Here is a 287,761-nt window from a genome sequence, read left to right on the forward strand (position 1 = left end):
AGCAGCCTGGCCCATGCAGGTTCTCATTGGATTCGGACTGACGGTAATGAAACAACAGAGCCACGAACTGGTGGGCCATTATCTTTAATCTAATATACAAACAAGGAAGTCTCTGATATAAAGTCATTTATCTGAGGCATAATGGGATTCCTCATGAGAGTGTACCATCCCACATCAAAAGGGTGGGAAAGGCTTAATCCCAAAACCAAGCCCCAGGCTACAAGGATCCCGCCTGCCCACAGCCTGCCCCTAACACATATTAATATAATCACAACCATCACAAGCAATCACCTGGGTGACAGGCTCCCACGTGGGCAGCGCCATCTTTAACAAAGTGAGTATAATATAGTTTATCTACCCAACAGGTCAGCTGAAGCCTCTGTTGTGACCACATGCAGCACAATGTCTCCTCTGCCCAGTGCCACCTTTCTCACAGCTGTGAGAAAGCCTTCACACACATCCCAGGAAGCCTTCATATCACACCTCTGTCTCAGAGTCTGCTTTGTGGGAGCCCACCCAAGACAGGCCGTGCAACCATCTCTTGGTGCTTCTGAAAAAAGAGGGTGGGCCTCTTCCTCCAGTCTCTCTCTCTTCTGTCTTCACTAGAACACATGTACAGTGGTCACATCAAAAGTCGGAGGAGCCTGACCAGGCGGTGGTGCAGTGGATAGAGCATCGGACTGGGATGCAGAGGGCCCAGATTTGAGACCCCAAGGTCGCCAGCTTGAGCACGGGCTCATCTGGTTTGAGCAAGGCTCACCAGCTTGAGCCCAAGGTCGCTGGCTTGAGCAAGGGGTCACTCAGTCTGCTGAAGGCCCACGGTCAAGGCACATATGAGAAAGCAATCAATGAACAACTAAGGTGTCTCAACGAAAAACTGATAATTGATGCTTCTCATCTCTCTCTGTTCCTGTCTGTCTGTCCCTCCCTATCTATTCCTCTCTCTGACTCTCTCTATCTTTGTAAAACAAAACAAAACAAAACAAAAACTTAAAAAAAAAAAGTCGGAGGAAACCTGGAAATATGGAGGCTGGTGAAACATGGTGCCCAATACTGGCTCCCAGGTCATGGGAGGTCCCAATGCTGGGGCTGGTACCCTCCCTCCTCATTTTGTCACCAGCAGTTCATCCCTGCTTTCTTTCTGTGTCTCCTTCTGAAGGAAAGTCTGTGTTTCTCATCAAATACAAGGCATTCGGGGCCATCGTGAAGAATCTCACAGATGACACAGCTTGTTTCTGCCAAAATCCTGATACCCACAAGTCAAGGTGTGGTAGGCACTCATTCACTCTTCTAGGAAAAACTAAACTCTCTTATCTCAATCATCTGGACCAGTTTAATCTAGCTCTGTACATATTTTTCAGAGCCCTGCAGGCGGCAAAAATTCCATTTGGATAAATCTTCCCTGGATCACTCATGTTTTTTCAATCCCCTGCATTCTCTCATTCCATTCTCTCCAATTATGCTCAGTTTTTGGCTAAGAGAACACAGGAGGCCAGTAATAACAGAGTACTGATTAATTATTATTATTTTTTTTAGAGAGAGAGAGAGAGAGAGGGAAGCATCAACTCATTGCTCCATTTTAGTTGTGCATCCACTGATTGCTTCTCATATGTGCCTTGACCAGGGAGCCAACCTACAACCTTGGGCTCAAGTCGGCGACTGAATTTTCATACCCTCCTGCTTCGGAGGGGCTGTAGATGAGTTCAACTCTTAGCATAGCTAGTTAGTTAGTATCAGTAAAGGAAGGGAGCAAATGAAATCAGACATTAAGCTTAATCTACTATGGAGCTGAGTAGGACCTCAAGCCTGATTCGCTAGGAAGTTGTAGTATCCACAGGCTCCCCAGGGGACAGCTGCATCCACCAGCCAATCCCAGAGCGGACAGGAAGAATCTTCCTGGTGTACAGCTAGCCTGGTAGGCAGGTAGCTGGAATGATGGGGGAGAAATAAAACAGTGAGGGAAGTTTTTCTGTCAGGCACATGTGCAGTAGAGACCAGATACAGAAATAAATCCTTGAAGCACGGGCTGTAGGAGCCAAGATGGCACCCAGAAAGGGGAGGCACTTAGCCTGGGAAAAGGATCAGATTGGATAAGGAACACGAAACCCTAGAAGATCCAGAAAAGGGACTGGTCAGAGGGAAAGCTCAGCACAAGCCTGCAGAAAGCCAGGAAAATTTTTGGTTAGTTTGAAAGAAAGCGTACTCCTTCCCAAACCCAAGGAGATATATGTAAAAAAAAAAAAAAGGTTTGTTTTCCCCTTTTATTCATGCGCTTTCTGCTTTCTTTCTGTAGCAGATACCAGGCCCAAGTGCAGCACTGATCACGGCCAAGCTCAGTCTTGGTGGCAGACGTGCAGATGGGGAATGAGACACTGAGAAGTGCTGCATCCCTCGGTCCCGGCCCTCCTTGGCCTGATAGATGCAGGTACAGGTTTGTGGCCCCAGAGGCTGGTCTTTTCCACAGTCTGTCAGAGATGAGCACCTGGTTGTGGATAAGGTACTAGGCACCTGGGGGCAGTCTTTTGTTTTTGCTTCAATAAACCTTAGCACAGTTGCTTACATCCTCCTGTGCCATGGGTCTCTGAAATGCCTTTCTTGCAACTTTGCAAGAACCCCCGACTACATAAAAGAAACTTATTTCCACCAGCAACACAACCCCTTTGGAAATGGTCAGGCAACATTTACTAGATCTAGTAAATGATTCGGCACTTCCACTTCTGGGGTTGGGTCCAACTGAAAGATATGTGCATGCACACCTCAGGACACATGTGAGAATATTCACATTCTGGTCACAACAGCCCAAACCAGGAACTACCCAGAAATTCATAAATTATAGAAAGGAGAAAGTGTGCTGTGATCACATGCTGGAATAATGAACAGTGATGAGAATGATGACCTAGCTGCTCATGGCCACGTGGAGGAGGAGTGCCACCAACCTAGTGTTGAGTGAGAGAAGCCTGTGCCAAGGGCTGCCTGCTGTGTGACCTTGTTCCCAGAAAGCCAAAACACTGTGGACATCAGTGGAGTAATACGGCAGGTATTAGTGGTTCTGGAGCTGGAGCTGCTACAACAACTTAGTTCAAACTTGGGCTTAAACAACATTTATCCCCTCATAGTTCAGATGCCAAAAGTTTGAGATCAAGGTGTGGGCAGGCCTGGATCCCTCCTGAAGTTGGCTTGTGGCCACATCCCTCTAGTTTCTGCCTCTGCCCTCAAATGACTCCTCCTCCATGTGTCTGTGTCCAAATCTCCTTATCCTTAGAAGGACAGTGTTGTTGAATTTAGGGCCCACCCGACTCCATCATGATCTCATCTTTTCTTGGTTACATCTGCAAGGACCCTATTCCCAAATAAGGTCACATTCTGAGATTCCAGGGCATGTGAATTTTGGGGGAGTGTCAGTCAAATCCAATGTATGCTTGAAGGAAAATTATGACTGGGGTGAGTTCCCAAGAGAACCATAACCAGAACACAACATTTTGGTCATGTTCTGGTTCTGGTCCCATGACAGTGACCCCTATGAAACTCCATCAAGCTGTGGACACTCAGGTGTTGAGCACTTTACTATTTGTATGTTAAATTTCAATGAAAAGTTTCCATTAAAGAAGGGGATCACAAAATATTGAACTCAAAATATAAATCTGCTCATTCGCCTGACCAGGCGGTGGCGCAGTGGATAGAGTGTCGGACTGGGATGCAGAGGACCCGAGTTCAAGACCCCGAGGTCACCAGCTTGAGTGCGGGCTCATCTGGTTTGAGGAAAAGCCCACCAGCTTGAACCCAAGGTCGCTGGCTCCAGCAAGGGGTTACTCGGCCTGCTGAAGGCCTATGGTCAAGGCATATATGAAAAAGCAATCAATGAACAACTAAGGTGTTGCAACGCGCAATGAAAAACTAATGATTGATGCTTCTCATCTCTCTCCGTTCCTGTCTGTCTGTCCCTGTCTATCCCTCTCTCTGACTCTGTCTCTGTAAAAAAAATAATAATAATAATAAATAAATAAATAATTAATTAAAAATTAAATCTGCTCATTCCACAAATACATACTGATATTATTAGTGGGGTGGCTGTATCAAAGCACCACAACCTGGGGGGCTGAAATGCATTTATTCTCTCATGGTTCTAGAAGCCATGACTGACAGTCTCACTGGACAAAAATCCAGGCTCCTTCTGGAGGTTCCAGGAAGGACCCCTGGAGAGCCAGTGGCTGCCTCCTTGGCCATGCAGGTCCACATTGGATTGGGGCAGATGGTAAAGGAACCGTGGAGCCAGAAAATGGTGGGTCATTCGCTTATTAAAGTCTTGTAATGGCGGACGAGCAAACAGCATTCCTGACTCATAGGCCTCCACCAGCCTCAGCACTCCCCAGCCAAACAGGCCAGGCAGAAATTGGGGCTCCCAAGCCCTGACTCGGTCTCTAATTCCACAACCCCGACTCATTCCCTGGACTCACCCTCCGGACTCCTTCTCTCTCTCTCTCTCTCTCTCTGCTTTCTCCACTTTCCCTCAGCTCTCTCCAGCAAAACAGGCTGGGGGCAAAAAACCCTTCTCCAGCAAACAATAGCAAACAATCGCCCCTCCCAAGAAGGAAGGGGATCCACATTTTGCAATTTGCCGCCTGAGGGCAAGCACCCGCAGCCTTCCACAGACTGTGCACACTAGGCACTGTCCCAATATAAGCGAGTGAACTAAAGAAACATTTGTTTGCCCAACAGCCTATTTCCTTGTTTGTGACTGTAAAGTCAGTGGCTGCCCCTATGGCCGTGCAAGTTTTCACTGGATTTGGGCAGACGGTAAAGGAACAGTGGAGCTGGAGGATGGTGAGCCATTTCGTTTATTAAAGTCTCATACCAGTGGACGAGCAAACAGGCAGGGAAGACTGCTTCCCATTCACTCAGGGCTCCCAAAGCCCTGACGCATTCTCCAGTTCCACAACCCATACTCATTCTCCGACTCCCTCTCTGGACTCTCTCTCTCTCTCTCTGCACTCTTCTGCAAAACAGGCTTGGAGGAAAAAAAAACCTCTTCTCCAGCAAACAAGGGCCCGTCCCAACCAGGAAGGCAATCCACAATTTGCAATCTGCTGTCCTAAGGGCAAGTACTCTCAGCCTTTCATTGACTATACGCACGTGGCACTGCCCCACGCCAATGCAACAATTTGGCAAAATATAAGAGAGCAGACCTAACACACGTTTTATACTTGGAACACACTGGTTTGCCCAACAGTGGCCCCTCTCTCCATCTTCAAAGCAAATAGGGTGGCATCTCCTCTCTGAACTCCTGCTTCCCTCTATAAAGATCATATGATTATATTGGACCTTCTTTGGTATCCAGGATCATCTGCTCATCTCAGGATTCTGAACTTAATCACAGCTGCAAAGTCCCTTTGCCCTGTGTAAAGCCAGGAGCCAGAGCCAGGGCCACTATCACAGCAGCCCGGCCCATGCAGGTTAGCATTGGATTCGGACAGTTGGTAAAGAAACAACAGAGCCAAAAACTCATGGGCCATAGTCTTTCATTCTAGCTTGCACCCGGCGGGCAAGTAAAAATACACACTGGGCTCCAAAACCCAGTCACATTCAGTGCTCACAAAGCCACTGACTTATCCGAGTTTCCTAGAATCAAAGGTTTCTAGCTCACCAGACTTAGTCTCCTCAGTTCCCCATCTCCTTCCTTATCCCAAATACAAACTCTACACAAACTGGCATCTCACTCAGCACTCCACCATCTTGGCTGCTTCTCCTGGCCTCCTCCACGTGGCTTTACTCTGCTCTCCTCTGCTCTCTCTTCTAATGATAATCTCAGGAACCAAGAGCGCCAACTCCTGTTCTGCCCCCACTTTATATTGTAGCTTCACAACCTTTAATCCAATATACAAAATAGGGTAGTCTCTAATACAAAGTCACTTTTCTGAGGCATGATTGGATTGCACCACCCCACATCAAAAAGGGTGGGCAAGGCTTAATCCCAAAACCAAGCCCCAGGCTACAAAGATCCTCAACACACATTAATATCACCTGGGCAACGGCCTCTTTAACAAAGTGAGCATAATACATTTTATCTGCCCAACACCCTGTAACCTAATGTAGTCACAAGGTCTGGGATCAGGAGGATGAGGGCATGGATATCTTGGGGCTGTTATTCTGCTCATCTCTTATCTACCATGAGGCTGGAGAGAGAAAAGGGGAGCTGGACAGGTGAGCTGCACTGAGCCAAACCCATCCCCCCATTCTGGCCCCAACCTTTGGGTAGGTTTGTTTGTTTGTTTGTTTGTTTGTTTGTTTTTCCCCTCCTGCAGCCGAGGCTCCATTGGCCCTTTGGGTAGGTTTTGAGGTTGGGGATATGTAAAGCTAGTAGCCATGGCCATCATTACAGCCACCTGGCCCATGCAGGTTTGAATTTGATTCATACAGACGGTAATGAAACAACAGAGCCAAGAACTGGTGGGCCATTAGCTTTAATCCTAGCTTGCACCCAGCGGGCAAGAAGTACACACAGTGGGAAAACACTTCCCTTTCCATTCAGGGCTCCCAAAGCCACTGACTTATCTGAGTTTCCTAGAATCAAAGGTTTGTACCTCACCAGCCTTATTCACCTCTGTTCCCCATCTCCTTCGCTCTGCACAAACTCTGCACAAACTGGCTTCTCTTTCAGCACTCTGCCATCTTGGCTGCTTCTCCTCTCCTCCATGTGGCCTTTCTCTGCTCTCTCCCAGCATGGGCTCCTCTTAGAAGGTAATCACTCTTCCCTGGAACAACAGTGGTCTCTCTTCCTTTTAAAACCTTTTGGCATGAAAGCCCTCCCCCCAACACACATTAATACAATCATGCCAATCCCAAGCAAGAAGGGCAACGAATATTATCACCTGGCCAACGGGCTTCCACGTGGGCAGCGCCATCTTTAACAAAGTGAGCATAATATATTTTATCTGCCCAACAGGATATATGATGCTGGGTTGGATTGAAAAGGCGGTGACGGGAGCCTTAAAGAGCTGGGATGCAGTGTGGAGTGGTGGGATGACTGCAGCCCAGAATCCAACGCTCCCTGCAGCCCTGACTGTTGGTTAGGTGGCTGTAGGACTCTGCAGCCTGGGAGTCTAGCGTTGGTGAAAAAGAAAAGAGGCTAGAGTTCTATTATTCAAGGTCTCAAATTCTAGAAAACTCTCTAGCCCCATAACTTTCACAACAAGATGGCTCAAGTCCTAGATTTCTATGGGGACACGATGTTTCTGCCCTGATAGATGTCTGGCAGCCACCCCCAGACAGATGAAGATACTGCAAGAGAAGTATCCCTGGCAAAGGGACACTCATTCTAGCACTGGAGGCCCAACAGGTTAAGCTGCCTGTGGGAACAATTTTCTCCTGGATTAATCTGTTGTTTTTCCCCCATGTTTCCCCAGCTCATTCATCACCTGGTTCCTGCCTCTTGCCCAGAAGGCTCCAGTGAAATGTCAGCGGCTAATCCATCACTTTCTCATCCTTCAAAGAATCACGGGGCAGATGAGTCAGCACTCAGCCTCACTGGCCAGCAGGCCTGTGCGCAGGGCCCTGGAAAGCAGCCTCCTGACAAGGACTGGTTGGGCATTCACTCAATCCCCAGATCCCCACATGAGGCTGGGGGATACTCAGGGAACAATGTTAGTGCACAGATGTTGGGGCTGATGAAAGCTGTAGGTTTGCCTTCAAGCTACTGCAAAATGTTTAAATGTTTTCTATGAGAAGATGTGAAGATAATACAATGTTTTATGTGACAGTAAGAACATTCAGTATTATCTTGCTTATAAATAACTTCTTTATTGCAGTGGGGCCTTGGACACATCTTGACCCACGATGTCTGAACCTCCCTCTCACATGGCGATGGGTGGAGTTGGCCTAGTAGAAATGCCAGCAAATGAATCCATTATAAACAGACCCTTTGCTTGAATTTGAAGGAGGAGTCTGAGGAGGGGTGGCATTTCGCTTCATATGTGATGGGAACCTTTGCCCACAAGAGTTTGCTCCTCTTGGGAGCTGCATTCAGGTTTTCTTAAGCGATTGGGACCCCTCATTGTGACCATCTTAAAATTATTTTTTACTCTCAGTGAAAAGGTCTCTGTATCTGTTTCTTGCCCTGCTATAACAAAGAACTACCAACGGGGCGGGGCGGGGCGGGGGGGGGGCTGAAACAACAGGTATTCATCCTCTCACAGTTGTGGAGGCAAAGGTCTCAAATCCAGGTGTGGGCAGGGCTGTGCTCCCTCTGGGGGCTCTGGGGAGGATCACTCTTGGGAGGATGCTCCCTACCTCTTCCAGCACCTTGGCCTGCGGTGACATCTCTGCAGTCTCTGTCTTTGTCTTCACATGAACTCTCCCCTTGTCTGTATGTCTGTGCATTTCCCCTTCCCTTTGCTACCAGGCTACGCTCATTGGATCACCCCCTCTTGAACCTTACCTTAATTACGTCTGCAATTGTACCTGTATTTAAATAAGGTCACATTTTGAGGTTCTGGGTGAACATGAATTATTCTTGGGTGGGAGGGCACTTTTAAACCCACTAGAGACTCCACGGCACTTCTTACACGCACTGACCTGTCCCACCCCCGATATGAATATTTCCAGCCTTAGCCCTTGTAGAAATCCCTGGCATTTTGTAAAATGTTCACTGATGAGAAAGAAGGTCCCACCCAGAAACTTGAACCAGACAATGTGCTTGTGCGTTGGGAGTGGGCGTAAAGCTAGTCCTCAGGAAACGTGATAAGGGCCTCCATCTAAACTAGTCTTTAAACTTTGGAGCCAAATGTCCGTACTTGCAGACAACAGCTAATGGGAAGCAGTGAATGCAGCAGACAGATCCAGTGGGGGCTCTGGAGAGTCTGATGTTGGGGGCCTCCCTTCTCGGCTCCTCACACTTACCTCCAGGGTAATGTCCCAGACAGTGGGAGAGGAGGCTGAGGAAGGGGTGCTGAGCGGGGCTAACCGCAGGATCTTGGCCCTGACATTGAACATCTGAACCTTTGAGCATCTGCATCCTCCTGGCATGAGGGTGACCCCATGGAGCCACCATGAAGATGAAGAGCTAACAGAAGCTTTGAGGTACCCCATTTACCTTGCACCCAAATGATATTCCAGCAGCTCCCGTTTCTGGGTTAGCATCGTTTAGGTGATTTAATTATAGGACTACATACCCAGACAGAAATCGTGGTCCAGGCCACCCTAAAGGGAAACTTGGCCATCTTGGACCTCTCAAATGGCCAGAGGGTGTTGGACTCCACAGCTGGGAGCCTTGCTCCATACTCCGTCCTGAAGATCTATTCTGCTCTAAAGATCACGTACATCCAGTCACATTGTACTGCTATCTGTCATAATCATTATTTTGTATTTATTTTTAATTGTTTTTATTTTAGTGAGAGGAGGAAAGGCAGAGAGAGAGACTCCCACATGTGCCCCAACCGGGATCCACCCAGCAAGCTCACTAAGGGGTGATGCTCTGTCCATATGGAGCCATAGCTCCATTGCTCAGCAACCGAGCCATTTGTTTGTTTTTTAGCACCTGAGCCGAGGCCATGGAGCCATCCTCAGTGCCTAAGGCCAACTCTCTTGAGCCAATCAAGCCATGGCTGTGGAAGCTGAAGAGAGAAAGAGAAAGAGAGAGAGAGAGAGAAGTGAGGGGGGTGGAGAAGCCGATGTTTGCTTCTCCTGTGTGCCCTGACCAGGAATCCAACCCAGGATATCCACATGCTGGGGTGCTGCTCTACCACTGAGTCAATTGGTCAGGGCCTGTCATAATTAGAATAAACCTCAAATAAATAGGGCCCTTCTGGTCTGTGCCTCTGCCCCTCCCACTTCCCTCAGCCTTAAGGTCGTGCTTCCCATCCTGTGAGCTCCCACTGGTGTGGGCAGGGCAGGCAATGGTGGGGGTTGGCTGTGTTCCAAGTCACCCTTCACCTGCCACGTCTTGGCCACTTGGGATTGGCACATATCATGTGTTCAGTAAGGCCTTCCCCAACCTTGCTCTGATCCCACTGAAGCAGCCTCACATCTTTTATCACAGAGCCAGCTTATGTAGACCAGACACTTTCCTTGCTTCATCTCTAGAATAAACACCAGGATGAGCCAGATGTTGGAGGAGAGAGTTGGCCCATCTGGCTCCAGAAGGAGGTTGATGTAAGGGGGTTGCCCCTTCCCATCATGGCCTTCTTCTAATCCATCCTGCAGCTTCCAGGTGGAACCACAATGGCAGGCTCCAAAGGAGGGAGAGAAGGGGGGTATACTCCACACCTCGCCACCCTACCCATAGCTTTGGGGGTGACCATGCTCCTCTGCTGCTGTCATGGTCTGAATTGTGTTCTCAGAAAATATGGCCACATCTTAACTCCTAGTACCTGTGGATGTGACAGATTATCTGATGACATCAAGTTAAGATGAGGTCATACTTAAGTAGGTGGGTCCCAAATCCAATGTCGAATGTCCTTGTAAGAAGAGAGAGATTTTTTTATTTTTTTTTTTTGGTATTTTTCTGAAGCTAGAAACGGGGAGAGACAGTCAGACAGACTCCCGCATGTGCCCGACCAGGATCCACCCAGCATGCGCACCAGGGGGCGACGCTCTGCCCACCAGGGGGCGATGCTCTGCCCCTCTGGGGCGTGGCTCTGTCACGACCAGAGCCACTCCAGCGCCTGGGGCAGAGGCCAAGGAGCCATCCCCACTGCCCGGGCCATCTTTGCTCCAGTGAAGCCTCGGCTGAGGGAGGGGAAGAGAGAGACAGAGAGGAAGGAGAGGGGGAGGGGTGGAGAAGCAGATGGGCGCTTCTCCTGTGTGCCCTGGCCGGTAATCGAACCCGGGACTTCTGCATGCCAGGCCGATGCTCTACCACTGAGCCAACCGGCCAGGGCCAGAAGAGAGAGATTTGAGACTCAGATATAGGGAGGTTATATGATGACACAGAAATTGAAGCAATTTGACCATGATTCAAGGAATGCCTGGAGCCCTTGGAAGCTGGAAGAGGCAGGAAGGATCATCCCCTAGAGCCTTGGGAAGTAGCACAGCCCTGCTGACACCTTGGCCTTGGACTTCTGGCTGCCAGAACTGGGAGAGAAAATGTCTGTTTGAAGCCACCCTGTCTGTGGCACTTTGTTATGGAGGTCCCAGGAGACACTTCTACAGCAGTCCTCACGAGGTCCTGGGAAACTCACTCCCCCTTTGCCTGGCAACCCTCTGTGTTGGAAGGTGCCTCCCTACACCTTCCTGGTCCTCTGAGTCCCATTCATGCTCTCACTACTTAATGCAGGAGCATGTGCCCTGCATTTCCAGAACACGCCTGCCCTCAGCTATTCCTGAATGCTCACAGTCCCAGTGTGTGTTGTTTTTGAGCAAGCTTGGGTGCCAGGCCATGGCCACAATGGGATGGGGGAAGCACCTGTTGTTCCCATGGGGACATAAGTGATGGGCCAGAAGTTGTGGGTAGCCTGGAGCAGACCTCAGCATCAGCCAAAATCCAGTGAAGGACACCATGCCCTGAGGACACCACACACCCACAAGGCAGGTGGGGAGGGGATATATTAGTGCCCTGGTTCTGACACAACAGAAGACCACAGACTAGAGATTTACAACAGAAATGATCTCTCTCCCAGTCCTGGAGGCCAGGAATCTAAAATCAAGGTGTTGCCGATGTCAAAAAACCATGTTCACCTGACCAGGTGGTGGCACAGTGGATAGAGTGTCGGACTGGGAGGCAGAGGACCCAGGTTTGAAACCCCAAGGTCACGGGCTTGAGCACAGCTTATCCGGCTTGAGCGTCGGCTCACTAACTTGAGTGCAGGGTCACTGGCTTGAGTGTGGGATCATAGACATGACCCCATGATCTCTGGCTTGAGCCCAAAGGTCACTGGCTTGAAGTCCAAGGTTGCTGGCTTGAGCAAGGGGTCACTAGCTAAGCTGGAGCCTCCCGGTCAAGGCACATATGAGAAAGCAATCAATGAACAATTAAGGTACCACAACAAAGAATTGTGCTTCTCATCTCTCTCCCTGTCTATCTGTTCTTATCTGTCCCTCTCTCTGTCTCTCTCTTTCTGCCTCTGTCACACACAAAAAGAAAAGAAAAACCACGTTCCCTCTGACGGTTCTAGGGGAGGGTCCTTTGCCTTTTGTGGCTCCTTGGTGCTCTAGGTATCCCTTGGCTTGTAGCCACATCACTTCAACCACTACCTTCACTCTCACACGGCCTTCTTCCTGTGTCTATATCTCAAATATAAGAACACCAGTCACTGAATTTAGGGACACCCTAATTCAGAATGACCTCATCTAAACTTAACTAATTACATCTGGAAAGACCCTATGTCTAAATAAGGTCACATTTGAGTTTCTGGGTGGAGGTAAATTTTTCAGGGACACTGGCCTTCCCACTCACATTTCTAACCAGCTCCCTGTGTGTCTGGTACAGGTTGTCCTGACCACTCACTCATTGGGAAGCCCCAGGTCAGTCTTGAGCCCTGAAGATCTAGCCAAGGCCAAGGAAGCTCCTGATCTCATGGGATCTGAGCTTCCTTCTAGACCCATATGTTCCTGTGGGTGACATTTTTCAAAGAAGATAATAGTCCTGCCTGGTGAGAGGATTAAGTGAGCTCTGATATTTGGATTAGACAGCAGATGGCTGTCACTTTACTGATATCAAGTGGGATTTGCAGGCGTCTGTGAGTTTTCTCGAGTGGGTGATTTCAGACACATCATTGTTACGGCTGAGACTCACTGATGCCTGCCCATTGTTTCCTCACTCTGTGGCCACAGAGCCTGAATGATAAGCCACTGGTCAGAAAAGGACAGGGTGGGAAGTGGCAAAGATTTCCTGGTCCCAGGGCTCTCATCCATGTCCGCAGGGCCTGGGGCAGGGGCCAGAGCAAATAGGGACACAGGAGAGTTTTTCTTCATCAAGTGCTGTGCCCTGTGCCTCAGGGCCCCTCTCTTTCCTGGTTGTGTCCACTCCCTATGCCCTCCTGGAGTCCATGTACTTGGCCAAGTACTGACAGTTGTCCTAAAAAGGGATTTGAGTACATGCTGCTCAGAGTTCCAGCTTATCAATGCTCGTTTTTTTTTAGCTCATCTTCAGGCATTAAACGATCTTGGTCCCTTCTCTCCAGGAGCTCTTTCTTTTTTTTTAAATTTTCAATGTTTAAAGGATTTTTTTTTTTTTTTTTTTTTTTTTTTTTTTTACAGAGAGAGTCAGGGAGAGGGATAGATAGGGACAGACAGACAGGAACGGAGAGAGATGAGAAGCATCAATCATCAGTTTTTCGTTGCGATACCTTAGTTGTTCATTGATTGCTTTCTCATATGTGCCTTGACCGTGGGCCTTCAGCAGACCGAGTAACCCGCGACCCTGGGTCCAAGCTGGTGAGCTTTGCTCAAACCAGATGAGCCCGCACTCAAGCTGGCGACCTCGGGGTCTTGAACCTGGGTCCTCCGTATCCCAATCCGAGGCTTTATCCACCACGCCACCGCCAGGTCAGGCTAAAGGATTTTTTTTTTTTTTTTTTTAATTGATTTTTAGAGAGAGGGGAGAGAGAGAGAAGGGGGAGGAGCAGGAAGCATCAACTCCCATATGTGCCTTGACCAGGCAAGCCCAGGGTTTCTAACCGGCAACCTCAGCATTTCCAGGTCGACGCTTTATCCACTGCGCCACCACAGGTCAGGCCAGGCTAGAGGATTTTTAAATTGAGGTGTAATTCATATAACACAATGTCAAACGCTTTAAACTGTACAATTCAGTAGCATTGAGCACATTCACAATTTTGTGCAACCACCCCCTTTATCTTGTCCCAGGACATTTTCATCACTCAGAAAGAAAACCTTATAGTTGTTAGCAATCACTCCCCAACCCTCTCTCCTTCCAGCTCCTGGCAAACAATAACCTCCTTTCTGTCTGTATGGATGTGCCAGTTCTGGACATTTTATAGACACGGAATCATACACTATGTAGTTCTTTGCACCTGGTTTCTTTCACTCAGCGTGTTTTTAAGTTCATCCATGTATATGTCAGAGCTTCATTCTTTTTTATAGCTGAGTAATACTCCATTGTGTGGGTATGCCGATTTTTTCTCATCAGCTGACCTAGAGTCCCTATCCTTTGGCAAATGGCCAAACCCTGCTAGCATCTAATGTGCATTTATGTTGTATTTGTTTTTACACTTACTTTTTATTTATGGCTAGTTTTCCCGTTAAATAAGTAAACGGAGTCAATTTTAAGAAACACTAGAATAAAGTGTTTCATTAATTCATGGATTGGCCAGGGTTTGGGGACTCCCCAGGAAATCAATCAAAATGGATCAGGAAGCAGGAGGCTCAGCCCCCCCTTGTTTTTTGTGTGTGTGTTTTTAAAAGATATTGTTTATTGATTTTAGAAAAAGAAGAGAGAGAAAGTCTTGGTGAGGGGAGTAAGTAGGAAGCGTCAACCCACAGTTGCTTCTCACTTGTGCCCTGACTGGGCAAGCTCGGTGCCTTGAACCGGTGACCCCAGCACTTCAGGTCAGTGCTCCATCCACTGTGCCACCACAGGTAAGGCACCCCACTGTGTTTTAATATTGTTTTAGGGTTCTCTCTTTCCTCTCTCTTTTTTCCCTCATGCCTCTCCTCCTTTCTCTCTCTCTTGCTCTCTTCCTTTCTTTTTTCCTTCTTTTTTTAAAATTATACGCGATGAAATCCATCATCTGTGGTGCATCACTCAATGAGTTTGGACGGAAACATATACTTAGTAACCAAACCAGTGGTAGGATTCAGCCGGTTCACACCGTTTCTGCAGAACCGTTACCTAATTTTTTGTTGAGTTTAGCAAACCAGTTGTTAAAATGGCACTTGTAATCAGAGTTCTCTCTAAGTTGGGTGCCTGGGCAGCCACCCGATGCGGAAATCACAAACGTACATTCCTTACTCTTTTTTAACATTGATTGTGCAACAGCGCATTCTAAGTGACTGTACTTACCACATTTTTTGCTCCATAAAAGGCACATGACCATAAGACGCACCTAGGGTTTTAAGGAGGAAAATAAGAAAAAAAATATTCTGAACCAAAAATATTTAATAAAACATATCACAATAATATTTCAACAATGTAAACTCAACAGCAGTATTAACAACCATTAGCACTGTTATTAACAAATGAGAAGAGACTTTAATGTTCAAATACTCTTCTAGTTGTCCGGGAACCCGCAGTAGCTAAAAAAAAAAAAAAAAAAAAAAAAAAAAAAGAACATTCGCTCCATAAGACGCAGGGGCATTTTCCCCTCCACTTTTGGGGGAAAAAAGTATGTCTTATGGAGCGAAAAATACAGTATGTTCATTCCTTCCATAGGTGGAAAAAAATTGCAAATGAGGATGACAATCAAGAAGCAATACGGGGCCCTGGCCGGTTGGCTCTGTGGTAGAGCGTCGGCCTGGTGTGTTGAAGTCCCGGGTTTGATTCCCAGCTAGAGCACACAGGAGAAGTGCCCATCTGCTACTTCACCCTTCCCCCTCTCCTTTCTCTCTATCTCTCTCTTCTCTTCCCTCAGCCAAGGCTCCATTGGAGCAAAGTTGCCCCGGCACTGAGGATGGCTCCGTGGCCTCCACCTCAGGTGCTAGAATGGCTCCGGTTGCAACAGAGCAACACCCCAGATGGGCAGAGAATTGCCCCCTAGTGGGCATGCCGGGTGGATCTCGATCAAGCACATGCAGGAGTCTGTCTCCTGCCTCCCCACTTCTCACGTCAGAGGAAAAATACAATAAAAAAAAAGATATAAAACATTACTGCTTGACCTGTGGTGATGCAGTAGATAAAAACATCGTCCTGGAACACTGAGGTCACCAGTTGTAAACCCTGGGCTTGCCTGGTCAAGGCACATATGAGAGTTGATGCTTTCTGCTCCTCCCCCCTTCTCTCTCTCTCTCTCTCTCTCTCTCTCTCTCATACCTCTTAAAATGAACAAATAGAGTCTTAAAAAAAAATTTTTTTTTTAATTACTAAAAAGTTTTTTGTAAAACAGATTCCTGGTCAACCTGCATGATTCTGTTTTTGCAGATTTGGGTGGAGCCCGAGGGACCCTAGTTCAAGGGGTTCGCAGAAGGGTCCTGTGTGGAAGCCAGTTGGGAGGTGCCTGCCTGGGTCAAGTCCAGCCATGGACTTCTTCCTGGGTCTTGTCCCTCCTTCCCTGCACGCTGAAACCTCTCCTGCCCCAAGCCCCGCAAGGCTGCATTCTCTGATAGGCGGGGGTGGGGAGTATAATCCATCACAGTCGATTGGGCTGGAGCACATGAGGGTTGCTATCATTCAAGCAGGAACACAGTCACAGTCACTTATAGAGCTGGGACCTGTCTGACAAGCAGCAGAGGCTGCATAGAGACAGTGAGGGGCTGATGCGGACCCACAGACTACCCTCGCCACACACACATAGTATTTTCAAATCATTTGCATTGTCATTTAAAAATTGGAATTTTCCTGCCCTGCCTGGGGTGGCACAGTGGATAGAGCATTGACTTGGAATGCTGAGGTTGCTGGCTCAAAACCCGGATTTGCCCAGTCAAGGCACATACACGAGAAGCAACTACTATGAGCTGATGCTACCCACTCACCCCACCCCTTCTCTCACTCCTCTCTCTAAAATCAATAAATAAAATATTAAAGATAAGTGAATAAAAACTAGAAACCTTCACATTTAAAATTAAACAAACTTTTGCCTGACCAGGCGGTGGCGCAGTGGATAGAGCATCGAACTGGGATGTGGAGAACCCAGGTTCGAGACCCCGAGGTCGCCAGCTTGAGCGCGGACTCATCTGATTTGAGCAAAACTCACCAGCTTGGACCCAAGGTTGCTGGCTTGAGCAAGGGGATACTCAGTCTGCTGTAGCCCCCCAGTCAAGGCACATATGAGAAAGCAATCAATGAACAACTAAGGTATCGCAATGAAAAACTAATGATTGATGCTTCTCATCTCTCTTCGTTCCTGTCTGTCTGTCTCTATCTATCCCTCTCTCTGACTCTGTCTCTGTGTAAAAAAAAAAAAAAATCGACATTTTCTTTTAAAAACATCAAGAATCTGGCAATTTAAGGCTCTCAGTCTCCCGAGACTGGACGTGGTTCTACCATTGCCTCCACCTGCCTTCTCAACTCCTTTCTCTTACAGGTCTGGCCCATGGAGGTATCTGCGATTTCAACTCCTGACCTATATAAAAACCATTCCCAAGAAAACATTAATCCAAATAAGGCCACCATGTTGCGGAAGCCCTGCATTTGTACAACGTGTGACCCAGGTGCAAACCCCTTCTCCTTAACCTGGGGCCCTGCAGGAGCTAGCTGGGCAAAGAGATTGCATATACAAAGGACTCACAGAGACACTGGAGGAGGTGAACGGATTAACTGCTTTCATTTAGGACAGTTTGCCAGGTGGGACTGGGATCATAACTGAACATCAGGAGCATCGCCACTCCCCACCTCTGTGCCAATGGCAGACCAAGGCAGAGGATTACAGTACTCTTTCTCTAAGCCAGGGTTCTCAATCTTGGCTTTGGACATTTGGGGCCAGAAAATTCTTTGTGTAGGGGTGGGGTGGGGACTGGGCAGGGCTGTCCTGTGCATTGTAAGATGTTGAGCAGCATCCCTGACCTGAACCCACTAGCTGATAGTAGCAACCCTTGCCCAAGCTGTAACAACCAAAAATGTTTTCAGACACTGCCAAGCATCCCCCTATTAGAAAACTATATTTGGCTCACAAAAGCTAGGGGATATTTTATTGCTTCGTATTCATTTTGAAATATCCCCTATTTTATGTGAGCAGTATAAATCCAGATGACACTCAGGGGCCTAGATAGCCAATACAGTTGATTAGAGCTGTCTCTGTGAAGCCTGTTTGTCATTCCTGGGGGTGCAGAGTGTCCTGGTTTGTATAGTTTACTCTAGCCCCGTCACACCTTCCAGAAGTTCTGCTGCATCATAGCCAACAGGCAGAGAGCCACACTTGGCTCCCAGTGCCCCTGTTCATTGTCCTCCTCTGCCCTTTCTACAGGAGCGGACCCAGGTGAGGGCGGCACGTGTCACAGCAGCTCCAAGGCACATCTGGTCCCCCTGCAACACTCATCTCCAGGTGCACAAGGGACAGCCTGTGCATAAAAGGTGAGGCATGTTCTGTTGAGAAAGAAGGCCCTGGGGACATGTTCATTTCTGTGTGTCAGTGAACCCAGGAACAAGGTGGAGGCTCCAAAGGCCTCCCTGGCTCCACCCTCTATCACCACTTAGAGGCTGGTGGCTGATGCAAGAGGCTCCAGGGTGGCTTCCTTCCATGGAACTACAATTCAAGAAGGAAGTGTGAGTGAGCGGAAACCCCACCACCGCAGGCCACCAGCACTCAGCACTCAGCACTCACTCGGAGGAGGAAGGCAATACATCTGCACCAGCTGCCAGTGTTTAGTTCAGCAGTTAGGGGTGGGGTGCTGGAGCTCTGTAGAAGGGGGACTTGAAAGTGATCCACAGAAACAGGACCCTCCCTCCTCCTGGAGCCCTTACAATTGTGGGCACAGAAGGGAAAAAGAGTGACCATGAGTGCATCTCCCGCCATAGACCTAGTCAGGGGTGGGGGTGGGAGAGGCATGGCCTGACCGGAGGGGCAGAAATGTCTTCTCCAGTCTTCAGCAGGACTGAGCAGTGAGGACTTGACCCAAGGACTCCAGGCAAGGCTCCGAGGCCTGGGAATGCAGTGGGGCCTTTCTAGAGGAGAGCTATGAGTCGCATCCAGCCGCAGAGAGAGGGCTCTGGTTGGCTCGAAAGCTGCCCTTGCAGATGCAGTCACATGGCACACACATGTCTTCACTTAGCTGTACATTCAATATGGGGGTTAGGGGCCTGGTACATGCTAGCTCTTCTTGCTGTCACCATTGCTTGAATGAAAAGGAAAAGTGATGAGCAGGAGTCAGGAAGCTGTGCCCCTTTGTCCCAGGTTTTATATCCACCACATAAATGGCATTTAGGGCCAGGTAATTCTCTGTGGTGGGGGCTGTCCTGTGTGTTGTAGGAAGTTGAGCAGTATCCCTGGTCTTCACCCACTAGATGCCATGGTACTGTGACACTCTCCCTTCGCTACTGACAACCAAAAATGCCACCAAACATCTCCAAGTGTCCCTGAGAGGTGTGTGTGGGAGGAGCCATAATTAGCCCAGTTGAAAGCTGGACACTGGGCCTAGGGCGGGCCCTGAACTGTTCTTCCTTTATTTTATTTATTTGTTTATTTATTTATTTATATTTTTCTGAAGTTGGAAACAGGGAGGCAGTCAGACAGACTCCCACATGCACCTGACCAGAATCCACCCAGCATGCCCACCAGGGGGCGATGCTCTGCCCATCTGGAGCGTTGCTCTGTTGCATCCAGAGCCATTCTAGCACCTGAGGCAAAGGCCACAGGGCCATCCTCAGTGCCTGGGCCATCTTTGCTCCAATGGAGCCTTGGCTGCGGGGGGGGGGGGGGGGGGGGGGAGAGACAGAGAGGAAGGAGAGGGGGAGGGGTGGAGAAGCAGATGGGCGCTTCTCCTGTGTGCCCTGGCTGGGAATCGAACCCGGGACTCCTGCATGCCAGGCTGACACTCTACCACTGAGCCAACCGGCCAGGGCACTGTTCTTTCTTTATTCGCCCAAGTGATTGTTCTATTCCTCCATCCCCAGTTCTGACATCTGGCCTGCCATACCCACCACACCCACCATGTCCACCTTTTCTTGTCCCTTGAGGTTTCTCCTGGAAGGAGTCCTCTGTGTAGGCTGGCTGCCCTCCCCTGGGTTTCTGTTGCCCTCCTTCATCTGGAGCTCCTGGGAAGGAGCTCCTGCCAAAGGGTCCCCAGAAGTCAGGAAGCCCTGTCCCACCCATCCACTGTGAAGGTAGACTCTCAGCCAGGCAGGTTCATCTTGCTCTTCTCAGAGGTCTGCTGAGAGGCCCAGGACCAGATGAACAGCATCTAGAAAATGGGGGTCTCTTCTCAGACCTCAGGCGATCCATCCACCTATAAAGGGAGGGACGGAAGCCTTGCTGTCCCACCCCTTGGCAGGCACAGAGCTGGGGCTGCCGCTGTGTCACTTCATTCACACCTGAGTGAATTATGGCTATCAGAGAACAAACTATTCCTCACATTTGTTGCAGACAGTGAGGCCAACTTTATTCAGGACTGTTGCGATGAACGTAGGGACACAGCAGTGGGGGCTTGCAAGAGGGGAAAGAGACGGGGCTCAATTTCAAAAACAGCATGGGCCAGTAGGGATTTATAGTCAAGGAGCAGGTGGGAGTTGGTGGATGGAAAATAGAAAATCTCAGGGGTGAGGGAGACTCTGGCTAAACTGACATGACAGGAGTTTTGCTGAAGGTAGGTCAGGTGATTGGACAGCACCTGGGGGAGAAGGAGGGATGAGGAAACCAATCCATATCGAAGGTGATCAGATAGTGACTGTAGAGAAGGGGTCGGGCACCTATGGCTCGCGAGCCAGATGTGGCTCTTTTGATGGCTGCATCTGGCTCACATGTCCGTTATTATTAAAAAAATAATAACGTTAAAAATATAAAACATTCTCATGTATTACAATCCATTCATTTCCTACCGCTCATGTTCATGGTTGCGGGTAGCTGGAGCCAATCACAGCTGTCCTCCGGGACAACACCAAATTTGTATTGGATAATGCCTAGCGTACACGGGTTGTTGTATGGCTTTCATGGAATTACATTTTAAAATATGTGGTGTTCATGGCTCTTTCAGCCAAAAAGGTTCCTGACCGCTGCTGTAGAGTGTCCTGGCTAAACTGACTTACCAGGGTTCTTGCTAAAATTGAGTTCTTTAGGACAAGGCACAAGGGTGAGATCTCTTCAAAAAATGCCCAGATGAGCTTGACTAGAGTTTGTCCAAGAGACAGTCTATCAGTCTATGTTATGGTGTGGTGGGCATTATGTTAGTACTTTATTATTATTATTATTATTATTATTATTATTACACAGGAAGAAGTGGGGACTTGGAGAGGCCTGGTCATTTCCCAGGGCCCTCAGCACTGCAGCGGGCAGGCATTTGTGGCCAGCATGCTGGGCCCAAATGTGTGACCACAAAACTTTAGCTGGTGAGGGAGGGATGAAGGGACCAGGTCTCTCCTTTCTGATGCACACACTCACTCTTCCCCCATCAGACCCCAAGATATGGAATATTGCGATGACCTTCTCCTGGGGGTGTCTTCCAGAGACCCCTCACTCAACTCTTTCAGGGTTTTCTTGAGAGTCAGAGAGATAACCACAGCCCTTCTCCCCAGTTGTTTCCCTTTTGATCCCCTTACGAGGAGGGTCCTGGCAGAGCAAGTGGCTCCCAAGGAGGGTAACCGAGGGACTCGTTACCAAGATGAAGTCCCTGGGGGCTGCAAGGGTAGGAGCTCTTAACCCCTGAACGGGTCAAGGATGCAGCAATTTCTGCAGCTGTGACAGGGGCCGCCTAATAGGCACTCCGCTGGGGAATGTGATCCTCTTCCTTGTAGGAAGGAACTGGGAACAAGGTTGTTCCCTGACCTCACCTTCCACCCCAAGTCTCTAGGCTCCCGCAATAGTGTTCCCATTGGCCAAACCCAAGTGGAAGCTGTGAGTGAGGAGCCGGGGAAGCATGCCGTAGAGGTGGCTCCCAGGGCACAGGGCAGGGAGGGTGCAGCAGAGGAAGGGGCTATATAGGCAGCACATCACTCCTGTGAGGTCTGGGCAGAGCAGGCTGGATTGTAATGCCATGTGGCTCCAGGTAGGCTGGAGTCACCAGGGAAGAGGGAGGGGAGGGCACATTTGCTCCCGGCACAGGCAGCCAAGGACTAGAGGGGTGGAGTGAGTGCCTGGTTCTGGATTAGTGCTCCTATTAATCATCCTCAGCAATTAACTTCAAAAGAGCTCACTTTGGGCTGAACGAGGCTGGACAAGCAGTGACTACAGACCTGGAAGATAAATAAGGTCAAGTCCTGATCCATGAGCTGAAGAGCCTTATTAGCACTCTGTCTGGTTCCCTCCTCCACACTCTCTTGGCACCTGGACCGCTTCTGTCGGTACCTTCCCCCAGGTCCCTGCTTAGCTGGACTCCCGGCCGGCCGCCAGAACAGGCTGGCATGGGAAAGGAAGCCCTGTGACAGGCTGCGTTGCTGATGGAGGGCAGTGATGAGGGAGAACTGCGGAGCACTCATCCAAAACGGAGCCTTCCCACGTCCTCCCGTCAGTAGCAAGGCCTCAACTCCAGGCTACCACCAACCTACAGTTGCACAGTTTGTGCCCTGCACAAAGGCACCTTGTACTGGCCAGGGCCGCCTCCAGCTCATGTGTGGGGCATCTGCTTCTGTGCACAGAGATGTCATCTGTGGACCAGCCAAGCCTCCCATGAGATAGTGCCAGCCGAAAGGGAGTGTTTTTTTTGTGTGTGTGTGTTTTTGTATTTTTCTGAAGCTGGAAATGGGGAGAGACAGTCAGACAGACTCCCGCATGCGCCCGACCGGGATCCACCCGGCACACCCACCAGGGGCGAAGCTCTGCCCACCAGGGGGCGATGCTCTGCCCATCCGGGGCGTTGCTCTGCCACGACCAGAGCCATTCTAGCGCCTGGGGCAGAGGCCAAGGAGCCATCCCCAGCGCCCGGGCCATCTTTGCTCCAATGGAGCCTTGGCTGCGGGAGGGGAAGAGAGAGACAGAGAGGAAGGAGGGGGGGGTGGAGAAGCAAATGGACGCTTCTCCTATGTGCCCTGGCCGGGAATCGAACCCAGGTCTCCCGCACACCAGGCCGACGCTCTACCGCTGAGCCAACCGGCCAGGGCAAGACAATGCATTTTGAAGGCTCATTGCTCTGGGCAGTTGGGCTCAGCTGGGTCGTACGTGCTCATGATCCCACACACAACTGCAATCAGATGGCAGCTGAGCCTTGAGTCATCTTATGGCTCCTTCACACACATGCCCAGCCCCTGGGCTGGGCTAGTTAGAACTGTGGGGCTGGCTGAGCACCTCTCTCTCCATGCAGCCTCTCCACAGGGCTTGCTGGGGACTCCTCATAGTTTGGCAGTCTCATAGTGATCAGACTTCTTATATGGAAATTCTGGACTCCAAGAGTGACTCTTCCAAGAGACAGGAAGTGGAAGCTGCCAACCTCCTAAGGCCTGGCCCAGAACTGGCTGGCCCAGACTTACTTCTGCTGGATTCTATTGGTCCAGCAGCCACGGAACCCATCCAAATTCAATGAGAGGAGTTATGGACCCCACTCCTTGATGCAAGGAGGGCCAAAGAATTTGAATCACTATTGTTATTCCACCACTGTGACATATAGACTAGTTGGTGGCCCTGTGTAGGACCTGGTAGTAAGAACTAAAGGGACTCTAAAATGAGTAAAATCCCACCCTGCTTTCCAAGAGCCTCCAGCCTGGTTGGGCAGATGAGGGTTCATGGAGTGACAACCCAGGTCACACATGAGATTTAGCTGTAGCAGGAAATGGTGTCCCTACATGAGCTGGTGGCCCATAGTGCAGGGGGTGGGGCACCTCCAGGTAAAGTGTAAGAAGAGTTATGTCCTGTCTTTAGGCCTCCAGCATCTGTGTGATCAGTGGGGATGAACTGAATCTCACACCTGCACAGGATCAAAGTGGCCAAGGAGCTGCCTCCCGTGGAAATGGTGGAGAAGAGGCTTCCTGGCGGAAACCTAAAGTCAACAGTGACATTCATCTCTCCTCCTCTTTCTCCCAGCCATTCTCCTCAGAGGCAAACCCAACTTCTTTCCTCTTAACACTTTCTCTGGAGATCAGGGGAGAGATAAGCATTCTGGTTCTTCTGCTAGAGCAGGTTGTGAAGTTAAGGACTACTCCACTCTCAGAGTCCTGAGTGCTCATGGATAAATTCACATCTTTGCTGGTTTTTTTCTGTACTCAGGGTAACTGGAGAGCAGAGAGGTGAAGGCACAGGGAAAGTAAAGAGAAAAGAACAGCCAGGAAAACCCGTTCCTCCCGGCCCGCTGGCCCTGGGCCACCAGCCCTGTCCACACTCCTTGCACCCCCCACTCTGTCACTGACCACAGCTCAAGGCTTCCCCCTAGTGCAGGAGGCCAAGGGCCACCAATAAGCTAAGACTTCATTCCCTCCTGTCCCCAAACTGCCACCGCATCTTAGATCAACCATATCACCCTCCTGCCCATGAGACCCTCTGCTGTTACCTTTTTCTCTGTGTGCTAAGAAGCAAAACATCCCAGCAAACCTGGGCACCTGGGCACTCTCATCTTTCTCACCTGGACCACCCCACTGACCTCTTGCCATATGCATAAGTTTCCTTTCGTTGTGATGACCACAAATGTAGTATCTTGCAGTTCTGGAGGTCAGATGTCCGCTTGAGCTTCATGGGGCTAAAATCAAGGTGTGGGAAGGGCTGAGTCTTTCTGGAGTCTCCTTGGCTCGTGGCCCCTCCCTCCATCTTCAAAGTCAGCAGAGTATCATCTTCCAATTTCTCTCTGAGTCTCACCCCTGCTTCTGTGGTCTTATCTTCTCTGACTCTGACCCTCCTGCTTCCCCTTATAAAGCCTTGGTGACTACATCAGGACCATTTTGGTAATCCAGAACAACCACTCATCTCAAGATCCTTCACTCAATCCCACCTGCAAAGTCCTTTTTTTTTTTTTAATTTTTTTTTATTTATTCATTTTTAGAGAGGAGAGAGAGACAGAGAGGGAGAGAGAGGAGAGAGAGAGACAGAGAGAGAGAAGGGGGGAGGAGCTGGAAGCATCAACTCCCATATGTGCCTTGACCAGGCAAGCCCAGGGTTTCGAACCGGCGACCTCAGCATTTCCAGGTTGACGCTTTATCCACTGCGCCACCACAGGTCAGGCGCAAAGTCCTTTTTGCCACCATGTACGGCCACATACGCACAGGTTTCTTATGAAGGACAGGATGTGGTTATCCTGCCTACTTCCTCATCCTATCATCCCACAGTGACCAGAGTGCTCTTTTAAAAAAAGAAAAAAGGCCCTGGCTAGTTTGCTCAGTGGTAGAGCGTCGGCCTGGCGTGCAGAAGTCCCGGGTTCGATTCCCGGCCAGGGCACACAGGAGAAGCGCCCATCTGCTTCTCCCCCCCTCCCCCCCTCCTTCCTCTCTGTCTCTCTCTTCCCCTCCCGCAGCCGAGGCTCCATTGGAGCAAAGATGGCCCGGGCGCTGGGGATGGCTCCTTGGCCTCTGCCCCAGGCGCTGGAGTGGTTCTGGTTGCAACAGAGCGATGCCCCGGAGGGGCAGAGCATCGCCCCCTGGTGGGCGTGCCGGGTGGATCCCGGTCGGGCGCATACGGGAGTCTGTCTGACTGTCTCTCCCCGTTTCCAGCTTCAGAAAAATACAAAAAATAAAATAAAATAAAATAAAGAAAAAAAAAGAAAAAAGAAAAAAAAAAAGATAGATCCCTCATGTCACTGTCCAGCTTCCAGCTTACCACCCTTCCCAGCTCCCCAGGATGCTTAGAAACTCAAATCTGTCCCCACGCCCAGTCCATGGGAGGTGGCCCTGCCTCTTCACCCACCTCCTCACTCACGTCACAACAGCCCAGCTCCTTCCCCAGGTAATTCCTGCTTCAGTGCCCTGTTTAATTTATTCTCACATTTCTCATTATCCAAAGCTACCTGTGTTTCATCACTTGTTTCTCTCCGTCTCCCCTCTGTAAACTGCACATTCTGTGAGAACGGAGGCCTCTGTATGCCTAGCACATGAGGGCACACAACAAATATCTGTAAAACAAATAAAGAATTCCAGCAGGTGCTAATGAGTTAAAGCCAGGCCTGTCGCCTATTTCTCTGCACAAATTTGTTGTCCAGTTCCCAGCCAGTTTTCCAGACACACAAAGAGTCCTTGGCCTGGGCTGGGGAGAGCAGAGGGTCACAGTGTGCTGTGTAGTCACTCAAGTCTCTGGCCACTGGATACTCTTTGTACTACCTCAGCTGATGAAGTCCCCTCCAACTGTAAGGAAAGTGCACAGTGACTCCAGGAGTGCGGTCCTCTGCTGGGCCTCCTCCACCAGTGATCTGGGAATCTTACTTATTTGACCTGTCACTTCCAAGTCTGAGTTTGGCCATGGCTATCGACAGCAGAGAACACTACTCCTTGGCCGGATGCCACGGCTTGGCTGAGCTTTGGCACAATGGAATAAATAATACCCCTTGTCTTGGCATTAGGGCATGGCTTGCTGCCTTCTGGGTGAGAGCACCTTGGGGAGCCAGGAAGGTGGTGATGCTTAGAGAAAAATGGCAGCCAAGCCTGAGAGGCAAGCGTGTCTCAGCACACGAACTTTTGCTGCCCCGTGCCTCAGGGACCTTCACATGGCTCTGGTGTGCTTGTTAATTACAGTGAGATGATATAATTATCTCCAAAGAATGTGAGCATTGCATGATTTTGCCCAGGGCTGAAAAGATGTGTCCCCCAGCCAAATAGACAAAAGGCCAGTGAAGCAAGAGTCATTTCTGGGTTAATAAAATGGAAAACCTAATGTGAGTTTATTTACATTTGCTCCCTCAAAGAGGAGTTCTCCAGAGATCCTGGAGGTCAAAAGGAAACACTAAAGATGGGGGATTGGCTTGCTTTCCACAGGAGAGGTCCAAGGGCTCCAAGGGCCCCAAGGGGTCACGTGGAGCTTCCAGAAAATCCCAGGGCGAGACCTGCTATGGAGATGTACCACCACTCACAGTGCTGTGTTGAGATTCATTTTGCACAATGAATTTCTGCATCCTTGTTAATTAAGCCCATGTTTGTATCATGCAAGGTACAGTTGAATTGACTCCCCATGTCAACTTCTGCCTCGTGCACAAAGAGCATCTCTCCTTTGCTCCATCTGTGGGACTAGGGCCTCCAAAACTCTGGGCAAGCCCTGTCCCGTTCCGCCCTTCTGGCCTTGTTTGTTAAAACCTGCAGAATCCTATGTGTTAATTCTCAAGAAATGAAACAGCTGGAAAGACCCAGAAATTGCTGGGCTCTTACTCCAACAGATTAATAGCTTCCCTAACCCGATTGAACAAGCCTGAGACGCTGCTTCCTTCCAATTTGACTTTCCTTCTAGCCTTTTGTTTTTCATGTCAGTTTTCAATAGTTCACCAAAGATTTCAGCAGTGCATAAGTCTCCGGTCATGAATAAGGGAAACGGCCAAGTACAGACTTGTGGGCTGTTTCAATAGCTTCTCCCCTAAGCAAAGAACACCAGCAACTCCTGACATTGCACTTTGGTCTAAAGATGAACCAGTCATTTTCTAATGAAAATAACAAACTAGTTTGGCTTTGCCTTTTGAAATGGAGGCTTCCTGGCTACTGGATAAAATCCTGCCAAAGAACTGGGATGACTCCAGGAGAAGCCAGTGGCTCCAATGGGTAAAGTAGAGGCATGTTAAGAGTCAGAGCCCTGGCCGGTTGGCTCAGCGGTAGAGCGTCGGCCTAGCGTGCGGAGGACCCGGGTTCGATTCCCGGCCAGGGCACACAGGAGAAGCGCCCATTTGCTTCTCCACCCCTCCGCCGCGCTTTCCTCTCTGTCTCTCTCTTCCCCTCCCGCAGCCAAGGCTCCATTGGAGCAAAGATGGCCCGGGCGCTGGGGATGGCTCTGTGGCCTCTGCCCCAGGCGCTAGAGTGGCTCTGGTCGCAACATGGCGACGCCCAGGATGGGCAGAGCATCGCCCCCTGGTGGGCAGAGCATCGCCCCTGGTAGGCGTGCCGGGTGGATCCCGGTCGGGCGCATGCGGGAGTCTGTCTGACTGTCTCTCCCTGTTTCCAGCTTCAGAAAAATGAAAAAAAAAAAAAAAGAGTCAGAGTGTTTGCCTAGTTTCTGTGAGAGGTTAGTGGAGGGTCTCAGGAAGGCCCAAACCAAATTTCTTCAGTCTTTGAGCCATCGTGACACGGTCAGGGAAAGTGCTTGGGCCATGTCCTGGTTTCCTCCTTACTTGAAATTCCTTTGGTGCAAAATGTGGGAATGTGCTATGAAGCCATTTCATTTGGGATTAAAGAAATGTGTTGGCTTTCTGTGGAATCGTAGTATGTCCAAGCTCTAGCTTATATGTCACTTTGCATATGTGTTCCTTCGTTCATTAAAATCTGGAAAGCTAAGCCCTCTACATCTTCTTTCCATATTGTCTTTGTCATTCTCAGTCCTTTGCTTTTAAATTTTTTTTTTTAATTTTTTTTTTTTTTTTTTTTTTATTAATTTTTAGAGAGAGAGGAGAGAGAGAGAGAGAAGGGGAGGGAGGAGCAGGAAGCATCAACTCCCATATGTGCCTTGACCGGGCAAGCCCAAGGTTTCGAACCGGCAACCTCAGTGTTCCAGGTCGACGCTTTATCCCACTGCGCCACCACAGGTCAGGCCTCAGTCCTTTGCTTTTGCATTTAAATTTTAGAATCAGCTTGTCAGTTTGTACACACACACACACACACACACACACACACAAAACCCTCTAGAATTTAGTCTGGGATAAATTGACACCTTTCTAATTTTGAATCTTTCCTCAGTTATTCAGATTTACCTCTCCATTTATTTAAGTCTCCCTAAATTTCCAACAATACCTTATAATCTTCAGTGTAATTTTGCACATCTTTTGTTCAGTTTATTCATAAGCATTTGATGATTTTGGATGCTCTTATAAATGAGCATCACTTTTTAAATTTCCTGTTTGTTTCTTGCTGGTATATAAAAAACAACCAATTTTTGTATGTTGATCTTATATCCAGCAACCTAGCTAAAATTACTTGTTAATTCTAATAGATTATCAGTAAATTCCTTTAGCTTGTCTACATTGTATTGTGTCTGAATAATTACAGTTTACTTTTTCCTTTCTCAAACCTTATGCCTTTTGTTTCTTTCTCCTGCCTTTGTGCACTGGCTAAGCCCTTCTGTGCAATGCTAAATAGATGTGGAGAGAGAGGACATTACCTGTTTCTTACTCCCTTCTTCCATCAAAAAGCTTATGAAGAATTTTGGAAAGATGGCAGTAGCAGAATAGTTTTGAGATATTCTAAAACCTTCATTTAAAAACAGTACAAGTAGGCCCTGGCCGGTTGGCTCAGTGGTAGAGCGTCGGCCTGGCGTGCAGAAGTCTCGGGTTCGATTCCTGGCCAGGGCACACAGGAGAGGCGCCCATCTGCTTCTCCACCCCTCCCCCTCTCCTTCCTCTCTGTCTCTCTCTTCCCCTCCCACAGCTAAGGCTCCATTGGAGCAAAGATGGCTCAGGCGCTGGGAATAGCTCTGTGGCCTCTGCCTCAGACGCTAGAGTGGCTCTGGTCGCAACATAGCGACAGCCCGAAGGGGCAGAGCATTGCCCCCTGGTGGGCAGAGCGTCGCCCCCTGGTGGGCGTGCCGGGTGGATCCCGGTTGGGCGCATGCGGAAGTCTGTCTCTCCCTGTTTCCAGCTTCAGAAAAATACAAATAAATAAATAAATAAAAACAGTACAAGTAGGCCTGACCTGTGGTGGCGCAGTGGATAAAGCGTCGACCTGGAATGCTGAGGTCGCCGGTTTAAAACCCTGGGCTTGCCCAGTCAAGGTACATATGGAAGTTGATGCTTCCTGCTCCTCCCCTCTTCTCTCTCCCTTCTCTCTCTCTCTCTTTCTCTCTCTCTCTCTCTCTCTCTCTCTCCCCTTCTCTAAAATGAATAAATAAAATCTAAGAAAAAAAAACCCAAACCCCAAAACAGATAGTACAAGTAGATAGAAAAATAAAAATTTCAGGGGTTATCTTAAGTGTCAGTGGAGTTTTCCAAAGGTCAAACAACATGCTGTAGCCCAACAGATTAAATGCAAAAGCAGATATAAGAATTCACTTGCTGTCAATTCAAGTAGACATTAACACATTTGCAAAAACATAAGACATGCCAGTCTTCTCACTAAATGTGTTTTCAGAAATATAGTTACAGTACATTTAATTTGACTTTAAGAAAATAAAGAGGATACATCAAAATCAAATTGCTGTAAAATCAAAGACAAAGATAAAATCTTTTAGGAGTCAAAGAGGGGAAAAAAGACTGAATACAGAAAAATTAAGTTAAGAATGATGACTGAGTCTGACCAGTGGTGGCACAGTGGATAGAACATCAACCTGGATACTGAGGATCCAGGTTCAAAATCCTAGGCTTGCCCAATCAAGACACATATGACAAACAAGCAATGAACAACTAAAGTAAAGTAACTATGAGTTCCCTGACCAGGCGGTGGCACAGTGGATAGAGCATCAGACTGGGATGCGGAAGACCCAGGTTCGAGACCCGGAGGTCGCCAGCTTGAGCTAGGGCTCATCTGGTTTGAGCAAAAGCTCACCAGCTTGAGCCCAAGGTTGCTGGCTCGAGCAAGGGGTTACTCGGTCTGCTGAAGGCCCGCGGTCAAGGCACATATGAGAAGGCAATCAATAAACAATTAAGGTGTTGCAATGTGCAACGAAAAACTAATGATTGATGCTTCTCAACTCTCCGTTCCTGTCTGTCTGTCCTTGTCTATCCCTCTCTCTGGCTCTCTCCCTGTCTCTGTAAAAAAAAAAAAAAAAGAAAGAAAAAGTAACTATGAGTTGATACTTCTCACTCCCCACACCCTGTAAAATCAATAAGTAAATTTTTTAATTCTATAATATATCACCTGTATATTGCATTGTACATCCACCACTCCAAGTCAAGTCTTCTTCCATCACCATTTATCCCCCTTTACTCTCTTCTGCTTTCTCCCACCCTCTATTTTAAATGAATTTTGAAATATATAATTAAAATAGAAATAGTCATGGACAACATCTATAGCAAAACTAAGAGCTACTGCCTGAAGTACCAGTGGGTGGGGCTGAGTCCCTGCCAGGCACAGACCTTGGCGTATTGGGTCCGTGTGAAAAGGGCAGTGGGCAGTAATATACCTGCCTGAGTGTCGGGGACGCTAGAGCACATGCAGGTGTGACCTGGACAGTATGGTGGTGGGACAATTTCATACCAGTAGATGAAACTGACAAAGGGGCTGCTGCTGTGATAGCAACCAAGTGCAGGGTGACCTGGTCACATCAGAAGGGGCTCTTGAAAATAGCCCTGGCCAGTTTGCTCAGTGGTAGAGTGTCAGCATGTGGATTCCCATCAGGGCACACAGGAGAAGCGACCATCTACTTCTCTACACTTACCCTTTCCCCTTCTTTCTCTGTCTCTCTCTCTCTTCTGTTCCTGCAGCCATAGCTTGATTGGTTAGAGTGCATCGCCCCAGGCACAGAGGATGGCTCCATGGAGCCTCTGCCTCAGGCGCTAAAAGTGGCTCAGTTGTGAGCATGGCCCCAGATGGGCAGATCATCAGCCCCAGATAGGTGTTACCGGGTGGATCCGGTTGGGGTGCATGCGGGATCTCCCCTCCTCTCACTTAGAAAAAAAAATATGATGAGCCTGGACCTTCTTCCAGGACAGAGCCCCACATGAAAGGAAAACTGTTGGGAGTGGAATCAGAATTGAGCAGGACAGGGATGAGAGACACAAAGGAGGGAGAGGGTATGGGGATAGGTGGGGAAGGGTAAAAGCAGGCACCTCTGAAGGGCTGCCACCCTGTGTGTGAAAATCACATGAGAACAGAGGAGGGGAAAGTCTATGAAGTGACATCTGTCCCAGCCTCCTCCTAAAAGTTCATGAACATGCAATTCACATAAAAAGTAACAGAAGCCTGACCTGTGGTGGCACAGTGGGTAAAGCATTGACCTGGAATACTGAGGTCGCCGGTTCAAAACCCCGGGCTTGCCTGGTCAAGGAACATATGGAAATTGATGCTTCCTGCTCCTTCTCCTTTCTCTCTCTCTCTGTCTCCTCTCTCTAAAATGAATAAATAAAATCTAAAAAAAAAGTAACAGAAAAATATTAACATAAAATTTTATATAAATTTACTACAAGAAAAATAAGAATAAGAAGAATAACATTCCTACAGAGAACGAAAACACTTGAGAAGGATATGCTAAAGAAATAAAAACAACCAAATTATAACATGCTGTTTCAAAATAAAATTAAAATATATGAGAAAATGACAGAAAACATGGAAAAAACACTACCATAAGGAAATAAAAAGAGTACTACCATAAATCAATTTTTTTTTATTTACTTTTTTTTTTTTTTTTTTACACAGAGACAGAGAGTCAGAGAGAGGGAATGACAGACAGACAGACAGGAACAAAGAGAGATGAGAAGCATCAATTATTAGTTTTTCATTGTGACACCTTAGTTGTTCATTGACTGCTTTCTCATATGTGCCTTGACCATGGGCCTTCAGCAGACTGAGTAACCCCTTGCTCAATCCAGTGACCTTGGGTCCATGCTGGTGAGCTTTGCTCAAACCAGATGAGCCTGCACTCAAGCTGGCGACCTCAGGGTCTCGAACCTGGGTCCTTTGCATCCCAGACCAATGCTCTATCCACTGCGTCACCGCCTGGTCAGGCTCAATTTTCTTTTTTTGACAGAGACAGAGAGAGAGAGTCAGAGAGAGGGATAGATAGAAACAAACAGACAGGAAGGGAGAGAGATGAGAAGCATCAATTCTTTATTACAGCTCTTTAGTTGTTCACTGATTGCTTTCTCATATATACCTTGACCGGGGGTTTCAGCTGAGTAAGTTACCCTTGCTCAAGCCAGCAACCTTGGGCTTCAAGCCAGCAATCTTTGGGCTCAAGCCAGTGCCCATGGGGTCACATCTATGATCCCACACTCAAGCCGGAGACCTTGAGGTTTCAAACCTGGGTCCTCCACGTCCCACTCCAATGCTCTATTCACTGCACCACTGCTTGGTCAGGCTATAAAAGAATTTTTAAAACTCAAAAATGAAGTGACAGACTCAAGAGTTAAAAATAAAGGAGATTGGCCTAACCAGATGGTGGCGCAGTGGATAGAGCGTCGGATTTGGATGTGGAGGGCCCAGGTTTGAGACCCCAAGGTCGCCAGCTTAAGCGCGGGCTTATCTGGTTTGAGCAAGGCTCACCAGATTGAGCCCAAGGTTGCTGGCTTGAGCAAGGGGTTACTCGGTCTGCTGAAGGCCCACGGTCAAGGTACATATGAGAAAGCAATCAATGAACAACTAAGGTACCACAACAAAGAATTGATGCTTCTCATCTCTCTCCCTTCCTGTCTGTCCATCCCTATCTATCCCTGTTGTTGTTAGTCGGGGGTGCAGAGTGAGAGATCAGCAGCCGAAATCGTTGTGGACTAGCAAAGGACCACCGCTCACTCAGGCAAATGGCTCCGAGTTCGTGCTGTGTCCTATTTTTATTCACAAGATGTCAAAGAGCTTGTTTACTGAGAAATTGGCATAGCATCAAACATAACTTTTACTTAAAGATACATGGAATACATCTGCATGATAGCTTAATAACAATATAATATCAAAAGGCATTAATTGCTATTGCTTCTATGGTTCCCACACCATTCCTCTCTTTATCTCAAGAGATAACCTTGAAAGGAACAGAAATCTTATGAGAATGTTTTACTGAGAAAAAAGCCCAGCAAGTGCCTTCAGTCACATAGACCTGTTTCAGTGACCCGCCTTCAAGTCACAAAACAATTCTCTTGGCAAAACATTCTTTTCTTGTTGGCTGTGTTCCCATCTAAGGCCATGCAATGGGTTATTCCACTACCTAACCTATCCCTCTCTCTGACTCTCTCTCTGTCTCTGTAAAAAATAATAATAATAATAATAAAATAAAAATAAATAAATAAATAAATAAAATAAAGGAGATTGCCTGACCATGCAGTGGCGCACAGTGGCGCAGTGGATAGAGCATCAGACTGGGACACAGAGGACCCAGGTTTGAAACCTTGAGGTCACCAGCTTGAGCATGGGCTTGACTTGAGCACAGGTTCATCAGCTTGAGCGTGGGGTCGGTGACTTGCGCATGGGATCACAAATATGACCCCATGGTCACTGACTTGATCCCAAAGATTGTTGGCTTGAAGCCCAAGGTTGCTGGCTTGAGCAAGGGGTCACTTGCTCTGCTGTAGGCCGCCGGTCAAGGCACGTATGAGAAGCAATCAATGAACAACTACAGTGCCACAACTATGAGTTGATGTTTCTCATCTCTCTCCCTTCCTTTCTCTGTCTCTTTATCTCGTGTTAAAAAAAATTTTTAAATAAAGGAAAAAATTAATTCATAAATGTGACTAAAGTATACAAACAATGAGTAATGCCTTAAAAGAAGCAGAAGATGAAAAGGAGAAACATTTAAAAATTGAAACAAACAAAAGAACATGATTATAAAGATTTGAGAGAAAGGGAGAAACACCAAAGATAGGTTGGAAAGACCCAACATACAGATAACATGGTCTTCGAGGAAGCCAGCCGAATCGAGGAGCTGAATAAGTGTTAAAGACTCTATTCAGGAAAACTTTCCTGAAATACCATGATTTGATGTTACACATTGGAAGAACCCACTGTATGCCTGAGACTGTTGACTCAGAATGACCAACACCAAGATATACTTTAGTAAAATTGCTAGTATTTAAAGAAAAAGAAAAAATCCTTTGGGCCTCTAGGTAAAAAGAGCAGTGACTTTTAAGAGAAAGAAATTATGAGAGTTTTAAACGACAACATTTTATGCCAGAAGAAAATGGAGTAACATAGCTAAGATACTCAAAGACAGAAAATTTGAGCCAAAGATTTTTTTTTTAATTTTAATTTTATTTTATTTATTCATTTTTAGAGAGGAGAGAGAGACAGAGAGAGAGAAGGGGGGAGGAGCCGGAAGCATCAACTCCCATATGTGCCTTGAGCAAGGGGTCACTTGCTCTGCTGTAGGCCGCCGGCGACCTCAGCATTTCCAGGTCGACGCTTTATCCACTGCGCCACCACAGGTCAGGCGAGCCAAAGATTTTTATATCCACCAAAACTGCCCATCTAACATAAAGGGTAGAGACAAAAGTGCTATCCACATGCACAAACTCATTGTTCCCATACCCTTCTAAGGAGCCTTCTAGAGACCAGCTTCAGACCACAGTGATGAAGACGATGTCAGTGCAAGGACTGCTGGTGGACATTAAACGTCTAGTTATTTGAAGAACTAGACTAAATGAGAGACATGACAGCATGCAATGGCAATATAATCTGACAATGTAAATATTATGCAAATAAAAATAGGGACTAATAGGGGGATCATCTACAAAATCTGACACACTTGATATTGGTAGTATTGGTATCGCTTTTTTGAGATATGGTATGTGTTATGTGGGACAGAGCTAGTGTATTATTAAGGGATATTCTAATTCTATCACTCTAGGTATCCTTTTTTTTTCCATTCAGTGAGAGGAGGGGAAGCAGAGACAGACTCCTACATGTGCCCTGACTGGGATCCATCTGGCAAGCCCACTAGGGGGCAATGCTCTGCCCATCAGTGGTGTTGCTCTGTTGCTCAGCAATGGAGCTCTTCTTAGTGCCTGTAATGGAGGCCATACAGCCATCCTCAGCACCCAGGGCCAAATCACTCCAACTGAGCCATGGTTGCAGGAGAGGAAGAGAGAGAGAGAGAGAGAGAGAGAGAGAGAAGCAAGAGGGGGGAGGGGTGAAGAAGCAGATGGGCATCTCTCCTGTGTGCTTTGACAGAGAATTGAACCCGGGCATCTACACGCCAGGCTCTACTACTGAGCCAATCAGCCAGGGCCTCTAGGTATGCTTAAGAACCAGGATTTTCACTGAGGAAGACAAAGATGTAACGAAGAAAATGCGCCAGAAGCAATGTGTACCTGCCCAGATTGGGGTCTTAAAATATTATTTCCCATCCAAAACCCCAGGGTTTAGGGAAACAACAGATTCCAGGTCTGGGCAAGAAACACACAAGATGAGCTTACAACACCAAACACTTCAGCTGGCTAGGGGCCGGCAAAGACCACAGGACTTGGGAGTCAACGTGGGGAGGTTCTTGCTGGTCATATGTAAAGCCAGAAGCCAAGGCCACCATCACAGCAGCTGCCCAGCCCATGCAGGTTCGCATTGGATTCGGACAGTTGGTAAAGAAACAACGGAGCCAAAAACTGATGGGCTGTCATCTTTAATTCTAGCTTGCACCCGGCGGGCAAGTAAAAATACACACTGGGCTCCAAAACCCACTCACATTCAGTGCTCACAAAGCTACTGACTTATCCGAGTTTCCTAGAATCAAAGGTTTCTAGCTCACCAGACTTATTCACCTCTGTTCCCCATCTCCTTCCTTCTCCAGCGTCAAACTGCACAAACTGGCCTCTCACTCGACACTCCGCCATCTTGGCTGCTTCTCCTGGCCTACTCCACGTGGCCTCCTTCTGCTCTCTGCTCTGCTCTCTCCTCTAATGATAATCTCAGGAACCAAGAGCAAGCTCCCACTCTGTCCCCATTTTATAGTGTAGAAATCCAAATCTTTAATCCAATATACAAAATAGGGAAGTCTCTAATACAAAGACACTTCTCTGAGGCATGATTGGATTGTACTGCCCCACATCAAGATGGGTGGGAAAGGCTTAATCCCAAAACCAAGCCCCAGGATACAAGGATTCTACTTGCCCACAGAGACACACATTAATATCACCTGGGCGATGGCCTCCTCGTGGGCAGCGCCGTCTTTAACAAAGTGAGCATAATATATTTTATCTGCTCAACATCATAGATAGGTCGATCTGAGTGTCAATAAGGTTATATACCACAATGACTAAGAAACCCATCAGATATGTTTAAATTCATGAGTTCTTAATGGTATTTTAATAAAAAAAACAAGCAAACTAATCAGTCACATCTTGAGGATGACAGAGAACCAGTCTACCCTGGATAAATCTTGAAATCCTGGTTTTATCTTGAAAATCAGGTAAATTAAAGGAAAGAACCGAGAATTTATCCTGCCTTTTTTTTAAAGAACTGTACCATTGTAACCCCTCATAGTAGATGGGGAAGGGGGAAGTGCCTCCTTATAAGATTAATCCAACTATTTGATGAAAAAAAATGACAAATTAGAATGTTACCATTTTGCAGCCCCCAATGAGGAAGTGGATTTAGGGACTGAGAGCATCAGTGGCTTCCAACGTCACAGAAAGAGAGCAGCCTAGTCACGTACCTCTCAAGGCAAAAACTGTGTCTACCCAACATTCATCTGTTTAAGCCCTAACCCCCAGGACCTCAGAATGTGAATGTGGCTCTCTCTCTCTCTCTCTCTATATATATATATATATTTTTTTTTTTTTTATAATTTTTTTTTTTTTTAGATTTTATTTATTCATTATAGAGAGGAGAGAGAAGGGGGGAGGAGCAGGAAGCATCAACTCTCATATGCGCCTTGACCAGGCAAGCCCAGGGTTTCGAACCGGCAACTTCAGCGTTTCCAGGTTGACGCTTTATCCACTGCGCCACCACAGGTCAGGCTGAATGTGGCTATATTTGAAGACAGGGTCTTTTTTTTTTTTTTTTTTTTTAATTTTATTTATTTATTTATTTTTTACAGAGACAGTGAGTCAGAGAGAGGGATAGACAGGGACAGACAGACAGGAACAGAGAGAGAGATGAGAAGCATCAATTATTAGTTTTTTGTTGCGTGTTGCAACACCTTAGTTGTTCATTGATTGCTTTCTCATATGTGCCTCGACTGCGAGCCTTCAGCAGACCAAGTAACCCCTTGCTGGGGCCAGTGACCTTGGGTTCAAGCTGGTGGGCTTTTGCTCAAACCAGATGAGCCCATGCTCAAGCTGGGGACCTCAGGGTCTCGAACCTGGGTCTTCCCGAACCTGGGTCTTCCGCATCCCAGTCCGACTCTCTATCTACTGCACCACCACCTGGTCAGGCAAAGAAGAAGACAGGGTCTTTAAATGAGGTAACAGTTAAAATGAGGCCATTTTGGTGGGGACCTAATGCAATCTGATTTGTGCCCTTATAAGAAGAGGAGATTGGGACACGGATACACAGACAGGAAAGACCACGTGAGGACTGAAAGGCAGAAATCTTGGGCCAAATGGAAAACACGAGGCCAGTGTGTTCCAAAAGGAAAGTTTATTTTAAAAGTGCCTGGGTGCAGGCAGGCTGAGACCAACAAAGGCTGTCAGCCCTGAGCTGGGGGAGGGAGCAGTAGATACAGGGGTTGCTGCAGGCATTTGCTGGCATGGAGCTGGGTGCACCTGGACATGCTCAGATTAGCATATTTTGGTTTGTGGCCTTGGTCACTGACTTTACAATGAGCAGAAGGAGGAGGATTCAGGTGCGGAAACACAAGTTCTTTCTTATTGTAGCCTAGGTTTAGTCAGCCTGATTGTTTCTGGTGTCCTTGGTAAATCTTGAAAACAGCCAAGAGGCCAGAATCTCCCAGGAACAGCAGGGACCTGGTGCCTCTGGGCCTGTGGCGAGGCTTTCACAAACAACTATTGTGATTTAAACTCTACTAATTGTCAGGTCCCTCCCCAATGTAAGCTTTCCCAGACATTCCTGCAAAGGTAAACTTTTTGCTACATTAAAAAAGTAAAGGCCAGGAATCCATTAAGAGAGAGAATAGGAAGCAAACTACACCCTCACAGTGGGAGATGAGAAAGTTCTGTTTCTAGCCCTTCCTCCTCCTTCCAGCCTGCACTGTTTTCCAATGGCAGCTGAGTACAGCAGTCATTTTATCCATCAAGGGCATGTGATGAGAAGCCGATCTGCAAGCCAAGGAGAGAGGCCTCAAGGGAAATCAGCCCTGCCTACACCTTGATGTCGAACTTCCAGTCTCCAGAACTGTGAGGAGATAAATCTCTGTAGTTTAAGCCCCAGTCTGTGGAACTTGGCCATGGCAGCCTGAGCAGACTAATATGGGGGAGTGAAAAGATAAATTCTCAAGGCCCAGAATGGGTGCATAGGTCCTGCCTGCAAGCAGGGTCTGCAGGACCTCAAGCTGCCTTGTAAATCAAGTCACCCACAGAGAAACTCCCTGAGGTTGGATGCCAATGGAAAAGGCAGCTGGAAGAAGCACTGGGGTGAAGGAAGGAGAGAAGAAACAGGAATACCTGCTACCAAAGGGACAAGATGCAGGGAGAGCTCACAGTGGAAACAGGTCAGCCGAGCCACAGATGCTTGCTTTTATGGCGGGGGAGGGGGGGCGGGGGGGCATTTTTAGGTTCACAGCAAAATTAAGTGGCAGGTTCAGGGAATGCCTCCCCACATGGACACCCCATACCACAGCTGTATACCTATTACAATCATGAGCCCACATTGACGCCCATAGCCACACAGTGCTTTTAAGAACAAGTGTATTCTTTCCTTGGGTTGGATGTTGAATTGTTTAACGCCACTGCTGTGAGGCAGGTCTCATTGTCCAGAGTAGATGTAGGTGGGAATGAATGTGGGGAACCAGGAGAAAGGACAGTCATTGCGCCTCTGTGGCAGCTGAGCAGAAAAGCCAAAGGGCTAGAGTGGTCTCAGGGCTGTTGGGGGCCACTGGGAGTAACCACTCACCTGCTTCTCTCAGGTACAGAAACTTTCAGAGCTGATGGGACTTGGCAGCCTAAGCAAGTCTGACTCAGGGGCTGAGGCAGTTGCAGCTCATAGTTCTGGCTGCTCTGCTGTCTCCACAAACAGAGGCTTCGTTTCTTTATGCTCAGCTCCCTGATTTGCAAAATAAAGCAGGATATTCTGCAAGCCCAGCGTGCTGGGTGGATGGGTGGGTGGGTGGATCTCTCTCTCTCTCTCTCTCTCTTTGTGTGTCTGTGTGCGGGTGTGCACAGACTGCTGCTGGGTAGGGGGTGGGCGGGGTGGAGAATGAAGGAAGACTGGTAGCAGATCAGTTTGAATTAATACATCTCCAGAGCAGGGAGAGGGCTTGACAGGGGCTAGGAAAGTGGCTCCCATTATCCTGAACTCCCAGCTTTGTCAGAGCCACAGAGCTCCTGCTTTGGAGCCATTTAAGTACTTTAAGTACTTGACCCATATCAACCTCCCCAAGCTCTGCTTTTACATCTTGTAAGGCCAGTAGCTGTGGCCATGCAGATTCACAATGAATTCAGGCAGATGTTAAAGAGACTGCAGAGCTGTAAAACGGTGGGCCATTTCGTTTATTAGAATCTCACAATGGCAGACAAGCAAGCAGACAGGGAAAAACTGCTTCCCTCTCTCAGGCTGACAAACAGACAGGCTGAGGGAAAACCCCTTCTCTAGCAAACAATAGCAAAAAATGGCCCCTCCAAATGGTGGCAGGCAATCCGCAATCTACAATCTGCTGCCCTGAGAGCAAGCACCCGCAGCCTTACATAGACTGTACACACGTGGTGCTGCCCCGTGCTCATGCACCAATCAGGCAAAGTACAAGTGAGCAAGCCTAACACACTTGTTTGTCCAACACATCTGAAGGCGCAGCAGCCACACCTGTAGGCAGGAATCATGTGCTTTCCCATCCCGATATTGTCCGGATGTTATGGCAGACTGGACTGTCCAAGAATCCAAGTGACACTTGACCCTCCCTCGGAGAGTTCAAGAACCAGTTTATTATGCTGGCGGGCTCAGAGGAGTTAAGACTCCAAAGTATGAGCCCCAACGGGTGGGCTTTGGGGTCTTTTATACCCTGGCTGATGCACGAAGCAAGCAAGTTTACAAGAGCAAAACCAAAATTAGCAAGTAGAGCAAAACAGTTAAGGGTGAAGCATTTTGCTTGGTCATCGTGGAGTCATAGCCGTGTCATTCCCCCCTTCGATGTCCTCTAACGAAGTCTATGGGGCATCACTATACATGTCTGAAAACACTCATTAGGACACGAAGGCATGGGGGCACTTAGTGGCAGCGTGAGTCTTACTAGGATAAGTCTGAGTAGGAATTTTTAAAGAGTGGTTTTAAAAGAAAAGTTCCAAAATATTTTATAGTAACAATACATTCTACTATTAGTATTTCAGTGACTATTAATAACAGTCTCTCTAGTCTACTCCAATCTGCTGGAGTGCTTCTAGCTAGTCCAGACCAGAAGTAGAGTCAGGATCCTGACGATGATCAGGAACAGCAGCTGGAAGGTCATTATAGTCCTGGTTGCTCCTTGGGTTCCACTGGTTGGGCCCCTTTGTCAGTTTCTGGTAGTATGTCCATTGTCCTTCGCAGCATCGCCTGTAATGGCTCTGTGGGGTCACTGTGAGTGGTCCAGGTCTCTGGCAGGTCCTTAGTGTTGGCTCTTTTGACTTGGGTATGATGAATCCAGGATGCCGTACCTGCAATTTTAATGGCAGGAGAAGTAGCCAAGACAACTATATGTGAACCTGTCCAAACAGGTTGGAGTGGGGGTTTTAAAGTTTTAAAATTTAACCCATACTATGTCTCCAGGCTGACAGGAGTGGATCCAGCTCCCTAGGGGGAATGGGGCCCTCTCTAGAACATCGGGGCTATCTTATGGAACGTTTTCTCTAGCACCTGGAGTTGGGTTGAGAGGCCTAATTCTCCTATCTGTCGGGGTCTCCTCTCAGTTTATTAATGATGGGTGGGGGTCTCCTGTATAAGATTTCAAAGGGGGAGTATCCTGTGGGTCTAGGAGTGTATCGAACCTGCAACATGGCAAGGGGTAGCATGTCTACCCAAGGGAGGCCTGTCTCCTGGCAGACTTTAGCTAGGGTGGTCTTTAGGGTTCAATTCATGCATTCAACTTTCCCTGAACTCTGAGGCCAGTATGCAGCATGGAGCTTCCAGTTGACTTTTAATACTTTTGCTATTGCCTGAACATGAAGGCACAGGCGCTTTGCTGCTTGGTTCAGCAAAAACAATTTTCCAAGTTTATTGGGTCGGTTCCTTTTGATGTCCTTTGCAGTGTATGAGACTGCTACTCTTTTGTGTTTCCAGACTGCTTTGAAGAATTTCTTCTTTGTTTTTGATTTCTTTACCCTTAGCCGTGAGTAGTCCTCTTTCCTTATAAATTGCCCCGTGCATATGTAGGGTTGCGAAGGCATATTTAGAGTCAGTGAAGATGTTGACCTTCTTCCCCTCTGAATATCATAGTGCTTGGATTAGTGCCCACAGTTGTGCTTTTTGAGCAGACCATCCCTGTGGTAATGCTTCTGCCTCGATGACCCGATCTCAGGTGGTCACTGCATATCCAGCGTTCCCTTTCCCCGTTTTGGATGAAGCTACTCCCTTCTGTGAACAGTTCCAGTTAGGTTCAGTGAGGGGGGGTGTCTGTTAAATCAAGTCGGCTTGAGTAGACCTCATCAGTGGTTTCCTCAGTCATGATCTGGCGGCCTGGCCTTGGTGGGGAGGAATATGGCTGGGTTCAGTGTGTGTACTGTTTCTAGTGTCACTCACGGGTTTTCACACAATAGTCCCTGATAGTGGGCCATCCTGGCACTGGTGAGCCTCCGGTACCCCGGTTATTCATTAGGGTTGTCATCGCATGTGAGACTTAAATATGGATGTTATGGCCTAAGGTGAGCTTGTCAGCCTCTCTACCTAGCATCACCATGGGAGCTAGTGCCTGGAGGCAAGGGGGCCACCTGGTAGCCACTGGGTAGAGCTGTTTCGACAGATAAGCCACTGGTCTCTGTCATGACCCGACAGTTTGGGTGAGGACCCTAGTGCTACACGATCTTTCTTGCAGACAAAGAGATTGAATTCACAATTTACATTTGGCAGTCCTAGCACTGCGGGCACTAGTGAGCAATCTTTCTATCTTCTGGTATGCCATTTCCCGTCTTTTGTCCCAGTCCAGGGGTTTCTCTTCTGGCCCGTTGAGTGCTTCATAGAAGGGTTTTGCCTTTCCCAAGAACTTGGGAATCCAGATGCAGCAGCACCCCGCTGTTCCGATGAACTCTCAGTTTCCTTTTGTTGTCAGGTCTAGGGACTGAGCAGATGGTTGGTTTCCTCTCAGGTTCTAGGGAGCCAGGTCCTTCAGTGATGATGACTCTGATATATCGGACCCAGGGCTGGCATATTTGGGCCTTTTGCCATGATACTTTATACCCTGCGTAGGTCAGCAACTCTAGCAGAATTCTTGTGGTTCTCCAGCAATCTTCTTAGGAATCACTGACCAGAAGGATATCATCTTGTAGTAGGGCACAATTTATTTCTTCCCCTGGAAGGGCAGTGAGGTCAGCGGCCAAAGCTTCATCAAACAGGGTGGACGAGTTCTTGAATCCCTGGAGCAGGTGTGTCCAGGTTAGCTGTACTTACCGGCTCATGTGAAGTCCTTCCCATTCAAACACAAACGATGGCTTGTCCTTTGGAACCAATCATAGGCAGAAAAGGCATCTTTGAGGTCTAGGCAGATGAACCAGCTTGCTCCAGAAGGAAAAAGACTCATGAGAATATAGGGGTTTGGGACCACATGATTGTAAGGCCAGTGGCCACGGCCAGGGCCACCATCAGAGCAGCTGCCCGGCCCATGCAGGTTCGCATTGGATTCGGACAGTCGGTAAAGAAACAACGGAGCCAAAAACTGGTGGGCCATAGTCTTTAATCCTAGCTTGCACCCGGTGGGCAAGTAAACCCACACTGGGCTCCAAGACCCACTCACATTCAGTGCTCACAAAGCTACTGACTTATTCGAGTTTCCTAGAATCAAAGGTTTCTAGCTCACCAGCCTTATTCTCCTCAGTTCCCCATCTCCTTCCTTCTCCAGCGTCAAACTGCACAAATTGGCATCTCACTCAACACTCCGCCATCTTGGCTGCTTCTCCTGGCCTCCTCCATGTGGCCTTTCTCTGCTCTGCTCTCTCCTCTAATGATAATCTCAGGAACCAAGAGCGCAAGCTCTCATTCTGCCCCCATTTTATAGTGTAGATTCCAAACCTTTAATCCAATATACAAAATAGGGAAGTCTCTAATACAAAGACACTTCTCTGAGGCATGATTGGATTGTACGGCCCCACATCAAAACGGGTGGGAAAGGCTTAATCCCAAAACCAAGCACCAGGCTACAAGGATTCTACCTGCCCACAGAGACACACATTAATATCACCTGGGCAGCGGCCTCACGTGGGCAGCGCCATTTTTAACAAAGTGAGCATAATACATTTTATCTGCCCAACAATGATGTAAGGTGATAGCTGCGTTGTTGACTGCCCGGAGGTTCTGGACTGGCGGATACCACTTCCATTTGGCTTTTTCCCTGGAAGTAGTGGTGTGATCCAGGGCGACTGGCATTCTACCAAAATTCTAGCTTCTTTGAGTCTGTTAATGTATTCCTGTGTTCCGATTAGGGCTTCCCTGGGAACTAGGTATTGTCTTGGCCTTGTCGGGATTGCCCCAGGCTTCAGGTCCCCTACAATGAGTATATGATTCTTAGTCTGGGAGGGGAGGGCTCTTTTTTGGCCCACACTAATGGGAACTCCTCTAGTAGTTCAGGAGGGTTTTGATGTTTATCTCCTGAGTTTGGTTTCCATTTGGCCCCTCTAGGAACTGTTACAGACATTATCAGGGTCTCCCGTGTTTCTTTCTTTTTTTTTTTGAGGCTTCTTTTTTTTTAAGACTTTATTTATTCATTTTAGAGAGGAGAGAAGGAGGAGAGAGAGAGAGAGAGAGAAGAGGGGAGGAGCAGGAAGCATCAACTCCCATATGTGCCTTGACCAGGCAAGCCCAGGGTTTTGAACCGGCGACCTCAGCATTCCAGGTCGACGCTTTATCCACTGTGCCACCACAGGTCAGGCTGGGTCTCCCGTGTTTCTAAAGTTAGGCTGGCAGATTTTCCAGGAATGAAAGTTATTTGGGCTCCTCCTAGCTTAGTTAGCAGGTCCCACCCCAGAAGGGGTATGGGACATTCAAGCAGATACAGGAATTCATGGACAACTTGATGTCCCCCAAGTTGACACATTTGGTACTTGCAGAAGGGGCAAGCGGTTTGAGTGCCCGTGGCTCCAATTATGGTGGCTTCTCGCTCAGTAGAGGGTGTGACTGGCATGGTGACTACTAAGTGTTCTGCTCCCGTGTCCACCATAAAAGTCATTGGTTGGCCTGACCTGTGGTGGTGCAGTGGATAAAGCGTCAACCTGGAAATGCTGAGGTCGCCGGTTCGAAACCCTGGGCTTGCCTGGTCAAGGCACATATGGGAGTTGATGCTTCCAGCTCCTCCCCCTTCTCTCTCTCTGTCTCTCTCCTCTCTCTCTCTCTCTCTCTGTCTCTCCCTCTCCTCTCTAAAATGAATAAATTAAATTAAAAAAAAAAGTCATTGGTTGGTCCCCTACTGTCATGTTGACCGTGGGCTCTCAGGGGCCTAATTTCATGAAGCCCAGTCTTACCTAATTGGAATCAACCCCGGCTAGCCTGATCAAGTCCTGGACCTCTGGTTCTGGTTGATACTTTCCTTTTCTTGACTGAGCAGCTTCGGCAGTGGGGCCAGAGGCTACTTTCCGGTTGGGGCATTCATTTGCCAATGTTTGATCTCTTTGCAATATGCACATTGATCCGGTATCAGGGGGCTTGCCTCCTTTTGAAGGGCAGGCTACCAGGACCTTGCATTGTCCCTTTTTATTAATGTAGAACCGGGGGCAGGGTCTGTGCTATCTGTAACCAGGCATCTATATAAGGAAACTGATCTGGGTGGCTGGGATTATCCTTCATGACCCGGTAAACTGCTCTGACAGTTGATAAGTCTAGGATTCCTTCTGAGGGTCATCTGACCTGAAAGGTGGGCAACTCAAGTTCACAAAGGGTGTAGGGCTTGCCGAGGGTCAACTTCATGCCATAATCATCAGAAAACCCCTTCTTCAAATTCCTAATCATGCAGTCTAATACAGTGGGTTGGACTGAGCAGACTCCATGTCTAGTTTATATAAGACCTTCCAGTAACCACTCCCATGTCTGAAGTTGTGAAACAGACAAAGGGTGGGAGCCCCCTTTTCAGAGGCCACTCAGTTGCCCTCCTGGCCGCATCTCTCATGAGACTTTAAGACGCATCTTGGCTAAGATGCACCCACATAAACCCTGGGCCTGGTTGTGTCCTGAAAGGGAGACAAGTTACCGTTATGCCTTATGACTTCGCCACGGAACTATAGGTTAGGGTCCAGACAGACTTCGTAGCTTGTGCCGTGGAGCCACAATCAGTCACTCATACATTCATTCATAGAGAGGGTATTACTCCCCCCCCTTTCCCAGGGCATCCTTATCTGGTATCTCAATCTTTTTTTTTTTTTTTTTTTTGTATTTCTCTGAAGCTGGAAACGGGGAGAGACAGTCAGACAGACTCCCGCATGCGCCCGACCAGGTTCCACCCGGCACGCCCACCAGGGGCTACGCTCTGCCCACCAGGGGGTGATGCTCTGCCCCTCCGGGGCGTCACTCTGTCGCGACCAGAGCCACTCTAGCGCCTGGGGCAGAGGCCAAGGAGCCATCCCCAGCGCCTGGGCCATCTTTGCTTCAATGGAGCCTCGGCTGCAGGAGGGGAAGAGAGAGACAGAGAGGAAGGAGAGGTGAGGGGTGGAGAAGCAGATGGGCGCTTCTCCTGTGTGCCCTGGCCGGGAATCAAACCCGGGACTTCTGCAAGCCAGGCCGACGCACTACCACTGAGCCAACCGGCCAGGGCCTGGTATCTCAATCTTGAGACCATGGGTGGTGGTTAAGTTCCCTATCCTTCCAAAGATGGGCCTGACTGGGTGACCGGTCCCAGGACCTTGCCTTGTCCAGATGCATGTCCCAAAAAGGTTAGTCTGTCTCTCCATTGAGTCTGGTCGGATCCAGTTACCCCTGGGCATGGCAAGGGAGGGGGGCGATGGGGTTCCCGGAAGGAGGTCTTGTGGAAAATGTTGGATGGCGTCGTTTTGTTCACGTGGAAGGCCCGCACTGTCCAGTGGTTCTTGTTGCAGGGTTGGTGGCGCATGATTGGGTTCTCAGAAAGGGAACCAAAAGTTATGGCAGACTGAAATGTCCAAGAAGCCAAGCGACACTTGACACTCTCTCAGAGAGTTGGAGAACCAGTTTATTATGCCAGCAGGCCCAGAGGAGTTAACACTTCAAAGTCTGAGCCCCAACTGGCAGGTTTTGGGCCGTTTTATAGTCCTGGCTGATGCACGAAGCAAGCAAGGTTACAAAAGTGAACTGGAATTAGCAAGCAGAGTGGAATATTACAGGTGAAGCATTGTGCTTTGTCATCACGGAGTCATAGCCATGTCACGGAGACCACTGGACTCAGGACAGACCGCTGGACTCAGAGCAGGATGATGTCCCGGTTCTCCAATTCTGGCCTGAGGGGCTGGGCAACTCAGAACTTTGTTCAGAGTTAGACCCATGGTCCCACAAGGTCATTACGACTTTACCGTGGTCACTGATTCAGAAAAGCAATGCTCCTCACATCACTGGCATATCTTAGAGCCTGAAAAGTTTCAAGGTCATTTTCCAATCACAATGAAACACTGGTGAAACAGTGGATGAAATCAATGACATTCTGGCTCCATGTGGCCTGCAGTCCCTGAGCAGAAGAAACAACTCAGCATTCCCTCTGATGTACTGGTGAGAAACATTTTGATTTCCGGACCCTTTGCCCATAGCTTTATTTTGATTTTCTGAGTGGAATCCAATGACCTTTGGGCATGTGGACAAAGGTATTAGAGTGCTGGGAGATGAGCCTTGAAGGAGGGCACGGCCTCAGTAAGATTTCCTTACAGAGAGATTCTCTTGGTTTTTTTGTTTGTTTGTTTTTGGTTTTTTTGGTGGCAGAGACAGGGAGAGTCAGAGAGAGGAACAGATAGGGACAGAGAGGAACAAAGAGAGATGAGAAGCATCAATTCTTCATTATGGTACCTTAAAGCATCAATTCTTCATTATGGCACCTTAATTGTTGCTAGCTATGAAAATATACTGCTCACAAAAATTAGAAGATATTTTATCACTTTATATTAATTTTCAGGTAGGAAATCAGCCACATCTATATACAGCGTGCCCTGCACGAGATCCTGAATGGGACAGGCAGAGGACGTTTTTGGAGAAACCAGCAAAGTGCAAATAAAGCTTGGAGCTGAGCTAATAATGGTCAGTACCCCAACGTTCTTTTCTTGGTTTTGACAGATGTACCATGGTCATGGGAGAGGAACACACTAGAACTCTTGAAACTATCTTCGCAACTCTTCTGCAAATCTGTCAATGTAAAAGAAAACTTCCAAACCTGTAAGAATTTTTATTTGAGCCAAACTGTTGACAATTGCCAGGAAGCAGAGTCTCAACAGATTGAGAAAGTGCTCCGAAAAATGGCAGTTTCACCACTTATTTTATACATTAGAATCAAAGGGGAAGACGTTAAGGGGGGTTACATGAAATTGGTGATAGATTAGGGAGCTGGGAGAAAGCAAAGCAGAGAAATCTCTGGGTTTGGATAAAAAGTAAAAATGTATATACTGAAACTTCTTTTACACAGGGAGGCAGAAGATAGGTAAGCTAATTAACATGGGAATAATAACAATGAAGGGCTTTGTGGTTTCTGCTCTGGTGGAATGCCTACCCTGAGGGGGCAGAAAAAAAATTACCCCTACATTTCAAAGGCATGTTATCAGGTACATTATTGTAGATGCAAAAGGCAACCGACAGGCTTCAAAGCAAGCATTGACCTTAGTTCAGATAGAGAATAACTCCCTAGGACATGACTACTCACCACAAACCACTTCTAGTTAAAAAGTCTCAATTTCAGACCATCCTGTGTGTTTACTTTAGGTCCCTAAGTCTGTAAGGCCACCACGCAGGCTTTCCCTGAGCTTGTCAGGTTCAGCATGTGGCCCCTTTTTTTCGTCCACAAAATCCAAAATTATTTCAAAAGAAGAAAGTGTATTTAATTTAAAAAATAAATAAATAAAAAGAGCCACAGGTGAAAGCACTGGGAGGCTGGGGAAAGTGGAGAGAAGGGCAGGCCCAGAAGCAGAGGGAGGCCAAGAGCCGATTATAAAAGGGTTATAAAACTGGGGGGGTAGGGGCGGGAACAGGAGGGACAGGAAGGAAGTGTGTCTTTGTCTGTAGGTAGCTCAGAGGGGGCAAGTTCTGGCTCTTCAAGCTCTAATGACAGAGATGACGATATTGAAGGAAGGATTAGGGTTATAAAATCACAAGCAGTTGGCATCGACCCTGAGCCCTGGGCAATCACTTTATCGCCTGGCAGGCAGAAAGGATTCCGTGCCTATTTGTTTTCAGAACAGTTGAGCAAATAGTATTTAGGGGTTTCCATAGGCACCTGAAGACACTGGGTGATGGTGACTCCAGGGACTGCAAACATCCCTGTATTTGGATGGCCTCCTTTCCCCAGCTCCTCTGTCCTTGTCCTCTGTCTGGATGATGAAAGCCTGGCAGATTCTACTGGGGACCCAGGATGCCAGCCATGCCCTCTCCCAGGGTACTGTGTGTGTGAGTAAATGTGAAAACCAGCAGGCTCTATTTCCTTCTTCAATTCGTTCAGTAAACCAGTGGTAGTCAACCTGGTCCCTATTACCCACTAGTGGGCGTTCCAGCTTTCATGGTGGGCAGTAGCGGAGCAACCAAAGTATAAATAAAAAGATAGATTTAACTATAGTAAGTTGTTTTATAAAGATTTATTCTGCCAAACTTAGCGAAAATCCGACATAAAGTAGCATACTTGATAAGTCATTATTATTACATGCTTTAACTTGCTATAACTCTGCTTTATAAATTTTATAAAGTAAAGTTACTTCCCTACTTTATAAATCACCATTACTGTGGAACCGGTGGGCAGTTAGAAAATTTTACTACTAACAGAGATACAAAAGTGGGCAGTAGGTATAAAAAGGTTGACTAACCCTGGGTAAAACTATTGTTAAATTGGCACTGAAGCTCCCTTTAAAAAACAAAGACAAAAACAGCTTCTAACATATTATCCATCTGGGAGACAGCAGTGAGTTCAGAAAGGCTGCTTTCCTAGCCATCACAGCCAGCCAGTAGGTAAGACCGGGCAAACAGCTGCAGGTCCGCTGGGGACGCGCAAGTTCTATGATGCTGGCAGCAGGCCAGCCTCCATGGCACGAAAAGCTCAAGACCCTTCTAACTCCTCCCATGACCAGGTGCTTTCCTCCAAGCTCAGCTCCGCTGGTGTGGCTAGTCAAAGATCCTTCCTCTGGGGCCCCCAAACACCAGGAGGGATGATGCAAGATTGGCATCACATGGCCTCAGGGGTAGCCTGCCGTCTGTGTGCAGGGTCTGACCTCTGCTGGCCAGTTTACATATTGCCGGGCTCCATGCTTCTACTCAACTGGCCGTGTTGCATCAGCCAGCTAGGCTAGTGAAACTGAGACCTGGCCCGCTTCGAGTGACACAGGCTCACCGCCCCCCCACAGCGCCTTTGCAAGTGCTGTTGTGAAGGTGTGGACAGTGGCGTGAAGCTTACCTCTCAGACTCCTTTCTCATTGCTGTGGGAACTGTGTCCACAACCCATAACCCTGGGCCTGTCTCCAGCCAGGGGAGCTAAAGACTGGTTTGGACAATGACACTGCTCAGAACCTCTAAGGAAGCTCCCACAGCTGTTGCTGAGCCCAGACCCTGAGGTCTGATTTGGCTTCCTGTCCTTTGGCCCATTTTGCCCACATCCTTGGCCCAAGAAGGGGTCAGTATGCCTTGTTTCTGCAATGACCAGAAAGTGCCCAGTTTACTCCACCCTGGCCACCTGGACTGCAGAACAAACTGGTATGATGTTAAGAGAAAATAAGACATTACCTTCTACTTTTAAGTATATTATCACAAAGAAATGCAGACCATTTCCCCAGGGACCGGGCAGGCGAGGGTCAAAAATGGGACTGTGAAGATGCCGACATCACATAGTACCTGGTAATTTATTATTATTGTTGTTGTTGTTAGTTAGTTATTGATTTGAGAGAAAGAGGAAGAGAGAGAGAGAGAGAGAGAGAGACAGAAAGAGATCTGTTTCTGTATGTGCCCTGACTGGAGATTGAACTGGCAACCTTAGCACATTGGGACAATGTTCTAACCAACTGAGATATCTGGTAATTTTTAAATGTGGTAAAGCTTTTCTTTATTTCCCTTGTTCTTTTATTATTATTATTAAATATATATTGTGAACATTTTACATGTGCCTGTGGGTGAAGCCAATTTTCCCTGTGTTGTATGATTTTTGCCCCCTGCTGGCCAGCCGCAGCATGAGAATGAAAGTTTCTTTATCTTGCATCAGGGACCTCCACGCAGTAGTATGCATTCCGGGAAGATGGGGACACTTTGTCAGCCAGAAAGTATCCTCTAACGTCACATGCACTAAGGTGAGTCAGTGAGTGGGTTGTAATGAAGCAATGAGCCATGTGAGACTTCAGGTTCAGTCCCCTAAGCCTACATTCTGTGAGGTGGGCATTGTCTTCCGAGACCCCACTGTATCCTGACTTCTTCACAACACTGGTTTTACAGCAGGGGTCCCCAAACTTTTTACACAGGGGGCCAGTTCACTGTCCCTCAGACCATTGGAGGGCCGGACTATAAAAAAAAAACTATGAACAAATCCCTATGCACACTGCACAGATCTTATTTTAAAGTAAAAAAAACAAAACGGGAACAAATACAATATTTAAAATAAAGAACAAGTAAATTTAAATCAACCAACTGACCAGTATTTCAATGGGAACTATGCTCCTCTCACTGATCACCAATGAAAGAGGTGCCCCTTCTGGAAGTGCAGTGGGGGCCGGATAAATGGCCTCAGGGGGCCACATGTGGCCCGCGGGCTGTAGTTTGGGGACCCCTGTTTTACAGGCTTGCGACTTTTTAGCGTGAATTGAGGGTAATGTTATATACATGTACTCACATGAAAAGGTGCCCAGCATCCTTGTCCACATTTGGTGCTGTCAATGTTCTGGATTTGGGCTGTTCTCCTAGGTGTGTGCTGGTGTCCTCTTGTTTTAATTTGCATTTGCCTGATGGCACATGATGTTGATCAATCTATATGACTTATAACATATTAGTTAACTGTCTTTGTAGAGAGAGGATATTTGAGAGACTAGAATGGGGCGTTAGGGCTAAAGTGGAGGCTCACACGGGAGAGTCAAGACAGCAGAAAAGGAGCATAAGGGCCTCACAGCACTTTTACAGGTGTCACAGGTTTGTCTTGGATCAGCTTCCACACATTCCCTGGAATAACCTACTTTGTGTTGTACTCTCAGCGTTGGCAGTGTTTTTAGGGCCCGTTGCTATAGAATTTTCTTCTGCTCACCTCAGGCCTTCTCAGTTAAAACAAAAATAAAAAGGGAGGGAGGGAGGAAAGGTGAGAAGAAGGAAGGAAAGAAGGAAGAAAAGAAGGAAAATGTAAGAAATAAATCACTGAGAGCCAATACCAAATTCGCTAATGAGGATGTTAAGGGTCAGAATTAAGGGTTTGCAATGAGGCTATTAAACCTCATGCTAAGTCCATTAGCAGGGAAGGCAGGACATGCATCTAATTCAAATTGGGTCAGAACTGGCTTATTTCTCATTCTATGAACTGTAAATTTATTCATCGGTCCTATATTCCTCTGCTAGATCTTTGTAAATATTTATTTTTATCTTACTTGAGTTTTTACTTCAAATGTCTGAGATTCTCAGCATTTGGAATAAATCATCTGCATATTATATATTATACTAACTAAAATATTTGACTAAAATATAGCTCTGACCATGCCAGACAAACATTCTCTGCATCACTTTGTGAGTCATTTGGGGACTTAAAAAAGTCACTGTTTATTCATAATTTATTAGCATTTAAGAAGCAGTGTAATACTTTGTTCAAGGGATACAAAGGTGAGTAAGATAAGTCCTGAGGGAAATTAAAATCTAGTGATACAGCACATGGGTAATTAAAACACAGTAAGGCCTGACCTGTGGTGGCGCAGTGGGATAAAGCGTCAACCTGGAAATGCTGAGGTCGCCGGTTTGAAACCCTGGGCTTGCCTGCTCAAGGCACATATGGGAGTTGATGCTTCCTTCTCCTCCCCCCCTTCTCTCTCTGTCTCTCCTCTCTCTCTCTCTCTCTCTCTGTCTCTTCCTCTCCTCTCTAAAATGAATAAATAAATTAATTAATTAAAAAAAAACAACACAGTAAGTTTCTAGTGCATTCTCCAGAACCGTTGGAGGTAATGCTGTTAATGGGAAAATCTTGACTTACCTGGAAGTCAGCTACCATGCATATTATTTCTGTCATGTCTTTGAAATACTAGGCAATATTTAACCAATTCTCCAGTCCAGTTTCTGAGTTTATCTTATAACATGCCAACTCTCAGATTCTGATGTAGAAGTCTTTGTTGATTTTTTCATGTTTTATATTAATTAGATCATTCACTAATACGCCCAAGAATAGGAAGATGTGTTTAGCTCTGTATGCAGAATGTAGGTTTCAGAACTACGCTTTTGTGAAATATTAACACCTGGCCTTCTCCAGGTGGCCTGAGATCAGAACCATATAGGTGAACAGTGAGAGAAAAGCCCTTCTGAAGGATTCAATTTTAGTGGGCATAATCTATATTGCTCACAAAAATTAGGGAATATTTCAAAAATAAATATAAAGTGATAAAATATCCTTTAATTTTTGTGAGCAGTATATTTTCATAGCTAGGCAGCTGGAATTTAAAGGACTAGTAACTGTATGAACCCTAAGCATAAGTGGTTGATTATGAGATGACTGGGCTTGACAACTGAGCTAGTCCCTGGGTCAGACAGGATTAAAGAGCCAGATGTTCAAACTAGTGATGTTATAAAGACTTTAAAAATCAACTTAGCTCTTTTTTTTGAGAGAGAGAGAGAGAGAGAAAAGAGAAGGATGAGAAGCATCAACTCGTAGTTGTGTCACTTTAGTTGTCCAACTATCTAGAAACTAAATAGTGACGCCCCAGATGGGCAGAGTTGCTTAGCATACTTCTAAGTAACTCAGGGGTCTAAGAAGGAATCAAAAGAGGAAGTACCTTGAACTGAATGAAAATCAAAACATAATGTATTTAAAAGTATAGGGTGCAGCTGAAGCAGTATTTAAAGGGAAATTGAAAGTACAGTACTCTTAGATATTTTAAATTAATGAATTAAATTAGAGACAAATAACAAGAAGATCTCCAAATATTTGGACATTAAGCAACACACTTTAACTCCAAAGAGAATTTTGCTTTTAGGTACACTGGAGCAATGAGATGAAATTCATCCTTTCCTCTTAGACAACAAGAAAACTGGACAACCTTCATGAAACAATGTTTTTGAATTCATTGTTTCCCTCCTTTTTCCTTTCCTTTCCCCTTTACCCTCTTCCTTTCTTCTTTTCTTCTTTCCTTATTACTTGCCTCATTTTACAAAGCATTTGAGGAACATCATGTTTTGTTTCTCTCATTAGAACAAAACCTTGAAGCTGGTGGGTGGGTCTTCTGTTTTGTATCTCCAGTGACTTGGTACAATGTCCACACATTGTATTATCCGGTTAATGAAATGACTATCAGCCAGATCAAATCATGACTTCATCTCACAGCTCAAAGAATCTCTTAAATTTGTATTTTGCGTTTTATTTTTCTAAGCTGTCATATGTTTTCACTTTATTCTCCCCAAAATTCTGTGTAGTAGGTGGGCAGATTAATATTCTTCCTCTCCATATGGGAAACATGCAAAGAACCGCCTCATCTATACCACACATGAGAGAACTTTCCAATTACAGTGATTATTGGTGGTGACAGTAATTTATCTATCTATTTATTTATTTATTTATATTTTTCTGAAGTTGGAAATGGGGAGGCAGTCAGACTGACTCCTGCATGCGCCCAACCAGGATCCACCCGCACGCCCACCAGGGGACGATGCTCTGCCCATCTGGGGCGTCACTCTGTTGCAACCAGAGCCATTCTAGCGCCTGAGGCAGAGGCCATAGAGCCATCCTCAGTGCCTGGGCCAACTTTGCTCCAATGGAGCCTTGGCTGCGGGAGGGGAAGAGAGAATCAGAGAGGAAGGAGAGGGGGTGGGGTGGAGAAGCAGATGGGCGCTTCTCCTGTGTGCCCTGGCTGGGAATCGAACCCGGGACTCCTGAACACCAGGCTGATGCTCTACCACTGAGCAAACTGGCCAGGGCCTGGTGGTGACAGTAATTTAGAAGTCCGGTCGATTATTAATACTTTTTCTCTCTTCTGGATTTTAACTTGAAGACAGTAGAGGGCATCTGACCACACAAAAGTACACTTGAAAGTTAATGATATATTGTTCAATTTAAGATAATCCATTAAAGTTTCAAAAATGTGACTTTTACTAAAATAGGACTCTGTACTTAATCTTTTTACTATTTTAGAAATCTGATCTCATTTTAAATGTTCTATTCTCTTTCTCAGTAACGAGAATTTCAACCTTACACGTAAATCACCATGACACATAATAGAAGAGTCTTCCAATTCAGCTTCAAAATTGTTTTGGATAATACAAGTATTAAGCTCTGAATCTACCAGATTTTTCTAAATCTTCAATAGGGAATGTGTTCCCCTTTTGCAGCCTTTAAGAGGGGGCCACTGTAATGTACTGCAGACAGATGTGCTGTGACTGAAGGGCCGTCTTGCTTCAAGTGCATTGCCTCAAGGTTACCTTATAATCTTATAAAAGTATAAAAGAATTAGGCATGTTCTCAAAGTCATATTGCACTAGAGAGAATTATTTCCACAGAGTAATAGTGGGGATTTGGCCTTTTGCAGTTTATTGTCGAAGATGATGATGTTCAGACTCAGGAGCTAGGTTTCTGTGAAATTCTGCAGCTTTATCTTGATCAGCTTCTAACTGGTTCTTTTTTCTATCATCACACATGTTCTTCTATTCTTGGACAGGCAGTTCTGGAGATAGTGGCAGCTTGAATCCTAGTCTATCTTTTCTTCCTATGATTTCCCCAAATTTCATTTTCTTCATCTTTTTTCTTTTTAAGTGAGAGGAAGGAAGGTAGAGAGACAGACTCCTGCATGTGCCCCAACTGGTCACTTGGCAACCCTGTATGAGGCCAATGCTCAAATCAACTGAGCTATTCTCAATGCCCAGGGCTGATCAATTGAGCCACAGGCTGCGAGAAGAGAAACAAGAGACAAGGGGGAGGGAGAGGGAAACAGAAGCAGATGGTCACTTCTCATGTGTACCCTGACCAGGAATCGAACCTGGGGCTTCCATATGCCAGGTTGACATTGTATCCACTGAGCCAACTGGCCAGGGCCTAAAGATTTTATTGATTGTCTTTACAGAGAGCAGAGAGAGGGGTGGGGAATGAGAAGTATCAACTCATAGTTCCTTCACTTTTAGCTATTCATTGATTGCTTGTTGTATGTGCTTTGACCCAGCAAGTCAAGGGTTTTGAACTGGGGACCTCAGGGCTTAGTTAGGTCAACGCTCTATCCACTGTTCCACCATAGGTCAGGCCATTTTCTTCTTAAATAACTAAGTTTCTGGACAAGGCTTGGAGTTGTTTGGAAAAAAATTCCTTCCTGGCTGTTCAGTGATTAGTAAATTGACTAGACCCAAGGAAATTTAAGGCTGAGCCCTGTGCCAGTTCACCCACCAAATAAAAAAACTAGATAATTCCTGATTTTTTTTTTTTTTTGAGTCAGAGAGGGATAGATAGGGACAGGCAGGAATGGAGAGAGATGAGAAGCATCAATCATCAGTTTTTCGTTGCGACACCCCAGTTGTTCACTGATTGCTTTCTCATATGTGCCTTGACCGTGGGCCTTCAGCAGACCGAGTAACCCCTTGTTCGAGCCAGCGACCTTGGGTCCAAGCTGGTGAGCTTTTTGCTCAAGCCAGATGAGTCCCTGCTCAAGCTGGCGACCTCCGGGTCTCGAACCTGGGTCCTTCCACATCCCAGTCCGATGCTCTATCCACTGCGCCACCGCCTGGTCAGGACTTTTTTTTTTAATTTTTTTTTTTTTATTAGAACCTGTCTTCTAAGTAATGATAAACATTTTCACTCTATGTCCAAACCATAGCATCCCATGTCCTACAAATGGCTTTCCCATTTATTATGTTATTTGAATCAAATACTAGAGTAGTTTTCTACCGGGCAGATCCAGTTTTTCACGTTTGATTAAATGACTACCTTTGGAGGGGAGATGTCATCAGTCCTGTTCTACTGACCAAGAAACACGTCCTCTAACACAGGACATTTGAAGGAAGCCATGTAGAAAGCAGGAGTGACAGGGCTGCTTTTCTTGAGCACAATATCCTCAGCACCTAACAGTATTGGCACGTTTTGTGTGGGAGAAAGGATTGTCTTCACTTAGGGACTGCAAATCCGTTTAAGTGCATGAACATCTTTCCGGGGATGAAGCCACAACAATCATTTCATTGCCTAAAGGGTCCAAGGTAGATAAAATGTGGCTCCCTTACAGTGTCACCTAATTGGGTCTTTCAGACAAGGGTAAGCAATTTGCCCAAATATAATAAAAACCGAAGCCAGCTTTCAAGGCTGCAACGCTCCAAAATCGACAACTGCAGCATCCCCCGGGACAAGTAATAACGCAGGGCGTGGACTGGCGGGAGGACGTGGGGAAGAGGGGACCAAGCGCAGGTCCGCTAATTTTGGGCGGAGCCAGAGCACGCAGCCCTCAAGTCTGTTTACATAGGCCAAGCCCGGCACCGCACTCCCGGAAGTGACGCATTTCTGAGCGCCGAGCCGGAAAACAAACTTCCGGCGCGCCTTGCGCCGCTTTCCATCCCCATAAGTGCGCGGGATCCTCCTCGGACCCAGCAAGATGGGCAAGAAGGGCAAGAAAGAGAAGAAAGGTCGCGGGGCCGAGAAGACGGCCGCCAAGATGGAGAAAAAGGTGTCCAAGCGCTCACGGAAGGAGGAGGTGAGCGGGGCGCGCTTCCGATCGCTCGTCGTCCGCGCGAGCTGCCTCGCTCCTGTTTGCTGGTTTCCTTCGTCTTTGTGTCACTGGCGTAGCAGGTTTTTTCGGCTGCACGCCGGAAGGGCTAGGAGTTGGTGTAAGAGGACTTGGGGTGATTGGGGTTGCCTCTCCGAGCGGCGTTATCTGGGGACAAGGGCTTAACTTCTGAGCCTCACTCCTCAGCTTTAACAGTAAATCTCACCGCAGTCCTGAGCAGTGAGCATCCGTGGAGTAAGTGTAACTCTGGGGTGTTCCGTAAGAGTTGATGGAAACCACCACTCTCTTCGTCTTCCTCTCTCGCTCACTTTCACTCAGCAGGGTTTGCAAATGGAGCAGGGCTAAACTTAAGAGTGGAGCGTTCTGCTTTCTGTTGACTTGTTCACCAGCATCCTAAACAATTTATAATGATTCGTAGTGTTTGCTGTGTGTCAGGCACTGTGCTCTGGTTTTAATCCTCACAACCAAATAAATTAGGTAGTTTTGGCGTCCCTATCTCAGGGGCTCAGAATTCACCGCTCAGGGTTACACAGCTATAAAGTAGCAAGAAATGGGAGATGAAGTGGGATGCCTGAAGGCAGAGACTGCTCCCAACTAGAAACACCGGTGAAAACGCCAATGACGTGACTGGGGTTAACTGTATAATGGTGGGCACTAGTGCCTGCTCACAGCAGGACTGTTAAAGCAGCTCTCCCGCCCTGGCCGGTTGGCTCAGCGGTAGAGCGTCGGCCTAGCGTGCGGAGGACCCGGGTTCGATTCCCGGCCAGGGCACACAGGAGAAGCGCCCATTTGCTTCTCCACCCCTCCGCCGCGCTTTCCTCTCTGTCTCTCTCTTCCCCTCCCGCAGCCAAGGCTCCATTGGAGCAAAGATGGCCTGGGCGCTGGGGATGGCTCCTTGGCCTCTGCCTCAGGCGCTAGAGTGGCTCTGGTCGCAACATGGCGATGCCCAGGATGGGCAGAGCATCGCCCCCTGGTGGGCAGAACGTTGCCCCTGGTGGGTGTGCCGGGTGGATCCCGGTCGGGCGCATGCGGGAGTCTGTCTGACTGTCTCTCCCTGTTTCCAGCTTCAGAAAAATGAAAAAAAAAAAAAAAAAAGGGGCAGCTCTCCCTTCACACTGGCTGCTCCTTAGTCCAGCCACTCCATTTCCCCACCTTATCCTTCTCTTCCCTTCTGCCCTAAGGAAGATAATTTCTGAGGTGAATGACACTGGACCAGGAGCTCTGAACTAATGTCACTATGTGACTCTGGCAGTTGCTCTTCTTCCCAGGTCTTTCTGTAAAATTCCAATCATTCAGTATTTGACTTGATTACCTAATACAGCCTTGGACAGCTGCTAAGTAATTAACTACACACATAGAAGTAGCAGGACATGGAAACTTTCATAGAGGGTTGTGAGGGTGAAAATTAACAGAGCCCATTTGGACGCTAGTTTTATCAGTATGTAGACCTGTGGAAGCTATAGCCTAGTAGCATCTAAAGGTTTCCTTGGGAAAACTTCCTTAACACAAAGACAGGTATAAGAATGGACATAGTAGTATTTATCTAAACAAAAAATTGGAATTGACCCAGATGTTCGCTCATCAACAGGCTGATAGAGAAGCTGTGATGGGCTAGTAACTCTGCCACAGTAAATTAGGTGGATTCAGTGTATCAGACTGTTTAGCAAAAGAGCAAGGTGCAAGAGGCTACATAGTATGATACCATTTACATGAAATTGAAAAATGTAAAGCAATCATCGCTTAACATTGTTACAGGTTCTATTACTTTCAGCAAAATGACATACAGGCATACCTTTACTTTATTGTGCTTCACACATTTTTTTTTGTTTTTTTTGTTTTCAGAGAGAGGGATAGACAGGGACAGACAGACAGGAACGGAGAGAGATGAGAAGCATCAATCATTAGTTTTTTTGTTGCATGTTGCAACACCTTAGTTGTTCATTGATAGCTTTCTCATATGTGCCTTGACCGCGGGTCTTCAGCAGACCAAGTAACCCCTTGCTGGAGCCAGCGACCCTGGGTCCAAGCTGGTGGGCTTTTTGCTCAAACCAGATGAGCCCGCGCTCAAGCTGGCGACCTTGGGGTCTCGAACCTGGGTCCTTCCGCATCCCAGTCCAACGCTCTATCCACTGCGCCACCACCTGGTCAGGCGCTTCACACATATTGACATTTTTTACAAATTGAAGGTAAGACCCTCCACCAGCAAAAAGATTATGACTTTGTGGTGGTCTGAAACTGAACCCACAGCATCTCTAAGGTATGGCTAAATACTGAAACCAGCTTTAGGCGAATTGAGATAAAAAAGTTAAGTTCTTATGGTATCTCATTACATTATAACAAAATGATGTTTATTCAAGGACTTGCTATGATATAGATATATTGTTCAGGGATATATAACATGTAGTAAAAGTGTAAAGAAATGCTGGAGAGTAATGAGCACCCAGTTCCAGATAGTGGCTACTTCAGGGAGGTGAAGATGGAACACATGGGGAAGTGTGTGTGTGTGTGTGGGTGCTCGTGGCAGTTTAGGTCAGGGGAATGTGTTCTGAATAAAGGAACTGAGGGTTCAGTGAAGTTTGTGAGGAGGTGGGTTTGGAAATGAGGCCAGAGAGGAAGGAAGAATGGTCTGCAAACATCTGACTTAACCTTCAATGTGGAGTGTGGAACCAAGGAAAGAGAGATGTGGGTGTGCGTATTTTGGGGCTGGGTAGGGAGGAAGGCAGGGGACATATCCCAGGTCTTAGCATGAGCAAGGTGAGGGAGTGACCTTTCAAGAAGAGAATAAAGATAGAAGGGGACTTTCCCAATGACACACAGGTCATGCATCTTCTTTTGGGGACGGGAGGGGGGTTAATACAGGGAAACAGGCACTGGTCTGGGGATAGGAAGACCAGGTTCCGGTGCCACCCATCTGGGCAGGTAAATCTTTTTTTTTTTTTTAAAGCAAGAGAGACAAGAAGGGAGAGAGATGAGAAGGATCAGCTCATAGTTGTGGCACCTAGTTGTTCATTGATTGCTTTCTCATCCTCATATGTGCTTTGCCTGGGGGGCTTCAGCTGAGACAATAATTCCTTGCTCAAGCCAATGACCGTGGGGTGACCTCAGGGTTTTGAGCCTGAGTCCTCAGCATCCCTGGCCGATGCTCTGTACATTGCACCACCACTTGGTTAGGCTGGGCAGATAAATCTTAAATCCTGTCTGCAGTTGTAAAAATAGAGACCCTCTTACTCGCAGTAGCTGCAGTCCGTACTTGCCAAATCCACACATTCAGGCTCTGTTCTAAGCAGACTGACAAATCTTGCTTACTGGGAGCTCTTATTGTTTCAATGGGAGGGAGATGGAAATAGAAAATAAAAAATAATTGAGCAAGAATTCTTATATTAGACACTGCTATGGAAACAGCAAAGCAGGCTGGTGGAGTGGTCCAGGTTTGGGTTTCTGAGAGGTGGTTGAAGATGCCAGTGTGAAGTCAGGGTGGGCTTGTCTAAAGTGGAAGGCCCTTTGGGGAGAGTGTTAGGGTTTGGAATGAGATGATATTTGCAAGCATCCACACTTTCAAGAAAACTACCTGTAAGTTGAAGCTCTGAGTATTTTTACACATGTCAAATTCTGTCACTGGAGGGTTGGAAAGCTGACTTGGGATTTTGACCCCATAGGTGGGTTTAAGAAAACATCTCACATGTGATTGCTTTTCTACCTTTAGGAAGACCTTGAAGCTCTCATAGCCCATTTCCAGACACTAGATGCCAGAAAGACTCAGATTGTGGAAACGCCCTGCTCCCCACCTTCACCAAGGTAAGTCAGCAAGGTTCTTCATCTAGCTTCTGAGACTTTTCTTCTATAAATTGGAAAACTGCTTTAAAAAGGCAGTATATTTTCATAAATAACCAGATACTTGGGACATTTTCATTATTAAAACCAGTTCTTATCAGCTCTGATGAAACATTTTTTCACTTTCTTCTGAAGAAAAATTATGAGGTTAATCAGATCTCTTGTCCTACAGAAACATGGGAATGAGGTCTCAGTGCAGCTGCTTATCTGGGAAATTGTGCCAGGTTGAAAATCTCCCCAGCTGGTAACAGTTTGTGGATAAAGTGTTGTCCCATGAGCTTTTCTTTGGTTAAGGTATTTTAAAAGTGCCTGTCACAGGAGGAAAATTTAAAATCACAATAGCTTTCAGCTGTGTTTGTTATAGTGCTTTTAATTTTTAATTTTTTTAAATTTTTATATTTTTCTGAAGTTGGAAACGGGGACGCAGTCAGACAGACTCCCGCATGCACCCGACCGGGATCCACCCGGCACGCCCACCAGGGGGCGATGCTCTGCCCATCTGGGGCACTGCTCTGTTGCATCCAGAGCCATTCTAGCGCCTGAGGCAGAGGCCACAGAGCCATCCTCAGCACCCGGGCCAACTTTGCTCCAGTGGAGCCTTGGCTGTGGGAGGGGAAGAGAGAGACAGAGAGGAAGGAGAGGGGGAGGGGTGGAGAAGCAGATGGGCATTTTTCCTGTGTGCCCTGGCTGGGAATTGAACCCAGGACTCCTGCACGCCAGGCCAGTGCTCTACCACTGAGCCAAACGGCCAGGGCTGTTATAGTGCTTTTAGATTCTTGTGAAAAATGTAGTTATTGGGCCCTGGCCAATCGGCTCAGTGGATAGAGTGTTGGCCTGGTAAGTGGACATCCCAGGTTCAGTTCCTGGCCAGGGTACACAAGAGAAGTGAACATCTGCTTCTCTTCCTCTCCCACTTCTCTCCCCCTCCCTTTTCTCTCCTCCTCCCCTTCTCTTCTTCTTCCCCTTCTCTTCCCTCCTGCAGCCAGTGGCTCATTTGGCTTGAGCATAGACCCTGGGCTCTGAGGGTGGGTTGTTTGGTCCCAGTGCGTCAGCCTTAGGTGCTAAAAATAGCTTGGCTGATTCGAGCATTGGCCCCCAGACAGGGGTTGCTAAGTGGATCCTGGTTGGGGTGCATGCAGAAGTCTATCTCCCCTCCTCTCACTTAAAATAAATGTGGTTATTAAATATAAATTGCTATAAGCCATTTAAAAAAAATTTTTTTAGTAAGAGAAAGAGAGAGGGACAGACAGGCTAGAAGGGAGAGAGATGAGAAGCATCAATTCTTTGTTGTGGCATCTTAGTTGTTCATGGATTGCTTTCTCATATGTGTGGTGACTAGGGGGGCTTCAGCTGAGCCAATGACCCTTTGCTCAAGCCAGTGACCTTGGGCTTCAAGCCAGCGATCTTTGGGCTCAAGCAAGCGACCATGGGGTTATGTCTATAATCCCATGCTAAAGCTAGCAACCCCATCCGTGCTCATGCCAGTGACCTCAGAGTTTTGAACCTGGGTTCCCAGCATCCCAGGCTGATGTTCTGTCCACTGCACCACCGCGTGGTCAGGCGGGGTATAAGCCATTTTAAATTAATTTGTAAATTAAAAGAAAATTCCACAAAGTTCTTTGTAGGATTTAAAACACTTGTAGAAAGAACTAAAATGAGTAAGCTTTGGTTTTCATCTGACTTCTTATTCCTCTGTGTCAATTCTTAATTTTTTATCTTCTAAATTTTAGTTGTTTTAGAATTTGTTTTCAGGCTCTGTAATTCTTTTATTTGCCAACAGAGCAGAGGCAAGGCACTGAGTGCACTGAGTTAGGAACCTAGGAAAGGCCAAGTGACCCTAATGAAGAGATAGACACCATGTCCTTCAGAGAAGGGGAGACATATTAACTTCACAAGCACCTGGGACTGTTTGGTTGGTTGAAAATGACTTGCTTTGTTTCCCTTAGAATGAACTCAGTCTCCCCAGAGTTGTCATCAGCCTGAAGGGAGACCTAGGTCCAGCAGTTCAGAGCTGGTCATAGTGCTGCCTGCACTTCATTGAGTTGCAGGTGATGTCTCTGGCACCTGAATTCCTCTGACCTGGGTCCCAGGATTTAATTACCATCTGTTGGTAGGGTGAGGTTGGCGTCTTGATTAGCCCCTGAAACAAATGACCTGACCAGCAGCTTTCAATCAGCTTCCACAGTTGAAAGTCCTTCCTGATTTTCATTTAATAAATTCTGTTAGGACTCTTTTATTTTCCTCTTTATTCAGCATGTTATTGTTGGGGCCAAATATAAGTTCTGCATGTGGTAAGATGTACTTTTTCATTTGAATTGTTGAAGCAAGTAAATCCTGGAGATCTTAAGGTTTTATATATACAGCACCTCTGAGGAAAGTCACTGGTGGGTTATTTTTGGGTGGCATATTTATTTATTTATTTTAGAGAGGGTAGAAGAGAGAGAGAGAAAAGTATCAATTTTGTTATTCCACTTATTTGTGCATTCCTTAGTTGATTTGTGTGTGTGTGTGACAGAGAGGGACAGATAGGGACAGACAGGAAGGAAGAGAGATGAGAAGCATCAATTCTTCGTTGCGGCACCTTAGTTGTTTATTGATTGCTTTCTCATATGTGCTGGGGTGGGGGGGGCTACAGCAGACTGAGTGACCCTTTGCTCAAGCCAGCAACCATGGGCTCAAGCTGGTGAGCCTTGCTCAAACCAGATGAGCCCACGCTCAAGCCGGCAACCTCAGGGTTTTGAACCTGGGTCCTCTGCATCCCAGTCCAACACTCTATCCACTGTGCCACTGCCTGTTCAGGCTCCTTGGTTGATTCTTGTATGTGCCCTAAGTGGGAATTGAACCTGCAACTTTGGTGCATTGGGACAGCGCTCTAACCAGCTGAGCTAATTGACCAGGGCCTGGCTGACATTTTAGAACTTTTCCTAAAGTAGCATTGCCTCCAAAGCCAGGTTTAATGTCAGGATATAATTGGAAAGGTTGGTAGTTCCCTGGGTCAGCTGGGAATATTTTCTTAACAGTTGATGGAGTTGACATATGAGATTAAGACCTTTTGCTTGGTAATATTAGTAACTTCTTACCTCCTACTTCTCCACCATTTTATGGTAACAAAACTATGAAAATTACTAATTTTTGTAAGTGTGTATATCTGCCAAGTATTGGCTGAGATGTAATTTATTGGGGAAATAAGGATAAGGCGCTCAGTTGCATCAGTAGTTCAGGGTACTCATGTGTCTGTGACTCGGAGAACCCTGAGTGGGTATGGACAGCAGTGACACTTCAGTACTCGGTGCTTAAATTCAGTTGTTTCCCAAGTTGTGTTTGTGACTTTGCGCAGAAAATGAATGTGTTAAGTGAAAAGAATTGTAGTCAAAGTACTTTGGGAAACACTGGTGTCCTTTTTTGAAAATTATTTCTTTTATTGTTATACAATATATCTAACATAGAAATTTGCTGTTTTAACCATTTTTAACTGAACAGTTCCATGGGATTACTTATGTTCACAACCGTCACCACCATCTGTTTCCAAGAATTTCATCACCCCAAAAAGGAACTCTATACCCCTTAAGCAGTCTCTCCATTCCCCACCTCCTAGTTTCTGGTGACCTCTACCCTACTTTCTGTCCCTCTGATCTGCCTGTTCTAAATATTTCATGTATGTGGAGCCATACAAGATTTCTGTGCTTTTGTGATGGGCTTTTTAAATTTAGCATAATAATGTCCTTAAGGTTTGTCCATGTTGCAGCATGAATCTGAATATTATTCCTTTTGAGGTTGAACAAACAGTATTTCATGTATGGATGGACCACATTTTTTTTTTTTACAGAGACAGAGAGTCAGAGAGAGGGATAGGCAGGGACAGACAGGAACGGAGAGAGACGAGAAGCATCAACCATCAGTGTTTCGTTGTGACACCTTAGTTGTTCATTGATTGCTTTCTCACATGTGCCTTGACCGTGGGCTTTCAGCAGACCGAGTAACCCCTTGCTCGAGCCTGCGACCTTGGGTATAAGCTGGTGAGCTTTGCTCAAACCAGATGAGCCCGCGCTCAAGCTGCCGACCTTGGGGTCTTGAACCTGGGTCCTTCTGCATCCCAGTCCGACGCTCTATCCACTGCGCCACCGCCTGGTCAGGCTGTGATAGACTCTTAAATTAGGACAGTTCTGGAAATTTTGGCACATAAGTCTGAGCACCTAGACTTGTCACTGCCTGATGATTTTAGCCAGATGCTGTCAGAGCAGCCCGGTCCAGCCCTCCTGGGGCAGGAAGCCTGGATATTAGCATCATGGCCCAGACTACTTTTAAGGGTGGTGCCTTAGCCTCTGTTCAACCCCAGGTTCCTCTTTCATAAAAGTTTAGTAAAGGCTCGTCCCTGCTAAAGGGAGAGAGAATGGCTTTTGGAGCGGGCATCAAATGGTTTGATTTTGTGTTGACCTGCTTCTTTTGTCTCTTGGCAGGTTAAATGCCTCTCTTTCTGCTCATCCCGAGAAAGATGAATTAATCCTTTTCGGAGGTGAATATTTCAATGGCCGAAAAGTAAAGTATATATTTTTTTCTTTGCTTTCCTAATTTCCATGGGTATCATGTGGAGTAAAATGAATTTAAAGCAGTGATATCAAATACTCTTTGGTCCTTTAACTCCATTCTCATGTGTTCCTCCTCCTGAGCCGTTAGGACTGGCGTGTGATGTTTTCCCTACAACATATCAGCATCCTTTAGTGACCTTTAGGGTCACTTTTTATTGTCTGCTTGAGATTGACCAGCACACTGCTCATTCAGACTGAATGTTCATGCTGTTCTTCCTCATGATGAGTTTCCAAAGTTGTTTTGAATAGGAAAAGGACTGATCAGTTTTAGAGCCAATTTTTATTTTTAAACAGGCCAGAAAGACTAGTGTTTCAGAGTTGTAGATGAAAGTTACTAAAGCATGGTGAACAGATGGGTTTTTTCTTTGTGTTGTCATCCCAGAGGATCCAGAGCACCAGCTGCACCTGCCCTGCATTGATAAGATTTACATTGCTTTAGGAAGCACATTTTCCAGGGAAGGGTAGCAATTGAGGTCCTTCTTTCCATTTATTGTCACTTTCATGAAAGCATCATTCATGACAGTAAAGTTCCTCTTCCTTCCTGCAGACGTTTTTATATAATGAGCTCTATATCTACAACATCAGGAAGGACACCTGGACCAAACTCGAAATCCCCAATCCACCTCCCAGACGCTGTGCTCACCAGGTATGTGTTGGTCTGTGTTAGAGACTGTTAGTACATGAATCTTGTGTGTGTGAGAGAGAGATAAGCAGGCAGAGAGAGAGATGAGAATCATCAACTTGTAATTTTGTCACTTTAGTTGTTCATTGATTGCTTTTGTGTGTTTGTTTGTTTGTTTTTGTATTTTTCGGAAGCTGGAAACAGGGAGAGACAGTCAGACAGACTCCCACATGCGCCCGACTGGGATCCACCCGGCACGCCCACCAGGGGCTACGCTCTGCCCACCAGGGGGCGATGCTCTGCCCCTCCGGGGCGTTGCTCTGTTGCAACCAGAGCCACTCTAGCGCCTGGGGCAGAGGCCAAGGAGCCATCCCCAGCGCCCAGGCCATCTTTGCTCCATTGGAGCCTTGGCTGCGGGAGGGGAAGAGAGAGACAGAGAGGAAGGAGAGGGGGAGGGGTGGAGAAGCAGATGGGCGCCTCTCCTGTGTGCCCTGGCCGGGAATCGAACCCGGGACCTCTGCACGCCAGGCCGACGCTCTACCACTGAGCCAGCCAGCCAGGGCCGATTGCTTTCTTATATGTGCCTCGACAAGGGGCTCTAGCTGAGCCAGTGATCATGGGATCATGCCTATGATCCCTCACTCAAGCTGGTGAGCCTGTGCTCAAGCTGGTAAGCCTATGCTCAAGCTGATGAAACTGTGCTCAAGATGGCGACCTTGGGGCTTTGAACCGGGGCCCTCAGCATTTCAGGACGACACTTTATCCACTGTGCCACCACTGGTCAGGCAGTACATGAAATTAAAAAAATTTTAATTGATTTTAGAGAGAGAGAGAAATAGAGAAATATAGATATGTTGTTCTACTCATTCATTCATTTATTGGTTGACTCCCATGTGTGCTTTGACCAGGGGTCAAACCCACAACCTTGGTGTATCAGGATGACATTTTGACCAACTGAGCTACCTGGCCAGGGTCTGTTTAGAATTGGTAAATAACAGACAGCCTGATACAGAGAGGCTTGGTCTTGTACGTGGTCCTCACTTTGCTGTTTTCTGACTTGAATTTGTTACTGAACTTCTTCACATGTCAGTGTTTTCACCTTTAAGATGAGATAAACACCTGCTCCTCTAGGTGCTGTGGAGATTAAATGAAATAACCCAGGTAAAAATATCTAGTATGGTACCTGGCATGTAATAGTCAGCAAAGTGCTCCTCTGTTTGAGTGAGAAAGACTCCATAGGCTCAAGGTCTGATGACTTGAGAAATAAAAATTGGAAAAGTGTTCAAAAATAGGTGCAAATGGTGCATGGATAATAATTATTGTAGAGTGAATAAGTCATAGCCACGGATAATGAAGGTGTAGCACTAAGTCAGCCTGTTGTTGACTAGTTTTTTCTTATCCCAAGGAACTGTGTCAGAGCTGTTAGCCTATCAGGGAAGGTGTCCTGGTTTCAGATTCCGTAAAACTGCAGTATGAGGACAGGTACTTGGTCTTGTTCATTACTATAAGCCAGTACTTGGAACAGTGTCAGGGCTCAAAAAACAATTTGAGTGATACCTCTCCAGGGTGAAGAAAGATGATCATCACATGAGCCCACCATGGTGTATATGGTTCTCCTTTTTCTGACTCCGTTCTCAGAAATAGTCTGATCTGAAATCGGAAGAGAGGAGGACCTGCCTGTCTGAACTGCATGAACGTCTTGTGCACATGAAGGCATACAAGTATGTGGGCTGGTTCATTTTCTGGAAAAGGAATACTGTTGCTTTCAGTTTTAAAAATTAGATCTTAGTACGCTTGGATTTTAATATGGATTTTGATAAGTTTGAGTTCATTTACTAGAGCCCACACCAGTTTTGAAGAGTGAATAATCTGGACCATGTATCTAAGCTCAGCTCTAAATCCTGCTCTGTCCTGTCCCGGTGTGAGCACTCTTGAGTCCCCAGTCCTCCTGAATCTTGTCAGATTCTTCGGCCCCCAGAACTCTGAGATCCAAAAATCATGCTCATGTAACATAATGCAGGCTAGGAGCTTCTTTTGTGTTTATTTTCTTACCCATTTTATTTATTTATAAAGATTTTATTTTTATTTATTTTATTTTTATTTTTATTTATTTGTTTTTTTTTTACAGAGACAGAGAGAGAGTCAGAGGGATAGATAGAGACAGACAGACAGGAACAGAGAGAGATGAGAAGCATCAATCATCAGTTTTTTGTTGTGATACGTTAGTTGTTCATTGATTGCTTTCTCATATGTGCCTTGACTGTGGGCCTTCAGCAGACCGAGTAACCCTTTGCTCAAGCCAGAGACCTTGGGTCCAAGCTGGTGAGCTTTGCTCAAACCAGATGAGCCTGTGCTCAAGCTGGTGACCTCGGGGTCTTGAACCAGGGTCCTACGCATCCCAGTCCAACACTATCCACTGTGCCACCGCCTAGTCAGGCAGATTTTTTTTTTTAAAAGAATTTATTTAGGCCCTGGCTGGTTGGCTCAGTGTTAGAGCATTGGCCTGGCATGTAGGAGTCCCAGGTTCGATCCCCGGCCAGGGCACACAGGAGAGGTGCCCATCTGCTTCTCCACCCTCCCCCTCTCCTTCCTCCCTATCGCTGTCTTACCCTCCCGCAGCTGGGGCTCCATTGGAGCAAGGTTGGCCCGGGCGCTGAGGATGGTTCCGTGGCCTTTGCCTCAGGCGCTAGAATGGCTCTGGTTGCAGCAGAACAATGCCCCAGATGGGCAGAGCATCACCCCCTGGTGGGCATGCCGGGTAGATCCTGGTCGGGCACATGCGGGACTCTGTCTGACTGCCTCCTGGTTTCCAGCTTCAGAAAAATACCAAAAAAATAAATAAAAAATTATTTATTCAGCCCTGGCCGGCTGTCTCAGTGGTAGAGCATTGGCACAGTGTGTGAAAGTTCTGGGTTTGATTCCCAGCCAGGGCACACAAGAGAAGTACCCATTTGCTTCTCCACCCTTTCCCCTCTTCTTCCTCTTTCTCTCTTCCCCTCCTGCAGCCCAGGCTCCATTGGAGCAAAGTTGGCCTGGGTGCTGAGGATGGCTCCATGGCCTCCACCTCAGGCGCTACAATGGCTCTGGTTATAACGGAGCAGCACCCCAGATGGGCAGAGCATTGCCCCCTGGTAGATCCTGTCAGGTGCGTGCGAGAGTATATCTGCCTCCCTGCTTCCAACTTCAGGGAAAAAAGAATTTTTTATTCATTTTAGAGAGGCAAGAGAGAGAGAAGGGCAGAGGAGCAGGAAGCATTAACTCCCATATGTGCCTTGACCAGATGATCTCAGGGTTTCAAACTAGCATCCTCAGCATTCCAGGTTGAGGCTTTATCCACTGCGCCACCACAGGTCAGGCTTATTTTATTATTTATTTATTTAGCAAGAGAAACTGACAGAAAAAGGGACAGATAGGGACAGACAGGAAGGGAGAGAGATGGGAAGCATCAATTCATTATTGTGGCTCCTTAGTTGTTCAGTGACTACTTTCTCATATATGCCTTGACCAGGGTCTACGAGTGAGTGACCCCTTGCACAAGCCAGCAACCTTGGGCTCAAGCCAGCAACCTTGGGCTCAAGCCAGCAACTTTGGGCTCAAGCTAGCGACCTTGGGCTTCAAGCCAGTGATCTTTGGGTGTAAGCTACCAACCATGGGGTCATGTCTGTGATCCCATGCTCAAGCCAGTGACTCCACGCTCAAGCTGGTGAGCCCACACTCAAGCCAAATCAGCCTGCACTCAAGCTGGCAACCTTGGGGATTTGAACCTGGGTCCTCTGCATCCTAGTTCGACGCTCTATCCACTGTGCCACTGCCTGGTCAAGCTTCTTATCCATTTTAATCATAGTCATTAATTAACTGGGTCCTTGAAGAGTTAGTCATAAAAGACTGAGATAATTTTTTCAAAGATTTTATCTGGCCCTGGCCAGTCGGCTCAGTGGTAGAGCATCAGCCTGGTGTGTGGAAGTCCCAGGTTCAATTCCCAGTCAGGGCACACAGGAAAAGCAACCATCTGCTTCTCTACCCCTCCTCCTACCCTTCTTTTTTTCTCTCTTCCCTTCCCACAGCCTTGGCTGGCTGGATTGGTTCCAGTGCAGTGGCCCTGGGCTCTGAGGATGGCTCTGTGGAATCTCCACCTCAGGTACTGAAAATAGCTTGGTTGCAAGCATGGCCCCAGATAGGCAGAACATTGGCCACAAATGGGGGTTGTCGGGTGGATTCTGGTCAGGGCACATGAGAGAGTCTGTCTCTTTTTTTTTTTTTTTTTTTAAGATTTTATTTATTCATTATAGAAAGGGGAGGGGGGAGAGGAGCAGGAAGCATCAACTCCCATATGTGCCTTGACCAGGCAAGCCCAGGGTTTCGAACCGGCAACCTCAGCATTTCCAGGATAATGCTTTATCCACTGCGCCACCACAGGTCAGGCCGAGAGTCTGTCTCTTTATCTCTCCTCCTCTCACTTGGAAAAGAAGAAAAAGAGCCTGACCTGTGGTGGCACAGTAGATAAAGCCTGGAATGCTCAGGTCGCTGTTTCAAAATCCTGGGTTTGCCTGGTCAAGACACATACGGGAATTGATGCTTCCTGCTTCTTCCTCCTCCTCTTTCTCCACTGTAAAATGAATAAATAAAATCTTAAAGAAAAAAAATAGATTTTATTTATTGATCTTTAGAAGGGGCAAACAGTGCTTTATCTATGTCAGGCAAGACTTTGAGATTTTTAAATTCTGTTATTTTGGCAGGATGCTCAGCACGCTCTGATTTGTGTGTGTGTCTGATGATGACTTTATTACCCTAGGCAGTGGTCGGCAAACTCATTAGTCAACAGAGCCAAATATCAACAGTACAACGATTGTAATTTCTTTTGAGAGCCAAATTTTTTTAACTTAAACTATATACGTAGGTACATTCCTTATCGAGGTAGCGCCCGCATGTGGTATTTTGTGGAATAGTCACACTCAAGGGGCCAAAGAGCCGCATGTGGCTAGCGAGCCACAGTTTGCCAACCAGGGCCCTAGGGCTTAATAATATCCTTGTAGTTAAGGTTGGCTTGCTCTTCATTGTGAGTTTCACAATGAATCACAGCAATGGGAAACAGAAAATTGGTTATGAACCCTTTGCCTAAAGGTCATTTCAGTTCAAATTCCAACACATTAATTCTGGGACATAGAGTTTCCTCATTATAGGCTAGTTTGTTTTTTTTGTTTTTGTTTTTGTGATAGATGGAGAGAGTCAGAGAGAGGGACAGACAGGAAGGGCGAGAGATGAGAAGCATCAATTCTTCGTTGCGGCACCTTAGTTGTTCGTTGATTGCTTTTTCATATGTGCCTTGACTGGGGGGCGCTACAGCAGACTGAGTGACCCCTTGCTCAAGCCAGCGACCTTGGGCTCAAGCTGGTGAGCTTTGCTCAAACCAGACAAGCCCACGCTCTAGGTGGTGATCTCAGGGTTTGGAACCTGGGTCCTCTGCGTCCCAGTCTGATTCTCTACCCATTGTGCCACTGTCTGGTCAGGCTATAGGCTAGTTTAATGAAATGATGGGGCCCTGGTTGGTTGTCTCAGTGGATAGAGCGTTGGCCAGCACGTGGACTGATGATCCCCAGTCAGGCACACATGGGAAGTGACCATCTGCTTCTCTTCCCCTCCCTCTCCCCCTTTTCTCTCTCTCTCTCCCCTCTTGCACAGTGACTCAGTGGGTTTGAGCATCAGCCATGAGGCTAGCTCAGTTGGTCCGAGCATTGGCCCCAGATGGATGTTGCTGGGTTGATCCCAGTCAGGGCACATGTGGCAGTCTATCTCCCCTCCACGCACTTAAAAGAAAAAAGATTATGTTAGAAGCTGTGGTCTTTATCTTCTCTTTAATCAATTAGAGGGCAAAAGAAGTAGAAAGAGAATGCTTATATGTACACACTTCATTCTTTTCTCCTATATCCTGGATTTTGGGGTGGGATAAAGTTATTTTATTGTGTAATTTAATAGTTTAGATTGCCTTCTGTAAGATGAATACAGCCCATGAAAGAAGATAAAGGGTTATAACATCTGCTGAATGTGTGGTCATGTGACTTGGGAAAGCAGAGGAGTGTTCAAACTCCTGTGCTTGGACTATTGCGGGCGCAGAGAGTGAGACTTGAGAACTGAGGGCTGGTTGAGAAGGAGGCAGTGAGTATCATGAGTTCCTGTCTTACTTACCTGACATTTGTTTCTCCTAAAGTAATGACTAAAACTCCCTTGAAACAAAATGCATTCTCTCATAAAATAGAAAAAAGTTTTATATGGATTAATAAAAAAATGTCACTTATGTTCTTATCAGTCTTCATGCATTAATGAGCAGTAAGTAATTTATGGAAATGAGTTATTTTATCCAAAATGCTTATTGATAAAATAAGCAGGATTCCACCAACATTTGAACTGCTGCAAGTGGCAGGCTCCAACTAAGTAATAGCTTTGTCAAGTTCCATCTCAGCAGACATCCCAGGACTCCTATACCTGTTCACTCAGGAAGGAAATGAGTATCATTTCCATGTAAGGCACTGTTCTAGCGACATAAAGACATTTGTCATTTCCTATGATGCCCCATATTTTGTGTTTACTTTGGTTCTGATGGTGTCATCTGTTTTTAGAACTTAGCTTTCATGAAGCTGAAAGTATGTGGGTGATGTCAAAATCCGTTCATAGTTTGTGTTATTTTGGACTTTACTTTTATTTATTTATTTATTTTTGTATTTGAAAGGAGAGTTGTTGTTAATTTAAAGCTTTCCAGACATGATTTCATTCCAATTAAGACAAGAACAAACTACCTGAGCTTGACCAGGTGCTGGTGCAGTGGATAGAGTGTTGGACTGCGATGCGGAGGATCCAGGTCAGGACCCCGAGGTCGCCAGCTTGAGTGCAGGCTCATCTGGTTTGAACAAGGCTCACCAGCTTGGACCCAAGGTTGCTGGCTCGAGCAAGGGGTTACTTGGTCTGCTGTAGCCCTATGGTCAAGGCACATATGAGAAAGCAATCAATGAACAACTAAGGTGTTGCAACGAAAAACTAAACTGCCTGACCTGTGGTGTCACAATGGATGGGGCATCGACCTGGAATGCTGAGGTTGCCAGTTTGAGACCTTGGGCTTGCCTGGTCAAGGCACTTGCAAGAAGCATCTACAACTTCATTTTCCCATCCCTCCCAACTCTCTCTCTCTCTCCCCTCCCTGTCTCTAAAATCAATAAATAAAAATAAAATCTTAAAAGAAAACAACAAAAAACTCAGATGCTTGTGAAAGCAGGCAGCCTCATGGAAGAAGTAGGACAATGGATGCCAGTGAGGATGGCCCTGCCCCAGCCCGGAGCAGTGGCGTCTGGCTTCGTTCACTTGGTCACTGCATAGTGCTTTGTCTGTGTTAGATCCATAGACTGTTCGTTGTCAGTTTAAAAACTACTATGTATATGTGTGCATGAATACATATACAGTGTGTCCGTAAAGTCATGGTGCACTTTTGACCGGTCACAGGAAAGCAACAAAAGACGATAGAAATATGAAATCTGCACCAAATAAAAGGAAAACTCTCCCAGTTTCATACCTATTCAGTGCAGTTTTTTTTTAAATTTTTTATTATTTTTTTTATTCATTTTGGAGCAGAGAGGGAGAGACAGAGAGAGAGAGAGAGGGAGAGAGAGACGAGGGGAGGAGCTGGAAGCATCAACTCCCATATGTGCCTTGACCAGGCAAGCCCAGGGTTTCGAACCAGCAACCTCAGCATTTCCAGGTGGACGCTTTATCCACTGCGCCACCACAGGTCAGGCTTCAGTGCAGTTTGATGTGGGCTCACACACAGATTTTTTAGGGCTACTTAGGTAGCTATCCCGTATAGCCTCTACAGACTCGTCACTGACTGATGGCCTACCAGAACGGGGTTTCTCCACCAAACTGCTGGTTTCCTTCAACTGCTTATCCCACTGAGTAATGTTATTCCTATGTGGTGGTGCTTCATTATAAACGCGCAGATATTCACGTTGCACTTTGGTCACGGATTTGAATTTAGCGAGCCACAGAACACACTGAACTTTCCTCTGTACCGTCCACATCTCGACTGGCATAGCCGTGGGCTGCTCCACTGTATACACGGTGTTACGTCATCATCTGCGCATGCGCACATGCTGCCACATCATCCTACAGAAACTGGGAGGGGTTTCCTTTATTTGGTGCAGATTTCACATTTCTATCATCTTTTGTTGCTTTCCTATGATTGGTCAAAAGTGCACCATGACTTTACGGACATACTGTATATTAAAGGTGTTTTTTTTTTTTTTTTTGTATTTTTCTGAAGTTGGAAATGAGGAGGCAGTCAGACAGACTCCCGCATGTGCCCGACTGGGATCCACCCGGCATGCCCACCAGGAGGCGATGCTCTACCCATCTGGGCCATTGCTCTGTTGCAACCAGGGCCACTCTAGCACCTGAGGCAGAGGCCACAGAGCCATCCTCAGCGCCCGGGCCAACTTTGCTCCAGTGGAGCCTTGGCTGTGGGAGGGGAAGATAGAGACAGAGAGGAAGGAGATGGGGAGGGGTGGAGAAGCAGATGGGCGCTTCTCCTGTGTGCCTTGGCCGGGAATCGAACCCGGGACTCCTGCACGTCAGGCCGATGCTCTACCACTGAGCCAACCGGCCAGGGCTATTAAAGGTGTTTTATTTTTAAAGTTTTCTTTCCAAAATACATAAATTCATCTCCCATAAGAACTTGGGAGTCTAAACTCTTTCTGTAAGTTTGACAGTGCAAATAAGGGTGAGCAGTGAGTAGGGGAAAGGTCTGCTTCTGTCACAGTTAGCCAGTGACTTCGTTTCTTTCTAAAGTCCAGCCAGCTTTCTTCTGAAAAGCTGATAATAGGCCAGCTCATACCGCAGTTATCTCTGTATGCAGAAGAATTCTTATTTTAGAAGGATACTATGGGAAATAATTATGTTAAAATGTTCTGACATATATTTTCCTCTTTAAGTGAGGAGAGGGGAGAGAATGAGACAGCCTCCTACATGCGTCCCAACCAGAATCCACTGGCAACCCCCATCTGGGGCTGATGCATAAATCAATCAAGCTAATGCTCAAACCAATCGAGCTACTGGCTGCAGGAGAGGAAGAGAAGCAGATAGTTGCCTCTGTGTGCCCTGACTGGGAATCAAACCCAGGACGTCCATACACCAGGCCGATGCTCTATCCACTGAGCTAACTGGCCAGGGCCATTTTGACTTTATTTTTGTGATAAGAGAGAGAGGGACAGATAGGGACAGACAGGACAAGAGAGAGGTGAGAAGCATCAATTCTCCGTTGCGGCACCTTAGATGTTCATATGTGCTTTAACTGGGAGAGCTACAGCAGACCGAGTGACCCCTTGCTCAAGCCAGCGACCCCGGGTTCAAGCTTGTGAGCTTTGCTCAAACCAGATGAGCGCACGCGCTCAAGCCGGCGACCTTGGGGCTTCGAACCTGGGTCCTTTTCATCCTAGTCTGATGCTCTATCCACTGTGCCACCGCCTGATCAGGCAACTTCTTTTAAAGTAAACTCTTTAAGACCTTCTTTGTTTCTCACATATTTTATTTCCATAATATATTAGAAGCCATGCAGAGGTACAATTTTTTTTTTGTTTTTTTTTTAGTGAGAGAGAGGGAGGGACAAACAGGAAGGGAGAGAGGTGAGAAGCATCAATTCTTTGTTGTGGCACCTAAGTTCATTGATTGCTTTTTCTTATGTGCCTTGACCTGGGGGCTACAGCAGAGTGAGTGACCTCTTGCTCAAGCCAGCGACCTTCGGGCTCAAGCCAGCGACCATGGGGTTACATTTATGACCCCACACTCAAGCTGATGACCCATGTTCAAGCTGGTGAGCATGTGCTTAAGCCGGTGACCTCACAGTTTGTTTGTTTTTTTAACTTTTTTTTTTATTATTTATTCATTTTAGAGGAGAGAGAGAGAGAGGAAGGAAGGAAGGAAGGGAGGGAGGGAGGGAGGGAGGGAGGGAGGGAGGGAGGGAGGGAGGGAGGAGAGAAGAGAAGAGAAGAGAAGAGAAGAGAAGAGAAGAGAAGAGAAGAGAAGAGAAGAGAAGAGAAGAGAAGAGGGGAGGAGCAGGAAGCTTCAACTCCCATATGTGCCTTGACTGGGCAAGCCCAGGGTTTTGAACTGGCAACCTCCCTCACGGTTTTGAACCTGTATCCTCAGCATCCCAGGTCGATGCTTTATCCACAGTGCCACCAGTCAGACTCAATAGTTATTCTTAACTTAATTTTTCTGTATTCAGTCTTTTTTCCCCTCTTTGACTCCTAAAAGATTTTATCTTTATCTTTGATTTTACAGCAATTTGATTTTGATGTATCTATTTTCTTGAAGTTAAATTTTATGTATGTTAGACTGTCTCATATTATCCAACAGGGCTCACCTCTCTCATTTACATCCTCAAGGTCACAGTCCTACAATTCCTGTTGTTTGAGTCTAGTACTATCATAGATTTTGTCTAGTTTTCTCGTTTATTATGGGAGGGCTAGTATGAAATGGGTTGCTGCATCTTGATCAGAAGTGGAAGTCTTATGTTTGTCTCTTTATATATTTTTTATTTTTATTTTTTTCTCTTTATATATTTTTAAAAAGATTTTATTTATTGATTTTACAGAGAGGGGGAAGGGTAATAAGAAGTATCAACTTGTAGTTGTTTCACTTCACTTGTTCATTGATTGCTTGTGTTATGTGCCTTGACTCAGCAAGCCCAGGGTTTCAAACTGGTGACCCCAGCGTTCCAGTTCGATATTCCATCCACTGTGCCGCCACAGGCCAGCTGTCTCTTTCTAGTTTTAATCTTCTCTTGAATAATATATTACCATAGCTCTTTTCTTTGAGGACCAGGTTAATACAAATTCTTCAGATCACTGTCTTTTTTTTTTTGAAACAGAGAGGGACAGATATGGACAGACAGCCGGGAAGGGAGAGAGATGAGAAGCATCAGTTCTTCATTGCAGCTCCTTAGTTGTTCATTGCTTGCTTTCTCATATGTGCCTTAATCAAGGCACTACAGCAGGGCGAGTGACCCCTTGCTCAAGCCAGAGACCTTGGGCTTCAAGCCAGTGACCCCACGCTCAAGCTTATGAGCCCGTGCTCAAGCTGGCGACCTTGGGCTTTTGAACCTGGTCCTCTGTGTCCCAGTCCAACGCTCTATTCACTGCACCACCACCTGGTCAGGAAGATCACTGTCTATTGATACACCTTCCTATAGTCTAGGGGTCAGGAACCTATGGCTCGCGAGCCAGTCGTGGCTCTTTTGATGGCTGCATCTGGCTCACAGAGAAATCTTTAATAAAAAAAATAATGTTAAAAATATAAAACATTCTCATGTATTACAATCCATTTCCTACCACTCGTGTTCATGGTTGCGGGTGGCTGGAGCCAGTCACAGCTGTCCTTTAGGACACCAAATTTTTATTGTATAATGCATAACGTACATGGGTTGTTGTACAGCTCTCACAGAATTACATTTTAAAATATGTGGGGTTCATGGCTCTCTCAGCCAAAAAGGTTCCCGACCCTTGCTATAGCCCCTAGACTTCTGACTGAGACAGACCTGGTATTGTGATTAAGATGTGGGATGGGATGTAACAGGTGAATTGTGGTTTACCTTCTTTTTTGCCTGGAGTTGGGCTTTTCTTTCTTTCTTTCTTTCTTTCTTTCTTTCTTTCTTTCTTTTCTTTCTTTTCTTTCTTTTCTTTCTTTTCTTTCTTTTCTTTCTTTTCTTTCTTTTCTTTCTTTTCTTTCTTTTCTTTCTTTTCTTTCTTTCTTTCTTTTCTTTCTTTTCTTTCTTTCTTTCTTTCTTTCTTTCTTTCTTTCTTTCTTTCTTTCTTTCTTTCTTTCCTTTCTTGAGAGAGAGAGGCAGAAACATTGAGTTGTTCGTGTATACGCCCTGACTGGGGAATTGAACTGGCAACCTCTGTACTCTAGGACTATGCTCTAACCAACTGAGCTATATGGCCAGGGCTTATTTTTATTTATTTTTTTATTGCTTGATTGATTTTTAGATTGATTTTTAGAGAGCGAGGAGAGAGAGAAGGGTGGAGGAGCAGAGGAGCAGGCAGCATCAACTGTGTTTATATGTGCCTTGACTAGGCAAGCCCAGGGCTTCAAACCTGTGACCTCAATATTCCCAGGTCGATGCTTTATCCACTGCGTCAGGGCAATGCTCTTAACCAACTGAGCTAACTGGTCAAGGCCTGGACTGACTGACTTTCTTTTTTATTTTTTTTATTTTTATATAGGGACAGAGAGTCAGAAAGAGGTATAGATAGGGACAGACAGACAGGAACGGAGAGAGATGAGAAGCATCAATCATCAGTTTTTTGTTGCGACACTTTAGTTGTTCACTGATTGCTTTCTCATATGTGCCTTGACCGTGGTCTTCAGCAGACCAAGTAACCCCTTGCTCAAGCCAGTGACCTTGGGTCCAAACTGGTGAGCTTTTTGCTCAAATCAGCTGAGCCCGCGCTCAAACTGGCGACCTCGGGGTCTCAAACCTGGGTCTTCTGCATCCCAGTCCGACACTCTATCCACTGTGCCACTGCCTGGTCAGGCATGCTTAAGTCTTTAAGAAGTAAATGTTGGCCCTGGCCAGTTGGCTCAGCGGTGGAGCATCGGTCTGGCATGTGGGGGACCCAGGTTCGATTCCCGGCCAGGGCACATAGGAGAAGCGCCCATTTGCTTCTCCACCTCCTCCCCTCCTTCCTCTCTGTCTCTCTCTTCCCCTCCCGCAGCCAAGGCTCCATTGGAGCAAGAATGGCCCGGGCGCTGGGAATGGCTCCTTGGCCTCTGCCCCAGGCGCTGGAGTGGCTCTGGTCGCGGCAGAGCAACGCCCTGGAAGGGCAGAGCATCGCCCCTGGTGGGCGTGCCGGGTGGATCCCGGTCGGGCGCATGCGGGAGTCTGTCTGACTGTCTCTCCCTGTTTCCAGCTTCAGAAAAATACAAAAAAAAAAAAAAGAAGTAAATGTTAATAATGTTACATGTTTTATTTGTGAGTGTGGTTTTAGGTATACAATGTTTAATAGCTAGGAAAGGGATTGAGGGCAGATTAACAGCTTTATTATATTTAATAAAAGAATATACTCTATGTCAGTTTGTGTTATAACTGATGTTAACTTTTGACATAATTGTGTCCATTTTAATGGGATGTGGAGTTGTCTAAATATAAATGGATGTTAATTTTGTAGCCTAGCAATGCCTGAAAGTTTGTTTTTGACTTAGGAAGATTTGTTGATGAAGGAGGGAGTTTTCAGGAATTTTCCCCTCAAAGGCAGAAGTGTGGATGTTGGCCTCTACTGCCATGTGCTGTAACCTGGAGGGTGGTGCAGACACTGTAGAGCCAGTCAGGAGCTGTGTATTTCTGCCCTGACCCGTCACCTTTCTTTTCACAGGCTGTGGTGGTGCCTCAAGGTGGTGGGCAGCTGTGGATCTTTGGAGGGGAGTTTGCTTCTCCCGATGGAGAGCAGTTTTATCACTACAAGGATCTTTGGGTTCTGCATTTGGCCACCAAGACCTGGGAACAAGTCAGGTAAGGTGCTAGGTGATGAGCCAGCGTCTGGGCCCAGCTTCTGTTGGTGCCAGCATGCTGGATTCACAGTAATGGGATCAAATTTCATAGAATTTCAGGGCTTTGAGGAGCACAGCCCTCAAAGCTTCGAGGGACCAACTTCGCTGGTAACTGCAGTAAGAGAAGAGCTTGTTTCTCTGGACCCTTCACAGAGAAGCCCTGCTGCCTGGCTTTGCTACAGTCGCTGGGAGCAGCACTGCACCTGGGCTTATTTTCTTGTTCTTTCCTAGTTTGCATTACATTAATCATATTTTAATGCATTCTTCTTCTGGGCCATCTGTTCATCTCCTAGGCTCTCTGGGTTTTAGCTTGCTGGAATGGAGCTGTGGTATTTACTCAAAGGGAGTGTTCTTTCTAGGTCTAGTTGACATAGAAATAGCGGGTCCCATAAGATGAACTAGGGGGAAGCCTTTATATTGCTCTTAATTGTTCTTCAATATACGAGGCTCAGCCATCATTGGAGCCTGATTTCTGCATCTTTTGATGACGTTGGTATGTGTTTGTCACATTTACCGCCTCACTTCATCACTAGTGTCAGTGGTCACCACTGCATGCCTGACTCTGTGTGTGGACAGACAGATCTGCCTGTTTATAAGAAGAAGCCTAGGAGAGCAACAGATTGAAAGACTAAGTTGGCTTCATTTTCTGGGGTGCACATGCCTGCTTGCTGGGCTGTGTACACCATGTTGCAGGGTGCCTTCTCTCCACTGCTAAAGCAGCACACTAGAGTTTCTTCACCTCAGGGGAGCAGGCAGCTGCACTGTGGAATTCAGTAGTGGTGCAAAGTGTTTGCAGCTGCTGGGACTTTCCTCAGAGGAAAGTCTTCCTCCCTGGAGAGGGTGCTTGGTTGTTTGGTGCTGAGCCTCTTAGGAGACAGCAATGGTGGGCTATGGAGGCCTGATCTTACTGGCCTTAGGCTTGAAGTGGAACTATGTAAAGAGTCCATTGTGCAAGTGGAAAGTGGAAGTAGATTCCCCCAGCTGGGCTAACCTGGAGAGGGGCCCAGAGGGCCATCTGAATTAGATCGGAACCAGCAAGAGCCTTGGTGGCATTACCAGTTAGTGACTTACTGCCCTTTTTCTCACATGCTTTGGGAAGTGTTATCATCTTAGTAGATGCAGCAGTCAGGAAATTATTTTCATATTAAAATTGATTTCATTATGTATGTATTGAAATTTAGTCATTTTCTCTTTAAAGTTTTTAGGCCCAGAGCATGCAATCTGTTACCTTGTTTTGCTTCAGTTACTTTTTTGAACATCAGTTTTGTTTTTTTATTGTTGGCGAATATATTCTTGATATTTTCATAGCATTTTTATCAGCTTTGGGCACTATTTGTCCAAATTTATGGATGAAGGACAATAAATCTCAATATGAAGGAATGGGTACAACTCGAGTAGGCACCCGGCTGGGCCTAAAGTTGTCAATAGCACATCTGTGGGGTGTTCCTGCAGGGACATTCTACGCTGCTTTGAGACATGCACACTTTCTTGTGGCCTTCAGCCTTTTCTGGTTCTATAACATGTATTGTGGGTGTTTGTTCCAAGGAAGCAGGGAGGCTCTATTGATGTGTGGTCAGTTGGGGAGCCCTTTGAATAGCTCACTGTGGCTGCTGGCCCCCAGCCAGCCAGAGGTGCCACCTTCGCCTTATTGCACAGTTCTAGCTTCTTCCTGTTACTGTTGGCTCGTTTAGGTTCCCACAGCATTTGAGGCATCTGTCCTAAATCGGAAATTGTCTTTGATAAACATATCTCTCACTACTTGAATGCTTGTGTATTGTAACTAAAATGTGAGAATTTTTTTAAAGGTATAGTATAGAAGTATAGAACCTATTAACTAATGTGAAACTACAAAGGTAAAAGGTCAGTTGCCATTTTTTTTTTTAAGCAAAGGAGAGAGAGGGACAGAGACAGGAAGAGAGAGAGATGAGAAGCATCAACTTGTTGCGGCACTTCAGTTCATTGATTGCTTTCTCATGTGTGCCTTGATGGGGGGCAGGGGGCTCCAGCTGAGCCAGTGACCCTTTGCTCAAGCCAGTGACCATGGGGTCATTTCTGTGATTTCACGCTCAAGCCAGTGACCCTGCACTCAAGCCGGCAATCTTGCAGTCAAGCTGGCGACCCTGCACTCAAGCTAGTGAGCCTGTGCTGAAGCCAGTGACCTTGGGGTTTCAAACCTGAGTCTTCAGTGTCTCAAGTTGACGCTCTATCCACTGCTCTACCATCTGGTCAGGCCAGTTGCTATTCTTAAGCCTTTTATTTTATTCTAGATAGAGTGGTGGAGCAGGAAAAGGATTATGTGCTATATTTTTTGTCTAAATTGCTGTTTTTCAAGCCTTCCTTCGGGTGGTGGTCTCTGGTTCTTTATGGGTGAGCTGAGCAGAGAGACTGGCAAGTTGTTGCTTTGAGCTGTTCCCTTTGGCGGCTCGGGTGTGATGGGTGTATTTCACCGGAACCCATGGTCCCTGAGGGCCATGTGGGAGTGTCTGTCTGCCTAGTAAGGTTCAGCCTATTGAGTACAGATCTGGAAGTCAGGAGATGGAGGGTTTGTCCCCAGCGTTGCCTCTTTGTTTGCCAGGAGATTTTAAATGACCAGCTTAATTTCTGTGTTTCTACTGCTCAACAAAGTTCGGATACTGCTGCTCCACATACTTATGGTTATATGATGCCTTATGTTTGAGGCTTACTCAGTTTTGAAGGCTCCTAATGGGATGCAGAAAATCATACATAAAGGTCATGCATGATATACTCTTTGCCAGATGTCCATTTCCCTATCTTTGTTGTCTCCCAGCCTTATTCATGCTGGTACTGACCTCCAGCCTTCCTCAAATGCTCAGTGCCTTGACCATCCCCACAGCTGCAGCCCTTCCACCCACCTTGCCTTGTTGAGGAGAGTGCACCCTTCTTTTGCTGGTACAGTTGTCTACAATTCGTCCATAGGAAACAAGTGTATCTTGGGCAGGGCTTTTTAAGTCAGTGCACCAGGATTCACAAGAGATCAGTAGATCTGGCCATATGAAATGTTAAAGTTTTTGCGTGGGAAATGATGGCACAAAGAAAGTTCAGGATAGTGACAGATAGGTAGAGTAGTAGAGTACCTACAGCATAAAGTGAACTTGTATTCAAAAGAGACCTTCTGGAAGGTAGTAAGTAACGAGCAGCTTGACAGAAAGCTGAGCAAAGGACATAAAAAGACAAGTTGTAAACACCAAACATTAAAAAGAGGAGTCCTATCCAGTGTTGGTGAGGGTTGGGAAAACTGGTGCTGGTTAGAACATTGGCAGCGACCGGTGGTGGCGCAGTGGATAGATCATCGACCTCAGCATCCCTTGTTTGAAACCCCGAGGTTACTGGCTTTAATGCAGGGTCATCCAGCTTGAGCACAGGGTTGCTGGCTTGAGCAAGGGTTCACTGACTAGGATAGAGCCCCCTGGTCATGGTATGTATGAGGATCAATCAAGGAACAATTAAAGTGACACCACTAAAGTTTATGTTTCTCATCTCTCTCCCTCTCTCAATAAAATAAAAGAAAAAAAACCTGACATGTGGCAGCACATTGGATAAAGTGTTGACCTGGAATGCTGAGGTCACTGGTTCAAAACCTTGGGCTTGCCTGGTCAAGGCACATATGAGAAGCAACTGAGTTGATGCTTCCCTATCCTATCCCCCTTTCTCTCTCTCTCTTTCTCTTTCTCTCCTCTCTCTAAAACCAATAAATAAAATCTTTAAAATATAAATTAATTAATTAGAAAGAAAAAAGTGGCACAGTGGATAAAGTGTCGACCTGGAATTCTGAGGTCACCAATCCAAAACCCTAGGCTTGCTCAGTCAGGGCACATATGAGAAGCAACTATGAGTTGATGCTTCCCACTCCCTGCCCCCACCATTTCTCTCTCTCTAAAAATCAGTAAATAAAATCTTTTTTTTTTTTTTCTAAGTGAGAGGAGGGGAGATAGACAGATTCCAGCATGTACCCTGACGGATCCACCCGGTAACCGAGCTGTCCTTAGCGCCCTAGGCCTACGCTTGCACCAAATGAGCTGCGGGAGTCTGTCTGACTGCCTCCCTGTTTCCAACTTCAGAAAAATACAAAAAAAAAAAAAAAAAAAAAAATACTCCCTGGCTAGATGGCTTGGTTGGCTAGAACATTGTCCTGTATCATAGAGGTTGCCAGTTTGATCCCTGGTCAGGGCACATACAGGAACAGGTTAATGTTCTTGTCTCTCTCTCTCTCTCGCTTTCTCTCTCTCTAAAATCAAAATAAACACTTAAAAAAAATGTCAGCAGCATCTATCATTCCATCATTTTTATTTCTTTTTTTATTTTTTTTACAGAGACAGAGAGAGAGTCAGAGAGAGGGATAGATAGGGACAGACAGACAGGAACAGAGAGAGATGAGAAGCATCAATTATTAGTTTTTCATTGCAACACCTTAGTTCATTGATTGCCCTCTTATATGTGCTTTGACCGTGGGCCCTCTGCAGACCAAGTAACCCCTTGCTCGAGCCAGCGACCTTGGGTCCAAGCTGGTGAGCTTTTGCTCAAACCAGATGAGCCCGCACTCAAGCTGGTGACCTCGGGGTCTCGAACCTGGATCCTCCGCATCCCAGTACAACACTCTATCCACTGCACCACCACCTGGTCAGGCTTCATCATATTTTAAAATGTGCATACATACCCTTTGACCTCAAATTCTCTTTTAGGATTATACCTTCGAGAAGTATCTCATTTGTACAGAAAAGCATGTGCAAAAAATACATATAAAGAAACAAGATGCAGAACAACACATGCCTGAGGAAAAAGTCCTGAGTGTGCCTGTACGTGCACATGAGTTTGCAAGGTGGGCCAGAAAACCTGATGCTTGCAAATGTGCATGCATGCACATACTGAGAGGTTTGGACTATTTCTGGATTTTCTTCTGATTCATTGATTGTTTTGTTTTTAAACTAATTTGAGAGTGAGAGAGACAGGAACACAGGTCAGTTCCCGTATGTGCCCTGACTGGGGATTGAACTGGCAACCCCTGTGCTTCAGGATAAAGCTCTAGCCAACTAGCTCTCCAGCCAGGGCTGATTCATTGATCTTCTTTTGTACCTGTTCCAGTATTACTCCATTTTAATTGCTGTAACTTCACGGTATATTTTGATAACTGGAGGATTTCTTCCATTTACTTAAAATTTTTCTTTGATGAAAAAAATTTTCATTTTTTTCATATGAGCTTCAGAATTAGTTTTTAAAGTTCTCTTTTCAAACATCACAATGGGATTTTGATGGGATTGCTTTTATTTATAGCTTGCGCTTAGGGAGAGGGGCATCTTTCTGATCCTCACTCTTCCCAATCAATAACATTGTACTTATCTCCATTTCCTTAGGTTCAGGGTTTTTTTCCCCTCTTTTCCAGGTGAGAGGAGGGGAGATAGAGACAGACTCCCACATGCACCCTGACCAGGATCCACCCAGCAACCCCATCTGGGGCCAATGCTCATAACTGAGCTATTTTTAACGCATGAGGCTGAGGCTCCACGGAGCCATCCTCAGCACCCAGGGCTGATGCGCTCTAATTAATTGAGCCATGGCTGCAGGAGAGGGAAAGAGAGAGAGAGAAGGTGGAGGGGGAGCGTTGGAGAAATAGATGGTTGCTTCTCTTGTGTGCCCTGTCTAGGGATTGAACCCGGGACATCCACACACCAGGCTAACGCTCTGCCACTGAGCCAGCCAGCCAGAGCTTAGTTAGGTTCAGTGTTTATCCTTCAGTAAAGTTCCAGACAACCTAGAAGTAAACTTGAAAAGTCAAAGATGTGTGTGTTTCTAAGACCTTTAAGTCATGTCTCATTGTTGTCTCTGAGACACTGCTTGGCACCCCCACACTTAGTGTGAAGAGGCCTGTTTTCCAGCACTCCTGCAACACATACCATGCTTGTTTGGGTGCTGGTCTTGTTTGTTCAGTGTTGGTCCTCACTTTGTAGTGTAACAGGTGCTAGACCCCTGGAGGGCTGCCCCATGCAATCAGCAGTTTTTCTGGCCTTATCTACACTTAGAAGGGGTACCTTCAAGCAGATGTCCCAGCAGGAGTAGTTGGGATACGTGGCAGCCTGGGGAGATGGCTCAGCACTGAGATCTCTATTCTCTATTAAGTGATTCTCACTTTCATGTATCAAGTAGTAAGTACATAGGGAGCTGTAAATGCATATTCCTGCCCTCACCCTAAATATCAGGTCTGAATTATATCAGGTTTAAGATGGGGTTTAGGAATCTGCATTTTACATTAACTCTCTTAGCTACCCTAATTCAGGCAGCTTTGGACCACAGCTGGAGGCCTCGTTTACCGGCCCATCAGCCTTAGTTACAGATGGGTCTCATACTGATTTTGAGCATTGTTCACTGATGTGAAAAGATGTCTGCTGCCTTTTCAGAAGTAAGAAAACTCAAGTAAAATGCTTCTTTGGTACACAACAATTCAAATCATGAAGGTATAGCTATTGTAGTTTACTAATTATTTCAAAATGGAGGCATCACCTCACTGTTGTTGAGCAGGGCTGTGCAGGCTTCATTGACAAGAACCAGTATAACTGTGGATAAGTGCAGGTCAACTATTAAAGCCTGTCTGCTGAGTCCATGTGGGCTTTTGACTTAGAGCTGCTGCTTGTAATTGGACTTGGTTATTAGTACACTGATGTAATGGCTGCTACTGAAAGAAGATTACTAGGTTTATGCTCTGTAATTTCTTTTTTAATTGATGTAAAAGAAAAGTTAGTTGATTTAGCCAAAATGAAGACTGGTTTTTCCATTTCTGGGGAAGACTGTTCAGCGTGGGCAAGTCCACATGATGTGGGCTCATATCACTGAAGTGCACAGGAGGATTTCACTATCAACTGAATTTATTTTGTCAAAAGGATCTGGCCAGGCACTCTGCATTCATTTTTTGTGACTATTTTTCACTCCCGTGGGGGTAGTTTTACTGTTGAGGAGCCTGAGAGCAAGAAAGGTTTTATGTTGGTAAAGGCCAACAGAGGCCAGATTAAATCAGCATCTGTATTTAGTCCCTTTCCCGACTTTTAAACAGGTTTTTCTCATTGGCAGGTGGGGTGGATTCTCTCTTGCTAACTGGTGACTTTTGATTTACATATGTGTTTTTTTCAATGCTGATGTTCTGATTCAAGGTAGCTAGGCTTCTGATACAACAAATGCGTTCAGCCTATCTCTATGGGCTGTCTGAAAAGCATCAGCAGGAAAAAGCAGGGCCTGCATGGAGTAATTAGGTAAGAACTGTTCCGATGCCCGAAGTCAGGTGCAGTTCCTGCAGCTTCCTGCGTTGAGCATGGTGCTGCACAGGACGCTGAGTGCGGAAGCAAGAGCACAGGCTCTGATCACCTCCTCCTTGTGCCTTTTCCTGCCGGGGGAAGCCACTGTCTACTCAGAGGATGGCCTCTCCAAATTGTGCTGATGGCCCAAAAGAGACCAAATGCAGCTTGATGCATTTTATAAAGTAAATGCACCTGTCTGCTCAGGTCCAGGAAACAGTGCTGTTAGCGTCCAATAAGCCCCAGTGCCCACTTCTTGGTTTGAACATCATATAAATGGACTATGGCATCTGGTCTTTTTCACAGATTGATATTTTTGTGAGATTTATCTGTGTTGCATGGGGTAATAGTTTGTATTTTGGTACTGTATAATATTCCAGTATAGGAACAGGTCACTGTGTTTGACTAACGGTGGGCATTGGAAAGTTACCAGTTTCTGCTTATAAAAATGGTGCTGCTGTCAGCATTCTTTTACACATCTTATGATGAACATATGTATGTGTTTCCATTAAGTTTATGTGTAAAGAGTGGAATGAGGTGTTGGGGCATAGGGTTGCACACGTTCAGCTGTAGCCTGCCCTGACAAACCGTTTCCCACACTGGTAGCGCTGAGTTACAGAACCACGAGCTGGGCGGAGAACTGCTGTCCAGCCAGGCCAGCGCTTGGCATGTTCACCTTTCTGGTTTTTGCAGTTCTGGGGGTGTTTCTGTAGCATATTTGACAACAAATGGACACTGGGTAATCTTTTGTTGTCTTCATGTATGCACATTTTTTATTCTAGCAACAAATATTTACTTGACATTCTAACAGTTTGAAAATTAGAGGAAAAATCATAAAGTTACATCAAGAAGACCAAAGTTTAAATGAAAAGGCAGCATCGACGTCCTCATTTTATGTTGGATATGCACAGCCAGCTTTTGGCAGATATTTTGGGATTTCCTGAGTATCTTCAGTAGGAGGTACCTGCAAAACTGTCCTAAGTAAGAAAGGGGGGATTGCTTTGAGGGAAAACAGCTGTGTTAGGCTTGCTCGATTCTACTTTGCCTGATTGGTGCATGAGCACGTGGCGGAGCCATGTGTGTGTTGCTTATGTAAGGCTACCGGTGCTTGCCCTCAGGGTGGATGGCCGATTGCCTACCCACCACTGTGAGGGGCCATTTTGCTGTTTGTTCGCCTGCTGCCATGAAAAGCGGTTTTCCCATGCCGGATAGCTCGTCCACTTTTGCAAGACTCTGTTAAACGAGAATGGAGCTATGCTTTCTGGCTCCTCAATTTCTCTACCATCTGCCCGAATCCAGTGTGACCTTGCCTGGCCTCGGCCACTAGCTTTACATTTGGCAACATAGATTCTATATACTAACATTTTATTTTCATAAAATAGCCTTTCTTTTCTGACTATATCTGCTCCAAGGGTTAGGGAAGCAAAGTGGGTGGGTATCTGTTTTAAAGATGTGTACACCTACATGAGTTTGAGGGAAGTTGAATACCAAATGCCATGCCCACTGTGTCACAGTAGAGAAGCTGTTGCCATGTTTCACAGTGGAGGTCTTGCAGCGAGGAGAAAGATAGAATTACCCTGACCCTCCCATTTAAGCAAACGAGTGGCTGATAATTGAAGGTATATCTGTGATTATCAACAAAAACAATCTTAAAAAAAACCCTTGAAATAGTGAAACACTAGAAGGACCTAGTGTCTTAGCCTACTCAGGCTGCTGTAACAGAGCACTACAGATTGGGGGGACTTACAGACATTGATTTTTCCAGCTCTGGAGGTCAGAAGTCCATGATTAAAGCTCCAGCAGTTTTAGTGTCTGGTGAGAGCCTACTTCCTGGTTTGTAGATGGCTGTCTTGCTGTGTCCTCACATGGCCTTTATTTTTTTGCTCATGGAGAGCTCTCTTCCTCTTGTTATAAAGGCCCTGATGCCATCACAGGTCTTCACCCTCATGACCTCGTCTAAACCTGGTCACTCCCAAAGCCCCACCTCCATATAATAACATCACACTGGGGTTAGGGTTTCAACATATGAGTTTGGTGGATGGGGGGTGGGAGAGGAGATAAACATTCAGCCCATAACAGCTAGCATCTGGTGTTTGCAAAGAGTTTTCTTTTGACAAAGATTGGTGTATCCATGAGGGTCTGATTAAGAAGACATGAAGGTGATTGGTCACACCTGTGGTGGATAAAGCCAAACCAGTGGGAACAGCTAGAAGGCACATCCCACTGCTAGGCTATGTGGGTGGTGTGGGGTCTGGAACTGAAGGAGATGTTGATGCTCCTGAGAAGGTGCCAAGGGAAAGGGGCTCTGTTCTGGTTCCTTCCTTCTCCTCTATGTACCCCTAGTCTTCCACTGGTGCTTCTTGTCCTTCCACTGGTGGGACTTCCCTGATGCTGAGCAAAGCTGGAAGAGTGTAATGCTGGTGGCCGAGGCTAGGCAGGTTTACATTGGATTTGAACAGATGGTAGAGAAACTGTGGAGCCAGAAAGGGTTGGGCCATTCCTGTTTAATAGAGTCTTGAAACAGCAGATGAGCAAACAGGCAGGAAAACCACTTCTCATAGCTGCAGGCAAACAAACAGCAAAAAACAGCCCCTTATAGTGGCGGGTAGGCAATCCACAATCCACCTGAGGAAAAGCACCTGTAGCCTTACATAGGCTATGCACCTGTAGCTCTGCCACGTGCTCATGCACTAATCATGCGGAGTACAAGTGAGCAAGCCTAACATAGCTGTTTTCCCAACAGAGGAACTGCACATGTCACAGATAGCATGCCTGGGCACTTTCTTTAATCTTAGTGGGTCTGCTCTACCAGTTCAAGTTTGGTTAGGTCAACCGGCCACACTCCAAAGCCAGCATTTCTAAAGGCAAACCCCACTTTCCTCCCCTACGCCCCGGAGGAGATGCAGTTGGGCAAGGGGAGAAAGATTTTGACACCCTTTCTCCATTTATTTCTAAAGCTGGTGCCATTCTAGCTAGTCATTTGTGACTCTAAACCACAACAAGGAGGTCAGGCTAGTTATAGGACTCAGCTATTTTCAGATGTTTTTTATATACCTGTTTGGTCCAAGTTCAGAGGCAAGAGATGTAAGGCTGTGAGGCACTGGGAGCTGGGGGCACAAAGAGCTTTGGGCAGATAGGATATAGTTCATTAGCAGTGGCAGCCGAGTGCAGTAAGTACGGCAGCAGCAACAGCAGCAGCCTGATGCAGTGCACAGGCATTTTATAGTAAAATCACACAAAAGTGGCACCAAGCCGTGAGTACAAAAAGTGGGGGTAACGTTATCAGTTATATAAGTTGGGCACACATGTGTGCCATCCCCAGCCTGTTTCCCTTAGTCATTAAATGGGCCAGGTCTGACGTAGCTGACCTGTCAACACTGACTCCACCTTGTGCAGGCTTTTTACCAATTCTTGGAAAACCAACTTCCACACAATACCTTAAAAAAAAAACACCACCATTTCAAAATATATAATTTAATGGTTTTTAAGCATATTCAGAGTTGTACAACTACCACAGCAAAGTAAATATAGAATGTTTCCATCACCCCAAAAAGACACCATTTCCACTGTTGTTCACCCCACATTCGTTCTTTCCCCTAGTCTCTGGTCACATTTAACCTGCTTACTGTTTCTCTGGATTTGATTTTTCTAGATCTTTCATGAAACTGTGTAGCATCCTACAGTATGTGTTCTTTTGTGACTGGCTTATACCTAGCATAATTTTTTTAAGGTTTATCCATTCTGTTGTGTCAATTTCTTTTATGGCTATATATAAATATTTTATTGTTTTGATATGCCACATTTTATTCATTCATTCATTGATGGACATGTGAGTTTTCTCTACTGTCCACACTTGAGAATAATGCTGCAATGAATGTTTGTGTACAACTAATACAGTTTTATATGCATTGAAGTACTTAGTATATGATCAGTAAAAATTGATTGAATGAAAAATACTGTATAAGTGTGTGCGCGCGCGTGTGTGCACTCACTGTTTCCTGTTGATTTGGGAAGGGATCCAACGTTTGTGGAGTCTTCAGCTAAACCTACTTAGTGTATGTATCTTAAAACTGTGTCTGAGAAAAGTTGACATCTTAGAATAATTATAAACAAAATGATTCAGAGTTCTTTCTATGATCCTGTTGCGAAGGTCAGTAATGAGTTAGCTGAAATCAGGCCATGCCCTTTAATTATAAAGTATGTGGATCATGGGTTGTGAAACATACATGTGGAAATGGAAACACATGTGCTCTGCTCTGTGGCTTCTCTAGTGAGCTAGTTGGGCTTGGACTGAGGTTTCGGACCTCCTAGTTGGGCAAGTTTCATTAACAGCCATGCAGCAACTCCTTGTGAACCCCTAGAAGTGAGAGTGGAAGCTTGTGTGGACTCCCTGCTCTTTCACTGCCAATGGTCAATCTTTTTGATGAGTTTGTGCATGAGAAGGGAGGGAGGACAAACACCTAGAGTGTGCCTGATTTGTAGGAAAATCAAGGAGTATGGCAAAGGATGTGTGAAATTGAAGACTGTCAGTAAGGTAAGTGGTTGTTTTTTGGCCCATAGATTTCTTTCTTTTCTTTCTTTTTTGGTGACAGAGACAGAGAGAGGGACAGATAGGGACAGACAGAGAGACAGGAAGGTAGAGAGATGAGAAGCATCAGTTCTTCGTGTGGCACCTTAGTTGTTCATTGATTGATTTCTCATATGTGCCTTGACCGGGGGCTACAGCAGACCAAATGAGCCCTTGCTCAAGGCAGGGACCTTGGGCTCAAGTTGGTGAGCCTTGCTCAAACCAGATGAGCCCACGCTCTAGCCGGCTACTTCGGGGTTTCAAACCTGGGTCCTCCGTGTCCCAGTCCAGTGCTCTATTTACTGCACCACCGCCTGGTTTCTTTAGTTTGAGACCTCTGACTTCATTTGGTATAGTTTAGTGTCCCCTCCCCTTTTTTTAAGCACTCGTGTAAGAGCGAAGGACAGTCAGGAAGGGAGAGAGAAGCATCAATTCTTTGTTGCAGCACCTTAGTTGTTCACTGATTGCTTTCTCTTATGTGCCTTGACCAGAAGCTCCAGCCAAGTCAGTGACCTTGGGCTTCAAGCCAGCAACCGTGGGGTCATGCCTGTGATCCCATGCTCAAACTGTTGAGCCTGTGCTCAAGCTCGTGACCTGGGGGTTTTGAACCTGGGTCCTCTGCGTCCCAGGCTAATGCTCTGTCCACCACACCACTGCATGGAGAGGCTAGTGTCTTAATTGGTTGTTGAAAGTGCAGGTTCTAGGACTAGATTGCCTTGTCTTAAATTCTGGCTGTACCACTGACTAGCTTAGTGTGTTTCTTGACTTGTAAGTCTTGATTTTCTCACTCGTAAAATGGGATTAAATGTAATGTCTGCGCCATGCAGTTATTATTATTTTTTAATTTTATTGATTTCAGAGAGAGAGAGGGGCAGGAACATGGAGCTATTCCTGTATGTGCCTTGACTGGAGATGGAACTGGCAACCTCTGTGCTTAAGGGTGATGTTCTAACAGACCACGCTATTCATCCAGGGCCACCATGCAGTTACTGTGAGAAATAAATGCACATAGCATAGAATAAAGACTCCACAAATAGTGGTTTTCTTATTAATAATAATAGTTAAAATAAAAATAAAAGAACACTGATAGATTGCCTGGATTCTAGAGACTATTATTCTGTAAAAGGTGATAAAATACCTTATACTTACTAAGCCTCAAATTCATTCTTTGCTTGATTTGACCCTTGGAAAGGTGGGGCCGAATGCCAAAGTGACACTTTGAAATGGAAAGGGCAGTGCTTTTGCACACGGTTCCTGCTTGGGCCATGCTGTAACCATTTTTGGAGAAGGGGGCCTTTTCTGGTCTTAGGATGAGCCACTAGACTCAGTTTCCTGTCAGGAAGGCCTGTGTAATGTTGACTCTCGGGTTTTATGAGAGAAAGTTCCTTTGCCCAGTAAATGTGTCAGGGCTTTCTGGTAAGGCATAGTACAGTAGCATGTAATTGTGTAAGATATAAACTTTGAAATACCTTAGGGAAGCATTTACTTGCAGAGTGTTTAACACTGTTTATACTCTAAGCCTATGGGGTTATTTGATGTTTGTGTATTTTCTTTGAATGTCACCACAGTGGCCTGTTAGAAGGGGCCTGGGTGATGCTGAGTGGCAGCTTGCCTTGTTGGAGTGCTGTTCTGCACATAACTCAGACACACTGAAAGCACTCCCACAATATAGCACATGTGTTTTTGTGCTGTATGTAGATCTGGCTGAGTACAACATGGGAATTTTTAAAGACTCCATATTTAGGAGTGATGGCAGTTGAAGAGTACCTGTTAGAGATTTAAATATAAACAGGTTTATTTGGGTGACTTTGTTTTTCTACAGGGGTATATGAAGTTTTTTTATAGAAAATTTTTCCCATTTTGGTTACAAAGCACAGTGGGTCTTGACTACTGCTAAAAGAAGTAAATTAAGTCCTTCGTGCCTGGATCACCAGAGGACCAGCACCCACTGAATTTATGGGCAGGAAGGTGATAAGAGGCCCATACCTGGTGCACCTCAGCTGCTGGCAGTCATTTAAAGATGATAGCTTAGTGATGCTGTTTCCATAGGTCTCTGGGCCTTTAGGTTCACCACTACTAACACTGGTAGCATTCCATCTCCTGCATAATTTTTTTGAAGTAGAGTTGGACCATACTAGTTGTTCCCCAGATTATACATTTAAGTATTACATCAAAGAATTTATCAAAAGGGGGGAGGTTGCTTTTTGCTCAGCACATGTGGTATTTTTCTTATCAGCTTCTCTATAGTGCAGATGTACTATGTGGCCCATTTCCTTGGCACACAGCACACAGGGTTGGAGATGTGTGCCATCTGTTTCAGCCTGTGGAGTGGGGCCAGATCCAGGGAGAGCCCTCTTCCCACCATGCAGAGTGCCAGTCAGTGCCAGTGCCCAGAGAGGGTGTGTATTGCAGACGGTGGTGTCACGACATACCTAGATTCTCCTTTTGAGCCTTGTCCACTTGGTAGTTTTATTATGAATTTGGATAAGAAAATATGCTTACTAAATTTTTTGGAGAGACAAATTCAGCATCCAAAATTCTCTTTATGAACCAAATCTAGCAAGAGGTATTGAAGTAGATTTGATAAAATCCATTCATTTTGATAACTCAGCAAAGTGGGACTAGAGGGAAACATAATAAAAGCCCTATATGACAAACTTACAACTACCATCATACTCAGTGGGCAATAACTGAAAGCATTTTCTTTAAGATCAGGAACAAGACAAGTATGTTCACTTTTACCACTTTTATTCAACATAGTATGTGGGAAGTCTTAGCCACAGCAGTCAGACAAGAAAAAGAAAGAAAAGACATCCAAATTGGAAAGGAAGACGTAAAACTCATTATTTGCAGATGACATGATGCTGTATAGATAAGAGAACCCTAAAGATTTCACCAAGAACTATTAAAACTAAAAAATGAATTCAATAAGGTAGCAGGGCACAAAATATTCAAAAATTGGTTACATTTTTATACACCAATAATGAACTGTCACAAAGAGAAATTAAGAAAATCCCATTTAGACCCTTACTGGTTGGCTCAGTGGTAGAGCATTGGCCTAGCCTGTGGATGTCCCAGGTTTGATTCCCAGTCAGGGCACACAGGAGAAGTGCCCATCTGCTTCTCCACACATCCCCCTCTTCTTTCTCTTTCTCTCCCTTTCCTGTAGCCATGGCTCAATTGGAGCGAGTTGACCCAGGGCACTAAGGATGGCTCCGTGGCCTCTGCCTCAGGTGCTAAGAAGAGCTCCGTTGCTAAGCAACGAAGCAACGCCCCAGATGGGCAGAGCATCACCCCCCTGGTGGGCTTGTTGGGTGGATCCTGGTCGGGGTGCATGCAGGAGTCTGTCTCTCTGCCTCCCCTAGTCTCACTGAATAAAAATAAAATCCCATTTATAACTGCATAAAACAAAACAAAAACACCCTAGACATAGATTTAATCAGGGAGGTAAAGACCTATACTCAGAAAACTAAGAAATTGAAGAAAATAAAACAGAAGGATATACCATGCTCATGGATAGGAAGAATTAACATTAAATTGTACATACTACCCAAGCAATCTATAGATTCAGTGCAATTCCTACCACTGGCATTTTTTCACAGAACTACAATAAATAATCCTAAAGTTTATATGGAACTACAAAAGACCCTGAATACCCAAAGCAATCTTGAGAATGATGAAGAAGATACTGATATCAAGCTATATTACAAAGCTATAGTAATCGAAACAGCATGGTACTGGCATAAAAACAGATATAGAGATCAGTAGAACAGAAGAGAGAGCCCCCAAATAAACCGATTTCTGTATAGTCAGTTAATCTATGACAAATGCAAGAATATAAAATGGGGAAAAGACTGTCTCTTCAATAAACGGTGTTGGGAAAACTGGACAGATAACATGCAAAAGAAAATAAAAAAACTAGCCCATTTTCTTATACCATATATAAGAATAAACTCAAAATGGATTAAAGACTTACTATAGGATCTGAAACCATAACACTACTGGAAGGAAACATAGGCAGTGAACATTCTGGCATTGCTTTTAGTAAATTTTTTTGGATATGTCTCCTTAGGCAAGATAAACAAAAAGAACAAGTAAACAAATGGAACTCCATCAAACTAAAAAGTTTTTGCATAGTAAAAAGAAACCATCAAAATGAAAAGACAATTTACTGACTGGGAGAAGATATTTGCCAATGATACATCCAGTTAGGGGTTAATATCCAAAATCTATAAGGAACTCATACAACTTAACATCAAAAAGACATTATAAAATGGACAGAGGACCTGAATATTTTTCCAAAGAGGATGTACATACAGATGACCAATAGACATGGAAAGGTGCTCAGCATCACTAATCATCAGAGAAATGCAAATGACATTTCTCTGAAATAAAACCACAATGACTATTACCTCACACCTGTCAGTAGCCAAGATATGGAAGGAACCTAAGTGTTCATTGTAGGCAATTGGATAAAGAAGTGATACATATATACAATGTAGTATTACTCGTTCATAAAAAGAATGAAATCTTGGCCCTGGCCGGTTGGCTCAGCGGTAGAGCGTCGGCCTAGTGTGCGGAGGACCCGGGTTCGATTCCTGGCCAGGGCACATAGGAGAAGCGCCCATTTGCTTCTCCACCCCTCCGCCGTGCTTTCCTCTCTGTCTCTCTCTTCCCCTCCCGCAGCCGAGGCTCCATTGGAGCAAAGATGGCCCGGGCGCTGGGGATGGCTCTGTGGCCTCTGCCTCAGGCGCTAGAGTGGCTCTGGTCGCAATATGGCGACGCCCAGGATGGGCAGAGCATCACCCCCTGGTGGGCAGAGCATCGCCCCTGGTGGGCATGCCGGGTGGATCCCGGTCGGGCGCATGCGGGAGTCTGTCTGACTGTCTCTCCCTGTTTCCAGCTTCAGAAAAATTAAAAAAAAAAAAAAAAAAAAAAAAAAAAAGAAATCTTAACCATTTGCAACAACGTTTATGGACCTAGAGGGTATTATGCTAAATGAAATGTCAGAGAAAGACAAATATCATATGATTTCACTTATACATGGAATCTAGGAAACAAAATGAATGAACAAAACAGAAATGGACTTATAGATAGATACAGAGAACAAACTGATTGGTGCAAGGTGGGAGGGAAGTTTGGAGGTTGGAGGAAAAAGCTGAAAGGGAAATAGGAGGTACACATTTAGCATTATAAAATAGACCTGAGGAACTGAACTGAAGTACAGCAGGGGGAATATAGTCAGTAGCATTGTGATAATTGTTTGTGGTGTCAGTAGAGTACTAGACTTACTGGGGGATCACGTCATAAATTATCTGAATGTCTACACCAGAAACTATAATATTGAGTGTCAACTGTAATTGAAAATTTTTAAAAATTAAAAATACTTTGATAATGGTTAAAAACTAAATGTAAATATGCTATCAATAAAAGAGATGCTAAAAACTTAGAAACTATTGAAGTGGCATAAATTTTCCTTGTAGATTGCATATAAATACTGGCTTAAGATATATGATTTTTTTTTTTTTAAGCTGCTCTTGCCTGACCAGGCAGTGGCACAGTGGATAGAGCTTTGGATTGGGACACAGAGGACCCAGGTTCAAAACCTCGAGGTCATCGGCTGGAGCACAGGCTCATCCAGCTTGAGCCATGGGGTCATAAATATGACTCCATGGTTGCTGGCTCTAGCAAGGGGTCACTTGCTCTGCTGTATCCCCCCCCCCATAAAGGCACATAAGAGAAAGCAATCTGAACAACTAAGCAACTAAGGAGCCACAACAAAGAATTAATGCTTCTCATCCCTTTCCCTTCCTGCCTATCTGTCCCTCTCTCTGTCTCTGTTTCTTGCTTAAAAAACAAAACAAAACTGCTCTTGCTCATAGAAGAGAGGAATTTAGGACCTGTAATCCTGGTATGCATCAACATATGATGGGACTACCAGAAGGCAATGCTTAAAGGTTGATAAACAGGCCATCACATCCAGGACACAGGTATTGGTGACTTCTGGACAAGCATAATGGTCATTTTGAGTGACATATTGAAAGGGATGATAATAAAGTGAGGGAATTAGGGGGGAGAGGCCAGTGTGATGAAGCATTTGAAGAAAGGTGAGAAGAAATGGAATTTGGGCTGGATTGGAATAAAGGAAGACCCTGTAGGGCCTCATAGTGATCTGTGATGAACTAACTTTTTCTGAAATTTGCTGAAGGGGAGATGTTTAGGTTGGGCAACTCAGGCTTCCTTTTTACTCTGAGATGCTACATGTTGGTGTATTCTTTAGGGCATCTGGTTTTGAGGGAAACTGTATAGAAAGATGTATTATATAACTATGGTTCAGGCTGTAACCGTTCTTTGCAGCCTGGAGTTGTTGAGGTCTTTGGAGGACACTGGACTTGACAGTGGGATTCTGTAGGTGGGAGGGCCAGGCCCAGAGAGCAACCAGTGCAAATGTGGTGAGCACAGGTACCTAGGGGGGTTTGATTCCTATGTAGAAAGAAGCTTTTTCACCAGGTTGGTCGTTGTCTTATTTCTGAGTTTTAAGCATTGTTTGTATGTTTTGGATAACAATCTTTTATCAGACGTGCCTTCTGCAATTATTTTCTCCCGGTCTGTGGCTTCTCTTCTAATTTGCTTGATACTGTCTTTTGCAGAGTATAAGATTTAAATTTTGCCTGACCAGGCGGTAGCACAGTGGATAGAGCATCGGACTGGGATGCAGAGGACCCAAGTTCGAAACCCCGAGGTTGCCAGCTTGAGCGCGGGCTTGTCTGGCTTGAGCAAAAAGCTCACCAGCTTGGACCCAAGGTTGCTGGCTCGAGCAAGGGGTCACTTGGTCTGCTGAAGGCCCGTGGTCAAGGCACATATGAGAAAGCAATCAATGAACAACTAAGGTGTCACAACAAAAAACTGATGATTAATACTTCTCAATTCTCTCTGTTCCTGACTGTCTATCCCTATCTATCCCTCTCTCTGACTCTCTCTCTCTGTCCCTGTAAAAAAATAAAAAAATAAATAAAGTGGTTTTAAAAAAAATTTAAACTTTAATGAAGTTCAGCATATCAATTATTTTTTTAAATTTATTCATTTTTAGAGGGGGAGAGAGAGTGAACAAGGGAGAGAGAGAAGGGGGGAGGAGTAGGAAGCATCAACTCCCATATGTGCCTTGACCATCTAAGCCTGGGGTCTTCAACCAGCGACCTCAATGTTCCAGGTCGACGCTTTATCCACTGCACCACCACAGGTCAGACTTAATTATTTTACATTAAGATCTGTGATCCATTTTGGGTAAATTTTTGTGAAGGATGTGTAAGATCTGTGTCTTGGTTCATTCCTTTGCATGTGAATGTCCAGTCGGTCCAGCACTGTTTGTTGAAGAGACTATCTTTGCCCCTTTGTCAGAGATCAGTTGACTGTATTTATGGTGGTCTATTTCTGTGGTTTTTGTTCTGTCCCATTGATCTACTTGTTTATTCTTTTCACCAACACCACACTGTCTTGATTACTGTAGCTTTATAGTAAGTAAGGACTAACTCAGTATTAGTCCTTCATCTGTGTTCTTCTTTCATCCTGTGTTGGCTGATATTTTTGCCTCTCCATAAAAATACTTTAGAATCAGTATGTTGGTATTCATAAAATAATTTGCTAGGATTTTGATTGAGATACATTGAATTTAGAAATCAAATTGGGAAGAATTGACATCATCTTCCTGTTCATGAACAGAAAATGTTCATCCACTTATCTAGTTCTTTATTGTTTATTCATCAGAATTTTGTAGTTTTTCCCATATAGATTTTATACATGTTTTGTTAGGTTTATACCTATTTTATTTTTAGTGTGTTCATGTAAATGGTATTGCTTTAATTCCAAATTCCACTTGTTCATTGTTGGTGTATAGGAAAACAGTCAATTTTTGTATATTAACCTTGTTGCTTACGATTTTGCTATAATCTTATTAGTTCCAGTTTTCTTGTCAGTTCTTTTGGGTTTTCTATATACATGATCATGTAATTTGCAAACAAAGGCAGTTTTATATCTTTCTTCTCAATATATATACATTTTATATCCCTTTCTTGCCTTATTGCATTAGCAAGGACTTCTAATATGATATTGAAAAAAAGTGGTAAAGGAGTCATCCTTTCCTTGTGCCTAATCTTAGTGGGAAAGCTTTGAGGGTTTTTTTTTGTTTGTTTGTTTTTTTAACAGAGACAGAGAGAGAGTCAGAGAGAGAGGGATAGATAGGGACAGACAGACAGGAACGGAGAGAGCGGAGAAGCATTAATCATTAGTTTTTTGTTGCGACATCTTAGTTCATTGATTGCTTTCTCATATGTGCCTTGACTGTGGGCCTTCAGCAGACCGAGTAACCCCTTGCTTGAGCCAGTGACCTTGAGTCCAAGCTGGAGACCTTGGGGTCTTGAACCTGGGTCCTCAGCATCCCAGTCCGACGCTCTATCCACTGCACCACCGTCTGGTCAGGCAAGCTTTGAGTTTTTAATTATGAAGTGTGGTATTAGCTATGGATTTTTTTGTAGGTCTTTGTCAAGTACAGAGTGTGCTCTTCCTAGCTTACTGAGCCTTTTTTTTTTCTTTTTTTAATCACGAGTAGGTATTTTGTCAAATGACTTTTTCTGCATCAATTGATTAGGTCAGTGGTCAGCAAACTCATTAGTCAACAGAGCCAAATATCAACAGTACAACGATTGAAATTTCTTTTGAGAGCCAAATATTTTAAACTTAAACTATATAGGTAGGTACATTGTTATTAACTTAATTAGGGTACTCCTGAGCTGGCCTTTGCTAAAAACGTCTCATGCTATTAAGTCGCATGTGGCTCGCAAGCCGCAGTTTGCCGACCACTGGATTAGGTCATGTGATTTTTCTTCTTTAGTCTGTTGATGTGATTGATTACATTAATTGATTTTCACATGTTGAACCAGACTGGCATACTCAGTTTAAATCCTATTTAGTCATACTTAAATACTTTTTGAAGTCTATTCGTGAGTATTCTTTTGAGGATTTTTGCATCTGTGTTTATAAGAGATATTGGTCTGTAGTCTTCTTTGATGTCTTTGTCTGGTTTTGATATTAATTAATGCTAGATGGCAGAAACTATCCTCTTGAACAGATTATAGAGATCTGTTATAATTTCTTCCTTAAATATTTGATAGAATTCACCATTAAACTCATCTGGTACTTTCTGTTTTTGAAAGTTAATTATTCATTCAATTTCTTTAATAGATATAGACCTATTAAGGTTGTCTATTTATTCTTGAGTGGATTTTTGGCAAATTGTCTTTTAAGGGAGAGAAATGAGAAGCATCAACTGGTAGTTGCATCACATTAGTTGTTCATTGATTGCTTTTCATACATGCCTTGACCAGGGGCTTCAGCTGAGCCAGTGATCCCTTGCTCAAGCCAGTAACCTTGGGCTCAAGCCAGTGACCTTGGGCTCCAGCCAGCAACCTTGGGATCTTGTCTATGATTCCACACTTAAGCTGGTGAGCCTGCGCTCAAGCTGGTGAGCCCGTGCTTAAGCTGGCGATCTTAGGGTTTTGAACCTGGGTCCTGAGCATCCCAGGCCAATGCTCTATCCACTGCACCACCACCTGGTCAGGCACAATCTTCTTTTTTTTTTTTTTAATTTTTTACCTTTTTCAGTGCTCCTTCTTTCTTTATGTAGATCCAAGTTTCTGACCTATATTATTTTTCTTTTATTTGAAGAACTTTATTTTAACATTTCTTGTAAAGCATGTCTGCAGTCATGCATTGCTTAATGATGGGGCTGTATTCTGAGAAATGTATTGTTAGGTAATTTTGTTATCGTGCAAACATCATCGAGTAAACTTAAATAAGCTTAGATGGTATGTAACCTACTACCCCAACCTCTGTGGTATAGCCCAGTGGTTGGCAAACTCATTAGTCAACGGAGCCAAATATCAACAGTACAATGATTGATATTTCTATTGAGAGCCAAATTTTCTAAACTTAAACTATATAGGTAGGTATATTCCTTATCAAGGTAGCGCCCACATGTGGTATTTTGTGGAAGAGCCACACTCAAGGGGCCAAAGAGCAGCATGTGGCTTGCAAGCCGCAGTTTGCTGACCAGGGGTACAGCCTGTTATTCCTAGGGTGCAAACCTGTATGTACCTCACGTTACTCTAATAAATACCATAGACAATTGTAATAGAATGTTCAGAATTTGTGCATCTAAACATACCTAAACATTGAAAAGGTACAGTAAAAATACAGAATAAGTGATAATGGTACCTCTGTATAAGCACTTCCCACGAATGGAGCTTGCAGGACCAAAAGTTGCTCTGAGTGAGTCAGAGAGTGGTGAGTGATTGAGAAGGCCTACTACTTTAGACTTTATAAGCACTATACACTTTGGCTACACTAAATATATATTAAAAAAATTTTCCAAATTAAATCAACCTTGGTTTTTATAACCTTTTTTACTTTAGAAACTTAAATTTTTTTCCCCGCACATCGACCCTTTTGTAGTAATGTGACTTAAAACACAAAAACACTATATAGCTGTACAAGTAGATTTTCTTCATATTCTTATTCTTTAAGCTTTTATCTATTTAAATTTTAAAAATTTTTATTATACGTTTTATTATTTTGTATTATACTTTGTTGTTAAAACTAAGTCACAGTGTCAGGATGATCAATATCAGTATCTTAGTATCTTCCACCTCCGCATCTGATCCCACAAAAAGGTCTTCAGGGGCAATAACATGCATGGGGCTGTTGCTGCTATGGTAGTAGTGCCTTCTTCTCGAACACCTCCTGAAGGACTTGCCCGACGTTCTTCTTGAGGAGGTGTCATTCTTTAAAATAAATATGTCCATGGAGGTGGCTAAGTTTGTTTCTTATTTTCATTATAGATTTACTTGTAGGCCCTGGCCCGTTGGCTCAGTGGTAGAGCATTGGCCCAGCATGTGGATGTCCTGGGTTCCATTCCTAGTCAGAGCACAGTGGAGAAGCAACCGTCTGCTTCTCCACCCATTCCCCTCTCTCCTCCTCTCTTTTTCTCTCTTCCTTTCTCTCCTCCTTTCTCTCCTTCTCCCCCTCCTGCAACCATGGCTCAACTGGAGCAAGTTGGCTTCAGGCGCTGAGGATGGCTCCTTGGCCTCTGCCTCAGGTGCTAAGAAAAGCTCGATTGGATCAACGGAACAATGGCCCCAGATGGGCAGAGTATCACTCCCTAGTGAGCTTGCCAGGTGGATCCCAGTCAGGGCGTATGCAGGAGTCTGTCTCTGCTGCCCTGCCTCTGACTGAATTAGGGAAAAAATAAAGATTTACTTGTAAGCAGATAAGGCACCTCACTATTAAGGAAAACCTTTCAGTGTTGAGGTCCATGTTTCCAGCATTTTTAAGGAGCTTGTTGTGGTCTGCAAAACTTTCTGGTCAAATAAGTGATACTCAGTAAGTGCTTACAAAATAGAAATTGGTCTAAAAAGTGGTCTTTTTTTTTTTTAGATCACCAGGGGGTCCTTCAGGTCGAAGTGGACATCGGATGGTAGCCTTGAAGAGACAGTTAATCCTTTTTGGTGGTTTCCATGAGAGTACAAGGTTAGTGCCAATAGCAGGAAGATTTTTCTTTCCTGGAGTAGTAAGGAGTGGACTTTTTTATGGGACAAACCATTCTGAATACACATGGAAAATGCTGCCCATCTCCTGAAACTAGGCCTAGCTTCATGGATATGAAACTCAAATAGCCAACCAGGGCCCCACACTCCTCAGGGCCTGAGTTTGCTTTAATGCTCTGCTGTTTACTGTCTTTAAATTCTTAGTAATTATTGCATTAGGCCACACATTTTTATTTTGCACCAAGCCGTGCAGATGTTGTGGTCAGTCTTATCTAACACGGGATTCTCAAACTTGAGCCTGCTTTAGAATCACCTGGGGGCTTGTTAAAACTGGTTGCTAGCAAAGATGGCCCGGGCGCTGGGGATGGCTCCTTGGCCTCTGCCCCAGGCGCTAGAGTGGCTCTGGTCGCGGCAGAGCGACGCCCTGGAGGGGCAGAGCATTGCCCCCTGGTGGGACTGTCTCTCCCCGTTTCCAGTCTTGGTTTGATTCCCGGCCAGGGCACACAAGAGAAGTGCCCATCTGCTTCTCCACCCCTCCCCCTCTTGTTTATCTCTCTCTTTCCCTCCCACAGCCAAAGCTCCATTGGAGCAAAGCTGGCCCAGGCCTGAGGATGGCTCCATGGCCTCTGCCTCAGGCACTAGAGTGGCTCCGGTTGCAATGGAGCAACACCCCAGATGGGCAGAGCATTGCCCCTGGTTGGCATGCTGGGTGGATCCCAGTCGGGCACATGTGGGAGTCTGTCTCCACCTCCCTGCTTCTAACTTCAGAAAAATACAAAACAAAACAAAACATTTCCATCTTCTTCATGAATAAAGAATATTTTTATTAATTGAGAAACAGGGTTATAAATTCTTAAATACTGTACTCTTGGAGGGGATTTTTTAAGTATAATTCAAATTAAACAGGGAGTTATTTTGTATCCTTAAAAGGTGTAACTTGGTGTAATAAAGCTTTAGTTTTATGTCATACAGTTTACCAAGTGGTTTTTACACAATCTCACATTTTTATTTTATTTTTTTTATTTTTGGTGACAGAGACAGAGGGACAGATAGGGACAGACAGACGGAAGGGAGAGAGATGAAAAGCATCAAATCTTAGTTGTTCATTGATTGCTTTCTCATGTGCCTTGACGTGGGGCTACAGCAGAGCTAGTGACCCCTTGCTCAAGCCAGCGACCCTGGGCTCAAGCTGGTGAGCCTGCACTCAGGCCTATGACCTTGGGGTTTCGAACCTGGTTTCTCTGCGTCCCAGTCCAATGCTCTATGCACTGTACCGCCGCCTGGTCAGGCTATACGCATTCTCTTAAAACTATTGGTTGCACAGCTTATCTCCAAGTTGAGGAAACCAAGTAGTAGAACTTGTCCTCAACAAAAGATTGTTGATTTTCAGTTCATCCATGTTCATTTTTTTTTTACAGAGACAAGAGAGAGTCAGAGAGAGGGCCAGATAGGGACAGACAGGAACGGAGATGAGAAACATCAATCATCAGTTTTTTGTTGCAACACCTTAATTGTTCATTGACTGCTTTTTCATATGTGCCTTGACCGTGGGCCTTCAGCATACCGAGTAACCCCTTGCTCGAGCCGGTGACCTTGGGTCCAAGCTGATGAGCCCACGCTCAAGCTGGCGACCTTGGGGTCTCAAACCTGGGTCCTCTGGGTCCCAGTCCGACGCTCTATCCACTACGCCACTACCTGGTCAAGCTCATCCATGTTCTGTCCTCACCCTGGCTCACCCAGTGCTGCCCTCCTGCTGAAGAGGTATTTGGTTAGTTGTTGACATTTTGGACAAGAGAGCCTGGGCTATTTTTTTTAAAATTGATACCGAAGAAATTGTCGTTTATATTCTTGGAACTTTTTTTTTGAAAGTTATTTTTACCTGTTGACCTTGTTTAAAATTATTGTTTATGAAGTATTTCAGACATACAGGAAGAAATGAAGAGACTAGAACAGATACTGTGTAGTCGTCACCATCTATATTAAACAAATGAGTTTGGCTTTTAATAAGTAAGAGTTGGTAGTTATTGTATGTGCAGAATAGGATTTTTTATGCTGGAAACTGAGGAAACAGTAGGATGTGGTGAAGTCTTTTAAAACTGCAAGCCTCCTGCTCCTCAGTTTACGTGTACACTCGCAGGAAGGTGCGTTTGGTTATGGCGCCAGTCAGAAAGTCCGTGTTCCTTTGTCATCCAGCAGACGATGTCTGTTCCAAATGCCATGCTTTGTACAGCGTTTGAGGGTATAGGCCAGCAGGCCAGCCTTGTGCAGTGATCCTGCTGTGGAACCTCAGTCTTGGATTATTAGAATGCAGTGTAAAAGGACAGAAATTTGGTCAGACTAAGGTGGAATTTTTCACTTCCTCCGTGTGTGGTTGTTTTTTATTTTTAATACTGATTCTTCTAGGCCATCCATTTCAGAGAGTTGGAGAGCGTCTGTTATTCTTTTGGTGTAAGTTTGACCCAAGGCCTGTGACCATCTACAAAATTCCCACATCAGGATACAGCATTCTCTCTGTGACTTGGGCAGAGCTGCCACTTTCCCCACACCTGGGGCTCCCCTTTCAATGCCCCTTCTGCATATTGAGTCTTTTGTCACTTCAGTCCCAGGAGCATTAAGCAGGGCGAGACCACAGTGCCTCCTGGAGTACCTCACTGTATCTTCATGGTCACTGCCTGTGCTTGTGGAATCAAAGGGTTTCCTCTGGCACCTTTCAGTTTCAGGCTTTCCCCGCCCCATCTCTCCGCCCACTCCAGGCTATCTTCACAGCCCTCCCAAGCAGTAAATATCTCTGTCCTGAGTATTCATTTAGGTCTATAATTTATTGTTAAGCTTAAAACTACAAACATAGTAATCTAATGTAATTATTTGCAAGACTGATTTTATAGACTCTGTAAAGAAATACAATATAACTTTCAGATTGAAAGGCTTTCAGATCCAGGCAAATTACTAAGCTTTTATGGTCTAGCGTTATTTCTGTTTTCAAATGCATACTCATAAATGCTTCCAACTTTGTCATGAATTTAAATTTTAGTTAAACTTGTTTCAATACAAATGGTAGAAAAGTTACCTTTAATTTAAATTAGGCTTGATTTTTAACGTCACTGTTTTTTTGTTTGTGTGACTTTATTATAACCAGAGATTACATCTATTACAATGATGTGTATGCCTTTAACCTGGATACATTCACATGGAGCAGGCTGTCCCCATCAGGGGCTGGGCCCACACCCAGATCGGGCTGCCAGATGTCTGTCATTCCCCAGGGCAGCATCATCATCTATGGGGGTTACTCAAAACAGGTAAGATGTGGTTTTGGGAAAATACATTAACTTCTGTCTGTGGCCTTTTCAATTTCACCAATAATGAGAACTTAGTGCGTATTAGTTTCATATAAACAATTCTTTGCGTTCAATTAAAAATGGGCAGAGATGGTATTAATCTGATCTAACCATAATACATTCTAATCTGTATGCCCCAAAACACTGCAGTGTGAAGAATACTGTGTGTGGGGATCTAACACTGCCTGGTGTGTTGTACTACGACTCATTTCTCCTTTCTGCTGCCAATGGGCCTTTCATTTTCATCTGCAAGCAGTGCTGTCATGCTGATGGGGGCGTTCTTGTCACATCTCTTGGTGCACGTGCACTGGCGGGTCTCCTGCTGGCTATGGCGTGTGTCCTGCACACAGTGTGCTACTCACCCGTCACAAGCCACCAGCAGTCCTCTCCATTGCTCATCAGCACTTCACCACTGTAAACAGGCATGTGTCTGAGAGGGATGAGTTGGTACCTCATTGTAGGCTTTTTCTTAATTCAGTTTATTTTGAAAAACTTTCCAACATTCACTGACTAGATAGTTAATGACTAATATATCTCTCCACCTAGCTTCTGCCATTGATACTTATTTTTATCACGTATTTGTTCACATACTGCTATCCACCTATTGGTTTTTATATATTTCAAAGAAAAGTACAGAGACATCTGTGCATTTACCCCTAGAGTACTACTAGTACTAAATGTGTATTATTGAATCGAATTCAATGTGTAATTTTTAATGGGAAAATACAGTGAAGTGCACACATTTTGAGTGTGTACTTGCTGGTTATGACAAATGCATGCACCGTGTGCCAGGTTCTGCTGTGCCCTTTCTAGCCACCACTCTCCCTTCCCCACCCCGCAGAGGCAAGGACTGTTCTGATTTTTTCCTACTGTCCATTCAATTTGTTTGTTCTGGAACTTCAGATAGATACAGTCATATCTGTTCTTTAGAGGAAACCTCCTTCCCCTTGGCATATTCTGAGATTTGGCTATGTTGTGCATTTCAGTTAACTGCATGCTGAGCAGTATTTGTTATATAACACACCACAGTTTGTATCTTTTTTTTTTTTTTTTTTTTTTTTTTTTGACAGCGGGACAGCTAGGGACAGACAGAAAGAGAGAGAGATGAGAAGCATCAATCAATTCCTCCTTGTGGCACCTTAGTTGTTCAATGATTGCTTTCTCGTATTTGCCTTGACTGGAGGGCTACAGCAGAGTGAATGACCCCTTGCTCAAGCCAGCGATCTAGGGCTTCAAGCCAGCAACCTTTGGGCTCAAGCCAGTGAACCTGGGGTCATGTCTATGATCTCATGCTCAAGCTGGTGAGTCCACGCTCAAGACCAATGAGCCCGTACCATACTCAAGCCGGCAACCTCGGGGTTTTGAACCTGGGTCCTCCACGTCCCAGTCCGACTCTATCCATTGTGCCACCACCTGATCAGACTGTCCTTTTTTTTTTGTGTATTTTTCTGAAGCTGGAAACGGGGAAAGACAGTCAGACAGACTCCCGAATGCGCCCAACCGGGATCCACCCGGCACGCCCACCAGGGGCGGAGCTCTGCCCACCAGGGGGCGATGCTCTGCCCCTCCAGGGCGTTGCTCTGCCAGGACCAGAGCCACTCTAGCGCCTGGGGCAGAGGCCAAGGAGCCATCCCCAGCGCCTGGGCCATCTTTGCTCCAATGGAGCCTTGGCTGCGGGAGGGGAAGAGAGAGACAGAGAGGAAAGAGGGGGGGGCGGGGGTGGAGAAGCAAATGGGTGCCTCTCCTATGTGCCCTGGCCGGGAATCGAACCCGGGTTCCCCGCACGCCAGGCCGACGCTCTACCGCTGAGCCAACCGGCCAGGGCTGCTGTCCATTTTTTATTGGTGGATACCTGGTCTGCTTTTATGTTTTTACTATTAAGAATAAAGCCCTGTGAGCATTCTTGTTCAAGTCATTCTGAGGCTGTACATTTTGCTAACTCTTGGGTAGATTTTTAGGAGTGAACCTGCTGGGCTCGGAAGAGTGTAACTTAATAAATGTAGGCTTCTCCCCAAAGTATATACCAAAACCGCCAAGAGCTGTGGCTGCCACATCCGTGCCAGTACTTGATGGTGTCATACTTTTTACTTTTATCTTTTCTGGCGGATGTGTGCCATCCCACATGTTTTTTTTCTTCTTCTTCTTCTTTTTTTGTGATAGAGACAGAGGGACAAAGGGATAGACAGGAAGGGAGAGAGATGAGAAGCATCAGTTCTTCATTGCATCTCTCCTTTGTCTCCTTAGTTATCCATTGATTGCTTTTTCATATGTGCCTTGACCGGGGGCTGCAGCAGACTGAGTAACCCCTTGCTCAAGCCAGCGGTCTTGGGCTCAAGCTGGTGAGCCCATGCTCAAGCCAGATGAACCTGCAGTCAAGCCAGCGACCTTGGGGTTTCGAACCTGGCTCTTCTGCATTCCAGTTTGATGCTCTATCCACTGCGCCACCGACCCAATCAGGCCATCCCACGTGGTTTTAATTCTCACTTCCCCTGGATGAAGTGGGCCCTCTGACTTGGCAGAGCAGGCCTCCTATAGAATTGCTGGGATAACTGAGGCAGGGAAGTGTCCTGTGTCCACCTTATTCCATACCTCCGCCCACCACAGAAAGCAGTCAGCCTTGTTCTGGGAAGAGAAAATGGACATGTTTCCCACAGTTGCAGCCTGCCCAGCCTCAGCTAGATGCACAGTCAGGAGGGTCCTGAGAAACAGGCTGGTGTGGCCAAAAGCTGCACTGAGCATGCAGGCCCAGTACTAGATCACAGCAGATGCTTCATAGAGTAAACCAGGATGATAAACTAGTGAAACTGTGTCAAAACTGATGCCACTGTAATCAAAATAGTGCCTAATTCTTGGTGCCTACTTTTCTCCAGCCTGCCACATGAACTAGCTGAATGGGTAATCCGAGTCCACTTCCTCCAGGCCTGTGGCATTTGTCTTGCAGTGAAAAGCTTGTCTGTTTGGATTCATGGGGGATTTGTCAGAATTAGTAAATGATTTAAGTTGTGAATGCTATGGAATATATATATATATTTTTTGTATTTTTCTGAAGCTGGAAACGAGGGGAGACAGTCAGACAGACTCCCGCATGCGCCCGACCGGGATCCACCCGGCACGCCCACCAGGGGCCACGCTCTGCCCACCAGGGGGCAATGCTCTGCTACTCTGGGGTGTCACTCTGCCGCGACCAGAGCCACTCTAACACCTGGGGCAGAGGCCAAGGAGCCATCCCCAGCGCCCGGGCCATCTTTGCTCCAATGGAGCCTTGGCTGCGGGAGGGGAAGAGAGAGACAGAGAGGAAGGAGGGGGGTGGGTGGAGAAGCAAATGGGTGCTTCTCCTATGTGCCCTGGCTGGGAATCGAACCCAGGTCCCCCGCACGCCAGGCCGACACTCTACCGCTGAGCCAACCGGCCAGGGCCAATGCTATGGAATATTAAAAAGTTGTATAGTCTTAACTAGGTGGTGGGCTGCATGGAATAACAGTCTGCTCAAGTCCCAGCTGTAACACCCTTCACAGGGGGCCTCCTTGATGCAAGCTCCTCCCCACCTGGCAAAGGGGGGTCATTGAGCAACCTGCATGGTGAGCCAGTGACATGCCTAGCACATTGTCCAGTGGACATGCCTTGGAACTGTTGGAGCAACCTGTACAAGTTAGGTCTTAAATCATGGGGCATTGGAAAGAATAGCCTTTTTATCAGTTTCTGTGTTTCACAAATCGTCCAGCTGGGACCTCAGCCATCACCGTGCCTGGTTTAGAAAAATTACTGCTGGCCCTGGCCAGTGGCTCAGTGGATAGCACATTGGCCCAGCATATGGACGTCCTGGGTTTGATTTTCAGTCAGGACACACAGGAGAAGTGACCATCTGCTTCTCTTCTTCTCCCTCTTCCCCTTCTCCCTCTCTGTCTTCCTCTTCCATTTCCTCTTCTTCTTCCCCTTCCTCTGCCTCTTCCTCTCCCTCTTCTTCTTTCCCTCTTCCCCTCCTGCAGCCAGTGGATTGATTGGTTTGAGCATGGTCCTGGGCACTGAGGATAGCTCCTTTGGAGTGCATCAGCCTCAGGCACTAAAAATAGCTCAGTACTTGAGCATCGGCCAAAGATGGGGTTTCTGGGTAGATCCTGGTTGTGTTGCATGTGGGAATCTGCCTCACATTTCCCCTCTCACCTAAAATGAAGGAAAAGAGAGAGGGAGGAAGGGGGGAGGGAAAATAGGGAGGGAGGGAGGGGGGGGAAAGGAGGGAAAGAAGGAATGAAGGACGGAAAAAAGAAAGGAAAGGAGGGAAGAAAGAAGGAAAGACAGGAAGAAGAAAGGAAAGGTAAAGAAAGGAAGAGCCTAACCAGGCGGTGGCACAGTGAATGGAGTGTTGGACTGGGATGCAGAAGACCCAGGTTCGAGACCCTGAGGTCGCCAGGTTGAGTGCAGGCTCATCTGGTTTGAGCAAAAGCTCATCAGCTTGGACCCAAGGTTGCCAGCTCGAGCAAGGGGTTACTCGGTCTGCTGAAGGCCCACGGTCAAGGCACATAGGAGAAAACAATCAATGAACAATTAAGGGGTTGCAACGAAAAACTAATGATTGATGCTTCTCATCTCTCTTCATTCCTGTCTGTCTGTCCCTATCTATCCCTCTCTCTGTCACTGTAAAAAAAAAAGGGGGGGGGAGAAAAGGAAAGGAAAAAGAAAAATTACTTCCATTGTAAATCCAGGGAAACCAGGACAAAGTTCTGGTAACTTGATAAATCTAACCTCTCATTGGCCACGATGCTGAGGGAGACTGTAAGTCAGTTGGTAATGTTGACAGGTTAGAGAAAGGAAGTCAGCGTGCCATCTGCACTGCTCCAGACATCTGAGCCAAGAGGAGTTCATGGCATTTTGAAGTACAGTGGTTCCCCTTATGTGTGGAGAGTACATTTTAAGATTCCCAGTGGATGCCTGAAACTGTGGAGAGTACCAAACCCTGTATATACTATTTTTTTCTATATACGTTTACCTGGGATAGAGTTAAATTTATAAATGAAGCACAATAAAAGATTAATAATAATTAATAATAAAATAGAACATTATAGCAATATACTGTAATAAAAGTTTCCTAAGTAATCTCTTTTTCTCTTGCCAGTAATTTTTATATTACTCAGTCCAAACCTACTATCCTGAATGTGTAACCATTTATTAACCTTGCAGTAAGTAGCTTGGTGTCGCTCATTTCAGGAGATTTCATTTTTTTTTTTTTTTTTGTATTTTTCTGAAGCTGGAAATGGGGAGGCAGTCAGACAGACTCCCGCATGCGCCCGACCAGGATCCACCTGGCACGCCCACCAGGGGGCGATGCTCTGCCCATCCGGGGCGTCAGTCTGTCGCTACCAGAGCCACTCTAGCGCCTGGGGCAGAGGCCAAGGAGCCATCCCCAGCACCCAGGCCATCTTTGCTCCAATGGAGCCTCGGCTGCGGGAGGGGAAGAGAGAGACAGAGAGGAAGGAGAGGGGGAGGGGTGGAGAAGCAGATGGGCGCCTCTCCTGTGTGCCCTGGCCAGGAATCGAATCCGGGACTTCCACACGCCAGGCCAATGCTCTACCACCGAGCTAACCGGCCAGGGCCTTCAGGGGATTTCTTGCTGAAGTCTTTCTAAAGGCTCAGTGCTCTCTGGTACATGTTGTCTGTCATCAGATGCAGCACATTTTCTGATCATGTCTTCCACCCACAAATGTAATGTCTTCTCCATCTTAGCTAACTTACATGTACTGTGCCTTCTGTACATTGAGGTGTGACAGCAAAAGTAGCATGGATTTCTTTTTCCTTCTGTGCAATTTTACTGTTAGATGGTTTGGTCTTACTATAGATCTGATCAACCTCACCGTACAGTTTTCTTTCTTATTAAGTTAAAATTTTCACCTCTTAAAGGAAACATGGCTTCTCTTGGGCATATCCAAATTGCCAGCATCACTTTTTTTTTGAGAGAGAGAGAGAGAGGAAGGGAGAGAGATGAAAAGCATCAGCTTGTAGTTCTATCACTTTAGTTGTTCATTGATTGTTATATGTGCCTTGACCTGGGGGCTTCAGCTAAGCCAGTGACCATGGATCATGTTGATGATCCCATGCTCAAGCTGGTGACCTTGCAGTCAAGCTGGTGAGCCTCTGCTCAAGCTGGGTGAACCTGTGTTCGGGCCAGTGACCCTGGGGCTTCAAACCTGAGACCTCAGCATCCCAGGTTGATGCTTTATCCATTGCGTCACCACCGGCTATGCCACCTTTACTACTCTTGCACTTTGAGGTATTGCTAAGTAAAATAAGGGTTACTTGAACACGGGCACTGCGATCCCATGACAGTCGATCAGATAACCAATTTGATTAGTGACTGACTAATGGTCAGAGAGCGTATACAGTGTGGAGACACTGGACAAAGGAACGATTCATGTCTTGGGTGAATGGCATGAGGTTTCACCATGCTATTTTATAATGACTTGCAATTTAAAACTTAGGAATTATTTTGGGTATTTTTCATTTAATATTTTGAGATTGTGGTTGACCACGGCTAACTGAAACTGGAGAAAGTAAAACTGGATACAGGGGGACTGGAGCTCATCCTCACCTGTCTGGGAGGCTGTTCTGAGCACACATGCAGATTGGGGTTGTTTCTGTCAATCAGTCAGCTGTAAATTAGAACTGCCTGGCTGACAGGCCTCCTGCTCTTGCTGTCAGTTTTATTGCTATTTCTGAGCTCTCAGGACAGGAGTTTTCTGTGTTCACACAGTCCTTGGTTTGGGTGAGGCTGGAAAAGCAGGTAACTTGAAGCTGGCTTCTCCCTTTCAGGACTTTTCGTTTTGACTCTTGACCAGGTTGCAGCTACTTTCTGTGGACCCTCCCCTGCCCTTGGGCTAAACGTAGGAATGCTGGGAAAGAAGTGAGGGCTCTCCAGAGCAGGGTTGCTGAGTCTGGTTCTCTGCAGTGCAGGGCCTTTGCTCACCTCAGAGCTGTTGCTGCCTTCTCCAGGGACTGGACTACTGAAAGTGGGAGTCTGGGTGGCCTGGGTGCCTGTTGTCATGACGGTCAAAATGAATCCATCTCTGAGTCTAAGACTGAGGGAGCTGGAGCTGCTGATTTGAAGACACGAGGATAGAGCCTGCCTGCCGGCTGCCAGACACAGTCCAGGACGGGTGGATGAGGGCAGTGTGTGCAACTCAGTGCTTGCCTCAGGTCTCGGACAGACTGAATAATTTTAGACAATTGAGTCCCCACCCCAACTTAATGTTGTTACATTTGATACACATCTCTCAGATATCTTTGCATTCCATTAATACTGTACTGATAGAAATTTATGTTGATTAGGTAGCTCAGTTGGTTAGAGCATTGCCCTAAAGCACAGGGGTTGCTGGTTTGATCCCTGGTCAGGGCACATACAGGAACAGACCAAAGTTCTTGTCTCTCTCTCTGCCTTTTTTTTTTTTTTAAACAAGGGAGGGACAGATAGACAGATATACAGGAAGGGAGAGAAATGAGAAGCACCAACTCTTTATTGTGGAACCTTAGTTGTTCATTGATTGCTTTTTCATATGTGCCTTGACCAAGGGGCTACAGCAGAGTGAGTGACCCCTTGCTCAAGCCGGCTGTCTTGGGCTTAAGCTGGTGACCATGGGTCATGTCTCTGATCCTATCCTTACGCCAGTGACCCCGTGCTCAAGCTGGTAAGCCCGCGCTCAAGCTGGTGACCTTTGGGCTCAAGCCAGTGACCATGGGTCATGTCTTTGACCCCACGCTCAAGACAGTGACCCTGTGCTCAAGTTGGTGAGCCCGTGCTCAAGCCGGCAACCTTGGAGTTTTGAATCTGGGTTCTCAGCATTCCAGGCCTGGGATGAAGTTCTCACTTCAGAAAAATAGAAAAAAAAAGAGAAGCCATTAGTGCACAACTAAAGTGAAGCAACTATGAGTTTCTCTCCTCTCTCTCTCTTCCTCTTCCTCTCTCTCTTTCTTTCTTTCTCCCCGCTCTCCCCCTCCCCCTTCCCTTACCCTCCCCTCTCCCCCTCTCCCCCTCTCTCCCTCTTCCTCTCTCCCCCTCTCCCCTTCTTCCTTTCTTCCCCTCCTCTGTCCCCCTCTCTGCCTTTCTCCCCTTTCTTCCCCCCCTCCCCTTTCTCTCCCCTCTCCCTTTTCTATCCACTGCGCCACTGCCTGGTCAGGCTCTCTTTTTCATTTCTCTCTAAAATCAATAAAATAAACATTTATGAATAGAGGAATACATTCTGCTCTGTAGAATGAGTGCCCTGGTCACTGCAGTGTGGCATTGTCAGTCTCCTGATCTGCTTAAAGGAGAGCCTCATCCGCAGAGAAAAGCTGCACCCTTTCCAGAGTTTCAGTTCCCAAGATGGAAGTTTGGCATCTCCAAAAATCCATGCAAATTCTGTTTTCTAGTATAATTCAATCCAGTAGAAAGACTAACTGGGTGAATTTAAAGCCTGTATGATATGCATTAATAGAAAGAATCTGTCACACAGGTGATCTGCAGTAAGAGACTAGTACAGGGCAGCTTTTTATTCCCTTTGAGGACAAGGTGGTTAGATTTTGAGGGAAGTCACAACATTGCAAGAAAAAAAACTACTATAAAGGAGTTAGCTGCTGGGGTGTGCAGACCTGTTGGCTAGTCAGTTCCAGGTGGAAGGCTGTAGCATTCTTGTCCCCCTGCCAGAGTTCTTTCTGGCTTGTCACTCTGCAGAAACTGTGGACTTGGTGAGTTACCTTCCTAGGAAGGGCTCTGGCCACCAAGGACTTGAAGGGAACATATTTAAATGTTACAGCATAGAAGATTCCCTGCCCCCACCCCCTCTTGATTCTGAGAAGAATTTATTGCTGTCAGCAAAACAGCACAGTTAATGCCAGCAGGTGCAGTGATGGCAAGGAGGCCAAAGAGAATTTGGCTGAAGCATAGCTGTTATCTGAGTTTCTAACGACAGAAATGTCACTAAACTCCTTCACTGTCCCCCTATGGGAGAGGCCTCTGGATGTGACTTTAGGGCCTAGAAATGCTGGGTCTTTTGGTCTGGAAGGGTAGACAGGGAGTGGTAGTCATATCCTCTGTGTTAACCTGCTAGGAAAAGGAGTATATCTAGTCTTAATAACTGGATCCTGCAGAAATTGCATCACTTGAATTGTGCAGATGTTTCCAAAAGGAAAATGAGGCTTGCACCAGTTTTTATTTCCTGAAATTCCAGCTGTTCCCCATGCATGACCCATGTTGACCTCCTTGGTTTTAGGGTATTCAGGTCACATATCCAATCCATGGACAGTGGATTGTGTGTTTTCCAAAGGAAAATAACGACCCCCCTCCCTAGTAAGCACAGTATATACTCATCAGTTAAAAGAAAAATAATAGGCGTATGCGTTTCCTGGCTGTCAGTTGAGCAAGCTGAGAATCAGCAGCATGCAGCAGCAATGAGCGCACCGGTCGATATATGCAGTGTAAGTCATGGTGACAGCATGCATCCTTGATATGATGTGAGGAGAAGGGACCTCTGGGATCCAGCACCCAAAAACCCTGTCCGATCATGAGAAAGACATCAGTCAAATCCCAATAGAGTGACATTCTATAAAACGCCTGACCAGCATTCCTCAAAACTGCCATGGTCATCAAAAACAGGTCAAGTCTAAAAACTGTCACTGCCCAGTCTTCTGGATTCATGATGGCTAAATGTAACATAGTGTCCTAGAACACAAAAGGACATTAGGGGAGAACTAAGGAAATCTGAATAAAGAATTACTTCAGTTAAAAGAAATTTGTTGCCTGAGCAGTGGTAGTGCAGGGGATAGAGCATTGACCTGGAATGCTGAGGGCTCTGGTTCGAAACCTCCAAACCTGGGGCACAGGCCTGGGTGTGCTGTAGTCGGCTCAATTGCAGGCTTATCAGCTTCCCTCCTCCCCCCACCTCAAGGCCCGAAAGAGAAGCCATTAGTGCACAGCTAAAGTGAAGCAACTATGAGTTTCTCTCCTCTCTCTCTTCCTCTTCCTCTCTCTTTCTTTCTCCCCTCTCTTGTTCTCCCCCCTCTCCCTCTCCCCCTCCCCTCCCCCTCCCCCTCTCCCCTTCTTCTCCTCCTCTGTCCCCCTCTCTGCCTTTCTCCCCTTCTCCCCTTCCCCTTTCTCTCCCCTCTCCCTTTTCTCCACCCTTTCTCCCTTATTCTTTCTCTCCCTTCTCTAAAATCAAGAAAATAAAAACTAAAAAAACCTTGTCAATAATGGTTCATTAATTGTGACAGGTGAGCCACACTAGTGTGAGATGTTAAGTGTAGAGGACTGGGTCCAGGCTATATGGGAATCCTTGGTACTATCTTCTCAATTTTTTTGACTATAAAACTTCTGAAATTGGCCCTGGCCGGTTGGCTCAGCGGTAGAGCGTCGGCCTGGCGTGCAGGAGTCCCGGGTTCGATTCCCGGCCAGGGCACACAGGAGAGGTGCCCACTTGCTTCTCCACCCCTCCCCCTCTCCTTTCTCTCTGTCTCTCTCTTCCCCTCCCGCAGTGAGGCTCCATTGGAGCAAAGATGGCCCGGGCGCTGGGGATGGCTCTGTGGCCTCTGCCTCAGGCGCTAGAATGGCTCTGGACGCAACAGAGCGACCCCCCAGAGGGGCAAAGCATCGCCCCCTGGTGGGCATGCCGGGTGGATCCTGGTCGGGCGCATACGGGAGTCTGTCTGACTGCCTCCCCATTTCCAGCTTCGGAAAAATGAAAAAAAAAACAAAAAACTTCTGAAATTAAATTTTTATTAAGAGTAGGGAATTTGAGGCCCTGGCCGGTTGGCTCAGTGGTAGAGCGTCGGCCTGGTGTGCGGGAGTCCTGGGTTCGATTCCCAGCCAGGGCACACAGGAAAAGCGCCCGTCTACTTCTCCACCCCTCCCCCTCTCCTTCCTCTCTGTCTCTCTCTTCCCCTCCCGCAGCCAAGGCTCCATTGGAACAAAGTTGGCCCAGGCGCTGGGGATGGCTCCATGACCTCCACCTCAGGTGCTAGAATGGATCTGGTTGCAACAGAGCGATGCCCCAGATGGGCAGAGCATCGCCCCCTAGTGGACTTGCCAGGTGGATCGTAGTTGGGCACATGGGGGAGTCTCTCTCTCTTCTTCCCTGCATCTCACTTCAGAAACATACAAAAAAAGGGGGGGGGGATTTGAAGGACAAATACAAAGAAGACTTACTGAGATCCTTCCATCCCGGTTATAATACTTGCCAAGCCAAGTTGTTTTCTGAACACTTTCATTGTTTAGGTAACTGCTGTAGCATCAGGCCTGGAGGACGTCACTGTGGAGAACGAGGTGTCTGGTTTGGCTGGTTAATAACACAGATTTAGCAGAAGACTCCAGGTTTAGATACCTGGGCTTGTTTTTAAAAGCTCAGTAAAGTTTCTCCATGGATAGTGGCTGGCTTCTGCTGGAGCATTATTTTAATCCATTCAGGGAAGCCCAAACCACACGTTTGGAAAGATGATGGGAACTGAAGGTACACAGGGACTGGGAGTGGAGGAGTAGCTGCATCGTGATATCATTAGCGTTCTCGCGTTATCTCCACTAGAGCCCCCGTCCATGTAAAGCGGGATTGCTGGGAAGGCGCAGGAAGCTCCAGTAAGAAAGGGCACTAGAGTGTTTTTAGCATGATCGTGGTTATTAGAATGGCAATTTTTTTTAATTTAAAATCTATTCTTAGATGTTATAGATGGCACCCTGCTAGATCTCACATGACTCCCCTTTTCCTTTTGCAGAAAGTCAAGAAAGATGTGGACAAAGGCACCCAACATTCAGATATGTTCCTGCTAAAATCTGAGGAAGGAAGAGAAGGTGCATGCACTATGGAAGACGGGCCTGTGGGTGGTCTGTGTGTTACTCTGAAGATGGGGCAGGGAAACGGAAGCCCAGCTGCCCTTGTGGATGTGGGGTTGGTGGTCAGCCCCCTCATGCTGCCTGGAGTATGGACAAGCCATCCGCATCCCTGAGCAGGCCAAGCCGGACACGCCATAAATAACCCTAAGTGTCTGCCTGTTTGCACAGCAGAAGTGTCCGAGGAGTGTTCACCCTCTTGTGGGGTGGGTGGGTAGGATGGACTGGCTTGAAAAACCCTGTCAAACCATGAACTCGCCTTTGTAGAGATCAGGGAACACAGCTTTCTAGTCATTTCTCTTACTGTTCTTGCTCAAGAGCAAGGACTGATGTTAGGAGATAGACTTCAGGAATGCTTACTGTGGGTTGACGTCCCCAGCGTTCACTTTTAAAGTTCCTTTACAAAAAGGAAAGTTATAGCTCATCTGTGTCACGCAGGACTTGTGTTGAGAGAACGGGACTAGACCCAAGGGATCTATTCAGTAGTATGGTCAGGGTCTGCTTTGTGACCTCTAGGAAGTGATTTCACCTCCCCGAGAGATCTGTCTTCAAATACCTTTCTCTCCCCTGCTCTAAGATTCTTTAAGTCAGGACTTCAGAAATGTCTCCAGGTGCTTCTCAGGTCGGTGCCAGCCACATGACTGATGAGGACATCTGCATTTCCAAGTGGCAACTCAGGCTTAGCGCTATGAAGCAACTTGCCTGATTCACCTGTCAGTGGACTTGACCTGGAAAGCTGGACTGTGTCCAGGTAGTAAAACCACAAGCTTGTGCGCTGTCGCCTGCATCCTGGCCATCAGGCCCGACCCCCAGTTAGAAGGACATAGGGCAGCATCATGAGCTGGTACACGCTTGTATGCATGTGTCATACAAGTACGTCTTACCTGGCTGTTTGCAGGGCACACCGACGTGCATCCTTTTCTGTTTCCTCAAAGTATTAAAATGCTGGTGGTAGTGAATTGATCTCATGGGCCACTAGTGGGTGCAGCCTGGAATCTCAGCCTGCGCTGTGAACCTTTGGAGGATGTTTAGGCAGGACAGAATATTTGCCATTTGCTGCTTCTGTTAAGTTTTTTATAATGTTTGTTAAAAGGAAAATCTCAGTTCTCTTTTCTAAACATGGTGGAAAATTTTTCCCCCATGTTTTACACTAGGTTATACTTTGAGGGCGATCAGAAGTTAGCCAGAAGCTGGCGGGAAGAACATAAAGTGCTGTGGCCTATAGGCATACAGCCGTGACCGTGCAGCCCATGCAGGGGGGAGGGAGGGAGGGAGGATGGAGCGAAGGTCTTCACGGAGTCTAGGGTGCAGCGTGCTTTTCTCGGCACTGGGTGTGCCCACCTCCATACCTCTGTTTCATCCCTGCCTCCTTCCACAGCTGGAAAGTGCCCCTAGCGTACAGTGTTTGGGAGGGTTAGTAAAATACATTCCTCAGAGTAGACTGAATCTTAAGAATTAAACTTGGGGCAGGATGCTGAATTGTATGCGGTTTTTCTGCAGAGGAAACAAAATGAGTGAACTTGGTGTTCTTTTACCCACAGTCCTGCATGTTTTTATCTTAGTCACGGGGGCGGGGGGGGGGGAACTGGGGACACATGTGCCATTGGCTAGCTCTTGGTACCCCGCCATCCCTTCATCTTACCTCAACTCCTGCTCTCTGTGACAGGCAGATGGGTGTGGACACGGATTAACCCTTCCGGCGCCAAGCCCACTCCCAGGTCTGGCTTCTCTGTGGCCTTGGCCCCAAACCATCAGACGCTGCTCTTCGGGGGTGTCTGTGATGAGGAAGAGGAGGAGAGCCTGCAGGGTGACTTCCTTAGTGACCTGTACTTCTATGATGCCACCAAGAACCGCTGGTTTGCGGGACAGCTGAAGGTAGAGTTGTGCTCCAAAGTGGGTCACCACGGTGTGTCATGCACTATACACACAACCTAACACGGTGCACCTGTCTCTCACCTCTGTAGGTGACACTCGGTAGAGGCTGTGTGGTCTTGTCACCCAGTTCTGCCTTCCATGCCAGGTGTTGAGACACACAGGCCCCCAGGTCCCTCTGTGCAGCTGCCACTGTCCTTACTATCACTGTAAGGGAGCTGAGCTGATCACCTTTGCCCCTGCTGCGGCACCAGCCCCAGGGAAGTGCACAGTGGGCTCCATCCCAGTGGTTGGACCCCCCAGGGTTTTGGGTGTTCTGATGAGGTCAGGTCAGTGGCCTCAGAAATAGGGACCGAGGTGAGGGCGGGCAGGCGAGCAGCTGCCCTTTGTGTCAGACAGCTGTGCAAAGGGCGTTGGCGCCTCTGCTGCAAGCCGGGGGGCGTCAGTTCCTGTTCCTGGGCCTGCCACCTTCTTCCATCTTTTCTGAGAGATGACAGGGCGTAGTCTTCAAGGTGCGGCCCCACAGGGTGGTTGGGGGCACAGTTCACCGTGTGGGTGTGCTCCCCATGCACCAGGGAACTCCTAGGCTGTCCCTGCTCACTGTGTTGTCTGCCACTAAAAGGAGCTGCCCTGCTTTTTGTCAACAGGGGCCCAAGTCGGAGAAGAGGAAGCGCAGGCGGGGCACTAGAGCAGAACATGGGGGCGCTGACAAGCAGGAGTGTGGGGAGGCCAGTGCAGCGCCCCTGGAGGTGGTCAGAGAGGTGGTCGCAGAGGATGGGACTGTGGTCACCATTAAGCAGGTGCTCGCTGCCCCAGGCCCATCAAAACAGCCACAGTTGGATGAGGATGACAGCCTTGAGGAAGCAGGTGGCCCCTTGGCAGAGCCCTGTCCCCGCTCCAATGCCATGCTGGCCGTGAAGCACAGCCACCTCTATCTCTACGGTGGCATGTTTGAGGCCGGCGATCGCCAGGTCACCCTCAGCGACTTCTACTGCCTTGACCTGCACAAGATGGACGAGTGGACAGTCCTGGTGGAGGCAGATCCAGGTGAGTAGTGGGGAGGGTAAACATTTCCTCAGGTGGGAATGGGTACACTGAAAGCATCAGATCTGCCCCAAGTGCCACCCAGTGTCGGCAGCCTGCTCTGTGCACATGGGCAGACCGGGCAGCCCCTTTACAGCCTGTGACCTTCTGAACCTCTAGGCCTTGTTTCCTCTGATCCAAGCTGCTATGTTCCTGCATTCTTCACTCTCATGTTGTACCACAGGCTGTCGCTAGTGGTACACTGCTCATTACTTAAATTACTACTTATTTCTTTAATATCTGAGACTGAAAATAAAGTAAAAATTCACACTTTCAGGAAAAGGTATAAAGCAGCTGGTGTAAGATTTGTTCCTGTCTTATAGCAAAGGAAGGTTGAAGAATACTCCAAGACAGATTTTCTGGTCTTGCCGATCTCATTCTCAGCATCTCTGCTAAGCCGCAGGAAAAACAATGTGTGTTGACTAGTTAGGGGCAGGGGCCTTGCTTTCCAGTCAGGTTTCTTTGGTGAGAAGGTGGGACCCTCGGGAGCGCCCAGTCTCGGCTGCCCTGGCTGTGGTGCACTGACACTGGGTGTTCATTTTGCTCTAAAGAAACGCAGGAGTGGCTGGAGGAGACGGACTCGGAGGAGGACAGCGATGACGGTGCGGAGGGTGGAGACGAGGATGAGGACGAGGACAGCAGTGAGGAGGTTGGGGGTGAGTCTATTAAAATTCGACCTTGCTATGTGGGTGAGCCTAAGTTTGTAAAAAACATTTGTATCTGGAGTATGTTTGAGTAGCTAGCTATTTGAGTGGTGTCATCATGCTTTCTCAGATAAAGTGCAGAATGGCCTCGCAATATCGTTTCTATAAATGCAGGTGTTCACATGTCACTCCATCTGGCCACGAGCAGGTGGCCCACACTGCCTGACCCAGGCCTCCTTCCTTGGCTGAACATGTTTCTTCTTATCCCCCCCCCCCCCCCATGAAAGAACCACAGCACCCCTTGGTGATGCCTGGTGAGCCGTTCACAGACTACCTGCCTAGGACAGAGCAGTATTGGGTGAGGCTTGCCCGGGACGAGGCCGGGCCAGAAGCAAAGGAGAAGAGAGTGCTGAAGGTAGCCCACACCATGGCGAAAGCTTTCTTTGATGACTCAGTGTGAACTGCCAGGCTGGGTCAGAAGTTAAACCTAGTGAGGTTGTCTTCCCTCAGCATCACTGGTGTGATTTAAAATAAACCGGACTGGGAACAAGGCCCTGCAAAGGCTGTCTTCTGTGCGTCCCTGCGTGCTTCAAGGTTCCGGTGGGGGCTGCTGGGGCAGGGCCCGGCTGGAGGGGGGTGCCCCCACAGCAGACAGCCCTTGGAATATGAAGTGCCCACAGGAAGCATGTTTCTGTTCTGATAAAACTGGAACATTTGTGCTTTGTGAAGGGTTTCCCCTTATACAAAATTCGGAGAGGAACATTCTGATTGACTGCATATCATCAACCTGAAGATTGACTTTTAAAAATCATTAGGAGTTCCTCCAGCTGCCTGTGTTTCATTATTATCTGTACAATAAAGTAGCGTTGGCTGGGTGGTTCTGCTGCTTCTCTGTCACTGGCTTCTCTTGGGACTCTTTTTTAAGTGAGAGGAAGGGAGATAGACTCATGCATGCACCCTGACCGGGATCCACCAGGCAACTCCTGTCTGGGGTTGAAGCTCGAATCAACTGAGCTATCCTCAGTGCCTGAGGCTGATGCTTGTTCCAACTGAGCTATCCTTAGTGCCCGGGGCCAATGCTCAAACCGGTGGAGCTGCTGGCTGCGGGAGGAGAAGAGGGAGAGGGTGGGGAAGAGAAGCAGATGGTCGCTCCTCATGTATGTCCTGACCTGGAATCAAACCCAGGACGTCCATACACTGGGCCAACGCTCTATCCACTGAGCCAACTGGCCAAGACTCTTGGGGCTCTCTTGGTGATCAAGTGTACCTGAAGCCTTAGGACCACGGGGTTAGCCTTGTTGGGGTGGAGGTGGTGGAGCCATCTTCTGTTCTGCTCCCCTAGAGCTCAAGGTTGTCATTTGCAAAGTGACAGAGGAAGGGAAGCCAGAGGGACCCCACCGTCCCCATGTGGTATTGCTGTGTGGGGCCTGGCCTGGGAGTAGGGTCCCTCACAGCAAGAGTTGTGGTGTGTTAACACGCTGGCTCCAAGCTGAGTGGCAGGAGACCACTCTTCATTTGTATAATTCAAAGGTTGGGCTTTAGATTACCATCTTGGTGCATCTTTTCATCTTAAATATCTTCAACAGTGAGAACGTAAAAAAGGAGAGTGGTAATGCCTACCTGCAGCAGAGCAGGGTGGGGCCTGGGCTTCAGTGGAAGGACAGGCCAGCATGCCCACAGCACCCCTCGTTCCACCTACTTTTATCTTCTCATGACACTTGGCCCTGTAGGCTCCCACAGGTATGGCCTTGTGTTGTAACAGGGCCCTGAGGGGAATGAGCTCTTGTAGGCTGGTTAGAAACAAGACACTCTCCTCTTGCAGTAGTCTGCCCAGCATGTCTGCCTGCCGGAGCCTCCCTCTGGGTGCAGTCCCTCGCCATGCCCGTAGGAGCTTTGGTCATCCGGGAGAGGCCAGGTGGGTGTTAGGCAACACTGGCTGGTTGGCATGGGCTGTGTTGGGTAGACGGTGAGGCATTCTGGTGTTTCCCTCTTATTTGTGCCACTTCCCTAGGCTACTGGGGCAGTCTGAGTCCTTTTCCGGCATTCTGGGTAGGGCTGGAAAGCTGGTGACGGCCACAGCTGGCCTGCCGGAGCTGCAGGTCCTCAGCCTTTCTGCTGATCCTGGGACTGAGCACACCAGACTCAGTCGTGCAGCTGCTAAGCCTTTGCTGAGACATTGAGAAGCAATAGTTGGAAGAGCTTGTTGGTTACAACATAGTTGTCTGTTCAGAGGCCGTTTTTCTTAGACGAGCCTGTAGTTAAATGAGATTTGAAAGAAGATTATTTATCTCTTCATATTATATAAATTTATTTACCCATTCATATTAGAGAGGAGAGAGATAGAGAGAGAGCGTAGTGGGGGAGGAGCAGGAAGCACCAACTCCCATTTGGGCCTTGACCACCAGGCAAGCCCAGGGTTTCAATCCAATGACCTCAGTGTTCCAGGTCGACACTTCATCCACTGCGCCACCACAGGCCAGGCCAAAAGAAGATAATTTTTAATCATCCAAGTTTAAAAAAAAATAACAGCCCCCAAAGGAGAAATTTTCTTGTACAAGCAAGTATCTTTTGCTGTCATGTCCTTGGAGCCATTGCTAAAGATACGGTTTGAGTAAGGAAGTTGCTTAGAACTCATGACAGTTAAATAAATGATCTTCCAGAAGAGTTGCTGTCTCTGTTGTTTCATTACTGTGATTCAAACACCAGAAGCATTGCGCCTTCAGTGTGCAGCCGCCGGGGAGCTGGGAATTTGGCACAGGGCCGCATGGTCCCCCAGGAGCAGCAGCCAGCGCCCTGCCACCCTTGTTTGTTGGTCTCTTGCCAGACTGAATGCTCTTGACGTCCCAGTGTCCACCTTGGCTTTGAGTGGCCAGTGCAAAGCCCCTGCCTTGCTGGAGCCAGAGCAGCTGGGAGACGGCCATGTTCAGGCCAGCAAGGGCCCTGCAATGACGTATCCGTCCGCTGTTCTTCAGTTGGCCAAGTGTTGTCAGTAATCCCCCCTCAGTACCCTCCCCCCCGCGGGTTCTACCCCTTTCTCTTACTGGTGCCCTCCAGCTTGCCACAGCAGCCCTGGGGACCCTGTGCTGGAGCTCCTTGGAAGTTTCCGTGGATTTGGGTCCGATGAGCTCTCTGTTCTCCCCACCTCCCAGGAGCAGCCAAGCTGCTGTCCAGGTTAGGCACAAGTAAGAGAAATTTGAAGTTGGCCAAAGGCAGTGGCTTTCTTGGGATTGGGTTGAATTGAGTAAAAATCAAAGGAACTACCAAGCTTGGGAGTGTTCATCGTTTAAAGTGCTGATATTTTTAAGGTATGATAGTGGTGTTTATTGCAATTTGACTTTTTTTTTTTTTAACCAGCTTGATACAAGCAGAAAGCCAGTGGCTATGTGACAGTAGAAGGATTTTGAGGGACCAGTTCTTCAGGGTTGTCCCACCTGAAGGGGGATGAGAGGGGCCCTTGTGAGGCTGCCTCATGTGGGATGAGCTGGCTTGGTTAGAAGCCCTTCAAGTATATTGCAAGGAGGTGATACAAGTGTTGGTTGTGTCAGGAGGGCAGGGAGAGGACAATTCCCTGGCGTGAAGGGAGAGGGGACAGTGTTAGCTCCAGCGAGTCTGAAATGTCCCTGCCATCTATTGCTTAGTTCCATGTGTGCCAAGGGGAATTTCTAGTGTCTGCTGCTTTCCCAGGTGTTGTGAATCAGGAAGCACTCTGTGTGTAGGTGGCTCATCACCAGAGACCAGTGTCATCTTAGCTCAAGAAGAGCCCATGGACTTCTGTTTTGCAAGAGAGCTTCTGACTCCAGGCTGTGTCTGGTCACCAGGGGTCTGACCATGGTGTCCGGTGGGAAGCTAAGGCACTGACCAGGACAGCTGATGGCCACAGATGGAAGTGGTTGCTCTCAGGCTGAAGACGGGCAGTTGAGCCATCTGTGAGGACTGGGGGACTTGGTGTGGGGAAGGGGTCTCGTGCATAGAACTGGGCCTGGGAAGACCACAGGGGGTCAGGGGAGCGTCTGCCGCAGAGAAGCTCATGGGAAAGAAATACTTAGTAACTATCCCCAGAGAAATATAGAAGTTGAAATTTAAGAAAATTCAAATAGGTTTGAAAAAACAATACTGTGAGATCCTTGGGGCCTCAGCTGGCAGAGGAGAGTGAGTACCATGAGGGGTAGGAGGCCTCAGGCACTCAGTTTATGGTGAGGAATCTGGGCCCTGAGACAGTGGACGGGGTGGACTATCTACTCACATAGGAAATGCTGGCGTGGGAGGGTGGGGACTCATTTCAGACGTGTGTTCACAGAGCTTTCCTACTCCCTGAGACCCTCCTATTATGATAGAGGCTATTATAGGCTTAGTCCTGTAAGTTGCAGTTATCCACCCTGAAATTTTGCCACTCGAAGGAACTTGCAGTAAAGACACTAATTTATGAGATGATGCAAGTTGTCCAAATTTCAAATGATATTTATTACTAAAAGGAGTGGAATTTTTCTTTAATCTCAACAGTTTCCCTTGCTTTCAGATAGTGAAATATATAGTAATGGTATAATTTTAAACAGTTACATTCATTAAAGAAAATTATTTTATTTTCATTTTGTAAGTAACCAAGCTATTATTCCAGCTAAATAAAAAGGCCGAGGTAATGTTTTTAGCTGCTTCATTAATAAGAAAAAAATCAACATAGTCAACATTCCCTTTTGTCAATGCACAAAGTGATTGCACAGTATTAGCAAACAGTTTACATGCACCGGGGGGGAAATTGGAAAAAAGAAAATGCAGACTGAGACAGATTTATGTTAGAGTTCATTCACAAAAAGGCATCTACACCAGGGTTAGTGGTTTCATGTCTAGAGATAGGATGCTTTTTGCGTGTTGCTCACCTGCACGATGAGGGTGTGTTGGCTTTGTTTCACTCAGGCTACACTGGGAGGCGCTTCTTTGGAAATGGTGAACGGTGCAAATAAGCAGGACACAGCTAGAGAATGTTGTCAGTTTTAGCTCAGTGTTCAGGAGGCACTGGCAGGTCAGTGGTCATGGGCACACGTGCTCCTGTGTAAGCCACTGAGTGTGCGTGAGGGCCGAGTGAAGGCGGGGTGAGGGTGCAGGCCATGCTGCTCTGAGAGGGAAGAGGAAGGCTCACTCAGGCCCAGTGGGAAGCACTCGGCCCAGGGCTAGGAGTACCCACGTAGCCTGGAGGGAGCATGCCCAGTACTGGCCCTCAGCTGACTCCTTCCTCCTGAGCCTCCCACTGTCTTCCTGACCTGTTCTGCTGTTCAGGAAGCCCACACAGGTCAGCCCTCCTCCTGACTCACTCCCTGCCTTTCATGGGCTCACGTGGTATGTAGTGCAGGTGTCATACATGGTCAGTGGGTGCAGTGTGTCCGCCCATTGGAACTAATACCATTTAGAGAGGAAGAGAAACCCTTGGGCTGTGTAAGTGCTCTTGCTCTGAGTACTCGAATATAGTCATTTTCAATCGCAGGTCTGCCAGAAATGTCGTGCCAGTCCATGAAAGCGTTACCCACCTGGATGTTATATGAAAATTAGAGTCGATCTCTGTAATCTTCATAGTTCTATAATTTTCATACAACATCCGGCTCCAGTCCTGACCTTCTGCCAGTCTGACTTTCTAGCAGGTGTAGATGAGTCCGTTGCCAAGGCTAGTGCTGCCAGCAGGGTGGAGGGGAGCAGGGGGCCACCATTCCTTGGGGCCTTCTGCCTCCATGGGTTTGGAGTGCCACTGTCACCACATCACCAAGCAGTGCAGCACAGCTGGAGAGCTGTGTCCATGTGTGGCACAGACATGTTGGGAAGGGCAGCAGGAGAGGATGTGTAGGCGTGACGACAGGCATGTGAAGCATGGGTCCCAAACCCGTGGCCCCAGCACACAGTGACTGTGTGTGTCTCAGGCAGTGGAGTGTGGTGGGGCAGTGAGGTAGGTGTGTGAGGTCTGCCACTCACCCTGCCCTGCTTGCCAACCCCCAGAACCCTGGGCCTGGCACTGTACCCGACTTGCCCGTGGCAAGGTCACATGCACACTTGGGCTATGCCCCTGGTGGCTCTGCTTTCCTGAAGTTCAGGAACATGTTTGCACATTTCTCTCGGGCACGTCCAAGATCCCGAAAACTGTGTGTGCAGTCAGTTTTGGAGAACATTTAGCCATCTTCCAAAGCATTGCCTCTGTCACCCTTGGGCATTGCCTCTGTTCTGGGCACCACACCGTGGTGTCGTCTCCTTCCTGCACTTGTTCCTAGGTGCCATGCGTCTCCTCCCGTGAGTTCCTTAAAAAGGGCTGAGCCCCACGTTTCAGTGACTGCGACCCTTGTGTCCCTTCCCGTAGTTCTCAGACAGTCCATCTATTCTGTAGTTCACATTGTCTAGGCATACTGATACACTGTAAAGCTATGGCTCCATTTTTATTTAAACCAAGGCAACTGCACTTATTCTTGCTTCTTTTCAGAAGTGAGTTAGGGACATTTCTTGGGACAGACCTTTTTTTTTCTTCAGTCTTTGCTTACTGACAGTCTGACCTGACCTGTGGCTCGCCCTGGACAAGAGGACAAAACTAACCAGACACCTTGGTTTACCAAGTCATATTTTCTCCCTTGTTTCTTCCTTCTTACCTGGATTCTGATCCTGTTACTTCACTTTTATGCACAACTGACTAGGAGCCAATCTTTGTCCTAGGACAAATTAAAAATGACTCTGTTGTGGTGTTTACTCAGTATCGTGAAACTGAGATGTTTGCCGGGTGCACTCAACACGATTGTAGAGTTGGCAGTACATTCAGCTATGAAATAGATGTCTTAAAACCTAGTAGGCAAAAAAACCCCACAAAAAACCTAGTAGGCACCTTTATGTTGTTTCTGAGACCAAAGGCTAGAAAAATTGGAAGACAAGACCTGTAAGAGTTAAAGAAACTGAGTTTTATGTAGAAAAGGGGCTGCTGCTTCCCCTTAGTACTGAAAAGTGTCACTGTGCCCGTGAAAATGAAATAAGCAACTGCCTTGGGAGGAGGCCACGCTGGGCATCTCTGGAGCACCGACGGGGCCTCCCAGGGCTCTGCCAGCCCTGAGCGCGAGTGCAGACTGCCTGACAGGAAAAGCTGCCCACAGGGATAATGCTGGTGCTGACTCTGGATGCTTAGATGTCTTTAAAAGATAATTAAAAACCTAAACTAAAAAAAAAAAAAAAAAAAAGGAAGAAACAGAAGCACTACCCCAAATATTCATCCACTTTCACAAGCCTCTGGGACTGTAGGGCTCTCGGAGGTGCCCTTTGTAAGTGGTGTGGCCATGTAACTCATCCAGACTGGCACCCTCTTGAAAGGGAACAGGAGCATGTTGACCAGACTGGGACGTCAGTGTCAGCCAGAACATGGGGCTGCTCCATTCGGGCGCCAGACAGGCCCTGAGGGGTCTGTGGACTGGTGAGACCTCGTGCTTCTCTTGGGATCAGTGCACGTAGGAAAGAGCCTGTCCTCCTACCACGTGTTGACTCACACCCCACACCATGGCGTTGCAACAAAGACGTGAGTGTATTGGTTGTTAGATGTGGTTGGGCTTCTTAGGAGAGACAGAGTCCTTGCATTTCGATGACTCTCTCCCCCCCTCAGATGATTTCGACAACGGGCATTGCATTTTTGTGGCTGCACTGAATTTTTCTATCAACATCATCTTCCTTGTCAGTTATTTTGGCTTATGGCTTATGTATTGCATACCTCATCTCTGTCTTTGGGAATCTCTGTGCTAATGATTACAAAATTTAGAATTCAAAAGGATGGAGACAGAGAGTTTTTCAGGGGCCTTAAGTCATCCAGGCGCTCTACAGGCACTAAGCAGACTTAGCGTGCAAGTAAATCCAATGAACGGGGCTCCTCACGTGAACCACCAACACAGACAAGTTGCCTGATGACCTCCGAGGGCAGTGTCCTTCCCAGCTCTTTTAGGGTAAGTGGGACTGCAGGGTCCCAGGCTTACCTGGTGAGAGGTGGTTGCAGGGTGGTGGCCCTTCTCCCCATGTCCCCAGCCCAGTATGTTGAGTATCTCAATTTCCGCCTCTGGTTTTCACATCTAGAGCATGTCAGGGGAGAAATGACTCTCACGAGACTGCCCTGGGATTAATTAAAACTTGTCAGTGCTCTGCACCACTGGGGCCAGCACGACACACGTCTCCTTCCCCACGGTCCCACATGTCCTTGTTGAGCTCAGCTCACTCACATTCACCAGGAGCGTGCATGACAGAAGCAGGTCAGTGGACCTGGCCCTGGAGTGAGGTGATTGGTGCACCTGTCGGGGGAACCTGAGGCTCTGGGCAGGTAGGAAGAGCAAGCTGGCTGCAAGGAAGTTGCGAGGCCGCCTGGTCTTAATCACACTGGGAAAATTAACTGCGCTTTCTGGAGTCTCAGACCCAGTATATTTTCATCTTGGTGGAGTCCACTTGGCATTCACCAGGAGTGCAGGGAAATGGCTCCACCTTCTGCGTGCAGGTGCGGAGGGGTGTTGATTTGGTTTTCACAAGTGTGTGACTGGCAGCTGGACTAGTGATGGAGATACCTAGTCATGAAACCACTACTGCGTCTATTGATGATGCGTGTTTCTGTGCCGTTGCTTTTATGTACCTAACTACCTCATGGTGTTTGCGTGTAAATATGTAAACTGCATTTGTAAGTACCCTTTTGACATGCAGTTATTGGAATGTACAAAAAAAAGTCTATAATCTTTACAAAGAGTTGCAGACAATTATAAAACACATATCCCAGCATGGATGATTCTGAGAGCTGCAAGGAGCAGGCATCTTTATTTGGTTCACTTCAGGTCTGCAGCAACCACTCGGTATTTAGAAAGAGGAACGGAAAATAAGATGTACAAAAAGATGTAATACCCCATTAGAAAGCAACATTATCAGAAACGTATTCCTACGGATCCTCCCTCCCTCTCCCATGTCCCCACTCCCCCAGAAGACCCCAAACCAAACTGTGAGAAGGAACGGGGGTTGAATGTATAACAGAAAAATAAAATAAAATAAAACTGAATTTAACTGGAACATGCTCTAATCTTTAGTTTATTTCTGGTTAAAAATATAGCAATCCAGTGCAGTGTAGTAAAGAAATCTGCTTGAAAGGTAGCAGAGAAACAGCGAAACATAAGCAAAGCAAGGCAGTCCAGACGGGCTGCACCCAGGACAACGGTGGGGACTCACTCAGGGCTTTCCCAGGTGTGAGCACAGGGGCCTTGCATGTGGACGTGCCCATGGCCCCATAGACATGTCCACACCCACTGGCCAGGTTGGCCCCGCAGCTAAGACCACAGGGCACTGAAACATTCTAGAACCTTCAACTTTTGTTTGTAACACTGGTAGAGAAGGCAGAAACACCAGGAACCTGTTTTTGTTCGACTGAAATAAGTTATGTTACATATTTTGGGGAGATGGATATGCGACGATTTCAGGAATTTTCAAGCCACTGGGTTTCATCCACATTCCTGTCCTGGGACCAGACCAGCTCTGGAGAATGAATGAGGCATCTGGAAGGAATAGGCATATCTGGGGGCAGTTGCAGGCACAGGACAAAGATGTGAAACCCATGGGCTCAGTGACAGTGAGAGAGACGATGTCATGTAAGGGCTGTGGATGTCTGACAGGGACACAGGAGCCTGGATTCCTGCCCTACACGGTGAACACAGGAATGCCACGTGCCGAGAGCCCCGGCGTGATGGCCCAGGGCCCCACACTGCTCCCTGCCCTCCACAGGCCTCTGGGCGTCTGCAGCACAGCTCCTTGGGGTCTGGTGGGAAGGGGGGCACTGGGAGGGCCAGTGGGGGAAATAAGGACTTCCCTTTAAGACTTGGTGTTGGGATCTGGCAAGGAAAGCTGTGGGGGGTGTCAAGACAGGGCTGGGTTATCTGTTTCCCCGGGAAGAGAAGACCTGCTGCTTGAACTAGACAGCCCGTATTGAAAACAGGAAAAGGCCCAGGCTGCTGCCAGCCAGAGCGGACCCCCCCTGCCTCTGTCCATACTTGTCACCCACTATTCCAGCCAGAGGAAAAGCAGAGTTAATTGACTTCCCGCATGCGCCTCACAGCAGCTGCTCCCCCTGGCTGGGCACGGCTGGACACTCTGCTTGGGCTGCCTCCTTCTCCACATCCCCGGTGGGAGTCTGATGACAATGACGACGACGATGGTTTTATTTTTTTGCCGCTGATTTGCCGGGATCCCTTTTCTTTCCACTTCAAGCTGGAGGGTCGGCGTGCTGGCCTCCTTCTGCCATGCCACACAGCATAGTGTTATACAAGCAAAGAATTTTGGCTAAAATCCAAAAAACATTACCCAGAAAAAAAGGCAAACTGTGAGTAATACCCAATCATGTTGTTCTGTGAAGCAACTCGGAAGTAGCTGTCAGGCCACTGAGTTATGATCCTTTCCTTTGTGTTGTTTTGCTTTTAACGTCCCCCTTTTGTACCCCAACTGGTGTTTTTGCTAATTTGACAATCTCATCAGATGAAAAAGTTAATAAACAAAATGGCGACTCCGATGTTCAGCAAGATAACCATGGCTACCAGGATGGGAGCTGAGCCCTAGAACAAAAGGAGAGAGAAGAGGTGAGCCCAGGCCTGGTCTACAGTGTTCTCTCTGGCTATACTCCCCCCCCACACACACACACACCCCAGCCCCAGGCCAAAGTAGGAGGTCCCAGAGAGTGGGCGGATAACATCACTTACGACAGTGGTTTTCATCCTTTTACCCTTGGCGGCTAGTGAAAATAGAATTACTTAGGGACCACTAAGGCAGAGATCACTCTGAGCATAAGTGAATTCAACTAAGATCATTCAGTATATAATCTTCATTCAACATCAGGGTATTAACTCTCGCATGGACTGGCACAGAACTTTTGGCTGACTGGTCTACGGACTGGCAGCTGAAAAACACTGGCTTAGGAAACAAACCAACCACTCGCTCTTCTGAGCATGGAGCCCTTCAGAAGTCAGACTGGAGGAGGAGGCTGCCTACTTGATTCTACGCCTGCAGTTATTGTTCTAGGAACACCTATGGCTCTGAAAACTCTGGCACCTGCCTCCCCTCTTGTGCCCAGGTGTCTCTGAGTAAACATCCTCATGCCCACATTATTTTTGCCTCCAGCTTTGTGCAACTGGGATTTCAGATGTCACTGAATTTCAGGTGCAACCCACCCTGAGTGGCCCCTAAATTCAGCCTGAGACCCCAAAACCAGCAATGGGAGAACCCTCTAATAGGCCACATCTTCCTCAATAAAAACCACCTGCCTGGTTGTTGGCTCAGCGGCAGAGCATCGGCCCGGTGTGTGGACGTCCCGGGTTCGATTCCCAGCCAGGGACACACAAGAGAAGCACCCATTTGTTTCTCCATTCTTCCCCTTTATCTCTCTCTTCTCCTCCCACAGCCAAGGCTCCATTGGAGCAAAGTTGGCCCAGGCACTGAGGATGGCTCCATGGCCTCTGCCTCAGGCGCTAGAATGGCTCCAATTGCAGCATAGCAGCACCCCAGAGGGGCCAAGCATCGCCCCCTGATGGGCATGCCGGGTGGATCCCGGTCGGGCGCATGCGGGAGTCTGCCTGCCTGCCTGCCTCCCCTCTGTTTCTAACTTCAGAAAAATAAAAAAACAAAAAGCCACCTTCTCATAAGCTACTTCAGCTCTGTGCCAGTTGCCATCCCTGGGCAGCCTGGTCCTTTCTTGCAAGCAACCTCTCCTCCTCTTGGGGAGGCATGATTGGTGGTGGCACAGTGGACAGAGCATCGACCAGGGTTGCTAAGGTCCCAGGCACAAACTCTAAGATCACCTTTTTTTTTTTTTAAGACTTTATTCCATTTTTAGAGAGGAGAGAGAGAGAGAAAGGGAGGAGGAACAGGAAGCACCAACTCCCATGTGCCTTGACCAGACAAGCCCAGGGTTTTGAACCAGTAACCTTAGTGTTCCAGGTCAACGCTTTATCCCATTGCGCCACCACAGGTCAGGCTAAGGTAACCATTTTGAACACAGGTTCAACAGCTTGAGTGTGGGATTATCAACATGACCCCATGGTCATTGGCTTGGTTTAGCACCTCCCTCCCCATCAAGGCAGGTGTGAGAAGTAATGAATGAACAACTAAAGTGCTTCACCTACAAGTTGATGTTTCTCATCTCTGTCCCTTGGGTCTCTCTTAAAAAAAACAAAACACGAAGTGCCCAACACCTTCAGAGCAGAGGACCCAGCCCGCCTGGGCACTGAGATCACAGGCTCCTCTGAGCTTGCTGTCCTTGAAGCGTCTCCGAGATGGGTGCAGGGGCCGCCCTCCTGGACAGGGTAAGGAGCAGCACCGGAGGCCTCCGAGAAAGCATCCCCCTTCCCTGGAGTCCCCACCTGCCCCTCAGGACCAGAGTAAGTGTAGACGTCTGGCTGGAAGACTTGTATCTCTACACAAGGAAGCTCCATTTTAAAGCACTCAGACATGCCAGCGTGGTTAAGTGGGCCAAATATGGAACCCTTCCTGCATCTTCCACCCTTGCCCATCATTCTGCTGTTCCTAAAATAACCACATAGGCACACGTGTGCACACAGGGATGGGTGCACATGGGTGGGTACACATCACATGCACATATGTCACATACATACGAGTGAACGTGCATACACATTTCCAGCTGCCAGGATGAGGAAAGTGGAGTTGTAAGTGCCAGCTGGTATTTAGGTCCCAGGGGCTGCTCTCTAGGGGGATTTGGGCACAGGGAGGGCAGAAGCATTTTAGGAACCAGCCCACCAAGAAAGACACTCCACTGGTTTCAAGGAGAAGCAGAAATGGCCTCTCGGGGGCCAGTGGGCTGTCTTCTGACTGGAAGCTTCTAAGAGGCACTACATCCTTACACCCTCGAGAGTCCTCTGGGGCAGGTAGATGCCAGCCCTGCCCACCAGGGTCACAATCTGGTCACGTGAAACACAGGCCTCGGGCTCTGCATGCCTGTAAGGCCAGCCTCTGGTGTTCCTCCTGCACAAGTGAGGCTGTGGCCCGTGGTGCCCACTAGCAAGTGACACTGCAGAGCCAGCTGGAATCAGCCTGGGGTCTGAGATGTGTGTGTGCCATTGGTTCTTCCTGCTGCCACCTGGCCAAGGGACTGAGGCATGTCTGCTTGACTGGGGGAGGCCACCTAGCAAAAGGGTCCCAGGAGGTAACCTCTGGCTGCAAGAGCCCTGCAGCCCCCGCACAATCCTGCCCAGGGGTCTATTCTTTCCTCCGGCCCACCCACCTTGGGAGGAGTGCTTCTAGGCGTGTCACACCTGAGACAGGCCTCACTCCCGAGTAGCCCCAGTGCTGTCCATGGGGCTTGATTAACCTGGGTCGTCCCATAGGCCTAGTGTGGGTCAGAGGCGTCTTTCTAAGGAACTCCCAGAGAGTGTGCAGTGTCCTGGCCCACACATGGAGAACCACGGCTGTGGCAGGAAGGGGGGCTGTGGAGTGGACAGCCGCACACAGAACTGCCTTCTCACCCGCTAGGAAGCAAGCTTTGCTAGAGCAGGACACCTGTGTTCTGGCAGATGGGGGGACCACAGCGCCTGATCCATGAGCGGTGGGGCCTTGGGAAAGGGACCTGACCCAGCCTGCTGTCCCACTGCTGTCTCCAGGACTGGGCTACTTCTCTCGGAGACAGTGCTGGTGAGGGCTTCTTACCAGGATGCTGGGGAGCCCCCCGACACACACAGCTGGGAAGTCTGAGCAAGCTGGGGGAAGGTCTGGGCAAGACTGGGTCCCATGCGGCCCAGTATATTTTTGGCAGCTTCCAACCTCCCAAGTGCTTTCGCTAAAAGGACCAATCCCAGGAGTAACCGTCTTGAGGATCTGTCTGAAGGAAATGCCACCCCAACCCTTGTGGTGGCTTCCTGTGGGGAGGGTCCCAGTCCTGTGGAAGCCAACACCATCACCCTGAGAGCCACTCCGGACCCCCCACACCCCACCCTCAGCTAGAAGAGGACTCTCTGGAAGTCCCAGTGTTGGTGGACCTGGGCTCTCGCTCCCCAGGACTGTCGGGTGTCCACTCACTGTGCTGGACTTGAGCTCGTCCTCGTTCTCCTCGTCTGACTCCAGGGCCACAGGCGAGGACTTCTGGGGTGGGGAGAAGGTGAGGTCCCAGCGCAGCAGCCGGGACTCGGCCCTGTCGCCCAGCTGCAGGCTCTCCAGTCTCTGCACTGCCGGCTCCGCGCTCGCAGCCGGCCGGACGTTCTCCTTGTTCTGGGACTTGGATCTCAGTCTCTGTGCCCCAAAGCCCCGGTCCTCACCCAGGCCCCGGCCGGCCGCCCCCCTGCTGTAGCGTCTCTTCTGGGGGTGTGCCTCCTGCCCGTGGGAGTCCACCCTCAGCAGGGGCTTCATCTCCATCTCATAGTTGCTCAGCTTCTCCTCATCCAGCTCCAGCAGCTTGGTGCCCCCTGAGCAGGGGTTGCCGGCCCGAGGGTGGGAAGTCCAGGAGAACGCAGGGGGCGACTCCGTCCGCCGCTCCCGGGGCTTGGGGTTGCCGGGCTGCTTGTGGCCCGAGCCCCGGGTGCGGAAGTCCTCCGTGGGCTGGCCGCTGCGTAGGGGGCCGCTGCGGACCCCCCTGGAGCCCCCTGCCTTCTCCTCACCCCAGCCGCTGCGGCAGTAGTCCCCTCCTCTGCCCTCCAGGAGCATCTGGATGTCCCCGCTTCGCTCCTCGTCCACCGATACCTGCCGCGAGAAGTGGGCGACCTTGTTCCTGGAGGCAGGGGCCGGTGGAGGGGTGGCCGAGGGGCTGGCAGGGAAGCTCTGCAGGGGGCTGTCATCAGGGGTCAGGTCCGAGGGGGTGGTGCCCTTGCGGTACAGCTCCGGGCTCTCCTGCTGCATGGGCGTCCCGATGGAGATCACCTCGATGTCATCACTGGAGACCTGGTGCTTCGGCCGCTGGTACTCGAGCCCTAGGTGAAGGAGGCAGCACACAGGCTGGGCTGGTTACTCACATGCTGTGTGGGGGCCTGGTCTCGCTTGAGGATGCAAGAGAACAGGCTGCGGTACAGGGGTTCCCAAAGTCCCTCCATGGACGCCAATTCCCACACCCCACGGGTGCTTTGAGGATGACCAGGTCACAAAAAGCAATGGTGGACAGCAGCTCTGGCCCCGGCCCCCTGCTGTGGGGCAGACCCAAGGCTCAAAGTGTGCAAGGACTTGGGCCCCGCCGGCTTTGTGGGGCCACCTTTTTGACCCCACCTCCTATAGGGCTCTCCTGAAGATGAAAGGAAGCATATGCTAGGTGACCTTCTACAGCAGTGGTTCTCAACCTTTCTAATGCCGTGACCCCGCAATACAGTTCCTCATGTTGCGGTGACCCCAAACCAAGAAATTTTGGTGGCTACTTCATAACTGTAATTTTGCTACAGTTATGATTTGGAATGTAAATACCTGATATGCATTATGTATTCTCATTGCCTCTCCGCTTCCTAGGCTTCTGTCCTCTGGCGCTTGCTGCACCCGCCCACTGATGACGTCAGCAAGCGCCGGACACACATAATGCGCTGCTATGGACTGTGGAGCGTCCCCCTACCCTTCCCCCGCCCCTTAGGCCCCGGACGGATGATGCAATCATGTCTGCGCATGACCGCAGGCATTCAGTTTGGAACGCACGCCCATAATGGTGTGCGTTCAAGCTGAATAGCACTGCTGCAGACGCTAGCGCGGCTTCTCAGCGGCTAAAGCCATCAGAAATATGTATTTTCCGATGGCTTTAGGCGACCCCTGTGTTTTGGTCGTTAGACCCCCACCGGGGTCGCGACCCACAGTTTGAGAACCGCTGTTCTACAGGGTCTCAGAGCCTGGGGAAGGAGGCCACCCATGGTCACCAGCCCTGTGCACCCGGGGTGGCCTAGGCCTCCTGCTGGCCAGGCCTGGCTTGGCCTGCGAGAACAGGGGTGGTCTTCCCACCCCACGGCCGGCCTGGGGCTGGGATCCCCTCCCTGTTTCTCTACTAGGACCTCTGAGCTAGGGCGAGAGAAGGCCTTGGGGGACATAGCACCGTCAGGGTGGCCAGAAATTTCTTGGCCCAGCAGGGCCAGGCGCCCCGTTTCTGAGGAGACATCAGCATGCTGTTGGCAGCACGGGACGGTGGCCTGAGGCTCTTGCTCTCACTTCAGTGTTTGAGGTCAGTGCTGACCACAAAAAGTCCCCGTGGCTGTTCCCTAGCAGGGCGAAGGCCCCAAGGGGAACCCCATGTGGTCCCGGATGGGGAAAGCTGAGACCCCATGAGTGCTGGGGAGACAGATGCAGGGGCCCAGGGCAAGCAGTCAGCACCCCCCACACACATCTGCACCCATCTGTCACATGGGGGTGCAGCCCAGGTGAGTCCAGGTCTCATTCAACCACCATGTCTCTGTGGGAACAAGGGCTGGGCTGCAGGGTCCCTACCTTGGTCCCCAGCACAGAGAGGAAAACAGGCCGAAGAGTGTCTGAAGGACTACGGGGAGAACTGCCCTCCCTATGCGGGGCCCTACAGCACTGTGTGGGAGAGCCCAGGCAGCATCAGACTCCATAACTCCACAGGGAGAACTGCCCTCCCTGTGCGGGGCCCTGCAGCACTGTGTGGGAGAGCCCAGGCAGCAGCACAGACTCCCATGACTCCCTGACCTGTCCCAACTGTGATCTGGACTTCCTGCATATCAGGCCCCAGGTGAGCCTGGGCACTAAGCCCTGCAGGGTCCTGTGGCCTTCCTGGGAGACCGTCTGTCCACTGACAGCCCTGGGGCGAGCCCTGCGGACCCCACACCCCAGAGAGGGGCCCTCCAGCTCAGCTCCAGCCCCGTCAGTCCCGTCGGCCTGGACAGCCTTCTCAGCTAAAATTAGTTTCAGAGCACGTGACATTCCTGGAAGCATCCTGGTAAAAATGCAAAGCACATGGAGCATGTATGGCTAAACTCCAACACTTTCACCCCCTATCTTGGGTCCTCCTGCCTCCCAGAAGCGGGCCTGGCCTCCCTCAGCTGCCCCAACGGCCAGGTCCCCTGCCACCGAGGCCAGGAGCTCTGGGGCTCCCGGAGAGAGCTCGGGGTGTCCACCCTCAAACCTCAAGCGGTGCCCTGACGGAAGCGACCTCACCTGCTCTCCAGGGCTTCCCGCTGCTGAGGAAGCTTCTGGCGGCAGACTGGGCGGCTGGGCTGGGCTGGCCTGTGAGGACCTCAGCCTCGGCCGGCCTCTCATCATCACCCCCTTCTCCGTCCTCTCTGCCTCCCTCATGCCTGCTCCCCAGAGATAAGGATGAGAGTCACAGCTCTGGCCAACCTGTAGTGCACGACGGAAGCTCCCTCATTGTTCCAGAGCTACTCGGTCTGGCGTGGCAGCCACTAGGCACATGTGGCTATCTGCACTGAAGTGCAGATTAGTTCTGTTCAAATAAAACTAATGATACAGGTCCTCAGCCACACTAGCCTCAGTTCCTACATGGCTACTAGTTGTCTCGTCAGACTGAGCAGTTACAGAATAGTTCCTTTGTCACAGAAAGTTCTAGAATGACATTGGGGAAAGGGCAGGGAGAGAGACCATATATACGTACATGCAGAGCACACAGACATTCATCATGGAAAGCAGGAGAGCGGTGCACAGAAACATGAGAGATGCTGAAAGTACACGTGCTCTGACACGTGTGTCTGAGGGAGGCATGTGCCGAAGCCCCCTGCAGGAACACGTATCATCACGAAGGAGAGTGAACATGAGGTAAGGTGGCAGTGGGCTGAACCTGCTGGAATGTGGCCTTGGAGATCACCCAGCTGTCCCACCCCCACCTCACACCCGGACTCACCATTTTCCCTGTGCTGGAAGGAAGGTGAGAACTCTTTGGCAGTGATCCTGGCAATCCGTGCTTCCTCCTGGGCCTTCTGAGCCGCAGTGAGGGCCGCCTCAGCCTTGGCCCGCGAGTGGGAGGTCCTGGATGTGGAGAGACAGGGAGGGCAGTGAAGGCACAGAAGGCAGAGAGGGCCGGGCAGCCGTCCATCCCCAGAGTGGGCTGAGCCAGGACAGGATGGATGCCCTGGTGTTTGTGCCTCCACATCACTCGCTCATTCATTCATTCATTCATTCTGCAAACATCACTAGGCACCAACCAGGCCAGATAAGCTGCCAGCTCTTCTGGGTACAGGGCAAACCACACCCTGGGAAGGGACTGGGTCCCAGATGGAAGTTTGGCCTTTAAAGACAGCCTCTGTCTCAGACAGAGCTCCAGGTCCTGCAGCAAGGAGTGTTCCACAAGCTAGAGGTTGAGACCCATGACTGACTTGTCTGAGCCCCCTGGGGTGAATAGGTGCTCAATGTTGACCGGACAAGAAATAAATAGCTTGGGGGACAGCTGTACCCTGCCGCGTCCATGGGGGTGAATGGCCAGTGGGGATTGATGGTGTGACCAGTCAGCTCTCAACAGGGCGTCAAGGACATAAGGAACAAAACGCTCCCCCGGCACCAGGATTGGCTCCGGGCCTGGAGAAGGTGTGGGCCAGTCACGCTGGAGGCCGTGTCGCTGCCGAAGGATTCTTCAGACACATCCAGACGCCTAATATCTTGTGTCCAGGCTGCCCCCTCCGGAGTGAGCTGGGCCGCACTTGTCCCAGCCCACAGCACTGCCGGACCCTGCGCTCCGCCCTTCCACGGGAGCACAGGTGAGCTGAGGACTGGGAAGGAGCTCCCGGGAGACCAGGCTGGTCCCCGCCACTCAGCCCAGCGCTGCTGCCCCTCAGACCCCTGACACATACAGGGCCAGGCTGGGCATCCTCTCAGCTGTCACCTGGCACCTTCTAGAATCTGCTATCATTAACTCGTACTTGCGGAAGAGACAGGCTCAGGGAGTTTAAGAAACTACCCCAAGTCAGCGTTAAGTGTAGTCCCCAGATGCTGAGAGAAAGCAAGTCTGCCTCCCATGGCCCTGCCCAGAGAGGAAACCTAACTCCCAGTAGCATCTCAATGTGGGTGGTGACGTCACGTGGAGCACAGGTGCGGGCCGGCCCCTCCGCGCAGGAGCCCAGAGCCCAGGGGAAGTCACACATCTCTGTGCCTCGGTTTCTCCCTGGGCCACATGGAGTCAGTGACATTCCCAACCTCATGCATCCCCCATCACAGGCTGGGCATGGGGGACATGATGAGAACGGGTTTGCTCTCACATCAATAAATACTCTGCACACAGTGCACCAAGTGACAGACCCGCGGACGCCCCCCACCAGGGAGGACGTGGGGGCGGGGCCGGAGAGGAGCCGGATGGTGCTGCCCTGAAGCTTCCAGCTCTGGTCCTTGGGCTCTGACTTGGGGCCCCAGGGTGTGGCCAGTTCCCACCGGCCCTGTGCCTCTCTGCAGCCGAGGCACACAAGAGACCCTCCTCCCTTTACAACATGAGGCTGGCCCGGGTGCCCAAGGCAGGACAACACCGTGAGTCCCTCTGCTGCACTTGCCTGGTGTCCTGGCTCAAGAGGGCACTACTTCCCAACCACAGGGAAATCGAGGCACAATGAACCGATCCCCCTCTGAAGGCTTCCTCTGAACGGCCCGACCCTCTCCACACCCAAGTTGCTCACACTCCAGGCTTCACCTGGAGCCCCTCGCTCCTCGTGAGTGACTAGGCTTTCTCTTCTCCCAGTTCCACCGCGCTGACTGGAACAACGTTACTAGACCAGAACAAACGTATGTATGACACACACACACACACAGTAAATCAGCACGAACACGTGTCCGGGAAACGAAGGACGCTGCTGAGGACGCCCGCGCCGCAGTCTCCAGGGTTCCCGTTCCCGTTCCTCGCCCCACACCCGCCACCCACTGCACCGCCAGGAGCCGGCCACAGACCGAGAGAGAAACCTCTGAGCACAAATGTAGCACGGAGGAACCGCTCTCCTTCATGGAGCCTTCTCCTAGAAACTGCGAAAAGGTGACTGTCACTCAGGAGAGCTGCAACTCCATGCCCCTAGGGACCAGAAGCTGAGAACATCACCTTCTAGAAGATTCCTTTGGAACCCTGTGGTTGTAATTACAACAGAAGAGGGGCAGGAGCCTCACGGAGACAAAGCCATTAATAAAACATTAATTATTAATACTTAATTTATATCAACAGCAAATCAATTGGATAAACCATCACTGCAGCCTTTGGCCCAACCTCGTCCCCCTAGCTCCTGACTGATCACCCCACCTGCCCAGTGCACCCCAGGGTGCACCAGGCTCTGTAGTCCCTGAAGGTCACAGCCACGGGTTTATGAAAACGTTGGGCTGGAAGACGTGCATACGTATGCCGAGAGATGTCAGGGTTGTCACGTGAGAAACAAGGGTGGAAGTCAGGTTCAGGGAGGGCCAACGGGAGGCCTGTCATCCAAGACCACATCCAGGCAGGAGTGTCAGTGATGGGGGAGAAAGGGCAGGATGACCAGGTACGCAGAGCAAGGGCCCGCGAGCCAGCTCCCGCCACTTCACCCACAGCTGTCCTGGGCTGAGGCTCAGCGAGGGGACAGCTAGAGCAGCACAGACGCCCCAGCTCAGGGACCCAGGGGCTGACAGAGGCCCTGGGAAACCCCCTGGAAGGGCTCTGAACTAGGGGCCTCTGGGTGGGTCCATCTGTCCCCTGAAATTGTATTCAAAATGCTCTCCCTGCTGCTCCCCCACCTCTGAAGCAAAGGTTCACAGCTCTCATCAGATTCCGTAAGGCTCTGTGATGCCCCGAAGCTGAGACGACTCACAGTCTGAACACCACGGGTCCCAAAGGAAAGGAGGGACGCAGCACATGGCGCGATCACCCCAGGACACCAGGGAGCCACGGACTCCCCGGGACCGCCCGGGGGCTCTGAGCTCGCCTCTGCTGGAATGTCGTGGCGTCTCTCCAGAACACGCCATGGGCTGGCATTTTATTTTGTTTTTGGTAATTGTTTTATTGAGATATAGCACACACTATACAATCTTCCATTTAAAATTCAGTAGTTCTGTGTATTCACAGAGTTCTGCAGCCATCCCCACAATCCACTTTTGAATACATCTGCCACCCGGACAGAACCCTTCACCAGGCACACAAGCTCACTTCCCCCCACACCTTCCCACCCGCCCCAGGCAACCTCCGGGCTACTTCTGCCTCAGTACCTTTTTTTTTATTCTGGACAAGCCAGACTTAACCATTATTGTTGGGTATTTTTAAGTTTTCTATTTTTACTGAGGTATAATTCACACGACATGAACTGAACAAAGGCCTCTAACCCATCGACAGTGTTCTGCAGCCACCACCTCTCTCTATATGTAGTTACACAATTCCATCACCCCAAAAGGAGACCCAGACCCACTAGCAGTCACTGCACACTCCCACCCATGCCCCAGCCACGGGGGGGTTCTGCGCGACATTCAGTGCTCGCAAAGCACCTCCCATCATCACGGAGTTCAACTGCGCGTGACCACTGTGTGGGGTACGGGGCCTTCCCCAGCTGGCTGGGTGCCCTGAATCCCAAAGTCCTGGGACAATCAGCTGGCAAAGAAGCGTTAGAGCTGACCAGACGAGTGTCCCCAAAGCTGTGTCTGGCTGGGACCCAACAGGTAACGCCCACCCTGCACTGCCTGTGCACGTTACAGCTGACCAGACGAGTGTCCCCAAAGCTGGGCCTGGCTGGGACCCGAACAGGTAACGCCCACCCTGCACTGCCCGTGCACGTTCCTATACCAAGTCTGAGATGGGCCTGGCCCTCACGGGCACACAATGTGCTCATGTCCAGATGGCGGGATGCTGAAAAAACAAGTGTGTTTTAGGGGCTGTGAACAGAGTGTTGGAGGCAGTGACTGGCCAGGTGGTCAGGGGAGAGGGCATGGGAGGCACCGTGAGCACAGAGGCTTCAAGGATGGAGAATTTGGAAAGGCCAAGGCTAGAGATGAGCAAGCCCAGGTGAATTTGTGTCTCTGGTCACACTTGTCATTATAGCACTTATCTATATCTATCTTGTACTCTGTCGCCTTCTAATAAGAGTAGGCAGGTACCCTGGCTGGTTGGCTCAGTGGTAGGGTGTTAGCCTGGCATGTGGATGTCCCAGGTTTGATTCCCAGTCAGGGCACAAGGAGAAGTGACCATCTGCTTCTCCTTCTCCTCCCTTCTCTCTCTCTTCTCTTCCTGCAGCCATGGCTAGATTGATTTGAGTACATTGGCCCCAGCCCCAGGTGCTGAAGGGTGGCTCCCTGGAGCCTTTGCCTCAGGTGCTAAAAATAGCTCAGTTGCCAGCATGGCCCTAGATGGGCAGAAGATCTGCCCCAGATGGAGGTCACCAGGTGGATCTTAGTCAGGGTGCATACAGGAATCTATCTCCCCCTATCTCACTTAAATTAAAAAAAAAAGATGCAGGCAATTGAAGCAATAACAGAATAACTCAAGGTTATGAGGAAATGAGGGGAATGAGCAGAGGCAGGAAGCAGGGGGTGAGAGTAATACAGAGTGTATGCCCAAGGGCCCAGGCCACGGAGAGGGCTGCAAGTCCCTGGGGGCCAAGGTAAGCAGGGAACAGCATCAGTGAGGATCAGGGTTCACATCAGCCCAAACCAAAGCTGTGGCCCAGGAGAAGGACAGCCAGGCCAAGCTCTGGACCTGGAGGAAGTCTTTCATTTAACCTCACAGCTTACCTGGGGATTTCTTATAAAGACCCTCAACATAGGCTGCCAGGGGCATAAAGTGAGTTCAGTAAAGACAAATGGAAGAGGCCAAATGAACCTGCAGACCAGCATCTCAGGTCTGGTGTAGGGCTCAGTGTAGTTCCATGGAGAGCCTTCCTTCCCTTCCTTTCCCTTTCCCTTCCCCTTCCCTTTCCCTCCTTCCTTCCTTCCTTCCTTCCTTCCTTCCTTCCTCCTTCCTTCCTTCCTTCCTTTCCTTCCTTCTTTCCTTCCTTCCTCCCTCCCTCCCTCCCTCCCTCCCTTCCTTCCTTCCTTCCTTCCTCCCTTCTTTCCTTCCTTCCTCCTTCCCTCTCTCCCTCCCTCTCTCCTTCCTTTCTTTCTTTCTTTCTTTCTTTCTTTCTTTCTTTCTTTCTTTCTTTCTTTCTTTCTTTTTTTTGAGACAGAGAGTCAGATAAAGGGATAGACAGGGACAGACAGACAGGTATGGAGAGAGATGAGAAGCATCAATCATTAGTTTTTCATTGTAACACCTTAGTTGTTCATTGATTGCTTTCTCATATGTGCCTTGACTGGGGGGCTACAGCAGACCGAATAACCTCTTGCTCAAGCTGGTGACCTCGGGGTCTCGAACCTGGGTTCTCCGCATCCCAGTCCGATGCTCTATCCACTGCACTACCGCCTGCCTGGTCAGGTCAGAGAGATTCTTTTTAAAGTCGAGCTTGGATGGCTTGGGGCAGGCATCTGCCCTGCCAAGAATGTGAGAACATTCTCTACCACCTGCTAACAGCAAGTCTCCATGATCCATGACCAACGCTGATGAATATGGAGTCCAAACAGAGCTCTGGATTAAGAGATCGAACTGACCACTCTGCCGAGAGGGGGCAGCAGAAACATGGCCCAATTGAGGAGGGAAAGACAGGCTGGGCCAACTCAGGACAGAATGAGCAGTTGCCAGGCTGCAGGAGGAATGGGGAGCTATGAATGGTTGTTGAGGAGCGGTTGTCAGAGTCCTTGGAGTGACAGTGTATGCCTAAGACCACAGCAGACCTCAGCATGCTGGACTGGATACGGCTGCTCAGAGAATGAAGTTATAGTGAAACATGAAAGTGGGCTTTTGGATTTTTTTTCATTTTTCCGAAGCTGGAAATGAGGAGGCAGTCAGACAGACTCCCGCATGCGCCCAACCAGGACCCACCCGGCATGCCCACCAGGGGGCGATGCTCTGCCCCTCTGGGGCGTCGCTCTGTTGCATCCAGAGCCATTCTAGCACCTGAGGCAGAGGCCACAGAGCCATCCTCAGCGCCCGGGCCAACTTTGCTCCAATGGAGCCTTGGCTGCGGGAGAGGAAGAGAGAGACAGAGAGGAAGGAGAGGGGGAAGGGTGGAGAAGCAGACGGGTGCTTCTCCTGTGTGCCCTGGCCGGGAATCGAACCCGGGACTCCTGCACGCCAGGCCGACGCTCTACCGCTGAGCCAACCGTCCAGGGCCCGGATTTTTTTTAAAGTAACAAGTTTGATGGCTCCTCAGAGAAATAACATGAACTTCTGTTCATTATATGAGTGCCCACCTTATATAGAGAACTCGGCTTAAATCCTCCCAAAACCAAGCTAATGGGGTGTCATTCCAAAGCATTCAAACCTGTGTGTCATCCCCTCTGGTCTCGTCCTCACTGGACATGCGTAGCTCAGGGGTGGCAGACCTCCCTAGGTGGGGAAAGGGTCCAGAAGTTCGAGCAAAGACTATGGTTTCACCCCACATGCTTCAGTTCTGTCTAGAACCCTTGGATATAAAGACTGCCCCCCACACCCCGCCCCCCCACCCCCACCTGGCTGACCCTTGGCCAGGCAGGTCTGTTTCCGGGAGACCACTACACACGGCATCTTCGGGGCAGCCCCAATCTCAGATGGAGGCCTGACCTGGAGCCGGAGACTCTGCTGCCCTTCCTCAGAGCCGGCATGGTGGGGGTGCCCAGTCGTTCTGCTCCGCAGGCCCTGCGGACCCTGTCGTCACAGCGCCCGCCGACCCGCCCTCAGTGGGCGCCTGCCACGGACATCCCGAGACTGTGCACTCCTGGACAGGAGGGCATGTTGCTCCCCACCTGCCCAGAGCCCCCCAACACTCACACAGCACAAGTGAGCGAATGGGAAACACCCCTGAAAGGGCCACTACTGGTTTCCACAGCTTCGCTTAGTAAAAATACCACAAACGTTAATTCACCAACATCATACGTGTATTTACATACATACGTTCACACATATATAAAAAGAATATGCTGTGCCAACCCTAAAATAAAATTAAATCAAGACAAGTGCGTTTAATAGAGAAGAAACCCTCCCAGTGCATTGCAAAGTTAATTTTAAATGAGACTTTCAGTAACAGTTCAGGAGGGGAAAGCCCTCTGGCTGACACTGCAGAGTGGGGGTCAGGACGGCCACTGGCCGTGGGGCCTCCTCACTCGCTGGGCCACGCCACCAGCGGCATCTCAATCACCTCAATCACTTTGGACCTAAGGTCTGTTTGACGTGAAGGTCAGCACGAACGTCTGGGCTTCCATATTTCAGTGGTGGTTGGGCTTCATCAATGATCCAAGTTCTCTTCCAGCTCCCCCCACCCCGTCCCCAGTGTTAATTAGGGCCTGCACCTCCACTCCCACTCTCACAACCAACTCGAATCCCAGAGAAGTGGCCTTGAAAACCACACTGGGGGGCCCTGGATGGTTGGCTCAGTGGTAGAGCGTCGGCCTGACGTGCAGAAGTCCCGGGTTCGATTCCCGGCCAGGACACACAGGAGAGGCGCCCATCTGCTTCTCCACCCCTCCCCCTCTCCTTCCTCTCTGTCTCTCTCTTCCCCTCCCGCAGCTAAGGCTCCATTGGAGCAAAGATGGCTCTGTGGCCTCTGCCTCAGGCACTAGAGTGGCTCTAGTCGCAACATAGCGATGCCCAGGATGGGCAGAGCATCGCCCCTGGTGGGCGTGCCGGGTGGATCCTGGTCGGGCGCATGTGGGAGTCTGTCTGACTGTCTCTCCCGGTTTCCAGCTTCAGAAAAATACAAAAAAAAAAAAAAAAAAAGAAAAAGAAAACCACACTGGGGTTCCCGTGTTGCTGCTGACCCGAGGGTGGGGAAGGGGTCGGGCTCTCCAACATGGGAGGCTAGTCCTTTTAGGCAGCTCGGGGGACGGTTATGCAACCTCAGGGGCTACAGATAAGTCAAAGTCACAGATGCACAAGATGTAGGGGCAGACGGAGCATGGGGTGACCTACCCATGTCCTCCTAGGTCCACACTTAGCACCTGAACTGAACTGAATGGTACCCCCCCAACTTTATCCTCTGGAACCTGGGAATGTGATCTTCATTTGGACCTAAGGTCTGTTTGACGTGAAGGTCTGCAACGTTCCATCTTGGGTCCCCGTAGGACAGAACGTCTGGGCACCCAGCTGTCAGCAGTGCTGGCGACCAACCAAGGGACTAAAATGGGTCTGCGGGTTGTCTGAGAGTCTCCGCTTCTCACCACTCATGCTTGTACTTGGCACTTGCTGGACACCTGCCATGTGCTCACTGCAGCCCCAGCGCCACAGAAAGAGGCGGAGCAGACAGGAAGCGCGCAGAGAGGACGGGAGGCAGCACAGGAGCCGTGGGACGTGGAGGGGGTTTGTGCTGGGCCCCATCGTGGAGGGCTCGCCCTCACTGACCCTCAACCCATGCCAGGTCAGAGGTCTCCCACACACTGCAATGGGACACCGGGCATTGTCTTTTAAAGTGTTCATGCTCACATCCATGACAACCCTACCACAGGTATAGGTAGTATCACTTCTCTCTGACAAATGAGGAAACTGCAGCATGAACCTCTGGGCTTCCATATTTCAGTGGTGGTTGGGCTTCGTCAATGATCCAAGTTCTCTTCCAGCTCAGAAAAGTGTCAGGAGTCTAGGATAAAGTGACTGATCCCGAAGGTATGTGACTCAGAATATTGTCCTCTGCAGCCACATGCTTTGGGAGGACCGTGTATTGGGGTGAACAGTGTCTCCCCCACAATTTACCAGAACCTGGGAAGATGCCCTTATGTTGAAATAGTACAGTTGTAGTTAGTTCAGATAAGGTCATACTGAATGAGGCTGGGCCCTAAATCCAGTGACAGGTGTCCTTATAGGATGAGGGAAGTCATAGAGACACACATAGGGGAAGCGGTCATGTGAAGACAGAGACAGAGACTAGAGTGGTGTGACCACAAGCCAAGGGATGCCTGGAGCCTCCGGGAGCTGGAAAAGGCAGGAAGGATCTTCCCCAGGAGCCTCTGGAGGCTCTCAGGGAGCTACAGACACACCCGGGCCCACTTGGGCCCACCTAGGAAGGTCCCCTTTGCCAGGGAAGCAGCGGCCGGTTTTGCATGGCTGGAAGCAGGCCTGAGACAGACACACACATTTCGCAGGCCACATGAATGTTCATCTTGCAGAAGTGGAGATGTGCTTTGGGCATATTTAGAGGGAAAAGCACCAACCAGATGTCAGGTGTTATGAGGTCCTGCCTCACCCAGTCCCTCCTTCCTGACAGCCCCACAGTCCCAGGCAGCTGCAGGGATTCAGGCCTCGGTGCTGCTGCTGAGGCCCCAAGGAAGGAGGGACAGGGGAGGAGTCTGGTCTGCCTGAAAACCAGGGGGGCTGCTCAGGGCCACACACACACCCCCCCCCACACACACACACACACACGCACAAGGCCATGACCAGGCTCCGCATGCACAACTCGGGCCCACAGCCTGCGGAGGCAGACAATACCCTCCAGAGCTTCCACTGTCTTCCTTCCCAGCAGCCTTTGCGGCGGACCCTGTGACACCTCAGAGTGACCCAGGACAGATCACACTGGAGAGGTCCTCTGGACTTCGTAACTGCCAACTCCTCCCTCTGTTTTTTCAGTTTTATTGAGGTTTACTCATATAATACACAATTCACCCACTTACAATTTGGTGGTTTTTAGCACATTCACATTTCTATCTCCCCTATGAGAAACCCTGCACCCATTAGTAGTCACTCCCGTCCCTGTCCCCTGCCCCCCCTCCACTGGTGGCAGCCACCAATCTACTTCCTGCCTCTAAGGGTTTGCCTGCCCTGGACATTCTGTAGAATGGAATTAAACAACGTGTGGCCTTTGTGTCTGGTTTCTCTCCCTGAGAGTCACGTTTCTGAGGGTCAGCCAAGTTGCAGAGTATGTCCGTGCCTTCCAGGGCTGAATGGCATTCCACAGCACGGCTAGTCACCGTGTGGTTTATCCAGTCACTCATCGGGGGACACCTGGCTGCTCCCACAGTTTGGCGACTGTGAGTTCTGCTGTGAACACGGGTGTACATGTTTCTGTGTGAATGTGGTGTTGCTCCCTCTCCATGCCTTTCTTTGCTTTCTGTTCCTTCCCTCTCCTGGCTCCTCCTTCGCCTCTCCTCCCAGTCTTCTCTCTTCTCCTCCATTCCTCCCACTGCCTGGTCCTTCCTCCTTTTCCTTCCCTCACTTGGCCCCAAGTGCCACACAGGTCTCGGAGCTGACCCCCGCTAGCTCGGTCTCGGGGTGTCAGGGGCGTCAGCCTGCCGCAGCCAGACCCTCTGTTCAGCTTGAGCTGAGCCTGAGCCTCCCACAGTCTCATCTGGACACTAGCGGCTGGCTGGGGCTGCTGGGTTAGAATTCCCGCTGCAGAGCTGGCTGGCTCCCTTGTTGTCACCAGGGGGCAAGGCAGCTGGGCGGCAAAGCACCCGCAGGAGACAAGACATATGCATCCACGAAGGCCCTTTCAGATTCAGACAAGACTGGGGTGTGGGGGAGGGAGGGTGGGACCAGCTTCCTGTGGGACCCAGGACGGAGTCCCCATCCTCCGCCAAGTCCAAACCCAGGTGTGAGCAAGGCCATGCTCCCTCCAGAGGCTCTGTCGGAGGGTCCTTCTGCCTTTTCCAGCTCCTGGAGGCTCCAGGCATCCCTGGCCTTGTGGCCACATCACTGTCAGACAGCCTTCACATGGATTTCCCATGTGTCTCTAGCCCTTCTGTCCCTTACCAGGACACCAGTCATCGGCGTTAAGGCCTCCCTCATCCAGGAAGATTGCATCTCCAGATCCTTCACTCAATTCCATCTGCAAAGACCTCTTTTCCAAGGAAGGCTGCATTCACAGGGTCCTGGTGGACGTTGTCTGCTGGGAGCCACCACTCTGTCTGCCTGCCTGGGGCAGCTGTGAAGGAGTAGTGGCCGGCGCCTGCAGCTGATGCGGAATACTTTTCCCTTCTAACCGTCAGTGTGCAAGGCTGTTCCACTTGCAGGAGGGCACGGCCAGACCTGTTTATGTCCCCTCCAACCCCACATGGGGCCTGCGGAAGGTCAGGCGCCTTTAGGGCAGAATACACAACTGTAGTTTCCTTGAAGAAAAGATGAAACCTCAGAGACAGAATTTAGGGAAACACAAATGTGGGAATTATAACTTCCCATTAGTGCAAAATCCTTTTTTCACAGGAAGTGCTGGACCATTCATCCTTTGTTTATGCATTATTAAATATGTGCTAAGAAGCTGCCGTCCAGCCAAAGAGTAATGTGTCTCAATAAATGATCAATACATGGAAATGTGATAAGGTCAGTTATGTAAATAAATGAGCTCAGCACTAGCTTTACAGAAAGTCACACCCACTCAATTTCCCATTGACGGGCTAAGAACCAGCCAGTCAGCTCCAGCCTGGGCAGGAGCAACAGAACCAACACTTCTGGGTGGCCCCTGGCCGCATGCCAGGCTCCCACACTGTCTCAGCTGATCTCTTGCCCCTGGACGGCCACCCAGGTCTGACCACCCACCATGTGTGTGCTCAGCGCCGCCCCCCCCAACACACTCTACTCACCCCGACACCATGAGGCTGATGAACCCCCCATCGCAGGTAAGAAAACTTGGGGCCTAAGAGAGATTGAGCATCTTGCCTGGGACTCCCAGGAAGTGGGAGCAGAGTCCAGGACATACCGGGCAGGTCAGGGACAATAGATTTCCACTTTTTAAGGAGGGATATACCATTATTGAATAGAAACAGTGGTCCAGATGCCTCAGTGAGGCTCCCATCAACCAGCTTGTAGGGACTCAGGACCACGCCCCATCCCACCCCTACCATGTCTTCTCAGCTGTGGAAGAGAAAGCCGGCAGGGAACGGACGGGCTGTGCACTCGAGGCTTCTCCCCAGGAGAGGCGCCGGCCAGAACATGCTGACAGACGGGTGTCCCAGGAGCACCCATGAGGATCGATCTCCACACGACATCTCACAGAGGAGAAAACCAAGATGCACAGAAATGAGGGGACACACCCAGCATCGCACCCAGGGTAAGCGGAGTCAGGGTCTCAGACCCAGCGGCTCTGGGCCCCTCCATGGGGAGGTGGGCTCTGACAGCCACCAAGATGCAGGGTAGACTTTTCTTCCTGTTTTAAAAATGGGTTTTCCCCCCTTTCTCACCCTTGGAAGATCTTCACAAGCATTACAAAAAAGTCTATGTGACATGTCTTGCCTTCAACTGTATTCGCAAAGTAGACATGATGAAGTCCTCGCTCCTGGTACCTGTGAATGTGACCCTACTGGAAGTACGGTCCTTATAGAAGCAATGAAGCTAAAACGTGGCTTTCAGGGTGGGCCCTAATCCACTTCTAAGAAGAGGGACTAGGACACAGACACACACAGAGGGAAGGAGAGGGGAGAAGGCCACTATACTAGTCAAGGAAAGAAGCCTCAGACAGAACCAGGCTGCCGGCCGCGGGACCTTGGACACGCGGCCTCCAGCCCAGGAGAGCAATCCCGGCTGCTGGCCGCCAACCTGCGGGGCTTTGTGCAGCAGCCCCAGCAGACTAGCGCAGCGCCTGTTTCTTTCCAGACTCCTTTCACTTGTGGCACCACCCTCACTGGCCACTGCTAATCCTTAAGTCACACTCTAACCTTTCATTTGAGCCAGTCCCACTGACCTGGTGGCTCAGGGATGCTCTCACTAAACCAAATTCCAAGGCAAAGGAAGAAAAGCTCTCGCCCTGCCTCCAGAGCAAGCCCAGCTTCCAGAATACTACACAAAATAGGAGGCAGCCCAGCCTAGGGCAAGCTGCTCCTCTTCAGCCGTTGTTGCCAAGACAACCCTGCCTCCTAGGGTGACCCACAACCAGGGCTGGGTGTGCAGCAGGCCCCACCTCTCTGAGCCAGTGCCTAGAGCATGGCCCAGCCCTGGAGGCCAGATGGTTAGTCCCTGGAGGGCTAGAGTCCATCTCTTCTGGATTTAGGACCCCCAGGCCCTACATCATCGTCAGCCAGCAGTGGGCTCAGCCCACAAGTAGAATTAGTGTTGTTCCTATTTTACAGATGAGGAAACTGAGGCCCGAAGAAGCTGGAACCGAATCTCTCTGTTCTGCACGTCTCCCGGCGAGGTGATGCGAGCTGTCCTGGGGCCTCCATCTCCTCAGGAGTTCAAAACCTCGCCTCCCAGGGCCCCTGAGCGAGAAAGGCAGGGACAGCCTGCCAGCGCCTCCTCCTCCTCCCCTCTTGCCTCCCCCCAGCCCCAGGCAGCCCCTTGCTGCCTGGTGAAATGTATTTTGGTAAACAGGCTGCCAGTCCCACTCAGCTTAGACCCAATGCTTCTTCTGAATGAGGGGCTCACCTTCCGCGAGTCCTGTGACTGCCTCACCAGGAGTCCACGCTCTGATGAATCATCTACGAGCAGGTGGACCCTTCCCTGGGCCTGCAGCATCAACCTGGGAGATGGTCAGAAACGCAGGTTCTCCGGCCCTGCCTGACCTGCAGCATCAGAACCTGTCCCTCTTTTCACGGGGGATTCGTGTGCTTGGCAAAGTCCCAGAGGCACCAGCTAATGGCACAGGACAGCACGGATGCCCACTCTCTCTCTCACATTCTGCCTGGGGCGCCCCCTCAATGGGTCCAGAACTACATACTGGAGGGAGGACACCCTGAGAGTCTCTGAGAACCTGCTGGGCACAGAGAGGTCAAGGGACTTGCCACAAAGAAACGCAGCTCAGAAACAGCCAACCTGAAACGCAACACTGCCCCCAACTCCAGGGTTTTGCCCATCATAATTCAGGGGGTGCCAGGAAGGTGAGGGCTTCCTTAGGAGGCCTAGCCCTTTACCTGTGGAGAGAACTGGGCTGGTCACCAGGCCCCATAGGTCTCAGTTTTCCCATCTGTAAAATGGAGCCATCTCAGAGGTTAACTGAAAGGGCCCAGGCCATGATCTCAGTACATGCCCAGCACGCAGCAGAGGCTGGAGGATTTGGAAGCTGTGTTCTTTTGGTCCTGGATGGCAGTCCCTGCCCATCGGTGGGGAAAGGGCCTGCATGCCTGAGCCAGCCCTGCTCCATCCCTAGGATGGGGGTTGCTCCGCCCCCAGGGCCTTTTCCTGCTGCCCTTGTAGGACTCAGGGTTTTCCCCAGCCCCTCCTCCCCCTGAGCTGAGAGGGAGCAGACCCCTGGCAGGACCACTGGAGCTTCGGACACAGGTCTGCAAGCACAGCCCCAGTGCAGACAGTCGCCAAGCCCTCCATGAGCCTGCTGCCCAGGGCCAAGTCCATGCAAGGCTCTTGGGCAGCACTGGCAGGGAGGGCTTATTAAAAGCTGCCATGTTTACAGCTGGCAGAGGGGCTTTGAAGTCCACACTCTGGCCATCTCGGGTAGCGTCCTGGCCACGCCCCCCATTTGCAAGGGGGGGACATCCTTTCTCGGCACAGCCCTGAGGCTGCTTCATCTCATGAACCCAACGGACAAGGATGCCTTAGAAATAAGATTAATAGGCCCTGGCCGGTTGGCTCAGCGGTAGAGCGTTGGCCTGGTGTGCGGGGGACCCGGGTTCGATTCCCGACCAGGGCACATAGGAGAAGCGCCCATTTGCTTCTCCATCCCCCCCTTCCTCTCTGTCTCTCTCTTCCCCTCCCACAGCCAAGGCTCCATTGGAGCAAAGATGGCCCGGACACTGGGGATGGCTCCTTGGCCTCTGCCCCAGGCGCTAGAGTGGCTCTGGTCGCAGCAGAGCGATGCCCTGGAGGGGCAGAGCATCGCCCCCTGGTGGGCAGAGCGTTGCCCCTGGTGGGCGTGCCTTGTGGATCCCGGTCGGGCGCATGCGGGAGTCTGTCTGACTGTCTCTCCCCGTTTCCAGCTTCAAGAAAGATAAAATAAATAAATAAATAAAAACTACCATTCTCTCTTTCCCATCAATTCAACATTTCTTAAAAAAAAAAGAAAGAAGATTAATATTCAGGCAGGGGCAGCTCCCATGGCCGATCCTGAGCAGACATCACTAATTCAATCACTGCATTTCTTCCAGGGGCTCCGGCCACAGTCTGGGAACCCTCTGTGTTTTCAGCCTTCCAGACCAGCCAATCAGAATCAGCTGACAAACCTTGAGCTAGATGCCTCCCTGGGCTGACTGCTACTTATTTCTTTATTAACATAAGCTCATGGGAACCCCTGGGCCAGTCTGATTACCATAAAAACACTGTGAACAGTGCTGACAGCATCCAAAGGGACCGTGTACCCTACCTGTGCCTGACCCCCAAATAGACTAGAACACACCTGCCAGAGGTGGTCAAGGGCTCACCTGTGCTGCCCACGGTTGTCAGGTCCCTGAACCTACAGCATTTGCATCACTGGATGCATCCAGAATGCAGATCAGATGCTCAGGTCCCCTGGCTTCAGAGGACTCATACACGGAGACCTGTGCCCCTGCAGGGCCTGCGTGGTCCTGCACAACAGCCCTGACAAGCCTAAAGCCAGGGCCTGGGAAGCCTAAAGCGTGTGGGCCCTGAAGTTGATGAGGCTTGGGCTTTCTCTGAGAGAAAGAATACAAAATGCTACGTGGGTATGTCGCTCAAACCTGACAACTGTGTTTCATCAGTTCCCGGGATCTGTCTCTGGGAGTGGTGGCCCTGAGCAGAGAGGTATGTAGAGGGGGAGGCCCAGTCCTGGGGCTGGAGAGCCATCAGGTTAATTCGACCTGATCAGGCGGTGGCGCAGTAAATAGAGCATCGGACTGGGATGTGGAGAACCCAGGTTCAAGACCCTGAGGTCGCCAGCTTGAGCACGGGCTCATCTGGCTTAAGCAAAAAGCTCACCAGCTTGGACCCAAGGTCACTGGCTCAAGCAAGGGGTTACTCAGTCTGCTGTAGCCCCACGGTTAAGGCACATATGAGAAAGCAATCAATGAACAACTAAGATGTCACAACAAAAAACTGATGATTGATGCTTATCTCTCTCCGTTTCTGTCTGTCTGTCCCTATCTATTCCCTCCCTCTGACTCTCTGTCCTTGTAAGAAAAAAAAAAAGGTTAATTCAATTTTTAGCAGACTGAGTCACATGATCAAAAATGAAATCCTCCTCAAAGGCCCCCTCCTTCTCAGGGACAGGAGAGATAGTAACACAGGCACCGGTCAGAGCAGCCTTCCCAGCCCCCCACCCCCACCCCCGGGTCCCAATGTCTCCCCGATAGTCCTGGGCGTTCCATCCAGGCCGGGTCTACCAAACAGACTAGTCTGCTATTGAGACATTCCCACACACCTTTGGGGTTACTGTCTCAGGGCTCAGCTGTGCACCCCACAGGGAACGTGCTTCCCCTGGGCATCCTGCCACCCTGAGCACTTGCACATTGGAATTAATAAGTGGGACACCTCCCACTGCTTGTCATTCACACTGTTTTGCTGTGTTGTTATGGGCAGCAGGTGGGGAAGCCGTATTAGACAGAGAGGCGGAAGTGATTAAGTGTGTCCTTAACTCACAGTGGCCTTTCCCGCCCCTCCATTCTCCGAGTGCAATGATCAGGGATCTCACATGCTCCGGGGCCTCTCTCCTTCTGACAACAGCTGGGAGCCATGGAAGGTCAAGCATCCGCCCTCAAGGTACTCCGGTGGCACAAGAAGGCTGAACCTCCGATGTCCATGTAGGGTCAACCCACCGCACTCCAGCTCCAGGTGGCAGGAGGGGGCGCCCAGACCACAGACAGGAAAGACTCTGGCTTTAAGTCACTCACACAGCAACCTTCCTTGAGTTCCACCACTGTGCCAGATGCTGTGCAGCCAGGGACACGAGAGGAAGAAAGAGCCAGCACCTGCCCCAGGAAGCATAGGGGACAAAACAGGCGTTAACCAATAAGCACAATGCCACTGGCATAACTGTACCCAGTTATAATGAGCTCTGCAGAGAATGAGAGTGCTGAGAATATACTTCCAGGGGCTCACCTGGTCACAGAGGGCTTCCTGGAAGAGGTGACAGTGAGCTGGGACTTGAGGGACTAGCCAGAAAGTGCTAAAGGTAAGTAAAAGGGGCTGGGCGGGGCATGTGGAGGTCCTGGGTGGGAACAGAGGCCTGGTGCACCCAAAGGCCCCTGCAGAGAGAGGAGCTGGGCAGAAGCTGGACCGTAGAGGCCGCATGCATTCCAAGGCCAGCAAGGGGCCTCTGAGGGGTGGTAGGCAGGGTGGGACCAGCTTGGAGGGGCTCAGAGGAGTGCCGAGAGGAGTCCTCTAAGGGAGACATTCGGATGCTGCACCAGTCGTAGAACCAATTGGTCACCAGCCCCTACAGTGTATGTGACATCTTCACATCCCTTGCCTAAGCTGATCCACATGAAGTAAGGCAAGGGATTGGCAGTATTTTAACAAATTTATTAAAATCAAGAAAGAGGCCCTGGCCGGTTGGCTCAGCAGTAGAGCGTCGGCCTGGCGTGCGAGGGACCCGGGTTCGATTCCCGGCCAGGGCACATAGGAGAAGCGCCCATTTGCTTCTCCCCCCTCCCCCCTCCTTCCTCTCTGTCTCTCTCTTCCCCTCCTGCAGCCAAGGCTCCATTGGAGCAAAGATGGCCCGGGCGCTGGGGATGGCTCCTTGGCCTCTGCCCCAGGCGCTAGAGTGGCTCTGGTCGCGGCAGAGCGACGCCCCGGAGGGGCAGAGCATCGCCCCCTGGTGGGCAGAGCTTCGCCCCTGGTGGGCGTGCCGGGTGGATCCCGGTCGGGCGCATGCGGGAGTCTGTCTGTCTCTCCCCGTTTCCAGCTTCAGAAAAATACAAAAAAAAAAAAATCAAGAAAGAATTCAAACAGAGCCAACGGTATAAAATGAAAGTCAAGTCCCCTGCAGCAATTGTCCCAGTGGCATTTTCTACAGAAGCCAGGAGAGGCAGGAAGGAGCCTGAACCCCACCTGAGTGCCTGGGAAGCTTAGTTCGACAGGCCAGACCCAGGTCCAACACCACAGGTGAGCAGGTCACACAGCGCAGGTGCCTGAACAGCTGGGAAATATTCTAGATCACACTGCAACAGCGACAGCGGCCTCTCCTCCTCCTGCCCCATCTTCCCCTACCCCCATTTTCTTTTCCTATTAAAAAATCTTCAAAGAAAGAAAAATAAAAGCCCAAAGTAATGAAAGAAATGGTGTCGCTGCACCAGCAGGCTCTAGCCAGGCTGACTCACAAAGGCTGCCAGAAACAGATGGGGTCAAGGAGATGCCACCACGAAGGGACATCCAGCCAATAGCACTCTGTGGCCAAGCCTGGAGAGGAGCAAGGGCCCAGATGTCTGAGGTTTGGGCCTGGGGGTGGGCTGTTGCAAGGGGCTGGATCTGAGGTCAGGAGTTGCCTCCGCCTATAACAATGACCACAGACTGGGGCATTTAAAACAACATAAATTTATTCTCCCACAAGTCTGTAAGCCAGAAGGCCACACTACCTCTGAAGGCCCCAGGGAAGTCCTATCCCGGCTTCTCTCCCAACTCCGCTCTTGCTGGCAGTCTCTGGTGTGCCGAACTCGTGGCTGCATCACTCCAGTCTCTGTCTCTTTTTCTCTTTTTGGAGAGAGAGACAGAGACAGTGAGAAGGACAGACAGGCAGGAAGGGAGAGAGATGAGAAGCATCAATTCTTCACTGCGGCACCTTAGTTGTTCAGTGATTGCTTTCTCATATGTGCCTTGACCGGGAGGTTCCAGCTGAGTTAGTGACCCCTTGCTCAAGCCAGCAACCATGGATGGGGTCACGTCTATGATCCCACGCTTAAGCCAGCGACCCCATGCTCAAGCTGGTGAGCCCACGCTCAAGCCGGCGACCTCGGGGTTTCGAACATGGGTCTTCTGCGTCCACTGTCTATCCACTATGCCATCGCTTAGTCAGGCTCTGTCTCTGTCTCTGTCTTCACACGGCCTCTCCCCTTGTCTGTGAGCCTCGTGTGCTCCCCCTTCTCATCTCTTAAAGGACATTTTCATTGGATTTAGGACCCTCCCTAATCTAGGATTACCGGTATCTCATCTTAAGATCCTTACTTTAATTACGTGTGCACTGTCCCTATTTCCAAATAAGGTCAGTTTGAGGTTCTGGCTGGACATATCTCTTGGGGTCCACCATTAACCTACTTTGGGGTATTAATGTTTCATTTCTTGGTGACCTCTGAACTCAGACTGTATGTCAGTCCCAGGAAGCAGTCCTGACCCCCACCCGCCACTCCCACAAGCATTTTGGGTTTCGTAAGACTGGTGTCATGACCAGGAAGGTGTGCTGGGGCTGACTGTGTTGGCATCCAGACTCCCCATTCATCAGCCACTTCATCAGGGGCCGACCATGCCTCTTTGAGCCTCAGTTTCCACAACTGTAGAATGGGTACAGTGATAAGGATCCTTGCAGGATCTCTGTAAAGACTCATTAGACAGCATGCAGCCTTGTGGTTCTTGGTGGACATTGTGTGTGTGTGTGTGTGTGTGTGTGTGTGTGTGTTAGCAGCTTTATTAAGGTATAATTTACATACCATAACATTCTCCCGTGTAAGGGTATAATTCAGTGGATTTTAGTATTTTTAGAATTATGCAACCATCACCACAACCTAACTTTATAACATTTTCATCATCCTTAAAAGAAACCTCATACCCACTGGCAGTAGCTCCCCATTCTTCCTAGCTCCTGTCACTGCCGGCCTGCTCTGTTTCTGTTGTTTTGTTGAGTGTTTCTCTCAGGGAGGAATTAAGGAGCCAAGCACAGGCAGGAGAGAGGCTCAGGCAGCTGTGTTTGAATCTGTGTCAGCCGGGGGTGGGGTGGGGTGCGGTGGGATGGGGAGAGTGGGTGTGCAGAACAAGGTAGACCAGGCGGCCCCATGGGGCGGGGCCAGCACCGCAGCCCCTCCCCGCTCTCCCCCTGGGCCCAGGCAGCCTTTAAACTCTTTTCATTATGGGGTTCTTTTGAGTTAAAAGACTCTTTGCTGTAAGATCCAACAAAGGTCTAGAAAACCATGCTCCTGGAACGAAACAGAAGACAGGGTGGAGTGTAGAAAATTCACCCCAGACACAAACATCCACAGCACTGCTCAGGCACTGCAGACCACCGGCCCTGACCTGGGAGAGCAGGCCTGGCGGACTCACCGACGAGGACGACGAGCAAGACGTGTGCCGGTGCCAGGAACTCAAACACGGGCGGGTCCTGCCCAGAACCAGCGGAAGCTCTGGTGGGGAACGTTGGTCTGGACGCAACCATGGAACGGTTAGCATCAACAATGCTCTAGGATGCACATAGGCCCCTGATGTCTGAGAGAGAAGGAAGGACTGGCAAGAAGAGAGTTCCGGAATGAAGGGACAGTAAGTGCAAAGGCCCAGGAGTAGGGAAGGGAGTAACATGTCAAGGAACTGAGGGAGGTTAGAGTATACAAGGTGGTGGGGTGGGCAGAGGGGTGGAGGGAGTGGGGTGGCAGAAAAAATCCTACGACACTGGGTTTAAAACTTCCTACTGTCTGGCTATTATGGTTGGATATTATCTTTTAATTTAAATGAGAAGAGGAGAGATAGACAGACTCCCACATGCACCCCAACCAGGATCCACCTGGCAACCCTTGTCTGGAGCCATGCTCACAACTGAGTTATTTTTAGCGCCTGAGTGGAGGCTCCAGGGAGCCATGCTCAGCGCCAGGGGCATATGCACTTGAATCAATGGAGTCATGGCTGCAAGAGAGAAGAGAGAGAGGAGGGGGTGGGAGAAGGGAAGAGAAGCAGATGGTCAGTTCTGTGTGCCCTGACTGTGAATCAAACCCTGGACTTCCATACGCTGGGTCAATGCTCTACCACTGAGCCAACAGGCCAGGGCTGGATATTATCTTTTTAAAGAGTACAAAAGCAATATGAATTCTTGAAAAAATATTTTAAATAAAAAGTATGGAGAATGAATGTAAATTTCTCCTTTCAGCACATTCCCCATCTATTCAACAGCCCACAGGTAACAACCCTTCATTCTGGTGGATTCTATTTCAGCTATTTTTCTATATACTTGTAGGCATACGCACCTTATTTTTGAAATAAAAATGAGGCTATACTCTACATAGATATTTTTTCCTATGACTTGTTTCTGGCTTTAACATGCCACGGACATGTATGCTTATGAGTTCAAGATAGTTCTTGTTTTTAATGCCTGCATAACATGGCTTTAAAGAATTCGACACAGCATAGCACACAGTTCTGCCTCTTGCTTTTTCTGTTTTCCTTTTTTTCCCCAACCTAACACTGTATTTTGGAGGGTATCCCACATCAGCAAACAGAGTTTCCTTGTTTTTCTTACTGCATTTTGTGCCAAAATACATTGAGCCTGCCCCTCCTGAGGGGCATGAAGGCTGTTTTCCCCTTACTGCTTCTACAAATTATGGTCAAGTGATATCCTGGTGCATTTGATATTTCACACAAATCTACCTCCAGGATACATTTCCAGAAGTGCAGCTGCTGAGTCAGTGATGCAGTTTAAATATTCCTCCAGTCTAAACTTTGATAGAGGTGAACAGTCTGCAAACCAGAGAGGTTATACCAATCTACAGGAGCAGCAGACAGAGGTCTGTTTCCCTACAGCCTTTCCAATTCAGTGCTTTATCTTTTTTTTTTTTTTCCATCTTTCCCAAGCTTACAGGTGAAGCATTGTTATTATGTTTGAAGTTCCAATTTGCGCTTTGGTCATTAGGAGTGCGGGTGGTATATTTTTCCTTGATGATTTGTAGGAGTGTTTGTAAAAAAGCTCTAAAAGGCTCCACTGCCCCCCCCCCCATTTCACAGGTGAGAAAACTGAGGCCTGGAGGGGAAGCACTTCGGCTGGTGTGTTTACCATCTCCAGCTGAAAGCGGCTGCCATCGATCAGAGCCAGCCCAGCCCAGACAGATTACCCTCCCAGGCCCTGGGCTAGCTTGTTTGGGGGGGGGGGTGGCAGTGGGAGGATAGGGGCTCATCCCGGTTGCCATGGGAACTTCTGCACATAAGGGACTGGAGTCTCCTAAAGAGCTGATTTCCCAACACCATCTCTCTCTTCTCCTGCCTCCCCTCCCCCTTGGGCTGCAGTCTATGTTTAGACCAAGTGCCCCCTCTTCTCCTCCCTCACCCTGCACCCCAAGCCCCTGCACACCGGGAATAGCAGGTGAACAGCCCCCCCCCAATTAGTCTACATACCCATTTAACAAGAGGGAAGACAGCTAATTAATTGGGGGACTGTGTTTCCACCCAGCTCAGGCAGGTGCACAGGCCACGCGTGCCTGTGACTGTCCCTGCACCTGGCCTGGGCAGGGTCAGGGGGGTGGGGTAGGGGTGGGGGGACCAGAACAGACGGGCTGGGGGACATGGTGCCAGGGCAGGGACAGATCCTGAACACGGGATGAGCCAAACCAAAGCCCAGGCACTGTCTTTCGCAAGCACAAAAAGGTTGGGTTGGGGACATATTTACTTAAAATGAGTTGGGGGAGCTCACGGCTACATCCTCTTTAGTTTGCCTACTCAATGCTCCGTCTGAAACATGATCTTGGAAATAACTCAGTTCTATTCAGTTAAAAAAGGAACTAGTCCGTCCATGAAGTCTGGACTGGACCCAGGGCCACTGTGTTCCCCTCTCATGGGCCTGCCAGCCCCATCCATGCCTGGCAGGCGAGCAACCAGGAGGGCAATCTCACAGCCAAGACATGCTGGTGTTTGGAGGGACAGGGCAGAGGTTGCCTCCAGATGTGCTGTGACCTTGTCAGCTCAGGGCGGGCTGTGCTCTAGACCAGTGATTTTCAACCTTTTTTGAGCCGTGGCACATTTTTTACATTTACAAAATCCTAGGGCACACCACCTACCAAAATGACACAAAATGACACTCTAACACAGTACATATTATACATATAGTTAATAATATAGTTTCTAAATGTATTTATACTCAGTGTGAAACCTGGGCCTGTTTCGATGAACACAAAAGGGATATCCTGGCAGGAATGGTAGAAAGACACACACAAAGCTCTTCCTCAACAGTTCTCAGTCTCTCTCTGTTTTTAGTTTTTATCGCAGTCAAGCTTGAGAAGCTCAGCTCACATAGATATGTGGTTGAAAACGGGAGCAATGTCAAAATAGCTTTGTTGGCCAGAATGGGGAACTCCTTGGCAACAGATAACCAAAAACTGTCCAAAGGAAGATCAGCAAACCTTAGCTTTAAAGTTAGATAACATTGTGATGCATTGTATATCACCCTCTGTGGGGGCCTCTTTTAAAAAGAAAAAGGTCAAATATCTATATACACCATCAGGATAGACATAACCAGCTGAGGCTGAGGCTTCATATAGTGGTGGCAACATTTACCTCCAGTCCTGACCAGGATTAGAAATCGGGACCATGGGGAGGAGTAGCAGCTTCAACTACTCGCAGTGGCCACACAATGACAAGTGTGTGGCAGCCCGAGTGGGGACCTTCCTGGGTGTGGATGAGAGGCAGCCTGCTATTGGTTCATCGCTAGTGGTCGGGATGAATCCTAGAAGGTGATTGGTGAGTGAGCGTTCCCTGTGCCTCCACTCTTCCTGTCGCTGATAGCTGGAGGGATTGTGAGGGGAATGTTTATGTTCGGATGGAGGCAGCTGGCGGCGGGCCAGATACATAGCCTCCGCGGGCCATATCCGGCACGCGGGCCGTAGTTTGGGAACCCATGTTTAATTTCCCCACGGCACACCTGACCATGTCTCACGGCACACTGGTTGAAAAACACTGCTCTAGACCCTGCCCCTCCGGGTCCCCGCCAAGAAAGAGGGCAATGATAGAACATGAAGTTGGTCAATATCCTAGGATGAAGAAGAGGAAGTCTGCTCCAAGTGGCAGTGCATGGCCAAGAACTTGTCCCTGTGGGCCGAGGCCCCAAGACCCAGCCTCTGTCCTATGGGACTTCACTTACACAACAGTTTCAAAACTACAGTGATTTGGAACGTCAAGGTGGTGGCACTGGCCATTAAACCGCACGGGCAGGGCCTTTCTGGGGGTGGGCCCCAGACCCCGGCACTTGCTTACCGCCACTGCCACCCTCTGCTCCTGATGCAAGCAGGCCCCTCCATGTCTGACCAAATGCTACTTCCTCTGGAAAGTCCTTCCTGTCCCCACCTGTCCCCACCCTCCTTAGAAGAAGCTCCAGAGCCTGGGGACTCTAGTCCCGGTGTGCACTCCTGCACTCCACGGACACTGTGAAAGCAGAGGCTTTATCCTACACACCAATACCAGTGGCAGGTGCAGAGTGGCCCCATACAGGCATTTGTTGAATTAAAGAAGCAATATATTTGTGCGATTCTCCAGAATCCCCTGTCTCCTAGGGGACAGGGCTGATGGTCCCATCTGCATATCTGTGTGCAGTGGGTACTCAGGAGGTCTGGAGGGCTGGATGGAAAGGAAGACAGAACAGCACAACCAAAGGCACAGGAAGAGGACTGACAGGGGGCTGGCGGAGGGCGGGGCCGCTGAAGACTGACAGGAGGCTGACGGAGGGCGGGGCCGCTGAGGACTGACAGGAGGCTGGCGGAGGGCGGGGCCGCAGGCGCGGGCAGGCCTTCGCTGGTGGGCCTCCGCTTGGTGCTGCACATCTAGCAGAAGCAACAAGCTTTTGTTGATAGAATAAACAAAACAAGACCAGGCCAGGCCCCAGGGGACATCGGAGAGCAAGCAGGCAAGTTGTTAAGTCGGGGGCCATGCTGTGCTCCCAGGCCTGACAGGGAGCTTTCCACCGGCTGGCTTGGTGCAGAGTTCAGATTGGCTTCTCCCAGGAGTCAGTTACAGGATAAATGGAGCAAAAGGCTGTTTCTAGGAGCCATCATTCTAGCAGACTCCCCCCCCAGGCCACCCTGCTCGCTGCTGGGCATCCACGGTTGCAGCAGCAGGTCTCCCTCCCCGGGCCAGTTTAGCCCCCTCCTCACGACTCATCATCCTTTCTGCTCCTGTGGAGTGAAAGCCAGTGTCCGTCAAGCCTCAGACTTCTGGGAGCCACCTGCTTGCAGCAGGTGGGCCTCACTTGGAGCTGACGCATGGCAGAAACTTCCTGCCTCCACATCTCTGTCGCAGAAGGTGCTGAGATGTTCTGGAGCAGAATGAAAGGAGCAACTCCTATCACCTCCTTAACGGCCATGGGTGAGCAGATACAGTCTTCAGGCAAGCAGAGACGTCACTACACCTGCGGACAACCCAACCTGGGCTCCTCATGCAGCTGGACACCTACTTGTGTGACGATGGCACATTCCTCTAGCCTCTCTGAGCCCCTAAATGTAAAATGGGTAGGCAGGCCCAGAGAGTCAGCACACGCAGGCCTCCCACAGGGCTAGGCTCTGGAATGTGCCCTACAAGTGTGCCAGGCCCCAGGATGTGCCTGACGAGTATGCCAGGCCCCGGGATGTGTCCTACAAGTGTGCCAGGCCCCGGGATGTGCCCGATGAGTGTGCCAGGCCCCAAGATGTGCCCTACAAGTGTGCCAGGCCCTGGGATGTGCCCTACGAGTGTGCCAGGCCCTGGGATGTGCCCGATGAGTGTGCCAGGCCCCAAGATGTGCCCTACGAGTGTTCCAGGCCCCAGGATGTGCCCTATGAGTATGCCAGGCCCTAGGATGTGCCCTACGAGTGTGCCAAGCCCTGGGATGTGCACTGTGAATGCTAGCTGCTGCTGCTACTATTCTTGGTACAACCAATATTCCTCTTCTTTCATCTGTCCAGTCGGGCTTGGTTCCCCTTCCCCTCATGGCTGGGCAACACTCACATATCATGCCACTTACTCTACTTGTACGTGAAATCACTGGGAGCCAGGCCTGGCATGGGGCCAGTGAGGTAGGACAGAACTTTCACAGCAGGCCGAGGACCCCCGATGCCCTGCACTGCCCATGCAGCATCCATCGGAGCATCTGGTGCTAGGTTCACCCCACTTCACAGAAGAGGACACTGAGGCACAGCACAAAGGAGGCTCCACAATCTGCCCACGGTGATAGGCAAGGGGCTGAGGGGTGACAGGACCCTAGATCACCAGTCTGAGTGCGAGCTCCAACCAAAAGGTATTCAAGCCTCCTGTACTCAGGCCCTCTCAAGTCGCATGTGGAGGATACAAGACTCTCAGTCTGGGCTCTCAGCCCCAACCAGCAGGCGGGCACCAAGATCCCAAATCCCTCACAGACTGGCATGACTGGGTTTCCTGCAGGAGGGGAGAGGGGACCAGGGGCTTTTAGCCCACCCCTGCCCTTACAGCTAGCCACTTCCAGCACTCACTGCTGTGGACACCACCACCCTTGTGAAGGCCCAAGGCAGACCCCACAGGCTACAGTCCTTGTCCTACTTGGCACGAGGCAGGAGACATCAGCAGCATCTCAGTGCTTCTGTGTCCCCTAGAGAAGCTGGAAGAGATGTCCTTGCTAACTTTCAGTTCTCCGAAGGCAGAACTGAGATTAACCTCACGGAACCTCAAGAGGCTTAATGAGCTGTTTGTAAAGTGCCTGGAGCTCGCTGGAGGCCAGATCCAGACATGTGCAAAGGTGCCAGCTAGAGAAGCCCTGCCCAGCATGCTGGCCAAGGAGAGTGGGGGCTCGGAGGTCTGGATCCCAGCCCAGGCTCCTTGGAGAAGCCCATTCCCATTTTCCCAGTAGAAGGAGTGGGGGGTAGTAGCCCTTGAGTCCAGCCCTTTGGACTGTAACATCAAGAACACCCGAGGCTCAGCACCAGCCCTGAAAGGACCCATTTAGAGATTGACCATCCGTTCAACAACCAGCCAACATGTGGGCCCTACTCCATCAGGGAGGGAGAGGACACGACCCACGTGTGTGAGCATTGCCCAGGCCTCAATCAGCTCCTCTACCCCCAGACACAGCAGGGAGAGGTGACTCTCTCCTGTTTTACAGATGAGAAAACAGTGGTTCACTCTAGAGCAGTGGTCCCCAACCTCTTTTGGGCCACGGGCCGGTTTAATGTCAGAAAATATTTTCACGGACCGGCCTTTAGGGTGGGACGGATAAATGTATCACGCGTCCGAGACAAGCGGCAAGAGTGAGTCTTAGACGGATGTAACAGAGGGAATCTGGTCATTTTTTAAAAATAAAACATCATTCAGACTTAAATATAAATAAAACGGAAATAATGTAAGTTATTTATTCTTTCTCTGCGGACCGGTACCAAATGGCCCACGGACCGGTACTGGTCCACGGCCCGGGGGTTGGGGACCACTGCTCTAGTGGACACAGAGCCACTATGACAGGCCACGCTCTGTGCTGAGTGGATTCTCTCTCCTGACTCTAGAATGACAGCGAGATGGCCCGGGGGTTGGGGACCACTGCTCTAGTGGACACAGAGCCACTATGACAGGCCACGCTCTGTGCTGAGTGGATTCTCTCTCCTGACTCCAGAATGACAGCGAGATGTTATCGTCTAACAGAGAGCAACTAAGGCTCAGCTCTGCTCACCAACTTGTCCATCCAAGTCCCGCCAGCAGCTGGGATTTGAAGAGGACACACACCAAGAGTGTTTCTAGAGAGGTTAAGCCTGCAAAGCCAGGGACAGGCCAATGTGAAACCCCAAATCCAGGACAGTCACACGAGAAGGCCACCTCCTGACTGTCCAGGAGCAGCAGTGACTCTGCGTGCTAGTGTGATTACATTATGGAGCTCAAGACCATCCTAGACTATCCACATGAGCTTTAAACGCCATCCCAAGTGTCCTTTCATGAAGCGACAGAGAGAGATTTAAGGCAAGAAGGAAGAGGCAGAGATTGGAGTAATGTGGCCACAAGCTAAGGAACACCCAGAGCCACCAGGAACTAGAAGAGGCCAGAAGGGTCCTATCCTAGTGCCTCTGGAGGGGGTGCAGTCCTGCCATCACCTGAGTTTCAGACTCCTGGCCTCCAGAGCTGAGAGGATATCTGTCTGTTGGTAAGCCTCCCGTCGGTGGGGTTTGCTACAGCGGCCGAGCAGACTAAGTCACTCACACAGCTGTCAGGGGAGCACACAGGCGCTGGAGCCAGCTGGCCTGTGTTCAATCCCAGTTCACCTCAGTTTCCCCATCTACAGAATGGGGTAACAATACTACCCCCCTCAATAGGCAACCATAACAGTTAGATGAGGGTTACCTTAAGGCACACTTACATTAAAAGTTATTCATTGTTTATCTGAAATTCAAATATCATTAAACATCCTGGTTTGTATATAGTAAAGCTGTGAATTAAAGGTGATATGGAGGACTGGCCCTGGCTGGTTGGCTCAGTGGCTAGAGCGTCAGCCCGACATGCAGACATCCTAGGTTCGATCCCTGGTCAGGGCACACATGAGAAGCCACCACCTGTTTCTCTCCCCCATCCTCTCCCCCTCCTCTCTCTTTCCCTCTCACAGCCAGTGGTTCACTTGGTTTGGCCTTGGGCACTGAGGACAGCTCAGTTGATTTGAGCATTGGCCCCACATGGGGGTTGCCGGGTGGATCCTGGTCGGGGCACATGTGGGGATGTGTCTCTCTATCTCCCCTTCTCTCACTGAAAAACATAAAAAAATAAAATAAAAAATAAAGGCGATACTGTACACCAACAGTCCAGCGCCAGTGAGGATGCAGTTAGGGTAGAGGACGTCAGGGCCACCTGGCTTCCTGGGGCTGGGGATCGACACTGAGATCCGATATCAAAACTGAGAACAGAGTCATGATGATCAAAGTTCCAAGTGGGGACAGAACATTCTGGAGAGCAGACATGGTGCTTTGTCAAATGGCCTCATCAAAGATGGGGAGAGGATCTGGTCTGCCAGGTACAAGCTGGGCTCAGAGGGGATGTGAGGGGCTGGCACAGAGCAAGGCGGCAGGCTCAGAGGTTGGCCAAGCTGAAATAAAACAGCAGGTCCCAGGCAGCCCCTAGCTCAGGGGACCTGGCTTGGCTCCCTGAATGCCTGCCCTGGGAAGGAGGGTCTAGTCCAGCCTCTCTGCAGCGAGCTCATTACAATGCCACCAGCACCTACTGCCCCATGCCAAAGGGAAGAGCTTGGGGCTGGGGAGCAAGGTGGGCAACTAGCTCTGGTTTATCCATGCAAGACGCAACCGCTGAGCGCCAACTATTTGCTGGGAGAGATCCAGAAGAGCCCAGAAATGGACGAGATGGCTCCGGCACCCGAGATGCTCAAAGTTTTGTGCAGTGGAGGTCTGGGCGCAAGGGACAGAAGTGCAAGCTGGGCCGGAGGCAAGGCTGACCCTGGAGTTGCAACAGTGACCTGGGTGCCAGGCAGAGGCAGACCTAACAGCAGGCACACTGGGCGCTCGCCCTGGGCCCCGGCTTCTGGAGGGCCCCACAAAACCCCAACTTTATACTTTTTTCTAATGACACCAAGTTTGGTTTCATATGTGCAATTTTAACATTAATAGTACATAATATTTATTATTTATTTAAAAATATAGTTAACATGTATTTTTATTTTCCCTGTCTCTCTCTCTCTCTTTTTTTAAGGGGCCCATTACTTTCTTCCGTGCCTGGGGCCTCAACTGACCTTAATCTGCCTCTGGTGCCGGGCATGACTCCAGCTCTGCTACCTACTAGCTGGGACCCTAGATAAGTCACATGGCCTCTGGGGCCTCAGTTTCCCCACATGTGAGGTGCTGATCATGACATCTATCTCCCCCAGGCTCTGTGAGAAAAGTAAGGGCATGTGGTCAGCACTTGAGGGGCTATTGGCGTTGGTGTTCCCTTCTGCCCCACCACCGGCCTCTACTGAGGTCATGTATTCAGTGATGACAGTCTGTCCAGCAGGTGGCTCTACAGGGGACGAGGGGCAGGGTCCTGTCTAGTCTCTGAGGCCAGGGCTGCTGCACAGGCATCTCTGAGCCACTGGCTCTGCATGATCAGTGTACGCCCCTGCCCGGGCCTCCAGGAAGGATCTACTGGTTCAATCTTTATAGTGTCTTCAGGTGGTGGCACCAAGCTAGACACTTGGGGACAGAGGTGAAGGAGACACAGGCCTAGCCTTCAGCAACAGAGACATAGCCTCCACCACACATCAGCAGCATGGCCTTTGCCTCCACTTTCTCATCTGTGAAGTGGAACAGTAACTGGATGGAAGGTCAAATAAACTAAGACCATTATAAACAGATGTCCAGTGCCACAGATAAGGATGGGGACAACACCAAACCAGAACCTGGGGGTGAGGGAGGTTGGAGAGCAGGTGCTGCAGGTGGGACACGCAGTCTGCATGGAGCTGGTACGGTGCCTGGCTGGGTAGGGGCCACTGCATTACTTCCTGTGTTATCACTAAGCTGGACCTTAAACCTAAGAGTGTCTGAGAGGTGGCATCAGAGGGGCTTACAAGCAGCAGGAACTGCCTGAGTAAATGCCTAGTCTGCTTGTTTTAGGGAAGTTTAAGTTCTCCTTGTTTTGGGGGTTTTTTTTAAGTGAGAGGAGGGGAGAGAGACAGATTCCTGCATACTACCCGACTGGGATCCACTGGCAACCCCCATCTGGGGTCAATGCTCAAATCAATGAGCTATTTTTAGTGCCTGAGGCTGACATACTTGGACCAACCAAGCTATCTTCACTACCCAGGCCGATGCTTGATCCACTCAGGCCATGGCTGCATGGCTGCAGGAGGAGAAGAGGGATAGAAGGGGAAGAGGGAGAGAGAGAAAAGCAGATGGTTGCTTCTCCTGTGTGACCTGACCTTGGGAATTGAACCCAGGACGTCCATAGGCTGGGCTGATGCTCTATCCACTGAGCCAACCACCCAGGGCCAGGAAGTTTGAATTCTTGTAAAAATGTTTACTTGTTTTGGGAAAGATTCATATCGAGTGAAAGAGCAGAGCTAGACGAAAGAAACAATAATGTCGGAAAGACTTGCTGACTAAGCTCCCAGGCAGATGCCAGAAGGGGGGTCTGCTCCTATATTGCTCAGCCTAGAGATAGCAGAGTTTGGGAGACCTGGCGCTTTGCTCTCGGACAGCCCTGTTCTCGGGGCCTCTACTCACCAGCCTCCCAGGATGTCCTGCAGTGCCATCAGCTTCCCTGGTGTAAGGGGACCTGGGTGACATAGGCCCTCACCCCCTGGATTTACTCACGCCTCTCCCCTCACCCCTATCTCCCTGCTGCTGTTGTCTGCATTCACCCAGTGTTTCTGGCGAATGAAATAAGAAAACACACAAATTGTGTTATATTCAGATTGTTCCTTCATATATCAATTGTGTTATAGCCAATTTGTTTTCAAAACAAGCGCTGCAGCAGAACTGACTATATAACCACTGCTGTCAAGGAGCTAACCTTGCAACCATCCTATCACCTTATGCAGACCTAGAGCAAACCTTGCCTGTCAGCTAACAGCCTTTTTATGATCTGAAGAGGGAGTTAAAAACAGCCGGGCGCCCGCAGCAAGATGTGACAGGAAAGCACGGGGCTGTGAGGTTGGTGGTGCCGGACCCTGAGGGGCCCGGAAGTTGTTGGGAAAGGCCCATGCTTCTCCCTGCAGGCAACAGGGAAGTCCCCAAAGGATTGTAAGCATGGGAGGGTCTTCTCAGGCCAGAGGGTCCCATGGAAGGTGGATTTCAGTGGGAGACAAAAAAAAAAAAAGGCTGTGGGACCCTCAGATGGAAGGTGATGAGAATCAGATCCACATTTTTATTTAAAAGGGTTATAAGAAATAGAGATGGGGCCCTCATCCCAAACCCACAGTAGGGCTGGGCAGACACAAGGTTCTGACCCAGGACTGTCTATGGCAAGGACAAGGCGCACTTGCCCCTGAGCTCCTGCTCTACCTAGCCCACAGGACCTTGTTCCCAAAACATACCCCCCAGAAGATGAGCCGGGGCAGCAGAAACAGCCACGGAATTAACCTGCCCGTTGGCTGATGGTTTCAAAAAATCAGACATGAGCCTTATAAAATCAGGCGGCGTGGGAAAAACCCCCCAGCTGTCTTCTTGCTTTCGGTTTCTGGTTCACCCTTGGCCCCTGGTTCACATGGCCCTCAGAGGGTGACGGAGCACTTTCTGGCCAGGCTCCTCCCAGAGAGCCTTGCCTACAACACCTCCCTCATCCAGGTCCCTGGTCCATGTGACACACCTCCCATGACAGGGCTGCTGTCCCAGGAACACAGGTGGCCGGGCCTGACCCAGAGCAGTGCAGGCGGAGCCTGAGCTCTCGGGCCAGGCCCGCGAGCATCTCTGGGCCAGCGGCGGGCACAGCCGGTGCCGGCCCAGGATTGTTTTAAATATATAAAATAAAACACGTGAGGTTATGAAGGAAATTGGTAACTTTGAAATGTTATTTATGAATCGCATTTGTGAGCTAGTCACGCACCACGTCACGCTTCTCGGTGAACACGTGAAACACGCTGCAGCAGTCTGCCTAACACGGACCATGACTTAGACGTGGTGCTGGGTCAACCCTATTTCCTGATGTGAAAATACCATCTGAGACTTGTCCTGGTGGCAAAGCCACAGGCCCTATGAGTGTCACTGGGGCCGGCGTTTGTAATTGGGGGGAATGTTAATTTTCATCTAGAGCAGGGATCCCCAAACTTTTTACACAGGGGGCCAGTTCACTGTCCCTCAGACGGTTGGAGGGCCGCCACATACAGTGCTCCTCTCACTGACCACCAATGAAAGAGGTGCCCCTTCCGGAAGTGCGGCAGGGGGCCGGATAAACGGCCTCAGGGGGCCACATGCAGCCCGCGGGGCCGTACGTAGTTTGGGGATGCCTGATCTAGAGGTTAGTGTAAGTGCAGACATGCTCTTTCCCCACCTGAGCCTGTGGGGAAACCCTGGGCATTGCCCGGGGCCTCGGAGCAATAAGTGAAGGATGAGACTTGCCCGCCTCCCCACCTCCGGGAGCCACGGGAAGGCCTCCCCTTGAAGCAGGGAGGGATGGCGTGGAAGGCGAGAGGCAGCTCCTAGCAGACAGGCAGTGGCAACCCTGAGAAGGGGTACCTCACATGGCCTCAGGAAGGACCTGGAAGGACCCCAAAGAAGCGGTGCCTGGGCCACCGGTAAAAGACAGCAGATGGGGTCACCGTGGGCAGCGTCACAGAGCCTGAGAGCTCAGTCGCTGGGGCGAGTGCAGGATGAGGGAAGACCAGGATGAGGGTGGGCATCAGAGGCAAAGCTCCCACACTGCAGACGCCACCAGGGCTCTGGGACCCCTCTTTGTGCTGGTGGGAAGCACTGAAGGTTCTGAGCTGGGAAAGTGAGATCTGATTCTGGCTGCCGGAGAGTGGGTGCGGGAGGAAAGGAGAACAAGCAGGGGCTGCTGCCTGTTCCAGGCAGAATGGGGTTGGACCCACCAGCGGAGGGAGGGGCCTGAGAGCTGCGCTGGAGGCAGAGTCACAGGGAACCAGCAGGGACTGATGGGGGTTAGCTGAGGACGGAGGAGGCAGGGGGTCCAGGGTATGTCAAGGTTTCCGGCCTGCCCACTGAGATGAGATACCTAGATTTAACAGAAACTGGTACAAAATGCTACAGGCGCATACCCAGTAGGGTGGCCACTGTCAGAAACAAATAGGCCCTGGATGGCTAGCTCAGTGGTAGAGCATCGGCCAGCCATGTGGAAGTCCCAGGTTCGATTCATGGCCAGGGCACACAGGAGAAGCACCCATCTGTTTCTCCACCCTTCCTCCTCTCCTTTCTCTCTCTCTCTCTCTCTTCCCCTCCCACAGCCAAGGCTTCATTGGAGCAAAGTTGGCCCGGGCACTGAGGATGGCTCTATGGCCTCCATTTCAGGCACTAGAATGGCTCTGGTTGCAATGGAGCAACGCCCCAGATGGGCTGAGCATCGCCCCCTGGTGGACATGCTGGGTGGATCCCAGTCAGGCGCATGCTGGAGTCTGTCTGACTGCCTCACCGCTTTTAACTTTGGAAAAATACAAAAACAAAGAAAGAGAAAATAACAAGTGTTGGCAAAAATGTAAAGAAATCAGAATCCTTGTGCATTGTCTGTGAGAATGTAAACTGGTTCAGTCGCTGTGGAAAAGAGTCTGGAGAGTCTTCAAGAAATTAAACATAGAAGTTCATATGACCCAGCCACCTCACCTCTGGGTACACACTCAAAAGAACTGAAAGAAGGCCTCAAAGAGATACGTGTACAACCATGTTCGGAGCAGCATTAGTCACAGCTACGGAAACGTGGAAGCAGCCCAGTCTCCATCGACAGGTGAATGGATAAGCAAACTGTGTTCTATACACATGACGGAATAATAATTCAGCTTTAAAAAGGGAAGGCATCCTAAAAAAAAAAGGGGGAAGGCATCCTGACACAGGCTGCAACATGGACGGACCTTGAGGACATTACGCTCAGTGACATAAGCCAGTCACAGAAGACAAATACTGTACGATTCCACTTACAGGGGGCCCCCTCGAGGAGTCAAACGCAGACACAAAGCAGAATAGTAGCTGCTGGGGACTTGGGGGAGAGAGAATAGAGACGCCGTGTCTCACGGGGACAGAGTTTCAGTTTGGGAAGCCAGAAAAGTTTGGAAGAAGGGTGGCGGTGATGGTTACACAATATTATGAATGCATTTAATACTGCTGAAATAGACACTTAAAAATGGTTAGGTGATTAAATTTATATTATATGTATTTTGCCACAATTTAAAGCAAAAATGCCATGGCCGCCAAGGGCCAAGAAGGGCGAACAATGTGTTCTAGAGAAGTTCAGCTCAGCAGCCGGGGCCCCTTGCCAGCCTCCCGGCAAGTCTCTCCCCAGGGGCAGCTGGGGACGAGCATGTATGCCTCACTTGATGACCCCTTTCTGTGTATCCATGACAGGCAGTACTAACCAATCAGGCCCTTCACTGACCCAGACGTGGGCTCAGAAGCCTTCTAAGCGCAGAGCCCCAGGGAGACTACCCACCAGAGATGGCGGCAGCCGCTCCCCCCAAGCTGCTCCACTGCTGGTCTAAACCAGAACCAGCTCCAGACACAGGGCGGACTGTCTCTGTCCTCCCTTGCCCATTGTCCCCTGGGTCAGTGGCAGAATGCAGAGATAGAAGAGAGAGGGGTGGGGGAGAAGGCAGATAGAGAGATAAAGACAGAGATAGAGACAGAGAAACAAAGAGGGAATCCTTGTCCTAATAGTCCTGAGTTTCTTCCAGAAGACAGCGAACCCAGAATTCCCCACCCGGATGTGTTGAGTTTGAGGTTCAAATCCTGTCTTGGCTGCTGAGTGGCTGTAACCTCAGGAAGTTCCACTTCTGGTCTCTTTTCCTCTTCTTATAAGGACACCAGTCCCATAGGATCAGGACCCCACCCTTATGACCTCACTTAACCCTAATTACCTCCTAAAAGCCCCATATACAAAGAGAGTGACATTTGGGGGTTAGGGCTTCACATATGAATTTGGGGGGGGGCACAATTCAGTCCATAGCAGATAACGTCTTAGGAAGGAGGTCAGATTGACAAGACCCAAAATCACAGTTGTTTAAGGTCTAAAACATGCAGCAACATGAATGAACCCTGAGAACATGATGCTGGTGAAAGCAGCAGACACCAAAAAGACTAATACTGTACTGTGTGATTTCATTCAAATGAAATGTCCAGAAGATGACAGGTAGAGTAAAACAGTGTTTTTCAACCACTGATCTGCGGACCAGTGCCAGTCCATAAAAGAGTTACCCACCCTGATGTTGTATGAAAATTGTAAACTCAATGATCTTAGTCAAATTAGCTTATGCTCAGGGTCACTGCCACTTATCAGCCTGTACTATCAGTGAAAATACTATTGAGGTGGTCTTCGATATCTCTGGAACTTGTAGGCTCATTCAAACAACGTTTCGCACTGTGTAAAGCATTTACAAATCCTGTGCCACAGACAAAAAGCATCTGGACAAACTTACGTAATTTTCAGTGCATCATACACGTGGAGTTCGGAAACCAAGCGCCAGCTTGCACTGCGCTGCGCCGTTACGCGCAGTAAGATAAACCGTTATTCGTGGCATGTTTCCATTTCCGGCCAGCTAGGTCACTGGTCCCCAAGTGTAAAAATGGTTGAAAAACCACTGGTCGAGGTTCCCGGTGGGTGGGGTGTGACTCCGTATTGGTGAGTACAGGGTTTCTGTTGGGGGTAGGCTACTGAGGCTCCACTGTGGAGCAGTGAACACCACCCTTGGCAGCCCCCACTCAGGACAAGTTTGCAGAGGCTGGATGGGCAGGTTAAGTGGTCATAGGAATTGCAGGGGACGGACGTGGAGGGGCAGGGTGTGCAATGACCGCAGAGAGGCAGCTGAGACCCGAGTATATACATGGTGGCAGGTGTGTGTGTGTACATGTCCCCTCACCTCATTTAACCCAGAACCTACTATGAGGCCAGAAGTGTGGATCTGGGACAGCTACACTGTTCTCAATGCAGGGCTGGGACACCGGCTGGCCATTAATTATTCTGAATGTCACCCCTGGCAACAGTTGCGATTATGTAGGGAAAACAGGACATGGAAGTAAAAACTGAGAAATTCTTCCTGTTCTATGGACGGGGAAACTGAGGCTCAAGGAGAAACAGCTTCATCCGGTAGCGGAGCAGGAGAGAGACAGGGAAAGCCAGGTATGGCATCTCATGAGATCATCATGAGGACCACACTCCCCGGAAGCTCAGTGCTCTGGCGGGGTGGCAGGAGGGGCTGAGGACGCGGAGCGGCAGTGCGGGGCCCCAGCGCCTGTGGTACATGGGGTCGCAAGAGCTTCAAGGAGAAAGCAGAGCAGGGCCTCGAAGAGACTGAGACGGTTCCCAAGCCCTTTCTAGCCCCACAGTGCCACATAGCTCTTGGCTAAGGTAACTGCTGGGTCACATGCTTTGCGTACTTGGCAACAAAGAGAGTTTATCTGTGGGACAATGTTTTCCCAGAGCCAAATGGCAGGCTTGGGGTCAGGGGTGATTTAGCAGGAGTCCGCTGTCACTTTCACCCACCAGATGACTGGTGTATGTGTGTGCGGTCACCCTAGGCCTGGGTGAACTCTCAGGAACAGGATCTATGTATGTGGGACTGGACTCAGAGCCCAGCTGGAAAACCCCCTCCTGGTAGTTGAATTATTGGTTAGTGAGCTTGTTGCTGGTTCCCAGGACCCCAAGATAAGAATACCAATGATGACTGTTAAGAATCTTTGAGGGCTTTCTGGTGGCAGGGACATGCGGAGCATCCCACAGGCGGCCTCCCGTTCTATTCCTAACTGCTGTAGGAATGTCATCATGCACAGACGAGGAAACCGAGGCTCAGAGCAGTGAAGGCTGGTCTGACCCTACAGCCCACGCCACTTACTACTTAGACGTGATCATCTTTGTTGGAAAAATCCTCTCATTCCCCTCATCACTCTTGTACCTGCTGGGTACTGAGAAGGAACCCAAGAAATAAACAAAAACTCCTGCACCACTAATAGGCGCCAACACAGAGGGGATCACAAAAAGGGACCAGCTGACTCCCTCTTGGAGCTGGGGATGAGCTCACAGAGGTGGTTTTAAACTGGGTCTTGAGGAATGCATAGGAGCTCTCTGGGCTGGGCTGAAGGAAGGCATTCCAAGCAGAGGGAACACAATGTGCAAAGAGGAAGGCTGTCCAGAGGGTAGTGGGGTGGCAGTACCAGACTGCAGCCGGGGTGGTGGGATACCAGGGCAGAGAACAAGGAACCTGGCTATCTGGCTGGTAATCTGGACTTCATCCCAGTGACTCTGAAGTGCTGCAACAGGGAGATCGATTCCTGTTCTTACAGCTGCTGATCCGTCTGTCTGTCAACTGCCAAGATGACTGGGCACAGGCACTGAGGACGGGCGGCTGTGAGAGCTCCCAGAGGAGGGTGCTGTTGAGTGAAGACCTCCCTGCCTCAGTTTCTCTTTTCCTGCTCTGCACCAGTGTAGACCTTCCACAGAGCTGCATCCCAGACCCCGGGGACTGGCCACCACAGCTGGTACGATGCCAGCTAGTTTCTCAGAGGGTCCTTCTGGACCTCTAGGGGCGTCAGGTCAGTCTGACAGCCAAACCTGGAAGCTACTGTACAGAAAATGCTTCCATGGGGATGAACCCAGACTGCCAGATCTGCCACTACTATTCTCTTCTCCCCAAAGTGTCACTAGCTAGCTCCTCCCCTTCAAGAAGAGCAGGCCTGCAGGCCTCACCTCCAAGCCTCATCAGGGCTGGCACTGGCGGTCACAGGCTCAAGGTCCAGGAAAGGAGATGGGGTCCCAGCTGGAGGGGGCTTGTGGCTGAAGTCCTGAGCCCTCTCTGAAGACCTCCTGGATCCCCACCTGAGCTATGAGGATGAGGACCAGGACACCCACAGCCTTGCAACACTGCCATGCTCTCAGCTGTCAGCCCAGCAAATCTGGGCCCCAACCAGGGGCCCAGTGTTGTCCTAGTCATAGGGGAAGTTAAGGAGTTTGGGAAAATTACAGATATTAAGGCCCAGGGCCAAAATGTATATATCTAAATATTCATAAATATATACTTTTAGCCTTTTTTTTTTTCAAAGATAGCCTCAAATTACACATATGATTTTAAAGACCATAATTTTTACTTTAGTCTTACATCCACAATGCCTTCGAAGGCAGGCTCGCACCAGGGAAGGAGTACACTACATCTAACTGATCTCTGTATCACGTGGAAATGTTCAAAAGTATCTGGAACGAAGGACGGCTGTGGAATTACAGAAGAAGCACACATGCTCCCTGATGCACGCGTGCACTCTCCCACGCAGCACGGGACGACAGCTGCAGCCCGGCATCTTTAACAGTGGCTCTGGGTGGTGGGGCCTGGAGGGTGCATTTTCACCAGCCTTTAATAAAAAGGAAGAAAACAGTACATGGAGATGAGGGTGAGGGAGAGACAAATGGGCCTGAAGGCCAGCCTGAAAGCAGAGTGAGGAAAGGCCCCTCCCCTGGCTTGTTTCAGTCTCAGAGTGCGGGGTCCCCACCCGCCAGCATGCCGTGTCTCCCTGAGCCACCAGCTGCATCTCGGTGTCACTGCCTGGCACTCACAGCAAGTGAATGCCAGGGCAATCCTGCTCTGCTGACCTGCAGGGCTGGCTTGGCCTAGCTCTCATCTAAACAGCACAGAGCAAAGAGGAGCCACACCTGCCTGGAGATGAGCCAGCACAGGGAGGGGCCTTTACCCTCTGGTGCTCAGCAAGACCAGCCAACAGCCTAGAGAGAGCCCACCAGCCTCCCCAAGGGCTGGGCCTGGTGCTGGGAGCAGAGAGCTCCCACATACACTGTGGCAGGATGGACTTCAGTTTAAGCAGTCAGTGTATCAGTCAGGCTAGGCTAAATGCTGTAACAAATAGGCCCAATGACAGATAATAGCTCAGAAATGAACATTTATTTCTTGTTCATGTTAAGTCAAGTCTAGGTGTTCCTGAAACAGTGACCATGCAATGACCACAACTGACTGCTGGCCTTACAAGAGGCCTCTATGTGCCCCCTGTCTTCACGTTATTCAGAACATCTAGGGAATGTTCTTGTAGAAGCAAACACCACCGAAATCTGATCAAACCAGTTGGTTTCTAACTACCAGTTGTAACTACCAGGAAATCCACGGGACAGAGGAACATATTATACACCCCCGAGGCAGTCAGCAAAACCCAGACTGGGCAATTCTATGGGACAAACAACCTGGTTGTCTCAACAAAATATTGCAAGGAAAAAAGGCAGGGAGGGAACCTAGAGCTTAACCGAGATCTAAGACACACATCAACCAACGACAACATATGGATCTCGTGTTAATCCTGATTTAAACAAACAATTAAAAATGAGGCAGCCAGCAGAATGAGAAGTCTGGCTGGATTTTTAATATGTCAGGTATTGGTATTATTTTTAAAGTAGGATGATATTGACATCATGGTTTGATTTTCAAATTATTTTTTATCTGTATTAATGAAATGGTATGGTGGCTAAAATTTGCCTCAGAAGTAACCTTGGGGGGAGGGACAGGTCAGGGTTCAGAAGCCAGGCGAGTGGCCCATTGCATTCAGTAGACTCTTCTCTCCACTTTTGTATATCTTTGAAATTTTCCGTCATGCAGAGTAAAAATAAAAGTAAGTGGCACACCCATGTTCACAGCATCATTTTTCACAACAGCCAAAAGGTTTAAAAAATCCAAGTGTCCATTGGTTGATGAATAAATAAACAGACTGCTGTAGGCCCTGGCCGGTTGGCTCAGTGGTAGAGCATCGGCCTGGCGTGCAGGAGTCCTGGGTTCGATTCCCAGCCAGGGCACACAGGAGAAGCACCCATCTGCTTCTCCACCCCTCCCCCTCTCCTTCCTCTCTGTCTCTCTCTTCCCCTCCCACAGCCAAGGCTCCATTGGAGCAAAAGTTGGCTCGGGTGCTAAGGATGGCTCCATGGCCTCTGCCTCAGGCACTAGAATGGCTCTGGTTGCAACAGAGTGATGCCCCAGCTGGGCAGAGCATCGCCCCCTGGTGGGCGTGACGGGTGGATCCCGGTTGGGCGCATGTGGGAGTCTGTCTGACTGCCTCCCCGTTTCCAACTTCAGAAAAATACAAAAAGCAAACAAACAAACAAAAAAACACAACAAACAGACTGCTGTATTCTCAGACAATGGATTACCACCCAGTGTTAGAAAGGAATGAAGCACTGACACCTGCCTCAACACGGACAAACCTCGGGGACAATACACTAAGTGGGAGAAGCCAGGCCCAGCAGTGAAATACTGTATGATTTCACTCATAGGAGTGACCCAGAGCAGAAAGGAGGACGGTGGCTGCCGGGGACTGGGGAGGGGGGAGATGCAGAGTTAGTGTTTAACAGGGACAGTTTCAGTTTGGGAAGATGAGAAAGTCTAAGGATGGGTGGTGGTGATGGTTGCACAACAGTGTGAATGTATTTAAATACCCCTGAACTGTACACTTAGAAATAGTTAAGATGGTGAAGTTTATGTTACGTGTATTTTATCACAATTAAAACATTTAAAAAAATAAGTTCCTCATGTGCAGTGGCTCTCCTCCAGGTGGCGACTCAGGACCCAGGTGCCTTTTTTTTTTTTTTTTTTTTTTTCATTTTTCTGAAGCTGGAAACAGGGAGAGACAGTCAGACAGACTCCCGCATGCGCCCGACCGGGATACACCCGGCATGCCCACCGGGGGCGACGCTCTGCCCACCAGGGGGCGATGCTCTGCCCATCCTGGGCGTCGCCATGTTGCGACCAGAGCCACTCTAGCACCTGGGGCAGAGGCCACAGAGCCATCCCCAGCGCCCGGGCCATCTTTGCTCCAATGGAGCCTTGGCTGCGGGAGGGGAAGAGAGAGACAGAGAGGGAAAGCGCGGCGGAGGGGTGGAGAAGCAAATGGGCGCTTCTGTGTGCCCTGGCTGGGAATCGAACCCGGGTCCTCCGCACGCTAGGCCGACGCTCTACCGCTGAGCCAACCGGCCAGGGCCCCAGGTGCCTTTGATCTGCACACTGGCTTCCAAGGCTCCCACGTGTGTCTGGTGAAGCCAAGAACCCAAAAGAGAAGGTCATTTCTCTCTCGCAGAGCACAGGGCCACTGCAACCACAGGGAGGCCGGGAGACACTGCCCAGCTGTGCGCTGGAGAGAAGGGGACCGGGTTGGTGGGTCAAAAGCCAGCCCTGCACATTCATGCTGAACCCAGCTACCAGCAGGGCGGACAGGAAATGAAGCCCTGTTTTGCTTTAAGTTACCTTGTTGTTCCAGGTATATTCTAACTCAAGTCCACTTTTGAAATAGAAAGTGATCAATCTGCCCAAGTCAAAAGACAGTTGTGTGCCTGACCTGTGGTGGTGCAGTGGGTAAAATGTCGACCTGGAATGCTGAGGTCGCCGGTTCGAAACCTGGTCAAGGCACAGATGGGAGTTGATGCTTTCTGCTCCTCCCCCTTCTCTCTCTCTGTCTCCTCTCTCTAAAATGAATAAATAAAAATCTAAAAAAAAAAAGACAGTTGTGCTTGTGGCCCTGAAGAAGGTGTGCTATCTCCCTGTACAGCCTGAGAGACGTGGGCTTGAAGAGCACACTGCAAAGCAATCACGACTGGAACGGGCCCTGTGTTTGAGCTCTGCATTGTTCCCTGGGGCCACTGCAGCAAACTGGCATGAACTGGGTTAGAGAACACTAGTCTCTCTCAGTCCCAGAGAGCAGGAATCTGAAATCAAGGTGTGGGCAGGCCCACAGTCCCTTCTGAGGCTCTAGCAAAAGGTCCTTCCGGCCTCTTCCAGCTCCTGGGGGCTCTAGGTGCCCCTTGGTTTGTGGCTGCATCCCTCCAATCTGCCTCTCCAGGTGTCTCTGAGTCCTCACATGGCCTTTTCATAAGGACACCTGTCACTAGATTGGGTCTACCCTACTCCAGTATGACCTCATCTTAACAATCTACATCTACAAGGACGTGAATTTTGCGGGCACTGTTCACCCCCAGCCAGCCCCCCATGCCAAGTACTGTTGTCTCACCAGCCCCATGGGGGTTGTTCTTGTCCATTTATTGCAGGTTAGGGAACTGAGACTGGAGTAACAGAGTTACACCAGGGGTCCCCAAACTTTTTACACAGGGGGCCAGTTCACTGTCCCTCAGACCGTTGGAGGGCCGGACTATAAAAAAAAACTATGAACAAATCCCTATGCACACTGCACATATCTTATTTTAAAGTAAAAAAACAAAACGGGAACAAATACAATATTTAAAATAAAGAACAAGTAAATTTAAATCAACAAACTGACCAGTATTTCAATGGGAACTATGCTCCTCTCACTGACCACCCATGAAAGAGGTGCCCCTTCCAGAAGTGCGGTGGGGGCCGGTTAAATGGCCTCAGGAGGCCGCATGCGGCCTGCGGGCCGTAGTTTGGGGACCCCTGACTTACACCATCTTCTTCTCCCATCCAGGGGTCTAGGGCTATGGGTGGGGCTCAAGGGAAGAGGGAGTGGGGTCCAGAGAGGCAAAGGTGAGATGGGAGAGAGCCCGACATCCTCTCGCCTCCCTGACACTCCTTTAACTTCCCAGATGCCTGGGTGGCATCCCAGGGTTTAGGAAGGGGTCAGGGTCTGAGCATCTTGTGTCTCTTCCTTGGGGCGCCCAAGCCAGGGAGGGCTCTTTTAACGCACTCCCCCCCCAAAAAATAAGAGCTCATGGGGCCTTAGGGCAGGTGTGACCAAGTCTCCTTTGTGACAACTGCAGGAAAACTCAGGTCTGCCCCAGGCCAACCCCACTGCTTCCCCAAGACAGAGCATGGGGCCGAGGGCTTAAAGTCTGGCAGTCAGTGCAGAGCAAATGCAGGTTTCAGGAAAAAGGACAGAAATATTTATCAAACACACAGGTTTCAGACTGTTCTTCAAAGACGGTGCACGTGGCCAACAAACACACAAAGAAAAGATGCTCAACATCACTAGCTGTTGGGCAAACAAAAATCAAGACCACAGGAGGCGACACTGCACCCCCACTAGGACAGCTAGAATCAAAAGTCAGACAACAGCAAGTGTTGGCAGGAATGTGGAGAAACTGGAACCTACCCGCACTGCGGACAGGAAAGCAAAATGGGGCGGCTGATGCGGAAAGCAGGTGGCAGTGTCTCAAAAAGCTGAACCTATGGCCCAGCAATTCCACTCCTAGGTCTAGAGCCAAGAGAACTGGGGACATAGGTCCACACAAAAGTTTGTACATGAATGTTCATAGCGGCATTATTCATCATAGACAAAAGTGGTAACAATCCAAAATGTCCAACAATGGATGACTGGACAAAGAAAAGGTGGTTTTGCCATAAAAGGGACTCTAACTCAGCCATAAAAAGGCATGATGCTCTGACACATGCTATTATACAACATGGATAAACCTTGAAAACATGCTGAGTGAACAAAGCCAGGCACAAAAGAGCACATATTGTGCGATTCCATTTATGTGAAGTGCCCAGAACAGGCAAATTCCTGAAGAATGTAGATTTCTAGTTGTAGGGGCCTGGAGGTGGGGGTGAGGAGAGACTGCTACTGGGTAACGGGTTTCTTTTTGGGGTGATAAGATGTTCTGGAACTAGATTGTGGTGATGGTTACACAACTGCGAATACACTAGAAACGAATGAATTGTACATTTTAAAAGGGTAACTTTTATGGTATGTGACCACATCTCGATAAAAAGAAAGTAACTGATGCACTTCTATTTTTTCTCATAGACATGAGTAAATGAATCTCTCCAGGAAATGAATCGCTCCCTTCTGAAGTCTGTTTTCCCTGCATCCCCTGCTTGAGACTAACCCCCCCCACACACACACACACACACACACACTCTATGCCCTAGCAGGCTGTCAGGGTGTCTGTCCTCTCTGATCACCCTCCTCCCACCTCTGAGGTGGGTACATGACCCAGGCTTGTCAAGCAGAAAATCCCACCCCTCACGGGCAGCGAGTGGGCAGGTAACTCCAGCAGAGTCAACAGAGACTTTCCAGGTCATGACTCTACAGGTGCTGGGTGAACACAGCCTTCCTTCCCTCCAGGATCGGGACCGGTAAGGGTTCTGTGAGAACCTGCTGGTCTTTCCTACCACACGTGCAGAGAATTTGCCAGAGAAGGAAGTGAACACAGAGAAGAAAGCAGAACCAAGAGAGGAAAAGAAAGACAGAGCCCTGGCATCACCTGAGCCTTGAGCCAGCTGTGTTTGGAGGCAGTCTGAGAACGAGAGCCGATACAGCACCTTTTCTTCTGAGCTATTTTGAGCTCTGATTCTGTTGCCTGCAACCGAGTCCTGATTAATACAGTCAGTTCACATTTTACACAGACATAGGTTTGAAGAAAGATTCAAATGGCCAAAAGTACTCTTCAAAATCACCTATAATTACACATTTAGGGGTTCTATTATATGAAATACATAGACCTTTAGAACAGTGGAAACTAAGCTCAGCAAGGTGCTTACACAGCGAGTTCCCATTTCCCATCTTGTCCTTTCGTACCTGCTTCTGTTTCTCCCTCCCGCCTCCAAGCTGGTAGGGCTGAACCCGTAACTGTAATACACCAATGGTACGACTTCTTTGGGCACCAGGCAGCTGGCAGAGGGAGACCTGGGATGGATGACACACCGCCTGGCAGAACCCATTAATGGTCTTTGGAGGCAAGGGGCTATCTAGGGTGAAGTCTGGGTGGTGGCGGGTGTGTGTGGGGGGAAGCTGACAACAGACAAAGCTTGGACCTCACCTTGGAGGAGTGGCTGGCACATTTTGAGAGTAGTGACATCTGTAAATGGTGGCAGGCTCTTTCAGTAACTCAGATAACACCCCCTTCCATCTCACCAAACCACCGGTGAAGCCCACCGCACACACCTGCCTTGTGTAGGTCATTTTTCATGGCAATTTCATGTTCAGCTAAAAGCCAGGAAAGCTAGAGCAATATCCCACCCAACTTGGGGGCACAACACATGAGCACATGAGAACCTGAGAACCAAATAAATCTGGCAGAGGGGAGCCTGACCTGTGGTGGCACAGTGGATAAAGTGTTGATCTGGAACACTAAGGTCACTGGTTCGAAACCCTGGGCTTGCCTGGTCAAGGCATATATGGGAGTTGATGCTTCCTGCTCCTCCCCCTTCTCTTTCTCTCTTTCTCTCCCTCTCTCTCTCTCTCTCTCTCTCCCCTCCCCCTCTCTAAAATGAATAAATATCTTCTAAAAAACTGGGGGGAGGGGAAGCACGGGGCTTGAGCTGACCCTAGGCTGTCCAGGTGGGCAGTTAAGTTCTGATCCAACCTCTCTGAAGGGCAGGCTTGATTCCAGAGACAGGAGCTATGATTTATAAAGGAGCTGAGATGAAGAAACAAGAAGAAAGGTATTCATAACCCCAGGAACAGCCTGGTTATGGGGCAGGGTCCTGAGTATAGTGGGTTGAATGGACTCTAAAATTTACATCTATAAGGATTAGAAATAGGGTCTTTGAAGATATAATTAAGATTAGGTCATACTAGATTATAGTGGGCCCTAAATCCAATGACACATTTTTTAAATGTTTATTTTATTGATTTTTTTTTTCCAAGTGAGGGAAGAGGAGATAGATTCCTGCATGTACCCTACCCGGGATCCACCCATCAATCCCTGTCTTGAGCCAATGCTCTGCTCATTTGGGGCCATGCTCACAACTGAGCTGTTTTTTTAGTGCCTGAGGCAGAAGCTCCACAGAGCCATCCTCAGTGCCCAGGGCTGATGCTCAAACCAATCAAGCCATGCCTATGGGAGGGAACAGAGAGAGAGAGAGAGAGAAAGGGAGGGTGGAAGGGTAGAGAAGTAGATGGTTGCTTCTCCTGTGTGTGCCCTGACTGGAAATCAAACCCAGGACATTCACATGCTGGACTGATGCTCTACCACTGAACCAACTGGCCAGGGCCTATTTTACTGATTTTAGAGAGAGGAAGAGAGAGAGAGGGACAGACAGGAACATCAACCTGTTCCTGTACATGCCCTGAGCGGAGACTGAACCGGCAACCTCTGAGCTTCGGGACGATGCTCTAACCAACCGTGCTATTTGGCCAGGGTGAAGGATGCATTCTCATAAGAAGAGAAGTCATAGAGAGACACACAGAAGAGGAGGCCATGTGAAAACACAGGCAGAGACTGAAGTGATGTGGTCACAAGCCAAGGAATGCCTGCAGCCACCAAGAGCTTAAAGAGGGAGGAATGATCCTTCCCTAGAGCCTTGTGAGGGAACAGCCCTGCCCTACACCTTGATTTTGAACTTCTGGCCTCCAGGACTGTGAAAGAATAAGCCCCTGCTGTTTCAGGCCCCAGTTTGTGGCACTTTGTTATGGCAGCCCCAGGAAACTCACACAGAGATGATCAAGAGTGTCTCAAAAAGGACCAATGGCCCAGTGTGGCTGGGGCCCATGGCATGTGGGGATGAGCACAGTGAAGACATTCCTTTCTTCCTTCAAAAACTACCCAGTGAATGCTAAATCAGTCAGCTACTTTCACAATAATGCTGAATAACAACCCTCCCCCAAATAGGTGGCTTAAAAGAAATCATTTATTTTTTGCTTATGCATCTGGGTCATTCTAAGAGTCCCTCATCCTCAGGGACAGCAGAGGATTGGGAGACAGGTGCTCACGAGGGCATGTTGTCATGACATGTACAAGAGGGGCAAGCATACAAAGTCTCACAGGGCCTCAGCTTGGGACTGGCACATCATCACTGCCATCCCATTCCACTGGCCAACAAAGCCCCCAGTGGTAAAGCCAGAAAGTCACAGGGCAAAGGGCGAGAGCCGAGCATCGGGGAGAGGAGTCAGGACCAAGGATGAAATCTACCACAGCACCATCAGGTTCCCAGATGGACTGAAATACACTTAAGTGAAATTAAACAAACTTCTCAGATCTGACCAGCTGAGGATATGGCTGTCCCAGGCACCTATTGCATTGTTTGGCACAGGTGGAGAAACTGAGGTTCGATGTCTGTTAAGGAGTCCAGGGCAGAGGAATCCTCTCCACACCTCCCTCCCTGCCTGCTCTAACATGTCATGGGAAAGACAACCAGGTGTCCTGTCTTTCTTTGAGACATTGTTACTCTCAGTGAGGGGATTCAGCCAGTTGGCATAGGTAGAACTGATACCTAATTTTTTGTTGAATTCAGCGAACTGGTTGTTAAAATGGCACTTGAAATCAGGGTTCTCTCTAAGGTGTGTGCCTGGGCAGGTGCCCAATGTGGAAATCACAAATTTACATTCTTTTTTTTTTTTTTAATTAATTTATTTATATTTTACAGAGACAGAGAGTGAGTCAGAGAGAGGGATAGACAAGGACAGACAGAGGGGAACAGAGAGAGATGAGAAGCATCAATCATTAGTTTTTCATTGCGCGTTGCAATACCTTAGTTGTTCATTGATTGCTTTCTCATATGTGCCTTCACCGCGGGCCCTCAGCAGACCGAGCAACCCCTTGCTGGAGCCAGCGACCTTGGGTCCAAGCTGGTGGGATTTTGCTCAAACCAGATGAGCCCGCGCTCAAGCTGGCGACCTTGGGGTCTCGAACCTGGGTCCTCTGCATCCCAGTCCGACGCTCCATTCACTGCGCCACCGCCTGGACAGGCTCTTTTTTTTTTTTTAACATTCATCTGCGCAACAGCGCATTCTAAGCGCCTGTAGTAATGTTTATTCTGTCCATAGGTGAAAAAAATTGCTAGTGAGGACGCCAATCAAGAAGAAATATAGAAATATCTTAAATAACAGTTTTATTGTGTTTCTTTTGTCAGGTATAATTTAATATTTTTTCATTAATATTTTTCCATGTTTATAGCTATTAGTCTTTATTGATACAGCTAACTAAAAGAAACAAAATTTCTTTGACATGTCCCCTAATGCAGTAGTCCCCAACCCCGGGGCCGCGGACCGAAACCGGTCTGTAGAGAAAGAATAAATAACTTACATTATTTACGTTTTATTTATAATTAAGTCTGAACGATGTTTTATTTTTAAAAAATGACCAGATTCCCTCTGTTACATCCGTCTAAGACAGGAGTCCCCAAACTTTTTACACAGGGGGCCAGTTCACTGTCCCTCAGACCGTTGGAGGGCCGGACTATAAAAAAAACTATGAACAAATCCCTATGCACACTGCACATATCTTATTTTAAAGTAAAAAAACAAAACAGGAACAAATACAATATTTAAAATAAAGAACAAGTAAATTTAAATCAGCAAACTGACCAGTATTTCAATGGGAACTATGCTCCTCTCACTGACCACCAATGAAAGAGGTGCCCCTTCTGGAAGTGCAGCGGGGGCCGGATAAATGGCCTCAGGGGGCCGCATGTGGCCTGGGCCGCAGTTTGGGGACCCCTGGTCTAAGACTCACTCTTGCCGCTTGTCTCGGTCACGTGATACATTTATCTGTCCAATCCTAAAGGCTGGTTCGTGAAAATACTTTCTGACATTAAACTGGTCCGTGGCCCAAAAAGGTTGGGGACCACTGCTTTAATGGAGACTTTTCACAGATAATATTTCTTTTTTTTTGTTTTTTTTATGTTTTTTTGTTTTGTTTTGTTTTGTTTTGTTTTGTTTTGTATTTTTCTGAAGCTGGAAACGGGGAGAGACAGACAGACTCCCGCATGCGCCCGACCGGGATACACCCGGCATGCCCACCAGGGGCCACGCTCTGCCCACCAGGGGGTGATGCTCTGCCCCTCCGGGGCATCGCTTTGCCGCGACCAGAGCCACTCTAGCGCCTGGGGCAGAGGCCAAGGAGCCATCCCCAGCGCCCGGGCCATCTTTGCTCCAATGGAGCCTTGGCTGCGGGAGGGGAAGAGAGAGACAGAGAGGAAGGAGGGGGTGGGGGGTGGAGAAGCAGATGGGCGCTTCTCCTATGTGCCCTGGCCGGGAATCGAACCCGGGTCCCCCGCACGCCAGGCCGACGCTCTACCGCTGAGCCAACCGGCCAGGGCTAATATTTCAACATTATGTCCTTTGCTCTCCATCCTGAACTCAGGTTAGTGTTGAGTTGAAGATTTTTTCTGGCAGCCCCTGCTGTAAGCCAGTAGGTACCTGGCAGCCTTTGGTTTGTTTGGTCCAGGAATGGGGGACCCTCTTCAGTGTGAGGATGTTCTGGATTCCTCCTGGTCTCTCCCATGAGGCTTGTTTGTCTGTCTTGCCTCTTTCTGCTCCTCTTGGCTCCTAGAATTCATGTTCTGATGCGTCTACTGCTACCAGCAAGAAATCCAGCCTTCTGAATCTGTGCTGGGACACAGGGCTAGTTCTGGAGGCTGAAGTCGAAAATCAGCAGTCAGCACGGTCAGGTTTGGCGAGAGTTCTCTTCCTGGCTTGCCAGTCCTCCCAAAGCAAGCAAGCTCTTTTTCATTAATATATATTTTAAAACTCTTTCTTAGAACATAATCTAGTTTTGTGTACCTCTTTTATTGTTCTTACTTAAGTATTAAATGCATGAAATAATAAACTATCTTTAGGAATATCTTTTTTATACTTAAAATGATCATTAGGGCAGAGAACCGGTTGTTAAATTATTTGAATCCCACCACTGGTTACTCTTCACAACAACCCCACTGGACACACACTATCTTCAACCCATTTTACAGAGTTGAAAATGAAGGCCTGGGGGAGTTTATGTACCTTGCCTGAAGGCAGAGAGGTAAGAACAGCAGAACCATTTCCCATTTCTCTCAAAGATGAAAAAGAAATGGGCTGTAGCTGCAACAGGAGGGTTTGGGGTTAGATTTTTTTTTTAATTTTTTTTTATTTTTTTAATTTTATTTATTCATTTTAGAGAGGAGAGAGACAGGAGAGAGAGCAAGGAGAGAGAGAAGGGGAGAGGAGCTGGAAGCATCAACTTCCATATGTGCCTTGACCAGGCAAGCCCAGGGTTTCGAACCGGCGACCTCAGCATTTCCAAGTCGACGCTTTATCCACTGCACCACCACAGGTCAGGCTTGGGGTTAGATTTACAGGAAGATTTCCACAGTCATTGTCTGGAGAAATATCACCAAGACCATTTCGGAGTCCCTTTCTCCAGGGCCTTGTAAAAGGTACCATCTTTTCTTGGGAGGAAGGGAATTCAGGGGACCATAGATTAAAGGCTCTGCAGCCCTTGGGCCTACTCTGGGCCCCAGGACCTCTGGCCCAGGACTCTCCTGGATGCAGCCAGCATGGGTCTAGCTCTCCGTTTCCTCACGTCACCCAGGGTGCCTTACAAGTGCCAAATGGGAAAGCTGCCTGTGGGTGAGTCAGAGGCTCTGTGCATTCTGTCTAACAAGTGGCACGGAGTAAAGTGCGCCAGATCCTAATTGCATCTGACAGCCTGCCTCCCCTGACCCCACGCTCGAGGGCAAGGGCCAGAGGCAGAAAAGGCGGGGGCAGGATCTTGCTTCCCAAGTCCCAAGCTCCTGACATCTGCCAACCACCGAAAAGCACTGTAGAGATACCAAAAACAGGCCCAAGGTCAAGAGTTCCTGGATCTCTGGGATGGAACCCAAGGTTTGTGGGCACACCTGGCCCAGGGGCAGCAGCTTCTCACCCCCCAACTAAGCCTCCGGCCGGCCCAGTACCCGGTCATCTCCCAGGATCGTGCACCCCAGTCTTTCCTTCTCTGGTTTCTGTTTTCTATGTCTGGAGGGCAGAGTTGGAACAGATGGCTATCCCCGTGTGACATGTGGCTAGCCCTCCCCCTCGGGCAGGAAGCTACATGTACCTGCACAGAGGGCCCAATTCCACAGGGTCTGGAAGTGCGGCTGCGGAGCAGGCCGCCTGGTGGGGGCAGGAAGGGGCCGGCATGCCCGTTCTGCAGGGGGCCATCAGGGGAACACGGGGTGACATGCCCTGTCTGTCTTCAGCCAGAACAGGTGTGTGCATGGGTTTCCTACGGAGCTGTAGCAGATGCCCACTGCTCAGCGGCTTCAAACAATACACACTGATCGTCTTACAGCTCTGAAGCTCAGGAGTCCAAACTGAATCTACTGGGGTTGAAATCAAGGTGTCGACAGGGCTATTTCCTTCTGGAAGCTCCAGGGAAGAATCTGTTTCCTCAGCTACTAGAGGCTGCCTGCACTCTCAGCTTGTGGCCGCATCACTCTGACCTCTGCTTCCATCCTCCCATCTCCCTCTCTGACTCTGACCCTCCTGTCTTCCTCTTAACAAGGATCCTTCTGATTATACTGACCCCTCACCCCCAGGTAATCCTGCACAATCTCCTCATCTCAAGGTCCTAACTTAATCACTCCTGCAAAGTCCCTTTTGCCATGGAAGGTGAGGTGATATCTACAGATTCCAGGGAGTAGGACATGGGACCTCTCCTGGGGCCATTATCAGCCTGCCTCAGGGAGAAACCTCTCAGGAGCCCAGCAGTCATCGTGGCCACCCCACTGCCTCCTCCTGCAGGCCTTCCTCCCGGCCTGGGGACACGGGTGCAGCCCTTGTGCCAGGTAATGTGGCGGCATCCCCCTCAGACTGTAGATGCACCCATCTCTCAGCCAGCAGGGCCTGCTCTGGGAGATTCTGGTGCAAACACGCCCACGCCAGCAGCAAAGGTGGGCGGACAAGCATAGTCTCTGCTGTCTTGTTTGTGAGACTGAAAGATGGAATGCATCCGAAACATTTATAAACAGAGTAAGGGCGGGACCCATACGGGGCATCATGGAGTCATCAGAGAAGCATACAAGTCTAGATATGCTGACACGGAAAGATGTCCTTGATATAAGTAAGAAGAAAAGAAAAACAAATTATAAAACAACAGGGACAGCGTGATTTCATTACTGTATAAAGAAATCACGTAGGTGTGGCACACATATGCGCATATGTGTTGGGGACCAGTCTGAAAAAACTGTAATTTCCTGTAAGGAGATGAGCAGGTCCTGGTAGGACACAGTAACTTCATACCAATCTGTTATATTGTTTTAATATTTTAAAGACTATATTGTCATTTTAATAATATATTTAAACCAAAAATACCACTCCTCCCCCAATCTCAGATCCTCAGAGATTCTGTTTCCTTGAAAATGCGAAGATGCCCCAGTCAGAGAGCCCCAGAAAATCTGCCGGCAAGACACCACACTCCTGCCTGGGGCTCCAGTCTCCCTGCACCTGGCGCTGGGACCAGCCTGTGCGGCCCAGGAGCACAGGCCACTGCAGACATCTGACGGCAAACAAGCAGGGTGCCCTGAGACCTGGAAGTGGAGAACAACCCAGGGCCTGGCATATAGCAGGCGCTCAAAAAATCGGCCACATCTGAGGTTTGTACATCAAATCCTTCCGTTTCTAGGAGCAATGCTGTATTTGGAGAACATTTCAAGGGAGCCCACCAAGACCCCCATATTCCCATTCGGGGGTCCCTCAATTTGGTCCAGGTCTGAAGGGGTTGTGAGATGGAGCAGGGTAAGAGGCAGTGCGCCCCAGACTTGAGGGCTAGTCCTAGTTCTGAAACTCTCCTGTAATGTGGGGAGGGGGGCCGGCTCTCGGTCACACTACCCACCGGGCCCACTTTCCCACCGTGCTGGCAGAGATGGTCCCCAGCCTTCAGAGGGCCTACCTGTCTAGCGTGAGGAGTCTGAGTGCAACAAGCAATTAGCCACGTCTGCCATGGTTGCAGGAGGGAGGAACGTCTGCCAATGTGCCAAGAATTTGTCATTTCCCATCTAAATGCCTATCAAGGTCCCTCTTGGCTCCACCTATCTGTGATTCTGCTCACTCAGCAAAGCATCACAAGACAGGGCATCAGCTGACAGCTGACACGTGGGCCTGTTGCTACACACCTGTCAACTGCCATGACGACCCAGCCAGCCTCAATGCACAGGGGCAGGTGCCCTCATCTGCCCAGCCACCTCCGGGAAGGCTCCGTCCCCACCAGGACAGACAGATGCCCACTACACCCTGAGCCTCCCAGCCCGGCACTACCTCCTGCCCACACACTTATGTTCATCCAGCAGTGCTCCTACAGGAACCAGAGAGCCTCGAAAAGCACAACCACCCCTCCACCTCCTCCTCACCCCCAAGCACAGCGAGCGGCCACTCCCAGGAAGCAGAACTGGCTGCAAGCTCCAGGCTGCGGGGTTGAGCGCCAGAGGGAAGCCAGGCCAAGAAGTGGGGCTGAAGATGCAGAGCTTTTGAATATCACCCTGCCTGGTGTGCTCTGGCTATCTGTCCCCCAGCACTCCAGTCACACAGTCAACCCAAAGGGCAGTTCAGGGGACAAGCCTGCCCCCTGCAGGGATCACTGGGGGGCATGTGTGTTGCACACAGAGCATTCTCATCCTCACCTTCACGAACATCCCCCATGCCTAGGAACTGTGCTACACACTGCATACACACCATCTCAGGTAATACCCAGTACGAAGGATCCCAGGGGCAACTGACCTTCACCACCCTCTGCGGAGCTGTTGACCTGCGCACAGCCACAAAGCAAGCAAGTGAATCGGGCTAGGACCACGTGTGTGGGATGTCCAGGGCCCAGGCACCACAACACTGAACTAAACCTCAGGAGCACACATTCTCTCCCATGAACTTTGCCTGAAGGCACCACCCTGCAGGACCCAGGAAGGCCCATCTCCCACCCTTGAGAATCTGTAAGCACTCAGGGGCAAGTGGGATCCCATGGTCCCCTTGGAAAGGACCAATCACTCAGCTATGACAATCCCTACTCCCTGTGAGCCTGACCCAATCATCCTGTGCCCCAAGGTGGGCATGACCACTGCCACACTTCCGGGTCCTCAGAACCAAAGGAAGTAGCTAGAGCCCCGACAATAAAAGGAAGTGGGGCCTTTTAATATATATAAGCAGTTATATATTCATTCAGTCATTCATTCAAAACAAAACTATTGCACAGACACTATCCTGTTCAGCCACTATCTTTGTTTGTTTTGTTTTGTGGGTTTTTTTGGTGACAGAGACAGAGAGATACAGAGAGATGGACAGACAGGGACAGACAGGAAGGGAGAGAGATGAGAAGCATTGAGTCTTCGTTGCGGCTCTTTAGCTGTTCACTGATTGTTTTCTCATATGTGCCTTGACCAGAGGGCTACAGCAGAGCAAGTGACCCCTTGCTCAAGCCAGCGACCTTTAGGCTCATGCCAGCAACCACGGGATCATGTCTATGATCCCATGCTCAAGGCAGTGACCCCACACTCAAGTTGGTGAGCCCACGCTCAAGCCAGTGACCTTGGGGTTTCAAACCTGGGTTCTCTGGGTCCTAGTCCAGTGCTCTATCCACTGCACCACCGTCTGGTCAAGCAAGCCACTATCTTTGTTAAGCCAGGTTCCAGAGACTCAGCAGTGATGCCTGATGTTGGGGTTGTTCATGTTTCAACAGAATGGAGTCAATACATGATAGCAACACCTTTGACATCTTTTCACAGTAATGTGAAGAGATTTTACCACTTTGCAAAACCCTTTGCCATCTCTTCACAGTAATGTTTGAGATAAATCACAGAAGAGGTGGGGGGGGTGTCTCAGCAAAAGGAGCACCATCAGATTCCCATGTAACTCTCTCAGGGTCTGTAGGATCCAATAAGTCATGGCTTTCACACTGGCCAGAACCTTCCCGGCCCTGGCTCCGGGCCAACATAGCTAGTGGACCCCAGCACTCTCTCTCACAGCCCTGGTCCATTGTCAGACACCTTCTGAAGCATAAACCATCAACCCAAGATACTGCTGAATGTCCTGGGGTCACCACAGGGAAGTAGGAAGGGGCAGGGCAAACAGGCCACAATCTGCCCCCAGCTGGAGTCTGAACAGCCTTTACCTATTTTATACCTTGGGGAGCTGTAAATTTGTATGACAAAGGGCTCTGACTGAAAGTTAAAGTGTGACCACCTCTGGGCTAGGTGTTCTCTATGCCTCTTTCATCTGTAGTAGGTGGACAGGTTTTATGTTTTGGTTCCCAATCAGACCACAGGCTGGACCAGGACCAGGACCAGGACCAACGGATGATGGCCATTAGGTTTCATTTTCTAGGCCAGCGTAATTGACTAGTTATGTCTGCCATGGATGAGGTGAGGGGTGAGAAGCAGGTACAAAGGTGACATATTTGCTATCTAGGTAGAAGACATTTCTTAAAAGTGTCCCAAGGATATGAAAGTGTGGTCCCTCAGAATTCAGGGGGCTTAAAGCAGGTTAACTGAGAATGCTCCCCAGTTTCCCACTGGGCTGGGACTAACCTGGTAGGGTGACCGGGCAGAATGGAATACATCACAGCCCATTACTAACGGGGGCTTACAAGGGGATGAAGAGGACCCTACAGGAGGCAGTCACAGGTGCAGGATGGCAGTGCCTTCTGCTCTGATCTATCGCATTCAGAGCAGCCCGCCTGGCACACCTGCCCTCCACCTTGCCTTCCACTGATGACCCTGTCGGGGCACCCTTCACCTTTTGCTTTTGTCGTGGGCATGTCATGTCTGCCAGCGTCTCCTCTCCCCTGTGGCCTCCTCTGAAAGAAAAGTGACGCTTCTCAGGCCAGCAGTACCAGCATCCTGGCGGCTGTCAGGAATGCGGGTTCTCAGTCCCCAGCCCAGACTTGCCGAGTCAGAGGCTCTGGAAGTGGGGCCCATCCATTTGCCTTTTCCATGCCTACTGAGGGCGCTGCAGATGCCTGAGAATCACCTGGAGAGAGGGGAAGGGCTCTGCAGCCCAGGAACTCAGCATCCAGGTGTGGCCAGCGTGTGTCTGAGCAGCCCAGGCAACTCCAGCACACACAAAGGGCAGGGGGCAGCGGGGCTTGGGAACCTGCTGCAGACACAGTCTCAGGAGAAATCCCAGCTCCCCCTTAGCTGTGTGGCCAGTCCCTAGCTCCCAGTCGCTGTGAGCCTAGGTCCATTCTGTGAAAAGGAGAGAAAGGGAGCATGTCTCAGAACTCAAGCTCAGTGCAACCCTGTTTACCAAGAAAGCCTGTGCCCCCTCCTGGCAGCAGCCACTCTCCAGGGAAGGCCCCGGGCGCTCTGATGAGCACACACTAAACTGCTTCTCTCTGACTCAGCTCCCACAGCCGGCTGGCCATAGCGCCTCTGTCGCCTGACGGTCTCTTTCTTGGCTGTGACAGTGACCAGAGTCTACCTGGGGCCAGCCACTCCCCAGCACCATGCAGCTGCCATGGCCACATTCACACTTCAGTGGAGGGTGAGGCTTTTAGCAGTGCTGACCCAGCCGTCCAGCTGCTGGCTTCACTCTCAAGGATGCAGCCTCTGTTCCCTCCTCCTTTTTTTTCAAATCTGAGCCCAACGAGAACATGCAAGACGAGCAGCGCCCCCCCGCAGCCTGGAGCAAGGCTCATACTCATCCCCATAGTGGTAACTGAGGACACCGTCACTTCCCACCTCCAAGGAACAGCCCTGGGCACCAGGAGGCCAGTCGGCTAGGTCACACCTCTGGATGTGCAGACATGCCTATCTCCCTGCAAGAGCGGGGCTGGAAGGTGGGGAAGGACCGGCATGGCTCCAGAGAAGGTGGGAGGGGGTCAGTAGAGCACACCAGGCCCCATTCAAGCTGAGGGTTCTGTGTGTTGCTCCTCCCATTCTTCACGGGGCAACCTGGCCCCGAGAGGGTAAGCCTCTCTCACAGGTAACTAAGCAGTGATGGGCCCAGGCTGGACGTGGGTGTGCAGGCTCCGTGAGTTCAGACTCTGAGGAGCAGTTCCAGGTGTCACCTGAGGTTTGCTCTCCCCTCCGATATGTTTTAAATGCCAGACTCTGCAACTTTGTTCCCGTGACCCACCTAGGAGGAGATGGAGGGGACATGGGGGCTGTGTCCCCTACCCCAGCACTGCACAGGTCCCCGATACGCCTCACCCGTCCCACGGTGCCCGCGTCTCCACATGTGTATCTGAATGTTTATGTGAGTGAGTTGTGTGCACATGTGAACATGAATGTATGTGAGTGGTTGGTATGAATGTGTTAGAAGTGTGTGTATGTCGCCGGTTCGAAACCCTGGGCTTGCCTGGTCAAGGCACATATGGGAGTTGATGCTTCCAGCTCCTCCCTCCCTTCTCTCTCTGTCTCTCTCTCCTCTCTCTCCCTCTCTGTCTCTCTCTCTCCCTTTCTCTCTCCTCTCTCTCTAAAAAAAAAAAAAAGAAGTGTGTGTATGTGAGTTGTGTGTGGGGTGTGTGTTAATTTGTGTGTGTACAGAGTGGGTCATTTCAGCCAGCCAGTCTGGTTCTCACAAAGGCTCCAAAGCCCCAAATGTAGCAGGTACGTGCAACCAGGAACCCATTCTCCTCTTCCCCAACCACCTGCCTAGGCTCTGGTCACACCCTTGACCAATGTAATCCTCTCGGTAGCAGACAGACAAGCCCTCTCCCCTCCCCTGCTCAGTCCCTCCCCACCCCCACTCCCACCCCCCGCATTAAGTAACACACCAGCAGAGGCCTCCCCAGCAGAGCGGGAGCACCAAGCCTGGCCAGCCAATGCCCCAGGCGTCCCAAGCTGCTCCAACTTCTTTGTGTCCCTCTTGCCCTCCTGGCCCAGCGTCCTGGCCCTCTCCTGGTCCACGCTGCTCATCAGGAAACTCCACACCCTCCTCCTGCCTGGAGGAGCCAGGAGGCCCAGGCCCAGGCCCAGGCCCAGGATGAAGCCATCTTCACTCCAATTCCCAGGCCTTCAAGGCAGGAGCCATTTCTCTTATTTCACAGATGAGGAAACTAAGGCTCAGAAACACTGAAAACCTGCACAGGTGGAGCTGGGTATGTTGACTGAGCTCTGCCCACACCACCACCTGGGTTCCTTAATGGAACCAGCACCGCCCAGTTTCTGTGGCAGTTGTCAGAAAGCTCCTCAGTCCTGAGAAGCTCTCCTGGTCATCGGACTCTAAAACCAAACCAGTTCCGTGTCCACTGAATTCTGTGCTTCTGCCTCCCAGATCCTTGGCTGAGAACTAACCTGCTGGCTAGATGGGAGCTGTCCCGAACACCACAAATCTTTGATGATGCCGTGCCCTGCCTATAACTGCTTCTTGTCCAGCGAGGTCAACAAAACAGACATAATTCAAAAGGTAAAAATAAATAAATAAATAAAAATAACACTGAAAGGAAACAAATATGACAAAATGCCAACAAGAATCTCTGGTGACATATCAGACCAGACCAAATGTTGCTTTCCCTTTTACATTCTACTTTCCATTTCTTCTAGATGAGGCAAGTATTACATTTATAATGGAAAAAAATAACTATTGAGCCTAATCTGATCTTAAAATACCAGGTGAATGGTCATAAATGTGACTCCTATTTATTTCTGTTGCCTGAACACTTCTGGGGGAGCGGAGAGAGGAGCAGAGAGGTTTGACCTTGGTGTTCAGATAGTAACACCACATTCTTTTCACCTTCTCAGAATGGATTCCACTTCCCGCTAAAGCCTCAGATGCTGTGAGTGGCAGATACTTTGCCAACAAACCGCAGTTAACCATTTTTGTTCTTTCACTGTGGGTCAAAGGTCATTGAAAACCAGAACCAACTGGGCTAAAATTTTAATTAAGTGACAAGGTTGGGAAGGTCTGAGCATAACTGAGCCAGGAGATTTCCTGGAGTAACTAACTCCAGGCCTGCTCCTGGCTGGGGATACAGAATCATCCAGAAAGGTGCCTGTCCTAGAAGCCTCCTGTCTGGATACCCCGAGGGACCTAAATCAGTCCCCAGACTCCTGTTGCAAGCCCCAGGACTCTCAGAGCAGACCCCAAGGGCCTCACCCTGACCGGGGAATGCAAACAGATAGCAGAAGCTCCTGGTTAACTCAGTCAGGGATTGTTCCTTTAGAAGCAAGGAGTATGGTCACCCGGGGGCCCTTGCATTCCGACAGGGCAACTTCCTTCAACCTACGGCAGGAACCTGCCTGTTCCTGCTGCTCACAGCTGTCCACAGCCTCACCTGGACTAGATCCAGGCTTACACACTTACCTCAGCAGCTCCTGGGGCACAGTCCCTGGGCATCCCTCTTCTAGTTTCGCAGCCCCCCAGCCCTGCACCAACTCCACAGATACTTCAAGCTCCAACATGGCGCCCTCCCACATCAACTCCATACCTACTGCTTAGGCTCCAGCAGCCCTGCTGATCCTAAATGCAGTAAGTCCCGCACCCCATTCAGAACAGCTGCTAGCCCACAGAACCAAGTTTTGCCAGGCACCTTCAGCTAACCTGTCCAGTAGGTGTTGTCTCCCAGGGCCAGTGACAATCTGGGCTGAAAGCCAGGTGGCCAGGGCAGCACCCACCCTCCTCCTGTGTCCTGGGAGTGTGGCCACGGTGGCACTGCACCTTTCTCTCGGCCGGCACCGGAACCATCCTATGCATCTCATCAACAGAATGACCCACCTTCTTTATCCATCATTTTACATTAAACACCAGCATACAAAACAGACAAAAGAGATACTGCTATATTTGAGGAGGTGTTTTAGGACCCAGAACCTCTCAGATTAACCATCTCACCTCTGAGAACCTCTGAGCAACCTCTCAGGGTTTCAAGGTAAATAGTCTGAGAAATGCCAGTGGAGGCATCCAACTGGGCAGCTTGATTGACCAGACCAGGCCCAGCTGGGAACTCAGAACCACCCTGCTTGCCCCATGCTACCTCCTCGCCCTCCTACCTGGAGGCTGCAATCTCCGCCTTCTGCTTGGCAATGGTGGCAGCCCGCTCAGCCGCCTCCACAGCCCGATCCACCTTCTCGCGGATCTTGCTGGCGCGCAGCGGGATGAGGTTCTTGCGCTTGCCGCTCACGAGAATGTTCTGCTTGTACTTGCCCTCCTCCTTGGTGCCGTCGGGGAACGTCAGGCAGCCGTAGCCATGCCGCCGGTTGCTGGCCCACTCGCCCTCGTACTTGAGCCCGTCGGAGCGCTGGCTCACCCCGAAGCCCGCCCGCTTGTCGTTCTTCCACTCGCCCACGTAGGTCTCGGTGGTAGTGGCGTCAATGTCGTCCTCAATGACCGACAGCTCGGCCTCGCCCTCGCCCAGGCTGATGGTGGAATGGATGTCGCTGGCGGTGGAGCTGACGGTGCTCATGCCGGCCTCGCTGCGGAACGAGCTCTGCTTGCTGCGCTGGCTGGCCAGGCTGCTCTTGGACTCCGACTTGCGCAGCTTCAGCCCGCTCAGCAGCGAGCGCCGGAACAGCCCCTTCTTCTTGCTCTTGAGGATCTCGGAATCGCTGTGGGCCATGAGCACGAAGCCCCCTCGGGACACAGCCGGGGAGCCGGCCACTGCCGGGGAGGCGTCGGGGTGCAGCGCTGTGCCGTTGGTGTGCTCACTGCGCAGAGAGTTGATGGATGTCCTCAGGGGTGAGCGGATGACCGCCGCCATGCCATAAGGGACACTCTGCCGCACACCGTAGCCTTGGCGCATGCCACCGACCCACTGGCCCTGGTAGGTCCCTGTGGAAAAAAGGAGAAAGGGTGAACTTCCAAGACAGTGAGGGAGGAGGGACACCTTACACGGGGGACAGAGCCTCCATGGTCCTTTCTGACTTGGGACAACTTGGTAAGGTTCACAGGGGGGCAGACAGACTGTGGTGCATTTCTATGATTTATATCACCAATGGTCGTTTGTAAAGACACTTCCATCCTGCTTGCCACGGTTGCATTTTGTTCTCTTCCTTGGAAGTCAGAAAGGGGGAAGGGAGGCCTAAGACCCTGTGATGTACAGTTAGGAGCACAGAGTCAAGAGTAAACTGAAGAGCTCACCCTGCACGTGGGCAGAAGGCCACCCAGAAAAGGCCAGGGAAGGCTGTAGTGAAGAAGAAAGAGCACATCCTGGGTAAGTGGCAGCTATAGGGATACAGATCTAGACTACAAACTGAGTACTGAAGAGGCCACTTTTGGAGGCATCCAAAAAGAGTTTGGAAGAGCGCTCGGTAGGGACACCTTTAACTGCACAGGGACCTTAAGGCACTGAAATTGGCAGACATGATTTCCCCAAAAGAATTAAAAGCAGGAACTTGAAGAGATATTTGTCACACTCCTAGCAGCACTGTTCATAAGAGTCAACAGGTGGAAACAACCCAAGTGTCCACTGACGCATGAATGAATTAAAGCGAGATCTATCCATACCATGGGATATTGCTCAGCCCCAAAAAGGAAAAAATTCTGGCACATGATAAAACATGCGCAAACCTTGAGGACATTACACTGAGTGAAATAAGCCAGTCACAAAAGGGCTAAAACTATATGATTACATTTATGTGAGGTATTTAGAATAGTGAAATTCATAAAGACAGAAAATAGAATGGTAATTGCCAGGGGCAAAAGGGAGGGAGCCTGACCAGGCGGTGGCACAGTGGATAGAGCGTCAGACTGGGATGCGGAAGACCCAGGTTCGAGACCCCAAGGTCGCCAGCTTGAGCGCGGGCTCATCTGGTTTGAGCAAAAGCTCACCAGCTTGAGCCCAAGGTCGCTGGCTCAAGCAAGGGGTTACTCAGTCTGCTGACGGCCCACGGTCAAGGCACATATGAGAAAGCAATCAATGAACAACTCAGGTGTTGCAATGCGCAACAAAAAACTAATGATTGGTGCTTCTCATCTCTTCGTTCCTGTCTGTCTGTCCCTGTCTATCCCTCTCTCTGACTCTCTCTCTCTCTGTCTCTGTAAAAAAATAAAAATAAAAATAAAAATAAAGGGAGAGAGAAATATGGAGTTGTTTAATGAAAATAGTTTTTTTTTGTTGTGTTTTTTTATTACATGAGAGGCACAGGGGAGGGAGCAGAGACAGACTCCCACATGTGCACTGACTGGGATCCACCCAACAAGGACCCTACCGGGCAATGCTCTGCCCATCTGGGGCCACTGCTCTGTTGCTCAGCAGCCAAGCTATTTTAGAGCCTGAGGCAAAGCCTCAGAGCCATCCATCCTCAGCTCCCAGGGCCAACTTGATCAAATGAAGCCATCGCTGCCAGAGAGAGAGAGAGAGACAGAGACGAAACAGAGAAAGAGAGAGAGAGAAGGGGGAGGGGTGGAAAAGCAGACGATTGCTTCTGTGTGCCCTGACCAGGAATCATACCCAGAATGCCACACACTAGGTCAACCAGGGCCAACATTTTACCACTGAGCCAACCAGCCAAGGCCAGAATTTCTGTTTGAGGTGATGGAAAAGTTTTGAAAATAGAGGTGATGGCCCTGGCCGGTTGGCTCAGCGGTACAGCGTCGGCCTAGCGTGCGGAGGACCCGGGTTCGATTCCCAGCCAGGGCACACAGGAGAAGCGCCCATTTGCTTCTCCACCCCTCCGCCGCGCTTTCCCTCTCTGTCTCTCTCTTCCCCTCCCGCAGCCAAGGCTCCATTGGAGCAAAGATGGCCCGGGCGCTGGGGATGGCTCTGTGGCCTCTGCCTCAGGCGCTAGAGTGGCTCTGGTCGCAACATGGCGACGCCCAGGATGGGCAGAGCATCGCCCCCTGGTGGGCAGAGCGTCGCCCCCGGTGGGCATGCCGGGTGTATCCCGGTCGGGCGCATGCGGGAGTCTGTCTGACTGTCTCTCCCTGTTTCCAGCTTCAGAAAAATGAAAAAAAAAAATAATAATAATAAAAAAAAAGAAAATAGAGGTGATGAGTGCATAATGTTATGAATGTAATTAATGCCAATGAACTGTGCTTTTAAAAGCAATTAAAATGAGCCCTGGCTGGGTAGTTCAGCTGGTTGGAACACTGTCCCAATGTGCCAGTGTTGTGGGTTCCATCCCCAGTCAGGGTACATACAAGAATCAACCATTGCATGCATGAGTGGGTGGAACAACAAATCAATGTTTTTTTTCCTCTCTCTCCCATTCCCTTCCTCTCTCTCTAAAATCAATCAATAAATAAAAAATTTAAAATGTGATTAAAATGGCATACATTGTGAATGTAATGTCATTGAACTATGCTCTTAAAAGTGATTAAAATAGCATATTTTGTTATCTATATTTTACCATAATTTTAAAAATCAGCAAAACTGGGCTTATATTCTTGCTCTACATTTGGCTGTGTGACTTTCGGCAGGTTTCTGGACCTCTCTGACCCTCAGTTTCCTCATCTATAATAGAAGGAGTCTAACATTCTTCAGACTATATGTCATTGTGAGAATTAAGTGACCTTCATCATGGTGCCATACATTAAGTAAACCTCAATCTACTTTTGTCCTATGTGTTATTAGAGTTATTACCAGGTCTCAGCAAGGGCCCAATGAGGGTACACTCCACCTAAGGGCTTTGGGTGAGAATTCGGGGGGTCTATCCCATCACTCTCCCAATTCACTGTAGCGGAGGCTGCAAACCAGAGGCTCAAAGGCTACAAATTAGAGGCACAGAGGCTAAAATTGCCAATACACAGATTTTATTTGCCCCACACTGCATTTTTATAAAAAAACTGGAATTGACAACATTTCAAAATCTAGAGCTTTCACGTAAAAGTTCATATATCTTGTTTCTCCTACAAAGTACCAGCTCTGGCAAGCTTGGGTCTTTGGGTCCTTATTTTCAGATAGCAAGATGGACCGGGACGCACCAGGAGTAGCCTCCTCTAGGCACACCTAGTGGTGGGATTCAAATAATTTAACAACCAGTTCTCTGCCCTAATGACTGTTTTAAGTATAAAAAAAGATATACTGAAGGGTAGTTTATTTTTCCATGCATTTAATACTTAAATAAGAACAATAAAAGATGTATACAAAACTGAATTGTTATGAGCTTTAAAATATTAATAAAAAATATTAAATAATACCTGACAAAAAATAATAAAACTGTCATTTAAGAGATTTCCATATTGCTTCTTGATTGGCATCCTCATTTGCCATTTTTTTCACCTATGGGTGGAATGAGTATTACTATAGGTGCTTAGAATACACTGTTGTGCAGATGAACATTAAAAAACAGTAAGAAGCCTGACCAGATGGTGGTGTAGTGGATAGAGCATTGGACTGGGATGCAGAGGACCCAAGTTTGAATCCCCAAGGTCACCAGCTTTATCCGGTTTGAGCATGGGCTCACCAGCTTGAGCATGGAGTTGCTGGCTTGATCATGGGATCATAGACATGACCCCATGGTCAGTGGCTTGAGCCCAAAAGTCGCTGTCTTGAGGCCCAAGGTCGCTAGCTTAAGCAAGGGGTCACTCGGTTTGCTGTAGCTCCCAGGTCAAAGCACATATAAGAAAGCAATCAATGAACAACTGAGGTGCCACTACAAAGAATTAATATTTCTCATCTCTCTCCCTTCCTCCCTATCTCTCTCTGTCATTGCTAAAAAACAACAACAAAAAAAAAAACTGTGAGGAATGTAAATTTGTGATTTTCACATTGGGCGGCTTCCCAGGCACCCCCTTAGAGAGAACCTTGATTACAAGTGCCATTTTAACAACCAGTTCGCTGAAAGCAACAAAACATTAGGTGTCAGTTCTGCTGAACCTCTGTGAACCAGCTGAATCTCACCAGTGAGCACACCCCATCCAGTTTGCCTCACTCCCCACTCTTCCCTACTGTCTTCCCCCAGCCCACCTCCAGGACTCCTCCCTAGTGTCTTTCCCCACCCCACCCCCAGACCATCTCCTTTATTTATGAGTCCTGCACTGGAGACAAAATCCAAACTAGGCGCCAGGTAGTTCAGTTGTTTAGAGTGTCGATCCTATAAGTCAAGGTTGTAGGTTCCATCCCTGGTCAGGGCACATGCAAGAATCAACCTATGGATGTATAAATAAGTGGAAAAACAAATCAGTGTTTCTCTCTCTCTCTCAAATCAATTTTTAAAAATTCAAATGCATGGTCCCAAATGATCTGTCACTGATTTGTCACCACTCCACACTGCCATCACCCCATGTCAGAACTGGTCCTGAGCACTCATGGGCTTTTCTGTCTCTAAGACCTCATCTACACAGCCTGTCCTTACTCAAAATCCCCACCCCTACCATTCAAATCATACCCAACCAGCCCAGCTTGCACCCCCTTCTCACTAACAGCTCGGTGGAACACTCCAGCCCACAGTGCTCCCCACTCAGCACCCACAGCATCGAGGTCTGTGTCCGACACTCCATAGTGCCTGCTAAGTCCTTCCCCGTTTACTGAATGAATCTTCTCTGCTCCCCAGAGGGGGGCCTTGTGTACTAGACATCTCGTTTTCCACAGGACATGAGCCCAGCCCTTGCAAGAGGATGTGCAAACAGGCCGCGACTGGCCTGGGCCTGGGGACAAAGAAGCTGAGAGTACTCTGCTCCAACAGAAAGCAGCTGTCCATTGAAAAAGTGACCTACAAACCAGGTGTTTTCTAGGAACAGAGCTTGAGATCACATCGTTGTGCACGTGATTTGTTGGGGGAGGGGGCACAGGAGGAAAGAAGGGCAGGGAGGAGCCAAAGGAGGCGGTCTCAGCCGGACACCTGCCTCAGCTTGATGGCATGGGTAGCTAAATGGAATCCATCCCACCCTGAGGCGAGAGGTTGGGGCCAAAGCTGGACTCCAAAGCTGGGGTTGGAGGGTACAGGGTGAGGCAGCTAAGGCAGAGAGTGGGCCCACTGCCAACAACACTGGAAGCCAGCCCTGACTCGGGGGAAATGCTGAGCACCCTCTTCCCTCCTCCCACCCCTACCCCAACCAAGGGCTCTCCTGCCTCGGCCGGAGCGGCCCGTGCTGGGCAGCAGGCACTGCTCCCCAAGGAGGCTGTGCACCTGCACGCCCACAGCACCCACTGCACACAACCCCAGAATCAGCCAACCCGGCTGCAAGCAGAGGACAGTCATGGAGGGACAGGCAAAGGCAGTGGCCGATTCTGGGCCACGCTGGGTCAGGGCTCCCAGGCTTGCCTCAGTCCGGGGTTATGAGGAGGATCCTGGGATTGGGCTCTGAGCCCTGGGGGCTTCTCTCCTGCCTGGGCATGTGGTGGCCTCTGGGAAGCTGGTCCCTTAACAAGGCCAGACTGCTGCCTGGGCAGTGGCCACCCTGCAGCTCGCTCAAGCTGGCAACAGGCTGCCACTGTAAGGCCTCTCACCTCCAAAGCTCCCGCCTGGCTTACTATCCCTTCTACTTGTGAGCCGGGGCGGGGCTGCCAGATAACACACAGAATGCCCAGTTCGATCTGAGTTTCACATGAACAACAAATAATTTTTTAGGGGACATTGCACAGGATGTACTTACACTGGCGAAGATCAGACTGGTGATCTGAAGTTCAGATGTAACTGGGCATCCGATGTTTTTGCTGCATATGGCCACCCTAGCTGGGACCTCCCAAGATGGCACCCTGGGTCTTGCAGAGGCAGGGGTGCTGAGATGGCAACTCCCCCAAACTGAAGATCCCCCTACAAAGTAAGGAGACTAACCACCCTGCCCCCAGCACCTCTGCTATCCCTCAGAGGGGATAAGGGTGGAACAAAAGTAAAGAGTGAAGGCATAGTGGACAAAGAAAACAGGTTCTATCCATACAATGGGGTATTATCCTGCCTTAAAAAGGAAGAACTCCTGACATGTGCTGTAGCACAGATGGACCTTGAGGACGTTCTATATGATTCCACTCACAGGAGGCCCCTAGAGGAGTCAGACTCAGAGAGGAAATAGAAGGGTTGGTGCTGGGAACTGGGGGAGGGGGGTGGGGAGTTAGTGCTTCGTGGAGACAGAGCTTCAGTTTGGGAAGATGGGAAAGTTCTGGCGAAGGGTGGTGATGATTGCACCACACGGCGAGTATGCCTAATGCCGCTGAACTGGACACTTACATAGATTTTGTTACACATACATTGCCACAATTTAAAAAAAGAAGGGAAAGCGCTCACAGGAGCTTCAGGCATACCTGGTGCAGGCTGTGCGGTGAAGGGGCTCATGGAGGAGCTGGGAGCAGGTGTGGAGACCCAGCTCCACACGTTCTGAGGTGGTGACCTTGGGAAAGTGCTTGAATTTCTCTGTGCCTCACTTTCCTCAACTGTAAATGGTAAAGGTGGCCATGCGGATAAAATGAGGCAATTGATGTAAAGTGCTGCTGGTCCTTAGCAGTCAGTTAACAATTACTAGTCATTATCATCAAAAGCTTAAGGAGTAAATAGCCCCTCAGTTAGTTATCAGTCAACCATACGGGCTGGATATCATCATCACTGTCCTCCAGACGTGGACACAACAGGGTATCTAATGAAAGACCAGGCAAACATCAGCTTGTTCTGAGTGACAGAGAGGGTGGAGCAAGGGGTTCAGGCTGTCCCTCTCACTCCCTGAGCTCCCATGTCATGTCACCCTGTCCTTCTATGAGCCGCCCAACCATGTCTTTGAAGAGCTGAGTGACCAGGACAAACTACAGCCTCTGTGAGCCTCAGTTTCCATATCAGTGAAATGAAGGCAACCGCTCAGCAACTTATTCCTGAATTCTGTGACTCTGGAGATCCACTGAAAAACTGGCTAACAGTGGGGAGGGTCAAAATGTGTGCACAGGGCATGCCCTGGGCCCAGACAAGGGTGACGAGCAAGGAGAAAGGACCCGTATATCACTTCATGTCCTGAACAGGCAAATCCAGAGACAGAAAGCAGATTAGTGGTTGCTGGGGCTGGGGGGAGGGATAGGAGTGACTGATAAGGGGGGGGTCCTTTTGGGTTGATAAAAATGGTTTAGAACTAGATAGAAGCAGTATCTGCACAACACTATCAATGTGTTAGATGCCACTAAATTGTTCACTTTAAACTGGCTAGTTTTATACCCCTGGCTGGTTGGCTCAGTGGTAGAGCATCAGCCCAGCGTGTGGATGTCCCAGGTTCGATTCCTGGTCAGGGCACACACAGAAGTGACCATCTGCTTCCCCACTCCTCCCCCTCTCACTTCTCTCTCTCTCTCTCTCTCTCTCTCTCTCTCTCTCTTCTCCCCCTCCTACAGCCATGGCTCGAATGGAGCTACTTGGCTCCAGGCACTGAGAATGGTTCCATGGCCTCTGCCTCAGGTACCAGGAAAAGCTCGGTTGGAGCAACGGAGCAAGGGGCCAGATGGCCAGAGCATCACCCCCTAGTGGGCTTGCTGGGTGGATCCCAGTCAGGGTGCATGCGGGAGTCTGTCTCTGCCTCCCCTCCTCTCACTGAATTATATAGATTTCATACCAATTTTTCAAAAAAGATATAATGATGGGTAGCAGAAAATGAATGAAAGCACAGTAAAAAAAAATGTTATATAATTTCAAATTCTCAAACGAGACAAAGGAGAGTTGATCAAGTTCGAGAGTAGAGCCAATGACCTGGGCTTTAAAACAAACTCCTGTGGCCAACAGGGTCTTGCTGGGGCAGTCCAGCCAGAGGTGCTGGAGCTTCGGGAGAGTGGAGCCCACAGCCTGGAGGACCTCACTTCACTTCTCAGACTTCAGTTTACTCACCTGTATAACAGAGGTGATAACTGTACCCATGAACAAGGTTCAAATTCTGTAACACACACACATGAGGCACTGGCTGAGACAGGGGCAGCTAAGCCTACCTTGCCCAGAGCGTGCAGCCTGGTTGTAGTTGCATTTTTGCTCCCAGCGGGATCTCTCATTTCCTAACTGACATCAATGAGAAAATAAATTTCAACATACAGAAACTCTCTTCCAGTGGAGGCCCGCTACGACTGCCCTGGACAGCTCAGCCACACGTCTCCACAGCAAAGGGTGGTGCAGAGCGAGACACGGAACGAGGCCAGCTCAGCCAGGGGATGGCTGCAGACGACCCGCCCAAAGGGAGGCTCCCGGGCACTGCGCCTACCTCGCTGGGCCTGCTCTCTCGTGTTATTTCTCTTTCTCTCTCCCTCAGTGAGGAAGATGGGGGTGGAGGTCCCCATCACCCAGAACATCAGCAAGCCCTAAACAGGAGATCGGAGCGGACTCAGGTGAGGAAACAAACCTACCTAAACCTCTCCCGTCAAATGCAAACTAGAATAATCCGGACAGCAGGGAACATCAGAGACAAGACCACCCATGAACAGCATCAGCCTCCCCCACCAGGCATGTTAAACCCCAAGTTTCTGACCCCGCAGGGTGGGTGCACCCAAGCATCTGCATTCCCAACAAGCTGTGTTTCAGGGACCTCACTCTGAGTTTCACTCTAGTACCTGGCATAGCACCTGGCTGTGTGGCATCGGTGTTGTTTGATTCAGAAGACATCTGGGTTCAAATATGAAAACCAGAGCCCTAGGCTGGGCACAGCCTGGTCAGCTTGACCCGCACAGCTAAGATCCGGCCTCAACCCCAGCCCCTGGCATCCTGGGTCAGCTCTTGCCAAGTTATCTGCATCTCTCGGGCCCTGTGTGTCTCACACACTCTTATTTTCCTCCTCTGCAACTTCCACCCACCAGCTGAAGTTCTGAAGCCTTAATCACAGGCCTAGAGGGCCAGCCTCATGGAAAATGCAGTCTCACTATGTGCCAGCCTCCAAAGTTGGGGCAGCATCGACCTGGACATGCCTGGCCAGATGAAACGGCCTCTGGACCCCTTGCAGCACCAGGTCCAAGGCACATGTTACACTTGGCTGCGAAAGCCCCGCGTTGACAGACATCAATGGCATTTAAAATATTCCGGGCCTTTTCTTCACCGGTAGCCCAAACACCCTTTGCCCCCGCCTTCCTATCTCATCTGTCCCAAGCCCCAGCTGGCGGGCAGAGGGGCCGTTTGACCAGCATGAGGATGCACCAAGCAATACTTCATTATTCCTTTTGCTGCACACTTTAACCAGGAAGTGGTTTTCCCAGAGTTTGTGGACACAAACCTCAGAATGCACTTTGTCCAAAGTTTAAAAGACCACCACAGCAATTTCACTGTCCAGGGGTCAACCCCAGAATCTCCAAACCAGGCAGGACACCGAAACGACCAGTGAGGAAGCTACTGCCCCCAAATCTCCCTGAAGTTAGTTTAGGCTGAAAGTCATCTGTTGTGTTTGTATGGGATTTTTTTTAAAGAAAGGAACAAAAATACACATTCCCAGGCCCCAACTCTGACCTACTGAATTAGGATGGCCCGAGATGACCAGATGACCTGTAAGTGTCACAGCTCCCAGGTGATTCTTCTTATCACGGCATCCCTGGGTGTGGGGGATGTCGAAAGGAAGATCAGGAGATGAAGCAACTAGTTAAAGGTCACCTAGCACCATGGCACAGGTGGGTGTACAATATGTTCTGGAACCTTCCTTAGTTTATACTGTATCCTGGACCTAGCTCCACCTTTTCTACATCATTAATAATGGTTGCAACTAGTGCCTCGGCCAGCTGGCTCAGTGTTAGAGCATCGGCCTGGCATGTGGATGTCCTGGGTTCGATTTCCAGTCAAGGCACACGGGAGAAGCAACAATCTGCTTCTCCAACCCTTCCCCATCTCTTTTTCCCTCTTCCCCTTCTGCAGCGATGGTTCAATTGGTTTGAGTGCATCCCAGGAGCTGAGGATAGCTCTGTGGAGCCTCGGCCTCAGGCACTAAAAATAGCTCGGTTACGAACATGGTCCCAGATGGGCAGCACATCAGCTCTAGACTGAGGTTGCCAGGTGGATCCCAGTCAGGACGCATGTGAGAGTCTCTCTCTGTCTCCTCTCCTCTCACTTGGAAAAGAAGAAGAAAAAAATGATTGCAACTAGGTCAACACATGAATGTCCCACTGTCATAAAAATTACAAGCCAACCCTGTCCTGTGGAATACTTAGATAGTTCTCATTTTCAGTAGCTAATCTTTGTATACAATGTTAAGTTATATTCTTATGACAAATTCCTAGAATGAAATTGCTTGGTCAAAAGGAGGATTTTTTAAAAGGTTTTTGACAAATTGCCCTCACAAAAGACCCTGTCACCAACACCAGAAATTATCACTTTGCCACAGGTGGTGGCACAGTGGATAGAGCGTCAGACTGGGAATGCGGAGGACCCAGGTTCAAGACCCCGAGGTCGCCAGCTTGAGCGCGGGCTCATCTGGTTTGAGCAAAGCTCACTAGCTTTGACCCAAGGTCGCCGGCTTGAGCAAGGCGTGTTACTCAGTCTGCTGTAGCCCCCCGGTCAAGGCACATATGAGAGAGCAATCAATGAACAACTAAGGAACTACAACGAAAAACTGATGATTGATGCTTCTCATCTTTCTCTGTTCCTGTCTCTCTGACTATCTGTCTCTGTAAAAAAACAAAAACAAAAAAAAACCCTTGATAATTAAAAAAAAAAAATTATCATTTTAAAAAATCTGTTTTAGCCCTAGCCAGATGGCTCAATTGAACAGAGCTTCATCCCAAAGTGCAGAGGTGTCAGTTTGATACCCAGTCAGGGCACATGTGGGAGCAGATTGATATTACTCTCTCTCTCTCCCCCGCTCTTTTCCCTTCTTCTCTCACTAAAATCATTCAATCAATCAAAATCGGTTTTAAGCTGGGCTCTGGTTATAGCTAGTGAAATTTGTTATGTGATGAACTATGTTCCCTCCCAAATCCATATGTTGGAGTCTTAACGCCTGGTACCTTAGAATGTACTCGTACTGGAGACCGGTCTTTAAAAAGATGATTAGCCTGACCTATGGTGGCGCAGTGGATGGAGCATTGACTTGGAATGCTGAGGTTGCTGGTTCGGGACCCTAAGCTTGCCTGGTCAAGGCACATACAGGAGACGATTACTATGAGTTGATGCTTCCTGCTCCTCCCTCCCACCTTTCTTTCTCTCTCTCTAAAATCAATAAACAAAAATATTTTTTAAAAAATAAAAAGATGATTAAGGTAAAATGAGGTTGTTAGGCAAGAGCACATGAAATGATGCTCAACATCACTGATCATGAGGGAAATGCAAATCAAAACCAACACTGAGGGCCCTGGACACAGGAGAAGTGCCCATTTGCTTCTCCACCCCTCCCCCTCTCCCTCTCTTTTCTCTCCGTCTCTCTCTTCCCCTCCCGCAGCCAAGGCTCCATGGGAGCAAAGTTGGCCCGGGTGCTGAGGATGGCTCCATGGCCTCCACCTCAGGCGCTAGAATGGCTCTGGTTGCAGTGGAGCAACACTGCAGATAGGCAGAGCATCGCCCCCTGGTGGGCATGCCGGGTGGATCCCAGTCGTGCCCATGCAGGAGTCTGTCTGCCGTGCCACCCCACCCCACCCCCCTTTTCACTTCGGAAAAATAAAAAATAAAAATAAAATAAACCACACTGAGTATCACTTTACACCCAATAGAATGGCTACTATCAAAAACAAACAAATAAGAAACAACAAATACTGAAGAAGATATGGAGAAATAGGAACCCTTATATACTGTTGGTGGGAATATAAAATAGTTCAACCACTGTGGAGAAGTCTGGCAGTCCTCAAGACATTAAACATAGAATTACCATATGATCAACAATCCCACTTCTGGGAATATACCCCAAAGAACTGAAAGCAGGGTCTCAAAGTGGTATTTGCACACTCATTACTCACAATAAGCCAGTAAGTACAAGCAACCCAAGTTACCACAGAAGAATAAATGGATAAAGCAACTGTGTCCATCCATACATTAGACTATTTCTCAGCCTTCAAAAGGAAGGAAACTTTGTCACACACAACACAAATGAATCTTGAGGACATTATACTAAGAAAGATAAGCCAGATGCAAAAAGACAATTACTATATGAGATACTTCCTTACAGAGAACAGGAAGATGGTGCAGGGGTTGGAGTAGGGATGGGGAGGTGTTGATTAATGGGTACAGAGCTTCAGTGTCACAAGATGGAAAGCTTTCTGGAGATAGATGGTGGTGACAGCTGCACAACATTCTGAATGAATTTAATACCAGTGAACTATACATTTAAAAATGGTTAAGATGTTAACCTTTATGTGTATTTTTTTAGCCTTGCGATTTCATTTTTAAAATGCAAAATGAGCACACACTGAGATGCTGAAAGAATTTTTTTCATTAAATTTTTAAATTTATTGTGCTATGTTATGTGTATTTGACCACAATTTTAAAAAGAGACCATTAGGGTGGACCATAATTCAATAGGACTAATGTTCTTGTAAGAAGAGGAAGTGACACCAGGGGCATGTGCACAGAGGGACAACCATGTGAAGCAGCAGTGACAGGGTGGCCATCTGCAAGCCAAGAAGGGTCACCTCAGAACAGCGGTTCTCAACCTGTGGGTCGCGACCCCAGCGGGGTCGCCTAAAGCCATCGGAAAATACATAATGCATATCAGGTATTTACATTTCGAATCATAACTGTAGCAAAATTACAGTTATGAAGTAGCCACCAAAATTATTTTTTGGTTTGGGGTCACCGCAACATGAGGAACTGTATTGCGGGGTCACAATGTTAGAAAGGTTGAGAACCACTGCCTCAGAAGAACTCAACTCTGCCTTCCCACCTCCAGGACTGTGAGATAATAAATGTCTGTTGGTTAGGACCCCCAGTCGGAGACACTCTGCTATGGCAGCCCTAGCGAACTGTTACAGGACTCTCGGGCTCTAGTCAGGTGATGGAACTATATAGGCAATAAGTAAAAGTTAGGACAAACCAGGGGAAAGGATGAAGACTCATGTTGCTAAGAACATATAAGCAATATATTTTAAAAGAGAGCCTTCTTCACTCCTATAGGACACAGGAAGAAAAATTTCTGGAAAAATAGAACCAGAAAATCATGCCTGGAGTAAGAGGAGGGGGACCAGGCAGACATGGGGGTGGGGTGATACATGGACCAGACACAGGATCATTAGAAGGAAGTCCTCATTTTGAACAGAGACCCTGCTTGCTTTCCCAGGCCGATTTAGCTGGAATCACTACACCAGGGCAGGAGAGAATTCCTCTAGAGAGACTGAATCGGGCCAGCAGTGAATGAGCCACACATAGACCTTCCAATCAGCTTTTTGGTATCTTACTTTAATAAATGAATAGCCAAGGCCCTGGCTAGTTGGCTCAGTGCTAGGGCATCTGCCCGGCGTGTGAAAGGCCTGGGTTTGATTCCAAGTCAGGGTACATAGGAGAAGTAACCATCTGTTTCTCCATCCCTCCCCCTTCTCTTTCTCTCTCCCCTCCTCCTGCAGCCATGGCTTGAATGAGCAAGTTGGCCCTGAGCACTGAGGATGGCTCCATGTCCTTGCCTTAGGCGCTAAAATAGCTTCATCACTGAGCAACAGAGCAGTGGCCTCAGATGGGCAGAACATCAGCCCCAGATGGGAGTTGCCGGGTGGATCCCTTTTGGGGTGCATGCAGGTGTCTGTCTTTCTGCCTCCCTGCCTCTCACTTGATAAAAAAAATAATAAATGAACATCTAAGGTCATCAGACATTTGGAGCAAGTCTCAAACAGGGAATACAGAGACCAAAACATATATATAAATAGGAAAACAATTTCGTGGAAAAATGCAGTGTTGAAGAAGACATCAGGAAAGCCAGAAATTATATCTTCAAATAAGATCCTGCATCCACAAAATAAAAATCAAATGCAAAAAAAAAAAAAAAAAAGGAAATATTAAAGAAAAAGAAAGAGCTCCTGGAAATTAAAAGCATGATGGGTAAAATAACAATGTTGGTAAATGACCTAAAAGATAGATTCAATAGAAAATCTCAATAAACTGGGTGAGCAAAGTAATAAGTAAGAAATACTGAGATTAGAGTCATCCAGAAGGACCTAGATCTATATACTAGGAGTTCCAGAGATCAACAAAGAAAAGTCACTAAAGGTAAAAATTGGGAAGTGTCCCAGAAATGATGGCTGTGAGTGTCCAGGCTGATGGGGCTCACAGACACCTTGAATGATAAAGGAAAATGACTCATATCGAGACATGGCATTGTGAAATTTCAGAGCTCCAATGAGCAAAGATCCCAAGTGCTTCCAGAGAAAAAGAAATACAGAATGTATGGGAAGGAATGAGAATCAGAATGACATGAGACTTCTCAATAACAACACCAGAACCTAGAAGTCAGTGGGAAATTGACCCACCCCCACCAAATTTTGAACAAAAATAATTATCAATCTAGAATTCTACACACAACCAACTTATCAATCAAGTTATCGAGCCACCAAAACTGTTTCTTCCATGTATCCTTTCTCAGGAAGCTACTGCAGGATGCACTCCACGAAAAATGAGGGAGTAAATCAAGAAAAAAGAAGACACAGGGTAGATCCAACACAGGAGAGGTGAAGGAAATTTCCAGGAAGAAGGGTTAGTGCGAATGGGGATACATACTGTATTTTTTGCTCCATAAGACGCACCTGACCACAAGACACACCTAGGATTTTAAGGAGGAAAATAAGAAAAAAAATATTCTGAACCCAATGGTGTGTTAAAATATTTAACAAACTACTCTATTTTTCACTCCATAAGATGCACGGGCATTTTTCCCTCCACTTTTTTGGGGAAAAATAGTGCATCTTATGGAGCAAAAAATATACTATATGTATATGTCCTTATATGTATATATGACTTCCAGAAAGCAACAAATGGAAATATATAAATATATTAAAAGTATGTATATATATATATTATTTAGAGAGAATCTGGTGGGTTTGTTCATGTGGAAAGCTGCCTTGTGTTCTCCTTAACATTTGGAAGGAGGGGAAAGAACCAACTAGTGATATAAAGAAAACTCTGCAACTGCAAAAATGGAGCAATTCAAGTTGTGCATGAAAAGTGTATAGAGTCAGAGCGCATTGCTTGGCTCAACAGTAAGCAATACTTTCATACTCTTTTTTTTTATTTTCTATTGAATTTATTGAGGTGAAATTGGTTAATCAAATTATATAGGTCTCAGTTGCACAATTCTCATCTTTATATTGCATTGTGTGTTCACCAATCCAAGTCAAGTCTCCCTCCATCACCATCTATCCCCTCTTCCACCTCCCCCATGACCTTCCCTCCTGCATTCCCCACAACGTTGTCTGTGTCTAGAAGTATTTTTTCTTCGTGTAAGCCCTTCATCTTTTCTACCTAGTCTTTCAATAATGAAAAAACTGACTATAGTTAACAAAAATTTGTGACAAGAAACTGAAATGGTTAGGAAAGGTAAAAGGAAGAGGATTCTGGATCCTGGCAGGTTGGCTCATTGGTAGAGTGTCAGCCAAGGCCCTGGCTAGTTGGCTCAGTGTTAGAGTGTGTGTGGATGTCCCAGGTTCGATTCCTGGTCAGGGCACACAGGAGAAGTACCCATCCGCTTCTCCACTCCTCTCTCTTTTCTCTCTCTCTTCCCCTCCCACAGCCGTGGCTCAATTGGAGTTAGTTGGCCCCAGGTGCTGAGGATGGTTCCATGGCCTCTGTCTCAGGCACTAAAAAAAAAAAAAAAGGCTCCGGTTGCAATGGAGCAGCAGCCTCAGATGGGCAGAGCATCGCCCCCAAGTGGGTTTGCCAAGTGGGTGCATGCGGGAGTCTGTCTCTCTGCCTCCCCTCCTCTCACTAGAAATAAATTTTAAAAAAGACAGAGAGAGAGAGAGGAGGAGGATTTTAAAAGCCTGAAAATCTAGCCTGACCAGTGGTGGTATAATAGATAGAACATCAACCTGGGAGGCTCAGGTCCCTGTTCAAAACCGAGAGGTCACTGGCTTGAGCACAAGTTCTCCAGCTTAAGCGTCACATCCCTGGCTTGAGTGAAGAATCATAGACATGACTCCATGGTTGCTGACTTAAGCCCAAAGGTCCTGGCTTGAGCAAGTGATCACTGGCTCAGCTGGAACCCCCCTAGTCAGGCATGTATGAGAAGCAATCAGTGAACAACTAAAGTGTCACAACTATAAGTTGATGCTTCTCATCTCTCTCCCTTCCCCTCTCTCTCTCTCTCTCTCTCTCTCTCTCTCTCTCTCTCTCAAATCAATCAATAATTCAAAGACTGAAAATCTTCATCTACCACAGGAGAAAGTCAGTAGATAATGGCTAAAGGTGATTATGAACCAAGAAAGCAGTAAGAATATATATATATGTAGCACCTTGGAAGTGAGTCTCTGAAGATACAGCCGAGTTCCAGGCTGGTGTTTGGGGTTGCAGCAGATGGAAGAGCCAGGGTCCTGCTAATTTTTGTCCTAAGCACTATTTTGGTTTTAGCACTAACTGACATCTTAAACTATGGGCACACAGTATCTTTTAAAGATTAAACATTTTCAAGGGGACAGGAAGGAAGACACCTTTACAAGAAAGTTCTCACAATGGTGATACTGTCCTTGTTTTTCCAGCTTCAGACTCCAAGGCTCAGAGAGGATCTGAGCCTCGTGGGGGTGGGGATCTGAACCCTGCCCCCTGATGCAAAGCCCTGCTCCTCATGATGAATGCCCAGCCCATATATTTAAAAGACTTGTGGGGAAAAAAGAAAGAGGGGGCATAATGGCAGGTCCGTGGTCTCCTGTGGAGGCTGGGGGGGGGGGGAGAGAAGCCTCTCCAAGAAGGCCTCAGACACATGAAGACTGGAGGCAGGAAAGTGGCTGTGAAAGGCCACTTATGAGGCCACATGCAGCTCAGGCAGACCAGCCAGGAAGCAACTCCAGAGTGTCAAAGCAGACCCCAGTAAGAACGGCAAATACAACTACACATGGGCACCTGCATGCCACCAGGGGAGAGGGGATTTGGGCACAGGCAGTGGGCTCCTCCTCATAGAAGCGGACAGCATGAGGACCCTCCCACGTGTGCCCACCTCCACAGTCTTCCAACCTAGGGAATGGGTCCCAAAGACCACATGATTTATACCCTGTCCCTCTCTCTTATCTGTCTGTCCCTCCCTCCCTCTCATCTGTCTCTGTCTCTCCCCTGAACCCCTCCCCACTGCCTCTCCACTAACTTCCTCCCCTGGCTGGCACATTTCTGCTTCTCTTCCTCCTGGCTCAAGCTTCAGCTAACAGGACACTGTGCCTGTGAACACCTCATGGTCACTGTCACCACAGCCACTTCCAGCCTGAGAAAACTCCAACCTCCGCTAAAGTTCTGCCACATTCTTTTGAGGGTGTACACACACACACACACACACACACAAACACCATAAACACACACATACACACACATACTCTTTCCTCTAAATTGGGCCCCACACCATGGATGGAGCCACTCAGACTTCACACAGGGACGGCCATAATCAAAAACACATAATAACAGGTGTTGGTCAGAATGTGAAGTAACTGGAATCCTCGAACGCTGTTGATGGGAATATAAAATGGTGCAGCCACCCTGGAAAACAGCTCCTCAAAAAGGAGAAACAGGCTCTGGCCGGTTGGCTCAGTGGTAGAGCGTCGGCCTGGCGTGTGGAGGTCCCGGGTTCGATTCCTGGCCAGGGCACACAGGAGAAGTACCCATCTGCTTCTCCACCCCTCCCCCTCTCCTTCCTCTCTGTCTCTCTCTTCCCCTCCCGCAGCCAAGGCTCCATTGGAGCAAAGATGGCCCAGACGCTGGGGATGGCTCCTTGGCCTCTGCCCCAGGCGCTAGAGTGGCTCTGGTCGCGACAGAGCGACTCCCCGGAGGGGCAGAGCATCGCCCCCTGGTGGGCAGAGCGTTGCCCCCTGGTGGGTGTGCCAGGTGGATCCCAGTCGGGCGCATGCAGGAGTCTGTCTGACTGTCTCTCCCCGTTTCTAGCTTCAGAAAAATACAAAAAAAAAAAAAAAAATGGTGAAACAGCCTGACCAGGCAGTGGATCGAGTGTCGAACTGGGATGCAGAAGACCCAGGTTCGAAACCCTGAGGTCACCAGCTTGAGCGCGGGCTCATCCGGCTTGAGCACAGTCTCATCAGCTTGAGCGCAGGGTCACTGGCTTGAGCATGGGATCATAGACATGACCCCAGGGTCGCTGGCTTGAGCCCAAAGGTCACTGGCTTGAAGTCCAAGGTCGCTGGCTTGAGCATGGGGTCACTCACCCTGCTGTAGCCCCCCAGTCAAAGCACATATGAGAAAGTAATCAATGAACAACTAAGGAGCTACAATGAAGAACTGATGCTTCTCATCTCTCTCCCTTCCTGTTTGTCTGTCCCTCTCTCTCTCTCTGTCACAAAAAATAAAAAAAGGTAAAACGTATGACCCAGTAATTCCATTTGTAGATAGCTATCCAAAGGAATGGAAAATACACATCCACACAAAAACTTGAACAAGAATGTTTGTAATAGCACTATTCACAATAGCCCAAAGATGGAACCAACCCAAATGTCCATCAACTGATGAATAAACAAAATGTGGACCATCCACACATTCAGTCTTTTTTTTTTTTTTTTTTTTTTTTACTTTTTACTTTTTATTTATTCATTTTAGAAAGAAGAGAGAGAGAGAGACAGAGAGAGAGAGAGAGAAGAGAGAGAGACAGGGGGGAGGAGCTGGAAGCATCAACTGCCATATGTGCCTTGACCAGGCAAGCCCAGGGTTTCGAACCGGCGACCTCGGCACTTCCAGATCAATGCTTTATCCCACTGCGCCACCACAGGTCAGGCCACACATTCAGTCTTAAAAAGGAATGAAGTTCTGATACATGTGACATGGATAAACCTTTAGAATACTATGTTAAATGAAAGAAAACACATATTATATAGTTCCAGCTGTATGAAAAATCCATAGAGACAGAAAGTAAATTAGTGGTTGTCAAGGGCTGGGGGAGGAGGCAGCAATGGGAGTGACTGTTGAATGCATACAGGGTTTCTTTTGGGGTTGATAAAAAAGTTCTAAAATTAGGTTGTGGTGACAGTTGCACATCTTGTAAACATACTAAAAATCAATGAATTGTACACTTTAAAGGGTGAATTTTATGTATGGAAATTATATATATATATATATATCAATAAAGACAATACTAAAAAAATGATAACATTTGTCTCCTCTCAGGGTGCAGGCTTGATGGGGTACAACTTCTAGTACATAATAAAGAAAGATGGGAAAAAACGTCAAGTGCAGAACGGGAGCTATAATCCACAACTGGTGTTTCTAAGGTTTACAGTACAGCAACAACAGTAGTGACAGCTTATTTACACAGCATCTGTGTGCACCAGGCATATGCTCAGAAATCCTAACCTGGGCTTACATTGCACCTTCAGGAAGAACCCATGCAGGTCTGTGGTGGAGGAACTGGGATCTGAACTCAATTCATGCCATGTGATTCTGTGGTTTCTGGAATGCGACTTGGGCAAGTCACTCTAACTCACACACTCCATCTCACTGCTGCCTTGGTTTCCTGTCTATATATAGATGGGCAGGCACAGTATTGGACAGACATGGCCTCCCGGAGTATTGGGGCAATGAGATAGCCTAATGCATGAAAATGTTGGCCATGTGGCTAAGACAAGCAAGTGTTGAGGCCTTGTCCTATCTCTGCTCCTACTGTCCCCCCACCTCCCACGAGGTCCACTCTCACCCTTGGTCCGACTACATCTTCCACCATTCAGATCAAGTCAGCCATGCCTCTCAGCTGTCCTCTCCTGTGACACTCCTTGCCCTGTCAGTACCACCTCCAGCCTGATGATGCCTGCACTTCCATCTAGACCTGCAACTCCCATAACACCCTCATCCTCACCTGGCCACATGCAGCTTCTCACACTGAATGCATTCCAAATGCATCCCTCGGTCCCCATACCAAGTCCCCTCCCCAGAGTCTGTCCTGGACTCTGTCTTCCTGCTCAGCCCACCTCCAAGATCTCGGGGTTCTGGTTCTCCCCAACCCACAGACCCCCATCTAGATCCAGGCCATCATCCCATCTCCTCTGGACACCAGCACCCCCAAAATCCTCAGCTTCCAGTCTTCCCTACCCATTTCCTTCCCACCCAGCAGACAGCGTGATTATCTAAAAACAACCATGCAATTACCACAGGACTCGGCGAGTATACTCCTGGGCATTTATCCCAGAGAAATGAAGGCTCATGCTCACATAAAAACCTCTACGTGAAAGTTTGTAGCAGCTGTACTCATAATCGCCCAGACAAGAAATAGCCCAGATGCCCCCTTGCCCAGTGATTGGTTAAATACACAGTGATCTATCCACACCATGGAGGAATACTAGGCAGCAATAAAAAGAAACAAGCTAGTGATACAGTAACAACCTGGATGAATCTCCAGAGAATTACAATGAGCAAAAAATGTCAATCCCAAACATTAGTTAGCATATCATTCCATTTACAGAACATTCTTGAAATGAAGAGATCAGTGGTGGTCAGGGGTTGAGGAGATGCTGGGGTGAAGGGGAGGCAAGCATGGCTATAAAAGAATGACTGGGGGATCCTTGTGATGATGGTACTGATGTATCAATGTCAGTACCCTGGCAGTGGCATTGTACTAGAGGTTTGCAAGATGTTACCATTGGGGGGATACTAGGTGGAAGATAAAAGAGATCTCTGTATTATTTCTCACAACTGCATGTGAATCTACAATCATGTCAAAATAAAAAAGCTAATTACACAAACACCAAAGAGTGTTGCTGCCCTGCTTAAATTGGTCAGTGCCCTTCCCTGGCTTTCAGACAAAATCTAAAGTCCGTCCTGTGGCCTCAAAGATCTCTATGCTCAGGCCCCCTAGCCCTCTCCCTTCAGTCTACTGCAGCCACATGCCTCTTCCTTTGTTTCTTAAAACAAGCCAAGCTTGGCCCTGGCCGGTTGGCTCAGTGGTAGAGCGTCGGCCTGGCGTGCAGAAGTCCCGGGTTCGATTCCCGGCCAGGGCACACAGGAGAAGCGCCCATCTGCTTCTCCACCCCTCCCCCTCTCCTTCCTCTCTGTCTCTCTCTTCCCCTCCCACAGCGAGGCTCTATTGGAGCAAAGATGGCCCGGGCGCTGGGGATGGCTCCCTGGCCTCTTCCCCAGGCGCTGAAGTGGCTCTGGTCGCAACAGAGCGACGCCCTGGAGGGGCAGAGCGTCGCCCCCTGGTGGGCATGCCGGGTGGATCCCGGTTGGGCGCATGCAGGAGTCTGTCTGACTGTCTCTCCCCGTTTCCAGCTTCAGAAAAATACAAAAAAAAAAACAACAAAAAAAAACAAGCCAACCTTGTTACAGCCTCTGAGCCTTTGCACATGCTGTTCTCCCTCCCTGCACACTCTTTCTCCCATGCTCCACATGACTCATATCCTGCAGTTCTCCACTTATTTGTCATGCATTACTCATCATCTGACCATGACCTCTAGAGTTCTCCCTTCCCTGCTGACGGTGCTGAGGCCACACCAGGACCACAGTGAGCAACCCTACAGACCTCGTCTTTGCCCTCTAGGATCTTTCAGTCCAAGGGTAGGAGACAGCCAGAGAAGCTACAAATTACAATATGCAGGAGCACGTGCAATAATGGAGGGCTCAAGGCACTTGCAGAGGCCAGAGGAGGGATGCTCTCTGGCAAACCCACACTATCCTAACTGAAAGTGCATTTCAACTATTGCTCCCCACACACATACATACGCACACCAGTTACCCACAAGCAACTAGGCTTCTGAACTCAACAGTGAGCAACAAATGGTTGAGGGCAGGGCCACAGAAAGGTTATGCACAAAACTTAACCGGACAGGCTGGCAGTGGGGTACCAGATCATGGCCCCTTGGCTTTGCTTCTATTCTACAACTAGCCTGCAAGTAAGGCGAGGGTGCAACACCTGCTCATCAGGTAGGTCTTCCCTGGTGTTCCTGGGAGGGGCCATCTGCCTCCCTTAGTTCCTGAAACCCTCCCCACTGAAAAGCCATCCCAGGTCTCCCTGCAGTCAGACTGCCACCATTACACAATGCCTCATATCTTTTCAGCGGTCCTTGCCCCTGAGGCACAGACCGACTGGGGGGTGCTTTGCAAAGTGTGTCCTTAGGACTCCTGAACCAAATGGCCCCAGGTGTGTGATCCTGCTGTAGACTCCTGTGCTCTCTTCTGAGAATCCTGTCTGGGGCCTGGGTTGGACAATTCAGACTGGTGACCACATGTTGCTGAGTCCCTGTTTCAGCATCTCCCTCTCTGCTTGCTCCTGGCCTTTGCTTTGGATCCACAGGCCGGCAGGAGGCTGCTAACTTTGCTCTCCTCCCGTCTCCCACTTGCTGTGCTCAATGAGACCCAGCTCTGCACATTTAGCCGCCTGCAGAGACTAGAAGGGTTCTTATCCTAGGAGTCTGTGAACCCTGTAAGTGTCCATAAAACATCACATGTGAGCAGGGACATGCATGTGTCCTGGGAGGGGACCCATAGCTTTGTCACACTCTCAGAGGGGCCTGGAAGAACACACAAGTTTATGAATTGGTGGGTAAAGGTCCACCAAACACCAGATTTAGAAGACCGTGGAGCCACCTCTCCCAGCCTCTCCTGCACTGTTAGTTAGACCCTGGACTCCTCTCTGGCCTTTCAGCTTCCTCATCTGTAAAGAACGGAAGTGGCTGGAATAATCGCTCCATCACTGGGTGCTGGGGACAATTCTGGGGCCAGTCGAGCCCCACTTCCCATATCTGACCTCATCAAGCCACATAACTCTATAAGCCTCACTTTTCTCATCTCTTAAAGTACCTGGCTTATCTCAAAGCACTGTTTTAAAGAATAAAAGGGATAACATTTATGGGAGAGTGCACAGCCCAGTACTGGGAACAAAGCACATGTTTAAAAACTGTATCCTTCTTTCAAAGGAGTCTCCCCGGCTTTGTGACTCTAGGCTTCTCTTATATGCTTTGGAACACATTCAAAGTGAAGTCTGTGAGACATTGCAGTGAGCTGAATTGTGACCTCCCCCAAGATACACCTACATCCTAGCCCTTGGTACCTGTTGATGTGCCCTTATTTGGAAAAAGGGTCTTTGCAGTGAGGTTAAAGATCTTGTGAGCATCCTGGGCTTTGGCTGGGCCCTAAATCCAGTGACATCTCCTGATAAGAAGGGAAGAGAAGGCACAGACACAGAGGAGGCCTCCTGGTGACAAAGGCAGAAATATAACAGTGCTTTTCCTTACTGTAATACATGTAAAATAAACTTTCCAGTCTATTTTACTTTTTTAAATGAAGCACAACATTAATTTCATGAGCCACTTGACCCAGTTTGAAAACCTGTGTACAGAGCAATGACTCTTGGCCCTGCCTGCCTTTATCAACATGCAGGCCAGATAACACCCTCCAAATCCTGGCTGAAGTGGTGTTGGATGAAACCCCAGATGCATCCCACTGATTCCAATGTGCATGAGGATGCTCTGGAAGAAAGGCCTCAACCTGAGCTGTACACCAGAATCGCCTGGACAGTTCACGCAGAACCTCAATGCTAGGCTGCAGGCTGCGTGCAGACCACCTCAGCCAGCCCAGGCATCAGCATTTTTCAAAACACCCAGATGACTTCATGTGCAGCCAAGATTGAATTGGTGTGCTAGAGTGGTGCTTCCCACATGTGGAACCTCCTGAGCATCTCCCAAACACTCAGATTTTGACCCTGGAGGTGTCTGCACTGGGGCCTGAGATTCTGCTTGTTTGGCTGTCTCCCAGGAGACTAGTGTGCAGCACTAGCCTAGAGACATGCTTTTAGAGGTGGGGCCCTGGACCAGCAGCATCAGCATCAATTGAAACTTGTAAGAAATGTAAATTCCTGGGCAAGATCTCAGGCTCAGAAATTCAGGGGTGGGGTCAGCAATCTGTTTTAACCTGCCTTTCAGGTGATCCTGATGCACACTCAAGTTTGAGGAACACTGGCCTAGAGTGATAGACAGTGGCAAGCCGACACCCTGCCCAACTCCTGCATGCCTCCAGCAGCAAAAACGGATCCTTGATTCTTTTGGGGACCTCCAGAAGCACCAGGGCACTTTCCTGGGTCCCAATTAGCACCTGTGACATTCCTGGGAAGGCGGGAGATGGCACATGTGGAGAGGGAAAAAGTATTACGATTCCATCATAGAGATCAGAACACTGAGGCTGACAGAGGACAAGCCTTCAATCAGCAACTTCCATCTTGGAGGAACCGCTGCCCTGCCCACCCTTCTAGATTCAACTCAGGTATCCGCTCCCCTAAATCCCCCTGCTGCTCACTCAAGGACACACACTCTCTTCCCAACTCGGAATTCTCACCTGTGGTATTTCCATGCAGGACCCCCAAAGTCTGGCATAAAAACCCAGTTCTTTCACATATTTTAGCTTTGCATCCAGACTGCATTTTCTTTTCGGTAGAAGTCATGCAATCCTGTCTCTTATATTTTATTTTGTTTATTTTGCAGCTTACATTACTGCAAACTATGCACTGCATACATAATTCTACAGACTGGATATGTGTCCTCAAAATCCATATATTGAAATCCAAACTCCCAATATAATAGTTTTAAGAGGGTAGAGGGCATTTGAGAGGTGGACAGGTCATGAAGGTGGAGGCCCCGAGAATGGCATTAGTACCCTTATAAAATGGACCCTAGAAAGTTCCCATGTCCCTTCCACCATGTGAGAACACAAAGAAGTTGGCAGTCTATAACCCAGAAGAGGGCCTTCACCAAACACCAAATTTGTCAGCATTTCAATCTTAAACTTCCAGCCTCTGGACCTGTGAGTAATGAATGTCTGCTGTCTGTAAGCCCCCAGTCTGCGATGTCTGTTAGAGCCGCTCCAGCAGACCAAGATACAGTCATGCTCAGCAAGTATTTCCAGGCTAATTCACTGAAGGAGGAGCTGAGCTTTTCTGTCTTTGCACCTTGAATATAGCAGGAACACAGTAAATGCTTCTCAATGACTGAATGAATTAAGCCAAGGAAAAGGTAGCAGTAAAGAGAAAGAAAGTGAGTAGATGGAAGGGTATCTCCTGCTCATCTTTGCTAGAACTTTGCAATGAATGCTGCTCATTAAACAGTGCTCCAGAAATGTCTTCTGGTCATGACTGTTTCACACCAGTAGAACACTATTACTTGATTATTCATTGTATTCAATACTATCCATCTTACTCGGGTAAAAACGCTGGCAGAGACTCTTATGAGCAATGACAGAGCCAATAACAAAACAAAACTGATCAAGGAATTGTAACAGTGATGCTTTAAAGAGAGTTTAAAATTTTCTCTTTAATAGCCTATGTCTAGTTCTAAGTTCTTGCAGTGAGATGGATATATGAATGATGACAGTTCATGAAATTATCAAACGCAACTTCACTTCCCAGTTCATTCATTCCATGGCCACTGTATGCTGGCACTATATTAGCATCTGGACACACAGCGATGATCAGCATAGACAACATATCCCTTCCTGCAAGAGATTTACTTGCACTCCACCAGCACTGTCCAAGAGAGTTTCCCATGGTGATGGGGATGTTCTATCTCAGCACTGTGCAATATGGTACCATCTCTGGTCACACGTGGCTATTGAGTACTTGAAATGTGACCAGTGTGACTGAGGCACTGAGTTTATAAATTTTATTTCATTTTAACTCATTTAAATCTAAATAGTCACATGTGGCCAGTGGCCACTGGATTGGGCAGGGTTGGTCTATATGACTTATCCACTGATGCTGATTTAAAGAAAATGGTGGTAAAATAGTTTTTCATTGGCTGCCAGAGGTAAGATCACTCCTTTGCCTGTTTTTGGTTGTGCACTATAACCCCTGCACGCTCCATGGAATTTGAGCACACACAACAGGACGCATAAGTAAGTAACCTCAGGCCTCAGAGCGACTTTTACAGTCCTACTAAAGAACCACACCCCAAACCTGCCTGCACCAGCCTGGGAGAGGCTGTCCCAATTCAGCAGGAAACACCAGAAAGGCAGTCAACTTTTTTAGAAAAGTCTGATAGGATTAGGGTGAAAATAAGCAAATACCCTCAGTGGTGATGTTTCTTGGCGTAAGGAACCCACACACTGACAGAACAAGAGCAGGCAAACTTCTGACAGCTAAGTGTGCAGGAGTCTGAGCCAGGCCATCACTGGCCAGAAGGTGGCCCTGAGAGAAGCCGAGCACAGCCAGAGGCCCGGCGGGGGGGAGGGGGGGTGCTCTCCAAGGTGCTGAAGAGACTCCTCTGTCCTAGATGAAGACCGGTGGACCCAACTGAGACAGCTCCTTGGTCTAAACCACAGAGCCTGTTGGTGGCAACGCCGGAACCCGGCAGTGGTCACCTTCATCTACCGCATGGTCTCTCACTAACCAGGAAACTGCCAATTGGGGGAGTGGCTGGTCCAAGAGGGATGGACCACTGTGGAAGATGAAAACAAACCCCACTCTTTCTCTAGTACTCACAACTCTAAACATCTTGTTGTCATTGAAGGACATAATCAGTTTTATACACACAATTAATTACCAGCTCAGAGTTTGGTAGCTAGTTATGTTTAGTGTAGTGGAGACCTGGGGGAAACTGAGAAAGGCAAGGAGTCTTGAAGAAAAATAGAGGATTCCAGTCCTCCCTTTCCAGTCACTACCACCCTTTATTTTTCTGGGGTCTTCCCCTCTCTAGCCAGATGAGCCCACAGCCCCCTTTCCTCAGGTTAGTGGCATTAGCTGCACTAACTGCTAACGTCAGCTAGGGACTACTCGCTAACTATCCTCACTACCTATGGGTGGAGTGGCTATTTTCGGAGGGTGCTGATCTTCACTTCCTCACCAGCCCCATTAGGCTTCCTAATATAAAGCCCATCAAATCGCTCCAGGGCTGACCTAGGTGAGAGAATCTTCAGTAATACTTCTTTCCCAGCTATTATTGGCAACAAAGAACTAGCTATTTCCCTTTTCCTTCTCCTTCCACCTCATGGAGACTTCTCCCTCCCCAAAGTGGCTGAAAGAGAATTTCTGAGGGGATGCTTTTATCTCCTATAGCTGAGTGCTTGATTCTTTTTGTTTTTGAGAGGAGTTCCAATGTGCACAGTATGTTGACAGATGCTTCCTCCTAACCTGGGCATTTGGATGAAAAATAATTAGTTATTTTTCACATATCCATGGCTAAGTACCAAAAATATGCCCAACGGTCATTTATTTTGTCTCGATGAAGGGTTTTCCCCCTTTACAAGGGGGAATTAATTGCACAAATGTGTATTTAAAGTAGAAACGAAGCATTCTGCTCCATCTGTAATCTGAGTCCTCCTCTAGGGCTGGCACTCTCCCCTTACAGGGATGGCCGCTTCGCAGGAGCATGAATCGGTAGGGATTGGAGTACTTGGCCAGAGAACAAAGCTGGGAGGGTGCATGTGGCTGCATTTCGGGGGTCAGGATGGAAAACATCGCTGGGTGACAGGTGTATTGTGCGCCTGCGTACACAGGCGCCGGGGGATCTGAATTTTGACTGTGGGAGTGTGTGATTTGTGTGGGTGGAGGGTTCTGGGCCAGTGAGCGGAATCTGTGTGTGAGGGGGAGAGGCCGGGTGTGTGAGATGACTCATATCTTTCAGGCTGTGGGAGGGTTTATTTGTGGGGGTGGGAGGGTAAATTTGGCCTCAGGGGTCTTATGTACACACCACCCAGGAGGAAATATTTACCTGTGCAGCTTAAGGCAGGGGGTCTAGCCGGTGGAGAAGAGGTAATGCAACTGGGTGGGACCGGAGTGGGGGATCTGAGGGTGTGTGTCTGCAAATGTGCACTTGCCTACAACTCTGGGTGGCTGCACCCAGAACAGAAGAATGGGTGTGGAGGAAGAGGGAGGAACAAGGAGGTAGTTTTGAACCCAGCAGTTTAGAGAGAGGTGTTCCACACAAAAGCAAAGGCTCTGGAATTGCCATACTGAGTGTGAATCTGGGTGTGGCCCAACGTTCATCTGCCTTCTCTGAGACTCACTTCCCAGTATGGGAAGTAATCCTGGAGAGGTATAGGAATTAAATGCTATAATTCTCACAAACACTTGCCCCATGCCCTGTATACAGTAAGTGTTTAATATTTCCATTTCATATCCTGTTCAATATCATCATTATCACATCTGACTACTGGTTCTAAAAAATAATCATTACATGTGAAATTCACTGCATGTGAACTGTAATAATAAAACAGTGATACATAATAATAAGTGCTTACTCTGGTATAACCACGTTCACCACCTCAATTAAATCCCCTCGTATTTTACCAGTATTATTATCAGTCCTTTGAATAGGTGAAGAAACAGAAGCTCAGAGAACTTAAATAACTTGCCCAGGGTCAGAGAGCAACGGCACAACTGGGATTCAAGCACAACAGCTGCAAATTCCATCGCATTTGCTCCTGCCGCCCCACTCCCCTAGCCTCACCATCTCCATGGAGTCACCCAACAGGCTTCAATGAGCAACACCTGCCTTGTGCTCTGGAGAGCATAAATCCAAAGGAGGAGTTGGCAGAAGTGTTCCCAGTTGAAATGGATTCCATACCAATTTCAGCTAAATGTGGAATACATTTGCCGTTTGTACATTATTCATGATTGTCTCTGTTTTCCCCAGTCAGCACTGGGAGCTGGGCTGAAGTTTGGGAGCTTTGTTGATGCCTGCCAATATTGCCATTTCTATGCATAGGAAAAGTTAGATTGAACCATTAACTCATTAAAAGGCCCTGCCCTTTAGGAAGGGAGACTCATCAAAGCCCACCAGCTGACTGGGGAAAACATGGAGAGATCCACTGTTTGATTACGGCAGATCACGACATCCCACTTTGGCTCCACTCGCTTGGTGGACTGTTCAAGGCACACATTCTCTGGTCACCTCCTTCCTAATGAGAAGTGAGGGCTATGTTCCAGCAAAGTGGTCCCAAATGACTGGACTTGATTATCTCAGGCCAGTAGGGTCAATTCTATTTTCCACCATGCTGTGTCACAAACCAAAAGGGATCAGTTGGCCCCGGCGTCCTGCATCTTTGTATCTGCCTCAGCTGGCACCCTGGTGGTGTGATGAGGGCAGGCTGAGGTTCAAACCCTCAACTCTCCCACCAAAGGCTGGAGACCAAGCTCCTGGGCCTCACTACCCTCATCTGTAAAATAGATATGATCTCTTCCATCATGTGACACTCAAGTAAGATTATGCAGAGGGGAAGTGTTTGGGGGAGCTGAATACTGCTTAGCTGCTTGGATGGAGGGGTGGAGACCCAAAGGCATAAATCCAATAAAAGAAGAGTTTCTCACATCAACATGTCAGACCCTAAACTCATGGCCAGCCATGGAATCAGATCCTCTCTTCCCCCAGTAATAATAATGTAATTACCACCCTTCCTTCTAAAATAGAAGCCTTATGAGGGCAAAGATTTGTCTGCTTTGCACACTGTTGTTTTCCCAGAGTGTAGAGCACCTGCTCATTGTAGGCACTCAGATATTTGTTCAATGAAGGACAGAAATCCACAAGACACTGAAGGGGAGGTGGGCAGACTGAGATGCTAGACCTTAGATATTCTCCAGAGCTCCTGACTCCTCTCTTCCACATGCTTCCACATGAGGCCCCCTTGAACAGGACTGCAAAGCCACTCTCCTGGCTCAGGCACAGCTGGGAGCACCTCTGGAGGGACAAATCTGCAGAGCAGACTGGCCAGCACCCTGAAGTGGCAACTACCCCTGAGCTTCCAAAGCACCCAGCTGGGAGTGCCAGGCTGCTCGACCACGCACCTCAGCCACCCACATCTGCTGCCTGGGCCTTGCTGTGCCTGCATATGGGTGCGTGCACACGGGTGCATGCACACGCACACACATGCGCAAGCGCGCACACACACATGCCTACGACCTGGAATCCAGCAGGTCCATCTGCTCGCCTGGCCCCCATGTCCCAGGGTCAGGGAACTCTCCAACCTGATCAGTGAAAACAGCACAGAAGAGGCCGCCTGGGACCAGGGCTGGGCTCGGCTGTGACAGGCAGGAGCCTTATATAATTAACTGCCCCTCACACCTCCTCCCCTTTGAGGAATAATGAACCCTGCCTCTCAGTTGCATAAGCCAAAATAATAATTACTCTCCAGCCCTCTGTCAATCCTGGATGTGGTCAGGGAGCAGGTTTCTTCATGCTATTCAGAGGCAGTGAGAAGGCAGTGAGAAGACCACACATACACTCATGATTTCTATGCCCACCAGAAGCACACAAGTCACTGCTGTGCCACACTCCTTTCCCAGACATCCATGCCTAAAAAATTACTGAGCTGCTTGTAAGACGAGACCTCCGATTGGAGAGTGCATCTGGACAGCAGGCTTGTTTGGGGTCTGGCTTCCAGGAACAGTAAATGCTCCATGCCTTTCAGATGCACCAAGGAGTGGACACTGGAGTGTCTGGGACAGGGGGATAGCTGCAAGGCCACCAAAGCTCCCAGCAAAGAAATCACCTTACAGCAGTGGTGGGCAGCGAGTGGGCACTTCCCTGACTTCAGCACTGGCTCAGCACTCAATGTGGTGGCATCTTAGAATGAACGCACAGAGCATTCCTTGAACTAATGGGGAAAATGATTCAGCCACTGAAACAGCGAGATTCCTGGGCTCTAGCTACACAGATGGGCCTCCCTTCCTCCCTCCCTTCAGCAGCCTGCTCTGACCGCACCAGCCCGCGTCCAACCACCTAGAAGTTTATTGCCTTGCTGTGTTGGTTTGGGTTCGTGTCCCCCGCCTCTAGCTCTCCCAATCGCTCCCTTTCCATTGGCTTGGGTTGATCAGGTCTGAAGGAGGCCCTCTGGCACTGCAGGAAAACAAGAAGCAAAACTGGGGCCTGACTCCTAGAGGCCCACACCAAGGGAGCTCTGTCAACAAGAGGAGGGGGCCCTCTGCCAGCCCCCTTCCGCCCTCAGTGGCTCCCAGAGGAGGCTGTGGGCCAAGTATGGCCTTTCCGCAGGTCTACGGCCTGCTGTTGGATGATGCACACTCTGCTCAGCTCCGCAGCTCCAGGGCCTGGCTCTACTCCTGGAAAGCCCCCAACACTTTTCAGCTGGCACAGGGTTGCTGTCCCCCACCAAGCAGTGAGGCAACCTGTAGCCAGGGCAGCTGGGCCTCCAGGGATCCTCAGGAAATGCCCAGGTGCCCACAGCTCCGCTGGAGGAAGAAGCTCAACTTCCTCAGAGATAAACAGAACATGCAAGAGAAGGTTCCTCCTCCGCCCAGCCCCCGGCCCGCCCGCACCGGCGCACCTACCTCCATCCGAGTAGGTCTCGGTGCCGTAGCCGTCCTGCAGCCCATTGCTCCAGGTCCCTTCGTACTTGGCCCCGTTGCCCGTGCACTCCCGCACCCCGTAGCGCCCCTTAAATCCGTGCGTCCACTCGCCCTTGTACACCCACTTCCCCTTGCTCTCCAGGCCGATGCCGTGGCGCTTGCCCTGCGCCCAAGTGCCCTGGTACGTGTTGCCGCTGGGCCAGGTGTAGACGCCCAGCACCTCGAAGCCGTGGCTCCACGAGCCGGTGTATTCGCCCTGGCCCTTGGGGCCGGTGCAGACGCCATGGCCGTGCGCCTTGCCGTCCTCCCAGCCTCCACAGTAGGACCCTCCATCGTCAAAATTAAACCTACCCCCACTGGACATGCATGTAACTCGGTTTGCAAATCCCGCAAACGGTGGAAAAAAAAAAAATAAGGCGACCAACGAACCGGATTCTTGGTTGGCTGGCTGGTTTTGTTTTGCAATTTTTTTAAGGAAGAATGGAGAAAGCAAAAACACAGCGAACAGATCCCGAGCGGCAAGCGGCCGCGGCGCCGGCTTCGGCGGAATTTAAGTCAATCGAGGGCGATTATTCATTTTCGAGCTGCGCCGCGGAGCCTGACCAGCGTCTCGCGCTCCCGCTGGAGACAGGACCGGAGGGGAGGAGGGAGGGAGAGGGAGGGAGAGGGGAAAGGGAGGGAAGGGGAAAGGGAGGGAGGGGACAGGAGCAGCAGCGCTGGTGCAAACGGCTCCACCTCAGCGCCAAGTGCCCCTCAGAGGCGAGCCCGCAGGGCTGGCCGTGCAGGCCGACGCAGGGACAGAGTCTCAGGCTCGGGGCGCAGCCCCCCACCTGCGGCTGCCGCGTTGCGGGCGCCCGAGGGCGGCGGCGGAGCCCGCGGGTGGCGGCACGGGCGGCGGCGCGGGCGGCTGCACCATATTGGGGGCCGCGGGCCGGGCCGGGGCGGCGGCGGAGGCAGCAGCAATGCGGCGGGTCGGGCGGCGGCGGCAGCGGCGCCGGCGTGCGTTCCGATCCCGCCCTGCGCGCTCCAGCCGGCGCAGCGCGCGCCCGCAGCCCGGGCCGCGCGCCCCCGCCCCGCACCCCGCACGCCCGCGCTCCCCAGCCCCGGCCCCCAGCCCCCTGAGCGCCGCGAGCCTGGAGATGGGCGCTGCCGGGCAAGGAGCGCTGGCTGGGACCCTGGGCGCCCCGCCCTAATCTCCTTCCTGGGCTCCCGCCCACTAGGCTCCCCCTCTTTCCTGGTCCACCTAGAAATAGGGGTCCAGCCAGTGCACCCCAGCCCCCTTTTTCCCGGGACTTGGATTTAAAGGGACAGGAACTGCGTAATGGGAAGGCGCCCAGGGCGCTCTCTACCCCTCCTGGGAGCCCGGGTGAAGCTGGTGAAGCTGGCGAAGCAGGCCCGGGGGCGCCCCGGATGTTTCCGCTCCCGAGCCCCGCGCCTCCCGCCTAGCTCCTATCCGCGAAGCCTGTCTCTGGCATGACTGGAGAGGCTCTGGGCAGACCACAGGTGGTTTTCCTATAACCAACAATCCGTCCTTTTCCTTACAAGCAATTTGATTTCAAATGTGGGAGAGGGCAGCTCACCTCAGAAAACATGTCCCTTCCCCATAAATTAAAAGAAAGTGCGGCCACACGCATATATCTTGGATGCCCCAATCCCACCCCTCTCCTGCGCCTTGGACAACAGGTAGCCCCCCACTCCAGGAGTGGTCGCACTTTGGGAGTAAAGTAGAATCGCCATTACAGTGTTACTAGGTCTTTCTCCACACATACTCCCACCCCACCCCCACCCCTACCCCCAAGAGATAGTATCTGATTCCTGGATCCGAGTATCCTGGGACCAATTTAAAATGCATTTCCTGGACCATAAATCCGCAGGCAAGAGCCCGCGTTCCTAGCTTTCCGGGAGCGCATGTGGCAAATGGCAGCAGCCAGAGCCGCGGAGGGGAGACTGCACCCGGTCCAGGCTAATTGGAGTGCGGAAGGGTAACTAGGGTTGTGTTGAGCCAGATATTGCAAACCTGGTGGTGGAGCCTGAGATTTAGCATAACAGAAGGGGTGCGATTGAAACCTCCAATTAGCCAGGGACTCTGCTCATCCTTCTCCTGCTTGCATTGCTCCCACCTTTCGGTAAATAGACCCTCACTGGAAAACTAACTCCTCCTCTGACCGCCAAGTTCAAGCTCTGACTTCTTGTCTTGCCCTGGACACCCAAGTCCCCTCCCGAAAGTGCCACCAGCCTAGAGGGCAGTCACCTCTTCATTCTCCCCCCTAGGGAAAGTAGTTTAGAGTTTTCAGTTTAGCGTCGATATTTGCATTTACAAAGTTGTCAAAGCACCTTCCAAGCCCTTTCTCCCTGTGCTTCTCCGAATGCCTGGGGTGGAATTAATGGGTCAAGCACATCTTGGACTTAGTAGAATTTGCTCTCTGGGACACCTGGAGCATTTCCTTCTAACCCTGCAGTGCACCTGAACTTCCAGTCTATTTCCTAGCCCATACTTGCTATTATCAAACTTCCTGCTAAGTTTCCATTTATTTTGTCAATCTAAATGGGTATGAAATAGCTTCTCAGGGCTGTTTGGTGAAAATGAAAAATTACATATAATAATGTGTAGGCAAAAGGGCTACACACTTTCCTCACAAGATTCAGGCTCAAATCCTGCCTTCTGGGCTGGCCAGCTATATGGCTTTCAGCAGTCACTTAATATCTCTAAGCACAGTTTTCTCATCTGTAAGATGAACATAATAGTAGTTCCCATAAGGTTGCTGTGAGGATTCAAGTAGCTGGGCACCAGGCACTGGTAAGCACTGAACAAATAGGAAGTTTTGATCCTATGTGGGACCCCAGCCTTCAGCCTGCTCCTCCCAAACACTGTTGAGATAAAATCAGTTTTTCTTATACATTCTGCACTTTCTTTCTTCCATTTTATGACCAACACATTTTCTGCTGATTTAGCAGCCCTTCCTCACAGGAGCAGTGGTTGCAATTGAGATCTTGTTGGGAAATGGTGACTGGTTCCAAGCACACCCTTCCACTGGCAGTTCTCATGCACCCCTACTTCCCTTCCAACTGTGCACGGTCAGATTAGCTCTAGCAGTGACAGACTCGACTGTCTGAAATGCAGATATTAGAGGCATTCATTTTGTGCAATTTGGAAATCATTCTTCCATAAAGTGGGGCTGGAAGTATTGATTTTATTTTGGAGGAAATTCTCCAAGGCTATAAACATAGTACCACCTAGCAATTTCAAAACAAAAACCAGGGAGAAAAACAAGGAACTAAACCATCATGCAGAACTTCATGGCTGTGTGAATCAGGCTCTGGGATGAATATGTCACATAAGTGATCCCACAGGCACTCCTTGGGGGACCTTAGCTTACATAGCTTCCTTTCATGAAGAACTTGGAGCCTACCTAAGTGTGAAATGTCTGGCCAAAGGGAAAATAATGACCAAGCAGGATTTCAGCCCAAGTGGTTTGGTTTTCCAGCCTGCAATCTTTCTGGCCTCCAGGCATTGCACTGCCATTCCCTTCTTCCTCTTCCTGTGACCATGACCAGGAAGTTACCTGGTTTCAGCTCCTGAAAGGCTTTCTGGTTCCCTTGTGTATTTCATCTCCACAAAAGCCTGTTTGTTTCCTTCAGAGAACTGAGTTATAGTCTACAGTTACCTGTCCTCTTGTCTATGCTTATATTTACCTCAACACTGTGAGTCATCTGCATCAAGATGTCCCATTCTGGGGGCTCTCTTATAAAGTGACATGGATACTCCTGCTGAGTGGTGGGCCAGCTGGTGAGTGTAGTAGATGTGACGTAATGTGGCTTTGAAGTTCAGTACATAAATGGTGACATAGCTTCTGCCTCATGGTCTTGGGATGCTGGAGCTTGGAATGGAGTCACCATGCTATAAGGAAGCCCAAGCAGCCCACTGAGAGGCACACAAAGAGACAAATGGGGCCTCCAGCCCACAGCCCCAGTGAACTCCCAGCCAGCCCAGCACATATTTACAACCATGTGAATGCACCATCTTTGAATCAGATCCTCCAGCTCAGGTGGACCACCCCGGGTTAATGTCATATGGAGCAGAGACCCCACGCATGGAGCTTTCCCTACCATGTCTTGTCATAATTTCAGTTTCTGAAAAAAATTAGTGATTATTGTTATGTTAAGCTAGGAGTCATATAAACTACAGCTCAGAGGCCAAATCTGGTTCACTCCCTGTTTTCATAAGTAAAGTTTGATTAGAATACAACCCCTGGCCCTGGCCGGTTGGCTCAGTGGTAGAGCGTCGGCCTGGCGTGCAGAAGTCCCAGGTTCGATTCCCGGCCAGGGCACACAGGAGTAGCGCCCATCTGCTTCTCCACCCCTCCCCCTCTCCTTCCTCTCTGTCTCTCTCTTCCCCTCCTGCAGCCGAGGATCCATTGGAGCAAAGATGGCCTGGGTGCTGGGGATGGCTCCTTGGCCTCTGCCCCAGGCGCTAGAGTGGCTCTAGTGGGGACAAAGTGATGCCCGGGAGGGGCAGAGCATCGCCCCCTGGTGGGCAGACCATCGCCCCCTGGTGGGCGTGCTGGGTGGATCCCAGTCGGGCGCATGCGGGGAGTCTGTCTGACTGTCTCTCCCCCGTTTCCAGCTTCAGAAAAATACAAAAAATACAAAAAAAAAAAAAAGAATACAACCCCTTCCCCCATCATTTGCATATGTCTATGGCTACTTTCTCAGCACAATGGCAGAGTCAAAGTGTTGCAACAGAGAGCATATGGCCAACAAAGCTTAAAAGATCTACCATCTTGTTCTTTACAGAAAGAGTTTACGAAGCTCTGTGTATTAGTCTGCTCAGGTTGTCATAACAGAATACCATAACTGGGAGGTAGGGTAGCTTAAATACAGAAATTTATTTTCTCACAGTTCTGGAGGCTGGAAATATGAGATCAGGGTGCCAACATGGTTGGGTTCTAGTGAGGAACCTCTTCCTGGCTTGCAGATGGCCGCTTCTCACTGTGTCCTCACAGCTGGGAGAGGCAGAGAGGAAAGGAGAAAGACTGAGTGAGCGTAGGCGAGCAAGGGTGTGCTGATGTTTCTTTCTTATAAGGACACTTATCCTATGGGATCAGGTTCCACCCTTAAGACCTCATTTAATGTTAATTACATCCTTACTCCAAATCCAGCCACAACAGGGGCTGGGGATTCAATATATTAATTTTGGGGGGACACATTCAGTCCATGAAATCGTGCTTTAAGCCGCTGAGTTTTGGGTTGGTTTGTCACTCAGCAGTAGTAACCAGAACAACTGCAAGATTTATACAGAAGAAACCACATTTGTGTGTTTACTTTCTCCAGTAGCAGACACACAATGAGTGTGTGACGCGCTTTTGTGGCACAAATTATTAACCCAAGAGCTGGCAGTGAATAGCTTGGTGATAGGGAAAACACCCCCTGGGCATCAGGGGATCTGAGTTCTGGTCTTGGTTCTGACTCTAACTTGTTGTGTGACATCAGGCAAGTCTACCAGCTTCCTGAGGTCCATTGTCTTCACCTATAAAATGGGGAACTAGATGGTTTCCCTGGTTTGGTGGTTTTATAATTGTAGAATTTTCCTCAGCCCTCATTGCCCTTCTTCAGCAGTACAGTGTGCCCCCTGAAGTGCTGTGGGGGGGGGGTGAGTTTACTTAAGGTCCAGATTACTCATCAGGACCATGAGTGTGGCACTCGTGGAACTGCTGAGGGGAACCTTCAAAGGGGCTATTTATCTTGTGTTTTCTTGGGCCAGTTCCAGGGTTTGATTAATCAGCCCTGTGGCACACCACTACTAATCCCATTACACAAACTCATGGAAATGTGGGAGGTTGACATGGCCTCAGCACCAGGAGCAGTTGTTGGAAAGGATGTCCGCTATCTCATCCATGCAGCCAGTCCCCTTAGCTGCCTGGGTGGGAAACCGACTCAGCCACTTACCTGTTGGAAGCCAATGTGGGGATATCTCTGTGCCTCTCTCCTCATCTTTAAAGTGACACCAACACCAGTTTTCATTTCATAGGGTTGGGAAGTAACCAACCTGACACAAATAGAAAGATGTGGGTGGTCCTTAGCATCCTGTTGGTCCTCAGTAGCTCATAGTTGTTCCCAGGGATGGTTGTTCCCAAGAATGAAGATGGTCATCTGTTATAGGAGCTGCCTATGGCCCAGGAGTTATGGGTGTGCCCCTGTCCTCCCTCCCCATTCCCTTCTTCTCCCATACCACTACCACTACCACACAGCTTGTCCGTACTCAGGCCCCAGGAAAAGGAAGACAACTGCTTAGAGGTGCTCATGAGGGTCCAAACCTTGTCCTGGGACTCTTGATTCTTCCCAAACTAGAGGAAGAGAAAGATGCCGGCCCTGGGTGAAAGCAAAATGTCTAGTCAGAAAGGCCAGATGTTCTTAGCCAATTTCTTTGCCTTGAGCACTTTATTTCTTTTTTTAAAATATTTTATTTATTGATTTTTTAGAGAGAGAGGAGTAACAGAGAGAGACAGAGAGAGAGAGAGAAAGGGGGAGGAGCAGGAAGCATCAACTCCCATATGTGCCTTGACCAGGCAAGCCCAAGGTTTCGAACCGGCGACCTCAGTGTTCCAGGTCGACGCTTTATCCCACTGCGCCACCACAGGTCAGGCCTGAGCACTTTATTTCATCCAAATCTTGGAATAACCCTTTGGGGTTCAGACTTCCTTCTTACAGATGGGAAAACTGAGGCTCAGGCAGATAAAGTGAGACAGTCCTTGCTTTTCATTGCTTTGAATATTTCTTGCCAAATCCCTTCTGGCCTGCAGAATTTCTGTTGAGAAATCAGTTGGCAGTCTGCTTGGAGCTCCCTTGTAGGTAACTGCTTTTCTCTTGCTGCTTTTGAGATTCTCTCCTTGTCTTTGACCTTTGGCATTTTAATTACAATGTGTCTGGGTGTGGCCTCTTTGGGTTCATCTTGTTGGGGATTACCTGTGCTTCCCCGACTTGTATGTCTATTGCCTTCACCAGGTTAGGGAAGTTTTGTGTCACTATCTTTTCAAATATGTTTTTAGTTTCTTGGGCTCTCTCTCTTCTCCTTCTGGCACCCCCATGATGCGATGTTGGTGTGCTTGAAGTGTTCCAGAGGCCCCTTACACTATCTCCATTTTGGGTGGGTTCTTTTTGCTGTTTTGATTGGGTGTTTTTTGTTTCTTTATATTCCACATAGCTGACTTGATACTCGGTGTCATCTACTCTACTGTTGATTTCCTGTAAATTATTTTTCATCTCTGTTAGTGTATCCTTTATTTCTGACTGGTTCTTTTTTTATGGTTTCTATATCCTTTTAGTGCTGCTGAGATTCTCGCTAAATTCCTTGAGAATCCTTATAATCATTGTTTTGGGCTGTCTCTCTGGTAGTTTGCTTGCCTCCATTTCATTCTGTTCTTTTTCTGGAGATTTCTCCTGCTCCTTCCTTTGGGACCTGTTCCTTTGTCCCCACATTTTGGCTGCTTCCCTGTTTGTCTCTATGTACAGTATCGGATTTGGTAGAGTGGCCTTGTGTAGTAGGTGTCCTTTAGGTCCTAGTGGCGCAACCTCCCCAGTCACCCAGGCTGGGTGCTCTGGTGTGCCCCTGTGTGGGTTGTGGTAGTTGAGCCTTGATGGCTGGCTGTTGGTGTCACTGGGAGATTGTCTGCAAGAACCAGCTGCAATTACAGCAGAGGAGCTGTGTGCAGGAGTTGACCCTACAGAGCAGAACTTACTTCAGCAGGGTTTCGGTGCTCACCAACTCTGCCCCTTGAGTGTGTCATTTGCAAAGGTGGTAAGGTTGTCACTGGCATGGTCTGAAGCTGTCCACTGCATGAGATGGCACAAGCTATGGAGAGATCTGTAGATGGTTACTTCTTGTGCTGGGCTTGCAGGAGCCCAGGAGAGGACAAGCTGTGAACCAAGGCCGGCTGTCACTAGTGCCAGGCTTGGGCAACTTAGCAAGAGGTATGGAGTTTACAGAGGCCAGATACTGCTTGTTTGAGAGCTTTTAGGAAAGTCCAAAGCATGAGACAAGAGAGGCCATTTGTACAGTAAAGCCACTGGAAGAGACTTCAATGGTGCCACAAGTTGGGTGGGGCAGGGTTTCAGGTAATCACCAGGATGGGAAGAACAGTGTGAGCCAGGTAATAAAGACTCAGATATGATGCTCATCTACCAGCTCTTTTGGGGGTCTTGGAAAAGGACAATGGCCTCTGCCAGCACTTTTGTGTGTCAGAAAGCTACCCCTCACCATTGTCATCCTGATGCCAGACAATTTAGTTCCTCCCTTTATGTCCTTGGTTCCTTTCAACCTTCTGCCCCAGTGCTGGAACTCAGAGGGAGTGAGTCAAGTAAGTCCATGCATGGGCCGTCTAAGAGCAACTGCCTGAGACTCCAGTGCCTCTGTCCCCCTCAGCCTGAATCCCCACTGGTTTTTACCGCCAGAAGTTATGGGGACGCCTCTTCCTGGCACCTGAACCCCAGGCTAGGAGGCCTGGTGTGGGGCTGGGACCTCTCAATCCTGGTGAGAGGAAACTCTGCACCTGAGATACCTCTCCTGATTTTAAACTGCTGCAGCCCATTCCACATCTCTGCCCCTCCTGCCAGTCTCGATGTGGCTCCTTTAAATTCTTAGTTGTAGGATTTCCCTTCAGCTGGATTTCAGGTGTTTCTGAATGATGGTTGTTCTGTAGTTTAATGCCGTGAACCAGCGTGGCTAGTAATTCCAGGTCCTGAGTGGGAATGGCGCGAATTAAGAAAACGGACCTAAAGAGAAGAAGGATGGGCTCGGGAGGACTTTTTGCAACGCAGAAGTTAGCTTGCAAACGGTGAGCCTCCACTCCCTACCTGTTTTATTTATAGGGCAAAGTGAGGCCATTATCAAATCAAAGAGATCATTAAAACAAAGTCACGTTTCCAAGACATCCTAAGAATTTTACCAAGTGCAGAAAACCCCCATCATACATAACATCTTAACTTCACAAAACAAAGTATTGCCTCCAGTCTTTCTGAGGGACATGGGGGATAGGATGAGTAGAAACAATCCAGCACCACAGCTAACATGGAGGTGTGGGAAAAAATAGCCTTTAGTAACTTCACAGAACAAGTGAGGTGGGGGGTTGGGCAGATTGTCAGCTTACTGCCAGTTCCCTACACCTCTGTCCCCCCAAAAATCTAAACTGCAAAGACCCTGTTGGCTTTTGGTCCCCAACAGTTTAGCTATAATTTTGAAGTGGTTATGGGAGGATTCAAGTACCACATTTACCTATGCTGCCATCTTGATTAAACGTTTGACAAGTAAATTCTTTTCTTTTTAAATTATTTTTAAACTTTATTGATTTTTTTAGAGAAATAGGAAGAGAAAGAGAGACACACAGAGAGAGAAACATTGATTTGTTATTCCACTTAGTTATGCATTCATTGGTTGTTTCTTGAATGTGCCCTGGCCAAGGATTGAACCCACAAACTTGGCATATCGGGATGATGCTCTAACCAACTAAGCTACCTAGCCAAACTCCAGAAAATAAATTCCTGAGGAAATGGTTCTGCAATCTTGACATCCCAAGTTCAAGGTTCCATACTCATGCACTCTATTTGTCCTCTCCACCCAACATACCAGGAACCCCCATATCCCTATCCCTGACCATCTTTTATAAGGACAGCCAATGGGTGCCTGATGTGGACTGTGCTCAGTGCCCTAAAATCCCTACTTCCCCCAAACCATGTCAGCCCCTACGGTGGGTGCCACTTTATGGATGAGGAGTCAGAGCCTTGGGCAAATGAGTTCACCTGCCAGTAAGCAGCAGTGTGTATTTGGAGCAGGCATATGGCCACCCCTTTCCACCCTGCTGTCCTGCAACAAACCCTCATCCTCGCACCTAAACTACCTTCTCCAGCTCAGCCACTGGAATCATAACATCAGGAGCTAGCAGCAATAACAGCCATCATAGTACTCTGCCACTACAACTGCCATTTTGTTCTGCCTGGTACCCACCCCTCGAAGGTAACAAGTGCAGTGGCAATAATAGCAGCATCCAGTTCAAAATATAAAATGTTTCCCTGTGCACCTGCCATCACTGTTTCCCTCCACATAGCACAGGGGACACTATGCTAATTTGTATCACATAAATTAGTTCTGCCTTATCCTAGAACTTCATGTAAATGGAATCATACTTTTTTGTCTGGCTTCTTTCATTCAACATTATGTCTCAGATTCATCTGATTTGTTATATATATATATATATATATATATATATATATATATATACACACTTTGTTATTTTCATTGCTGTATAGTATTTCATTGCATAAATACACTACAATTTATCCATTCTCCTGTTTATAAACATGTGTGTTTTTTTTCCAATCTGGAGTTATTTTGAATAAAGCTAGTAAGAGCACCTTGTATGTCACTTCTAGTAGTGAATTACTGAGACTCAGGGTGGATGTATGTTTAATTTTAGTATTTAGTTTTTCAAAATGGTCGAGTCAATTTGCACTTCCCCAGCAGAGGGTAAGAGTTCTAATTGCTCCATATCCTAACTAACACTTGGTAATGTCAGTCTTTTTCATTTTAGCCAATCTAGTGAATGTGTAATGGTATCTTATTATGATTTGAATTTGCATTTCTATTTTTACTTTTCTTAAGTGAGAGGAAGGGAGATAGTAAGATAGACTCCTGCATGCACCCTGACTGGACTGGGATCCACTCAGCAACCCCCGTCTGGGGCTGATGCTCAAATCAACCCAGCTATTTTTAGCACCTGAGGTTGACATGCTGGGACCAACCAAGCTACCCTCAGCACCTGGGGCCAACAATCAAGCCACTGGCTGTGGGAGAAGAGGGATAGAAGGGGGAGAGGGAGAGGGAGAGGGAGAGAAGCAGATGGTTGCTTCTCTTGTGTTCCCTGACCAGGAATCAAACTCAGGATGTCCATACACCAGGTCAGCACTCTATTCACTGAACCAACCAGCCAGGGCCCATAATTTGCATTTCTTAGATAAACACTTTGTAAATTAATGAGCCTTGTTTTTTATTTGTATTTTAGTATGTAATTTCTTTCTTTTTTGACAGAGACAGTGAGTGAATCAGAGAGAGGAACAGATAGTGAGAGCCAGGAAGGGAGAGAGAAGAGAAGCATCAATTCTTTGTTGCGGCACATTAGTTGTTCATTAATTGCTTTCTCATATGTGCCTTGATTGGGGGGCTACCACAGAGCGAGTGACCCCTTGCTCAAGCCAGCAACCTTTAGGCTTAAGCCAGTGACCATGGGGTCATGTCTATGATATCACGCTTAAGCCAGCAACCCTGTGCTCAAGTCAGTGAGATCATGCTCAAGCTGGATGAGCCCACGCTCAAGCCAGCGACCTTGGGGTTTCAAACCTGGGTCCTCTGCATACCAGTCCGATGCTCTATGCACTGCACCACCACCTGGTCAGGCTGTAATTTTTATTTATGATGTTTAAATCTACTCTTGTTATTTATTTATTGTGTTTATTTTTACAGTTTACTTCTAATAATATCATATCCGGGGGTCTCCAAACTTTTTACACAGGGGGCCAGTTCACTGTCCCTCAGACCATTGGAGGGCTGCCAAATACAGTGGTCCTCTCACTGACCACCAATGAAAGAGGTGCCCCTTCCAGAAGTGCAGTGGGGGCTGGATAAATGGCCTCAGGGGGCCGCATTGCAGCCCGCGGGCCGTAGTTTGGGGACGCCTGTGACATATGCTGTGGATTTTCTATTTAGATGGCTAGTGTAAAGTTTTCTTTGAAAATAAATCTATCCAAAATTTTAAAAGGGGTGGGGAGATACACTTAAAGAATAATATTATACAATTAATAAGCCAGCAAGGATAAGAATATGGCAATTTATTGGAAGAGAGGTGAACCTCTCTGACCTCAAGGATGAAGGTAAAAGCAGACTCTCGACAGAAACCAAGAACAGAAAAGTCAGAACCCAAGTCTCTCCCTTTTCCTGGGGCCTCCTGTCTCTCCTCTTGGCCTGTATGCTTAAATTTCTGCTATTTATACACCAGCTTTCTCTGCCTTAATCTGCTCTTTCTAGCACCTCTCTGTCCAACATCCTGACAGTCAATACCCTGGACTCTATGGATCCTAATTCCTGGGAGGGAGATGCAGCTTGGGCCAGCGCAGGTCAGGTGTCCATTCCTGATCTAGTCAGCTGTGGTCAGGGGGTGGGGGCCTGCCTTGTGACAGCAGGAAGAAAGCCTAGTTGACATTTCTAATGCAAGTAGAGGAGGCACATTCTGAATCAAAAATTGGGATGTGTATTCTGCTGATGGAACAGATGATCTGACATTGAGAATGGAAGAGCTATGAAAAATGTCAGGCATAATTTTACTTCCTTACTTACCAAGAACTAAAATTATTAATGACCCCAAAGGAGCACTGTCACTGGTCATTCAATTTTTAGATAGAGATAATTATGAAGGAGAGAGAGGTGGAGGAAAGAAGAAGAGGAGGAAAATGCAGAAGTGATTTGGATGGATTAGCAAGAAGGAAAAAGAGAGGCTGTGGGGTGGTGATGATGGTGAAGTTGATGATGATGATGATGGTGTTGTTGGAAATGGTGGTGATGATGATAATGGTGATTGTTTCACATTGATGTTCCTGGCTTTGTGCTCGGCACTTTACCTTCACTATTGCATTTAACTCTCAAACAACCTTATGAGGCTACCTACTATTATTATACCCATTTTAGAGATGAGGAAACCTAAGACTTTGACACGTCAAGTAACTTACTTAAGGCAGAAAGGGGCCCAAGCAGCTGACAGCAGAGTACAAGCTTGCAACCATCTCATTCTTCTGTCTCAAGTGTGTAAACATCCCCTCACTGGGGTAGAAGAGTTGTCTGTGGTCAAGCCATATATTTACACAATTTGATGAATAGTTATATAGCAAACACCTGTGAACAACCACCCAGGTCAAGGAATTGAACATCATCAGCACCTCATAAACCATGGTGTGCTCCTCCCCAGTCATAACCTTCTCCTCCCTCCAGACAGAACTATTCATCTGAATTTATGGTCATCTTTTTTTTCTTTATAGGTTTACCACCTGCATACATGTATTCCCAAGCACTCTAGTTTAGTCTTGCCTGCTGTTGAACTCTATGTGACTAGAATTATACTATATGCATTCTCTTTTGCCAACATTGTGTTGGAAGTTCATCCATATGGCTGTGTGTCTCTGGAGTCCATTTGTTCTCTTAGCTGTATAATATTCTCTTGTGTGAATTCCTGTTCTCCTGTAACTGGCTTGTTTCCAGTTTGGGGCTTTTATAAACAACTGCTTTCACTTGTTGGTCTATGTATTCTGAAAAATGCACACACATATCTTTGCCCAGAAAAACTTGTTCACCATAAACATTTCTTTTTAGGGATCCCTTAGGCCAGGTGCCTCTTCTCTGAGCACCTATGCTCCTCCATTAAAGCACATGTCACTTTGCCATGCAGTTACCTCTTAATTCATGGTCTCATCCACTCACATGGGGGAGAGGAAGTGCTGTAAGGTGGGACCCTGTCAGATTCCTCCTCTCCCCCATGACACCCAGCATGATGTCTGGCACATACTAGGAATGTGATTATTGCATTTGGAGTAAATAATGAATGAAGAAATGAATGGCCTGACCAGGCGGTGGCTCAGTGGATAGAGCGTCGGACTGGGATGCGGAGGACCCAGGTTTGAGACCCCGAGGTCACCAACTTGAGCGCGGGCTCATCTGGTTTGAGCAAAAGCTCACCAGCTTGAGCCCAAGGTCGCTGGCTTGAGCAAGGGGTTACTTGGTCTGCTGAAGGCCCGCGGTTAAGGCACATATGAGAAAGCAATCAATGAACAACTAAGGTGTTGAAACACCCAATGAAAAACTAATGATTGATGCTTCTCATCTCTCTGTTCCTGTCTGTCTGTCCCTGTCTATCCCGCTCTCTGACTCTTTCTCTCTGTCCCTGTAAAAAAAAAAAAAAAAAAAAAAGAAATGAATGAACAGTCAGCATTCCCTAAGCATTTGTTGAACTGAAGCTTGTCACAGAAATGAATAGTAGAGTGGGCCCAGAGGTGCAGTTAAGATGTTCACTCAGCTAAAGCTGCTTCTGATCTGCATTTTGACCTTGTTTGACATGGGCTGATAATCACAAACATGGTACATGGGGACAGAGTCTACAGGCAGAAGAGTGGGGAGGATTACAGAGGCCTCCCTCACCCTTCCTGCTCGGTAGGTGGTATGTTGGATGCATAAAGACATCCAGGAAACCGCCTCTGGCTGCATTTTCTTTTTCCATTTCTTCCGTCTCTGCCTCCCAGGGCTAATAAGTGTGATTAGACCTCATTAGAGTGAGGCAGCTAGTGGTTTCCTTATGCCTTTTCCTTATCTGCTGTGTATCCAATTTGTCCATCCCCATGGAAGATTAGTGAGCAAATGATGGCAGGGAGAGGCCCATGGATCTGCTGGTTCATCAGAGAGGAAGATAAAAGTCATGGAGCCTGGGCAAAGGCTATGGGCAAGTGCTGAACTGCTATAGGTTGATGGGTATACCCAAGGGTCAAAGCCAGCATACAAAGGCTCAGAGGTTGGGAAGACGAATCCAGAAATCACAGTAGTGGATTGGAGGCCTGGCCAGAGTAGGCAAGCTGGTGTGCAGGCCAGGCCAGGTGAATTCACTCCTATCCTATCAGTGACGGGTTTCATCAGAGCTCACTGGCCTCAGGATAGCATCCAGCCTCCTTAACATGGTTGACAAGGCCTCCGTGACCAGTGCCTGTCTACCCCGCCCGCCTCTTCCCTCTCTTCTCCCTACTTCCTGCTCCTATTCCCCACCCTGCCTAGGCTGTCCTCTGCCCTCACATATTCTCTTCCCCTCACCCACTGCTTGCTTTCATGTCTCAGTTTAGTAACTCCTTTTCCCCAGAAGCCTACCTGACCCTCTCCTCCATCCAAGGTCAAGATGGATGCTCCTGCCCTGTGCTCCCAGAGCTCTTGGATTTCTGATTCATAGTATTTAGCACACTGTGTGGTCCAGGTTTGTTTCATCATCAGCATTCTCTGCTAGATGATTAAGGGCAGGGGCTGCAACTGCTGTGTTCACATTCTATCCCAACTCAGTGTCTATACATAGTAGATGCTCAATAAATATGCTTTGGAGTGACTGAAAAAATAATGTAGTCAAGTATTTGCTCAGGATTATGGAGTGACTCAAAAGTAACTGGGACTGGGAACAGCTCCTTCTCTATCCTAGCCCTGTTCCCCCAACCTTGCCTTCTGTATAGCCAAAGCCTAGAAGTCCTCCCTCTCCTCCTTTCTAGCGGCTACCTCTTACGCCTATGGAAGCTTGCAATGCACCTAGGGTTGTTCAGCGTTGAACTTTACTTAGGCAAGAACATTCAGATTGATCCTTGATTCTCAGCCCATGTGTTGGGTAGTCTTTACCTAAGTACTGCTGACCTGGTTTAGCCCGAGTCAAGTATTACCTGAACACAGACCTATGTTTGAATTCACCCACTTACTGAAGTACAGAAGACAACAAATTTCCTTTTTGCTTATGTCACTCTGAGTTGGGTTTTCTAGTATTTGCAAAGATCTTTTTTAACAGCTTTTTTGAGATATAATTAACATACCACATGATATCATACATGCATTTAAAGTGTATAATTCAATTTTTTTAGTATAATCATAAAGTTGTGAACTATCACCATAATGTACTTTTACCTGTTCATCATTTCCAAAAGAAACCTGTACTTATTAACAGTTACTCCCTATTCTCCCCTTCCCCCAGCCCCTGCAAAGTACTACTCTACTTCCTATCTTTATGGATTAGCTTATTCTGAACACTTTTCATAAATGTACCTATATACTGTGGGCCTTTTTTTTTTATAGAGAGAGAGAGAGAGAGAGAGAAAGAGAAGAAAGAAGAGAGAGAGGGAGGAGAGAGATGAGAAGTATCAACTTGTAGTTGCCTTTCTTTTAGTTGTTCATTGATTGCTTCTCATATGTGCCTCAACCGGGGGCTCAAGCCAAGCCAGTGACCCATGCATCTCACCCCCTATCCCCCCATCCCCACTCAAGCCAGCGACCTTGGGCTCAGGCCAGCAATCTTGGGCTTCAAGCCAGTGAGTGAGACCTTTGGGCTCAAGCCAGTGACCATAGGATCATGTGAATGATCCCGTGCTCAAGCCAGTGACCCCACACTCAAGTTGGTGCACCTGTGCTCAAAGCCGACAGCGTGCACTCGAGCTGGCGATGTTGGGGTTTCAAATCATTTCAAACCACTCTAGCAATGGTTGTTAGGTCTTGAATCAATGCTTTCCGCAGCTGGCCGCTGGATGTGCCAGCCATGGGCCTCTCTGGCAGGAACTTGGCGCAGACCAGTGGGAGACACTGCCTGTGACTGGCCCTCAGCCAATTTCTCGGAGCTACAAGCAATCCAGAGTTTGTGGCTGCCTCTGCTGGGCCCAGGTGCACATGATAATACCAAGCTGCACACCTAGGCTGGCTTTTACTCACTCTGGGCCTGGGGGAAGGTCCATAAAAGGCCAAGGTTCCCTGAGCCCTGCCTCCTGCAGCCTCTGTCGGCTGGCTGCTTGTTGGGCTCAGCCACTGAAAAAAACCTCTGAAAGAGTCTAAAGCAGAGGTCCCCAAACTATGACCCGCGGGCTGCATTTGGCCCCCTGGGGCCATTTAGCCGGCCCCTGCTGCACTTCCAGAAGGGGCACCTCTTTCACTGGTGGTCAGTGAGAGGAGCATAGGATGCAGATGCAAAGCGCGGCGTCGCTCACGTACAGTACTACTTCCGGTGACGCAGGACGCACGTGACACAGCTCCAGAAGCGTGTCATATCACTTGTTACGGCTAGAAGTGACAAATATGGAACCAGACATTGACCATCTCATTAGCCAAAACAGGCCCATAGTTCCCATTGAAATACTGGTCAGTTTGTTGATTTAAATTTACTTGTTCTTTAAATATTGTATTTGTTCCCATTTTGTTTTTTACTTTAAAATAAGATATGTGCAGTGTGCATAGGGATTTGTTCATAGTTTTTTTTATAGTCCGGCCCTCCAATGGTCTGAGGGACAGTGAACTGGCCTCCTGTGTAAAAAGTTTGGGGACCCCTGGTCTAGAGCCTGGGGCAATTCAGGGATTAAGAAGGATGGTGGGTGTGGCTTGGCCCCAAGTATCAGTCTGCCCAAACTTTTTACATACCTCAGCAGGGTGTGGCCCCAGGAGTCCAGTGGGTGTGGCCTCTGAGACCCAGAGATGTGATTTTTCCCATAGTCAGGACAGTTTCTACTGAATTTTCCATGAGGAGAAGCACCAGTCATAGACTTGAAAGTGTGTGGGGGGAAGCTCTGGCTTCAACACCAGAAAACTGAGTCACTGACAGGCCACTGCTTCCTGGCTGACTTCTCAGAATGGCTCAGTCTTCATAGAGTGGGGCAGGAGAGACTCCTGAAGGTGGGGCCGTTGCTTTCCTCTAGGCTGATGCCACTCAGAGGGGACTGTTCCACCCAAGGAAGATGGCAATTGCAGTATTGGAGAATGATTCAGCACAGAGGTTTCTGTGCCTGTCCCCCACAGTGTCTCTCCTTGGGCCACCAACTTCACACTCTCCTCACGCAACTCCAGTCCTCTCAGAGCTCCCCAGCTGGAGCCCAGGGTAAGTGGCTGTGAAAGAAATTTTCTGTGCTGACCCTTTAAGACAGAACCTGTGTCTCCAGATAGAAACCTTGGCTCTTTTCACCTCTAAATGCTGTGTGGGTGCCTCTTCTAGGCTCTGGGAACTGGGCCTGGGGCTTAGGACCCACACAGAGGCGGATTTAATGGCAGGCACACTGGGCATGCTCCCTGGGCCCTGACTTCTGAACGGCCTTGCAAAACCCCAACTTTACACTTTTTTCATATGTGCAATTTTAACATTAATAGTACATAATATTTTTTTAAAAATATGGTTAACATGTATTTTTATTTTCCCTGTCTCTTTTTTTTAAGGGGCCTATAAAGCCAGTAGCCACGGCCACCATCAGAGCCGCCTGGCCCATGCAGGTTCGCATTAGATTCAGACAGATGGTAATGAAACAACGGAGCCAAGAACTGGTGGCCCATTACTTTTAATCCTAGCTTGCACCCGGTGGGCAAGTAAAGACACACACTGGGCTCCAAAACCCACTCATTCAGTGCTCACAAAGCTATTGTCTTATCTGAATTTCCTAGAATCAAAGGTTTCTTGCTCACCAGCCTTATTCACCTCTGTTCCCCATCTCCTTCTCTCTGAACAAACTCTGAACAAACTGACTTCTCCTTCAGCATTCTGCCATCTTGGCTGCTTCTCCTCTCCTCTACATGGCCTTTCTCTGCTCTCCTCCTAGAACGTAATCCCTCTTCCCCTGGAACAACGTGATCTCTCCTTTTAAAACCTTTTGGCGCGAAAGCCCTTCCCCAACACACACATTAATATAATCTCGCCCATCCGAAGCAAGAAGGGCAAATAATATTATCACCTGGGTGACGGGCTTCTATGTGGTCAGTGCCATCTTTAACAAAGTGAGCATAATATATTTTATCTGCCCAACAGGGCCCAATATTTTCTTCTGTGCCTGGGGCCTCAACCTATCTTAATCTGCCTCTGGACTCACACCTTTCAGGGCAAACCTCCCCACAGTGAGAGTTCCTCTGGACCCTCTGCCCTGCTTGCTCCTAGGAGTGGGGCAGCCCTTTCCACAACTCTGCCCTTCCTACCAGTCTCGGTGTGGCTTCTTCTGTGATCCTTGGGTATAGACTCCTCTTTGTTTCATCCAAAGTTGGTTTTTCAAGATGATTGTTGTTAAATTAAGTTGTAATCCAATTTGCTCCTGGGAGGTGGCAGTTGGTACGTCCACTTACTCTGTCACCATCTTGGAATCTTCAACTCTTTTTTTTTTTTTTTTTCATTTTTCTGAAGCTGGAAACAGGGAGAGACAGTCAGACAGACTCCCGCATGCGCCCGACCAGGATCCACCCGGCACGCCCACCAGGGGCGAGCTCTGCCCACCAGGGGGCGATGCTCTGCCCATCCTGGGCGTCGCCATGTTGCGACCAGAGCCACTCTAGCACCTGGGGCAGAGGCCACAGAGCCATCCCCAGCGCCCAGGCCATCTTTGCTCCAATGGAGCCTTGGCTGCGGGAGAGGAAGAGAGAGACAGAGAGAGGAAAGCGCGGCGGAGGGGTGGAGAAGCAAATGGGCGCTTCTCCTGTGTGCCCTGGCCGGGAATCGAACCCGGGTCCTCCGCACGCTAGGCCGACGCTCTACCGCTGAGCCAACCGGCCAGGGCCGGAATCTTCAACTCTTAACTCTACCGTGTCCTGGCTGGATAACCTGGGGCTTTCATGAGTTATTTCTGTACCAGGGAGCCACCTCCCAGGGACATGTCTCAGGGACATCCACTGTGCCTGGGGGAGGACGTCCATGGTAAGCATTGCATTGCCAGTTCAGACATTTCCACACGGGCATCTCTGATTGATTCCTTTGGATAAATTCCGAAATGTAGAACAGACAGGTCAAAGGGCATTTTGCAAACCTGCTGCTGCCAGCAGGATGGTCCTCCTTATTACAGCTGCTCAATCTTTCACATGGGTCAGATTCAGATGGCTCTGATTCTTGTTTGAGCGGGCCGGGCAGGGCCTGAGACTGAGTTTCTAAGGCGGTGCTGATGCTGCTGATCCAGGACTGCCCTCTGAGTAGCGGGGGTCCCCACGCGCTCACAGGTTCTCTGTCATCCCCTTCTTGCAGGAAGCCTGGTGCTCAGTGAGGCCAGACAGATCACAGCCCCAGTGCTCAGGGCTGGCTGGTGCGGAGCTGTGGGGGCTGGAGAAGCCATTCCTGGCACACAGCCTGGGTCCACAGAGCGCCTGCCCTCCCCAAGGAGCCTGAATCCCTGCCATTAGCCACCAGCCCAGATGGGCTGTTTATGTGCCAATTCCTGTAACTTTATTCCGCCCAGAGAGGATTAGTGAGGCTGGCTCTTTGCACCCAGGCCAGGCAGCGGGGGTCCAGCCTTGTGCATGGAGGGCCTTTCCTGCAGCCTCCCAGCCTTCAGGTTTCCGTCCTGTCCTGCTGGCTGCGGATAGGCCCGGAGTGCATGGCGGGCCGAGGGAGACCCCGTCTGGACGGGAGCGTCTGTGCAATGCCCTCAGCTCTCTCTCCACCGCCAAATCCTGCCTTGGGAAACAGAGACACAGTGTATGCTGGTTTCCACTCCACCAGAGAGGCTGCAGATTCCTCTGTGTTCCTTGGGTGGGAGTGGGGGAGTGGGGAGTGGGGATGCAGACAAACACAACAATTTTAATCCAGGTGAAAAATGGGGGAGAGCACAGAATACTTAGTGTTTGGCTTTCCACATGAACCATAGGAAATTGCTGCTCTGAGTCCAGTTTTGCCTTCTGAAAGGGCAGTTTCACGTGGTTCAATGTTCATCCTCGTTGTAAACTTCAGGGTCATTTTATAACTACCCCATTTTCAGTACACGCAATGCCAACATATTTGTACACAACCACATATTGCTATCAACATTTACTGTTTTTCATGGAATTTAAGGTTCCATCAAGCATAAGGTGGTCTGGGCCCCTTCATCCCACCCACCAGCTGGGAAATTCCGCAGATGGTGCTCTGGGGACTTTAAAAGATCAGTGCTCCCCTCTTTTCTTGCCAGAATTTTAGGGCTGCTGTGTTCCATGGCACACTTTCAAGAGCCACATGCCTGTCAGGCATGCCTGTGAGCCATGATGAACCAATGCAGGACAAAGAGCCCCACACCCTGGCATCTGTCTGTGTCAGTGGAAGCTGGACTCCTTCTCTCCATGAAGACTTTGATGGTCAGTCCCCAGGAGAGCAATGGGATGGGGTAGGGGAGACTGATTGAGAACTGGGGTGGGGGGCTGAGCTCTGTCGGATCCCAGGAGATAAAAATAGCAATATGTAGACAGCTTACTGACTCAGCTGGCCCCAACCTTCCAGGGTAAGGAGGTGAGAGTTTCCCAGGTGTCACTGTGCTATGACCATGCTGGAGAAACAGGGCGGAACCCCTTGCAAAGTTGGATGAGCTGCACAAGCACCAGGAGGGTTGGACCAGTTTGTTATTCTTATGATGAAGCTTTTTGGGGAGAGTAGGGCAGCCTCCTAAATTTCTTCAACATGACTTGAGGAAGCAGAAAGGGGAGACTGGTTTGGGGTATTATTGTGGTTGGAGTAGGGCCAGAAAGGAGCTGAACAGAGAGCTGTGTGGTTTGAGTCTCCTGCAGCAATGTAAAGGGCACCTGGGCTTTCTTATCATCCTGCCCGCATGCGGGGCAAAGAGAAAGCACGGTGAGGCTTACAGGCTGCCAGCATCCAGCATCTAAAATGGAAGCAGTCTACTTCCCATTGACATGACTGCTTCCTGGTTCCAGATTAAAACACTGATCACTGTGTGTCCAGCATGACCCTTGTGATGTGTGCGGCATGCTATATGTATACACGTGCACATACATCATGCAGGGAGTGTGACAACCCCTGCAAATCTCCAACATATTAGCATGTGGGGTGCATTCAACCCACCTGTCCCCAGAGCATCCTCACAGCAGTTCCGTTGTCAAAAGACACTTAAGATTCTAAATTATGAATAGTTCAACATGTACCAGACACCCATGTACCACCACCCAGATTGAACAAATATTAATCTCTTCCATATTTGCTTTGGAGTGTTTCTTAATGAGGTCAAAGTTAGAGAAAGTTGAAGCTCCACCCCGTCCTTTCCTTCCTACCCTGCCCAGAGGTGAATTCCTACCAAAGTTACTGCACAGTAGTCCCATGCCTCTTTCCCACTGTATGCAGACATCCAGAATCCCCAATGCCATAAACTCTGTGTCACAGAATTTACATAAGATTATCACACTGTTCAAGTCCTTTAGCACCTCAATTTTAACCTAATGTAACATTTTAGATTTATCCATGTTGATTAAATGCAGCTCTTGTTTATTTTTAAATGTAGTATAGTATACATTATTCTACTAACTAAAGTCCAATTTGCTTACCTAAATTGCATCCCAATAAGCTTCTGGTTGTTTCTTTGTTTCTTTTTTTTTAATTACGTGAGAGGCAGGGAGGCAGAGACTGACCCCTGCATGCGCCTGACCAGGATCTACCTGGCAAGCACCCTACCAGAAGATGCTCTGCCCGTCTGGGCCTCTGCTCTGTTGCTTGGCAACTGAGCTATTTTAGTGCCTGAGGTGAGGCTATGGAGCCATCCTCAGCACCCAGGGCCAACTTTGCTTGAACCATTTGAGCCATGGCTACAGGAGGGAAAGAGAGAGAGAGAGAGAGAGAGGGAAGGATGGGTAGAGAAGCAAATGGTTGCTTCTCCTGTGTGCCCTGAGTGGGAATCAAACCCAGGACTTCCACATGCCAGGCTGATGCTCTACTATTGAGCCAATTGGTCAGGGCCCTGGTTGTTTCTAATTTCTGCTTATAGTCACTGTATTTTAGATGAAGAGTGCTAGACTACCCAGCCAGGAAGTAGGCCAGGAAATGAGCATAGACTTCAGTTCCTTCTACTTCATCAACAGAGCATCACATCTGGGCTCAGGGCCCTGGTTAAACCACACATACCTCTAGTGAGGTTACCTGTTGTGGTGGTCTTAAAGATATGCCCACAAGTTCTTGAATATTCCACACCTTGAGAGGTGAACTTAATTCTGGCCTTGAGCATGGGCTGGACTCATACAGTCACCTCTAATAAAGAGAATATGGCAGGAGCGGTGCCATGTCACTTCTGAGATTAGGTTATAGGAAGACTGACTTATGACTTAGCCTCTCTCTCTCTCTCTCTCTCTCTCTCTCTCTCTCTATTTCACTGCTCAGAAAGTGAGCAGCCAGGTCCCGTGCTGGGAACTGCCCTATGATGAAACGTAGCAAAGAATGAAGGCCTCCCTCCAACAGCCAGGAGGACCCGAGGCCTGCCAACAACCACAACTCATTTGAAGCCCCACATGACAGCCCTGACTACAACCACGTGAGCCAGAACCACTCAGGCAGCGTCCAGCCAGATTCCTGACCTGTAAAATTCATGGCATAATACATGTTTGTTGTTTTAAGCTTCTGAGTTTGGGCATATTTGTTATGCAACAACAGATAATTGATATACTCATTTAGCATTACCCAGAGGCCAGGTGGTAGAACGCAGGTGGACTCAGGCAGGCATCCAGCTGGCTTCGCCACCAGCAGTCTCAAAGCATCTCTTCCTCATACTGTCCTGAGCTCAGAAGCATGTGATGAACCACAAGCATGGACCCCATCTTCTGCTGAGCTGTGGCCCCTCAGATAGGCTGAGCGCCTGGGCGGCTTGTCTGTTTAAGCACTGGTCATAATCACCTTCTCTCCCAGTCCTCCTCGAACCCTGCCATCCTCGACCAATTCCCTTGCAGCCCTGACCAGCTACCCCTCCAGGGACTGTAGTACTATGAAATAAACTCAGACCAGTTCCAGTCTGCAGGGAGCTAGTTTCCAGCTGAACTTGCTTCCTGAGTGTAAATGACTGACACAGAATCAAGCGTTTTAGAATTTTCTTCCATGTTATGAGGTGGTGGAGTCTGATAGACCTGGATTTCCAATGTCCCTCTCCTCACTCTCCTCATCTGTAAAGTGGGGTCAATAATTGCACCTCTCTCCCGGGATGGCAGAGAGAATTCAGGCAGGTCAAGTGAGCCAGTGTTTAAAGGAGAGCCCCCAACAAATGGCTGCACAGTTGTCATCTATCTTATTAATACGACACCAGGAGGAGCTCGACCGCTGAGGGAGGCCTGGGACACAGGCTTGGACGTGGCTTCCCGGGGAGATTTTGGGTGGGGACTGGCAGGGGAGGGACTCCAGAGCAGGGAAGGGGCCCTTTTGTGTCCCAGCCTGCCTGGCCTTCTCTTGGTTCCATGTGGAGCCATGCTGCTTCTCACGGGTCATTGTGGAAGCTCCCCGCCCCGTACTAAATCTACTTTTTCTTTTTTATTGAGATAAAGATCATATAACATAAACTTAACCACTTAAAGTGAACAATCTAGTGGGACTTCATGCATTCACAGAGTTATTGCAACCGTCACCATAGTATAGTTCCAGAACATTTACATCACCCCGGAAGAAAACCCGTACCCCTTAGCTGGCACTTCCCACCTCCCCTCCCCTCAGCCCCAGCAGCTAACAATCTGCTTTCTTTATCTACCGATGGCCTGTTCTGGACAGTTCATAGAAGAAGCATCATACACTGTGGGGCCTTTGTGTCTGGCTTTCTTCTCTCAGCATGATGTTTCCAGGGTCTCTCTTGTTGTGGTCTGTGTCAGTGCTTCGCTCCTTTTCATGGCTAACATTCACTGTGTGGATGGACCACATATTCTCCATTCATTCACCAGTGAAAGGGAATTTTTTTTTTTAGCCTTTTTTTTTTTCTTTTCATTTTTCTGAAGCTGGAAACAGGGAGAGACAGTCAGACAGAGTCCCGCATGCGCCCAACCGAGATCTACCCGGCACGCCCACCAGGGGCGACGCTCTGCCCACCAGGGGCCGATGCTCTGCCCATCCTGGGCGTCGCCATGTTGCGACCAGAGCCACTCTAGCGCCTGGGGCAGAGGCCACAGAGCCATCCCCAGTGCCCGGGCCATCTTTGCTCTAATGGAGCCTTGGCTGCGGGAGGGGAAGAGAGAGACAGAGAGGGAAAGCGCGGTGGAGGGGTGGAGAAGCAAATGGGCACTTCTCCTGTGTGCCCTGGCTGGGAATCGAACCCGGGTCCTCCACACGGTAGGCCGACGCTCTACCGCTGAGCCAACCGGCCAGGGCTGTTTTTTTTTTAGCCTTTTTACTAGTACGAATAATTCTGCTGTAAACACTCGCGCACACATTTTTGTGCCAAAGTGTGGGTTCAGCTCTCTTGAGTAGACACACCTGGGAGTGGAATCTTGGGTCCAATGATAGCTTCTCATTTACTTTTTTGAGGACCTCTTCTTCACTGTCCCCCCACCCCCATCCTTCAGACCTCAGTGCTCTCATGGTTCCTCATTCTCCAGATCTCCCATTTCATGTGATTTTGTGGAGTTATCTGGGTGGAGTTCTGAAAACCCCATGCAAGCAGGAATGGGGTTTTCCTGTACCCGGGCCTGGCATGTGAAGATACTCCAAGTGCCCGTTAATGTGTGAATGGAATACAAGTGTGAGCCGACAGATAAGCAGAGATGCCACCAGGGAGCCCAAAATCTAGGAGAAGGGACCACTTGGTAGACTCTCGGTCAGGCACTTGTTAGAATGAGGGGCTAGGGGATTATGCTCCAAGAGCAGCCCAGTTGGTTGCTAACAGGAGTGAGGACCTATGCTGTGTCCTGCACTGTCCCAAGGTGGGCAGAGGGGTGCAGCCCTAACATGGTATAGAGTTAATGCTTCCTGTGTGGTATTTCCTTCCCGCCTTGCCCCCCCCACCCAGAATTTCTTGGGTCACCTTCAGAAAGATTGATCCTCTCAAATCCTAGCTCAGGGTTTGCTCCTCAGAAACCAGACCAAGACAGCAAGGTATGACCTGTGGTCCAGGTGAGGACTAGCCTTGTCATTAGCAAAAAAGAATCATCATTTATAATAATAATTAACAAGAATCAAGAGGCCTTCCCAAGTTGGCTGCACCAGACACAGTTAAGTCTGGTTCTCCAGGCTGCACGATGCTGCACTGCCTACCCTGAAGGCGTGGGTCAAGCCTGGGCCGGCGGGGCTGGGTAGGGCAAGAGAGGCACCCACACTGAGGCACCCATACCCAAGGTCCTGTGGTGCAGGCTTGCACCTGAGAGGGAGTGCCCCCTTGTCCTTGTGGCTCTGATTTCAATTTTAGATAAGGCTCCTGTGTACCCATGTGTGTACACATGTGAGTATGAATGTGCATATATGCATGAATGTGTTTCTGTGAGTGTGAATGCTTGTGTGTGTGTGTTTGTGTATATACATGTATAGGTATATGTATGTAAGTGTATGTGCATATATGTATGTGTATTTGCATGTTTGTGTGTAAGTGTATTTGTGTGTGCATATGTATATTGTGATGTGTGTGCCTGTGTATATAACAGCAAGTGTGTATATATATATTATATATTTGTGGGTGGGTGGGTATGTGTGTGTTGGTAGGTGGTACATGTATAAGTGTGCTTGTGTGTATATGTATGTGTCAGTGAGAGTATTATGCATGTATATGTGTGTATGTGTGTGTTTGTACACCTAATAGTAACTATTGAACACTTATGGGCCCACATCATCCTAAGAGCTTTATATTATTAACTCATTTGATCCACACAACAATCCTGAAATTGCGGTTTTACCATTATCTCCACTTTGCAGATGAGAGAACTGAGGCTCAGAGAGGCTGAATGGTTCTCCTAAAGCCACACAGCTGGTAGACATGGGACCAGGGTGCAAAGCCAGCCTGCCTGACTCTGAACCTCTAAGTCACGTATGTGAAGATGTAAACAAACCTATAGTCCCTTTCTGAGCCACACAGCAGAGTGACACACTTGCCCACCATCTTTCCTTTGGTTTCAGCTCCTCCACAGTCGAGGAGAGCAGGCAATCCCAGCGTGGACCTGGTCCACATGCTACCTCTACAGTCAAGGGGAAGGACTCCCAGGAAAGAGCGAAGCTTACCAGGCCTTCAGTGACAAGTGTGGGTCCATATCCGCCTCGAGCCTGGGGCACAGAGGGGAAGGTGGGACCCTCCACGTCCTCAAACTGAAGAGCACTGTTTCCAACCCAGTCTGCACAAGCTGTGTCCTTTCTCCTGCAGCCACCAGGACCAGCTTGGTCACTCTGATGTGAGCCTCTGCCCACAGGGCACAGGGCCATGTCCTCTCCCCCAGGCACCTCCGCCTGATCATTCATTCTCCCGGGGGGTGGAGGGTGGTTTTCCTTTTCCTCATTTCTGCAAACTTTAGAGGGAAATAAAAAGACCAGGAGAGACCGAAAGTCAAGGGGTGGTGGTGCTCCAGTGTGTATATTTATCCCAGGCAGAGGAGCAAGACTTCTCCTTCCGGCTGCAGGCCTTATCCGCCTGCCCTGGTCAGATCATGGGACTGAGGAGGACATAGCCTGTGGTGACAGCAGCCCATAATCCTCCCATTTGGCTGACAGACAGACTGGCCTTGGACAGAAATTACATGTTTTGAAGCTTTTCCTGAACCAGAAGCCCCAGGAGAGCGCCATTTTGTGATTGTTGTTTGAATTCTCCTTAATATCAACTGGCTCTTATTTCCCCTTTGATTTTTTTTTTTTTTTTTATGGGGACAGAGAGAGAGTCAAAGAAAGGGATAGACAGGAACAGAGAGAGATGAGAAGCATCAATCATTAGTTTTTCGTTGCAACACCTTAGTTCTTCATTGATTGCTTTCTCATATGTGCCTTGATGGTGGGGCTACAGCAGACCGAGTAACCCCTTGCTCGAGCCAGCAACCTTGGGTCCAAGCTGGTGAGCTTTGCTCAAACCAGATGAGTCCACGCTCAAGCTGGCGACCTCGGGGTCTCGAACCTGGGTTCTTTACATCCCAGTCTGACGCTCTATCCATTGCGCCACCACCTGGTCAGGCTCCCCTTTGATTTTTAAAATTGCATTTTATTATGTAATATATATAATATATTTATTGTAGAAAATGAGAAAATATAAATAAACATAAAGAAGAGTTTAAAACCTCCCAATTCTACTTTACAGCGAGGAAATTAACCAACTTAATCCACACATAACAAAGGTGACCGCACAGGCAAGAAGCCAGACCCTGATTACTACTGAGAGTTCAAACAGGCAAAACTAACTTGAGTTAAAAGCCAGGATGGCCACCACCCTGGGAGTGGGCACATTTCACTGCTTGGATTATTCCCAGTGAAAACACGCCAAGCTTTGCATTTTTGAGTCATGCACTTTTCCATGTGTATGTTCACGAAGACCTTTATTAAATAAAATCTTGCCCCTTCCTGTCTCCAAGGGATCACCAATATTAACATTTTGGGGTGTTTCCTTACAGACATTTCCCATACATATATGCATATTTTTTTTCATGGAAAGAGAAAATCCTGCTCTACCCCCTGTGTTTTCACTGGGAGGTAGTGAATGCAGAAGTCAGACTGTGGGAGGTTAGGGGGAGAAAAGACCCACCCTGAACCCTCCAAGTAAGTGGCCCATCTCCCTGGTTGTTGGGATGAGGGCAGTAGTGAGCACCCAATAACTGTGAACTCTTATTCTTCATTCACTTTTTTCACTTTCTCTAATGCAAACATCTTTCCAAATCAACAAATTACCTTTGTGCCTGCATATAAGAGAGCCCCGCCTGACAGGCAGTGGTGCAGTAGATAGAGCATTGGACTGGGATGCAGAGGACCCAGGTTCAAGGCCCCAAGGTTGCCAGCTTGAGCACGGGCTCATCTGGTTTGAGCACAGCTCACCAGCTTGAGCCCAAGGTTGCTGGCTTGAGCAAGGGGTCACTCGGTCTGCTGTAGTCCCCCGGTCAAGGCACATACGAGAAAGCAATCAATGAGAAACTAAGGTGCTGCAACAAAGAATTGATGCTTTTCATCTCTCTCCCTTCTGGTCTGTTTGTCCCTCTCTCTGTTTCTGTCTCTCTGTCACAAAAAAATAAATAAATAAAAATAAAAATGAGTGTAAGAGAGCCCCAAAATACAGGGAAATGCCCAATCAAATCCTCCACAGTAATTTTTGGCCCAACTTGAATATAGAAGTGTTTTGGGTGTCAACGAAATAGTCACAGGAATGCATATAAAATTTAATTCATTAATTACATTAGAAATGTATTTTTGGTATCATAAATGAGATAAAATAGAATGTTCAGTGGAGACTGGCAAGTTGTCCATCAAACCGTTTCCCTCCCGGGGAGACAGACTGCCTCCATTTCCCAGCCCTAGCAGGTAGTACAGACATAAGACAGAGATTGTCCAGTAGAATGCAGGCAGTAATTAATACCTCACACCACTTCTGGGCCTGACCTCAGAAAACTCCCAAGTCCAGCCTGCTCAAACTCACACCTCATCTGCTGGCTAGACGCTGGATTCAGCCAGGAGTCTGAGCCCCAGGGCATGGGGGATCCCTAAAGGCTCACCAAACTCCCGATTAGAATGTGTTTGAGAAAGAATGAACCCATGGCATTACTTCACATGATTGTCTTGATTGTTTGGTGTGCTGGTTGATGCCTCCTAAATCAATACATTAATTTATAAGTAATGCTTTTTACACTTCACATTCCCTGAGTCTATTTTATTCAAATTTATCATATGCATTGTCAACATCAAGTGTCTTTATCTTAAAGAACCACTTCTTGAGTCTTCAGACTCAGTTTTACAAAGCGCATCTTTATGTTTTCACTTCTGAGTCCTATAACATTCATTCAGTACATTGTTGACAATGGTGTGATCAAGATACACATCTTCGTTACAAAATATTTGGACAGTTGCTCCATTTGACTTGTAGGTTTAAATCCTTAGCCTTCACAAGCTAGGCACTTACCGTATTCCATTTATTTATTTATTTTATTATTATTATTATTTTTGATAGAGTTAGTCAGGGACAGACAGACCGGAAGGGAGAGAAATGAGAAGCATCAATTCTTTGTTGTGGCACCCTAGTTGTTCATTGATTGCTTTCTCATATGTGCCTTGACCAGAGAGCTACAGCGGGGTAGTGACCCTTTGCTCAAGCCAGCAACTCTGCATTCAAGCTGGTGACCTTGGGGTTTCGAACCTGGGTCCTCCGCGTCCCAGTCCGGCGCTCTATCCACTGTGCCACCATCTGGTCAGGCTACCGTATTTCTTTTAAAAGGGGTCTTTTTTTGTTGTTTTAATTTTTTTACAGAGACAGAGAGAGAGAGAGGGATAGATAGGGACAGACAGGAATGGAGAGAGATGAGAAGCATCAATCATCAGTTTTTTGTTGCGAGACCTTAGTTGTTCATTGATTGCTTTCTCATATGTGCCTTGACCGCGGGCCTTCAGCAGACAGAGAAACCCCTTGCTCGAGCCAGGGGTTACTCGGTGGTGAGCTTTTTAAAATTATTTTTATTTTTTTGCTCAAACCAGATGATCCCGCGCTTAAGCTGGTGAGCTCGGGGGTCTCAAACCTGGGTCCTTCCACATCCCAGTCCGATGCTCTATCCACTGCACCACCGCCTGGTCAGACTTAAAAGGGATCTTTAAACAGCCTATTCACTATGACAACTACACCTGTAAGGTTCTCCTGGAGGAAGATTAGCTATATCCAGATTAATTTTGGGGATCCTTTGTTATTCCTTCCCATAAGTTACCTCTATAAGGATCTGTACCTTGCTTTGTTTGAGGTCATTCCCAAACAAGATATCTTCCCCAAACCAATTTAGTTATTCAAAATAATATAATTAAAAGACACAATTATTAGATGACTTTATTTTAAAAACTGATCTCTTTTATTTTAGTTATTATTGACATTTTATACTGGAGATTTTCAAACATACAAAAGTCAGATGAAGTATATGATGGACACTCGTGTACACAGAACCTAGCTTCCACGGGATCTGTATACGGCCCCATTTTGTGTTGTCTCTACCACATCCACCACACCTTCTGTTGTAAGGGATATACTTTTTTCACTGTTCTTTAAATTAATTAATTTATATATAGTTAGTATATAATCTTATACCGCTTATATTAGTTTTACGTGTACAATATTGTGCTTGACATTTTTATACCTTACAATGTGATTACCCCACTAATTCTAGTAGTAACCTGTCATTGTGTAAACTTACCACAGTGTTATTGACTAAATCTCTCTTCCCCTTATCACCTGTACCCCCCCCTCCTGTTCCCTTCTGGAAACCATCCTTTGGTTACTGTTTCTATGAGTCTGTTTTGTTTTGTTTGGTTTGGTTTTAGATTTCACATACAAGTGAAATCATACAGTATTTGTCTTTCTCTGTCCGACTTTTTTCACTTAGCATAATACACTCTAAATCTATCCATGTTGTCACAAATGGTGAGTCTTTTTTATTGCTGTGTAATATTTCAGTGTGTGTGTGTGTGTGTGTGTGTGTGTGTGTGTATGTACCACATCTCCTTTATCCATTCATTTATTGATGGACACTTAGGCTGCTTCCATAGCTTAGCTGTCATAAATAATGCTGCAACAAACATATGAATGCATATATATCTTATTGAATTAGTTTTCTTTGGATAATACCCAAAAAGTAGAATTTCTGGGTTGTGTGGCACATTTATTTTTAGTTTTTTGAGGGATATCCAAACTGCTTTCCACAGCGGCTGCACAAATTTGCAATCCCACCTACAGTGTAAGAGGATTCCCTTTTCTCCACATCCTTGACAACACTTGTTGTTTGTTGACATATGATAACAGCCATTCTGACTGTTGTAAGGTGGTATTTCATTGTGGTTTTGATTTGCATTTCCCTGATGATTAGTGACATGGAACATCTTTTCATATGTCTGTGGGCCTTCTGTATGTCCTTGTTGGAGAGCTATCTTTTCATGTCCTCTGCCCACATTTTTTTTTTTTTTTTGTATTTTTCTGAAGCTGGAAATGGGGAGAGACAGTCAGACAGACTCCCGCATGCGCCCGACTGGGATCCACCCGGCACGCCCACCAGGGGCGGACGCTCTGCCCACCAGGGGGCGATGCTCTGCCCCTCTGGGGCGTCGCTCTGCCTCAACCAGAGCCACTGCTGCGCCTGGGGCAGAGGCCAAGGAGCCATCCCCAGCGCCCGGGCCATCTTTGCTCCAATGGAGCCTCGGCTGCGGGAGGGGAAGAGAGAGACAGAGAGGAAGGAGGGGGGGGGGATGGAGAAGCAGATGGGCGCTTCTCCTGTGTGCCCTGGCCAGGAATCGAACCCGGGTCCCCCGCACGCCAGGCCGACGCTCTACCGCTGAGCCAACCGGCCAGGGCCCTCTGCCCACTTTTTGATCAGATTGTTTGTTTTCTTGTTATTGATTTGAATGAGTTTTTTAATATATTTTATTTATTTATTTTTAATTAATTTTTATAAAGATTTTATTTATTCATTATACAGAGGGGAGAGAGAGAGAGAGAAAGAAGGGGGGCGGAGCAGAAAGCATCAACTCCCATATGTGCCTTGACCAGGCAAGCCCAGGGTTTTGAACTGGCAACCTCAGCGTTTCCAGGTTGACACTTTATCCACTGTGCCACCACAGGTCAGGCTTTTTATATATTTTAAATATCAACCTTTATCATTTGAGAATATACTCTCCAAGTCAGTAGGTTGTCTTTTTGTTTCATTGAAGGTTTTCTTCACTCTGCAGAAGGCTTTTAGTTTGAGGAAGTCTCATTTGTTTATTTCTTCTTTTGTTTTTTTTTCTTCTTCTTTTGTTCAAGGAGACATGTCCATAAAGATATTATTCAAATTAATGTCAGATAATTTACTTCCTGTTTTCTTCCAAGAGTTTTATGGCTTCAGGCCTTATATTTAAGTGTTTACTTCATTTTGAGTTCCTTTTTGTATATGGTATGAGTGGTCCAGTTTCATTCCTTTGCTTATATCTGTCCAGGTTTCCCATCACCACTTGTTGAAGCAACTGTTGTTACTCCAGTGTATATTCCTGCCTTCTTTGTCATAGATTAGTTAACCATGTAAGTGTGGGTTTATTTCTGTGCTCTCTAATCTATTCCATTGATCTATATGTCTGTTTTTTTGTGCCAGTACCACATTGTTTTGATTACTATTGCCTTGGAATATAGTTTGAGATCAGGGAGCATGATACCTCTAACTTTGTTCTCAAGATTGCTTTGGCTATTCAGGCTTTTTTATGATTTCATATACATTTTAGGACTATTTCTTTTAGTTCTGAGAAGAATGACATTATTATTTTGATAGGAATTTCACTGAATCTATATATTGCTTTGGATAGTATGGTCATTTTAACAATATTAATTCTTCCTATCTATGAATGTGGTATAGGTTTCCATTTATTTGTGTTCCTTCAATTTCTTTCTTCAATGTCTTATAGTTTTCAGAGTACAGGTCTTTTACCTCTTCATCTAAGTTTATTCCAGGTATTTTATTGTTTTTGATGTAATTGTGAATGGGACTATCTTCATTTCTCCTTCTGATTGTTAATTATTAGGGTATAGAATACAATAGATTTCTGTATATTAATTTTGTAATAAGGGATACATTTCTGAGGGTGGGAGAAACTTTGCTTTATATTCAGGCTATCTGCTATATTTACTTAATATCATTTAAAAATAAAACATTTACTATGGAAAATGCCAAATGTATATCAAAGAAGACAGAGCACAATGAACCTATGTGTCCATCACCAGCTTCAACATGGGACGCATCTTGTTTCATCTCCAGCTCCTATTCCCACCTGTCCCCAGATTATTCTGAAGCAAAGACCAAACAAGTCATCCTTTCAAGTGTCATCGTTCACTGTTGTCTTTCCTTATGTGTTTTGAGGCATCCGAATGGTACAGCCTGGGAGTCACCCAGGTGTCAGGTCCCAGTTCTTCTCCTACTAGCTGTGGGACATTGGACAGGTAACTTCTCATCTCTGAGCTTCTTCTTACAGAGAGAGAAAATAACAGTACCTTCCTCACTGCACTGTTGAGAACTCGATGTAAAAATGTCTGTGAAGTGTTGAACGTAATAAATTCTGATTTGTATCATTTTTACCAATAATCTCTTTTTAATATTTTAAAAGTTGAGAAGGGCCAACCTGGAAAATAGAAATGTTCTGTTTTAACCTGTGCCTCGCTACAGGAAGTATAAGTTCCTTGGGCAGCTAGGGGCCATGAGACCCACCCCAGATAGAGGAGCTGGTGAGGGTTACCCATTCACCCTCAAGTACTGTGAAAGCCCAATGGCTTCCTCTCAAGAATTACACCAGGGGGCACTGTTGGCATCCTGGGACAGGATAACTGTGGTGCCCCAAAACTGCAGAATGTTTAACTTCCCTGGCCTCCTGCCACAACGTGACTGAGTCAGCCACAACAGCCCAGACACAGACCATGGAGGAGTTGGTTCTTGTGCACATTCTGGCCCCCCAGAAATGCCTGTGGGAGGCTTCAACTGGGGGAAGGGTTAGGGTCCTGTGGTTGTGAGGGTGAGGACAAGATTGTCCCTCGTTTCTTCTCCAGTGTTCATTTGTACCCACAGTCTGGGGTCACCCCCACCAAAGCTTTCGGTGCCCAGCTCTATCTCACTGTAACAAACAGACTGTGTCCCCCAAAAGTCATATGTTAGAGCTCTAACCCCCAGAACTTCATAATGCGACCATATTTGGACACAGGGTCTTTAGAGAGGTAATCAAGTTAAAATGAGGTCATGTGGGTGGGCCCCACTGCAATATGGCTGGTATCTATATAAGAGATTAGGACACAGGGATGTGCATAGGAGGAGGACAATGTGAGGACACGGGGAGAAAACAGGCATCTACAAGTGAAGCCTGGAACAGACTCGTTCCTCACAGCCCTCAGAAGAATCTACCCTTGCTGACAGCCTGCTCCGGGACTTCTGGCCTCCACGACTGTGGGAGAATCCATTTCTGTTGTTTAAACTGCCCTGTCAGGAAACAAATACGCTCACCTGGCCAGGCCTGACTCCCACCATCTAAAAGGCAGGTGGTGGCTCTCAGAGGCTCACCTAAGGAAGAAATGCCTCCATGTTGGGGTCTCGGCTGCATGTAGTGGGGTGGCACTCAGCTCAGACTGTGGATATCCGGCCCCAGTCAGATGCCAGCCGTGGGCAGACACCATCTGTCCCCACACACACATAAATCAGGCTCATTCTGGTCACAGCAGGATCCAATCCGAGAAAAGAGATTTCTGTGTCTAGCCCATCCAAACTGAGTACTGGTGTTTGAGCAAATTGAGGAATGACTTAAGATTTCCTGTTATGGAATTGAAGAGAAGAAAAAAATTATCATGATGGCTATTTTCCTCTTCTTGTTAAAAATTTAAATGAAACAGATCATGCAGGAAATTCACTTAACTTGGGAAGCATATCCTTGGGATTCAGACACAGGACTTAAGATTTTTAATTTCACCTGCCTTCTAGAAAAGGCTCTGTCAGGGAATCCTTTTTTAGAGCCAGTTCCAGAAGAAGCCATTAAATAATTTAGGTTTAGGGGAAAGGAGGCTCCCTTTTTTTCCTCTTTCTTCTTTTCTTTCTTTCTCTTTCTTTCTTTCTCTTTCTTTCTTTCTTTCTTTCTTTCTTTCTTTCTTTCTTCTTTTCCTTTCCTTTCCTTCCCTCCCTCCCTCCCTCCCTCCCTCCTTCCCTTCCTTCCTTCCTTCCTTCCTTCCTTCCTTCCTTCCTTCCTTCCTTCCTTCCTTCCTTCTTTACTTTATGCCTTCCTTTATGCCTGTCTTTCTTTCTTTCTTTCTTTCTTTCTTTCTTTCTTTCTTTCTTTCTTTCTTCTCTCTTTCTTCTCTTTTTCTTCTTTCTCACTTTTTCTTTCTTTCTTTCTGTGGGGCAGCTGTGTTAGGCTTGCTTGGTGGTTTACTGGCTGCAAGCATTTTGCCTGATTGGAGCGTGGGTGCATAGCAGTGCCGTGTGTGTGTGTGTGTGTGTGTGTGTGTGTGTGTGTGTGTGTCCTATGTAAGGTTATGGCTATGGGTGCTTTGCGTTCAGGAGAATAGTGGATGGTGGACTGCCTGCTTGCCACTGTCAAGGGCCGTTTTGTCATTCTTTTGCCGGAGAACCGGTTTTCCCCTGCCTGTGTGCTCTTCCACTGTTTTGAGACTCCATTAAATGGAATAGCCCAACAACACTTTCCAGCTCTGCAGTTCCCCTACTATCTGCTCGAATCCAATCTGGACCAGCCTGGCCTTGGCCATGGGCATTACACTTTCTTACTTTCTTCTCCTGTCAAACATGTATCTCACTGTGGGGCAGCTGTGTTAGGCTTGCTCGCTGGTTTACTGGCTGCAAGCCCTTTGCTTGATTAGTGCGTGAGCACATGGCAGCACCACGTGTGCATGGCCTATATAAGGCTATGGGTGCTTGCGCTCAGGGAAATTGTGGATGGCGGATTGTCTGCTCACCACTATGAGGGGCCATTTTGCATGAGGTTTGTTTGCCTGAGAGGCGGTTTCCCCTGCCTGTGTGCTTGTCCGCCATTGTGAGACTTTATTAAACAGAATGGCCCAACTCTTTCTGGCTCCACAGTTTTTTTACCATCTGCCCGAATCCACTGTGGACCTGCCTGGCCTCGGCCACCGGCATTGCATCTGACGTAGTGGGCAGGGTTCAGAGCAGATTGGTATGGAGCTGCCGACACCCTTGAGCAGTGGGATAGAGGAGCGGCCATTCCCGATGGCTCTCCTGGGAGGGACTGTGGGTTGGGTGTTTTTTACAATCCTGCGAGAGGAAACCCAGAGCTCTGTGTGAGAAGCTGAGTGAGGTGAAAGCTCCAGGATGAGCTGCATACTGAGCACCAACATGGTGTGAACTGGAGCGAGTGCTGGAGAAGAAGGCCGACCTGGCCTGAGAGTTGCAGTGAGGTATAGGCTGAGCGCCAAGGGCACCTGAAACTGGAGCGGTCTCTGGACAATGAGTTATGGTTCATAAGTTTGCAGTTTGCCCTGGAAGCTGAATGTTGGCAGCGGCAGCTGTTGGAGAAACAACTGTGGGTTCAGGAGCTCGAGAGTCAGCTTCAGGTTGAGAGCTGGCAGCTGCAGGAGCCTAAGCAGGCATGCAAGATGGAGCTGCATTCATGCGGTGGAGTGGCTCTGAGTCGGTGGGAGCAGGCGTTTTCAACTCTTCTGAGGGAGAGGCTCAGGTTGCAACTGCCGTTTGCAGAGTCAGAGCCCAGCTGGTTGTCTCCAAGACGATAAAGACCCAAAAGCCAAGAGTCCCTCAGGGGCAGCCACAACCTCCTTCCCAGGTAGTTGAGCACTCTGTAGTCCAGCCTTACATCTGGGCAGAGCTGATGGAGTTGGGGGTGAAATTCGGGCAGAAAGCCACTGAGCCCCTGGCAGCCTGCTAGGTGCAGCTGCAGGACATAGAGGTGGATGACATCATGCTCTCCGGAACAGAGATGAACCATAAGGCCATGAGGGCTGCTGCCTCTGCTGCCCCCAAGACTATGAGGAGAAACGGGCTTGTGCGAGTTACCCAAACACAGATGTGGGTAGATCTGATTATGGCCAGGGCAGATAGAGAGAAATTAGATGGCAAGCCTACTAAAGTCTTGTTGGAGCTTTGGTGGCAGCTTGAGTCAGAACAGAGGTTCCAGCCGCTGAAAAAGTAGGGGAAGCGGGTGGCCCCGGCATCTGCCAGGAAAATGGCTGGTGTTCTGTTACAGGATTCCCAAGATCTGTTGTCCCAGTTTGAATAGGGGGGAGGGCGAGGGACCCCTCCAACAGGGATGGGCGGGGGCCAGAGACCCCATGTGAAATTGGCAATCACTGGTCCCCTTCTAATGTGCAGCAGGTGTTGGCATTAGAAGGTAATAGGTGCTGTTTTTTACAGCAGCAGCAGCTAAGAGAACTGTTAAGGTGACACGGGCCTTGAATGTGTTTGACCCCACCAGGCCCTGTGAGCTTGTTGAGGGGTTTGGATGGGGCTGTGGCAACGGACAGGACAGTGTGGAAGGTGCTGAGGTCCGTTAATAAAGAGCTGTATCGTTAGTTGCCTGTAATGGGCCTTTACCTTGGTGATTTGCACAGACAGCTGGGCTGGCTACCGTGGACTGACTCTTGGACTGCGACCTGTGGGGGGGCACTGGCTCCCTTGATGGATGGACATGTTGCTCATGGACAGTACTATGAGAGACCCTGAAGGGGAGGGGCCTGCGGCACCTGTGGAAGCCTTCCTGCACTGGTTCTCATCCAGTTGCAGAGGTGCATGAGGGGCAGCTGTGTTAGATTTGCTCACTGGTTTACCAGCTGCAAGCCCTTTGCCTGATTAGTACATGAGCACGTGGCAGTGCCACACGTGTGTGTGGCCTATATAAGGCTATAGGTGCTTGCACTCAGAGGGATCGCAGATGCGTGGATTGCCTGTCCGCTGCTGTGAGGGGCCGTTTCCCCTGCCTGTGTGCTTGTCCACCATTGTGAGACTTTACTAAACGAAATGGCTCAACCCTTCCAGGCTTTGCAGTTTTTCTACCGGCTACCCAAATCCAGTGTGAACCAGCCTGGCCAGGGCCACCAGCATTATACTCACAGTTTGGCCAACTTTTTCTATAAAGGACCAGATAGTAAATATTTTAGTTATGCAGATATACAGCCAAAACTACTTGGCTCTGTGATTATAGAACCAAACAAAGCAATCAGAGAAATATGTAAATGAGTGGGCATGGCTGTGTTCCAATAACATTTTTATTACAAAAACAAGCAGTGGCTGGATTTGGTCTGCAGGCCATAGTTTGCCGACTGTTGAAATAATTCATCTAAATTCAAATACAGGCCCTGGCTGGTTGGCTCAGCGGTAGAGCGTCAGCCTGGCATGCGGGGGACTTGGGTTCGATTCCCGGCCAGGGCACACAGGAGAAGCGCCCATTTGCTTCTCCAACCCCCCCCTCCTTCTTCTCTGTCTCTCTCTTCCCTTCCCGCAGCCAAGGCTCCATTGGAGCAAGGATGCCCGGGCACTGGGGATGGCTCCTTGGCCTCTGCCCCAGGCGCTAGAGTGGCTCTGGTCGTGGCAGAGCGACGCCCTGGAGGGGCAGAGCGTCGCCCCCTGGTGGGCGTGCCGGGTGGATCCCGTACGGGCGCATGCGGGAGTCTGTCTGACTGACTGTCCCTGTTTCCAGCTTCAGATTTAAAAAAAGAGCCCTGGCCGGTTGGCTCAGCGGTAGAGCGTCGGCCTAGCGTGCGGAGGACCCGGGTTCGATTCTCGGCCAGGGCACACAGGAGAAGCGCCCATTTGCTTCTCCACCCCTCCGCCGCGCTTTCCTCTCTGTCTCTCTCTTCCCCTCCCGCAGCCAAGGCTCCATTGGAGCAAAGATGGCCCGGGCGCTGGGGATGGCTCTGTGGCCTCTGCCTCAGGCGCTAGAGTGGCACTGGTCGCAACATGGCGATACCCAGGATGGGCAGAGCATCGCCCCTGGTGGGCGTGCCGGGTGGATCCCGGTCGGGGGCATGCGGGAGTCTGTCTGACTGTCTCTCCCTGTTTCCAGCTTCAGAAAGAAAACAAAACAAAACAAAAAACACCTCAAATACAGAAGAAGTGTCCACCTTTAATCAGCTGCCTCAACCACAGGTATTAAAAGACCCCATGGCCAAGAGCCTGAGCTCTAGACAGTGATTGGGTGCATGTTTTGCCTTGGAGGTCAACAGCTGTGACTTCAGAGCCTGTTACAAACTCCTCTGAGCCAAGCCTTCTTGGTGAAAGGGACATATAGCAGTCCCTATATCTGAGGGTCACTGTGAGGACAACTGAGCTGAGGTGTGTGAGCGGCTTAGCCAGTGACACACACCTGAATGGATGAGGGCCTGCAGTTACCATCAAAGCAGGCAGCCCCTCCAGAAGACAGAAAAGAAGGCCTTGAAAGGAGCAGAGGTAATTAACAAGTCAGGGCCCCTGGGGGCAGGAGGGAGTTGAATTGAGAGCAGCTAGGAGGAACATCAAGTGGCTCTTTTTTCTAAGGCTTGTCTTTCCCGCTCCATTATGCTGTCCATGATGGCAAGGACAAAGTGAATTTTTCTACCACTGTCTTCCCAGATCTTAGCACACATGTGGCAGGTGCCCCAAGGATGGAAAGGTGGTAGATAGGGAGGAAAAGAAAAGGCTTATTATACATTTCAAACCTAGATAATTTTATTAACCAATGTCACTCCAATAAATTCAATAAAAATTACCAAAAGAATAAAAAGAGCCGGTTGGCTCAGTGGTAGAGCGTTGGCCTGGCGTGCAGAAGTCCCGGGTTCGATTCCCGGCCAGGGCACACAGGAGAAGCGCCCATTTGCTTCTCCACCCCTCCCCCTCTCCTTCCTCTCTGTCTCTCTCTTCCCCTCCTGCAGCGAGGCTCCATTGGAGCAAAGATGGCCCGGGCGCTAGAGTGGCTCTGGTTGCGGCAGAGTGACGCCCCGGAGGGGCAGAGCTTCGCCCCCTGGTGGGCAGAGCGTCGCCCCCTGGTGGGCGTGCCGGGTGGATCCCGGTCGGGCGCATGCGGGAGTCTGTCTGACTGTCTCTCCCGGTTTCTAGCTTCAGAAAAATACAAAAAAAAAAAAAAAGAAAGAAAATACTTCTTCCTGGGAAACAGAAAGAATGTCACCTCATCTGTGGGGGATGGGCTGGGAGAAAGGAAAAGGGGCTTGGGAGGGAAAAGCATCCAGACAAAAACATAAAAGCAAGTGACAGTATGAACCATATCAGGGGCTGATTTTAAGAAATTACTGTACATAAAGACATCATTGGAGAAATTTGAACGTCGCTCAGGTAGTGATGATATTAAAGAAATGTTGATAACTGTCACGTATCACAATGGCATAATGGGCACTTTTTAAACTCTTATCAGTCAGAGCACACTAAAATACATGACACAACATCTGGAATTTGCTTTAAAATTTGGAGGCAAAAGAGGAGTGGAAAGTAGTTGAAACAAGATTGGCAAAATGGCAAAATGTTGAATTGAAGCTGGATTATGGCACATGGGGTTAATTATGCTCTTTTCTCTACTTTTGTATATGTTTGCGATAGTCTATAATAAGTAGTTAAAATAATTTTTCTTAAAGAAGCATTGCACTGTAAATTTAGAGATCTATATGATCTAGTGCCTATAGTTCATAGTATTGTGCACTTTAAGATTTGTTAAGAGGGTAGATCTCATGTTAAGTGTTCTTATTGCTAAACGCCAAGAACCCAAAAACAATAAGAAAGAGGCATTAAGAAATGTTTGCAGGAGATGGCAACATTTTATTGCTTGGTGGTGGTGATGGTTTCACAGGTGTGTGCATACATTCAAACTCATCAAATGATGTATATTAAATATGTACAGGTGTTTGTATATCAATTATACCTCAGTAAAGTTTTATTTTTCCTTTTAAAAAGATCAAGTGGCAGAGCTAAGGATAAAAAGCATCAGAACTGCTACTAGGGTGAGTTCACGCAGGTAATGGTGCCTAATTCACAGACCGATGCCCTTTTCATAGCAAATAATTTCACACCCACGTTGCCATCTTAAAATGCAATGCTTGGACACCCACACAATTTCCTCAACACCACATAATGCCCAGCTGTAATTTGTAGCATCTCTAAAAGAAATAAACATAAACATAACACATTTTTCAATGTGATGCTCATCTATGCCTCTCTGGGAAGAGAGAATGAACCTGTCAGCTGCTTAATGGGTGCACAGGCTCACGTGAGTGTGACTGTGACAGATGGCACCTGACCCAGGTGTGGAGAGTGGGACCCACCTACTGATCATGTGGCTTTCCAAATGGTGAAAACCTCTCGACAAGGTTCTGAACATCACAAAATGCCATGTCCCCACCATTCTCAAAACAGGTCCCTGCCTGGTCTCTGTGGGTAGCCTCTGGATTTTGCTCACATTACAGATGAGAGCATTTGGGAGTCTTAGCCAATAGCCTCTCACTCTATTTGGGGACTGAAAGACCCATTGGGCAGAAAATCTTGAATAGCACGAATTCCAGCCTCAATGCCTGCCTACATATGCATCAAGCCTCAGATAAACTTCTGATTACCACCTGAAGGACTAAGGAAAGAATGTGCATGTATCCAGAACACCTGACATCTAGAAGATTACAACTGTGGACCAATCCAGAGGCTAAGAATACAGGACTGATTCTTCTCAATATACTTTTAACAATAAGAACCCTCAATTTTTCTTCTTCAGAACATCTTGATGTTACCTACTTGTGTTTCCGGTTTGCAAACCCTAAGACCTTTGAGTAAATATTTTTATTTTTTAAAAATAGTTATATGGGCCCTGGCCGTTTGGCTCAGTGGTAGAGCGTCGGCCTGGCGTGTAGGAGTCCCAGGTTCGATTCCCGGCAGGGCACACAGGAGAAGCGCCCATCTGCTTCTCCACCCCTCTACCTCTCCTTCCTCTCTGTCTCTCTCTTCCCCTCCCGCAGTGAGGCTCCATTGGAGCAAAGATGGCCCGGGCTCTGAGGATGGCTCTGTGGCCTCTGCTTCAGACCATAGAATGGCTCTGGATGCAACAGAGCAACGCCCCAGAGGAGCAGAGCATCACCCCCTGGTGGGCATGCCGGATGGATCCCAGTCGGGCTCATGCGGGAGTCTGTCTGATTGCCTCCCCCCGTTTCCAGCTTTGGAAAAATTAAAAAAAAAAATAGTTATATGCCTGGCAACGGTGCAGAGTAAATAAGTGCAAAGCCATACTTCCTGTCTGTAATATGGAATTTGGTCCTAGACACACACAGTTATAATAGGGTTTCCACCTGCATGAATATCCCACGGGATGTCCTAAAACAGGTGGATATAAGATGCTGCTCGGGTGGCATGACTAGGATCTGTGCCTAGTGTGGCCAGCACCCCTGATCACTGTGACAAATAACTTCCTTTCAGAAACATCCAACTCGGTCCCTAGGGAAAGCAGTGCCCCCTGCATTGAGCAATCCACCAGGACTTAGATATGTTGGCCAGGAGGCATCAACCAAACAGCCCTGTTTTTGCCTTTCCCCAGTGATGGTGGCATCCTGGAAGTGGAAGTCAGTAGAGACAACAGCAATGACCCAGGCTAGGGCCTTCCAGCTCCAGGTGCCCCAGGGAACTACAGAGAACCCAGGTGGACCTGGCTTCCTAAGGGTTCTTCCTGGGAGGGGAGGTGGGAACCAGGAGGAGAGCCAGGCCACAGACCAGAAGGAGGAAGGAAGCCAAGCCTAGGGCTGACGCAAGGTGGAGCTCTGGAGTCAGACTGCAGTAAACCTGGGCAGCACTCCCTAAGGCTCAGTGTGGTGGTTAGCATTAGCCATGGGAGACAGGGAGGTCGGAGGTCAGAGACTTTGGAGACCACTCTGAGGATCCCCATGGTTCCATGAGTCAGGTAGCAAAACTCCAGAGAGATTTCAGAGTGTGAATCGTGTGAATGTTGAGCTGGGCAATTCATGTGGCCTTAAGAAGGCCTGTGTCATTTCTGGCCCAGCACACCTACACTGTGGGTCTCAGCCTGAAAAATGACCTGGACCCAGGCTTCTTGGGCCATCTTCACCCTGCCTCATCCATCTTCCTTCTATGGGGGCTGCTCTGCTCGCCACTGCTGCTGGTTTTCAATAATCCTGTCCCCATGGTTGAACAGAACTTTCACCAAGTGGCTTGGCTGTCCTTTTGTAAACATAAAATAACACATCGTTCTGGGAAAAAATGACCTTGTCCAGGCCAAGAATGTAACTCAGAAGAGAAAGGGAGCTGTGCTGCCTTTAGCTCAGAGGTCGGAAAGCCGGACCCACGGCCCAGGCTCTATTGTCCCAGGGCTGTAGCCTCTGCCAACGAGTGCTCGCTTGTCGCATAAGAGGTCCTGTCCACCCCCCCTGTGAAGGCCTAGCCCCCGATGGGCACCGCATTTTTTCCACAACTCAACCTGAGGAACACTAGCGGTGGGGATTTTTGGACTTCCTTGGCTGTGAAATCACCCTGATCCAACCTGGATTGGTGCTGAGAAGCAAATAATTGTCCCCCTGCCACAGCAGGTGCCTTCACAAAAGGAGGGTCAGCATCCACACAGCTCCGCCTGACTCTGCCCGTGTAACCCTCCCAACGTGCAGAGAGGTGGCTGCTGCCCCATTTTTTAAAAGCAGTTCAGAGTCTCAGGAACTTGCCTATGGCAGGCCTTGGGACCAGGGTGGTGGCCCCATCTGCACAAGAGGCTTATCTGGTGCCAAATGAGTTCAGGGAAGAGGGAGGAGTAGACTGGGTGCCATTGAGGGCTCCTTGTGTCCTCTAGACTAAGGGGACCAACTTTTTTTACAATGAAAAGGAGGACAAAAATAAATGGAAGAAAACAATATCGTAAATAAAAGAAACATTTTATTCATTGCAACAATAATACACTATAATATGATAAATGCATAAAACATTTGAAATATTTATATTGTAATTATGCTTACATGCCTACTAATTTTTAATAATTGTAAGAAAAAGGTACTCATTTAGATACAAATACGTCACATTACACGCAATGGATCAACTCTGCATCGATTGAATACAGACATTTACAGATTAATCTTCCAATATCAAAAAGGAGGACATGTAGGAGGACACTTTTTGAGGGAGGATGGAACTTACAAAAGAAGGACTGTCCTCCCTAGAGGAGGACGATTGGTCACCTTACTCTAGATACCACTGTTCCCACTTTTCCAGGGCCTCTCCATAAGGTCATGTCTGGTTCACTGAGCACCACAGGGACAAGTGCCCTGAGCTGGGCCCCATCCTGTACAGCTGGAAGAAAAGGCTGTGATCTGTGTTTCCGGATCCTTCTGTGGCTGCCTCCAGTCTTTCTAAGTGGCAGGGAATAGTGCAGATGTGCATTTCCACCTGGGTTTATTATGTCACTGAGATGGGCTGAGTGCCCTGCCAGACATCTGTCCCAGTCCGTGGACTCTGTAGATATGTGACCTGGCCTGGCAAATGGAGTTTGCAGGCGTAGTTAAGGATCTTGAGATGGTAGAGAATCCTAGATGATCTGGCTGGGCCTTATAAAGAGGGCAGAGGGAGATTTGACCATAGGAGAGGCAGACGGTGAAAAGACAGGGGAAACGGAGAGAGAACACGGCGTGACATGGGGCCACGAGCCAAGGACTGCAGCGCCTTAGAAAAGCAGAGGAAACGGGTTCTCCCCTTGAGGGACCAGCCTTGCGACACCTTGATTTTAGCCCCTTGAGGCCCATGTTGGACTTCTGACCTCCAGAACTGTTAGAGAATAAAAGTGTATTGTTTTATTAAGCAACCAAATCTTTTTATTGTTTATTAAGCAACCAAATATATGGTCATTTATTACAGCAACCCAGGACACTCATGCAGTCGCCCACCACCTTTAGAAGGTAGAGGAGGCTGCAGAGGGTTTCGGCTTCAAATGACTCTTCTCGAGTCCCTACGTTAAGAGCTACACAGCCCTGGCTGGATAGCTCAGTTGGTTAGTGTGTCGTCCCGAAGCACAGAGGTTGCCAGTTCAATTCCTAGTCAGGACACATACAGGAATGGAGCAATGTTCCTGTCTCTCTCTCTCTTTCTCCCTTCCTTTCTCTCTAAAAATCAATATAATAAACATTAAAAAATAAAAAAAGAACATCACAGATGAGCACCCTGGCACTGTTAGGATGTGTGGGTTCCAGTGGTGGGTGACATCATTGTCCTCACCATCATATTATCAATGTCACCAGCCCAAGACCTGACCCCCCATCAGCGAAGTTAGTGGGCTCATAGTGGGACCAAGGAGACTGGCTTTTTCAAATCAAGCTCTTGCTATGTGCACTGCATCCTCATATAGTCCTATGAGATGAGAACCCTCAGAGCCATTGTGTATATGGGCTCACCAAGTCATCCACAGTTCCCTTTCCTGCTCCTGGCGCACCATGGCCATCTGTGGAGCCCAGCCCAGAGGTGACCTGCTTTGTGGCACCTTTCCCCACGTCACTCAGGGTGGAATGGACTCCTCCCCAAGCTTCCCACAACACACAGGTGTTGTCAAAACCACCACCACGACTTGGGCAGGTAAGGATTAGCTCCTGGTTGGCCCCAGGGGACAGGGCAGTGTGGAGCACAGAGGAGGTCCTGAGGGCAGTCAGTCCTGGGTCCAGATCCCTACCATTCTGCCCGGGCATTTCCTCCTCCACAAGGAGAGATGACAATCTCACCTTTCCAGCATGCTATGGAGGTCAAACAAGTCCACGAGGGTCTCTGGCCTAGCCCCACACCACCACCATGGGGAGCATTTAGTAAGCTGGTCTTTCTTTGCAGCCACAGATTCTGACCACGAGACTTCGATATTTTTCATTGACAGAATAAGTGAATAAACACATTTATTCATTCAACAAATATTTATTAATGCCCACTGAGTATAGGTCGCTGAGCTAAAACTTGAATGAATGAAGATAAAACAAGAACCTCAGTGCTTTGTGTGTATCCCTGTCCTGGTCAAATGGAACTGTCTGAGGGAAGTTGTCCCTTCTCCCTCCCTGCCACTGGGGGGCCCACAGGCTCCATGGATGCCCAGCAGTCCCCATGGACAGGCATCAGGCCAGGGCTGTGGGCCTCCAGAAACCAGGCGTTCCTCAGCCCAGGAATACAAACACATCCCACCACACTGCCTCCTCTGGGGAACCACAGGCCCCGCTAGCAGACTCGGAGGATTGTTGTCCAAAGACCACTGTACAGCCAGTCCCAGCTTTCTGAGAATGCTGGGGGAGCCTTGGGCATAGCTGGGTTGGCCCCATGCTCCTATTGATAGGCAAACTGAGACCCGGGATGGGCAGGGACTTGACCAAGGTCACTCAGGGGTGGAGACCAAGCTCCTGATATTCATTTAGCCAAGTACCGGTTCTGATGAACTTCCAGGCCTCATTATAGCAAGAAACACAGCTCAGGCAGAAGAAGGCAGATGGCCCTGCATTGGTGGGTCCCCTTTCTGGGCATGGTGCCAACTGACATGTCCTGAACATCCAATGTGTTTGCACAGAAGCTCTGGTGTCCCCGCTGGCCAGTGCCTGCCTGGACCCCTCAAGTGGCATCTGCCCCCAGAAGCCTCTGCTGTACTTTGCAGCCAGAAGAAACCCTCTTCTGTTCTGGGAAATTTCTCCACTTCAAAGGGAATTTTCTGGCACTGTGAGTGACTGAGAACCTTCCCAAACAGATACATGCTGGGCTTTAGCAAAACATGGTCAGGGAGCTGGACAGGTTTCTGGCCAAGCCTCTGAAATTCCCTAGAAATGATGTGCTCCACACTGCCCTGTCCCCGCCCCCCCCGTATCGTGTGCACCAATTGTCGTTCCCAGGAGACTCCAGCCACCAGGGAAACATGACAGCTACTGGTGAAGGCCCAAGGCCATGGACAGCAAATCCCACTAGAGATTCTGGGCCAGATGCCATCTTAAGACACTGCAGTAGCCACTGCATTCATGTTGGACCACCAAGGGCACCCTGGAAACTCCCCAGACACTGGCCTTCCCAGGGCTGGTCACTCATCAGAACAGGCACTTCTCCTCACTGCTCCCGCCCCTGGCGGAAGGTGCTGTGTTCTCTGAGGCTTGCCTACAGCCAGCACTATTTAGCAGAAGAGCACGTGTTTCGGTCACAGAGACAGCTGCAGGTTGGGCCGTGAAGTGGTGCAGCGGCTGTGGGAAACGAGTCTGGCAGTTTCCCAAAGTTAAACATAGAATCACCGTATGACCTAGCAGTCCCCTCCTAGCTTTATACCCAAGAAAAAGGAAAACACACAAAAATTTGTACAAGAATGCACATAATAGCTTGTTCATAATAGCCAAAAGGTGAAAACAACCTAAGTGACCGTCCATCGATGGGTGGGTAAACAAAATGTGGTCCATCCATACAACAGGATATTAATCAGCCACAAATAGGAGCGAGGGACGGATACGTGCTACAGTTTGGGAGAACCCTGGAAACATTATGCTAAGTGGAAGAAGACCAAATAACATATGATTCCATCTATATGAAATGTCCAAATCCCTGGAGACAGAAAGTACATAAGAGGTTTCTGAGGGCTGGAGGGAATGGGGGTGGGCTGACATGTAGGGAGTGCAGGGTTTCTTTTCAGGGTGACGAAAATGTTCTAAAACTGACTGGTGATGGCTGCACGGCTCTTTGGATATGGTAAGCACCACTGAACCAGACACTTTCAATGAATATATGTCTGTGAATTATATCTCAATCAAGTTTTAAAAGAAAGAAAAGTTAATGGAAGGCAAGGATGTGGTACAACTGACATTTTCAGACACTTCCTTTAATTATAGAACTTTGTAGAACTGGCAATATTTACTAAAGTTGAACATGCATACCCAATGATTCAAGTTTCATTCTCAGGCATATACTCAGCAGAACGAGTGCGTTTGTTTACCAAAAGACATGTTCCAGAATGTTCATAGCAGCACAAACGGTGACAGCCCTAATCTTGGAGAAACATGTGTCCATCAATAGTAAGTAATTGTTCTCCACACAATGGGATATCATGCAGCAATGAACATGAATGAGCTAAAACTACAACAACATGGATGAATCTCATAAACACAGAAATGAGTGAAAGAAGCACACTCTGTCTAATTTCACCTGTACAAATCTCAGATATCAATCTTGCATGTTGAAAGTCACATTGATGGTTACTCTTCAGTGGTGGACGGTGCCTAGGGGGACAAGAAAGGGGGACTTGGGGGGCTGTCGGTGTTTGGTTTCTTGATCTGGGTGCTATTACATGAGTGGGTTCAGTCTGAGAATTCAACCAACAGTAGACAAGATTTGCACGCTTTTTGCTTGTATTTATATTTCAATAAAAGTCTACTAATAAAAATGTTTTAAATTAATAAAACAGTCTGACCAGGTGGTGGCTCAGTGGATAGAACATTTGCCTGAGACACTGAGGACCCAGGTTTGAAACCCCAGGCTCATCTGGCTTGAAAGTGGGCTCACCAACTTGAGCTGGCTTGGGGTTGATGGCTTGAGCGTGGGATCATAGACATGACCCCATGGTTGCTGGCTTGAGCCCAAAGGTCACTTGCTTGAAGCCCAAGGTTGCTGGCTTGAGCAAGGGGTCATTGGCTTGGCTGAATCCCCCTCTCCCCCAGTCAAGGCACGAATGAGAAAGGAATCAATGAACGACTAAGGTGCCACAACTATGAGTTGAAGCTTCTCATCTCTTTCCCTTCCCATCTATCTATCCCTATCTGTCCCTCCCTCTCTTTCACTAAAACAAATAATAATAATAATTTATGGGGGAAAAAACCCCACAACCCAAATGCTGATCAGTAGATGACTTGATAAATAAATTGTGGGATATCGATACAATGAAATATTATTTGGTCATAAAAAAGGGTGAAGTACTATTCATGTTACACCTTAGATGAACTTCACAAACATTATACTCAGTGCAAGAAGCCAGATATGGAAGGTCACATATTGTCTGGTTCTCTTAATATGAAATATCCAGGAAGGTAAATCTACAGAGATTGAAAACAGATTCATGATTACCAAGGGCTGAGGAGAGAGGACATTGTGAGTGACTACTGAGGGTGAGGTACTTCTTTTGGGGGTGCTCAAAAGTTCTGGAATTAGATACTAGAGTTGTAACAACTCTCCAATGTACCAAATTCCACTGAATTGTACACTTTAAAATAGTTAAATGGTGAATCTTATGTTTTGTTTTACTTTTGTGACAGAGACAGAGAGAGGGATAGACAGACAGGAAGGGAGAGAGATGAGAAGCATCAATTCTTTGTTGCGGCATCTTAGTTGTTCATTGTTTTCTCATATGTGCTTTGACCAGGAGTCTACAGCAGAGTGAGTGACCCCTTGCTCAATCCAGCGATCTTGGCCTCAAGCCAGAGACCTTGGGCTCAAGCCAGCAACCTTGGGCTTCAAGCCAGTGACCATGGGGTCATGTCTATGATCCCATGTTCAAGCCAGATGAGCCCACGCTCAAGCTGGTGCCCTCAGGGTTTCGAACCTGGGTCCTCAGCGTCCCAGTCCGATGCTCTATCCACTGCACCACCACCTGGTCAGGCTTTAAAAAGTTAATAAAAGTATCAAGGGGCTGGCCCAATATAAAACAAGCTGAGATTATTAGTAAACATGTTCTTTGTAAAGTACACCTAAGTGTACATTTTTATTTTGAATATTTACTATGTGCCAAAATCTAGGATGAGCTCTTTTCCTATGATATCTCATTCCTTTTCCTAAATAACCCTGAGGAGTAATTACGACCATCACCCGCATTTTCCAGATGGGAAATCACTCACTCCAGGAGGCCCAGTGACCTGTCCAGTCAGAGTGGCAGGATGGAGCTTGAGCAGTGCTGTCACAGGCCATACTCACAGGCGAGTGGACAGCTGCCTCTCCTGCTCTGCGTCGGAGACTTGCTTCCTGTGGTCTATGAGTCCCTCACACACAGCTGGCCTGATGTGACCGGCAGGTAAGGTGTTTATGGTGGAGAGCCAGGGTGTGAGAGGACAGGCGATGTGTGACTCGGGTAGACCATCACTCCCCTCCCCGAGCCTTTTCAGTGAGTCCCACGGCAGGGACAAGGAGGGATTCTGGGGCTTCCCCCATAGCACACTGGCCTCTGACAAGTGGGGTGTCTATAACTGATACAACAGCGATGCTGACAATGACAATACTTCAGGGACATCCTTCTACATGCCAGGCCTTATCAGACACTTCATGCATCATCCTATTTAATTTTCACAACAGCCTGAGAAGGAGGTCCTACTGTTGTTTCCATTTGACAGCCAAGCAGATCGGGGAGGCTAAGTCATCACACAGTTCCAAGGGACAGAGTGGAGATTTGGGCCCAGAAAGCTGGACTCCAGAACAACCTTCTGGGTACCACCTGCTAACAGGCAGCCTGGGTTCCAAATATTCCCCTGAAATGCTGAAATGGCAAAGTCACTTGAGCACCATAAACATTTGGAACCCTCTCCCAGATAGCCGGTTATATAGCAAGAGAGGAAGCCAATGGGCACCTCAATGTCAATGTTTGAAACATAAAGCTCTACAACCTCCAGGAGGATGGTTAGTGCTTAGATGCAAGAATGCTTTCAATTATGGACAAAGCTGGCAGCCGCTTGGGGTTGCAATCTTTATCCTGGCCAGCTCACCCTGCAGGGCTGAATATGTCTCCATGGGGGCAGCAGCAGGCAGGTACCAAGTGGGCCCCAGGCGAGAGTAACCTCCCTCCGGCAAGGGAACATATGGGGCCTGGGCAGAGTCACAGAGAAGCTGTCATCAGGGCAGGCAGCCTGAGCCACAGTAGACTTTTCTACATCCAGGCTGATGCTCATTGCTGAGAAATCTTCCATAGCAGAATCAGGCCTTGCCCTAAGAGGGTTCATTTATTCATTCAACAAACATCTATTGGGCACTATGATGGTTAATTTTTTTTTTTTTTGTATTTTTCTGAAGCTGGAAACGGAGAGAGACAGACAGACTCCTGCATGCGCCCGACCGGGATCCACCCGGCATGCCCACCAGGGGGCGACGCTCTGCCCCTCCCGGGTGTCGCTCTGTTGCGACCAGAGCCACTCCAGCGCCTGGGGCAGAGGCCAAGGAGCCATCCCCAGTGCCCGGGCCATCTTTGCTCCAATAGAACCTCGCTGTGGAAGGGGAAGAGAGAGACAGAGAGGAAGGAGAGGGGGAGGGGTGGAGAAGCAGATGGGTGCTTCTCCTGTGTGCCCTGGCCGGGAATCGAACCCGGGACTTCTGCACGCCAGGCCGACGCTCTACCACTGAGCCAACCGGCCAGGGCCAGTGATGGTTAATTTTATATGTCAACTTAGCTGAGTCTGGTACTCAGGTATCTAATTAAACATTATTCTAGATGTTGCTGTGAGGATGTTTTTGGATGAGAATAACATTTAAACCAGGAGACTTTGAGTAAAGCGGGTTGCCCTCCATAACCTAGGTGGGCCTCATCTAATCAACTGAAGGTCTCAATAGACTAAGAGGCTGCCTTCCTCCAAGCAAGAAGGAATTCTACCAACAGATCCCTTCAAACTGGAACTGTAGCACCAGCTCTTTCCTGGGTCTCCAACCTGTGCTGGCTCACCCTGCAGATTTTGAAATGCCAGCTTCCATAATTGTGTGAGCCAATTCTTTAAAATTAATCTCAATTTCTCCCTTTCCCCCCTCTCAGTATAAATAGAGAGAAAGAAAGAAAATAGATAGATATACACCTATACACTTATAAATATACATACTCTTGGTTCTGTTTCTCTGACAAATACAGGCCCCTACTGCCTGTAAAGGGCTGGAATGGTGACACCACCCCTAAGGCCTCAGTCTGCACTACCTGTTAAAACGGCAATGCCAGACCTTCAAGGACATTGTGCGACAACACGGGTGCAAGACTGTCTGCTCTCAGGAGGAAGGCTGTCTGCCAGGACAGAGGCTCCTCCCAAATAGCTGTGTGATCTTAACCAAGGGACTTCACGTCCTAGGCTTCCATTTCTTTGTGAAATGGACTAATGACAGTTTTACATTATGGGTGGTGATCCCCTGTGAGGATTAAGTGAAACCTAATGTATAGAAAAAGAATTGTGCCCAGCTCATTGTAGGCGCCCTACAAACCACATCTGGATTTGGCCGTGTAATTTAGCCAGGAACTTGACTGCGTCAGAATCACCTGGGAGCCAGGTCACTGGGTCCCTCTGACCCACTGAACCTTCCTCTCTGTGTGGAAGAACCTAGGATCTGAATTTGAATCATCTATCTCCAGGTGGCAGATTTGAGAACCCTGGCTCATCACAGAGGGCGTCAAGGAACCTTTTGCATGCAGCTGGGACTGTGCCTTCTCTAGACAGGCAGCAGCAGGCCCCTAACCTCATGTCCCTGGGCTGAGTGAATTGGGCTGGGGCTGGGCTCTTGGCCACCACCAAAACTGCCTGATAATGAGCTACTTTATTACCTTAGAGACTGCCACCCCCCTCAGACACCATCTGCCAACTCACCTGTCACCTGGCATGTCCCCATCCTCCCACCAGCAGGAAGGAGGGGAGTCCGTGCTGCCTTGAGCCTTCTCCTTTCAAATTTTGCCTGCATCCTGCTCGACAGGGGTTGGGAGGGTGTCTCTGAGCTCAGGCAAGCAGAGTGGTGGGGTGGGACAAGTGTTGGAGAGGTCAGTATTCCTGAGAGGTAACTGAGTTGCCTAGTATGACATTCAAAAGCATACAGGATACCAGCCTGTCTTCGTGTCTCCCTTCTTCTCTCTTACCAGAGCTCCACTTTTGTCTAGGCTGTTAAGGTCCCAACTGAAAACCCACATGTCCTGGCCTTCCCTGCCGCCAACTGCACGTGCAGGTTAGGAATGGGACTTTCGAAAAGCTAGTTTCTGTGCTTTGCAGATCTCCTCCCCACCTGGGGGCCACAGATGTTGGCGGAAGAGCTGCCATCATGTGGCCACAAGGACAGAAGCTAGATGAGGTCACTGTTGCCAAAATGGAGCTGCTGTCCAGACAGGACTGCCTACATCTGGACGCCCTTAGGCACGATGATAAAACACGCTCCTTATTCCACTGTGCTGGAGTCTGGCTCTGTTCTCCATAGCTGTGCACGGCTTCCAACCGGCTCTGGAATAAAGTGAGAATCTTTTTGGCCCCGTCCCAGCTCCCAGCTTCCCCAGAGGCATGCAAAGTCTCATGGGGTCTTTCCAGAAAAACTGGATGCACATATAAGCACATATGATTATAGGTTGTTTTTCTTTTCCATTCAAGTGACAGCACGGAACGCACTGTTCTGCATGTATCCACTCTACAATGGAGCTGAACTTCCCCCAGACAGGGGCTGTGCATTCATCATTGTGTGATTTTGTCTGAAGGCATGTAACCAGTCACCCACCAAGGGACACCAGTCTGTTGCCAATCTTTCCAGGCACATGCTTTGGCAGTGGTTTCTAAAGTTACTATTTGGCCAGATGGTTAAGACTATGATGGAAGCACAGAGGTAACCCCATGAAAACTAGGCTGTGAGACAGTGAGACGGTCAGAGGACACCTTTCTGCTTTCTTTTTCCAGTCAATGTCCTGGCCCCACCCCCAGGCCTGGATCCCCCCTCAGGGAAGTCTGGCTCTTCCCCCTGGCTCCACCCGTAGCTTTCCTGCTCCATTAAAACCTGCTTCTCCCTCTGCTTGCCTTTTTTCTGCCCAGTGCCTCCTCTGGCCTTCACCGCTGGGTCCAGCCCTCACTGCCTATTTCCGGGACTGTTAGAACTGCCTCCCGCTGGCCTTCCAGTTCTCTCTCCAGCCCCATTCTCACTCCCAGTATGTCACTCACCCCCTGCTTAAAACTCTCCAGGGAGCTTGCTGTTTCCAGAGACCTTGTGAACACCAGTCCTTTAATTTCAGATCGATGTCAACCCTGACCCCCAGCCCACCTGCCTGCCAGCTAGGCGTGGCCACTGTCATTTGTTGCCTGGCTTCCTGCAGACTTTCATCCCAGTTCTAAGAGCGGCTGTGCATGGTGTGCTGCAATGTGCTGGTGCTTCTCCTGCACCTTCTCCCTTAATCCTCAATCAGTCTCTGGAGGTCAGATGGCTGCTGCTCTCATCTGACGGAAGAGAAAACTGAGGTTGTCTTTGGTGGTGTCCCCTGGGCTTGCCACATGGGCTTTGTTGGTTTAAAAGAGGCATAAATGAGGTGAGCAAGGAGACAGAAGAGGCAAGAAAATTCCCAGTTTCCATAGCAACAGAAAAGATGCAGCACTATGAGCAAAGGTGGAGGGGAGGAGTCCTGAGAGCAGGATAAATCATGGGATTTCAAGATAGAAAGGACATTTCATTTCCTTTCAGTTCAATTCTCTACTGGGGACAAGTTCCCCATCCCACTGCCCCGGGACATCTAGCAATGACCAGAGTGATTTTTGGTTGTCATTTTGGTTGGGTGTGGATGCTATTGGCATCTAGTGGACAGAGACCAGGGACACTGCAGGACACCCTGCAGTGCACGAGGCAGCCCCCAGCAGAGGTATCCCACCCAGCCAAGGCTGAGAGACCCTGATGGAATTCAACCCCTGTTCTGGGTTCAAACCCTCTTAGTGACATCCTCCCACCCCCTTCAGAGCTTTTTCCAGTCTTTGCCCAACTGCCTCCAGTGATGGGGGCTTACTACCTCTGAGCACAGCTAGTCCCAGCTCAGCATCAGGGCCAGAACTGGCAGGACATCCAGGGGATGATGTTACGCTTCTGTCTCCAAAGCAACAAGCAATACTCAGCTCACCCTAAAGGCTTCGAGGGAAGCGAGATGCCAGTGAGCTAAGACATCAGCTTCTGTCCTCAGATTCTCCACAGAAGAGGGTCTTCCAGGAACCAGAGGTCTCGAGGGAATTCAGAGGGTCCTGTTGGTTCTTGGCCAGGGATCTCTCAGTCCGTGGCTGCAGGGATAGGAGTGGGGAGAGGCAAGAAGGAAGCAGGACTTGGCCACTTGCATTTTTAGAAGTAAAATTAAATTTCCGAAATATTGAAGTTTTGTTAATATGCATGTTGAAGTATTTAGAGAAAGATGTACTTACTGTGAAATTCATCCAAAAATAAGAGGGATGAACTGGTAGGTAGGTAGGTGGGTGGATGGATGGGTGAAGGATGGATGGATGTACAGATATGTGATTAACCAAGTATATAAAGAACATACTTATTAAAATTCTGTGATTAAAAATATAATAATAAAAAAATAAGTTAAATTCTGTGGTTAAACCAGTGTTACA

At 48.6% G+C, this 287,761-nt stretch overlaps 2 protein-coding genes and 2 non-coding genes across 5 annotated transcripts; 2 read left to right on the forward strand and 2 right to left on the reverse strand.

The window, feature by feature from the left end:
- Window positions 1-57,450: 57,450 nt before the first annotated feature.
- On the forward strand, window positions 57,451-123,048 carry KLHDC4 (kelch domain containing 4). Of its 2 annotated transcripts, none has more exons than XM_066243519.1 (12): window positions 57,451-57,606; window positions 61,343-61,434; window positions 65,928-66,006; window positions 66,604-66,702; window positions 80,091-80,227; window positions 103,618-103,710; window positions 106,864-107,023; window positions 118,784-118,859; window positions 120,565-120,773; window positions 121,418-121,817; window positions 122,405-122,509; window positions 122,785-123,048. In XM_066243519.1, exons 1-12 carry the CDS (start codon window positions 57,508-57,510, stop codon window positions 122,955-122,957), a joined length of 1,722 nt encoding a protein of 573 aa, XP_066099616.1. In that variant the 5' UTR covers window positions 57,451-57,507; the 3' UTR covers window positions 122,958-123,048. The 2 variants fall into 2 exon arrangements, with proteins under 2 accessions (XP_066099616.1, XP_066099617.1); XM_066243520.1 differs by having other exon boundaries at window positions 122,793-123,048.
- Window positions 123,049-130,910: 7,862 nt separating this feature from the next.
- JPH3 (junctophilin 3) lies at window positions 130,911-233,309 on the reverse strand. The gene is made up of 5 exons (XM_066243523.1): window positions 232,364-233,309; window positions 200,242-201,019; window positions 140,286-140,410; window positions 136,535-137,418; window positions 130,911-133,065 (listed from the first exon to the last, which is right to left on the reverse strand). The coding sequence occupies exons 1-5, from the start codon at window positions 232,743-232,745 to the stop codon at window positions 132,985-132,987; spliced, it is 2,250 nt and encodes a 749-aa protein (XP_066099620.1). The 5' UTR covers window positions 232,746-233,309; the 3' UTR covers window positions 130,911-132,984.
- TRNAV-GAC (transfer RNA valine (anticodon GAC)) lies at window positions 147,790-147,865 on the forward strand. The gene has a single exon. It is a non-coding gene; the product is annotated as a tRNA-Val (tRNA).
- Window positions 233,310-257,156: 23,847 nt separating the features above from the next.
- TRNAG-ACC (transfer RNA glycine (anticodon ACC)) lies at window positions 257,157-257,232 on the reverse strand. The gene has a single exon. It is a non-coding gene; the product is annotated as a tRNA-Gly (tRNA).
- Between the last annotated feature and the right edge of the window lie 30,529 nt (window positions 257,233-287,761).

Source organism: Saccopteryx bilineata, chromosome 9, assembly GCF_036850765.1.
Source record: "Saccopteryx bilineata isolate mSacBil1 chromosome 9, mSacBil1_pri_phased_curated, whole genome shotgun sequence".
In the NCBI taxonomy this organism is placed as follows: Eukaryota; Metazoa; Chordata; class Mammalia; order Chiroptera; family Emballonuridae; genus Saccopteryx; species Saccopteryx bilineata.

Coding starts and splice junctions, on each gene's coding strand:
- JPH3 (XM_066243523.1), bottom strand. CDS start 232,745: ATGTCCAGTGGGGGTAGGTTTAATTTTGACGATGGAGGGTCCTACTGT. Junction 140,411..200,241: donor GCGGAGATTGCAGCCTCCAG/GTAGGAGGGCGA, acceptor CTCCACATCCAG/GACCTCCCACTCGCGGGCCA. Junction 133,066..136,534: donor ACGAGCTCAAGTCCAGCACA/GTGAGTGGACAC, acceptor CTTTTGTTCTAG/GGCTCAGCTCCCATCCTGGT.
- KLHDC4 (XM_066243519.1), top strand. CDS start 57,508: ATGGGCAAGAAGGGCAAGAAAGAGAAGAAAGGTCGCGGGGCCGAGAAG. Junction 103,711..106,863: donor GGTTTCCATGAGAGTACAAG/GTTAGTGCCAAT, acceptor TATTATAACCAG/AGATTACATCTATTACAATG. Junction 118,860..120,564: donor ATCTGAGGAAGGAAGAGAAG/GTGCATGCACTA, acceptor TCTCTGTGACAG/GCAGATGGGTGTGGACACGG.